Source organism: Sphaeramia orbicularis, chromosome 5 (genome assembly GCF_902148855.1).
Source record: "Sphaeramia orbicularis chromosome 5, fSphaOr1.1, whole genome shotgun sequence".
Taxonomy (NCBI): domain Eukaryota; kingdom Metazoa; phylum Chordata; class Actinopteri; order Kurtiformes; family Apogonidae; genus Sphaeramia; species Sphaeramia orbicularis.
In genome coordinates, this window is record NC_043961.1 from 25787418 (window position 1) to 26075775 (window position 288358).

The 288358-nt window shown below is 37.9% G+C and overlaps 3 protein-coding genes across 11 annotated transcripts; 2 read left to right on the top strand and 1 right to left on the bottom strand.

The window, feature by feature from the left end:
• The first annotated feature begins 2541 nt into the window (after window positions 1-2541).
• On the top strand, window positions 2542-70992 carry kif21b (kinesin family member 21B). 8 transcript variants are annotated; one of them, XM_030135255.1, is made up of 35 exons: window positions 2542-2962; window positions 28252-28474; window positions 29485-29667; window positions 30528-30677; window positions 31764-31898; window positions 34550-34732; window positions 34959-35074; window positions 36475-36670; window positions 37692-37881; window positions 38016-38079; window positions 39103-39333; window positions 40077-40209; window positions 40302-40440; window positions 41559-41747; window positions 41820-42019; window positions 42126-42233; window positions 42928-43244; window positions 43453-43633; window positions 44381-44584; window positions 44686-44787; window positions 45783-45948; window positions 47040-47100; window positions 47281-47329; window positions 47917-48161; window positions 48813-48881; window positions 49047-49157; window positions 52075-52113; window positions 54343-54479; window positions 55588-55768; window positions 56053-56217; window positions 56887-57004; window positions 57117-57287; window positions 62365-62564; window positions 65654-65785; window positions 66607-70992. In XM_030135255.1, exons 1-34 carry the CDS (start codon window positions 2922-2924, stop codon window positions 65751-65753), a joined length of 5097 nt encoding a protein of 1698 aa, XP_029991115.1. In that variant the 5' UTR covers window positions 2542-2921; the 3' UTR covers window positions 65754-65785; window positions 66607-70992. The 8 variants fall into 8 exon arrangements, with proteins under 8 accessions (XP_029991115.1, XP_029991113.1, XP_029991114.1 ...); XM_030135253.1 differs by having other exon boundaries at window positions 2543-2962; window positions 43450-43633; XM_030135254.1 differs by having other exon boundaries at window positions 2543-2962; window positions 34553-34732; window positions 43450-43633.
• Window positions 70993-79582: 8590 nt separating this feature from the next.
• Window positions 79583-237300, top strand: cpne5b (copine Vb). 2 transcript variants are annotated; one of them, XM_030135190.1, is made up of 22 exons: window positions 79583-79664; window positions 85814-86080; window positions 118322-118362; window positions 119186-119232; window positions 131267-131370; window positions 133002-133041; window positions 133883-133897; window positions 135304-135380; window positions 176825-176888; window positions 191269-191372; window positions 192681-192785; window positions 205436-205477; window positions 205688-205763; window positions 209694-209747; window positions 210427-210488; window positions 214868-214914; window positions 218815-218996; window positions 220004-220131; window positions 223891-223993; window positions 231485-231542; window positions 232188-232261; window positions 234941-237300. In XM_030135190.1, the coding sequence occupies exons 2-22, from the start codon at window positions 85962-85964 to the stop codon at window positions 235130-235132; spliced, it is 1734 nt and encodes a 577-aa protein (XP_029991050.1). In that variant the 5' UTR covers window positions 79583-79664; window positions 85814-85961; the 3' UTR covers window positions 235133-237300. The 2 variants fall into 2 exon arrangements, with proteins under 2 accessions (XP_029991050.1, XP_029991048.1); XM_030135188.1 differs by lacking the exons at window positions 79583-79664; window positions 133883-133897 and having other exon boundaries at window positions 85858-86080.
• A 37988-nt stretch (window positions 237301-275288) lies between these two features.
• Window positions 275289-283982, bottom strand: LOC115420184 (adenosine receptor A1-like). The gene is made up of 3 exons (XM_030135438.1): window positions 283283-283982; window positions 280467-280761; window positions 275289-277536 (listed from the first exon to the last, which is right to left on the bottom strand). The coding sequence occupies exons 1-3, from the start codon at window positions 283615-283617 to the stop codon at window positions 277153-277155; spliced, it is 1014 nt and encodes a 337-aa protein (XP_029991298.1). The 5' UTR covers window positions 283618-283982; the 3' UTR covers window positions 275289-277152.
• Window positions 283983-288358: the final 4376 nt, after the last annotated feature.

The following is a 288358-nucleotide window of genomic DNA, read 5'->3' on the forward strand; positions in this document are numbered from 1 at the left end:
TTGCTTTACCGTGACTGACACAGCCTGGGGGTGGCTGAAGTGATTGTATTTGAACGTCTCTTATGTAATTAGGCTGCTGTTATTTTGACTATATGTAGTACTAAATATAGGGATTATGCTGCAGTTTGGCGATTGCAATACTAAATATCTTCAGGGCTTTATAACCCACACAGTTCAGTTATGAAATAAGCTTTTCGCATTGTGAATTTTTGAGGAGGAGGTAAATGGGGGAAAAAAAGCAACAAGATTGGATTTAAAAGCTGTAAACATGCCGCAAGGGAATGAAGTAGGCTTAATGTATGCTTGGGAAAATAGTGCAGTCTAATTATGCAACAGTTTTCTGTGTGTTTGGTCTTAAAAGTTCGACAGATGACATAAGGTGAGTGTGTTTTTGTGTGTGCACCGCCCTTGTTTGTACGCTGCGCTGCCTGGTGGCCCGTTCCCAGCAGATCTAGAGGGATTGTGGCTTTATCCTCATAACTGGATGATAATCTTGTGTGGAATCCAGCACTGCTTCCGGGCAACATAGCCTGCACTGAACTAGCATCACCACCTGGTTCTAAGGGCACTAAACACACAAACGTGGCCAGAGTCATAAGCTCCTCTGGGCATGCACAATGGGTTTATGGTTAATAGAGTCGTTTACAGTGTTTCATAATGTAAAAGTAACTGTCATTTGTGACTTTCAAAGACGCACAGTGTTTTTTTTTATTTTAATGCAAAAGGATGTTACGGTCCTCAAAATGGGGCACAAACCCAAATATATTAAGGCAGCTACTGTTTCTGGATTTGCAACATTATTATTGCATTGGGAAACAGCTCAATGCAGTTCTTGTATGGACAAACTGTTTGTACATAGATGAGTCATGGATGAGTTTTCCCTGCTGCAGCAATTGCACATCTACATCCTGTCAGCGTAACACAAAGGCAGCATCTGTGAAATGCTGCAACTACACTTAAGCAGCACACAGTGGACATAAAAATCACTAGAGTCATCAACCAGTAACTACTTACACTAAAATAGGGGAAAAATCAGACAAAAAAAATTGATAAAAATAAATAGAATATGAAGACCATATAGAAAAATGAAAAAATGAGGAGGTAAAAAATTAAAAGAGCATTAGCCTCTGTTTTTGGTTTAAGCTCAGGGAAAGGATTTCAGTTTCCTCTTTTGAAGAAATCTGACTCAGCAGGAGAGGGAAGTGCGCACAGAGTAACTTCCCACCCAAACCAGTGGGCTATAAACTGAACTCTTCTGCTGGAGCATGATAAACTCTGCATGGTTTCAACCTTTGACCTCTAGGTGTTTAGACCAGAGGCCCCACCTTTCCGTCATGGGAACAGTCCCTCTCTGTTTGTGGTAGGTTTACGGACCTCAGACAGAAGGTCGAGCGGCTCTGGGTTTGTGATCATTGCGGTGTGGGTGTGTTGATGGGAGGGGCCAACCAAGTCACTTTAGCTCGCTGATTGGTCCTCAGAACAGTATAAAGGCGGGACTAAGTAAATAGTTGGCTATAGTAGCTGTCAGTTTAATGCGATTATGTTGCATTCATGGACTCCTCGTTTTAGTCATGTAAAAGTGGAGTAAAGTTAAACTGAAGTCAAAAAGGACGAAAAGGCAAGAGCACACAAACCATTTGTCATTTTGATGGTGCAAACAACTACTACTGTTTTCTTCAGAGTGAGGGACAGAAATATCCTGCAAATAATTTATAATTAACCTAAATTTGTAGGAAGTTCTTATTCAGTAGCTGGTTGATATGACACTCAAGTGACGTCATAGAAAATGCGTTTTGGTTTTGATATGAAGCAAAAAGCTTTTAGTTCCTCACAGTTTCTCCCCTGCAATAACAATAGGCATTTAATAATAATAATAATAATAATAATAATAATAATAATAATAACTTTATTTGTATAGCATCTTTAAAAACAAAGTTTACAAAGTGCTTCGACAGAGGGCACAACAGCAGGATACATGAAGCAAACAAAAACACTAAAACAGAAGCAACACAATTAAAGAGATGTATGAAAGAAATTAATAATTAAACAGGATTAAATTTAAAAATTAAAATTAAAAATAAAAATTAAAAAGTTAAAAAGGGACAGACATCACATAGAAGCAAGTCTATAAAAATGTGTTTTAAGAAGTGATTTAAAAGATGTCACTGATTCTGCAAGCCTTATCTCCTCGGGCAGGTCGTTCCAAAGTCGAGGGGCCCTGATGGAAATTTGCACGTTAATTCACTATATTTAACTGTAATTTCATGTAATAATAATCACTAACGTTGCCCCTGTGGACAACTTTTCCATTTTGTAGTTACATTTAAATATCCAAAAATATGTGTTCAAATAATTACAAGCAGAGAATATTGATGTTTAAACTACTAACTATTCCTATTTCAACCGTTATTTCGATTTCTGGCTGTGTTACAACATGTTAAATTCTGAATGGGCAAATGCTGCTTTGTCAAAGGGCATGAGGTCACCACAACGCTTACATGTATTAGATTTCCGACGGTCCCTGAAGGCAGCATATACCCCCTACAGTTTACGTCTCCAGCTCATTCAGCCTGAACGCGTCTCTCACAGAAGCGCTGTGGTTTCTGAGGAGCGATCATATGCTTCGCTCATACGCTCTTAAAACAGGATGTAGCGGCTGACACAGAGTACGGAAAGAGAAAAGAAGCGGGTTTAAGTCTGCGATGTGACAACCATCACTTGGCCAGAAATGAGCGCCCCAGCGGAGCAGCAGCAGACAGGAGGAGTCCGGATGAGGCAGCTGACCGCCGGCAGATCTTGACGGCTGCTCCCTGAGACCTGAGACGCCGCTTCTTCATGCCGCAACGCACGGTTTACACACACTGAAAAGTCAAACACAGCCCAAATATCCACATCCACGTTGGTGAACCTTGAAGGCGATAATGGCGAGCCAAGGCGACTGCTGTGTGAAGGTTGCGTTGAGGTAAGCCTCCGTCTGTCTGCAGAAATCTGCCGACCTTTGCAGACCATATTGTGTCTGGCGGTCAATTAAATCAATCCTACACACCTTTAATCTAGATTAATACCAGCCCTCCTTAACGCCTCTTCCCATTGTAAGATCCCTGCTGCTGTGTGGGGGTATTCACCTTGTTTTGTAACACATGGGTGGTGCTCTGCACACTATTGATAAGGCAAAACGTGTCAGTGCCACGCTATCTCCATATGACTGTTTTCATGTTTTGGGGGCATAAGTTCCTCACAGCATGAGTCCTGTTTTTGTGTGAAATCTAGGTTCGCACACTAAGTGACAAGGACAGCTGCAGCCAGGTGCAAGGAGGGGAATGGGCGTTTCTGCCTAAATCAATTTTTGTGTTCTCATTCTCACAGCCCAGCTTGTTCAGCCTCCCCTCTTCCTAACTCAGTGTTGTGAACGCCTTACATGTGCATGGCTGGAGTGGCTTTACACAACACAGGCTTGTGTTTTCTCTGCCTTAGTCTGCAAATGAATCGAGCACAAAGAGATGCCCTCCTTCACAGCGGTGTCATTCACTGCCTTTGTTAAAAATGCACCTAAAAGCTCAGGCAGCACAGCAGCTTTTTGATTCCTGTAAGGTTGTAGCCCATCAGTTGGATGTTTGGATGAGGATAAATGCAGATTTAATTGTTGGCTCTTGATGTGTAGTAGTTTGTAAAATTGAAAGGCATGACTTGTGTGTGATTGTGGCTCTGTGTGTGTGTGTGTGTGTGTGTGTGTGTGTGTGTGTGTGTGTGTGTGTGTGTATTCATGCTTATTTTACAGTGTGTGTGGAGCTGAGGCGGTGGTCTGACAGTCCCACTGTCCTTTTACTCAGCAACTCCCAAACTCTGCTTTGTCAGCCCATCCCAGTCGGTCATGTTGTGTCCCATTAATGAGGGGTTTGGGGTATTATTTCAGATGCAGTGCTTAAAATACAGATCATCATGTAATCAATATTGATATACTCGTGCCTGCTCTAATTGTGCTGATCTGTGGTAAGCATACTGTGAAATGTAACTATGCCTCATGAAAGACCCATCTGGGGAGTTTAGACCCAGTTTAGAGGCCATTGATTGGATTTAGTGGGGGTTAATGGTGGGGGTGGGCAGACTGAGCAGCCTTTAAGGCAAACCTTACAACTGATGGCCCTATTCCCCTGGGGATGTTTGAGAATCACTTGTCAATCAGCCTCTGAGTGACTCTCTTTTGTGCTTGCTCACAGCAACAGTAACAGGAAGCGTGGTCGGTTGTGCTGACAAAAATGCAGAAAATGAAGGTATAAAGACAAGCCACAATGACAGCTGGTGGCTCCTGCTGCTGCTCAACTCAAGTTATTGATTCATGTCTAGAGGACAACTCTAAACCTTGTTGTTGGAGTGTAAATAAATGAGCGAAGGTGACTGATGGCACTGTATGCACCACACTTGTGCTGTACTAGTGTGTCAGTTTTGATGATTCAGTAAAGACTGAGCAATTCGATTGACACACAGAGCAGAACGGTCACAGACACACTTAATGCCGAAGTCAGCAGTGACCTATTAGCAGGAAATTCACATTCTCATTAAACTGAGTTAGTGTAATTACACGTCTCCTCTGGTGGGCAAGCAGCACTCCTTTTCATCATGTGTGATGAGTGTGTATTTACATGCCCTTTAACTAGCACTGAGAGTGTCTCCACATTTGACAGGAAATGGGAAACACACAAATAAACACATGGATAAGGATAACTTCCTGCTGTGTAGTGACGGTTTTCCCAACGAATGCTGAGCGCCTGCTTTTCCCTGAGAAAGTCGGCCCCTGATAAGAGAGGATGGTGTTTAATTGCTCCCATGTTTTGCTGCCCTCAGGCTGACTGCATTAAGCATATGTCTGTGTGTATGTGTGTGTGTATCTATGTGGAGGGCAGTGAGGTTGTTTTTAGGGTCACACACCACACACGTATACACACATGCTTGTCTGAGTTGCCGGAGTCCATTTCCTGAATGTCTGCACGGCCTTCCCTAAACAATGTCCAGTGGCATGACCTACAATCCTGCATCCAGACTCGACTGCTTGAGGAGTAGATGACACACAAACCCACACATTTAAGGTCAGCAGCTCTGCATTGCAGACCAGTCAAACATGATGAGATGCATGTAATGTAACCGAGCATTAAGTAGCCTTTGTTAAAATGCATCTTTATACAACTACATTCACATAAAAGATGAACTTAGTATGACTCTTAGGCTGCAAAAATAAGAGTATCCTACATTTCCTCAGCTCATTTATTTTAATCTACTCTATACACACACACACACACACACACACACACTCGCAGGTGTACTTGGAGTTTCACCTCCAGGGTACGTCCTAACTTGGTGATCTTAAGTCGAGAGCTGCATTTGCCCCAGATTGAAAGCTTTATGTTAGGGCGGCCTTTGAGCGTTCATGTGCTGCTATAAATGTCATTGATCCAGCCTGTGTGTGCCTGCATGTACTGTGGGTGTAACTTGACATGAGAGTTATGAGCAGTGTGTACATTTCCATTTGCATATTGATCTCTCCCCCCTCTCTCTGCAGCTCTCCCACTTATACTTAGTCATTTTAGACCAGCAAGCAACTCGTTTCTTCCACCAGGGTGCTAACTCAGCTTCCATAGCTGAGTATAAATAGACACAAAGACAAATCTGTTTAGTGTGTTTAGTGCTGTTGTGGTCTTTGACCTTGTGACTGCTGGTAGACGTTCTCACCTTAACATTCTGTTCCTCGAGGCTCTCCTCTCTGAGCTCGTCTTTGAGCTCGGTTGCTTAAAATTAACCAGAGGAATCACCAGGCAGTCCTGTGTGTGTTTCACAGATGATGACAATGATGAGGTTGACTTAAAACATAAATTTGGCAAAGAAAGAACAAAGCATTAAGTGCTCTTTCGGACTCTTGTTGGATAACTTGAGCATTTCATATGGTTATGATGCAGAGTATTTTAGCTTAAAAGCAAAATCCTTGATGGAAGAAAATGATTAATTTATTCTTTTATGTCTGTGCTGTTTTAATAAGGTGTTTAAATTCAGCAGAATATTTTATACATCCATAAAGGTGCAAAACAAAGTGGCGTCAAAACAAAACACGAGTTGCAGAATACAACTACGGGAGGGGCCTCTCACAGCTGATACACAAAGGCTTTATATGGGAGTAAAAAAAAGTTGGTGTTTTGCTGTTGGACGTATGTCCTGTGTAGGCTACCAGTCTCGCCTGTTTCCTGTGTGTGTTAACAGTTTGCCACACAGGCTGTGTGTGTCTGGGTTACACCTCCCCAGGGGGCTGCCTTTAAAAGGACTGGACTTCGGTGGGAAATTTTAACTTTTTGAGAGTGTGTGTGTTTGTGTGTGTGAGACAGTATGCACCAGTCACAGAGTACTGCTGCATTATAATCTCCTCATGAGTTCATTCTTACACTTGGTCTCAACATTCATCCCCCCTCCAACCTGCTTGTGGTAGATTTACAGTTGCAGTCGTTGGAGGAAAAGTGAAAGCTGTTTTTCTTTTAGTTGATGGGAGTCGTTCGCTCTAATCAGAGGTTCGGCTTCAAACAAAGAAAGAGGCGCAGGAAACATGACAGAGCACACACCCAAGTACCCTGTCCACAGCCGTTCATCACTTCCTCCTCATGCTGGCCCGTGGGTCACATGCTCTTTTTGTTGTTGTTATCCTTCAAACCCATTGGACCTAACAATCCTCTGTGAATGTCTTTTGTGGCTGCTGTGTGAAATAAGCAGCCTGTTTAAAATGACTCAGCATTATTTGCATGTCTGTTATTTAAAAAAAAAATGACAGTTAATATTTAAAGCTTGGATAAAACAGCCCGCCTTATGTGGAGTATGGTAGTAATGGTTTATTTGAGGTCTTTTGTCATCACCTGTTTTTATAATAGTAAACCTGTTGCATAATCAGGCTCTAAAGGCTCAAGAGCTTTGTGATGAGATTGTGGCTGACAGAGGAGGTGGAAAAGGTCCACAGCACAAAGAAGTCAGGTTGCCAAGCTACAACCCTTAATCTGCGTTTTCCAAACAATAACATGACTTCACTTACGGACACATCTGATGACAAGCACACAATCAAGCCTGTTAATTATTTCTGAGATGGTCACACCAGTTGAGATGATGAGCTGATCTGTTTAAAGCAACAGATCAGAAATATTAGGGACATCAGGATGATTTTGACGACGCTCCGTGTCGATCAATTGTGTAAACTGGTGTGTTGATGAACTTCTCCCTCGTAAGTGCTTCAGCTCTCCCAAATGGTTTGCTGCTCTTGCAGAATGACTTCCTGTAAGGCTGCTGCTGGACTATCCACACTTCCTGTTCACTTCCTGCTTCGTGAGACACTTCTTTGCCCATCGACATGATTTAGTTAAAAAAATATAACCTCTGTAAACTTTGAAACTGACACATTCTGGAGCTGAAGTGAAAGCATGGGCTGGTGTGTGCAATGTCCAGGTTTACGCTATAAAATACCGCTTTATTTAATCTAGAAAGAAAATTGTTCCTGGTTCTTTTACCAATAAAATGAACTCATTCTAGCTTTACTATGATGCAATTTCACCTTAAAGTAAGTAAAACTGCCTATGTGTCTATAGTATGAACTAGTTCACTGTATGTTTATTCAATGTTAAGGTATTTTTCCTTTCAATACCATCATATCCCTTTACTAACATTTAAATGGAACAAAATGTAAACAGAAGCTTAATACATTAGTTTCTGTGTAAACATAATCTCTTCCTGAATCATGTCACGGACTTTCCTAGACCGCGATGGTGAACAAACAGCTCCCACAATCCCATGAGATGTTACCACATCATCTACAAGTATGCGTTTTGTTTTATTTTGTTTGACAGAGAGTCACATTATCCAGAATTTGGTGGCACATCACCTCTACCAGTAGCGTTGCTCAATGCTTCTTCTAAATAACAAATAGCAAAAAGATAATTACTGTTAAGATGGAATTAACAATATTACACAGCCTGCCCTTGTGAGTACCATAGCCATAAAAGCGAACATCAGTAAGTTTTTACAGCTACACATATTACAAGTCTTGCTTAGATCAGGGTTTTTTCGTAGTGTTCTATAGTTTGCCTCATCCTTTTATTTTCTCTTGTTTGAGCCTCTCTGTGTTGTGGGCAAACTAAATCATGAAGCTGTGGCCATAGTGCTGGAATTCCACCAGCTTTCTCTCCCCCTGCTTCGTCCACCTCCCATCCACCCACTCTTGCACGTGCAAACACACAGACTCACACAGATCTGTATTTATCTGAATTCAGTTAGGGATGAAAGGCCCTTCAGTCTGAACATTTGCATTTTTGCGTTATCGGGGTCTCATCATATGTCAGCTGGATTTGCCCTTTCTAAATAGTCCTAACCAGAAACATTCACTCCATTTTAATGCAATGAAACCATTTATTTTCAACAAAACAAAAGAATTTCCTATTTTCTTACATTTTAGTGATGGTTAAACATATTTCTTAGCGTTTGCGGTCTGCGTATTTTGATGAAGCGGTCAACCCATTTATGTTGTTGACATGGTTGTGGTCAGAGAGAATTGTGCTGTGTTTGTGTGGGAGGGGATGAGGCAGCGAAGCCCCTTTAAACAGAGCACCTCTTGGGTTAGAGTAGACAGAGGACACAGTGTGAATGAGTCTGATGTCACTGCAGGTCTTTGTGCTCTGTGCTGAGCTTGCAGCCACACACACTCACATTCACAGATAAAGACGACCAAGGGCAGCGGGTTGGAGGGTAAATGGGGATGAAGACCAGCTTATATTTGAAGAGAGTGCGGCAGAGATGAAGAAGAAGAAGGAAGAGAAGATGGGCTTGTAGAGGGCGTTGCTGATGTGTTCTTTTCTTTATATTCTCCTCTCCCTCTTGTGAAAAGAGCATTGCTTCCTGCAATTGAAAACTACAAATACAAAGAAAAACCAAAGAGGAAAAGAGGCAGAGGAGGGGGCCGAAGGGCGGAGTGAGGAAAAAATAAAAGAATATGTGTCTTTTTTTTTGCCATCAAAAGGGCTACTGTAGCATACAAATATAAGCTCACAGTCAAACATGCAATGATTGTGCGTCCATGTGCGCGTCTGTGCATCATGTGCGTATGAATAATTTGGACACAGCTGCACGTGTTTGCCATATTCCCCCAGAGGAAGGAAGAGGCAGAGAGATGGGAGCCCTCAGGTGTTGTGTCTAGACTGTAAAGTCTTTATTTACTTCTCTGTTTTATAAAATGTTCTTTCATATTAAATGACATTCTCTTCTGCTTTTGTAACTGGATAGCTGACCTGTTTCATGCACCGGTGACTGTGTTAAAATCCACCTTCCTCCCTCTTCATCTTTATTTCACTAAATCACATACATCATCATCACACACAGCATTTCCTTATTGAAATCCTTTCATTGTTTTCTTTGTTGATTTATTCTTCTCTCATTTCATTTCATTGTGCCATTCCTGAACAGCAGCGTTGTCGACAAACCATGGATGTGGCTCATTAAAAAAAAAAAAAAATCTGCATAGATGAATTGGTGCCAGATCGTGTGCTGTGTGTTAGCATGCTTCAGTAGGGCTGCAGTCGGTGTCCGCTGAACTACACATATAAAGGGGTGGAGTTGATGTGTTTGTGTGTCTGTGTGTGAGACCAGCTGGCCTTTAATCATCCTCAGTGTTAAGTAGCTTAATCACTGCTGGAGTTTGTATCTCTGAGTATGTTTTGTATTGTTGTGCGTGACAGCAGACAGAAGTTCAAGGCTTTAAAATGGCTGAATTCAGCATTAAATAGTGAATGAACAGATAAAAAAAAAAATCTGCTTTATATTGTAAATGAATGGCCCATTTTTCCCTAGCTTTATTTATGTGATATTTAATTCACTTGTAGACCATTCACACTAGCTTTGATTCATTTTTAGACAGTTGGGAAGGTGTGAATAAGACTGACTTGTTCTACAGTGATGGATAAAAAGTATAGGATAATGACGTAGGACAGCGGTAACACCGTTAGAACAACATTTTTGGCTAATCCTATAAAGTGTCCCGAAGAAGGCAGTAAGCTACAGAATGATACTGACACCATGCAGCTCTTCCAAGAGTACACACACAGTAAGTTTTCCAACTAAATTCTGCATCGTCTGATTCACACAGTAATATTAGCTGCTATTTTGTTGAAAGTGACTCAGCAAGTGTCTTCAATGGCCATAAAACAAACTAAAATATGAGCAGGACTTTTCAGCTAGCTCCTAATTTCCCCAGTGGCTGCTGTAAACAAGGATATCAGTTTTTTTTGCAGCGTTGAGGTAACAGCCAGACAAACAGTTTTAATAAATGTGCAACATCCTTGCGGTTTTCAGGCTGAACAGTTACACATCCACTGGGCTGTGTAATGGAGAAATAAACCTGGAAGCCAGAAAACTTTGCTTATTTTCTCAGCAAGGAGTTATCGTTCAAGTGGCACCGTCTTTGAGTCTGGTATGCACACATATACATCCAACTCATAACAGTACTGTGCTGTAAACTCAAGCAGATTTTGTAGCAGACAGTGTAGACGTACAGAAAAATATGAGTTTTACGAGGAAGAATTTCTGTGCAGACACAACGCCAACACACTCTCCGAAACATCTGAATCCCACACAGGTGCTAATCTTTAGATACGCGCTTCACGAATGGAAACTATAGCCACATATTTCCTGCAGCCTTCTATCTTGTCTGCTTAGTCCTACTCATAAAGTGCTCAAATTTCTGCATTTTGCATCGAAGCCCATTTAGCTTTTTATCATCTAACCCCATCTGTCTCTGATTTGAGGAACAATACCCATGTGAGTGCATGTACCTGTAAGAAAAGCAAGGACTTAAGCCCCTGGCTGAGTTTACATACCTACTGGCATGGTGGCCGGTTACATTAGCACTCATACTAAATGTTGTCTGACAGAGTGGGAGACAGGGCTGGTGGTAATGCTCACCAACCCTGCAGGGAGGCAGACAGACGAGCAGAGTCATGGCAGTAGTCTTCAGCAGCATGGTTCAGTGTAAACTGAATGTGAAAGGAAACGGTGAAAAAAAACTCATATTTTGAGTTTCTTCTGTGTTTTGTGTATTAGATTTTGACACTTTTTGCCACCTCAAACCTATAAATATTCTACAGTTCCTAGTATTTTGTGTGGATCTGTGTGCACTTTTTTAGTTCAGGTGGTGTTTTTTACTCACATTTATTGGATGTGAGTCATTCTTCCCATTTACATAGCCTGTAAAAAATGAGAATTTTTTTTTCCTTTTACCTTGTGTAGAACGTATAAATTATGCGGTCTATTGTTCTGCCTTAAAGCCAACAATGAAAGTAGTCACAGAGCTGGATATACATTTAAAAGGGAGAGCTGGAATCGTGGGAGCAGATTGTGACATTTTGATGATGATCTTGTGTATGATTTGCTGTTGAACACACCGGTAGTAGATGATCTACTGGAACTGAGAAACTTGTGTCATTATTTTCTGTGAACTGGAGAAACGGCAACCTTCTTACCTTTTGGGAAGATGACCAAATGACCCACTGTTATTACTGGTGTGATCACATCGATGACATTTGTGTTAAAGGAGTGATATTTAGCTTTTTTAAAATGGAATTATGCATTTTAAAACATTTCCCTGTGGTCTACATAAACTGTAAATGCTCTGCTTGGGTCTGAATTCTTCATTAATTAAACTCCACAGGTCCATCTTCAACCCTATTTCTGAGTAATGACACCAGAAAGGTCGTTTTGAGCGCTGGCCCTTTAAATGCACATGAGCCACTTCAGGCCCCGCCCCCTCCAGGTTGTTGGCTGTGCTGCTCTGTCCTGTTCGACCAACAACTGAACATTTTAGGTAATCGGCTCAAAGTTTGAACATATTTTCAGTGTGGACTACAACCGCTGCTGCTGACAAACAATTATGTCGTACTCGGAGAAATGTTCGTCAGAAGTCTTGACCTTACATGTGCAAATGTCATAACGTAACTAGTTATAGACCTAACAAATTAAGAAGGAATTAAAATGAGTTGTAGAAATCCACTTGATTTTTGCCAAAATGAATATGAAGATAGTTTTGCAGCATCTGGAGGGTTCAAATTCAAACTTTTTGAACTATTAGGGTCCCCAAATACACTAATAAATGTACCAAAGACTAATAAAAGTGGGTTTAGCAAAATATGACCCCTGTAAGAATAATAATAGATCCCAACACTGTTGTATCACACCTTTTACTTAAGTCACACTTTGGGACACTATTATGCCAGCTTTGTTTGGTTTACTGTAAACAGGCATAGCTGGCATAAAAAGTGTCTTCTTAAAAGCAATATAGTAGGATCTTTGTTTAATATGGGTATTATTTCTTTTTTTAAATTATTCCAGGCATTTTGTGGCTTTATTTCACGGAGGACTGTAGAGATATGACAAGAAACAATGGTGGAAAGATGGGAAATAAAAGGCTATAAAGATCTCTGCTTTGAGTCGAACCAAGGAGTTGCAGTTCCCATGAGAAAATTCCACTTACACGACATTGTATGTAATAAATTCACATAATGTAGGCACATGTAATTTATTATTATTTCTGTTTTGCGATAAAACCATCACATCTTAAGACATTAATGTCAGTACCACATTGTATGTGCATAATATATTCCAGACCTTCTTCTTAAAGGCTGATCAGTGAAAGGAAGACGTGAACATTTTCTGTTTTGTTGAACATGTGTTTCAGTTCATGTTCTTTATTGGCCTTCTGCTTTTAATCTCTGATCTTGCTCCCTTAATGAAGTCAGCAGCCTCTCACTGCCACGGTCATGTACTTAACTACTACCTATGTAATTATTTAGGTGACCCTTTGTGAAATACGCAGTCTCTGTGCCATAAAACATGTTGGATAAAAGCACTGAGTATCCATCAAAAAAATCAAATGGCGTCTTAATGGCCATTGCTTCCTCTGCTGAAAATAATTGGAATCAAGCAGAAAGTGGCTCGCACCTCTCCGACCTTGACAAGGCCGTCTGTCATGAAAATGTAGGAAAGGAAGCTAATTTGATTCTTTCTTGCTCCTCCACCTCCCCCCACTGAGCAGCCGACAAAGCAGACGAGGGGAGGGAGGGAGGGGAAATGGGGTGGGGGGTGTCGGAGGAAGTGGGATGGGGATTGACCCAGAATCAGCTCCAATGATGCGGACTGATGTGCCCTTGTAATGACAAGAAATGCTTGTTTGAGATCGAATGATGGTTACTAGTCTTTGACAGTTGTGAAGTTAGTTTCTGAGTCAGTGGCACAGTTTTCACATTGTTTGATGATCAATGCCAAGCTGAAAAATGTATTGAGCTCAATATTGTTTACTGTTATTGCTATAATTTTAGTCATATATAAAATTTGTTGCATCACTCATAAACCTCAGTGTAAGAGGAGGCTTTTGTCTGTGTGAAAAGCCTGAGGGCAGGTATGCGCAACTGCAAATAGATGTAGTGTATGATGAGCTGTTTTTTTGCAGCAAATAGACAGGCAGCGTCTGCCTCTCAGTTTTGTTTAGTACTTTGTATTTCATGCATAACCTGTTCAGCTTATCTCACAGCCTCGTCCTGCTTTAAGTAGTTTTAATGGTCTCAATATAAAAGTGTGATATTTGAAACCCTCAAGTGTCCTAGAGATCGCAGCCTGAGCTGTTGGCTTCAATATTCAGTTCTTTTTCAACATTGTTTGTTGTCACATCTCATTCGTTCTGTCAGTTTCAAGGACACTAGACAAAGGGAAAGTCCTCGGTGGCATATTTAGACAGGCCTTTTAAACTCAGGATGACAGTCTTTGTGTTTGGAAAATGCATTCCTGGTAGAGATGGTGAGAGATTGTAGCTCCACTCGTTGATCTTTCTTGAACAGTCGACCTAACTCTTTCCAGTCAATGTAGGACAACTTTGTCCTTGCAGTCTGGCTCTGTTAAGAGAATGCCTGTGATGACATCGATTAATACGGTTTGCTCATTTGTACTCCAGTGTGTGATAGTGCATGCTAACATGACCAGTCAAACCAATGAACACGCTGTATGTGAGCCCTGCTCCGCCTTGTCGCCGATTACCAATCAGAACCAGTGCCTTGGGCTACAGCCAGACTGGGAGGGCAGTTCAATAGATAAGGTTAAAGTAAAGCTTTATGAACAGGCTTGCATTTATGTGTGTAATGCTGAATAAAGTGTTATTGTCATCTGATTGTCAAATGACCTTTAGTCTAATGCAGAAAGTTGAGAATCACGTAGACATGAAGTGATTTTTTTTAAATGCAGTTTTCTAATCATTGTTGCAGAGTGAAGTATCAATTTAACTCGATTAGAGAACAGATGTAAATAACAGGACATGAGTTGGACTGCAACTCTGGATTTCACTTATTATATGCAGTGTTACTATAATCAATCAGGAATTTATTAGCAAACTGTCAATCATAACATCCTCTAAATGGGACTGTGCCATGACAAATGTCTGTATCATACCAGTTATTAAGCTGCTGAACACAAGAAGGGCTTTTAGAAGGAATTTAAGGGCTGTATTCTAGAGTATAGGGTAACAGTCATCCATGGTTTTTGGCAGTGGTTCTGTTATTGTGGTCATCCACGTTCAGATTGTGTTGGCTGTTTTTGATACTTTTTTTGCTGATATATATTGGATGGTTGGGAATGGATATTTGTAGTAATGTCATGAGTTCCTTGTGTTGATTTTTGTCTTAACATCTGAGGATCATGTTGGAAATATGTTTACACTTTAATACATTATGATATATATTGGATGGTTGGGAATGGATATTTGTAGTAATGTCATGAGTTCCTTGTGTTGATTTTTGTCTTAACATCTGAGGATCATGTTGGAAATATGTTTACACTTTAATACATTATGATTTGGATTTGTGTTGTTTCATCAATAAATACAATCAATCAGTCAATCGATGCCAACATTGAGTGTGAAGACAAAGAACAATGTGAATCTGAATTGGAGCTGTTTGTATGGGGGAAAAAAAAGGTAATCTGCACGAACATCATTTTTACAGTTTCTGCATGTTGACACCTACCTTTACATAGCCGACTGTTTTCATGACAAAAGTTTATATACAGTGATAATATTTTGGCTCTATCAACCACTGCTATTTCCAATTACAGTCTTTTTTTTTTGCCGCTATGTGTGCCAGTTATATCTTAATGACAGTCCATTACACTGGCCTTGATCAGACAGTGAATTGCACTCTGGGAGAGCCACCACATGTACATAAGCTCGACGAGACAAATGCAGAATGGATGTGACAGACGGTTGCCACTCGGGGTCTGCCTGCCACCGCCTGGGAAAGCCAGCTGTCCACTCCCAGCGTCAGACACTGCTGCACTTCCTCTACTCTCACTTATTATGCACACTGTTATCCTTGCCTTCTTATCTACTTATTCCACACTTAGTGCTGTCCTTCATTTACTTCACACATCACTGCCCAAGTTTCTCTAAGTGGCCCTTACTGGTGCTTTTTATTCTGGCGCTCCCACCTGAGCCAGCCACTTATTTTCTGCTGCTTGTGTCTCTCATCCATCTCTTACACTCCTCGATAACACAACCTTTCCTTACCAAGGACACAAGCAGTGTACTTAATAAAAGTGAAATGCCTGTGTGTGTATATATATGTGTGTGTATGTGTGTGTGTGTGTGTTTGTATTTGGCAAATCAACCTGTTTGCCTGCTGTGATGTTAGGCTCATGTGGAGAGTTGGAGGCCAAAGTGAGAGACAGATTTTATAGTGAATGGCTTACTTCCATGACGCAGTGTGAGAGTGTGTTTGTGTTGTCATTTTGCTCATGTGCATGCCCGGATACTTACCTGATTACTGTAAAAGCACGGCAGAGTCATTATGGGAAAGGTGTCTTGAATGGATTGTGACAGATAGAGCAGCGGATGGATTGAGAGATGTGAGAGATGAGAAGGTCGATTACAGAGATAGAGGCACTTGATGGTTTTATTTGCGGAATCAGCACAGACGGCGGGTCCAGGAAATCAATGGGAGCAGTGATTAAATGGGCCAAATGTAGCTCAATAATCAAAATCTGGGCTTTTCTGCTTGTCTGTTTTTTTTTTTTTGTTTTTTTTTTAAGATGAGAGAGTAGGTTTTAACAAGATGAACAGTATTAAAATAATTGCAACTTTATGATCCGAAAAGGGACCTCATGCATATTTATTAATGCTCCATACATTTATGAGGTGGGAAATTGCATCTTAAACTCTTAATCTCCTGGTAAACAAGACTAGCATTACTAATATGGATGCACTGTTTGGTATAGATATACTTTTTTTTTAATATGATCAAATTTAGTGATTTTTATTAAATGATTTCAATGTGAACAATAGTACTTCTAAAATATTGAATAATGTGTTGCATACAAACCAACTGGTGCATTATATACATTTTCAGTTAACTAAAAGATCCATGCTGTATAATTAAAATGAGAAAACACACTTTATCTACGCTGGTGACTCTCTATTTGAAGAACCTCTGATCAGTTGACCTCCAAATTAAATGTACTGTAATATCCCTTCTGCTGTGTTACTCATAATTTATAATGGTTTTTTTCCCAGTTTTGACCTCAGCAGCCAATGGTCTACCACCCCTCCATCCATTGCTACACCCTGGGGCCTCTCTCATTTCATCCCACAGTCACTGATATGCCCAATGCACCCGACCCAAAATAGGCTGAGCCAGTTTCCTGAGTTCTCAAGGCTGTTCATGTCAAACGTGCAACAATTTTCATGAACTGCCATTTGATCTTCTGTCCTTTCCTTTCTTCTTGCATCTTTGTGCTCTTTTTGTTTTGTTGTCTTAAACAAGAAAGAGGCAGATACACAAAGATTAGTGGTTTCAAAGAGCATTCATCTGCCCCACCTTAGCAGCTTCTCAGAAGTGTCATATCTGTTTTACATTGTGATAAAACTGCTGTCACGTGTTTCCAAGCACTGCTCTTCGAAGATCACCCAAAAGCACATTACATAAAGGTACATGGGATTTTAAGATATTAGACAGGATTGAATGAACAACAAGGAGACCATTGTTGTCTTCAGTTACCTTAGATCGCATGTCCCCATACACAGGCTTCTCCTGTGTGAACATCATGCTGATCAGGAACATTAACATGCTGACTGTGCATTAACAACCACTTGTTTTTTGTGCAAACTAAAACCCCAATGCCCTGAAAAAGCTTAAAACATTTTTCCTCTTGACTTGTTGATGGTTTGCAAGTGAGAAATACCACGGTACATATTTTGTTTATTTTTTTTTTCCTCACTGGTGTAAACATGTTTTCATGTTCTGGTTGCTATGGGAGCGTGACCTGGACATGCTCATATGGAGAATGATAAGAGTGCAGCTGGGTTTGTCATGACAGAACAGAGAGAAAAACACAACAGGAGTTAAAGGAGTGATATTTTGCTTTTTTAAATGGAATTATGCATTTTAAAACATTTTCCTGTGGTCTACATAAACTGTAAATGCTATGCTTGGGTCTGAATTCTTCATTAATAAAACTCCACATGTCCATCTTTAATCCTATTTCTGAGTAATGACACCAGAAAGGTCATTTTGAGCGCCGGGCCTTTAAATGCACTTCATGGCTGGTTGTTGACTGTGCCGCTCTGTCCGTTCAGCCACTTGTGTTTGTTAATACAACCAACAACTGAACATTTTAGGTAATCAGCTTGAAGTTTGGACATATTTTCAATTTTTACTACAACCGCTGCTGCTCACAAACTATTATGTCGTACTCAGAGAAATGTTCATGGCAAGTCTTGACCTTATATGTGCAAATGTCATTACGTAACTAGTTACAAAATGTAACAAATTAAGCAGGAATTGAAACGGGTTGCAGAAATTCACTCGATTTTTGCCGGAATTAATATAAAGATGGCTTTGCAGCACCTGGAGGGTTCAAATTCAGACTTTTTGGACTATTAGGGTCCCCAAATACTCAAATAAATGTACCAAAGACTAATAAAAGTGGATTTAGCAAACTATGACTCCTTTAAATTCAGTTGCTCAGTTAGAGAATTGATTAATTGGGATGCTTTTTCAACCACGTGACTAACATGCTTTTACTGACACTGTGCGTCCTCTTTAAATGAAGGCTTTTCATGCTTATATTTGCTCCATTTCTTTCTAAGCATTCTGTCCAATGCTAACCCATATTTATTTTTAAAACCACTAGATGTATCTATGTCTGTGATGCATGCAGACACCAACTCAAACACACGACTGTGCCAGTTAATCCTAATCTGAACTCGTACAATGACGAAGCACTAATCATAGATATTGTACAAGGAAACAGAGTGCAAACCAGATGGAGACACTGTGCTCCCGTTTATGTAATCTCTATCAGACTAGTTGCACAAAGTTAATCTCCTCCTGAAAGACACATCTATCAGAAACTAAAAAAAAAAAAAAAGTTATTTTAGTGCAAGTGTGCAGATTTTTTTTTTTTTTTTTTACATTTTTTCTTTAGGGCCCATTCAGTCTGACGAGTTTGATAAATGGACGCCACTGCTCTAAGTGTTTGTGCATTATATCATGAGCAAAGTGCTATTAGGTTTTACGAGAAATCGGAGTCTGTGTGGAGACAACACCCCAGCAGCTGATTGTGTGTGTGCGAGGCTGCGGTGCAGAGAAATCCATGGGGATGCATCCTGAAGCGTTTTGAGAAACCACCAGGCTCCCACCAACAGGCGCTGACAGGCATGGAATTACAGGGCAGCACGTTTAAGTGGAGTTAATGTTCTTTAGAAGAATAATTAAAGGAGGCTTTGATATCAGTATGTGTCGCGCATTTTTACAAAGGTTTATGTTTTTGTCTGTTTGTGTCGAGGTGAGCCATCAGTCAACTTAATAGAACAAGTAACGGAGCTGTGCATCCATTTACTCAGAGCCAACATGTGTTATGCTCATCAGACTTTCCGTCTCTTTAGGCGAAGGCATGAGCTGAGACTGTAAATGTTAACTGACACTTTAAGTTGGAGTGTTTAGGAGAGAGTGGCCACAGCGTGAGCTCCTCATCTGAAGCAACAGCAGTGGCGCATTTACCCTACATGTGCCCTCGACACAGCACCTCCCCCGTTTGAAGATGTAAAATGTTAATGGTAGCACAACTGCTCTTGTCAGGATTCGAACCCCAGTTTCCTGCATTGTAGTCCGTAGCGTTACTTGCTAAGCTATCCACCCAAATGTAGCTTTTAATTTGTGCATCCTAAGGCTCTTCTCTCTCTTGTATTGAATGGGGTCTACTACACACGTGCCATTTATGACAGTCTGTAGCTACCTGTTTTGGCTTATGACCCCGCATCACAAATTTCTGGTGACCCCAGACATTCAAAATGGAGACATTTTTCTCTTGGACATGTCTTACTGGGGCCAGGCAGGTGAAGAAATCTTTCCATTCTCTGTTCAGTCCTGTTTTCTAACTGCGACTGTGTCCAGGCAGGTTGAAGCGTAGTAATGCATGTGGTCACATGATCAGGTCAATCAAGATATGCCCTCTCAGATATTAAATCCTGCATTTTATTTGAACTTGATTTTTTATTAGGAAAAGTGTGTGGTGTTTTAATTATAATGAAATGTATATTGAATCATTAAAAAATACTTTTTATTAGTAATTTTTTTTAAAATTAATTACTAGAAATTTCAGGTGACCCCAGGGTTGAAAAAGACTGGTCTATATGGTAGAGGGAGTTAAATCTAAACTGAAGTCTAATCATGAAGAGACAACTGTTTATTAACGGGCAGCCACAGAAGGTATGTCATGTATTATTATACAGTCAGAACTATAAATAATTGCATGAACTGAATATTAAATATCATGGAGTTGTGGTGGAACACAGCCAGTCATTGAGTGAATCGCACAAAATTGTCAAACATAGGGCAATACCTCCACTGTATCCTGTTGTATGTAATTTTAAATTATTTGCAATGCAGTGGAATTCAATGTCATAATTGAAGGCAATCTTATTAAAGCCAAGTCTTTGCTTTGGTTCCAAAAGTGGTCATATTTGTGAGGTTAAATTTTATTAATTTTATTAGTGTATGATACGACTACTACTACCACTACTGCTACTACTACTGCTACTACTACTACTACTACTACTAAAATAATGCAGTTTTATGTGATTTGAAGCATTTATAATGTTAACTTTGCTTTGCTTTGTTGTATTGAATCCCTACCGGGGCTCCAACCCTGGGCCCCACCATTCTCCCACGCCATTTTTTCAGGATCCACCACTGAACAGTGATAAAAAACATACCAGAAAGGAGGTGAGCGAGGGTTTACACTCATCCCCCTGCTGATGGGTTATTAATGAGTGGGATGACAACAGGATATTAGTCTCACTGCCTCAGTCGGACCATGTGTGCAACACAGGGGACAGCAGGGGACGGAGCAGGCTTTGGCTTCAATTAAAACATTTTCCCCCATTTTTATGTTTTCCCCCAGTCAAAGTGCTCCCTCCGGACATCTTCACTGTACTAAAAAACAACTACCTCATTTCAGATGGATACCTCCACATCTGATGTTGAATATGTAACAGGCAAAATTATTAAATGAGGGCAGGCTGAAACGCTCATAGACTGCCTGCGATGCCCTTTTGGTATAAAGTTACAGTATGTACGGGGTTATTTTTAACATAGTCCCATTAGGGATCCATACACTTCCAAGTGCTTTCATCATATAGAAACTTTCATCTTCAAAAGTAAAAAAAACAAACTCCTCGATTCCTCTTCTCATCATCACTTTGATATTTCTTTCCAGCCAAATATTTATAAAGTAGGAGCATCATACCCTAAAGTGGAACCGGATCAGCATGAGTCCCCTTCAGAGCAAAACTTTTCATCCACAGTTTAATAATTAATATTGCCATGATCCTAAATCCAGTCCATTTTATCAACACTAACTTTCAGCAACGTTACCATCATCTAATAGCCACCAACTATAATCTTATACAGAAATAAAGATTAAAATTTCATCATTCTTCATAGTCAACCTGAGAACTTTTCAGTCATTTTTTGTAAATATAGAAATAAACACATAAATTGGATATAATCTGACCATTTTTAAAGCTGATAAAGCACAAAAGCTGTCAAATTCATTGTATTTGACTTCGGAAATGATACAGTGCCGTGTATCACATTAGGCGCTCGGCATAATTGTATTCATCATATTAACACATTCATATTTATGTGACCTTCAGGACAGTGTTTAGGCACAAACCCATCAGTCAACAGCCTCCAGAGCTGTTCCCAGAGCTGTGTGCATTATCGAGGAGATCTCAGGGATCAGCACACTCCCCGCTTTGTAAAACCTGATCCTAAAGCAACACAAAATCAATCCACCGCTTCTTTGTACAGGGGTCTTTTCACTGCAGTCGCCGATCATCGTCTTTACAGTTCAGTTAATCACCTGTGGAGCTTTTTTTTTCTGTATCTGTCAACACAACCTTTCCTGAGCAGCACACACAGCCGTTGAGCTTTATGTCAACACGTATTGGAACCGCTGTGTAACGGGAGATGGTTGGCTCTGTGTTTGCATTTAAAACAGTTGTTAAGGAACAGACACAATGCCCATGTCCAACACTAAATGATGTGTGTGTTTTTCTATTATGAATTAGATATTTGAGTGAAAGGAGGAGGGGACCGGAGGAAGTGAGGCAGCGAGGAAAAGTCCACATTAGCGATTAGTCTGTTGTTATCAGTAGGAGGAAATGGAGCAGGCCCCTCTGCTGTTTCTGCCATTCAGGCTTTTTTGTGCCTCTTGTCTGTTTTTACTGGCAACAACCTGAGCAAGAACTACAAAACATGCAGAGGTGTGAGGATGAGGACGAGAGTGCAGAAACAAAAGAAGAGCCAAATGAAGTTTTTCCTGTACAGTGGGATGATAAAGCAGAAGAGGAAACAAAGAAGAAGGAGAGATGATGGAAAGACTTGCTCAGAAGATTCTTGATGGGAATAGATGTCTCCAGATAAATGAACTGAGTGTTAAGGGAAACACTGCTTCCTCCACTGGCTCGATGCCAGAGGACAGACAACAGAGCTTTGAAACACTAAGCTCAAGTGAATACAATTAACTCTTTTTGTGTACGTGTGTATGTGTGTGTGTATGCACTGGCTTTTACTCAAGTGTTTACATTAGGGAAATGAGCTCTTTGCCCATCACAGGCCTCCTCTTTGAAGGATGAGTGAGCATGAACACACACACACACACACACACACACACACACACAAGGTATTACTGGCCCATACTGTCATTGGCAGCGATCACAGTAGGCTTTTATTGGTACTCTGGGCTCGTCGGTGGCAGACTTGGCAGTCGGGCCAGGCTATTTACAGGGTGGCGATTGGCTGGCCGGTCAGTAGTTGAGTTTCAGGTGAGGATTGCTGTGTAATCAGGCGTTAGCATTAAGTAATTCGCAATTTAGCATGTAACCAGGACATCATTATATTGTTATGGTAATGAGAAGGAACATACGCACACGAACATGCAGTCAGTGCACATTAGAGGCCCTGAACTGTTTGTGCAGTTCCCAAGGAAACTGGACACCCCTGATGTGTGCCAGCAGAAGGAAAAAACAACAACTTGAGTCTCTGTTCTCTTACCGTTTAATATGTCAGTGTATATGTGTGTGTTAATATGGTGTTACTCACAGAATACTTCATATTAATTTTTTTTTTTTGTTAATGCAGACACACCTGCAGTAACATGATCACAGTTGTTTTAATCAGTATCCAAGCATTCATTCATTCATTCATTCATTCATTCATTCATTTATTTAACTGCTTAGTCTTCTATAGCAGGTGTGTCAAACATACAGCTTGCGGGCCAAAATTAGCCCGCCAAAGGGTCAAATCCAGTCCATGGGGTGAATTTGGGAAATGTAAAAATTATACTGAAGATATTAACAGTCAAGGGTGTCAAACTCACCTGATCATCATAGGACTGACATATACAGATGAAGACCCATTTACTTTCATATTGACATCTTTATTTAGAATGTACAAATAACCCATTAAAGTGCATGTCTTTGGACGGTGGGAGGAAGTTGGAGTACCCAGAGAGAACATGCAAACTCCACACAGAAAGACCCCACTGGTTGATGTTGGGATCAAAGTCAGGACCTTCTTGACGTATGGAAACATTTCACCGCCATGGAACCCAGCATACCAGCATCTACCGTTTATAGTGTGACATGAGTGAACTTTCTAAAGGACATTTGCTCGTTTACTCGGTTGTTTTGACAATTTAAAGAACCGTTTCCAATACTAGGAATTGCTGTAAATATCTAAAAGGTGTTGAGGTTTATGTTCAGTGTTTAGAGACCAGCTGGTTCACCAAGTTGAGTCACACAACAATTACTTTTGCAACTATCAGGCTTTGATTTGGCCATTTCACTGTATGTGTGTGTGTTAATGAGGTGGCTCCTAATTAGCGCTGTTGGGTTTGATAATTGTTTTGATAACAGAATCCCTCTAGTGTGTCTGTAATGAGTTGTTGACTTTGTATGTGTATGTTGCTTTTTGAGAGACTTTGTTTAGGCCCCAGGGTATTTAAGCCATTTTCCTATTAGAGCAAGAAGATGAAAAGTGATAGACACCTCAATTTGCTGCATCATGGATCCACAATCTGCTTTTCTCCGGTTGTCTCCACTCTTAAGTCTCACACAGACATTTAATCGTGGTGTTGTGGTCTATTTTAAGCTCCTAAATGTCCTTTAGTGAGTGTATGGACTGAGTCTGGGTCTGTGTGTGTTGTACCAATCAATGTTATGGATCCGTCTTCTGTAGGTGCAGCTGGCTCATACTGTATGTTCATTCATCTGAGTGATTGTGTGTGTGTGTGTGTGTCTCTGTGTGAAACGATTATTTATAGCTGTTCCATTTCTTCTCCCAGTGGATCACTGACAGGCTGTCATTGTTATTTTTGTGTCTTTTTGTGTGTCTGTGTACTTTGCTTGTATGTGCCAGACGTGTTTGTCTCTTCCCATTTGATGCAGAGACTGCTGGGCCTTCTCTAAATTCATCCATCATTTGTTGAGCTTTTGCTCCTGAGAAAAAAACAAGGCAACGAGGTGTGTAGATATTATCATTCATGTACCGTTTCAACATTTGGACACTGAAGGCTGCAGTTCAAATATTTCAATATCACTCAATTTGCCTATTATTTTGTGAATCATTTATTAATTGCTTGATTTTAAAGGGGTTATTTGTAGTAGCCTATTGATATTCCAAATTCTCAACAGCAGGCGGAATTCACATGTCAGAATACACTTACAAGTACCAAAACCACCAATTATTCAACACGATGTATCTGCAGATTGTATCCCTCACTGAATTAAGTATAAAGCTCACTGTTTACACTCATCTGTATTTATGGTATCTTCAAGTTTCCTTCTTTGATTAAAAAACTCATACCTGCTTATATTGAAATATCAATTGTTTTGATAATATGTCAACAAAAGCAGGTAGGATTTTTGTAATTATTGTAACCTTCACATGTTGCATCAGCTGATAGTTTACATTATAGCTCTGTTAGCTTTAGCTCTGTTTTTAGACAGAAAACAGCCACAGTAAAACCACAAATCACTTTAGTTTTCCATGGATTTGTACAGTCAGTAGCTTCACTAAAGACGTGCTTAGTATTGTCCAAACAAGAATTGTAGAACTGTCACAGTTTAGTCTGAACTGTAAATCAACAAATGACAAACTTAGCAAAGATGACATCACACTATAAATTTATACCTTCATGAGCTTCATAATCAAACTTACACCTGTAGAGGAAATACTCTGATCTCAGTATCACACTCCATTCTTTTCATTTAGATCTATGTCCAGTGGTGAAAACAATAGCACTCGTAGCTTTAATCACAGAGTTACTTTCTTCACCTCCACATGTTGTTTCCTTGTGGTTCTCATCCCATCCCATTTCATCACTTTCTGATGCTTTTGTTGAAGGACCCCTGGTGTTAGTTTTCCTCACCATAGCAGACCGGCAGAGTGACTCTTTACTCCCTCTAGTGGTCACATAAATCTGTCAGCGCATCATTTGGCTCATATCTCTACAGTCCAATACACTGGCGTCTTTGGCATAACTTCAGCGCACTTTATTCTGAACACTCTAATGATCATCATCATAGCCATGATTAAAAACCATATCCAGATGGCTACAAAACAGAAAAAAGTGGAACCTTTTTTTTTTTTCATATATCAATACTTGGTTATCAAGACAACACAATTACTGTGTGTCAACCAACCAACAAATTACCAAAAAAACCCACTAAAGCTCTTATTTAGATGTGAGTTGGTGTGGAACTGGTTAATACTGTATATGGCACACTGCAGAGTTCAGTGATGCCACTGCACATTAAATTCATTATACAAATTCTAATTTCATGAGTAAGACTCCAAGAGGTCAGACAAACCAAAAATATCCACAGCATTCTGGTCACAACCCAACTGAAGCCCACAAAATTACCTCCTATTCCACTATTTGGAATGCCTGGAAAACCCAATACTGCTATCGAGGCCTAAATAGAAATTGGCAATAGATGGAGTGTCTGTACTCTGTCTGGGATTGAATGGCAGAGACAAATCCTGACAGGCTCAGCAGAGACGTGGCTGTCTAGTAAGTCAGTCTGTGGTCAATGAGAAGCAGGGAGGTAAGAACAGAAATGTACTGACCGTCCGCAGGGAAGCGAGCCAAAGGGAATTAGGAGAGTAGTTGTTGGATGGTTTCTTATAAATGATGATGAAAAGTTCATTATCTTAATGAGAGAAAGAATGATGTGTTCAGAATGTGGTGTCTTGAGCCACTGCCACACACTGAGAATAGTGTGTGTGGCTATGTCTGTCCCCATGTCTCTTTCTGTGTGTAAACTGTTATAAATGACACTTTTAACCTGTAATCACTATACAGGTAACTAGTATAAGTTAAAGTTAGAAAGCACTGGTGGTAAACAAATACTCAAAACAGTAAAACTCAATTTTTTTTGGAATGTAAGCTTCAATCTTCCAAATGTGAACAATAATTTCAGGTTGCATGTTTTAAAGTAGAAATAAATATTAGCCTGTCTTCATTGTATTTGCTACTGAAATAACAAAATACAGAGTTTCATGTAGGTTTTAGGCATATTTCATTTCATAAAGTTCATCAAACACTATGATGTGCACCTAATGCTCTGTATTTACAGCCTCACTCTCCTCCTCCACCTTTTCCTGTCACTCTCTCAAACCAAATTAGAGCTGCATCAACACCACCAAAAAGTTGTCCTGTTGGCTAAGCCATTTACACCACAAGGCAGCTCATTTCGCAAGTTCACATCAGAATCTTAACACAACAGTGGATCATGCAGCCCCGGTAGTAGATATGTTATAGCTAAAACTCAACCGGTGGACTCGTTTCTGCTGTTACACGTGTGCACCATGATGTAACTCAGCACTAATGTACTCAGAAAAAGTGAAAGAAGAATGCCCCTAAACCTTTTTATGATGCAGCTGCTCTTCTTTCACACACAGGACTACCGCTTTCTCCGTCTGCTGTACCCACTTGAAGTTAATAATTGGCTTTAACAGCGCTCATATGGGATCTGTGCTTTTATATGCATTAACCTCAGTGTCAAGGTCACCTCCAGTAATAAAAAGGCCCATCTGTCTGCAGGCTGCACTGAATACAACTCTCCCAATTTCTTCAGTTCCTTCCTGGAAGTCGGCATCAGTGACGCCTCGAGGCCTGAAAGAGAGCCAAAAAATGCTGTTGTCAGCTCTGTGTGTGATTGTGTAGCACCATAACTACATGTGGTGAAAGGATTATTGCGAGTGTTAGTGGTGGGTGTGGTCGAGATGCGTGCTTGAGACGAGCCATGTGCGAACTGAAGATAGTACAGTAGGTTGTTTCTGAGCTATGTGTGTACAGTATTTGTTTGTAGTCACTGTGTGTGTCTTTGTGATGTGGCCCTTGTCTCTGCTGCAGCTGGGTGCGACTGGGGACTTCTGTTTTGCATGACGTTGTACAGTATGTGTGCGTCTTTGTTGCAGCATCCCTAGGGAGTTTCTATTGCGGTCGCCTGAGTGTGCGGGGGAGTTGATTTGCATCCCATGAAGATTGAACCGAGGGTTTAGCATGTGGAGAGGTGGACCCACTGCTCCGATACTGCTTACTCATGGCTTTTTCCGCAGCTTAAAGTGATTACCTCCCCACTGAGTCCACATTGTACCTCTGAAAGCCCAAGATTAACACTGGGGCAGTGTGACAGATCTTGTGTTTTATGTACACTGCATTATGCAAGAGCAACATAAAACCTGCAGTTTTCGATGCAGTGTTTTTTCAGAATCATTCCATTGGCCTGTTTAAGGCAGCACTGCAGCTTCATCTCTACTTATCAGCTGTTTTGCCTGGAAGTCTTACTGCCATTATGATGCCAAATAGTTAATATGATCCTAAATTTAAATCCTCAGTCCCCATTCTGTCAGAGAGTTCAAAGATGTTCAAGTGCTGTAGATTTTCTTTAGACTCATCTAATCAGGGATGATTTTACGGCAGACACGTCAGGAAAAAGCAATTAACTGCACATGAACTTACCTGTCAGGATTTAGAAGCCAGTAAAAGTGTGAGTCCTGAGCAGCAGGATTAACAGCCGCAGTAATAAAGACTTATGACAACGCCTGATCTGCTTGAATAACTCACTCTCCCTTATCATGATCGGAGACCCTACACGTTTTTTTTCTCAGAACTGCCCATTTTTCGGCCCATTTCTCATTTCCTACAGGTTTTTGAAGATACAGCACAAACAAACTGTTGTTGATTTATGTGCTTTGTTCTCAGGGTTGTTAATCTGTTACAGATTTCTGTTCAGTTCCACACCATAGAGTCATGTTTGCTGTTTGTGTGTACATCTGCCCCTCATTCCTCTAATAATCAATCAGAGTGATGGCTCATTTTCATGCTCCTGTGTGGACTGTAGAAAATGCAATGCAAATCAGTTTTAATTCCTTAAATCATGTGACAATATCATTTACAGCTTGACTTGTTTAATCTACTTATTCATGAAGCGTTCCCATATTCTCTCAGTTTTTTTAATGATCATTACGTCAAGGCTATGAATGTTCAACAAGTGAAGAAGATACTCGTGTATCCTTGGTCAGGCAAAATAATACACTGTGTTCCACTAACTGATTGTTTTCTCTTCTTCTCCCCTTTTAGGATTCGTCCTCAGATGGCCAAGGAGAAGATAGAGGGCTGCCATGTGTGCACACTGGTCACGCCTGGAGAACCACAAGTTCTTCTGGGAAAGGATAAGGCCTTTACCTATGACTTTGTGTTTGACATCGATTCCGAGCAGCAGAACATCTACCAGTCCTGTGTGCACAAACTCATCGAGGGGTGCTTCGAGGGCTACAACGCCACAGTGTTCGCTTACGGCCAGGTATGACACAGTGGGACTGAATTAGAGCAAGATGAATGGAGATGTTCAAATAAAGGAACTTCTATGATAGTACAGGGTGTCCCCAAAAAAACTGACATCATTTGAGATGTCCATATTGGAGTGACTACATGGTCAGGAGAAATGATACTTGATAGGATTTATTTTGGACATAAAATGCTTTATTCTACACATTTCAAACGAAAAATTCTGGGGGATGGTAATTTTGTAATGTTTCTAAAGTTATTACAAATGTTCAGTGTGTGCTTCCCATGTGACGTGGCACACATCAATTCGGTAGTGGAGTTCCTGCCACACTCGCTGCAGCATGTCATGTGTAACATTCTCCAGAGCCTCAGTGATTCAGTTTATGAAATTTTCTAACAAATTCATGTTGCGCATTCACATTTGACTGAGTTTGGGTGTACTTCAGTACACAGAATGCCTTTTCTGTTGCAGTAAACAGCATGTCTATTCCTGAAAAATGATTACACTTTTTAAGCAAAAAGAGCAAACGAATTTTAAACAAATTATTAGGTGATGAAATGATGTCAAATTTTCTGGGACACCCTGTATATAGTGTAACTGATTTTATGATAATGTGGTTTATATCTATCAATGACTGAGATGCATTTCTTTCAAATATACTTTATTCTGAAATGTCTCTATACTTATATATTTGTTGACGGACACAATATAGAAACAATAATAGATCATATTGTATCTTGTCTTAGATGTAATGAATTAGCTCTAAGTACTTTTTTTTTGCTTCATTGCATCTCAACTGTTAATGCTGTGAAAACAACACATTGTTCCTGCTTGTTTTTTTTGTTTTTTCCTCTATCTTCTCTTATATCATGAGCAATACATCATGATAGTATCGTGAGTTACAGATGTAAATACTACGTCATATGAAGAAGACAGATGTGAGAGGAATTGCCAGAGCAAAAACATGTCACTGTGTAGAATATTTGTTGTTTGCATGATAAAGAGGACTTATTTATTTTTTCTAGACTGGCTCGGGAAAGACCTATACCATGGGGACAGGCTTTGATGTGAGTCTGAGCCAGCAGGAACATGGCATCATCCCACGAGCTGTTCACCAGCTGTTTGAGGGAATCCAGACCAGGAGGGAGCGAGCACAGGAGACCGGCATCCAGGCACCGGAGTTTAAAGTCAGCGCCCAGTTCCTAGAGGTAGGTGCTACAGTCTATAAAGCAACAGATGCATGAAAGTGGCACATACACACCTTCAATTTTGTAGTCTGCTCTCATACTGATGTGCGTGTGTGTGCGGTGAGGCAGATATTGGATCATATTAAGTCTAACCAGATGGGACAAAATGGGGAGTAGTGGTGATCACCCCCCTCTTCTACAAACAGGAAGTGACAGCCTGATGACAGATGAGCAGGAATGTCTGCTGTGCTTTGTTGGACCTGATTAATGTCGGCCATTACCTCTGACATTATTCCTCATCACTGTGCGGTCGAAAATGGATAAGAGCGAAGGAGGAAGGGGTGCTTGTGGAGGAATAATCAGATAATAAGACAAGTAATCATTTCCTCAAGAGGTTTCTGGCAGGCAAATGTTTTGGTTATCTATGAGGATAGATATGTCTATATGTGTAATCTAATTACTAAAGTAATAACAATTCTGCATAGGGAAGTATTTGTCCATGTCCTGCTCTGTTATTAGTGTATTTCATAGGTTCTCAGGTCAAAAGGTTATCTTTGTTGATGGCAAACATATGTGTGTGTGTATATGTGTGTGTGTTTGGTATAAGGTGGGAACAGCTGAGCTTTAGGCTGACCTCTGTGACCCTTGACCTCGCTAGTTTCTTAAAGGTCCCTCTATCGACCTCTCACGCTGCAGAGCTGTGTTTAAATGAGAAACACTGCTCCGATGTAACTTGAGAACATGTGAAAATCTTGAGAACGGACAAGGTGTTTTTGATCAAGAAGAGCAGTTTCTCACAGCATTCTCCTTCTCAAGTTTTAAGTTGTGAAATGACTGAGCTTAGGTTTATGCTTGTTTGTTTGTGGTTGTGTGGATTTCAGCTGTACAATGAAGAGATTCTGGATTTGTTTGATGGAGCCAGAGACCCAGAGAGTCGGAGCAGAAAGTCCAATATCAAGATCCACGAGGACGGCAGCGGCAGCATCTACACCACTGGTGTCACATCCAGATTAGTACACTCAGAAGAGGAGGTACGGCCATTTTACTAGATGAGTGTCACCCATTTATTTGTTGTAGCTTTGTACGTTCGATTGTCTAAAGCAATTTAGTTTGTGGTCATTTTTGTTTTGCTCTGAAGACAATAAAATGGTAAATATATAAACGTTCAAAATTTTCACTTAAGAATTTTTGTAGAATACATTAATCATCTATATTTGGGACTTATGTTGAGATAAATCCCACTAAAAATGTTCAGAAAATAGCTTAAAAATCGGGTCTAACATGGTCTTGTATGTTGCCTGTGACTGCATATTGCATTACATTGCAAAGAGTTAACTTTCTGGATGGGAATGAATGCTGACAGTGCAAATAAGAGCATGGGAGCTGCCTGAGATCCCCAGCAGCCCAGAAAGTCTGCCAAGAACCATCTGGTGGTCAGTTAACAAAAGCAACAAATAGGTCGAGGATATTAGGAGAGATTTGGCTCTAGCATAATGCCCTGGTTATTTTACTGCCAGTGAAAAGGATATTTAATGTAAGACTGGAATGCTTTTCTGAGAAGTTGTTTTTTTTGCACAGCCAGACATGATATGTGACTAATGGTTGTCAGAAAGTGGAGCAGATCAGCAAAGAAGGGCTTCTTGAAGGGTTGTTTGATCAGGTCGAGAGAGCAGGTGGGATGTCTGGCGGTGAAGATGTTGTAGGAGAGAAGACAGAGAGATGACGTGATGGGGACAAAGAGGTTAACAGGAAGCAGGTGGTGGATTTGGGGAGGGGCCGTTCAGAAAAAGACAGTTATTGTATTATGAAGAGCAGGAAAAATGTAAGCAAATTGTAAATTAAAAGCAGAGGAGAAGTAAAAGGGGGTGTAATGTTGAAGAAAAGATCGTGCCTCTTCTTTCAAAGCTGAATTAAATCCAGCACGCTGAAAGCAGCTGAAAGACAAGTGGAGACAGATGGGCGCTCCTACACGATAACATGTCAAAACAGGCTGAGGGAGGAGATAGAAGTGTGGAGGTGATGGAGGCAGGTGGAGAGGAATAATCACAAAGAATGTCAGTTAAAAGGGAAATTAATAAGTACAAATGTTCTCTGTATTCTGTGTGTGTGTCATGCAGCTGTTGCAGTGCCTGAAGCTCGGCGCCCTGTCCCGTACCACGGCCAGCACCCAGATGAACGCCCAGAGCTCCCGTTCCCACGCCATCTTCACAATCCACGTCTGTCAGATGAGAGTCTGTCAGCAGCCACAACTGGTAAAAAATTACAAGATGGATAAAAAAAATGCATGTATTTTGAGAAGCGAATAACGGCTGTCACAGGAGTCAAGATTACAAGGGGAATGAAGGGGATGAAATGATTTCTGTTTGAACCCAAAAAGACCCAAACTTCCACCATTTACCTAAACCACCTACTGATCTAAACTCTTTAATAACTGTTGATCCACTAATCCTATCAGTCCATGTGAATAATTGGTGTAAAATGCAGTTTTTCATTTTTTCATGGTCATCAGATTTGACCCATTTGGACGTTCAGAGGCTCCATAGTGAACGTGGTAACACCGTCATCTTCTGCAACATTGATTCACCAGTAAAACTCATGGAGTTGGATCAATGACAGTGGATGGAGACACTTGGTTTATGTTCAGTTAATGATAGATTTTACTGAAATAGTGACTTTTTCTTCAGTTTTCTCTTTTTTTGATATCATGTTACGTAACTTTACCCTGAGCTTTTATGAACATCTACATGATTAGTAAATTAAATGTAGGAAAAGATCTGATTTTCACTGAAGAAACACCAAATACAGAAGATAATGTTACAATAAATGGTGATAAATCACTTAATCAAGGTTAAATAGAGAGAAAAATTCATTTGGTAACTGTCACAAGCCACACTGGGTCTTTATGGGTTAAGGTGCAGGAGACTTTCGTGACCAGTTTTTCATCAAATCTGTCAAACCTCAGTCATAGCCCAAGTATCATGAATCTGTAAGTCTTTCTGTGATTACTGAATCTCTTGCATTACTGTGAACAATTTCGAAGTGCTATCCACCATAAACAAACCATGTGTTTACATTCTGAGCCATCAGGTAACTCAGGCATCTTCGGAATTTCGTCGTGTCGTGCATTGTGGGAAACGGAGGCTTGCGCAGCCACCTGATAGTGGCAGCTGCTACAGACACGACGCGGAAACAGCGGGAGCTCCCTTCCCTCTATGTATATTCCTCCAGCCGTTTCCGTGTTTCAGCCGTTTCCACGTCGTGTTTGTTTCATCCATAGAATATATGGTTGCGCTGCTGCTGCCGCTGCAGGCGGCTGCGCGAACCTCCCTTTCCCACAATGCAGGTCGCAACAAAATTCTGAAGATGTCAGAGTGACCTCCTGGCTCAGAATGTAAACACATGGTTTGTTTATGATGGATAGCACTTCAAAATTGTTCACAGTAATGCAAGAGATTCAGGTGAGTAATCACAGAAAGACTTACAGATTCATGATACTTAGGCTATGACTGAGGTTTTACAGATTTGATGAAAAATTGGTCACAAAAATCTCCTGCACCTTTAAGTAGGGATGGGAAATGACAAGAATTGACCAATTTTGGTTCCATTATCGATATCACTTATGGATTCGATTCTCATTGGATTAGGGAATAAACTACATTGCTGTAAAGTATAATACAATATAAACCAATAGACTATAGTACAAATTGATTTGTTTGCATTAACTCTTTAGTGTCAAATATGCACTAACATTTTGCATTCGATTCAAACAAAACTCCAGGGTTCATACAGGTGCTTGAAATCCTTGAAAATGCTTGAATTTAAATGTTTTGTTTTCAAGGCCTGAAAAGTGCTTGGATTTTAGTTTAAATGCTTGAAAGTACTTGAATTATAACTCTGATGTGATTTATTTATTCATTTTTAATATTAACTCAAGCCAAAGCTACTTACAGAGGTGATACATTTAGAAAAATAAAACTTTATGTCAAAAAAGAAAATTAATGGGTGCTCTCAGGTCGACTTCAGGTACATTTTTATCTTAATCTTTCTCTTGGTGCGAGTGTGCCTGAAGAACGCCAAGTGGCTTCCATTGTTTTCAATAAAACTTTTAATTTCAAAACTTTTTGCCATTCTGAAACAATTTTAGATGTTTATAGCATAATACAATGTACATAATTATGATCAAAACGGAATATAATCCTGCGTATATGTACTACTGTAGATATATTTTTCCCCAGCGATAAGGTGAAAATGACCCTTAAGAGTGCTTGAAAAGGGCTTGAATTTGACCTTAAAAATGTGTACAAACCCTATAAAGTTGTCGCTAAAAGGGTGTTAGATCTACCTGCTGCAGCCTCTGAGCCTCGCCCCTATCTACATGTTATTACTGGACATGGAGATTATTCATAAACAATAGTGAAAACAGGTTGACATGGTGAATGGCTCTAACATAAACAGTACTGATAGAACCTGGAGGAGTTTAATGTTACTGGCTGTGACAGAGGACACCTTACTGTATGCTCAATTTTGAGAGTCACCGCCAGCTTTGCAGCAAATCAAATACTTTACATTCATGCAAGCTGATTGGATGCTGTGTAGGTAAATGTTTCTGCATGTTGAAAGTAGCTCCCTTTGTTGTAATGGAAGTAAATGGCAAATGCTTCTAGTGTCGTCTTTACTGGTGAAATATAACCATACTTTAGAGGATTTCTGAACCAAAATACGGAAATTACACATTTGACATAATGACGGACTCGTTAAGCAAGCAGGCTAATGATTCCAAGGAATGGAGCTGCTGGAACCTAGAGAGAACTGTTTGTTGACTCCCATCCCTACTCTTAAGTAATACTTCCCTTAACCCACATTCTTTCGTATTTGTTAATTGTTATTTGTTTGTGCCTGCTAGCAGAACGGAGGAGGGGAGAATGGAGAGATGAACGGTGTGGACTCCAGCCCCATCGCTCAGCCTGAATACGAGACACTGATGGCCAAGTTCCACTTTGTAGACCTGGCTGGATCTGAAAGGCTCAAGCGTACCGGTGCTACAGGAGACAGAGCCCGCGAGGGAATCTCTATTAACTGTGGACTGGTGAGAAAGACACAAATAGACAATATCTGTGTGTGTTTATATGTGGGTGGTGTGATATAAAACATGCAAAGAAGATAAATGCTGGAGCTTCTTGCATATCTGTTTATACTGTACTCACCTTTTACTCTTGCATTCTTATGAAGGTGAATGCTGCTAGATTTCTAAAATTTAAAAAGATGTATGTTTGTGTATGTATGTGTTTTGTGTGTATGTGTGTGTGTGATAGCTGGCTTTGGGGAATGTGATTAGTGCTTTAGGAGATCAGGCCAAGAAGGGAGGGCACGTTCCCTATAGAGACTCCAAACTCACTCGTCTGCTGCAAGACTCACTGGGAGGCAACAGGTATGTGCACACACATTTCTAACATTTCATAACCTGGATGTCGTGAGAACATGGCCTGTTATAGATGTATAGTTTGTCAAACGTGTAATTATGGCTAAATCTACATAAAGTGCAAGACTGAGTAGTTTGAGCAGCTCTCAATGCCTAAAACAAAGATTTCTGAAGGGGAGCTTACCTTAAAAATGAAGAAGGCATAGCAGACATAGTTGAGGTTGTTAAGTTGTTCCATTATCTGAATCCCTACTCTGGTAATCATGTTAAGAATAGGACAATGGCTGCATTTTCATGATCATATTTTATGTGCATTTTTGACGTTTTGCTTCCAAAAATGTTTATGAAACTGTCAAAACTTCAAGAACATAGTAATTTTGCAAAACAGTTTTTACATTAATTTAATGTGTTTTTTGTTTGAAGAGGAGTTAATGTACATAACACAAGATGGAAACAGCCTCATTTGATTAAAATCTGCCATATCAAACATTAAACTTGTGACTGATCAGCTGACTTTTCCCTGGGTTCTTGCCTCATAAACAATGCTCTGATTCATCTACTTGGTTTATTACAGTCATGTGTGATATAGCCCATATCATTACCTTTTAAATGCAATGTACAGCCTAGTTTACTGACAGCAAATCAGTTTGCAGAAATGCACCTAATTCGCATATTCTATTTTGAGACTTTTGAAACATTTGCTTTAGATTTGTCTGACATTTTGTGGAAGTAGTCTGCAACATCTGCTTTCTTTTGTACCACACTGAAAGTATTTATATGTTCAGCAATCTTATGTACAGCCAGTGTTAATGATTTTGTGTTCAGAATAATGTAAAATATACAGTCGCGGAAAAAATTATTAGACCATCAAAAGTCATCAAAAACAATGGTTATGCAATCAACTACTAACTTCTGTGTGTATCATGTGACTAAAACAGACAGAAAAGAAAACGTGGAATGTCTAAAAGCACTGTTTTTGGCAGTACAATGTCATAGCTGTTGATGTAAGAACTTAAGTGATTTGGGTTATTATTAAGAAAACATGAAAAATGGCTTGATATCGGCTCTTAAATTAAACCCTTATGAGCTATTTTTGTTATCATTATATTTATCCAATCAAATGTTCCTTTAGTTGTACCAGGTATTAAAATGACCAAGAAATTTAGGAAAACAAGGGGTGGTCAAATAATTTTTTCCACGACTGTAGAGAGTTTAAGATTCTTTTCAGAATATATATATATATATATATATATATATATACATACATATATATATATTTTATTTTATTTTATTTTATTTTTTTTACTTATTTGGCTTTAATTCAGTTATTTTACATGTACATCAAGCTAAATTACTATCATAGGCACAGGAACAGTTGCAGTAAACTTCCAAATTTATTTCCTGTACAGTCGTACAGTGATGATCGCCTGCGTCAGTCCATCTGACCGGGACTTCATGGAGACGCTGAACACGCTCAAATACGCTAACCGTGCACGTAACATCAAGAACAAGGTGGTGGTGAACCAAGACAAGACCAGCCAGCAGATCAGCGCCCTGCGTGCAGAGATAGCCCGACTTCAGATGGAGCTGATGGAGTACAAGGCGGTGAGAGATAGAGGGGATGGAAAAAGGGGAAGCAGAATAAGTGGGTGAATGAACAGTGAAAGGCCCACGAAGGGAGATAACGCAGTGGGCAGTGAGAGAGGGATCAACAGGGGGATAAGATGGATGAAATGGAGAATAGTTGCTGAGCAGAAGTAGATGTAGTACATTAATGTGAGTAAGACAATATGCTATTGGAGCAGCAGAAGCCATGCCTGCAGCAGATTACTACGTACATTGAATTAAAGATCATTATTGGAACACACACATCCTTTTATGCCTTTACCATAATGCAAACAGGGCCTGGCTATGAGGAAGATTAATCAGTGCAACCTCAGCATATTGCAGTGGAGTGCAGAGATATATTGATCCCTCAGCTGAATGTACTTGTCCTGTGAAGGTGTGTGTGTGCTTTGTGTAAGATCCTGTTGAGCGCAAGAACAAGAGAGAGATATATGATACGAGAGAACGTGAAAAGAACGAGCAAAAAGTCTTGACCTCAGGGCTTTAGAGAAATCGAGCGATCATTTAGTGGGAGTGTCAGTCTATTTTACAATTAAGAGTTACCAGGTCCAAAGTGAATGTGTGACTATGTGCAAATGTGCAACTTGACCTCTGTGTGTTAATAATGGATGTGATGTGACTGGAGTCTGGAAGTAATGGAGTGTTGGAGTGGTGGAAGTAATGATGTCTGCGAGCTGTGACTGGAGTAAATAGTGACTCTGTTCGAAGCTTACACAACAGGATTTCTGCAGCATTAATCATTCAGAGTCCGACAATAGTAGCTTGATTAGCCTTGACAAACAGGCAGGTTGTAATCCGTTTTGAACAAAAGCATTGTGTTTAGATTAAAATGTGTGGAAAATAGGGCCGCTACATTATGTATAGATACATTCTACGTGCAAACATGCAGAATCAGTTGTTTCTAGATCTGACTTTTGGCCTTGGTGTTTATATTTTCTTAAATTTTGGAGCTCTGCAGGGCCGTGGTCACTGTTATTCACACTGGCATGCGTCTCTGCAGGGAAAACGCGTGGCATGTGAGGATGGTTCAGAGGGCTACAGTGACCTGTATCAGGAGAACGCCATGCTGCAGAGAGAAAGTGACACACTGCGCCTCCGCGTAAAAGCCATGCAAGAGACCATTGACCACCTCAACACCCGTGTAACACATCTACTGGCCAATGAAGTCAGTAATCTGCTCTCCAAGTCAAGTATGTGAAGGAGAAGAAGAAATATTCTTAAACACAGATTGTTTTCCACCATTATTATCCTTCTAATTCTGCGGTTTATATTTATGTATTAAAGCCCTTGAATCACATCGATTTGCTCTGTTTTTAATGTATAGGTGAAGGTAATGAGGAGATCGGAGCTTTAGTTCAGAACTACATCAGAGAAGTTGAAGAACTAAGGTAAATGCTTTAATCCCTCCAGGATGTATTTTTTTTAATTTATTTATTTATTGTTCTTTTTCACATGCCATACCACACCACACCACACCACACCAACTTCATTTATAAAGGGCTTTAAGAACTTACAGCTGGCCAAAGTACTGTACACGAATCATAAAACAGGGAAATAAGTAAGTAAAAGTAGTGATAACACAGGGTGCAAAGCGGGCTAAGAACAACAAAATACAACCATCATAAAAACAAAGACAAATTAAAATCTGATAGAAACAGCATAAGAAATTTAAAAACAAAAGTGTTCATGTTCATGTTGGAGCCAGTACATGTTCATGAACATAAAATACAACAAACAGTACAGCAAAGCCAGTTGAGGATTACAGTTATGAATTATTTTTAAGTCTTAAACCATTAAACCTCATTCTTAAATCAGGATGTCACAATTTTATAATCCTGTTTACACTGGACCCAGGGTTTAGTGACAGTTTTAGTCTTTTAATATCATTCCCAGGTTAGCCATGCATTTAAGTTGGAAATTGTTCATGTTCTGTTGAATTTTAAATACATTCAATATACATAGGGTCATTTTAAGAAACACCACATTATGTAACTAAACAGCAGCCACTATGATATACAATGGAAAAAATAACTCTCAAACTGAAGCACAAATGGACAAAAAATGGAATAAATGGACTGATTACAGAACTCGGAATGCTGGAAGGACTGAATAATATGAATGTAATATCATGTAGTGTACCCAAGCAAGGTTTGTTTGTTCACTTTTTGTTGTTTTTGCTGATTGTGTTTGTAGAATTTCAATAAAAACTTAAGTCAAAAAAAACCCCCAAATAAACAGCAGCCACTATGACAGAGTGAAATGTTTAGCAAATATAAACTACTACTTTGTACGAGTCATAACAGACCAACTAAAGCTGTCGCGGTTAAAACCCATAATGTGTTTCATTTTAAAACCAAGCACATGGAAAGTATGAACAAGTCTCATCCCTCATTCCCTTTTTTTTCCTTCAGATCCAAACTCCTCGAGAGCGAAGCCATGAACGAATCATTGCGAAGGCAAGCAGCCCGGCTCTCCTCTCGTTCCACGTTCCCCTCCTCTTCTCTGAGCCCGGTCCCTGGCCACCCTCCTGGCTCTTCTCCTGCTCCCATGTCCATGGAGGCTGAAATGACAGATGTGTTACGCCGAGCCAAGCTGGACATCGAGAGGCTGAAGAAGAAGGAAAGGAGGCAGAGGAGGATGAGGTGAGAAGTTCTATGATCATAAGTATGTTCCACCTGTCCTAGATGGATGTCCATTTAATTTCTCGTTTTTTCCCTATACGTCTTGACTTAACACATTTGAAAACGATGAGACACCACTAAGAGTTCAGTAATTGTTCCTGCCAGTCTGCTCTTCCCTCCTCATTGCTTCTCTACTCCAGCTCAAGAGGCACATCACAAGTCGATTAGAGTTTTGGGAGAACTTGTCCTGAATAGAATTGGGCTGGAGCCAGTGCTGAGTAGTCATGCTGGCTTGGTCACAAAAAGGGCCAATTCACTCGGCCAGTGGGTCATGAGAGAGGAGTACATGGTCTTACAGTCTAATTGAGGTTTAATGGGACAGGGATGGAATTAGATAGAAGTTTAGAAATGTAATGGGTGATAAGCAGGAGGGTTGTAAAGACGGAGCAAAGGGGAAAATAAAACTGGCAATAAAATGTAACGGGAAAAGAGATGAAGAAGACAGCTTATGACTTCAGAGGTCTGATTTTGTCGCGAGCACATTTGGCAACACTCCCAGTGCCATAATATTGTATGTTTGACGTGTTTGACACCAACACAGAGTCTCTGTGTGATCTTGGCTTTATGTGAGGCAGTGATGTTGTGCTAGATGGTAAATAAGAACACGCTGTATATTACTGTAGGTGAACTGGATAGACTTATCAAACACGGAAAAAGTATTTTATGATTGTGATTAAACCAACATGTTTTTCCACTTCTTGCAGTCCGGAGTTGGAGAAAGGCCTGAAGAAACGAGTGAAACTGCACACTCATGAGAACGGAGAGAATGGGCAGGGTGGAGAAAATGGACAAAACGGTCAAAACGGAGAAATTGATTCAGACGATAACTACACTGAGGTAAGAAGACGCGTGTTGGCATTCAAAAGAGTTTATACCAAGAAACAATAAGGATATCTGATGTATCTGTTTTTTTTTTTTTTTGTTTGTAGGACATCATGTCTCCACTGCAGGAGGAGAGTGGTTGTGAGGATGATGAGGGTGAAGACGAAGAGGAGGGAAGGGAGGAGGAGGATGACTTCGACAGTGACGAGAGCCTGGTGGATTCAGATTCAGATTCTGACGAGAAAGGTGTGTTTTTGTTATACTTCAATAGTATTTATTCCTGTCCTGCTCCTGAAATCCTGCTCTGAGGCCTGTTTTTCCTAGTGGGCTAATGGCAGGGTGCTTCCACAGGTCTTGAAAGTCTGGAATTTTGAAACAGTTTTTCAAACTCTGAAAAGTCTGGAATGTTTTTTTTTGAAAGTCTTAATAAATTATGGAAAAAGGTTAATCTCATAGTTTTAGAGTATGCTCAAAGGCACATAATTGTGCTGGTATTATTTGGGCTGTCATTTGTGATATTCTGTTCATGTTTTCTTTTCTTATATTTCTCATTTAATAGGTCTTATTTTATTTTATTTTATTGTAATTTTTTTTCTCTTCGTCTTTCTGCCCAGTTTACTCAGTTCTTGTTCTAGTTATTGTTACCATTGTAATTATCACCATGGTTCTTATTGTTAGTATTGTTGATATTTTCTTTTGAGGGTATTCGCCTCCTTCTTCTTCCTTTTTCTCCCCCCTTCACTCTTTCCTTCTCTTCTTCCCCTTTCTTCTCCTCCCCCCTGTTCCTTCATGTCAGGTCCGGCATCAAAATCTGGTTCAACAAAACTCCAAATAAAGACAGTAGAATATCAAGGGGAGCCTCATATACTTTCTGAAGTTTCCCTTAGCAAAGCAGACCAACATTCTGCTGTTATGATGCCGGACAAGACAAGTTGGAAAAAAAAAAAAAAAAAAAAAAAAGACACATAATCTTGTAAGATAAGAAATACATGGGGAAAGCACATAAAAAAGTTGATATGATTTGGCTAACCGGTCAGTACTGGAATGATTGTCGTGAAATGTATTTGTGTGATATCCATGCACTTTTGTGATTTTCATATATTTTGAAAACATTTCTCAGTAAAACATAATTTACTGCAAATTATGCATTCATTCATTCATACAATTATTAAAACAAACTTTTCTATTACACACAACAGGTTCAATCTTAACCAAAAACTAGGCACACAAGTATAAGAGTGTATATAGTCAAGGTCTTGGGGAAAAAATATCAGTGTTGAAAAAGTCTGGAATTTTCATTTGGATAAAAAGCAAGCACCCTAAATGGTCTTTGTGACGTTTAACTCTTGCCCTCTGCCTTGTAGCCAACTTCCAGGCAGACCTGGCTGACCTGACCTGTGAAATTGAGATCAAACAGAAGCTGATAGATGAACTGGAGAACAGCCAGCGCAGGTTGCTGATGCTGAAGCTGCAATATGAGGAGAAGCTCATCCTGCTGCAGAATAAGATTAGAGACACACAGCTGGAGAGAGACCGCGTGTTGCAGAACCTCAGTGAGTTCACTTTACACACTTAGTAAAAGTATATACTGTGACTATAGATCATTAACGGTATTTCATTCACAGTGTCGATGGAGAACTACACAGAGGAGAAGGCCAACCGGATCAAACAGGAGTACGAGAAACGCCTGAAAGAGATGAACCGTGACCTTCTGAAGCTCCAAGCAGCACAGAAGGAGCATGCACGCCTCCTCAAAAACCAGGGGAGGTACGAACGGGAGCTGAAGAAACTCCAGGCTGAGGTCAACGAGATGAAAAAAGCCAAGGTAAAGGGAGGACGAGGCTAGCAGGGGTGCGACTGCAGGCGAAGGAAACTTGCATGGAATGACCACGTGCGCAGTTTAGGATACCTGATCCTTCTGTTACTCCTAGGTGGCGTTGATGAGGCAGATGAAGGAGGAACAGCAGAGGAGGAAGATGGTGGAGGCAAAAAGGAACCGTGAAATCGCTCAGCTCAAGAAGGAGCAGCGGCGTCAAGAGGTCAGCCTGCATCTGTGTGTTTGGCAGGAAGATATTTGACTTTCCACATGTACTGTATGCATCAACAGCTTTGTTGAAAGTATTCTTACTTCATACAGTTTATCTGCAAAGTACAACCAACAGTGTCAGGAAAAACTTAACGGCATAACTAACTCGCACATTATTATTTCATATCTCGTGAAAATAAGAAAAAGGGGAAATAAAAAGCAGCTAAGAGTGAACACAATAGCCAACAGTACGAACAATGTCCTGCTTTATCCAACCCTGTCTAAACTGAGTCAGCTGTTACTGTTAATTCAGATTTCAGTGCTGTATACAAAACACAGTTCATGCTGATGCTTGCATATATGTGTCCAAATATCCAGGATCTCCATCTGTGCATCATCCTGTGTGCCATATTGAAAACCTGACTTTTACATTTTGAACATATATTGCACACATTTGGGTGTTGCTACTCTATATTTTTAAGTTCAGCATGTGTTCATTTCCATCTTTTTTTGTTTTTCTAGAGCAGAACGCCTATTACTGTCATACTGTGAACCGTAATTTTTTTAATCTACTTCTAAAAACCCCTTTAAAGCTGGTTATGTGATTAAAAAAATTTAAAATTAATGTATATAGTGAAAATGTTGAGAATGCAAACTATCTGCTATCATATTGAAGAAGTATTTCCCTCCCCCTTGTATCCATCCAGTACCAGATCCGAGCGCTGGAGTCTCAGAAGCGTCAGCAGGAGCTGGTGCTGCGTCGTAAAACTCAGGAGGTGACGGCTCTGCGGCGCCTGGCCAAGCCCATGTCGGACCGTGTGGCGGGACGCGTGGCCCGTTGGAACCAGACTCCTCCAGCCACAGACTCTGGAGCTGAGTTGTCTGCGAGCACCACAGCCAGCAGCTCTGAACCTGAGACTAGCAGGAGTGTGAGTGGCCTGGTTCGGCAGTGGAACAACAAGAACAGTGCGTACGGATACCTGGGAGAGAGTGAAGGCAGCATGGACGGAACACGGGTCATCGGGTAGGATGCGATCATGTACTTACTGTGCATGTGATTATGTTAAGAAGAAATTACATCCTTTAGCTTCAATGACACAACTTGTTAATCTTGTTAAGTAGAAACTCTCAGTTCATTGTTAGTCTCTTTCTTGTCTGTAATTCATTCGTTGCATCTTCTCATCCTAATGCTCCTGTTCCCCCTTCCCTTTTCATCCCGGTCTCTGCAGCAGTAGAAAGAAGTTGCAGCGTAAGCCTATGGGTCTGGGCAGCGTCGGAACAGCTGGCAGAACCAGCAGCTTCTCGAAGTCAGCCCGCCAGAAGTGGCAAACCCTTGAGCGCCGCGTAATGGACATTGTGATGCAGCGAATGACCATTTCTAATGTGGAAGCTGACATGGATCGCCTTATCAAGGTATAATCACACAGCATTGGCGTTTTTACTGTAGAGGAGGGGTGCCCACACTGTTTCGGCTTGTAAACTACTTTTAAAATGACCAAATCAAAAAATTATCTACCTCCGCTATATATTAACACCAACAGCCAACCAATTAGTACCAACAGTTTGAAAGCTCAGTAGGTAACTCCACTGACTTTGATGTGGGAGACCAGAGTTCACATCCTGGCAGGAGTGGTACTAACAACATCATTTTGCCTATAGGCTAACTTCTATTTTTTTAATGCCATGTGATCTGCTTGTACTACCTTTATGATCTACCATTTTTGAATGTGATTGATGTATTGGACCTCTCACTGTAGAGAATAAACTATAAGGAAGAACTGTAACATCGTTCTGTTTTATTTTACAGCCTTACAAATTTAGTTCCTTTGACACTATGCTATGATGCACGTAGTGAGATGAATTGTTGTTCTGATGAAAATTAAAAACTGAGGAACCAAAATAACTGCTTTATGTCCTAGTGGCAGAAGTAGAGGTAGTTCCTACATCATAGCAGCAGCTTTACAAAGTGAAAGAGGCTCTTCCTTCCCTTTTTATTCTTACATGCCATGTTAAAATCATCCATTACAATTAGATGTTGAACAGTTTATGAAGTTACAGAATTTGTTCAAACTTAAATATTAATTCAAATGGAAAAATGGAATATTCAAAACTTCCTGTTTATTTTTTGCTCTTCCTACTTTTGCGTTTCTGTTGAGACAGAAGCGAGAGGAGCTGACGGCTCAACAGGAAGCACTTTCACATAAGAGGGAGGTGCTAATGGCAGATGGTGAGGGGCCAGAGGCAGAGGACCGCCTCCTCCAAGAAATCAACGAAGACATTGAAGTTCTGAACGCCAACATCGATTACATCAACGACAGCCTGTCTGACTGCCAAGCCACCATCGTACAGATAGAAGAGACAAAGGTGTACACACACACACACACACACACACGCACACACACAGTCTTATACACTCTGTGTTTGTTCGTGAGGACTGACAGGTGTCATTCTGTGTTGTCCTGCAGGATGAGCTGGACTCAGTGGACACCTCAGTGGTCATCAGCTCCTGTTCGCTAGCCGAAGCACGCCACCTGCTGGACCACTTCCTGAAGGCTTCTATAGACAAGGTGAGCTGCGTAGAGTTTACAAATGCTAAAAATTTTTTAAAAGCATGCAGTGACCCATTTATTAAAAAAAGAAGAGTTTAACAGTTTAAGACCATATTTAATTCTGACATTTCTAAGTCATTAGTTTGCACAGTTTTTATTTAAGTGTTTAAATACTTGTGCTTACACTGTAATTAGGCAAGGCACTGTCATTATATGTAGGTCATTCTTCTTGCAACATCCTGACTGCAGCATTAGAAATAAGGACAGTGCAGATGGAGTAACTAATGGTTGTAGTGCCATCTAGTGGTGTCTACTTGGCACTGCATGTGCCTGAGTGCACGTTTTTCCTTTTTTTTTTTTGGTCCCAAAACTGGCATCCCACTCGAGGTGTGGGCTCTCTGTATCCCATCTGTATCCCATATTATAACAGTTAAGTTTAATGTGTGTGCTTGTATTTTAACTTTTCTATGGGAATGAAAAATTGATTATACACTCACATTGTGGGGACATAAAGCTTGACCTCACAATGTGAATTATTATATTTGAGGAGTAATACTGGTTTTAATAATAGTAATAATTAGATTTATGTAACTCTTTTCAAACACATAGTTACAGAACGTTTCACAAAAAGGGTACAAAAACATGTTTGAGTACTTTACCTCCATTCAGACGCGCTTTCAAACATAAAGAATACAATACTACTACAACCAAGCACACACAAAACCAAAAGACATACAAAAAACTGAAAAGTGAAAGCAGTTTGAGCCATGACTGCTAAAACACAATCACCTCTGGAGTTAAAGTAGGAACATAAATCACCAATAGTCCTCTATCATATGATCATATAGTATTTTTATGAGTAGTTTTAATGTCAGGGTGAGGTTAAGGTATGTTCCTCTTATGTTATGACTCCAGGAAATTCATGTAAAGCCCACATGAGCCCTTAATATTTGGTTATAAATGTGTGCATGATCATCTTTTTTTTTTTACACTGGTTGGTTATGTGTGTCTAGAGCTTACAGGTGGCTCAGAAGGAGGCTCAGATCAGGCTGCTGGAGGGTCAGCTGAGACAGACCGATGTGATTGGCTCATCTCATAATCACATGATCCTCGATGCCCTGCGGGAAAAGGCCGAGTACATCCCTGAACTGCAGGCTCTCATTCACAACGTGCAGCAGGGTGAGGGATTGTTTGTGTTTAATTCTTTATTTAGTTTGTTTTTCTTCAGTTTTGTTCCTTTCCCATTTCTTCATTCACTTCTATTTTTGTATTTGAATCACTATGTCAAATATATGTATCCATAGGGATTACGCTATAGTAATAATATACTTGATAATAATAATATCCTCCTGAGACCCAGCAATGCATTTTTGTCCTTTGTAGGGGACAAGAATTTGACAGCTTTACCTAAAAAAAAAAAAAGATAAAAATAATGTTCACTGCAAATGACATTCCATAAAAACAATGGATAAATAAAAAATGTATATGAAAGACCAGTTGTGTGTTGCTGTTCCCAATTAAGACAATTATTTAATGTAAAAAAGCCAAAACGTCAGGAGGATATCATCAATTAGTCAATTAGCCAAAATGGAAAGTAAATTCACATCTTTTTTTAAGAGTTAACTACTTTTATTTGGGGTTGAGAAGATATATTTTTTTTACTTCATAGAGACACAGAGCTAATGTTTGAGGCACTGTTTCTTCACAAGCGCCGCATATGTTAAGTCTAAAAAAATCCTACTATAATGGATGTTTCTGTGTCTTGTGCGTGTTTGTCCAACGTGTGTGTCCTATCGATGTCCCAATGTTGCAGCACGGAAGGGCGTACGGGTGCAATGCCGCTGTTGCACCATGGGAGGGTGCTATCGTACAGTGGCACCATGGGTACAATGCTGCTAGTATCTATTATTGACTTAAATGTTCAGCTTTAAAAAAGTAATTAAATGCCCATTACTACTATACCATACACTCATTGTCTAGGTTTCACTGTACTCATATGTGAAAATGTACTGCCATCTAGTAATCAGTACAAAACTAAATATACAGTAATAACAATGACAATTTACACTTAATTATCCACTTGCAGTCTTGTTTTGGAAATTAAGAAATAAAACAGACCAGGCTTAACCAGTAGAGTACTATATGAGAACATAAAACTGCATTAATAGATGTTAAATATTAGAGCGTGGGAGTGGAGCGATAATGACACCGATTTTACCTTACAGTAGATGCTGTTCTGCAGGCTGACAGGTTGTTTTATGTGCTTCCAGAAAATGGTTATGCCAGCACAGACGAGGAGCCCTCTGAGTTCAGCCAAGCCTCTGACAGCAGGTGAGTCTGCAGTCTGCTCGCCCACACACCTTCTACTTCTCACCCTAGACTACTTTCTGAAATCCCTTCTACACTCACGATAGTTAAACTTCAGTTGCAGTGAACTCGGTGTCTCTCATATCTTCTGCTGCCTGAATTCATGCATAATTTTCCAACTCTGCTTTTTCTCTCTTCCTCAAGTGTGTCTCAGATGAAAGAATCCAACAGCCAAGATGATTTCAAAATGAAGGTAATGTAGGTTTGTGTTTCCAAATCAATAATGGTTCCATCAATATTGAGAGATGTTATAGAAATTATACATCACTCCTCCTCATATACATGTTTTGTGTCCAGTTTCCTTATTTCATATTCCATATTGTTTTTATATTTCTTTATTTTTATGGCACTATTAAAACATTAAGAGGTGCTTTGTCTTGCAGCCCTTCAGTCCTTTCTGAAATGATATCACAGTGCATGTAGTCAGAAGATGTTTTGGATCCATGCAGCTGTCATTTCACCACAGGATGGCAGTATAAGCAAGGATTTAAATTAAAATTTTGTGGAAGACCCTTAATGTGATATCAATCCCTCTTATCGTGCTTTATTTGTAACTTTATGCAGCATTTCTTTGACCTCCTGCTTATTTAAGACGTAATTATTGTAGTGTTGTCATATTCTCTTTTCTTTGTTTAAAATTTTTTCAGACAGTGTCCGACATCTAGATTTCCTCTTGTGACTTAATTAAATTCAAGTCTTTATATTTATTTCATGCCTCATTTTTTTTCATATAATTTTCCCCTTGCACTTTTACACAATTGTTGCCTATTTTTCACTCAGATGGAGCCTCGTCTGTCGGCTCAGATGAAGGCTGTGTCTGCCGAGTATCTGGGTCCCATTCTAGACCCCACATCCAGCACCAAGCAGCAGTACATCACCAAGTCTTTGGCCTCGCTGACGGATATCCAGGAGGACGGCTTGAGTCTGGTGCCTGGAACCTTGGGGCTCAGCCTGTCCCTACGGGAACCCTATCACAGAGACCGGGCATCCCGCACCATCAGCCTACCTGTCAGGGGACACACCTTGTGAGTCATAAAGATTTCAATAAATGTGGAAAAACACTAGGGATTAATGAGAAGAGGCATGGATCAGACACCCTTGAGTTTAGTTTACCTGAAGGAGAAAGAGGGAACAATGGTTGGGATGATTTGTTTGTCTGTCCTTCAAAAGAGGACATCTGTTTCTCCGTGCCCCACATGTTAAATGTCCCCTTTCACAGCAGGTTCTGAACAGCAATATTTGTTCTTGTCCAACAATTGTCTAACCAAACAGAATTCCTGAAATAAACAACAGGCTACAAAGACAAGAATAACTCTGTAATTAAACACCCCATGTAGTGTGAATTATCATCACATAAAAGATTAATTTTATAGTCAGATTTGTCAGAAAAGAACACCTCTAAATCAACAACTGCTGGGAACCTGCCAGAGGCATGACATTTTTTAGGTTATAGAACTGCTTTGGGGGGTTTAGATGGAAAAGTCAATGAAATTTGCATCAGTCCTCAGGGTGGAGAACCTGCTTCTGTGCCGATTTAAAGAAATTAGTGTGCTACTTACTTTAGACTGCTTGTGAATTGCATAAAGCCCTTAAAGACATGTATCGTCTTCCTCTTAATAGATGTGCACTCCCTTGAAGATTTGCTTAGTTTGCTTTTGTGTATGTGTGTGTGTCAGTCCTAGGCAGTCTCGGGGTTATGACACCTCCCCTATAACACGGAGGAAATCCTACGACCGTGCATACAGGTACATGCTTCGTAATGCTTCGATCCATGCTACTGTGCAGACAGATCGATCCTTTTGTTTAACTGTGCAATGTAATTTGCTCCCATTGTTTTCATCCATGCTCTTTTTTTAAACTCTTTTGTCCATCTCATCCTTAACCTCCCTCACCCTGCTGCCCTTTATCAGGCCCACCGATGGCTACACACCCCCATCTTCCCCTCCTCTGAGGACCAGGAATGACCGCAATGTCTTCTCAAGGCTCACCAGTAACCAAACGCAAGGTTCTGCCTTGGATAAGTGAGTATTCACTCGTGTATATGCGCTCTGCTGGTTTGACATAAAAATTGCTGTTTTGTCCCCACATCTCATTCAATCAATTCAGTCTCTCTTTGAATCACTTTTTTACAGCCTCCACCGTTTGAGTTCTATATTGGCCCAGTAGATAGGCTGAAGGTCAGGCCTTTGGGGATGAAAAGTGCTTTTGTCTGCACTATAGATTAGCCTCTTAAGAGTGTGTTATTCCAACTGTTTATCTTCAGATGACTCACATTCTCAGACAAAATGTCTTTTCATCTAACAATAATGTGTTTCCCGAAGGGTACAGATGGTGCAAACATCCGCACAATCCAGATGTTAAAAGCACGTGAGGCATTGAGGATCTGATCATCCAAACCGCAACCACAGGCTACTCAGAGATGCATTAAGAACATTACCAACAATGTGTGATTGCAACTTGTTTCCCAATCCTTGTATTGAGGTTAGCAGAAAACAAATGCAAATAAGGAGACAGAACCTTCTTGTATTAATGTCCTCTGTGGCGACATACATTGAGGAGACTTGTGGATAGAAGACAATCAAGATATGTATGATGTGTGAGTTATAAAGGAGCTGAATGTTTTGAGATGATGGGATTTATATGACAGTGATATACGTAATCTACATTTTGGAAGCAAAATTAGCTTATGCAGTTTTATGCAATTCAATAAAAAAGCAGCCCTGTAATAAATCTCATCCAGTTACAGCTGACATGGAGTTGGCTTGTATTATATGAATGATAACCTATGTGCATACATTAAGAACAGTGTTTCCAGTGTTTGAACGTTAATGTCAGTTACAAAGCCAAACACCTGGCCTTTTTTACTTCCTATTCACAATCAATTGTACCTTTCTACCTTGAAAAATGTCAGCAGTTAATTCCAGTCTGCGATTAGTGGTGCTGAAAGTTGTTTGCATTTATTTTGAAATCTTTATTAATCCAGAGCATTTCTCAGCTTTATTGACCTCACTGTAATTGTTGGAAAGGACGCTGTGTGAAGAGAGGTAGGGGTTGCATCTGTGCAAATGTGCTGTGTATGTGAATTCATGTTTGTGTGTTGGAGCCTGTGGGTCCTCATTATCTGGAGCAGGAGTAGGTAAATGAGTTGGCTCGTGTCATCTTTTGATGCAGCTGGTGTCATTGGTTGCCATTTTGAATTGACTCAGGGTGACAGTGTGGGAGGATGTTTATGTTTAGGGGTTTCTATTTAATTCCCGCAGGAGGAGCCTTTCTAATACGTATAATGCAGGAGGATGAAGTGTTGTGAGATTTTTTCTGTATATCTTTGGTTGCAATTGCATGCATTTTGATGGATGTATTAATCATTTCACACTCAGTGCAAAGAAACCATGCCATTTGTACTTTTGTTTTGTAAGGGTGTGTTTAAAGGCTGCTTCAGTGAGATTTTCTGCCTCTAAAATGGCGTGTACCCTAGGCACAAATATTTTCACTCAAACGTAATCATTTCAATATTTATTTATTGTCCTGCTATTACACCGCCCCAAGTCTGACACATAATTTATCATCACAACCGTGAATTCACAGTCATGTGGCTAATTTATTCCGAAATTATTAAAAAGGCAGTATTAATCAAAGTGGCTGACACATGAAACTATTGCGATGCTCTTTTGAAATGCACCAAGACGCTCTATTAAAAACCAATAAGATGTTTTTGTGATTGTGACCATGTACATGCATTCTTCTTCTGTTTTTCACTCATTGATATTTAAGTGGTTTATTTCCCTAAGATCTCAGGATCAAGGATTTAAGTTGGATTTAGAAGATAGAGTGGATTGAGGTGACTTTAAGTTTCCTTGTGTTCAGCTGGATAAGAAGCCTGTGAATCACAGAGTTTTTTTTTTTTTTTTTTTTTAATCTTCGCATTACATTTTAGCATCCACCAAACTAATGCATTTTAAAAGGATTTTGTGTTGAATGTGGAAAAAAGCAGACGTCACTGTGATAACAGCCACTACGAATAGCTGTAAATACCAGAAAATAGAGGAATTTCTGTCACCTTTTTTACTCGGTTGTTCCCTGTGGACATATCTACAACCATTTTGTTTTAATATTTCATGCTCAGGTTTTAAGCGCAGGCTCTCATGGTGACAAATCTGAAGCTATAAAATATTTATTATATAATACCATTTTTATTGCACTGCTACACACATATCAGCCTTTCCTCTTGTATGGATCTGGATCTTTTCCCTTAGCTGCAGTAAACATGTTCACCTGTGAGTTTGACTGAGAAGTTTATCCTGCATTTGACTGGATTTCCCCTTCTATTAACCCTGTCTGTGATAATCCCTCATACCTCTTTCTGTGTTGGTGTAATTCCCTGATTATGGCTGGAAAGAGTAGATGTAGGAGGAGACGCCGATACCACAGTAGTCACACATAGAGGACAGAAAGATTTAGAAATTGTCCTGTGCAGTTCCTACATCTCTGTGTTTGGCTATCTGGGTATCAGCGCCTCTGCCTTGACTTCTTCCCTGTTTTCCTTTTCTTCTTTGTTTAAAACCTTTAATCTTTTTATGTCTGCCCAAACACAGCTGGGGATTTGTCCACTAAACCAGCTTTTGCTTAGCGTTGGTGTGTCCAAACATGCTCTACCAAGGAAAACATCTGCAGACATCAGTCAAATAATCCAGCACGTTCAGTGTTTATCCTTTTGAAAAGCCACATTGTGTTGCAAACCGCCTGATAATCACTGGACAAGCTCTGATGTTGACTGAACTTTCCTGCCAGTTTGCTCACTGCTTTTGACCTAAAACCCTCTTCGAGTCACCCTTCCTTTTAACCCCCTTCGCCAGTAACCCTTCTGTCTTTCCTGAGCGTGGTTAACCCTTTCCTCTCCCCATCCCGACTTCCCCTCTCCTGCTCCTCTTCTGCCTCCAGGTCGGATGACAGCGACTCCTCGCTCTCCGAGGTGCTCAGGTAGAGGAACCGTGTCTGTCACTCTCAGTCATTTCCCATTTTGCCTGTAAACTCACCTGGTGTCATCTTCTCTTCACCGCCATATTCCTTGTCCACCTCCTTTGTGTCCTTCCTCGGGTGGGGTCCCTGTGGTGCATGTTTTAACCACACGCGGCGTCTTTCACCCACCTTTTCACCTGTGAGATGTTGTGTTTTTTTTGATGTTGCTTGCACACAAGATCTGAATGAACCTTAAAACCGTTTTCCTACAAGCTGCAAAACATTAGAATGAATATAAAATGCTGCATAAAATTCTCAATAAAACCCTCTCCTGAGCATGTAACCTCATCATGTTTTTATACATCTACAAATACTGCAGTGTTGATTATTTCCGGAATATGCCACAATACTCAGGTCTAGTGTCTAGGCTCCTTTTTTCATTAAAGAACAGAGGATTGATACACGCAAACAAACAGAAGCGATAAGATAAATGGACTACTAAAAACAGAAATCTCATCATTCACAACACATTAAGGTCTTGGAAAATGAGCTTTATTTCTCTTCGATACACATACCTCTCACAGATTCTCTCCCATCTGTTTTTCTGTGCACTGCAGAAAGCACACACTGATCTCCCTCCATGTTTTTCATTAGTTTGCTGGTCTCTTGGTGCTTGGCCCTCAGCATCCATTAGCAGCTCTTACAAAGTAACATAACACACCATTATATCATCTATAGATGCTGATAGAATGGGAACAATTTCCTGCAGAGTGATAAGGTTCATTCAAATGAAACCGCACCTCAAATTCTTCTTTTGCTATTATACTTCATCTTCCCTCCCCCTTCTTCTCAATGTATTCACAAATCACAATAATGGATCTGTCACATGAATGGTTTTTCCTATGAATGTAAAAGTTTATCATCAGTGTTTTCCCAGTAGAATTTGACCATGAAGAGGGCGGGATAGATTGTATGTGATGCTGTTCTCACTGCACACATCTACCATCACTGTCAGGGCGTTCAGCTTTGTTTGAACAGAAGCTGCTGACTTGACCTTGTTGTCGACTTGTTACATCCCTCCACGCACACACGCACCTTTTCTCTGAGCCTGAGAAGCAATTGGCTCTCAGGGCGCTGAACTCCAATTCAGCGCCCACCTGACTGACAGAGTGGATGCTGCATGTGTTGGTGATGAAGTCACAGGATGTTGTGCTGTGCTGTGGTGTGTTTTTGAGTAGCAGGCTGCTATGGAGTCGGTCATTCAGGCTGTGGCTGTTGTTCACATTTGTTTTGAGCTTATTTTGTGCCAGTCGGTTCACTTTTTGTATATTTATTTGTCCTTATTTTTGTGCGACGCCGCTCATGCATGCAGTCTTTTTAACAGGCTGATGGTTGACAGTTTTTGATTTGGTTGGCATTATTTCTGCATAATAGAACTCAAAGTGTGGTCTAGTGTTTAAGTTTTCATTTCACGCGTGTTTGTGTGTGCTTTCACACTGGGATGTCAGCATACTGTGTGAGCCGGCAAAAAAGGAGCATGATGCCATTTTTGACAAACTTCAAACACAGTCTTTCTCACTCTACAGAAACAAATCTGTCCCAGCTTTTGTGCAGAATCACAGATTCTCTTTCCCCTCTTTTCCTCTGGTTGTCCTTCACTTTATCACTCTCTGCCTCACTTCTTCCTCCCCCATTTCTCTTCCTTTCACACACATACACCCTCACATACAAACCAACCACCTCTTGTGTTATTAAGAAACCCACCGGGGACCAATTTTCCCCCATACTTTCCTCTTCTTTCCCTGTTCAGTCTCACTCTGCTGACTGCTCAGTGGGTTCACCAGGGCTCTGGTCTGTCAGTGGGACGTAGTTTGGGATTGGGGCCAGAGGGCTCAGCCACAGAGATTGGCTGAACATAATACAGGAGAAGCTGTTTGCATTGCCTTATACATGAGTTTAAAAGGGCAGGTTGAATAGGAAAGTAAAGCAGCGCTTCCAGTCGTGGAGCCTTAATTGACTATTCCTCAACAAACAGAAAGGAGAGGGGGGCTTAGGCATCCAACAGGTATCCTTAAAGGTTTATCTTGTTTCTGTAATGGAAAGCATATTTGTGGTGGTTTTTTGTTGGGTTTTTTTTTTATGTGCATGTTTGTAACCAGCCTGTGTGTCATACAGTGTGTCTGTAGACAAGTTACAGGATGTGATTTGTATCGAAGAGAGTGTAACTTGATATGTGTGTGTGATCTTTAGGGGTGTGATCAATCCCATCGGGGGTGTGAAGGGGGGTAGGACGGCGCCCCTGCAGTGTGTGTCTGTAGCTGAGGGCCATTCGAAGCCTGTCTTGTGTGTGGATGCAACAGACGAGCTGCTGTTCACTGGATCTAAAGGTAAGTCTTGCTAAATGTGCACTTCCTCTATGTGGGGGTGGTGGTGGTGGTGGTGGTGGGGGGTGTTCTACCTTGACCTGAAATAACTGTTTAATCAAATAGTTAGAGTCAGCAGTCAAAGTACCATAAAGAATACCAAAGTGTCAGGATTTTTCCCCCTAATGATACCATTGTAGCAGCTGCTTTAACAGGTTTGTTAAAATAAGAACAGTTCATGTCTGATTAAATGCAGGCTTTCTCTGGAAAATTATTCACAAAGTTTATGATGAATATAAAGGAGTTTCTTTGCGGAAAGTAGATTTCGATTTTAAAATTCAATGAGGCTGCTTTATTTTAAGGTTTTATTAAAGGGGGTCATTTTTGACAAGGGGAGAATACAGAGCGTGCACTATGCTAAGAGTTCAGACGGGTTCGATCAATCTTAAAACAAGACTTTTACAGCAAAATATAGATCTCAGCCAGGTTCTTTGGAAATATAACTACATTTTTTAATCCAACCCTCTAAATCCTACACACTTCTCCTTTAACGTGTCGGATTTAGAGAGATTTAGTTGCATAAATAATACCATATTCATAATTAGTTTTTCAATAGTTTTTTTCATCACCAGAAAATAAGAATTGTTGTGTTTTTCATTACTTAAGAATGAGCAGATTGAGCAGTTCTGTAAGCAGTCTGCCATTTTTCTAACATAGACCAGAAAGGACAAACCAAACACTGGCTTTAGTAAGGGTCTTTCACATTTATAGTGTTTTTTAGGGGGAGTGTGAAGGTTACTCGGTGGGCAACAATCTGCAACTTCACTGCTACTTAATTCTACACAGTGCACCATTTTATTAACGATGAAAAAATGTTCTCAATAAATACTTAATGTCCTGATATAAATTTCAGTGAGGAAGAATGAGAAACTGCTCACATCCTAAAATGTATTAGCTCCTATGAATTTATTGCTGCCCTCCCCAGCATTTAACCTACGGGTGAAATGGTCGGGAGCTTATAAATTATGTGGACAGTTTTGGTCCTGTGCCTGTACCTGTAATATTTGATGCTCATTGTGTGTCTTATTTCTGTGTATTTATTTCTTCAAACCGACTTTCTTTCCTCCACCAGACCGTACCTGTAAGATGTGGAACCTGGTAACGGGTCAGGAGATTCTCACCCTTAAAGGTCACCCCAACAACGTGGTATCAGTGAAATATTGCCCATCTTCCTGTTTAGTATTCTCCGTCTCCACCTCATACATCAAAGTCTGGGACATCCGTGACTCTGCCAAGTGTGTCCGTACACTCACGTAAGTTTCCTCCCAGCCACCGACATTATTATCAATATATGTTGTTGATTCTGTTCCTGTGATGTGTCTCAAGTTTAAAGACAAAAAAAAAAAAAATCCAACGGGGGAATATTTGATGTGAAATGCAGGAACAGGAAATGACAGCTGTAAAATTCCACTCATTCCACTTGTCTTCGTCTCTGTGTTTCCCCTATTTGTTTCCCTCTGGCTGCCTGTCATGTTTACTTTGTATTCTTGTCTAATCCGTTCATCTTACAATATTTGGCTCCTTTTTGTCTCGGCAGATCATCGGGTCAGGTGGTTTCAGGTGATGCGTGTGCAGGCACCACCACCCGAACAATAACTTTTGCGCAGGGTGAATGTCAGATCAACCAGATATCTCTGAATCCATCAGGATCTGTGCTCTACGCTGCTGCTGGAAACACTGTTCGTATCTGGGACCTCAACAGGTACATTTGTCGATTCATTTACTTATTCATCTTCTCCGCTCATGCGCTAATTGAATAAAATATGCAGTCATTCGTGTTTATTTAATCATTCACAGACATGATGATTTTCTGCAGAATTTTATGTTTTCACCTTTATGTTAATTTGTCTTTCATGCACTTGGTTTCCTTTCAGCTTGCTCTAAATTCTGTTAATCAAGCAAAAATTTGATTAATATGTAATGGATGAATTTTTAAAGCCTGTCAAATGAAATCCTAGAAACCTCTGTGCTCAGGATATGAAGTATGTACATGTAGGACACTCCTTCTCTGACATCTCACAGTAACATCATTTCCTCAGTTTTTACAGTTCTAGAGGGAGATGAGCAACAGATTGGACCAGACAGTTTATGCTGAGGGGCTCAGACCCATTTAATGATGCATAAGACCCTCCAGAAATGAAAAATTAATGTAATAAATATTTTGTCGGTATTATCTCTGCCCTCGGCGTTGCTGTGTCTCAGCAGTGTTACTTCACTCGTGAAATGGAAGGTGATTTCATTCAGTGAAACAGGCACCTTGCAAATCACATTCTTGTAGGTAATAAATTTCACAGACCTTTGGTTCACTTTGCCGTGTGCCTGTCTCTTCGTGTGTGTGTGTGTGTGTGTGTGTGTGTTTGTTTGTTTGTAGGATGCAAGCAATGGGGAAGTTGACAGGCCACATTGGGTCCGTCATGTGTCTGACAGTTGGACAGTCTCTGCTGGGCAAAGACCAAGTTATCACCGGCTCCAAAGACCATTACGTCAAGGTAGACACACACACACACACACACACACACACACGGCTGAATGAAAGTGTTCAATTACCATTCACTACATAAGTCACAGATTTAGTTATTGCCTCCTCTGTCCGCTCTTCAGGTGTTTGATGTAGCAGAGGGAACTCTGGGTAATGTAGGCCCAGCTCATAACTTTGAGCCTCCCCATTATGACGGCATCGAGTGTTTGGCCGTACAGGGAGATGTGCTGTTCAGCGGATCACGAGACAACGGCATCAAGAAATGGGACCTGGAGCAGCAGGAGCTCACTCAGGTGTGTACAGCGTGTGTGTTCAGGCAACACTCATTGAATATTCTCTCTCAAGATTTGTCTGTCTCAATGTTAAAGGTGTATCTCCCCCAAGAGTTAGTGTTTCTGACATTTTGTGGCCTGAGTCTGAGATAAAAATAACCCTTTACTCTCGAATGCTGTTTATAGATAATATGTGAACCTATTGTCTGAAAATATTTTATTAAATTATGTTAGAGGTGGAAATTTACATCACCTATAGAGCAGGATTTCATCATGCACTTGTACTTTTCTCAAATTTCAGGATTTTCTCCTTTCTGGGGCTTTATTGACTTGCAAATGGAATGTCTTTAGTTTTTGAAGTGTCAAAAGCGATTCAAAGATGTCAGCTCAGGTTTGAGATAAACTCTTCATGGATATTTAATAGATAGTATGGCTTAATAATTGATGTAAAAAGTATTTAGTAAATTAATCCCTAATAATCCATATTAATCGTAGATGAATAATAATCATCATCATTAGCCTTAAGCCTTTTGTAAACACTGAGCCGGTCTTGAAAGTTGATTATATGTTTGTAAGAAGATTATTCAAATACATTTAGCTAACCTTTTTGCTAATTTAGAAATGGCCACAGGTGATGAAACATTTTATCTAGTAAGGTACCTTCTCCCCTTGTATTTACATTCATGACAGGCTTAAACCTACCTGCTGGCAGAGACTTTATTCATATTATTACACACTAGCATGACTGCAACAGTGAAACGCTTTGCTGCCAGTCGGATGTTCAGTTTGTGGACAGATTTCTGCCACCACAGTGCTCCTGTCATGTCTCCCATTGCCCAGAGTGTTCACTCTGAGGACAGAGTCAACAAAGTGCCGTCAAGTGTAATGTGCCAGGAGAGCGCTGTGTCAACATCAGGGCGTTCGAGCCCACACGCATCACAGCCACAGGTACCACAGGGAAACGTCACACCGTGTGTATGCGGGTATTAACTGCTCTGTCTCTTGTGGCTCTTTTCTCCATCAGCCTGCATATGTTATTAATGCATATCAATGCACTTTGTGGGTGTTGGTAACATACTCATTTACATACAGTCATATGCATATTGAGCATCACTTTCCCAAGTTACTTTGCATAAGTTTGATTTCATAGCCTTTGTTTATCCAAACACAGAGTGTAAACCCATAAAACATTAATGTCTTCCTGCGTAGGTTGAATTAAATCAGCAGAATCAGAGCTGTGATCTGTGGTGTATGACCTTACCCTCACTTGTTAAGCAGCTAACCCATTCCATTTTACAACATCTCCAGTTCAGTAGTCTCTGTCCAATTATGTAATAGGATCAGATTGTGGCTCGGGGTATAATAGAGTATATTACAAGACACTAAAAGTCTCTCTTCTCTAAGAATGCTGCTGTTCGCTGTTTTGCTCTGACCTCTCACTTCAAAAATGCATAAGGCATAATAATGTTTATGTGAAGCAGTTTATTATAATTACAGCATACTGTCCCTCAGAGAACCCCGCTCGCATGATAGATATGTTAATATATGTTCTAAAAACAAGTTTGTTGATTTTGTTCTCATGGTAAATTGTATTATTGGACTGCACTGGCTGCCTTGTCTGTTTTTTTCCCCTACTGTGTGTTGGAAAGTTTCTCAGTCTTTTCTGATCTTGTCTTTAGATGTCTACAACCTGCTGAACCCAGCTATTGGAGGGTTCAGATAAACAAGACACCCAGATCTGGAATAAATTATACTGAGCTGATGCCCTGTTTTAAAAGCAGTGAATGTATTTAACATTTATGTATATTTGGCATTTATTATCATTTATATAGTCTCAGAAATCTCCTCTTCTGCATATCAAAGTCTCATCTGTAAGCTTTTTTTATTGGTCTTGTAGAGCATGAGCTGGATGGAGAACATGTAAAGCCCTGTTGTGATAATGAGCTATAGCAGCAGAAGTGCTCATGTATTCCTGTTGAAGACATTCATACAGTCAAAAGTAGGGCAGGGATTTTGGCTGTTTCACGGATGTTTTGGCTTAAATTTCGATCTCTTTTTGACTTGCTGACCACCAGCTACACTTTCAGAAGCAAGCTGCATAAAGATGAGATGTGTGCTTAACTGTTGTGTGTTCACCATCATTTTTTGGTTTTACACAAGAAAAGACTTCAAGATTGAGGGCTGACAAGTTAGTCTGGGAAATGTTCTGGGTAATTTGAGTAGCTTTGTTAAAGTGGAACTTTCATCGACTCACATAAGCTTTAGGAACCTTCTGAGACTCACAGATAATTGATGATATAGCTGTGAACATAGATAATCTGTTAAAGTCCTTTATACAGTCTAGAGAGATGTTTAGATGAAGATGAATTATAAGTATAAATAGCCTGTTTCATACCACGGTAGAAAAGAGAGGACACTTTTCTGAGCCATAGAGTAGAGCAGTGATCAGTTATTGATAATAACAGCTGCCTGAAAACACCCACGATTCACCAAAAGCTCTATTCACACAGGACTGGCATTAGCCTCATGTGAATTGACATCTGTAATTTGGAAAAGTTTTTATTTCTATCCTGCATTTATTTGAGCTCTTTCCTGGTTGAGGACTATGGAGACTGTCTGATGATAAGAAAGTGTTCTGAGTGGGAGTACAGATGCTCATGCCATGATAGATATTCACTCAACAAGCAAATTTACATCGACAGTTACAGCAAGAATATTTTTGTATCTTTCAACAGTTTTTTGTAAGTAGTGAGCCTGCCTTCGACATTAGACTTGGGGAGTATTGTCAGTGAATTTGGGTAAAAAAAAAACCACACTTACCTTGGAAGGTTGATTTCCAAATCACCAGAGGTCCATAGTAGGGGTGTAAGAAAATATCAGTTATACAGTATATCGCGATATTTAATTTCACAATACTGTAAAAAGTATTGTATCGATATTTTTAGGTATTCATTCAAATGCAGATATTATGGAGGTTCATTTTCGTTTTTCTTTTTTTGTTTATATTTTATGTATTATTATTTAGCACTCTTTTATTAAATAATGGTAGTTCCTTTGTTGGGATTTCACAAAAATAATGTTTTGATGTTAGTTATGGACTAATAGAATATGAACATTTGAACAGGATCTTAAACTGTAATGTCTGTAAAACATAATTTAAGTTTTAACACAGGAAAATTTTGTGATATAGAATTAGATCCTGTTCTGATCAAATAATGGGTTTAGTATTTGTGCATATTTCTGGTGTAGTTCAATTCTTCAAGGAAATAATCATTTAAAAAAAGAAATAAACAAAAAATTGCCTTTTTAACAGTATCATGATATATCATGATATATTGTATTGTGATCCTAGTATTGTGATTTGTATTGTATCTCCAGATTCTTACCAATACACACCCCTAGTCCACAGGTTATACTAGTACTGTATCATTAGGGCTGCAGCCTGTGTCACAAACTGAGTACGTATTCTTCAGCCCAAAAACAGAGTCCAGAGAGGGTTCTCAAAAACCCTATCAAGCACAGCAACTTTAATTGGATTTCACAAGATGCATCACCTATGACGCAGCTAACCCAGATTTCCACACAAAAATACGTGACTATTGGTATCTATGTGTAAACAGGACACCTCAGACCTTCAAGATGTTGCAGAAGCCTCTGCCTGGTGTCACAGCTGCCAGTTAACAAGAAGACACAGTCAATTAAATGATGGAAAATGTCCTCCTTGTCCAACAAATTCTTCCAATAGGGTGATATGCTGATGCAGTAGATCAGAATACTATGCAAGCCTCCCTCAACTCACAGTTTCAGCCGACCACGCATTGTTTCTATCCATCTGTGGGGATTTTTACCTATATTTTAGATGGTCCTCAATAGATGGCACCAGCAGGATATGTGTCATATCAAATTCCTCTTCCATTCTGTCGCCCATCTCGCATTATTAGGCACTACTGAGCCATGCCATTACATTTTCCAAGTATTTTCCTTTTTTAATAAACACCCTTGTTTATTCAAACCAATGGGATATCTGAACAGATATCTGCTAATACCAGCCATCTGAATAATGACGCTCAGAAAATTTAATCTACCCTTTGCTTGGGCTATTGTTGAAGAAGAATCACTTCACAGAAAACAAGCTGAAGCTGTGATTCACTCTTTGCTCGTATAGGTGGAACTAATGTCATAGATTATTGCTCAAATTGTGTTACTCCAATGGGCCTCAGACTCACATTAGTGTTAAAGATCACTGTACTGTGGAACAGAAAAAGACAAACAAACTTCCACAAGCATGTAAGAAAAAAAATAGATATGGATTTACTTCGGGTGTAGTTTTGATTATATTCTTACCACAAAATGCACCGTGAAAATAGCAATTATTGTCAGAAGCAAATGAAGCACAACAGGATGAAGCAGATAAGCTTAATAAATGTTATCCTCATGTGCATGGGTTTTACTGTTTGGAGCTCAGTGAATCTGCAGCCCAAGTTGGTTCGAGATAAACAAAATGAAAATAATACAAAAAGAGAGACATTAAAGTTTTTTGTACATAGTTATGACAATAATAGTTTTCAGACTGATTATGTCTAATGTTGCTTCCGTAACAAGAGAAACTGTCACGGACAATTTTCATTCAAGTCTGTTCACTCAGAGCAGTCAGTGCCTTAAAAATCCGAGGAATAAAGAACATGATGTAAGCTATTTGTGAGATGTAGCCGCAAAGAACCGAGCTCAGGCGAGAGCAATTATTTCAATACATAAATAGCATATGGTTGACGTGAAGGTGCCAGGAGACCTTTTAATCCCTAAAGAATGTTACAGTGCAAAGTCAAGATGAGCTTTTACAGAATATTTCTTTTCACCACAACATTTTAAAGAGCATAGAGAGGCTAGATCTACCCATAAAGCTGAAATTACTCAAGAAACGCACTTGCTAGTAGTTGTGGTGCTATTTTAAGAATGTAATAACCCACACAGTGCAATTACTCACATTCCCCACTGCTCACCACCACTGGATATATATGAAATAAAATATTACTGCATTAGGTTTAAGATCGCTCCCTCTCCGTTTCACACTTTGTGTTTTTCTACCTCCTGTTCACAGCAAATCCCTAATGCCCATAAGGACTGGGTGTGTGCTCTGGCGTATGTCCCAGGACGGCCCATGCTGCTGAGCGCCTGTCGGGGTGGCATGTTGAAGGTGTGGAACGTAGACAACTTCACACCTATTGGAGAGGTCAGAGGTCATGACAGTCCAATTAACGCCATATGCACCAACTCCAGGCAGATCTTCACTGCATCCAGGTAAAAAAAAACAAAACAAAAAAAAAGGTTCTGCTCCTCTTTTAATGTATGTAAAGCTCCTTTCCTGCAACACAGAAGCTGCTCATCAAATGGCCTTCAATGCTCTGCGCCCTGTTTATATGGAAACGGGATTAAAGGGCACGAAAAACTAATTTCTTTAGGGAATTATTACCTATGCTGTAAATTAAGGAATGCTATTACTGTATACATATATAAACATAATTTACTTCCCTCTCAACATCCCACTGGTATGAACATAAGCTCCATAAAATAGTATTTTCTTGAAATTGAATTACTCAAACGTTATAGGATCTGTTTGCTACAACTATTAACTGATTCCTCAAGCTGATATTGTCCGCACAATCAAAGCATCATGTAATAATATTAATAATTTGTTGTAAGTCGAAATGTTAAGTAGAGGTAGACTGATATATCAGGCGGCTGATATATTGGACCGATGTATTGATTTTTTTCAATATCGACCATTGGCCTTAATTTTTTTTTAAAAGCCCATATTTGATCAGTAGTAAAAATGTTATAAAATATTTGATCATGCACCTGTGTGGGCAGCGCATGAAGTTCAGTAAATGTTAAGAGTACAATGTGTACATGTATTAATAATTTCATTTATTTTGCTGCATAAAAATCTTAATTATCTGAGTTTCAATTGTATTTTGCGGTCAATGCGCTTTTAAAAAAAAATGGCCTTAAATATCGGCCTCAAAAATTGCCTGTAGATATTGGCCATCAGCAGACAAAATTTTTAAAAATCGGCATTGACCTTAGAAAAACCCATATCAGTCAACCTCTAATGTTAAGACTTGTAGTCTGTGTAAAGATGAAGCAAACTGATGTCATCTACGTGTGCTTGACTTTTTGTGTCAGACTTCCCAGTTTAATTTATGATAGATTTTTTTTTTTTACCATATCCACATATCCATATGATGATTAATGACAACTGATGACACATTTACATCATCCAGTAGTTTGTTTTTTCACTAAATACCTTCCAAAGTCTTTCACATTCCCATTCAGCTAAGATTATAATGCGAAAATCATCACCTGCTAAAGTGGACATTTTGAGACTATATATAAAAGAGAGAGATGTGGCCCTCATGAGATGTAACAGAGGGGCAAGGACCTCAGGTATAGACTGAAGTCGATGCAGAGGTATATTAAAGTTGTAATACCACTAATGGCCACTGGGGTTAGCTCCAAAAAGCTCTGAAACCCATAGACTTGCATTGACCTTCTCTCTGAAACTACTAAGTCAGGGGTCACTCTGGTCTCATTTATTTTATTTGGAACCTCTAATAAGTGATCTGGTGGTCCATCTTTAAATACTGCTCCATTAATTATGTGTCAGGTCAAATGGCAGGACTTGGCGTCTGCAGTGTTGGGCTTTGGTTGACAGGTCTGTTTGACAGCTCACTCAGCTGTTGAGTCAGACTTACAGAGTTTCGTTTTATTTAATAAAACCCTTTTTCTGACAGACAGTTCAATCTCACTTGTGGGTAATGGGTTATAATTACAGGACTTTAAAATGACTGCTTCATAATTCTTGATGAAATGTACCATTTTACTGAGTTATTAAAGTAATTTTCAGCATTAACTCATTCTTGACCTCTCATTGAACTGACACCTTGCGCTCCTGCACCTTTGGCTTTTGCCCAAATATGGTCACTTCCACTTAAAAGCCAACATTGCAACAGGCAAACTGTAAACTACAGGCTTTAAAGCAGCAGCTCTGAAACCAATGAGTGAAATCTCATTTTCCCTCAGTCCATTAATTATATGCAGTTCTTAGATGTAACCATAGTGACAAAATCTTAGGAGGGGTTGGTCAGAATGGTCTCAAAGTGCAGCAGCAGTAAAACAAGCTCAGGAATCTACAAAGCTGCAGCTGAGTAAATGAATTTTTGTAATTACTATCCTGAAAAGTTTAATTAATTTAACCTTTTAAAACTTTTTTTTTAATCAACATGAATTTAAGTTCTGCCAAAACTGTTCAAACTGGTCTAAAAATCATCCTGTTAAAAACAATTGTGAAGCTTGTTTGTGTAGTCGTGTAGGATTCAAAGCTGTTTCATTTTTACAGAGTAATCTCAGGATAATTATTTGATTGTGCCATTGTCAGTCTGTATTTGTGTATCAGCTCGTCAAGAATACACGATTTTTTTCCCGCAAATTTTCCTTTGTCTGAAAAAATATCACAACATAACGGTTTATTGTAATTACATGTGTAATCACTCATCTCTTCCACAGTGCATGGACACTTTTGCCTACATTTCCTCAGCTGTATACATATTTAATGTGTGTAAATACTGAACTCCAATACAAACCCCAGTATTGTAGGCAGTGGTAATGTACTAATTATGCCAATTGGAGCCCACCGTGAGACAAAAGCAGAAAGTGTGACCGTAATGCTTGGATATCTCTGACATACTGCAGCGACATGCATTTTAGGTTTTTCACCTTCTGCATACTAAGTGCTCGCGGTCAAGATCCATATGCCAGTAGAATTTTCAGACCATTTCAAACACAGTATGTATCTGAGTGCTACTGAGTGCGTAAAGTATTTTATATATATATATATATATATTATATCAGTCAGTGAAAGCTGAGAACCAAATAACATATTGTGGTACAGAGACAGGAAAATATTTACTTTCATGTAGACTGAAAACCTGATGATTCATGCTTCTTTCATCTGAAGCATTAATCTGTGTGCAGGTGTATGTCGACCTAATGTAGCGTTAAGAGGGTCATTCTACAGCCTGTTTTTCTGCAAATGTTTTGCTTAGCTCTGCGTCACACAGAAAACTCTTGTTTACTTGTTTGTGTGTGTTTTGTGCTCTGTTTAATTCCCTTTTCATTCAACTGCTGGGCTTTCATGAATTTGACTAACTTTCCCTTTCTTCCCTCTGCTCTTTAACTTTACTCCATCTCTGACTGTGTTGTTATTTATCTTTCAACATCTCTTTGAACAAATATTTCCTCTCTTAAACTTTGCCTCTCCGCCATCCTCCTCCTCCTCCTCCTCCTCCTCCCCCTCCCCCTACACCCCCCCCCCTCCTTGTCGACCGCAGTGACTGCAGGGTGAAGTTGTGGAGTTATGTGCCAGGTTTGACCCCATGTCTGCCTCGACGGGTCCTGGCCATCAAGGGTCGAGCCACCAGCCTCCCATGATTGCCTCCGCTCACCACCCCTCCCCTCCTCTGGTACTCTCTTAACTAAATTCCGCCTTCATTTCCCTTCTGTTTTTCTTTCCCTGTGTATTTCTTTATCTGAGTAGGACAATCACTTTACTGTTGTGCTTCTTTTCTCCTTTTTAATTCATCTGTTTTGTTTTTTTTATATTGTTTACTTGCTCAATTTTTAATACTTTCATAACTCTCACTAAGGTAAAGAGCCTCTCATTGTCAGAACAAATTACTAATAATCCTGATTAGTATAAATTTTCTCTTTGTACAAATAAGATTTGTCTGCTGAGCCTGTTTACTGAATTTACTCAACACCTACTATGTTAATTCTTTTAGACTGAATCAGTTCAGCTCATATTCAACATGTCATAACACCAACTAACTTCCTTTGGTTTCTGGAAGCGTTAATGGAAAATGTGATGTTCTGCATGCTGCTTAACTGACCAGGGTAAGGTGTTAGGAGGAGCACTGTGAGAATGTGCAAAAAAAGTGAAAATTAACTTGTGTGGTCAGTTGGGAGTGGAGTTGTTGTTGTTGTGGTCAATTTAATTAGGTTTTACTCTGCAAACCCATGAATCATACTTAGATCCTCACTTTCATAAGAGGTTGGAAAGGTGTTTTTCTCTCCTACCGTCGCAGAGAAGGGCCTCTAATGAAGTGCGTGTGGGCATGTTTGTGTGAAGTGAGCTTTGAAGCCAATCTCTTTGTGTTTTGTCTGATGTACAGTGGATTGTTTTGAAAAGCAAGTCTTCCTGATTGATGCGCTGTTATTTTCTGCCTTTGTTGCATTCGCCTTGCTTTCATTTCACTCATCTTCCCACCTCTCTTCCTCTCTCTAGCGACAAGACAGTGAAGATCTGGCTGTCAAAGGTGTGGAGGAAAAGGTGACAACCGAAGTGATTCTGGTTCCCTCGTCGGCCATCTTGATGCAACTTGAACCGCTGATCTGTGAACTCCCAACTTCTAGCAGTGAGATGTGACACAGCAACGCCCCCCCCCCCCCCCTTTTTTTTTTTTTTTTTTTTTTTTAAAACAGCAGTCAAGGTGGTTTCCTTTGTCACTGTCCAAAATGACAAAGCTGAGGTGGAATATGTACAGTATTCAGGCAGAAACTATTTGCCTTTCAAATGTTTCCTACTGCCAATTTAAAAGTGCCATTCTGGTGTGATTCTACATGGACAAGATAAACTGTGTCTTCCCAGCTGTGGATGCACCAGGCAGAACAGTTTGTCTCCTGACATGAAAACTACCACGGTCTGGTATTTAAAGGAAAAGAAAAGAAAGTGTCCTTCTGTTCCCTCACCAAGGTTTCTGCGACTGGAATAAAAGAAGAACCCTTGTGGAACAGAAAGAGATGAATTCCCCCCAGAAACAGGTTTATTTATGTATAATCTACAGCCTCTTTAGGTCCAAATGAAAATTAAATACTAATTAACATACTGGACTTTGGTGATGGATGATCACGGAATAACTGATGATCTGAGATTAGTCATCGCTGGAGCATTATATAAAACATTTCACAGGAAACTTTCTAACACACAAACTTGATACTCTGCTTCGTCCTCTGGGAACACCCCGCATCACTTTTAGTTGAAGTCTCTTTGGTGTATCACTGAAACCATTGTTTTCAGTTCTACAGCTTGTTTTATTTTTAATGACTTCTGTTAATTTATTACTTTCCCTACCTCAGTTGATTTGGACTTCGACGTGAGGTGGGAAGGAACATTTTACGGGTCTCTGTCTACAAACACCTGGTGCTTGACAATTTGAAGTCTATATTTAATGCCTGGCCCTTCATCCCTGTGTAGATGTGTCCTCTGTGGCCCTGTCAGACTGTCTCGCTGCTGACCTTGCAAACAGGCAAGCACACGCCAAGTAGCACAACTAAGGTAGCACTCGCCCTGGAGGATGTGACTGGATTATATTATCTGCTCTGTAAAGTGCTAACTCTGGCGAAAATGTGAAACACCCCTGCAGATGCACATGACCATATGCACACACAAACAATACACACCTCATACATTTGGGAGTCAGGACTCCACTAAGGCCAAAGTGCCAGATCATTATCTTCACCATGCTACAGTTTGTGCCCCAGACATGCCATTTATCCTCCACGCAAATGGTAACAGGAGCCCGATTAGATTCCCCCAGCCTGCTTTCAGCTCAACTCTGATCTTTAAGGTTAGCAACAGTGTCAGACTGACCAGCCTTACTGAAGGGCCCACCTCCTTCACAGCTACTGAACTTCTTTGGGAAGCCAATTTAATTAGAAGTCTTACAGCTCTACCGTCTGCTTTTCAGGCAAGATTACTTGGGTGAAAGTAGGTCATAACTGAGAGGGATTTTTAAAAATAAAATCCCAATTTTCTTCCACCCACTCTTTGCTGCTACATTTAAAAACGGGAAGAAATTTCCTGTACTCGTGCACTGATGTACAAATCTGTTTATGTGGCACATTGTGTGGGCAAAGTACACATATGCTCAAACTGTGGACACACAGCAACACATGATTTCAGCGGATGTTTCGGTTATCCATCTTGCCTGATAGGTCTTGGCATTCCTCACTGTTGATTTAAAGTCTCCCTAATGAAACGGATTCAGCAGTTCACACACACACACACACACATAGCCATATACACACAACTGCAAGTGACATTAATAACCCAAGACTTAAAGTCAGTTCAATTATCTTTTTCTTCTTTGACGCTCCTGAATATAGAGAATAGTAAACATGCACATCACTCACTTTGCTTTTTGTGTATCACTCCAAAATGACAAGTAGTACTTTAAAGCTTCTTGTCGTACAGATGTCTTACCATTTGATAAAAGCACAAATCATTTTTGTGAGCATTTCTTTTTTGATACTCTAATGTCACGCTTTTATTTAACTCTGTGATCTCACCACTTCTGTTGGAAATTACTTTTTGCCAAATGCACTTTTCCTTATAGAAGACCCAGAAACATGTAGTTTAATCAAACGATGTTTGGATCACAGTGCAGCAGTCGTAAGCACCGAAGGTAGTACAGTAAATACTAATGACCTACTTTCTACAAATTTTCTTTGAAGAAATGAGAACAGGCTGCTGATGATAGATGTGTCCAACATTAGTTAGAAGCTGCTTATGCTCCCCAAAAGCAATGACATGGGTTTGGTTTTATATTAAGGATTATGAATGCAAACGTGTGGATGGAGGTGATTTGTTGAAGTGTTCTTGGTTTTAATCTTTTGCTACACTTAGTAACTCAGGTACAGGTTGAAGGATAATTCAAGTCATACTTTAGTTATTACTTGACCCTGTGAATTTAGGTAGCGCTTTAAATTGACCAAATGCCTTGTTTGTGAGATTTTTTATTTTGAGAGAAACAGGTACTATCAATGTTTTCTTCCCTTATAGCATCCCTTTTAAATGTTTATTTCCTTGTGCTCTTTTGCATTCGCTTCCCTTTACTTCGTATCTATGTACTGCTTTATCTGTTCATAATGTTAAAAATAACATCTTTACAATCTGGCCAAAGCTGAAACTTTGAAACGTGCACTTTTTTTTTTAAACCATAATTACTTTTTCCACATATGTTAAAAAAAAAAAAAAAAAAAAAGTATTTGTAAAATAGTTTGGCAGTAAAACTGGAGTGTGTGTAGGGAACTGAACCTGCGTAATAATGGGTTGTATACTTTGACCTGAAGGCGTACTCCACTGGGCCCTTCACTGTACAGTATGTATTTATCTGTGCCAATTAGCCAAACTGACCCCATTCACCTGCTCTATGGTGTGTTTCGTGATTAAAAAAAAAAAAAAAAGCGTAGACAGTCTTTATCCGCTCTTTTTCTACTCCTGCTCTTTGCTAGAGAAAATGTTGTACTACTGTAGCACTCTCTGTGCTTGTATATTTGCTGCTGGCTGCATGATTTAAGTGGTGCTAAATGATTGATTGGACATCTGAAAAGATTAGTGGGCTGCTCTTTTCTTTCCCTTTTGCATTGTTGATCGAGGTATTTAACACCCAAACTGAATTCCTCACAAACAACAGGCTGTTTGCTTGGGTTCTGAAGCATTAACAGTGAATGTACATTAAATATGTACAGAAATGTTGAATGCGCTTCAATACAGCCTGGGGAAGTCTTAAAATTATGTGATGTTGAATACGCCCACCAAAAGTTGCCAACACATTCATTTCATGATGACGTGTAAATAAGTGTTTCATACCTTTTTTTAATATTAGGAAGGAAATTTAGTCAGGGTCGACTGACTCAGTATAATCTCTGCAAGTGAAAGATTACATGCACTTTGGTGATGACCACTGTTGTCAATACTCTTTAACCTCTTTTTCACACATATGTTAAGCTGTTGGAAAGTTCCAAACACAGCTTAAATTGTACTGAAAAGATCTCGTCTGGTTAGAGACATTAGGTTTAGAAACCAGTTATATTACTGTTTGTGCTGATCCAGTGTGTAAAAATAAGTCAAAACAAAGAGAATTAGTCCTCAGTATGTCCCTGCCTTTGACCCTTTATATAGTAAATGTTATTTGTGAGTGGGAATTTTCACTTTGAACAGCATGCAAACATTTGTAGATGTTCTCAGGAGACTCCAGCTCCTTCCTTATTTCCCTCGCTGTTCGCTGGCATTCAAGCGTTTTTCTTAATATAAGAAAGATTTAGGAGACACAGGTTGATGTGATCTAACCTTAATCTAATGTTCCTGTAACAATCAATTTAGGATGCATCTCACCTGACAACATGTCCTCTCCAAAAGATATTAACCACGCTACATGTGCCATTTAGTATTTGGTGAGTACTGGTCGATCAATACTCGTCCTGAGCGGATTTATCAGCTGGTGTTGCTGTTCTGCTTTATAGCCAACCATGTGGGAAAAAAGTAGGCCCCTTTTGCCTTTATTACTAAATGGCTATTCGTCTGGTTTAAATAAGAAAACTGTTTGACCAAAGCTAAATATCACTTGAACAGCTGACACCTTAATCAGTCTTAAATGCCGCCAGGAGTGCAGTCTACTTTCCGTCTTTAGTGACACAGATTGAAGCAGCTAAGCGCTTAAACTGCACCAGTTTTGATTTGGATCGACTCCTCTTTCTGCAAAACAAAAACTTGAAATCTTCCAAGCAGCTTTAACCACTCTGTCTGAGAACAGAGCACACTGGAGAGTCAAACTGATTGTGTGATTGCCAGCTTTGGCCCTTCCCACTCAGCCCTGGTCTGAACATCTTAAGAGCGCCACGAACAGAAACAGTCAGCGTCTCAGCTCACAGCCATGTGCCTCAGCCAACAGCCCCAAATGCCTTACACAGATGGAATGTGTATGTAGGACATTTTAAGTCAAATCATCCACTTAATATCCAGAACAAAATTATCTCAACTGCTGATTGTGCTACAGATTGTTACAGAAGTTCTTCTCTAAGTCTGAGGGCTTCATCTCACTTATCACCATGGCTGAAAAGACCATTGCCTGAGGCTGATGATCGCATTTAGACACAATCAAGAGGGCTGCTTATCAAGAGGGCACTTAACTGTTCTGCTGCAAGGCGGTAAATCACTATCAAACACCAACACGCGTCTTCTCCACCACTGCTGACGTTGTTCTTCTCTAGGTGTGTGTGTGTGGTCTAATTGAGCTCACATAATGTAAGACAATATGTGGCCATGTCTGTGAAATATGTGCTCATGGGACATAAATGCAGGGTCAAAGGTCATTTGTGCCTTTTATTGCACAGACTACTCCCTCTTAAATGAGTGTAAATGTGTGTACAGTATTTTATATGACAATGTGCATGCGATCATGTAAAATAATCTTTGTAAATAGTGTAAGTAAATATTTAATGAAGGATTCAATGTTCCTTTAAGAAAATAAATGAGTTAAAAATATCTTTTGGTGTGACAAATGGCTCTTATTGTATCTTGAATGTTTGATTATGGAGTTTGTGTTTGTGTTAAAATTATTAGTTGAGAAATCAATCGGTCCATTCAGTAGAAAATACATTGCAAACAATTTTGACTGTCAATTATTCAAGCGAAAATGCCTACTTACCTGCCTTTCCATAGCATCTCAGTTGTGAAATTGCTTTCTTTTTAAAGCGCTAGAGGGATTTTGGAAAAAACACTATCGGATTAATTGATCATGAAGAAATTAAGGAAGCTTTGTAGACTAGATAACACTCATGCAATTACTTAAATCAAATTAGATTTGAAGTCTGATTAAGGGATCTTTTTAGAGCCTAATATTTACCAAACAAATACTTCAATCTAAGATATTATGACTGAATGAGCTGAGAAAGAAAAAACCTCAGCAGATGAATGTGTTTATCGATCACCGGGTTAAACAGGCAAATAGCTGTAAGGGATGAGATTTGAACATGGAGGGGATGTTTTTCATTCACAAGTATTTCTCTCTACTTTAGGGCCACAGATACAGACTCTAAAGTCATGCATCTTCATTTCCTTGCCAAACTCTGGTCATTAACTTGTGTCAGGCTGCACTTGTCCCAGAAGCAACGGGAGACACAAGCACTGTGATGTACGACGGCCATTAACGCCTCAGAGGAGACAAAAACCATTTGAGGATGCCACTCACAAACGCATAAACATCCATACGCAAACACTGTCACATCCCAGATGCGTGCACTCAATCTGTTCCCCAGCTTTCCGTGACAGACTCCTGAAAATTCATTCATATGTCTGAGTCTGTTTCTCCAGTAAGACTACTCATACTACATCAACCATCAATCTCTCAACTTCTACCTTATCAATCATCCTGTGTAACGATTAAAGAAGCACTTTGAGTTTCATCGGAAATCTCCAGAGAAATGTTCTACATTCATTATGCCTGAGTATGAAAAACATCTGATATTTGTAGAATAAAGTCGCAATATTTGAGAGAAAATTCACAGTGAGAAGTAAATCATAATGTTAAAAGTCATACAAGAATGAAATTGTAATATTAAAAAAAAAGAAAAAAATTAGTTGTCTTTTTTTAATTTCTTTTTCTGTTCCTCTTTTTATGGTGCTGGTATTGTCATCTTCATATAATTTATTGGTCTTTTATTTGTATATTTTTTTAATTTTTCCTCTCGTTTTCTTTTTTTTTTTGCCCTTATTTTGCTTTCTCCACTGTTTGTTGAACCTGGAAAAAAAAAAAAAAAATTTAATGAAAACTTTTTTTTTAGACCTTAATATGGCTTAAAATGATAAGTGGAACCAAACAAAGCAGTTGGAGTTTGTTTTTAATCAAAGGTTTATTGAAAATCCTCCTTTTTTATTTTTTTTATTCAACACTGCATGAATTCTTGATTCATACCAACAAAATTATTTTTGTAAACTGCTTCGCACATGTAATATTCTGACTTTATTTTCAATTTCTCTGATTATTTGTTATTTATCTCAGTTTGGGCATAAATTAAATGTACATGAAATTAACTAGGTCATCAGATTTTTACTGAAATACATTTTGCCATAAATTATTTATTATGTGCTTTGCTGTGGCTTGAGAAACAATTTCCATGAATGTTACTAACACCATCAATAGTATTTATACACAGTAAAAAAAAAAAAAATGTTATAAAAAAACATTGTCAAATCTTTGAATTGAGTTACATTAAGTTTAGTGGATGTCATAAACAATGAAAACATTTGAATCACATGTCATTTTATAGGTTCAGGGTTTGTTTGTTTTTTATACACAGGTGAGCACAAATCTGTTTTGTTTGTTTAACAGCAATTACAGATACAGATAAACTTTATTGATCCCCAGGGGGAAATTCACTTGTCCCTCAGCTCAAGAAAACCAAACAAAACCAAGTCAAACAAGCAATTACTAGTCTGTCAGTCATTAGACCAAGGGGTTGTAGAGTGTGGTGGCAGTGAAGATGAGGGATCTCCTGTATGTTCAGTCATGCATCATAATGAGCTGTTTCACTGCAACTGCTTCTCTGTCAGAATGAGATGAAGAGATGATCTGGATTGTGCAAGATGTTCTCCACTACATTCAGTGTACATCTCTACAGTCCCCAGTGAGTGGAGCTTCTGTCCAAAAATAGAACCAGCTGTCTTCACCAGTTTGTTGGGCCAATTTATGTACTTTTGTTTGATGCTGCCTCCCCAGTAGACAGCAGCATGAAACAGCTGGCCACAGTTTACTGGTAAACCATATGTAGCGTCTTAGGAAAAACTCTGTGTCAGTCCACCCCGTTGTCCAGGTTTACACCAAGATATTTGTATGTCAATACCACCTCAGTGTCTACCGAAATCTATCAACTTCAGGTTGAGGATGAGTTTCTGCCAATAGTGGAGGATTTAAATCGAGGAGTCTTGTTCACGGCTGAGGGCCGGAGATCGACAGGTGGATTGGGTAGGTGATGTGAATGCTGTGTCAATGTGTTGTGGTGGAGAAGGAGTTTATCCAAAAAGTAAAGCTCTCAACAATCTACAGTCACAGAAAAAAATATTAGACCACCAACATTTTCTTCAATTTCTTGTTCATTTTAATGCCTGGTACAACTAATGGTACATTTGTTTGGACAAATATAATGATAACAACAAAAAATAGCTCATAAGGGTTTAAAAAAGAGCTGATATTTGGTCATTTTCCATGCTTTTTTTTATAATAACCAAAATCACTTCAGTTCTTACATAATAGCTATGGTATTGTACTGCCAAAAACAGTGCTTTTAGGCATTCCATGTTTTCTTCTGTCTGTTTTTGTTACATGATACACACAGGAGTTAGTACATTATTGCATAACCTTTGCTTTTGATGACTTTTGATGGTCTAATAATTTTTTCCACGACTGCATGTTTCTACTCTCAACAATGGCCTCGAGCTGTCAATCGTGACTGAAAGAATGATACTGTGATATGAGCAGCAGCCTCCATTGTGTTTCAGGTGTTTCAGACAAATGTCCAACTGGGAGGAGGCCTCGGAGCCGACCCAGGAACTTCCTTTATGTTTTCCCCCCAGAGGGGGTGGAGCAGGTGGACAGGTAGAAGGAAGTCTAGGCTTCACTGTTTAAGCTGCTGCCCCATGACCCAGACCCAGGTAAGCACATGATGATGGATGGATGGAAATAGATCTGCATTTCTTTAGAGGTGGTCAGTTGGAGGCAGTTTTTTTTACTCTAGTCACAGATGGCTTTGGTTAGATCCTTGTACTCCCCTTTCTGGTACATGCTGATTGTTGTGTCATTAGAGTACACTGTTGCCCACAAAGATAGAATTAAATATCTGTACCTCTTCTCACGAAATTGTTGTGACACTGAATCATTCTTGATAGGTAAACTGTAACTAGGACTCACTGCACCTAGTCCAAGGTGACTACTTATGTGTATAAATAGGAATAAAAAGAGGAATGTATCTGAAAATGAAATGATTCCAACTTTAGGGGCAACAGTGTATTTCTGGATGTGATAAAACTCTGAATTGTACTCAAAGTCTGCTGTGTACAATTTGAACAGGAAGGGAGCCAAAACAGTTCCCTGTGGAGCCCCAGTGCAGTTCATTACCGTCCCAGAAACATGGTTCCTCACCCTGACAAATTGTGGTCTTCAATTAGAATAAGCACATGAGAAAGCAAGAAAGTACAGGTGAGATGTTATATTATTATTATTTTTTTTATTCTAATTCTAACAGATAACCTAATGGAGAGAAGAGAATACAAATAATCTCCATCACCTCAGTTTCATAAACATTGCATCCCACCTCAGTGCAATGATCACGAATCATGCACCTTGTTTTCAATTTCCCCTTGTATATATCCTATATTACCTGTACATATTCATTATATGTTGCATGTATTTCTTCCATTTATATTATAGTGTTGGCTTTTTGTATATTTTAGTATTTCTTGTTGTTCTGTATATACATTTTTGGTACAATTTGTGTGGTATTTTACATATGTCTTTTTTTTTGCACTTGGAAGTGTTTACTGCTAAGGAGAAACAGCTGCTAACATTCTATTCTATTCTATTCTATTCTATTGTATTCTATTCTATTCTATTCTATTCTATTCTATTCTATTCTATTTGTTTTAAAATGTATTTTCTCTGCAGTTGGGGTAAATAATAATGCATTATCTGAGATTTTTCCTCTCTCCATAAGATACAAATTACAAATTATTCAAACATAATGAAACATGTTGGAAAAAGACAAAAATCCAGGCACTCACTTGATTAGAAAATTTTAAAAAGCCTTTATTTCATGAGGGCCTGTAGATTAGTTCATGGGAGCTGGAGTTAAAAACACACCAATGCGTGTCAGCATGCGTCTCCTTCAGGATGTAATGAAATATGTATTTCTAAGACAAACATAGTGAAATTCAGCCCATCTCTGTATATAAACAGCTTATTTATCATTTGAGTCAGAACAGATGATATGATGAAACCTGAACTTTGGGAAACAGACTGAGTTGAAGTAATATACATTTAAGTAGTCACTGGGAAATAAAAAGAATTTTGTAGAAAAACTATTAATGGCCAGTGGAGCAGCAGCTTCTGACTGTTTAGTTCTAGTTTTAAATAATGAAAGATGCTGGAGGACAGGAAAACATGCAGGAGCACTGATGTAGTAGCAAGTTATCTCAGGGCTCACAGCTTGCATAGGAGATGCAACTGACATCTCAAAGATTTTCTCATAAATTATATAACCTCGAAGAAATACATCGCAGTTAAAAATAGCGGACGCAATACCCCCATCATTAATGGCTGACACTGTCATACACCACCTCCCCACTCAATGAACAGAAAACACACTGTCAGAAAGCATGAGAGGCAGAAACACATCAGCACCTGGGATAGTTGACTTCACACGACGTGAGCTCAGAGGATGTTAATGCTGACGAAAGTCTCAAATGTCTTCTACAAAATTCCTGCTGTTTCGTGGATACATATGGACATCTGGACGAGCACTGAACAAAGCCGTGGACTATCAACCAAATAACACAGCCTAATCCCATTATGTTCTCTCTCTTTGAGTCCAGGTTTACACACCAGGCTTAACCACATCAGAGGAACACAGTCATTCATGAACATGGGCGGATAATTAAAAAAAAAAAAAAAAAAACAATAGTCATTTTCTTTCTAGTGTAGGCAATTATTTTTTGTGGTGAATATTTGCAGGCTTTGTCCATGAATGTGAATAACATGTTTAATATTTCATTAATTCAAACCTATCATCATCCACGCTGAGTGAAGTTGCCAGTGCCTAATAATTATAGTGTTTAGAAGAAATGACTCACTATCAAGACGCAATTATAACCTCATTCAGTGTGTGTGATGCCAAGGACATACAGCTGCTTGTCAGAGCTTCCTTCTCTGTCACTAAAGTTACTTATTATGACCCAGAGCAATTTACTCTCATAATAGAATTCAGGATGTAAACACTAAAACAATTTATAAGTCTACTGATCACCTATTAATTCTAATAATTAAGTGAAAATAAGAATGAACCGCTCATTTATTTTCTCATCTTGGAATGGGAGTGTTCATGACCTGATTTAGTTTAAAGATTTGCCAAAATGCATTTTTTTTTCTGTGTTTATTGATTTTATTTACCACAGAATCCATAGTAGGAGCAACCTTCAGAGCAATCCACCACTTCTGTTATGAAATAAAACCTTTCTCTGGATCAGGATTCATAACATGAGTCATAGGTAGATGCATAGGTGGATGTAATGTCCTTGGATGAACACAACCACAACCACATTCATGAAATTCGTTTAATAACAGCTTTTTAGATGCTTTAAAGGGCAGCAACACACACATTTCTTGATATATGATTATTTCTTTAAGTGGTTATGGTTTGAAAAAATAATCTTCTCTGTTTCAGTCTGATGTAATCATCTTTATCTCTGTACTGTGTTCATTGTGTCTTCTTCTTTGATTCTTTTCCCATCACAGGTGGTTTTGTTTTCCTCCAGGGCAGGAAGTTGTAGGAGACCAGAGCTGTAAGGAGATATGTCGCCATGCCTGTGTATCCTCCAAGTACCAAACACAACGGCTGCGCCAGCACAAAAAGGCAGAAAACATTCAGAGATGCCCGGTCGTCCAGCTCCACCCGGTCGTCCTTCGAGGCCTGCATCACCCCAAAAAAATAAATCAGTGCCACTGCTGGGTAAAAGGCCAGTTCCACCATGATGCAGAGGACGAGATGCTCCCAATCTCCAGAAAAGCCTTTGGATTTAACATGTACACACAAATGTTGAAAAGTAAATCTACTGAGGTATTGACAGAGTATTTTCAGAAACACACTCACCCTGATGTGATTTTTCACTCGCTCGCAGAGAGAAATAAGAATGTGGATGTGACGGAGAAACAGACTTTAACCTTTGATCGGTCTTTAAAACAACCTTGTCAAACATTATCCACCATCCACCGTCCATTCTTATCAGGATACTTCACAACATGCTTTCCTTGTGGCATATTTACCATTGCTATCAACATCAATACTACACACAGTTTCTGTTCCTTTGAAAGAGGTTAACATTTGTAGAAGTACACTATGCTTACTGACCTAAATAAGAATATTAGAAGAATAAGGCAAGGCAAATTTATTTATATAGCACAATTCACACACAGGGCAATTCACAGTGCTTTACAAAAATGGAAAAGAAACAAGCTAAAAACATACAATTAAAAAATAATCAATAAAACACAAATAATAATCAATGAAAATAAAGTAAAATAGAAGAGTGCAGATAGAACACTTTCAGCATAATAAGACTTTACTGACAGTATTGTATTATTAGGATATTACTTCTGATTATTTCTTGGTAGTCATCTTGTGAGCATGTGTGATTAGTAATTTTAGAGTTGTTGCTCAGGTTGGTTGATTTTTTTTTCTAAACATTGATCATTGTGCTTTCAGTCTTTATGCTAACATTCAAACCTAATACTTATGACAAAGTGATATGATTATACAAATAAAAGTCTTGCAAAAAAAAAAAGTATAATCACTCAAAAAATTCTACAAATCACTAAATAATAGATCATTTCACTTTTGACAAAGCTGTAGTCTGCATGGTCAAAATCCTACGGTCCATGCAATCTAAACTATTGAACCCATAAAGACCCAAAGAGCAACTGGTGACCAAAAGCATCTACTGATCTAAACTGTTTAATATCTGTTGATCCACTAATCCTGTCAATACATGTAAATAATTGGTGTAAATTACAGTTTGTCATTTTTTCATGGTCATCAGATATGACCCATTTGGACATTCAGAGGCTCCGTAGTTACCATGGAACCACCGTCATTTTCTACAACATTGATTCACCAGAAAAACCCATGGACTTGGATCAGTGACAGTGGATGGAGACACTTCTTTTTATGTTTAGTTATTAATATATTTGCTGAACAAGTCACTTTTTCTTCAGTTTTCTCTGTTTCTGATATAATAACCCTCGTCTTTAATCTGAGCTTTAATGAACATCTATATGATCAGTGAATTAAGTATAGGAAAACATATGATTTTCATTGAAAAAACACAAAATACAGAGGATAATATTATAATAAATAGTAATAAATCATTTAAGAAATGTGAAATCTATTTGAAAATTCATTTGGGAACTGCCACAAAAGTAACACTGGGTCTTTATGGGTTAATACCATTTATTATACAATTTATAACTGGACTTTACAGTCATTAGTCTTCGTGGTGATTTGGAGAAACAACAACATTGTGATTATCACAATTATAATGAATGAATATGTGTCATGTATTAGTTTTATTTCTATTAATTATGTTTCTTTTAGCACCGCTGCTGCTCATTCCCAGCTGTTCTCGTCAACCCCTTATCTAACATTCCTTTGGAAACACACCTTGCTGCATAGTGAATATCAAACACCACCTAAAGCTCAAACAACAGGAAAACTGCTCCATTCTTCCTCCACTAAATGGTAAGACCATACCAACACCAGATTCTTCTGGCTCTGCATGTCTTGTTTTCACCCATTGGAGCCTGTGACATGTACTAAGCTCTTCTCCGTTCAATAAAAAAAGCCTAGAACTGAAGTTACTCCAAATGTCTCACCGGCACCTGTGTTGAATGTTAGCCTCCATCTTCTGTCTTCTATCAGCTGTGTGTAGCTTGTACACATGCCCTACTTTTAGCTGTTTGCCTAAAAGGGATACACTCACGATTTTGGATCATATCTTCATAGTTGAAATTCACAAAATCGTCTACTGGATGTCATGTTTATTTAGTTATGGATGCTGCAGTCTCAAGGGAGCTGTCACTGGGTGTAAATAATAAATAATTAAACGAAAAGTGACCAGAGTGGTGATATGTAGCACTGGCTCCCTCTGGATTGTGAAAGAGTCCTGAGTGTAAACTTTGCCTTTGGGGACTTCATTGCTGCTCTGCTATTGTCTGCTACCATTTTCACTTGACTTTCAGAGAGGTTTTTCTCTGGAGGAACAGGAGTGTACTTCCCCCGCAGCAGAAAAACTACCCACCCATTAAAACTTTTGGATAGGTGTCTAATTAGGAACATTTGCAAATGTTTAATCAAGAAGATCATGGATAGTTTAAGTAGACTGAACATGGCACTGCTGAAGTATAGTTATTTTTATTTTTATTTTGCCCAGTTTTTGCTGACAGAAGTTCTTTGCATCCCCGCTGCTGCAGCCAGACGGAGCACTGGGCCTTTAGCCAGTCAATCAGCCACCCATGCCTCCATACATATTGGATGTATTTGTCAGTCTGTAGGGGTCTGTTGTCACTCTCAGAGAAATCGTTCATAAAAGGTTTCTGCGTGATCCTGGTCACCTCATGGGGGTTGAGATTCGGGATTAAACCACTAGGCTCCAAAGCAGGATTACGCACAGGGAGGGAACATGTGGTCCTTTTGAACTGGGTTTATCGAACCCACTACTCTACAGGGTCTCCACTTGCTGCAACAACAACCAGCAAGCAACACAAATCTTGGCAGTCACATGAAATCCAGTGCATTTAGATACCACAGCTCACTGGTGTTCAATACTGCTGCTAAAAGAACACAATATATAGAAAAATTATTTTAGGAATCGAAATATAAGTTCTTTGACAAGGCTTTCACATCATTTTAGGGGGTTTATGCAACATGGCCAGGTGCCTTGTAACCTATAACTTGTATTTTTAAAGTGCTTGTAAACAAAAATGATTTATGCACTGCAAAAATCAAAATCTTACCAAGTGTATTTTTCTCATTTCTAGTCAAAATATCTCATCACATTTAAAATAAGACATAATCACCTAAAGAGTAACTTTTCAGTGAGATATAAGAACTTATTTTTAGACAATAGATCTTGAAAATCTTATTTCAAGAAGTCTTACCAAGATAATTTTCACTTGTTCCATCAACAGATTTTTTTTTTTTTTTGCTTAATTCAAGATTTTATTTATTTATTTATTTTTTTGCTTAATTCAAGCAAAAAATCTGCCAGTGGAACAAGTGAAAATGATCTTGGTAAGATTTCTTGAAATATGTTTTTGAAATAAGGTTTTCAAGATCTATTGCCTAAAAATGAGTTACTGTTTGAGTGATTATATCTTATTTTTAGTGTGATGAGCTATTTTGACTATAAATGAGCAAAATACACTAGGTAAGATTTTGATTTTTTTCCCCAGTGTGATTAATTTATATTTGCTTTGACGATAGAAAATGAGTTCTTTTGAGAAAACTACTTCCTATTGGAGAGCAATATATACGAAAAGCCTTTCAGAATGTTCAGTTTGTAGACTTTACCGCATCGATGTTGGTAAAGGTCTTTTGTAAAATTCATCTGGCAAGTAAATAATACTGTAGATTAACAGTATAAGTGTGGGAACGGAAATCCTTACATGAAGTGATAGTTAAATAACAAAGCAACCACTGCTGATGGCTAAAAAAATCACTTTAGTCTTTCAGGTGTTTTATTTTGCCTCTACTTGCATTGCTGAATCTTCACACTGAGCTGTGTTTTTAGTTTTTGTGTAATCGTAAATGGCTATTATGTTATGACATTAGATATGTTTCAGCAAATATTTTCCCATGGCAATTTTTCACCTCTGGAGCAGAATAACAGATTTTTTTCCTCTAGTACATTGTCTGAAAAATCAAGCTCAATTTAACACAAAGCATACTATGATACTAGCCAAAATTATAGATAAGAGAAAACTGCATTACCAACAATCTCTGATGCTGTTCAATAATATAACACCACAACATGATGCTCTGATGTCAGATTTTTTAGTGTGCATTTTAAAAGTGTGAATTACATGTTAGCTAAAAATAATCCAACAATCATATAGCAATCGGATTTTTTATTTTTATTTTTTTTCATTTATTAGTTTATTGTATTGTGGACAATCCCAATTAATGAACTGTATAAATAACAGTAAAAAGGGTCAGCTTTAGCCAAAATGGCTAGTATCCTGCTGTAGTCCCTGGCCTGATGACAATAGGCTGAGCATTTAATTTATATATTTCACTGAATTTTGGTTGATTCATTAATTTAAATACATCAATAAGATGTGTCTTTGGCTTCTAGGTTGTTAAAAAAAAAAAAAAACAAATATTGTAGTGAGTAGCTTCACTTGGTGTCAGGGCATTTGTCTGTTTTTGCATAATTGCTTCCAGAAAAGCGATATTTTTGGACTGTGTGACGCAAGTAAGAACAAACACAGTAATTAGTGCTTCGAAAACTGCAGGAAGTCAGAAGAATGGGATGAAGAAGGAGGAAAAGGGACATTTGAATCCCCTATGGTGTTATTAATGTCACCAGCAGTGAAAAAGCAATGACCACCTCCTGGTCCAAAGCAATTGGACAGCATTAGAATTTAAAAGAGATATCCTATGTTTGTAAGTCTTTGCTATTGATCACCCAATGGGCATGCACCTTAGGGCATCCACAAATTGGAATGATGCAGTGCTTGTGTATTAAGAATCACCACCAGGCTTGTGTGTTTAACTGTCTTTTAAAGGCTTTTAAAAGTAATTTTTGTCTCTGTACTTTTGTGCTGATTAAGAAATGTGGGGATTTATGTGTGACACTTGCAGAAAGAATGGAAAAATACCCAAGTCTTTGAAGCCTTTGTTGTCAAAACACCTATTATTTATTCATTTTTTAAAAAACTGTTTCTGTGTTGTTTTAATTCTCTGCACTAATTATTTGGAGCTGTCATCTGTTGACAGAAGCGCTGGTTGTTACAGAGCAGGTCTGATTGTCGGTGGAGAGCTCTATCAACTCCAAAACTCTGATATAGCACAACTGGCATTTTATTTTTCACAGTGGAATCATGTTAACAATTTGAACAAATATAACGTGATATAACTCATATGTCCACAGAGTTTCGTACTGTGTGTCACTATGCAGTAGTAAACTTTGGTTTTCCCCTGTAAGTCGCTTTGGAAAAAAGCGTCTGCCAAATGCATAAATGTAAATGTAAACTATTACTAAACAAGTGGTGCCAGGCACAACAAACCCCACCCCTCACATGTATTGTAGCTTATTTTGGCATCGATCCAGCTGATGTCATCATGTCTATGCGTGTGGTGATGTCAACATATCAATTGCCTCTATATATGTGCCAAGTTTGAAGTAACCTGAAACAAAATTGATGTATTTATAAACATTTGAAATTTTGCCCATTATATGTAAATGTGAGAATTAAAAAAATAAATAAATAAATAAATAAATAAAAATCAAAACAAATTTTGAATTTTGACCTACTTTTCCCAAAATGTAACTACATCTGTTCTGGGTCACTGGCAATCTATAAACTCAATTTGGTATGAATTCAACCAGTAGTTTTGTTACTATACACATATGAAATTTCGCTCATTATAAGTAAATGGGGGGAAAAAAAAGATTGAAATAATTCATAAAAATTTTGAACTTTGACCTACTTTTTTCAAAATATAATCAGATCTATTCTAGGTCACTGGCAATCTATAAACCCAATTTGGTATGAACTGAAACAATACCCCTTGCATCTACTTCAGGGGTCAAGATAATTACATCAGATTCTCGATAATACCCTTTTTTTTTTCCAGACAAAGTGCCAAAATAGGTCTTTTTGAGCATCTGTAATCTGATACTTTGTGCAAAGTCGTTTCTTTTGCATGAGTGCATTTCTTATACTGCAGGAGATTACTTAAGGCCATGTGGATGCTGTGAAGGTTCTTCCCTCCTGTTTCTCTGTTTTTGTCCTCTGGCCCTGCTCTTGCCTGTGTACTCTTTGGAACATCTGCAATAATGTGCTCACCCACACTAAACAGCAAGTCCTTAAAATACATGAATCATCCTGAGGAGGAAATGCTGTGCATGTAGATGTGCATGCCTCTTTATCTCTGTTTACGAGCAGTTTGGTGACATATGAGAAAATAATTAGTTTTCATATGTGCACATTTGTGCAAATTTCCCACAGAGTGATTGTTCATGTGTGTGTTCCTGATCCTAAGCTGGAGGGCTGTGTGGGCAGAAGCATCCTGTGCTGGTGTAAATTGATTTCCAGAATCCAGACTCTAGGTGTTCTATGCAAAGTGCCGTGTGCTTCTGCCGCCATTTATGAGGAAAGTAAAATGGTTCAGGGCTGTGTTGTGTTCTGTGTTTTACACAGACAGACAGACAGACAGACATAGATAGATAGATAGATAGATAGATAGATAGATAGATAGATAGATAGATAGATAGATAGATAGATAGATAGATAGATAGATAGATAGATAGATAGATAGATAGATAGATAGATAGATAGATAGATAGACAGAGAAAAAACATAAAAATGTACAATAATAGAAAAAATCTGGTCTCACTGTTTCCATGGTGAACAAAAGTGTCAATTAGTTGACAGGTTTCAACATGACCAAATGATTTCTTTCTTGATGTAACTGGTACTCTGTGGAAAACAGCTGGTTAATTGTTTATTCATGAGTGTCGATGTGAATTTTCTAAGTGTGTGTGTGTAAGTCCTTTGTTTATCTGCAAGAAAATCTAGCAAGATGTGGAGTGTCAAAACAAGTGAGATAAACACTGAGGTGGTGGGGGAAAAAAGACAACACAGAGTGCTAACATTTAGGAAGTGTAGTTATCCAAAAATGACACACCCATCACTTTTTTGGCAGGCAGTTGCACCAGTTTAGCATATTCATTACAGTGTGGTTTACAGGACAGGTCTAAGCTGTATACAGCCCACTAATGATGGATGGTAGCCATTAAATCCCAATGTAATTTTCCTTTTGTAATTAATATTGATTTTAAATCAGCCACCATGGACACATTTTAATTGGCAACTGTATGTTTAAATGCCATGCATATGTTTATTCCAGAGCAAAAAAAACAAAAAAACAAAAAACTGATGAATCCCAAAAAATGTAGGGGGATGATAATTATGTTTATGCAACCATTTATGGTCCAGACCTTTGCCACCTAAGTCCAAACCTATTAACAGTTTGGATGGATGTACAGTGTGTGCTGTAGAAGTGTCTAGTCTGCTGATTTTTCATCATTATTCGGATTCTACTGGGAGCTGTCCATTACTGTGGTTCTGAATTGTCCTTTTTTTCCACCTTCGCACAACAGTGCCTATAGTTCCACAACTATGCGTTACAAGGTAATCTTTTTCATCGTTATAAGGAAGATTACGCGCTGCATCTTTTTTTTTCTCTCATTAAACGTCAGATTAAGTTTTACAGATTAAATGGCATCAGTTCATAAAAATTAAATAGTCATGACACACTCTGAGTGAACAGAGAAGAGGCTGTTGCGGGGTGACAGGCAGCTTTATCAGGGCATGGGCAGGGTTGCCAGCACTTGAGTGTAATGCCGTGTGGGAGGAGGATGGGTGGGTTTGAGTGTATTCTTTTTCTCTTCACATTCTCTGCCGTGCGCACATTCAGGAGGCAAACCACACAGAGCAGTCCACCTCTCCATGTCTCCATGTGATGCGCAACCGGCCGGTCAGGGCGCAACAGTGATCCAGATCTAACCCACGACTGATCATTTTATTGTGCCGCATGGACAGTTAACCAAGTGCGCGTCTGCATAGAATCAACTCAGTATCCCCTCCCTCCTTTCTCTCCAGCCTCAAAATTTGCGAAGCGGCTGCCTCCCCGGGTTGGACCGGATCCCGTCTGATCTGTGATCGGGTCTCTGGACTCACCGGAGACTCGACGCGCTCTGCAAGGCTGTGCGCCTGTCGGATCAGACCCGCGCCAACCCGGTCCTTGACGATGGAGCTGATGGAGGGAGACGTTATGGACAAGCTGGAGGACATGTCATCGGTGTACGACTTCGACCCGATCACTGGCAACATTCCTGCCACCAAAGTAGAGATCACCGTCTCCTGCAGGTGAGTTGCAGCGTTTGCAAAAAGCGAAGAGGAAAGTTGAGTTCAGAGACGTGTGCTAGAAAAGTTGAACAGAGCCCCACCCTGCAATGTTCAGTGAGAGGGAGATGTGGAAAAAGGGATTCGAGCGAACTTTTCCCACTGTGTAGATCAAAAAGCACAAAGAGTATCTGCTTTAACATTACAGGGTGGGGACAACCTGACTGGATTTAAAGACTTTTGCCATTTCCTTTTGTTTTAACACTGGGATGCGTGAATATGTTCTTTCTATTGTCCGATACCAAAGAAAAAAGTATGTGGACAATTAAAGATGTGCCAGGTCATATGTAAAACAGTGTTATAAGCAAATCAAATGTGAATAAATGCAGGCAGAACCACCTTCTGTGGTATAAAGTCCAAACCACCGCACAAAAGTCGCAAATTTGTAAAAATCTAGAGGCTTTGACGTGGGTGTTCACACTCACCTGCTTGTGTTTAACGTGCAGAATTAGATTTATCACCTTGTGTAACATCTTTTCAGTCAGAGGACGAGAAGGTTCCTATCACCATAACCACTGACTGCTTTCAGCACCAGCAGCACTGAAAGCTTTTCGTACCTCCTCTGCATCCTTGACAGAGTACAGGGTGTTAAAGATTCAAAGGTTTACATCAGATTCACACATTGCAGCGTCCCTGACCTCATTCTTAGTCCCATTCTTATCTTACAGCAGAAAGATACTTCCTTTTAAGAAAAAAAAAACTTTACTGAAAACAGACCTGCAAAATCACTCTCTCTACAGCTGTTGTTCAGTGTGAATAAACAGTGGCTCCTCTCCTCTACCCATTAGGAAAGCCCTGGAGTCAAGGCTTTCTTCGCCTTTCACCTCTTAGACGTATATGCCAGTGCTGCCATGTGTGCATCAACAACACTACATGCACACACACACACATCTCTAGTCTTTGATGCTGGGTTTTAGGTTTGTGAGCCATCGAAGCGGAGTGAGTTGGAGCTATAACAAGCTATGTGTGCATTATTGATGAGCTTTCTGGCGTTCAGAGAAGCTCACCACCACATCTCTTAGCTCAGAGTAAAAACCAGACCACGGCATGAATTGAGTGTGTTTCAGATTTCTGGAAGAGCAACTGTTGACTTGTTTGTGTTGAAGGGTGGTAGATGGTGGATAATCAGTTTGGATGTAGAAGGGACAGCTTGCAAAGTATTGCATGATCAGTCCAAGCCAGTTAGCTTTGGGATTCTTCTCCTTTAACGATGAGGTGGTTTGGATCACATTCCTCGGTGATATGCAATTAAGCAGCATTCAGGTAAACGACAAGTCCTATTCTGACAACCCCTGCATTTATGGAAATAGTTTTTTCTACAGCAGCATTTATGCATCTATGACTTGCTGCTGATGAGTGGTAGAGAGAGAAAGCAGTGGGAGTGGTGGTACAAATGCCTCCCATCAGAAAGAAAAGGAGTTTGGGAAGAAGAAATCATTAATCAAAAGGGGAAGGTCGATCTTTTTTTCTCCCCATTGCCTCTTTGCTGCTTCGTGTGTCTCTTGTGTGTGTAGATGTGTGATGCTTGAAGCGACAAAGAGATCAAGACTGCTTGAAAGAATTCCTGGCAGAAAAAAATATATTTTGTGTGCGGAAATTTCACAGTGTGACATTGTATGTGCAGTCAGTTTAAAGTAATATCTATTTGGAAGGCTACTGATTGGAAGGCAGAGTTACTGTGGTTATGTATTGAAAACTGAATGGCTGTTATATTTTGCCGCCTAATGAGCTGTGGAGATGCATCAACTATGCAAAAGGTTGCTCTCATAGCTCTATAATTAGAATTTTCCGATATAAACTGCAGCCTAATCTATCATACAGCTTTAAAGCGGTAGATAAAAGTTAAAGTTACATCTATCTGTCACATTTCTAACAACAGATCAAGGCCTCACAAATCCTCCAAATCCTCAGTACAGATGTTGTGTGAGTCAGATTCTTATTCAACAGAAGCTCCCTGTTGGGTCTTCGTCAGTATTCTGTCTTTGTCATGTACATGCACTCCCTCCAAATCTCCAAACCATGATGATAGCTGTTCCCTCCGGGTTAATACCCCTTATTACAGGTTACACCCCCTGCTTTTGACAACATATTATTATTGGGACCAGTGACAAATGGAGTGGGATGGGTGGGTAGGTGCTGCATCCTTAAAAAGGGGGAAATAATAGGAATTGGTTCGATTTTTTTTTTTTTTTTTTTTACTCCAGGGGTAAGAAAACTTGAGGATTTTATTGGATGCTCAGACATACTGGCTGCTGGGCCTTGTTGACTGACAACAGCTATGTGAAAATACTGTGATATTTCACAGATGGCAGTGGCTGGTATTTGTCTGTTGTCCTGTAATTCATACGCTTCTATGAATGAAGTTTTTATCTTCAAAGATATTTGATAACAGCCTTTAACCCATAAAGACCCAAACATCCATCACCGACCAATAGCATCTATTGATCTAAACTGTTTAATACATGTTGATCCACTAATCCTATCAATCCATGTAAATAATTGGTGTAAAATGCAGTTTATCTTTTCATGGTCATCAGATATGACCCATTTGGACATTCAGAGGCTCTGTAGTTAGCATAGAAACACCGTCATTTTCTACAACATTGATTCACCAGTAAAACCAGTGGATCTGGATCAATGACAGTGGATGGAAATGCTTGGTTTATGTTCAGTTAATGATAGATTTGACTGAAAAAGTCACTTTTTCCGCAGTTTTCTCTTTTTTTGATTTAATAACCCTTAACGTTAATCTACATGAACATCTCTATGATCAGTAAATTAAATATAGGAAAATACCTGATTTATACTAATAAAATACAAAACACAGAGGATAATGTCTGTGGCGGTATCGGAACACCCCCTGGAAAGGGGGGGGGTCTGTATAAGTATCAATATCAAGCAGCATGTTATGTCAATGGTAAACCCCCCCCCCCCCTCCCCGTTATAGCACTCAGTAGGTAACGCCCCCCTTACCTCATCATTATCCTCCTTGTCGAGCGGTGGGGGTGAGGGGTGGGGTGGGGTACCTCAATAATTGCCGTGATGTACCTTACCACCCCTGTTGAGAAACACTGTTATAAATAAATGGTGATAATCACTTAAGAAAGGTTAGATCTAGAGAAACTTTCATTTAGGAACTGACATGAAAGTAGTGCTGGGTCTTTCTGGGTTAAGATTCTTAGGCATCACCAGGCATCAATTGTCATTTTAAGCAATTATTTTGGTGTTAGTCCAGAATTTCATGATCAGTGCATCTGTAGAGATTCCATGGATGTATTACTGTGCAACATCAACTTATATACAGTTATGTAAATGATATGTTGTAATAGTGTAATAATCTTCTCCAACCAAACTGACAGTTTTTGGGACATGGCTGTCACCATGCTGACATTTCTCACAATAATAGTGAATCACTTCCAGCACATTTGTTCTGTGCGAAGCTTTGCCCTACAGGAGATACCATTGTGTCAGAGAATAGAATACCGGTGAAACAGTTTGATACTAAAAAGACTTTGTCCTAAAATCCATCCTGTGATTATTCTTTAACTGGTGTTTACACTCCCACGGGGCTTGTCAGTCAATGGTGTAGTTCCTGGGTGAAATGAAGGGGCTGGGGTACAATTGGCACAAGTACAGGAAAGCGGAGGTTTGAATTCTGTAGCCACAAAGCCCAACCACACTCATCTGTTCAGCTCTTTGTTCATTTTCTCCGTGCCATTCACAAGCAAGTCAAAGTCTGTCCTCCTGTTTCTGCTCTCTACTGTCTGACAGTCCAGTCAATTCAAACAACATAAAGATGTACTTATATCTCATCCGGTCAGCTGAGAAGACACCGTCTGGTTTGTGTATTGAAGAGGAGGTCAGTAAATGGAGGAGCACCAGCTGCTAAAAATGATATTGATAAGCAATGAGCTGATCTGGCATTACTGGTTTCTGTGCTTCTGTGTGCAGCAGCCCACACATTTCTGAGAGGAGCTCGGTCTGTAAAGCCAGTATTTGACTTCTGATTGTACTCAAATGACTGGATCATAGACAAAATTAAATCAGTGGCTTTGTTTCCTATAAATGGTAGTAAAAGCTGTTGAAATGAATAGATCTATAAGAATGTTAATGTTAAAGTCAAGGCTTTCGATTGTTGAATTGTAAGAATAATTGGACTCACTTCAAGATTACATCCTCTGACTGTGTAAGGCATTTTGGATGTACTGTCTTGGCCCTTATATGTATGTGAAAAGGTGCTGATAGTGAAAACAAAGAAGGTCCGGAAGGGTGAGGTGTGACCTCCACTGACACTGGGGTCAAAGTTCATTCTGACTGACCACATAACTGGGAGAAGCAATTAAACCATTAATGGAGGGTCTTTCTTGTAAAGGTGACACCTAATCCCAAAAAAAGAATGAAATCTACCCTTTTTCCTTCTGTTGCTTGGTCTTAATAGAGGTGTGGGGTTTCCCATCTTGTGTTGTGAGTGTAGTCATTGCATGTATTGGAATGATGAAATGCCTCCAGATGGTAAAAATTTGCATACAGATTTGTGCTTGTGAAAACTCTGTTTCTAGCATCTGATAGATTCCTTCACGGATCTGGGACAGATATGAAAACATCTCACACAGTGTGGAAAAGCCCAAGGGGGATCCATCCCCATAGCTTATCATCACTCTGATTTCCCTTGGTTTTTTCCTGTTGCAGTTAGACTGTAGTGTGACTATACAGTACACTGCATCACAAGCATAAAGAGTGAGGTATGGAAAATACAGGCTTTGCAAACTGCAAAATAATTATCTTGTTAATGACATCCTCATTAAAAAATAAATAATGAAAAGAAGAAAAGAAAGAGAAATTACCTTTGACACATGCTGTCAGTAATTTTCTAGCACAACAGCCTGGGAACATTGCCCAGTATCACACAGCCTAGCTGGAGGGGGAGATACAGATGTATTGAGAAAAAAGTGTGGATGGTGTGAGAGCAGATAAACCAAAACACACTCAAACATATTGAGACTGGCATGCTCATCACTGTAATGTAATCGTAGGACAGGGAAGTTAAATCAATGAGAAATACAAGTAAGAAACTAGAATGCTTAGAGAGACTGTAAGAACCTGCAGACACAGTAATAGGTATTGCTGTTGGCTGATGATTTAATTTTATTATCACCAACAGCACCAACGTCACAGGTGTCTTTGTTCATCTGCTGCTATGGCCTGTAGCAGTAGATATAAAACCATATTTAGGCTCTTAACACTGTTCTTTCTCTGTCATATTGATGAAACCCACACACTAGGACTGCACAATATATCATTTCAACATCACCATCTCAGTGTGTGCCTCCTTATTATAGTCATGTCACTGGTTCAAGCAATGTAGGCAAATTAACACAACCACAACTTGATACGAGCAAAGAACAGGAGAAAAATACAGAAAAGGTAAGGATTTGGTTGTAAAAGGAAAACATTTGTTGGCCTAAACACAAAGACAGGATTGTGGTTACCTGAAAACAAACACTTTGTTGACAGTGCCTCAGTGGTGAGCTAATCAGTGTATTAAATTACCTAAATTCCCTAAAATATTACACAGTGCTAACCTGCTATGGTGATACAGCTTTAAATTAAACTTTGAGCTTATGTTCAAAGAGTCTTCAGAGTGTTCCTCCACAATATCACACCAGTCGTTCTAGAAAGACTGACTTGTTCCAAATATAGATATTCAAATCAACCGGTGTAAGGTTCTGGATTTTCCTTATTGAATCATATATTATATGTTATCATATATTGCAGAAATCATGTCTTTTTTTTCTCTTCCAGTATCATGCAGCTCTACCACCCACTCATTATAAAAGATGCTGCTGCTTATAATCCCATGCATTAAAGTTTAAAAGGAGCGGTAGCAGTCTCACTTTCAGAATTGTGTTGTCATTGAGACCACACTGGCATTGTTCCCTTTCCTTTTACCTCTTGAGGTAAACTGTGTGTAAGCTGCAGTGTTATTAAACTGGAGTAGCTCTCAGGATCACTGTATTCCCTGCAACACTGATGAGCCTGCCCCTCAGCCTCTCCAACCATCTCCTACACAGACCTGGCCTCATGGGGGCCATTATACAGAATCAGGGGATAGCAGCACACAACCTCTCCATTCCACCTTTTCTGCTTTGCTGCTTGGGCATCAGTGAATCCTTTTGCTGAGGCTTTGGACTCTGTGTTGTCGACAGCTCTGTGGTCACTGGAGTGTGTGTGGTAAGGCTGCTTTGAAAAGCCACAGCAACAGCACAGCTCATTTGGGAGACAAATTAAAAGACTGAATGAAACCTAAATGGCATACATATTAAATATGCATCAGAGCTGTTGTTTCTGCTTACAGAACATTTTTGTAGACACTGCATTGATGTAGAATGAATATTGCATATCAGCATGTCAGTATAGAAATGTTTGCATACAAAAGACATTTGAATTTATTTACAGCATAAAATCCTCTCTTCAAAATGGGCACAGCCAATCAATTATTTTCTAGCCTTTTTACGTGATAGCCAACTAACACCTTTGGTGGGTGCACTGAGGGCAGAAAACGCATTGCTTCTGAGCACCATTCACTATCTTTCAGCATTCACTGTTGCCTTTTAAATTCTCTCCTCAGAACCTCTTGTGCACTGACAGACAGACTGTGACTAATGCTTTCACTAAATCAATAAAGTGGACTGTGTTCTTGCTGAAAAGATTATGAATGTGCTTGTCAGGAAGACCTTGTAACCTGACTTGAAACTGCAATCTTACAAAGGTGAACTATCATCATCATCTTTTTTTTTGTCATAAAAACACTTGTTTGTGTTTGTTTGGGAAGGTGATATGATTTCCATCTTCCACTCCTTACTCTTCAACTAATAATCCCTTCCAACTCTGACAGGGGCACTGTTGAGTTGTCACTGTCTTCACACAGCAATGACTATAATCAGCCTTGTCAGCTCTGCAGCTAAAAATTAACTGTCTCATCCCTGAACCCATCAAATTCCTCCATACTTGTATCATACTCGTATCTTGAGGCTCTAATGCCTATGTGAGAGAATCCCCTTGAATACAAACGAGGCCTGGTGAGGTTGTGTACAGCGACTGAACATAAGTGATGTTATGTCCAAAGGAAGGAGACTAACACTCTCAGTGAGTGTTAATGATGGTTCACTGTCATGCTGGCTTTAGTGGCTGAGAGGCTGGAACTGGGCTTTGATCTGGGCTCTCTGGCTGTCAGGCCTTTTGGCTGACTGGCAAGAGCAGAGGAGTCCTGGGAAGACAAAGTCAAATTTATTGGTGAAGGACTAGGGAAATACAGGGCTACCAATGCACACTTTATTCCTCTCTCTCTGTCCCAAATAGCTAAAAAGACTGTGACCAGTAAACATGTTGGAGGGTGAAAAGCAATGTTTGGGGATTGAGTCTCTGGGCTCCATGTGGGTCTGAGAGTTATGAAGCATAACCTTTGTTGTTGTGAATCCCAGAAAATGATTGCAAGTCATTCCCGTTTTATAAGAAGAACATAATTTCATAATAATACAACTATAATAACATGCTTTGCAGCAAGTTCTATCAATTTACAGAAGCTTGCTATGCTTCTCCCTTCTCCTCTACTGAGTAAAAAACACACTCTCTGAAATGTTTTTAATATTTTCTGTGTTGTTTGCATAGAATATGACATAATACCTTACCTAAAGTCTGTTTTATATTTTAATATAATTTTTGTCATCTGGCCACAGTCTTTGAAGTTATTCCTCACAGTTGGTTGGATGTTTTCAGTTCAACATTTTATCATTGCTCTTTTTAGTTCCGTGGATGTTACAGTCAGTTTTATACAGTTCTAATGGCTATATTTCAGAGGATAAGAAACAGAAGCAGAACAATATAAAATAAAAGTGCACAAATTTTCATGCAAGAAAAATAAAGACATCATTAAACTTAAAATGTCCAGTGCTGGCTGAAATGGGTGAGAGTTTGCATGTTCTCCCTGTGTCTGTGTGGATTATCTCTGGCCTTCTCCCACCGTCCACAAACATCCACCATAATAGGTTATCTGGTCAATCTAAATCACCCATAGGTGTGAATGTGAGAGTGAATGGTTGTTTATCTTTATATGTCAGCCCTGTAATGAACTGGCCAGACAGCCAGAGTTTACCCCGCCTTTTCCTACTGGGAGCTAGGATAGGCTCCAGCCCCCCCACAACCCTCTCAAGAACTGAGAAAATGAATAAATGAATGAATAAACTTAAAATATCTGGTTATAACAACAAAATAAAGGCAGTGACCATAATGTAATGGTTCTGTTTTCTGACATCTTCAGTGTGACTTATATATTTTGCTTTTGCTTGTTTATCCATTTTCTTAATTAAAGTTGAGGATCTAATGGTAAACCAAAACAAAGGACACAAGTTGCTTTTCCATTGACCCTTAAACTGCGCAAATATAAGTTGTGCATAAAAATTTGCCAAATGGAAAACGATAATTTCGCCAAAACTCTCATTTGGCAAGACGTGGTTTTTCGGGTATAGCACAATTGGTATATCACGCAAAACTGCAATGGAAAGACCTTTTTTCGCAACTAGCATCACATGAATGAAAAAAAAAACGTATGTTAGTGGACATTACAACAAGTGAAGACAAAGAGTTTTAAAATAAACATGGCACGGTATGTGTGGACACACCAGGAAACCGAATATTTTTTTTAATTTAGTATGGGATAGAGGGGTAATATATAATAATAATAATGAATATTTCTGTAAATCAACATGATATTTATGTTCGTCGTCATGTTTATAGAATGACTTCTCTTGTCATTTTGTGATAACAAATAAACAAATCATCGCATTTGTGATTTAATGGAAAAACCGACATTACGTACTTCTGTTTTTTTGACATTTAGTAAATATCGTTAAAGTTTTGTGCATACGTCCAGTGGAGAAGCCACTGCCACTACAGTCTTCATTTAACCTTTGGGCATAATATTTGTTGTATTGGTCTCTTCATGAGAAATCCTTAGTTTTCTGAATCATCCGCCTAATTGGAGAAGCCGTTATCCCATGTTCATCTGACGACTGGAGTCTGCACCTATCTGATCTGTTTGCCTGATGTACATATCTTCAAATTCACTGGACTGCGATTACTATCTGACTCTCAGGGGTTTTGTATGATTGCATTAATGGAGTCATATGGTGACTGAGGTATGGCGCTACAGCCTGTGTCCCAACCCAACAAATGCCTAAGGCAAAAAATGTGTTCTATAGGGAAAGACAGATAACTGGCATGGAAAAAAGGCCCTATCAGTTCACTCTATATATTTAAGTGTGCTTTTATAAGCTCACCTGTTCAATGCGTAGTGAAAAAATAGACTACTGCCTAATGCAACCATTAAATATCTGATGTTGTATGTGGGTGGCACAGTGGTTAGTACTTCCACCTTACAGCTATAAGTTTGCCTGTACTCTCCACACTGAGTAGGTTTCCTTCGCCATCCTAAACAGGTATACTTTGAAAATTCCCCTGTCGATACCTTTAAGTAAAGTTTTACTGAGTAACTGTGCCACCATTCACACATTTCATGTCTAACAATTTAAAAGATAATCTTATGAGCTACAAAAGCCACAGTTTGTAGCAAAGATAAGGAAGCAGCATCTGGTTTTATGCTAAACAACTAAATGGACTTCATTTCTTGTTGCATACCATATCAGCACATCAGATATGGTGATGTTGAACCTGCAGAGACATCCTCAGACTGTGAACAGATCATGGGGAGAGACAGTTACAATGATGTCACCTCTTTGATGTTCTGGTATGTAGTCTTTATATTTAACAGTTTTACCAAAACCTGTGACTTTCTTGACTTGTAAAATTCAGCTCTAAATTGACAAACATTGTATGTGTAAATGATAGCAGAACTAAAATGGGATTTAAATACAAAAATTTGTTTCTCACCATTGACTATAATACAATGGTTCTTTGTTCTCTGGAGGGAAAAGTCTTTAGTTAAAATGAGATGGTGTGAATAACCTTGGGTGTAGAGCACAGGTGGAGGTGTGTTAAACTTGTGATATAGCCTGTAGCAATTAGGAACTGATGAATGATGACTACTTGCCTAGAGGGCAAATACTTATTCACCCACTAAATGAAAGGATATGCACAGGACATAAACTGCAGTTGAACAGTCAAGGCTTCTTATTGTTAATTTACTCCTAAAGTCACCATTAGTGTCATTTATGAGAAAAGGTGCAGGAAGGTTTGTTATGTACTCTGAAGACTAAAAGCAATAGATGCAAACAGACACATTTTCAGTGGTGCAGACAGAAAATAAGGCACAAACTAAAAAAGCAATATGAGCCCATTAGTCATTTCCATACATTTCAGCTTTATTCTGCCTTACGTCCTTAGATAAATCCATGAGCTAGTTTTTTGAATACACGATATGTGTCAATGTGTTGTAGTTTCACTTCTGAAGTTGGCAAAGTTATCTGAAAGACGAACCATTTTTGCCTGAAATCCGAAGAAAAACATAAAAGAATACAGAGTGCTAAAATTCTGAGCATCACAGCCTCCTGATAAACAAGACGGGCACATTTAGCTGTGTGAACACCACCAATTGTGCATCAGCGGAAGCATCTGTGCTCGGCATATGTGACAGAGTAATGGGAGCTTAATAGCTCTCAGTCAGAGCTATCAAAGAAGGTGAGTCACAGCTGTGGACAGCTATCATCACCTACCAATTAGAAACACTGGACTTTTTTCGCCCCCCAGGACTGTATCCACAACAAGTGATGCATCCTAATTGAATACAATAAAGTAATTTGTATTGGGTGGTAAACCAGCAATGAAAACAAGCACCTGTGATACGATATATCCGATGTTGGTCAGGTCACAACTATAACCCATAAAGACCCGGTGCTACTTTTATAGCAGTTCCAAAACATTTTTTTTTTTCTGTCATATTTAACTTTTCTTAAGTTATTTATCACCATTTATTATAATATTATCCTCTTTATTTTGCATTTTTTCAGTAAAAATCTGGTATTTTTGTATATTTAATTTACTGATCATGTAGATGTTCATAAAAGCTTAGATTAAAGTTGAGGGTTATTAGGTTAGAAACAGAAAAAAATGAGCAAAAGTGACTTTTTCAGTAAAAATGTATCATTAACTGAACACAAAACAAGTGTCTCCATCCACTGTCATTGATTCAACTCCAATGGATTTTACTGGTGAATCAATGTTGTAGAACAGGGGTGTCAAACTCATTTTGGTTCAGGGGCCATACTTAGCCCAATTTGATCTCAAGCGGGCCAGTAAAATAATGACTTAATAACCTATAAATAATGACAAATCTAAGTTTTTCTTTTTGTTTTAGTGCAAAAAAAAAAACAATTAAATTATGACAATATTTACATTTTACAAAAAAGATGTGAATAACCTGAAAAAACAGAAATTTCATTTGAAAAATTAGTGCAATTTTAACAATATTATGCCTTGACTTATTATTTATACATGTACATTACACAAAATGTTACATAAACATTTGGTAACAGGCAGAATGTGGTTAAAATTTTGGATTTTGGAACTAAAATTTGAACAATTTCTACAATATTACATCTCTTATTATTAACACAACTACAGATCACAGTGGATCCATAAATGCACCAAACATTTAGTAACAGGCAGAATATTGTTAAAATTGCACATTTCAGCTTATTCATCTTTGTTTTTATTTATGTATTTATTTGCATTTAATTGTGAAAGAATATTTTTGTCAATGTAAATATTTTCACAGTGCAATGTTATTTTTTTCACTTAAATTTTTTCCACAGAATTTTACACAAAGTAAATTTGTAGTTGTCATTATTTATGGGTTATTATGTTATTTTTTTAGTTGAGATCACATTGGTCTGTATGTGGAACCTGAACCAAAATGATTTTGACAACCTTGACTACTCAGGTTAATTTTTGCACTTTCATCCCGTGAGCCGGAATAGAACCTTTGGTGGGCCAGATTTGGCCCCCGGGCCGCATGTTTGACACCTGTATTGTAGAAGATGATGGTGTTTCCACATTCACTATGGACCCTCTGAATATCCAAATGGGTCATATCTGATGACCATAAAAAGACAACAAACTACATTCTTACACCAATCATTTCAGCGTATTTATAGGATGATGATGAGGAGATGATTTTGGTCACCAGTGGCTGTTTGGATCTTTATGGGTTAAAGATAACATCCATTCTAGTGTATGTGATGGTCACTTTGTGGCTTCACTGGGCCCAAAAATGTCATAGTTGTTCTAATAATTATATAATCTGAGCACATATTCCAGACAAGATGTTGTTAATTTCAATCTGTGGTTCTTAAAATTAGAAAACGATATCTGGTTCACTTCATAATGAGCTCCAGCTGTGGCCTCACTACTTCCTCAAAGTCTGTGAGCTCCACCATGATAGAGTCTAGCATCATTGCATTTCGTTACATTAATATTTAAAGGATTTTATATATAATTGCTTCAGAAAATCCCAGTGAGCTGCTGTCAGTTAATGGTGCTATTAAATATGTGTATAGGCGCAATTAATTTGAGATGAAACTGATTTGCAGCTCACGTAAAGATTAACTGTCTCCTTCTACACAAAACTAAAATCAATTCATAAAAAAGTAAAACTAAAAAACAGTCAGAGGTTTCTCTTGTGTGCATATTCAATTTTTCTCAATATTGTTTCACCTGTTACCATTTTCTAGTGGGTCATACATGACTGAACTCGGTCTGTAGCGTAAATGTGAGATTCTTTGCCTATTCTGAGCCCAAGGTGGTATTTCAGATTTGGCACTGTGTTCCACATTCCTGGACAGAATTACTGGGCAAGATGCTCCTCTGTGGTACAGGAACACTGGAGATGTGTGAAAAATGTGTGGGTGAGATGACTAGATTTGATTATGGAGCTACCAGCGCCCTGAGGGGAAGCAGATAATGGATGAGTGAAAAAAAAAAGTGTGTGTAACTCGGTCTCCTGGACACATTCATAAAGATGTGATTGCATTTTGATGATTTAAGACAGTTATTGTAGAGTATTATATTTGAATTCAAACAAATAACAATAGATGAAGATGTACATATATATTTTCTTTCACCTCGCATAACAATTGTAGGTATTACTGTATTTTGACCAAGCTCTAATCATGTTAGCATTGGTTGAAACATTTGCGTTTTTCTTTTCACACAGTAACAAACTCATCACATTTTGAAATGTTTGTTCATGGTCAGATCTTTTGCACCTTGCTCCAGCCTATCTGCTGTTATAGTGGTGAGACTCTACTGATATGTGGAAATATCACTGTTAAGAGTGCATACACATCTGTTATAATTATGACATCAGACAGGTTTTCCATCAAACTAATTGCAAATATTAACATAATTTTCAAATAATCAGCAAAAGAAAATGCAAATGTATGCACCTTTCCATCCATAACTGTTATTTGAATAACAAAAGTAGATCATCATCATCATCATCATCATGGTTTAAAAGTTTAGCTTATGCTGTAGGTGTAGAGCTAAAGATAAAAATAAATAAATAAATAAGTAAATAATAAAAAAACAAAAATAAATAAATAAATATATCTGATCTTTTAGCTTGTGCTTGTGAACTGAGCCAAAGGTTTTGTCTAACACTATGTCAGTGACACTGGGATTAAAGTTTGATAAAAAAAGGGGTTCATTTCATAAAATATATGCAAAAACATACAAAGCATTGAAGACTGAAATGATAGAGTGGAAGGGGTCTTAAAAAGAAGTCAATAAAACATAACTCTCATCAAAGATAACCTAACCAAGCAGTTATCAACTTTAAAAAAAACAGACCACATCAAATGAAACAAAAGAGGAACATGCGTACCTGATCAAACCAGTAAAGATAAATGGTGACATATAACATAGGCAGTAAATCATACAAAGAATCCACAAATTCCACCTTTCAAACTAGATCTGGTCTAGTCCTTGGTGTGGGCGTCAGTATAAAGCCAGACTCCACTCTCTGCACCACCTTTAATATAATATAATCATCCATCCATCCATCCATCCATCCATCCATCCATCCATCCATCCATCCATCCATCCATCCATCCATCCATCCCATTTTTGTACCCACAAATGATGGGTCAGCGGTGAGAATGAAATGAAACCCACTAAATTGCAGTCCAACTGCCTCTCTGAAAAAAAAAAAAAAAAAAGTCAGAATTCTTGGCAGGTGAGTGAGCTGTCAATCATAACTCAGCATGGCAGATGTAAAAACCTGCTATTTACCCTGAAATCTAATTAATGGAGAAAAAATGTAAAGGTGGACAACCAGATCACTTATTAGAGGCTCCAATTAAAACAGATGAGACCAGAATGAGTCCTGGAAAATAATTATTGATTTAGTATTCATGAAGATAAGTCCATTGCATGTCAATGGGAGCCCCCCTCAGTGGCCATATGTGGTATTACAACTATATGATACTGGGGCTGAGGTCCTTACCCCTTGAAAAAAAATGCAGTTATCAAATGTAACCAACAATTTCAACTAAATGTATTCAGTATAAACAGAAGCAGAGTTTATTCCAAATCCTAATCCTAACAAATTAAAGTGTTATGCATTTTATGTGAGGTTTATGCGACTATAACACAAATGAACTGAACATGTGTAGATGTAGATGATTGGGACCTTTTGACCTTTAATGTGTGGGTTCGATCACCACATGCTTATTTTTGCAGCTTTTCACATGTTTGGTTCCTGACATGTATATTTGTTTCTTTTAATGATTCAGTGAATGAGCCCCTGTCTCCTTTTTGGTTCACACAAATGCGAACACATTCTAATTATTTGCTAAATCTGTTTCCACTGCTCTTATTTACATTTAACTTTTAGCTGTATCAATCCAACTTCTGCAACTTTCTCAAATGTGAAAACTTTTTTGCAATATTTTTGTGCTTTTTAAAACTTTTCCACAGTTGTTTTTTTATGTATAAATATAAAATGTGAATAAAAGCAGTTGGATGGAAACACACCTACGCACATATTGCGTTACATCGGCATGAAACTTAGATGTACAGATGTAGCCTGAAGATCTGAAGATGTCCCTTTATGGCGTTGGTAGATTTTTTTTTTGTTGTTGTTTGACTGCTAGAGTAACTAATTAGTTAAAGGAGTGTTTGGGGCAGAGGAGGGATTCTCACTCTGAGGTGACCCATTTAAGTGATACAATTCCACATTTAAGACTGACCTACTCTGAAGCACTTTCAGAACTTCTTTCTCTCAGGATATTATTTTTACAGAATGTGCTCACTTTCATTTCCATTTGCTTTTCATCTCAAGAATCACGCTGCATTCACTTCAGCATGAAGATGAAAGGGAAAGAGCCATACACATTTCTTGGTTCCTTTTTAAATCAAAGTGAGACACCTGAGCCCACAAATTTAGAACCAAACCTGACTTCATTTTTTTTCTGTGACTTGTCTCTGAATCTGTCAATGGAAACGCAAAGTTCAGTAGAAATAAAAAGTTGCGTGTCATTTTCTAAACGGATACCTGGTGTAGGATCAATGTTGAGGGGCCTTCAGGTCACCAGTGTTGTAACGGATAGTTTTGTGTCCCTGTCCCTGGTCTGACCTTTGTCTTCTTGGGCATCCGTGCAGTCCTTTTGCTTTTGGAAATTTTTTGTGATGATCCCGAGCTTCTGTGTTAGGCTGCGAGCTCACTGTGTCTGTCTGGCAGGATGAGCAGGAATCTCCCCAGAGGAAGTCCTGGCCTGAATAATTCAACAGCTGGTGGGAAAAACGATCCTGCTTGGTTCTGCCATCGATCCAACACTAAAGCAATGCCAGTGCTACAGTTCGGAATCAGGGGATTGAGGCTATGAGTGAGCTTTATTTATAAATTACTGCTACTCGTGGTTTTGTTATAGGCATAATATTGATGACAGAACATTGTTTATCGAGGACCTCTTCACATATATGACGATAAGTGAATGTTTGTATCACAGGCGCATAGTATATACGTCATAGTAAATATTGCTCTACGTGCATCTCACAACAATAACAGTACATTTGTTTCCTCCTCTTTGCATCTATTCATTCTTATCTATTACCTTCCACTTAGATTTTCCCTCCTGCTCTTCTTCCGTTTCCGTATCTTTATCCTTGTGTTCCTCCTCATTCCTCACTGTATTCAATTTCTTCTCTACCTCCATCATCCACCGCTACCATTTACTCATCCCTCTCATTTTGTTTCGCCAGCAACAGTGTTTTTCACTGAAGAGGTGTAAGAATAGTGTTCTTATTGTAATCCATTCTACCTTAAATGTCCTTGAGGAAAACACTCCTGAGCTGTTTGTGCGCATCTTTAGTGATGAACTGCCATTTCTGGATAAAAACCTCTTAGTTTTGTTCCGAATATCTGTCTCATATTTGGATGCACCTTAATGCATTTCTGACCAAAAGGAGTTAGAATGAGGATTTAGAAGCTCGGTTATGGTAAAATGTACATAAATATACCTTATACTGGAAATCCAAAGTCCATAACTATATATTGTGGTCATGCGTAGGTGGCATTTTTAGAATTTGGAACCAAATCTTTGTTTTTGATACTTACTTACATACATACAGTACATAGGAACAGTGATGATGTTAACTTAGGATATAATATATGCACATTTATTCATTTTGATTGTCTAATGTTAGGGACTAAGTAATTTAATACGAAAGCCCAATGAAGTCTTCTGTTTTGATCAATGAAAAGTCAAAATTAGAATCCTATATAGCTTTTGATAACATAAAATAAACATGCGTACTTTTAATTCCCCTCAGTCAAATATAGTGTAAAATTCTGTTGAAAGTTACTGCCCTTTAATTTAGATTAGATTGTCTTTGTGAAAAACTTATTACATACAGATAGAAAAAAGCTCTCAGCTAAATCCAGCATATTTACACAAAGTAATGTTTTTATTTGTGCTGAATGTTCATTAATATGCACTGTCCTCATCAAATAAACAAGTAAATAAACAATAAATGCATATTTATATTTGACAGTGCTCAGGTATAACTGCACAAAGCACAAGGCCATTTGACCTTGAAAAAGTAGGTCAAGGTCATTGATTTTCAGTAGGCTTCCATGCCAAGATGCATCCACAGTATAAATTTGGTGCAGATATGTCAATGCGTTCTTCAGATAATGCGATTATGTCATTGAATGGACAAAACAATTACAATACCCCTCAGCCAAGGGGTAAAAACCGGACATTTAACAAGTGGTGGCTGTCAAATGTTGGTTGATTTTTTTTAATTATTTATTTATTTTTTTTAAAACAATTTTTATTTCTCAATTTTTAACAGTACAAAACAGTCTCCTCAGGTTGAGGAGCAGGAAAAGAGCAAAAAAAAAAAAAAAACGAAAAAAAAAAAACAGATGAAAAGAACAGCCTGTGATGGTGTCAGAATATTAAGGTCCTTTAACAGATACATTTGTCTCTGAATGTCAGCCATTTTCCCCAGTTTTTCATAGAGATTTTCTTTTAACTTCAGTTTATATGTCAGATGTTCCATGACAAGTATATCATCTATGATTGAAATCCATTGTTTATAAGATGGAGCATCAGTCTGAAGTCAGTTCTTTGTTATGGCCTTCTTCCCGGCCACCAGAAGGATCTTGACAAGATAAATGTTGGTTGATTTTACTTAAAAAATAATTTAAGCAATTGCACTTTTGTCAAATAATATCCTAGTCATATTCTAATTGTTGCAGCCTTAAATAGATAATCGTTCCATAATTACTCTTCTGAGTGCATATTTGGACTTATGCCATTCAGATTAATTTGACTGATTCCTCTTCAGCTCAAAAGAAAATAAAAAAAACGCAATTAAAACACTCATGCATTATTTTCAGAATAGTTGTAACTATAAGTATACATACTGTAATTTTATTTGATTCTCAGTGACTCAGTTTGTGATAAATATCCAGTGTTTTCCTTATTTCTTACATGCCTTCCCTCGTCTTCACTTGTGCAGCGTTGCGTTCAGGCAAGAGGTCAAGCACCGAGCTGTACGGGGACGTATGAATACAGTATGGATTCATTCTACACCCACAGACTGTCCTCTTTGCACCACAAAAATACACCCTCAGTGTGAACTTTCCACCTGCAGTATACACATGTGTTTATTGTCTTCTTCTGGCTATAATTCCATGTGAATTCAGTTTTTCATCATCTTACTGTTTTTCCAGGGAAACACAGAAAGCGAAACCACAGGAAGAAACTGTATCCAAATCCCCTTTTGCAACCAACTGGTAATAATCACCGCAGTATTGTTATATATAAGTGTAACTAACAATGTGTAATACGGTGAAAAATGCGTGAAAATCAATACAGCATCTGGAGGAGCGGTTCAGTCAAATTGTAAGCTCCTAAAGTTTTACTTATTACCCTGTGGCTGCATTTTTATGCTGACTTGTGCTATTCCAAGTCAAAAAAAATCTCATCAGCTCAATTTGCATGTCTTGAAACGCCTCTTCAAAAAGAACTACTCATCCCTAGATATTTATCATCCTTTTCTCAGCCTGCACTCAGAGCAGTTAGAGTTGGAGAGCTGAGGAATCTCCCGCAGGTTAGACGGAAGGAGCTGTCTAATTATTGTGCTTTGTGTCAGATCTCTGTAAATAAAGTCAGCCACGTCTGTGTGTCTGTCTAACAGAAGGCTTGTTTCTGCTCCCTGTGCAAGAGGAACTCTGTTATACTCGGTCTATTTCTGATCTAATCTCTCAGGACTTCATTTCTCTTCCCTTTCCCTCCCTCACACACATTCTCACTGACACACATTTTTTCTTCATTTTCTTGTTCTTACATTTGATTTTCTCTTACATGCCTACCCTCTTGATTTCACAAATTCCCTTGTGCACAGAGACATACATACCCAAATCCTGCCCCCACTGCCTCCGCACAGCTCAGATCTTTTCATAACCTCATTTACATGGGGGAAGTTGTGTTTCAGGAAGTTAGTTTGGAACCCCTTCAGTATTGCCAACTCCTTTGAAATGGATTACATAACACCCAATGCAAATCTGGTGACATGTTTTTAAATATTTCATGTCATTGCGGTAATTATGGTATTATGATGCCCCAGTGAAAGGTACGCTCATGTTCTGAAAGCACTGAAAGCCCAGATGAAGGGCAGCTCAGACCAAACAACATTTAATGGAAAAGCTCTTTTTTTGGATCATCAGTGTAACAACCCGGACATCATGCTCAGAGCTTCAGAGCTTTGATTTGTAAAATGCAATGACCTTAACATTAAACTTGAGTAGGATGGCTGTTTTGTGTCAAAACATGAGAAAAAGTCACTGTTAGTATTAGAGGACTGTGTTTTACATGAATCACCAGCTTTGCAGTTTTGCAGACACATCCACTTTGATACCAGTTCTAAAGTCACTGCTGATTCAAGACTTTCTGTGTTGGTTGCAGTGTCTGTATATTGTAGATGAACACCTCATTGGGGAGACAGCTTTTATAGCTTCTCAAATTTAGGGCAGGACGTTAGTTGACTTGGGGCTGATGTGTGGGAAGGCATATGCTATGGGGGTTACATCTGACAGGGTAATGAAGGAACTGCTTTCATCAGGTTTTGTTTTAATATAATCAGGTTGAGCCCCTGATAGTGTCTAAACCTCTATTCTTAAAGGGGTCATATTTTGCTAAACCCACTTTTATTAGTCTTTGGTACATTTATTTGTGTATTTGGACCCTAATAGTTCAAAAAGTTTGAATTTGAACCCTCCAGGTGCTGCAAAGCTATCTTTATATTCATTCAAAAATCAAGTGGATTTCTACAACCTGTTTCAATTCCTTCTTAATTTGTTACATTTTATAACTAGTTACGTCACGACATTTGCACATATAAGGTCAAGACTTTCGACAAACATTTCTCAGAGGATGACATAATTGTTTATCATTAGCAGCGGTTAAAGTAAAAACTGATGATAACGTCCAAACTTTGAGCCGATTACCTAAAATGTTCAGTTGTTGGTTGTATTAATGAACACAAGTGGCTGAACGGGACAGAGCAGCATGGTAAACAACCTGGAGGGGGTGGGGTCATGTGCATTTAAAGGGCCAGCGCTTTAAACGACCTTTCTGGTGTCATTACTCAGAAATAGGGTTGAAGATGGATGTGTGGAGTTGAATTAATGAAGAGTTCAGACCCAAACATAGCATTTACAATTTATGTAGACCACAGGGGAATGTTTTAAAATGCATAATTCCATTTAAAAAAGCAAAATATTACTCCTTTAAGGTCTTGTAACACCTTTCATTCATTTTGTCTGCATGTAATTAATATTTTTAAAACAACACAATCATTATCCTGTCACTTTAACGTCAGCAACTGAGGCTGACTTAATTCATTAATTTCATGCCAGAATTAGTTGTATTTTGCACCAACTGCACCAATGCTAGACTGTATTAAACTAATTAAACTAACTCATCAGGTTATTTGTTCACTTTACACATGGTTTTGCCTGCATACCGCTCACACTGATGGACAAAACAGAGGGAACAGCGTACGTTTATAATCCATTCCACATTAAAAAGAATATGTTCCAGGGCTTTTAAGTGGACGTGAGAGCTTGTTTATTCTCTCTGTATTTTTAGCATTTTAACCCAGACATGGACATTTTCCATCAAATAAACATGCAGGCTTTGTTTTTTACAAAAACATTTTCAGTGCTGAATAAGTGTGAGTTGATGGTGTTAAGGTTATTTAGCTCAGGCGTTGTCACACATTATCTTGTTTTGCTTGGAGCTATGTTTGTTCTTCTACCCTTTTGCCTTTTTTGAATATTACTCCATTTGAGTAAGAGTGATAATAGTTTCTTTTGGACCTTTTTCTGTCAGAGCCAGTTTTAGAAGTGCATAAGGCAGATTTGAACTCTTCAACCGACTGTTCTTATGTGATCTGAACAGTGCAAATAACTGGGGTTGTTTATCAAATCACAGTCAGATGTACAACCTTAGGAACGTAAAAAAAAAAGAAACAACGGAAAAGATTGACCAGCATTGAACTCATCTTGAGCTTGACGTCTTATATGATCACTTATTCAGCTACGATGTAAGAGTAAAAGACCGTTATCATTCACTGTATATGTGTTTGTATTTCCAGGCTGCAGTTACCATGCACTTTAGCTGACAATGAGGTCTAGAACAGAAGTTACACAATCAGACAGCTGTTTCTGTTAATAGTTTAAATAATTTAAAAGGACACATTTTTTTAAAAAATTGTTTAGTGACAGCAGAAAATGACCTCTTTCATAGGCAATTAAAAAAAGCTCACCTCTTTACTTTTTGGTCATTATTACTGTAATCATAGATAATTAAGCTGGGGATATGGAATAATTGCAATGATTACTGAAGGACAATGGTTTTCTTGGTTTACAGTTTATTTTAAACAAGTTTAATTTATTTCATTATTTAATTCAGGGGTGTCAAACTCATTTTAGTACAGGGCCCACATACAGCCAAATCTGACCTCAAGTGAGCCACAGCAGTTTAATAATAGCATAATAACTTATAAATAATGACAACTCTAAATTTTTGTCTTTTCTCAAAATTTTGAAGTTGTTTACATTTCTAAACTATCTTTTGACAAAAAATGCAAATATCCTGAACAACGTGAAATTTCTTCTGAAAAATAAGTGCAATTTTAACAATATTATGCCTCCACTTATCATTTATACATGTCCATTACAGATCTCAGTGGATCTACAAAGGCACAAAGCATTTAGTAACAGACATAATATTGTTAAAGTTTTGGAGCTGTCATTATTGATAGATTGTATTGATCTGTATGTGGCCCCTGACCTAAAATGACTTTGACACCCTTGACCGTTGACATCTTCAATGTAATTTTTTGCACTTTGCAAACTCATTCCGTGGACCAGATTGGAACCTTTGGTGGGCTGGTTTTCACCTGTGGGCTGTATGTTAGACACCCCTTTATGGAGTGGATATGCTCTTCTGCCCTGCTCTTAACCCATAAAGACCCAGTGCTACTTTTGTGGCAGTCCCCAAATTATTTCTTTCTCTATGTTAAGTGATTTATCACTATTTATTATAATATTATCCTCTTTTTAAGTAAAAATCTGGCATTTTCCTATATTTAATTCACTGATCATGTAGATGTTCATAAAAGCTCAGAGTAAATCCAAAGGTTATTATATCAGAAATAGAGGAAACTGAAGACAAATTAACTTTTCCAGTAAAATCTATCATTAACTGAACATAAACCAGGTGTATCCATCCACTGTCATTTATCAACTCCATGGGTTTTTCTGGTGAATCAGTGTTGTAGAAGATGACTGTGTTTCCACGTTCACTACGGAGCCTCTGAACGTCCAAATGGGTCATATCTGATGACCATGAAAAGATGACAAACTGCATTTTTCACCAATTATTTCAGCGATAGGATAGGATCAGTAGATGCTTTTGGTTGCCAGTAGATGTTTGTGTCTTTATGGGTTAAAAACAGAAAATCTGCAACATGAGAAGTTTACTGATGTGTGTCAAAAATATTTGTTTCACATCTTATTGTGCCACCACCATAACCCTGTTATTTTTAATAACATAGACTGCTCATCTATCATGCTGTACAGAAAATTATGTTTGGGTTATTGGATCTCAAAGTATTAAAAAAAGTCTCCTTCCCTGCCAAGTATGTATCAAGAAAAATGACAGAACCCCCAAAAGGAGCGTGGCGCCCAAACTAAACTGCTGTATGTCACTCTTTCTGCTTCAAGCAGAAGACAGAGGATGCAATCCCTCAAGAAATAAAAAGGATATACTGTGTTTAATTTACTGACTATAAAAATGTTACACACTGAGCAACATTGTTTACAGCTTACCCTCCATTGTGTATTATATTAGAGCTATACTGTGTCGGCAGTGGGCATTTGCAAGGCATCTTTATGCTGCTACTGACTTTAAAAAATGGCTCCTAATAAAAGAGGTAGCTGTTCTTAGATGACTGAGATACTGTATAGGCTCTGAAAGAGTTTTCCTCTTCATAAGACAAGATTACATCAGTGTTGCAACATAGGAGTGAGTTAGTGTCCAGAAAATCTTTAACTACATCAATGTAAAAACACTGTACTATAAAAGTGAAGTGTAAATGTTTACTTTCATAACTGATGATGGCACGGAGATAAATCTACTTTAATCATATATTATGAAATAATGAGGTGATTTAACCCCTTAAAACCTAGAAAGTATTTTTGTGGCAACTTCCAGATAAATTTTGCCTCTACATTAAACATTTCCTGCGTGATTTATCACCATTTATTACAATACTATCCTTTGCATTTTGTATTTTCCAGTAAAAATCAGATGTTTTCCTATATTTAATTTACTGGCCATGTAGATATTCTTAAAAATTTGGAGTAGAGTTAAAGGTTTTTGGATCAAAACAGAGAAAACTGATTTAATAAGTGACATTTTCAGACAAGTCTGTCATTAACTGATTATAAAAACAAGCATACAATCATCTTCATTTGTCAAACTATATGGATTTTATTTGTGAATCAATGTTGTAGAAGATGGCAGCATTTCTATTTTCACTACAGAGGCTCTGAACACCAAAACAGGTCATATTGGATGCTACTGAAAAGCTAAAAAAAAAAGCATTTTACCTGAGTTCATCAAACACATTAATAGAATTAGTAGATGCTTTTGGTGTGAGGGTTAAACCAGTCGCTGGTCACATATGAAGTGACTACATGGGACTAAACCTGCACGATGTGAGGAAAATCTATGCAATATGTAAAAATATTTATCAATAAGACAATGACAATATATCTATATACGTAAGTGTGCTATACTGCTGTGAATTTCTGGAACTTTACTCAATAGAAGTCACTGTACGTAGTTGAACGTTGGAAATTGAATCAGACAAGGAGACATTATTAAGTACTTTTTTCGTATTTACATTACTGTTTTGTTTAAGTGAGCCATTGCAATATTTAGTTAAATGAAGGAGCACTTAAAGAGTGTTATTAGTATTCTAACTTTTTAGTATTTCCTATTCGGTTAAACTAGACATATTTTCATTTCAGTATATTTTTTTTCTGTATTTTTCTTTTTTAATTTGATAATGGGCTTTAGAGAGATTACAGGAATAAAGAATATAGTGTGTGACTACTATTATCTGATGAGGAATTTAATGAGGTTCTCCGTTTTTTTCTGCATTAAAGTATGCCATCTTCTCAGGAGGAAATCCAAGGCATATGTTTAATTAGCTTCTCAAATCAGACACACGCAGGTGGGCAGCAATTTTTGGGACTGGCTCATGTTTACTTAATTATTCTACAGATATTGTAAAGGCACCTGCTGTCAACATATTCTGCTTGCAATTGCTTTAGTTGAATTATTTGTCACAAACACTCCCACACCTCCTTTATATGCATATACATTTTTAAAATGAGAAAAATAGCAACCACCTCCTCATCCTCCTCCTCCTGTTTTGCACATTTATATAAAAGAGGAGTACAAATCTTTCTTTTGTTTGCTCCTGATTTTTTTAGATACAAAACAAATGGACTATAGGGATTATTCACTTGAGATTTGCTCAAACTATTTCAGAAAATGGTATTTTAGTGAGTTTTAATGGCTAAAGGTTGACTTGTTGTCTTCGTAGTAATCAAGATAGTGATATAATACTTCACAAAATATCTAGTAGATTGTGTATATTTGCCAGATTCATTATGTTGAGGACACCCAAATGAAAAATAACAATGGAGCAGAAATAAAAAGGTGTTGCTGAATGACATTGTGTGCTATACTTTGGGGGCCACGAGGTGATGAATGGAAATGGTCCAAATGTAACTGAATGTGTTTTCTGAAAAGGTGCTGAATAAATTAAACTCCCCCCAAAAAATTATTATTAGAAACAATACATCTCTGGGACATATTAGCATGCAGCTACAGAGTATTGAACACAACTAGGTTTTGCCAAATACCCTCAGTAGCAGTATAAAATGTGTGATTAGATTGAAATGGCTATAAACACAGAACAGTATGAGCTCTGATTAACTATGTTGCTTTTGTAGCAGCAAATGAATTTTTCATTTCAATTAAGATCAAACCGGGATGACAGACACGTGTGCTTTGAAGGACACTTGCAGCTGGTATTTTCATGCTGCAATGCTTTACTCACTGACAGTTTGATCAGAGAACGTTAGGATTGTCTTTGTGACTTTGAACATAAGATCAACATTGCGTAGTTTTTCCATCAGTAATGGTATTTTACACTTTTGAACACAAAGAATGTAAGGATGAGAAGAAAAGAAAAGGAAAACTGACAACTGAGATTGAAAAAAAAAAAAAAAAAATTGTATCAAGAAAAAAATAGAGGCAGACAAAAACAACAAGCCAGCAGGCTTTTATAAGAGCTCTCATGTCACTGTTGTGACCGAGTGAGCAAAAGAAAACAAGCAGGGTAATAGTGGCGGGTACGCACTAGCCTCAGGCAGACATTATGAAAAGGTCAAGTAAGTATGATAGAGGTGTAACACAGAGGCTCGAAATGTGGGTGGAGGTTGAGATTATGTTGGAGGGAATAAAACACAGTCCAAGAAAAATCCACGTAAATAGAGAAACTGGAAAAGAGCAATGACTGTAAGTACAGAAATAATGTAAAAGCTGAAGTTTACTGTCTCTGAGAATGACATCTGCAAGCATTACAAACACAGAGCTACAGAACTATGTAGAGATAGACCATTTAATAGGCCAATTTTAACCAGTAGGATGGCGCGTTTGAGAAATGCAGCGACGGTGGCCAATACAGTAGGTAGTAATACTGACTTTGACAGAAAATTGCTAAAAAGGTAAGAATCACTCCAACCTAGATTTCATAAAGTACATCTGATGTTAAGTTCATCATTCATTTAGTTTATGACATGAAACATTTAATTTAATTTCACATTTTCGGTGTCAAAATTATTTAGGGAATGGTGAGGAAGATTTTGACTTATTAATCATCTTTCAGCTTTTCTCTGCTCAAAACTATCACCTTTTTAAAAATCCACTATTGATCAACACCTACTTAAAAGGGATATTGTATTAACTGAACAAGTAGGTATGTACTAATCCAATATGGATATAGGATATCAATCTGATACTCACCAGTAAGAGTGGCTCCGATCAATACATTGATGTTGGTTATGTTTTATTCTATTCTAGGAAAATCTCAATGTGCATTTATATATTTATTTATCTTTTAGGGACAGTGCATGAGTCAATATGTAATTGAGGGACTTTTGAACTCCATGGGATATATCTTGCATACATCTTTATTAGAAGTTAAAAAAAAACTAATTTTTTTATGTTCATTATGATCATGTCTTTAAAAATTCCATAATTATTTAATTACGGAAACAGTCACTTATTAATAAATGACTAGATATACTAAAATGTCAACTAAATAACTGTCTGAATTTAATAACAACCACCTTCTAATTAGCTAAGCAAAAATAAAATGAGCTTATTCAAAAAATTTTTTGGTTGTGTTCTTTTTATTGAGTTCAGATAATCATGACAGATTTTTTTTGGCAATATATGAAATTTTATATGGAAAATAACAAATTGTATCTGTGTCTGAGAAATCACTTTCAACTAAGTTACCCATTACAAAAACACCTCTCAAGGAAGTGTGATAATTCCAAATCACATGACCTGCTCCACATGATGTCATTTCCTCCTGAAGAAAACACTACCAAAACTCCAAGATATGCTCTTTCTCCTCTTTCTTAGTTATTTAATATAAAGTTGTGTGTGAGTCAAGTGTGTATTTATCACACTCTTATGTCAACACTGTTACTACAATATCTTTATAAATAACTTTCAATTTAAATTTTACTCAATTGTATATATAATATTTAGAAGAATCTTTCTGTAAAAATGCCATGTGGCGTTATGGTTATGTTGATTTTAGGCCTGAAAACAGCAAAAATGTCAACTATACCTGTCAACTATGTTACCCTGTAAAGGTAACTCAAAAAGACCCTCAGTTATATATTGACCCGCATATTAATGAACATCTACAGCAACTGCAGCTGTAAATATGCCAGATTGTAGCAACAGTGCTAATTTCTATCTGTAGTCCCTAGGTAGATGACAAGAAAGACAGCTGACAAAAGACAAAACATCATAAAAACACACAACACAACACTGTGAGGACAATCTACTGGTGGTCATAGGCTTGGTTTTCCTTCATACTGCACACTCGTCCCTTGTCAAAAAATTGCTGGATCAATAATAGTTTTCATCAGGCTGCTCAATGTTAAGAAGCAAAATATTTGCATATGATAATCCCACACGATCCCAGTGTCTCCAAACAGTGAAGCATATTACTCATTAATTAAAGACTAGCATTGGACCAGTACTTGGTATTGACTGACACTCAGAAAGTCAGAATCTATATGAGAGTTGAAAAGGTTGGATGGAATGAGTGAAAGGTTGCTGGAACAAGCTTTAGGGAAAACTCTGAAATTTCATCATTTAAAATGTCCCTTATAATGAATGCCAAATTTGATGTCTGCTGGCACTCAGATGTGTCCTGTGGGCTCAGAATCAGAAAATAATTTTTGTTTTATGGTAAATCATTTATTTAATGAACTGGTGCTGTCTTGGAATGATGTATTTTCATTCATGAGATGGACCAGTTCATTCTGTGTTTTTGGGTTTTTTGTTTATCCCAGTCTCCATGATCTCCTGATTCCGAGTCTGAATTTCTTCATGTTCGGTTCAAATATCCACATGAGCTTGGCTATAATGCACAAATTCATACACTAACAAGGCCACAACATCTCACGCATATGTAGGATAAAAATAATCTGTTAACATTTTGTATTCAATAAGATCAAATTCACTGTCACATCATAATGTTTGTATAACACATTTTTTCAACACTATACTCCATGGTAAAAATAGTCTTTAGTTGAAAATGCTGTGTTTCTTACTGGAAATTATTCATTGAAATCACACTTGTTAATAAAGTGAGGACTTCCATTTCTTAAAAAAATCAATATATTTTTATTGAATTTCTACAAAGTCTTTACTTTTCCCATTTTTTTTTCTCTTTTTGAGCTGCCCATGAATCTTTGAACGTAAGTCGATAAACAATTCATGCCAGTAAAGTTGGAGTCAACCTTAAACTCTGAAAGATTCTTACACATCTCTAGAATGTCTCTGGTATGTCTAGGTCTTATAAAGAAATAAGTCATATATAACACAATGAAGGGTGACTAATCTAGATTAAAATTAAGATCATAAATATACATTGAACTCTAAAATTTGAAAGAAAGCACTAAGTCTTCTGTTTTCTTTCACAATATACCATGAAAATGTATTATCTAAAAACAGAATAATACATCTGTAGCTATACACAATACAGTCGCAAGCATATTCATTTTTGACTGTAATATGTTTAGTTTGAGATATTTCTTCTGCACGGTTCTACTTCATGCATGAGGCACACAGTAACATTTAGAGACAGTCATTTCACAAGGCTCCACTTGACAGATTAAATGACATAGACTGGAGGGTGCAATGGGGCAGATAGGCGGACAAGCACAGTGTGAAAGAGACCCTCAGCAGTGACCTTTTTGGTCGTCTTTCTCCTCGCATTACACAGACCTGTAATTTTCTGTCTCCAACCTTTGCTGTGAATCAGTGTTGCCTGGATTAAACTTGACTCTCTGAAAATCCTCTAAAAAGGGTGATGTGCGATAGGTCATCTGCTGAAATTTGACGTTAGCTCACATAATTACAACTTACTAATTGATAACTTGGGTTTACAGAAGAAAGGTTCTGATTGCAGTTTATAAATAGTGACATAAAGATCAAATTTTACCCAAAGATGAAAATTATTTTGTGCTTTAATCATTAAACAAACACACATACTGTTAATCAGTCTGGCATTGTGAAAGTTACCAGACCCTGCAATTTTCTGTGCACCAGCTACCCTAATTAATTTTCAGATTCGCAAAACAGAGCCTGACCCAAAAAAAGCCAAACACACACATTTGTTATGGTATTGTTTATGCCACAGAATATTTATGCAATGTCACAATAAATGTCACAACATTTATTTCTGTCTGTACTTGTGTAAATGTTTCACCGAGGTCTTGTATTGATGATGGGAAAGTTGGACCACTGCAGAAAGTCTTCTTCATCACAAACCTAAATATTCTCAATTAGGGGTGTGTATTGGCAAGAATCTAGGACCATGATACGATATATCGCAATATATCGCGATATATCACGAAATATCCCGATACTATTAACAAGGCAATATTTTTGGTTTGTTTTGTTTCTTCTTCTAAGAGATTATTTCCTGGAAAATTTTAATTATAGTAGAAGTATGCACAAGTACTAAACACATTTTTATTTGATCAGAACACGATTTAATACTATATCACAAAACCACTTTTTTTTTTTTTTTTTTACAGATTAATAAAAATAAAATTACAAGTAAAAAACACACAGACCAATAAATAAATAAAATCATGTTTTACAGACATTACAGTTCAACATCCTGCTCAAATGTTCATATTCTATTAGTTGTGAAAAGAATGCATAGTGGGCAGTCCCTGAATCATCCAACATCATAACATTATTTTTGTGCAGTCCTAACAAAGGAACTAACATCTGCCTCTTTCAGACAGTAAAAAGTGCTTTTAGGATGATTGAAATAGCCATTATTTAACAAAACAATGTTATCAGTTTTAAAAAACTACATGCATGACCCAAAATGACAGTGCTACTTTTTTAGAATACAAACAACAGAGCAAAATACCCATATGAATACAGAAATAAAAGAGCTTGCAGGATTCTTCAAAAAATATTAAAAAAAACAAAAACATGAACCTCTGCCATATCTCCATTTGAATAAATACCTAAAAATATCAATACAGAACTTTTTAATATCGATGCATTATCATGAAATGAAATATCACCATATATTACAGAGATATTTTCTAACACCCCTACTCCTAATTGGGTTCAGGTTTGGACTCTGTGGTGTCCAGTCCATGTGTGAAAATGATGCCTCATGCTCCTTGAACTACTCTTTAACAAGCCCAATGAGTCTGTTGAATCTTGGCATAATTTAATCTCATGTTCTTTGATAAATTGAGGGTTATTTTAGAAATGAGAAGCTACTCACTGCTTCAAGTTTGGGTTAAAAAAAACTTGTTGCAGCTGAAAAAATATTAATGACTGCAGTAATTATTTAGGGTGAAGGTCTTATTTATTTGCTGAGTTAAATCGGGGTTTGTTTGTACTTCACACAGATACACCATTAGAAGGAGAATGAATGAGTGAGGTTAATCCTTTATAGGACACTCATTGAAATACTGTGAAATTCAAAATTTCAACCTTAGTGTGTTATTGGATATCGTCATCCACCTCCTCCTCGGTTGCTGTGACAACAGTCTCCCTCCTATTGTCATAACCATTGCTAAAAAGTAAACACATACACGCAATAAAACAGCTCTTATATGTTCATAAACTGACAAAAATCACTCATATTCACTATTTACAGATTCAAAATGTCTATAAAATCTCTGTGAATCACTGTATAGGGTTATAAAAACCAACATGCTTCTTGACCTGACTGAGGTATGGGATTGGCCCCATATTTAATGTTTGCGGAAATTACCAAAAATAGTAAGTTGCCCGATAAAGGGTTAAAGTAGATTCATGCAACTGAAAAACCAAGTGAGGATCTGGCTTATACAACACTATCAGTTCTACATTCATTAACCTTCAAAGACTTATAAGCATCAACAATGTTTAATTAATTTTTGAATCCTAATCCTATCAATACGGTCAAATAATTCCGAAAAAAGGGAGTTTCTTAGCTTTTCAGCGGTATCAGATATGATCCATTTGTACATACAGAGAATCTACCATCTGCTGCAACATGGATTCACCAATAAAACCCATATAGTTTAATGAATGACAGTGTAGACACTTGTTTTTAAATACCTTTAAATATATATTTTGCTGAAAAATCCACTGTTTCTTCAGTTTTATCTGTTTTGATAATAATATTTTAATATACTCTGTGCATTGATGAACTACATCACAGGTGTCAAACATGCGGCCCGGGGGCCAAATCTGGCCTGCTAAAGGTTCCATTGCGGCTCGCGGGATGAAAGTGCAAAAATTAACCTGAACAGACAAGGTTGTCAAAATCATTTTGGTTCAGGTTCCACATACAGACCAATGTGAGCTCAAGTAAAAATAACAACACAATAACCCATAAATAATGACAACTCCAAATTTTCTTTATGAAAAATTATGTGGAAAAAATTTACGTGAAAAAAATAAGATTACACTGTGAAAATATTTACATTTACAAAACTGTTTTTTCACAATAAAATGCAAATAAATACATAAATATAAACAAAGATGAACAACCCAAAATGTGCAATTTTAACAATATTCTGCCTGTTACTAAATGTTTGGTGCATTTATGGATCTACTGTGATCTGTAGTTGTGTTAATAATAAGAGATGTAATATTATAGAAATTGTTCAAATTTTAGTTCCAAACTCCAAAATTTTAACAATATTATGCCTGTTACCAAATGTTTATGTAATATTTTGTATAATGTACATGTATTAATAATTAGTCGAGGCATAATATTATTAAAATTGCACTAGTTCTTCAAATGAAATTTCAGTTTTTTCAGGTTATTCACATCTTTTTTGTAAAATGTAAATATTTTCATAATTTAATTAGGTTTTTTTTTTTTTGTACTGAAACAAAATGAAAAACTTGGATTTGTCATTATTTATAGGCTATTAAGTCATTATTTTACTGGTCTGGCCCGCTTGAGATCAAATTGGGCTAAATATGGCCCCTGAACCAAAATGAGTTCGACACCCCTGAACTACATGATCGATAAATTAAATATAAAAAATAAACCCTGATTTTCACTACAAAATACTAAATACAGAAGATAATATAACAAATGGTTATAAATCACTTAGAAAAGGTTAAATGTCTATTAAATTCATTTGGAATTCAGCACAAAAATAGTTATATGACTTGAAGGATATAATGTTCTAAATTCACCACTGAAGCTCATCCTTCTAATAATAAATTTGTCATTTATTTCCTTTTCCAGGAATCTGCTGGATAAAGACACATTCTCCAAATCGGATCCATGTGAGTATGTTTCTCTTATTTTGTCTGTGCTTTGCTCTCATCCTTGTGTTGATAGTTCAGTCTTTTCTGTCCAACAATTTATTTTTTTTTATTAGTGATAGTTATCAAGACATTGTGGAGAGAAAAACAACACATAAACAAAGGGAAAATCAAACAAATAAACAAACCAAAAACAACAACAATGACAGAGTAATGACAAACAACAATGACAACATCATATTACAATGAAAACAATCATAAATACAGCAACTAAACAATATAGCTTGGTTAGGGGTGATAGGGAAAAGGGGAAGAGGGGAGTGTGAATGAAAGTGAGAAAGAGAGAGGAGAGTGAGGGGGAAAATAATAATTGTTGTAATAATACAAAAATATATACTAATAATACCAGTAGCCTAATTTGCTAGTATTATTGTGGCAGCGGTAGCGGCGGGGCAAGCCACAATACAACAATAAGTTAGATAATTTAATATTTGTAATAATGTACTTGTATCAGTTTCTATCCGTTTTGAGTTTATATGAATTAATTTCAATTAATATGGCTATGGGGGGGCTTTTGGCTTTTGTTTTTAATCCTTCTCCTCTTCTCTTCTTATCAGTGTGGTTTTCATCAGTTACGTTACTTTATGATTTCTGTAAATCTTTGTTGCCATAACTGTTCACTTCACTGGATCTAAAACCATCACACTGATTTCTCACTTGGAATTTTTTTTTGTGTGTGTGTGTTTGTATTTCTCTGAATGCCTGAATGTTTTTCTGTTTTCTTGGCTGTCTTCCTCTTCTAAAAATTCAACCCCTTCTGTCCCTGTTTTGTCCTTTTTCACAGTGTGCGTGCTTTATACACAAGGTGTTGAAACCAAACAGTGGAGAGAGGTAGGTGTACCCAAACACACATCTACAAACACACAAAACAGAACCAAAGGACACATCCAATTAAGCTGTTGCTGCCTACACTGTGTCTGTGGCTACTTTCTGTGTCAGTGTAGGATGGAAAAGGGTTAGACTCTAGTTAAGACACTTCCGTTATTTTTCCATTTATTTATTCTCACTTGGAGTGCACAGTCGTCAGTTCTAATGCTTCATTAAAGCTGTTCAGCCATCACTTGTCTGGAAATGCCATGGAATATGGTCTAATTGGTAACTTCATACAACAAAGAAAACCCCTCACAATGTAATGATTCAATATGTTGACATTTCTGGCACTAAACAACACACCGGGGAGGTTTTAAGCTTGCATTTAGAGTTAGTTTATGTAATTGAAGCAGCATTACTATCTGCTCTCTTCATTTGTTATCCAACCCATCTACTCGTCATTCAAGAGCTGTTAATGTCAACGTCAAGTAAAGCAAAAACTTAACCCATAAAGACCCAAATATACACCGTCGACCAAAAGCATCTACTGATTTAAAATGTTTAATACCTGTTGATCCACTAATCCTATCAATATATTTAAATAACTGCTGTAAATGCAGTTTGTTATCTTTTCATGGTCATCAGATATGACCCATTTGGATCTTCAGAGGTTCCGTAGTTAAAGTGGAAACACCATCATCTTTTACAACATTGATTCAACAGTAAAACCCATGGAGTTCGATTAATAAAAGTGGATGGAAACACTTGATTTATGCTCACTTAATGATAGATTTTGCTGAAAAAGTCAGCTTTTCTTCAGTTTTCTCTGTTTCTGTTATAATAACTGTTAATTTACTCTGAGCTTTTTTGAAATATCTACATCAGTAAATTAAATGTAGGAAAATACATAATTTTCACAAAAAACCCCGCAAAATACAAAGGTTAATATTACAATAAATGGTGATGAATCACTTAAGAAAGGTTAAATTTAGAGAAAAATTCACTTGGGAATTGCCACAAAAGTAGCACTGGCTCTTTATGGGTTAATCATCAAACTAAGGATACAGAATCATTACATCGAAGTGTTAATAAAACTCCTGTTAAAGTTGCTATATTTCACACTTCACTAGCATCTCCAGCACAGCAAAGAACAAAAATGTTCATATCTCAGGTCATTCAGACCTTAGTGAAAAGAGCAAAATGAGCCACTTCACTTATTTGGTTCCTGACTAACACTGTAACTAGGTGTAAAAGGGGTCTGCACCATGCTGGCTCCATTTTGGGCTCATTTGGTAGACTTTACTGTGGAGGCTCATTACCAGTACTTTAAGGCTCCAGATGGTCCCCAATGAATTCAACAAGAAGATGTCTGTTGACTCAGTCAATACTAATTACAAATGTATCTGCACTAGAAAAAGATAGAAGGTGGCAGAGGGCAGCCTGATGCTGTGCCTGGGTTCACTGCATTCTGTGATGATCTCGCTTCAAGTGATGAATTTTAGCAGTCAATTTAACTGCAGTGGAATCTCTGTACCATAAAGTATGACTTACTGACTTCAATGTCGTTTCAGAACAGTGGTATGATCAGAACGCAAAGTCTGTTTTCATCACATGGAATGGTGTGTGGTAAAAGCCAAAAAAATGTGTGTCTGAAGTGACAAATGTGACTTATATAAAGATTTTAGTGCAACATTTTCTAATGCAAATATATTGTGAATAGTAGCAGAAAACCTTTTAGATTTGTTGTTGCAACACATTATTAACAGAGAAGTAAAGCCCACCCTTTTTGGTATGTGAAGAAGGCGGCAGTTTTTTGTAAAGATAGTAAAGCAACATCCAGTTTTATGTGACATGGCTCAGTAGACTGCATTTCTTGTCTCATGTAAAACCATGGAGTCTAGGGAACCATGACATTCAGAAACTCATATTTGGTCACCAAATATGGTTTTAATGTATATCTGTGGGACTCATGGCATGTGGAGCCAACCCCAGTGGCCATCAGTACAACAACTTTAACCCTTAGGAGTCCACGATCACAGCCCTGTGACTGAATCACATGACATTTTCAACATGTTGTAGCGTCGGAAGTCAGTCACATAGACCACTGGAGTGTGGACTTGAAACACTCTCCCACTTTTTATTTGATGTTGATAGAGCAAATACAACCAGAGATATGATGTTTCGAAACCAGAGCAAACGTGCGATATAGCGTTATCATAGTGATATAAAGCAAGCGTTATAGTTCTTACCATGTCTGTGTCATTTTTTGTCCTTTTTAAAAACGGAAAACACTGGCCGAATCTGACCGGAAACCGGGAGAACTGGGATGGGGGGGATAGGGTGAGAAAACCGGAGCAAATACCAATGTAAAGATATGCTTTTATTTCAAATATTTGAGTATAGTTTTGATTTATTACAGTTTTGATTTTGTATACCTAATATTCGGAACCAATATTCACTTTTAAAGTCTTTGAAAAGGTTTGTTAAGCATCTTTGTGTTATTTATGCAATAAATTATAAAAACTTTTCAAATCAGATTTTATGTTTTTTGTGTGTTTTTTGTCCTTTTGTGTTCACATAGTAGGTTAAAGTGAAAAGATAATAGGCACGAGATGAAGTTGTGCTGAAAAAAAAAGAGATACCAAACATAGGTATAAATAAGTAAGTAAGTAAGTAAAATTTATTTATAAAGCACTTTTCACAGAGTCACAAAGTGCTTTATCAAATCAAATCAAATCAAATTTACAGAAACCCAACAGAATCCTCCAGGAGCAAACACTTGTGACTGGTGACAGTGGCGAGGAAAAATTTCCCTTTAACAGCAGAAACCTGGAGCAGACCCAGACTCCTGAAGGATGGCCGTCTACCTTGACCAGTTGGGGTTAAAGAGTGAGAGTAGAGGAGGAGAAAAGAGAGAGTGATAGAGATATAGAGAGACTGGGGGAGAGGGGGGAGGTAGGGGGAGACACATGGAGTACATGTAACACTGTAAAGTAGCAACTTTACATTGCGAAAAATGAATAAAACAGTACAAACTAGAAGCACTCGGAGAGCGCAGACCTCCGCCAAGGCTGATCAGTGGCCCCCCCTGTGGGCCCCCCCACCCCCGATCACCACCAAAATTTAATCATTTCTTCCTTATCCCATTTCCAACAAACCCTAAAAATTTCATCCAAATCTGTCCATAACTTTTTGAGTTATATTGCACACTAACGGACAGAGAAACAAACAAACAAACAGACAGACAGACAAACAAACCCTGGCAAAAACATAACCTCCTTGGCGGAGGTAATAAAATACAATTAGAATACCTGTAAAACACAATAAAATGCCAGTAAAAACAGTTTAAAATATGATGAATACATAAAGTGCTATCAGTTTGTGGTGGCCCTGAGTCAGGTAGGAAATTAAAAAGCCTGTTTGAACAGAAGTGTTTTGAGGTGATTTTTAAACCTCTCTACAGAGTCCATGGACTGTAAGTGTAGAGGCAGGTCATTCCACAGACATGGTGCTACAGCTTTAAAGGACCTGTCACTGCGTGTGCTAAAACAGGTGTGTGGAACCATCAGCAGGTGCTGATCTGAAGACCTCAGGCTACAAGCTGAGCTGTAGGGCTGAATCAGGGAAGCAATGTATGCAGGGGCCTGGCCATGTGGAGCCCGGAAAGTTAGCACCAGAATTTTGAAATGAAAACGATATAAAACAGGGAGCCAGTGGAGTGATTTAAGAATGGGAGTGATGTGGGCTCTCCTGTTTGTGCGGGTCAGAAGCCTTGCAGCAGAGTTCTGGACAAACTGTAGACATATGTATAATTAACATGTCTTTATATAGTGTATAAAGACAAAATCAAAAGTACTGAAAAACGGCTAAGATAGGCTCAGACCCCTAAGGGTAAAGATCCTATTTCAGGGATAGGCAACTCCGGTCCTCGAGGGCCGGTATCCTGCATGTTTTTGATATTTCCCTTTTCCAGCACACCTGGTTCAATTAGTGATCAGCTCATCGTCAAGCTCTGCAGAAGCCTGGTAACGATGTGATGAATTCCAGGTGTGCTGGAAGAGGGAAATATCTAAAACATGCAGGATATCGGCCCTCGAGGACCGAAGTTGCCTACCCCTGCCCTATTCGGTCACTTCTTGGTAGAACTACAGGAGCCTGGAGTCACAGGTGAGCTAATGCTAAGCGCTAGCTGATTCGGTGAAAGGGTAAACTTTATTAAGCGTGGTGAATAAAAGTCATTTTACAGTCTTGTTACAGGATTCTATTCACCACTACTTCTGCTGAGTTGTCTGTCAGGGCTTTTTGGAGCCAACCCCAGTGGGCATCAACTTTAAGTGACTTCCACATTGGTTTTATTAGTTGTACCCACACCCCTTATCTCTTGAAGAACAAGATGAATGGCTACAAATCTTGCTACTCTGACTGATATAGACTTTTTCAGTGGCTCTGAACAGCTTGTGGAGAGACATAATTGTTGTTAATAATTGTTTTCATATATTTATGGTCTAATACTTTCACCAGTTTTACAACAACCTGTAACTTTCTTGACTTATGAAATCAACAAACATTGTGTAAAAGATGGCATAATGCAAATGGGGTCAAATACATATAGTACATTCTTTTCTACAGAATAAGGCCTCATATTGCACATCCGGAAGGGGCAGGACCTCAACACTCTATATTTACTACTGTATATAGCTGTTTGTTTGTTTTTTTTCTTTTCTGTTTTTTTTTTTAATAATATACAGTACATCTCTGCCTACTTCACACAACAGTCTAAAACAGGATACTGTAGATGTATTTGATGCCAGCCCACATGGCTGACATTGTTTTTCATCCCACACTCCAAACTGTCCATGAAGCCACAGATGCTATTATAAAGACCTGATGCTATATGGATGTATTTAGAATCACACATTACATTAATTCATATGTATTTGCTCAGTTTGAGGACCCTTGACTGCTGTACATGTGTTAATCCACTCAAAACAGATGGTTGTGTGGGCTTTCACTTTAAATGTACCTAAAGGAATATGATGGAACTATTGTATGTGAATATGCCTAATGTATAAATGTGGACAAAATGCACTGATTGATTTGTCTTTTGACAGCATCACTCTGGTACTGTTCATCCAAAGAAACACATTAAATATAATAAATATAATGAACGTTTGTCTTTGAAGCCTTTCAAAATGTCTCAATCTATTACATGCACTAAAGTTGCTTTAAAGATATTAATATTAAAAGCAGTAACTTCCTTGGGGACATAAACCATCACATTTGTAATTGTATTGTTGAGAAGTGTTGGCTGTTGATGTGGCTTTAGGTAACACTGTGCCAGTGAGAGTGAACGCTTTGAAATTTCAGTCAGGAGAGGAGCTGAGCCAAACAGGTGACTCACAGGGGACTTCCAAATAATGTTTCCTGACAGGACCCTCTAGCACACTCAGCAAAGTCTTGATCAAACTTTATGATCTCCTCCTCCCTCCATGCTTAGTGATGCAGCCACAGCTCCGTTTAAAGCTCTTGATTGGATGAAGACACCATTATTCTTGCTTTAACTAAATAACAGAACCACATCTACATCATCTGTTTTACTTTCTTTGTCACACACATTGTTCAGTGTCATCTGCTCTAGATTTAGACAGAAAGTTGTTTTAGGGCAATTTTTACGCTTGAGCTGATGGTAGGGGTTTTTCCAGGTCCTGAGGCTGTTCTCTAGTGAGTTTGTTGGAGTGTAAAACCTGCTGTGTACCTCAGGCTAAGGTCCACCACAAAACAGTAACCTTTGCTTCCCTCAGCTTTGATGCCGTCCCATAAAATTCCCCTCAAATAAGCTGTTTGATATGATTAATGTATTTGATATGAGCATCATTATGTAAATAATTTCATCTTTCAGTCTACTTATACAGCACATTTCCCTAGAAATAACCTGCAGTTAGCACTCCCAAAACAGAAATAGAAGTGAATATGGGTTCGTACTGAAGTAATCAGACCAAGTACAAAAATGCCCGTGGGTTACAGGAGATATTTTCAAAGCACCAGGTAGAGCTCCTCAAACATATTTTTGCAAATATTAAATATGACTAATAGGACCTCAGTTGAGCACTGACAGAATTGCTCTTTCATGCTGACATAAACAGAAGCCTTTCCTAAAGCATGTACAGATCATAATGGTGTGAACTGTAGCATAACGTGAGCCTATGAACATGTGTGCACACAAAGAAAATGGACAAATGTAGCTTCAGGAAGACACCTGCATGAAACATTATATCTGTTTGTTAAACACACAAAGTGGAAATGCCTTATATTATTAAATTAATCAGAATAAAGCATCCAAAAAGCCGCTCAGTCAGTATCAACCCCAATTAGCTGCTTAGGAACAAAACAGTACAGTGCATTAGAAAGAGTGCAAGAGAAAGAGTGATGCAATATCTCGTTTTATTGCCAAACACATCATAGAAAAGAAAACCTACAATATTAACATCCAGCACAGGGCAAGATATGATCAGATTTACAGTATCACAGCAGCAAACAGCAAGAACAATATTAAATATAAAAATACAGGGGATAAGAGCTGTAGAAATAATAAAAAATGAAAATAAGAGCAATATAGTATTAAGGAGTAAACTGTAAACATTGCAAAAACTATTTCACATGATTATTATTGCACAGTAAAACATAGTGAAATAGTAGAGCTGGAAGACATTAACAGTAAAGAACAAACAGAAAAACATGAATTGAAATGTCAAATTTCTATTGAGACACGTACAGAACAAAAGCCATTTTCAATGATCAATTGAGAGCCTTCCTAGAAACTGGAGGAAAAAGATGGTCAGTGGTGCTTTACAGGGGTTTAACAAAGATGTGACATGGCCGACCTTTTCCCTCTATTTTCACAGTATCTAATTTGCTTGACGTCACGCTGACAGTGTTTCGTGTGGGTGCGACTGTGCCAGAGTGTTGCGTGTGTCAGTCTCTGTAACAGTAACAGCTTTTAATTTGTTTTCTGCGTACATGCATTCACACAACCACAACTGTGGTTGAAAATCTCCCAAAGTTTGGCATTTATGTTCCTGCGAAATCTGGTGTGGATGTGTATAAAATGGAAATGGATTTCCATTTGTGGTGCAACTCTTTCTTCTCCGTTAACAACTAAAGTGCCCTTAACTCTCCAGTGTTCCCAGGGGGCTGTTCAATTCTCTCAGTGAGCTTGAATGTGCTTCTTTATTTGTCTTACAGAATTTTAAGGGCACCCTGTTGGTTTTCACTGAATCTCACAGGCACATTCACACTCATTCACACGACTGTCTTTCTGTGCGAAGACAAGGCTCCACTAAGCTAATTATACCAGCACAATATTACAGTCTGCAGAACACAGCGCAAGCAGAAATAAAACCCATGTTGGATAAAGAACCACAGGAAACTCCACAAATGTTCACTTGTGGTTTGGGTTTGCTCCAGGGAAGAAGATAATGAAATTTTTGTCAGGTTAGTTAAAAAAAAAAAAAAATGTGAGAAGAGACTCAAGCCCTTTCGCTGTGCTCCTGTTCTGTGCTCACTGTACTGGGACTTTACTAGGAAAATGATATTGTACTGTGCTCTTATTCACACCAGGTAGGTATCTAAGTGGGTTTTTTGTCTGTGTTTCAGGTACATGGTCATATTATCAAATTAGACACTGTAGGTCTTTACAGAAGTTGTTTCAATTTAGAGGTAGATAAAGTTGATAGATCGGCATGTGCATGTGTGTGTGATGGGTTGTGTGTCTGTATGTGTGTATGTGTTGGGGCTGCAGGTCACGGACTTCATGCCAGATTCTCATTAGCCGGCTCCTGCTGCCCAGCAGTATCTAATGAACTCTGCAGCACAGTATTGTCTCCTCCACTCAGCAGGGAAATTACATTATGGAGCTCATCTCTGCCACCACCCACCTCTTTACTAACATGTGCTCTCTGTCTCATCAACACCTCAGGGTCTCTGAGAAGGTCTGAGTGACGTACAGATTCTGCGTTAGTGTTCTTTCATTCACTTTTCACCCTTAGTGGTATGGCATTTACAGTGAGTAGGCTCACACTGACAAAAAAGCACAGAGTTCACCAAAGTTAAGACTGTACAGAAGAGTGTTTTATTATTGTTTTTCAACCTTTTCACCTGTAGTGCACTGCATTTGTACTTACTGTCATGACCAAAGAGCCAACAGAGCTCTACTTCAATTTTATTTTACTTATTGTTGATTTTCCATTTTCTACAACCTTAATTAAAAGAAAAAAAAAAAAAAAAACAAAACAATAAAAACTGGGATGTTTTGTAAAATGTGAATAAAACAGAAAGGAATGTTTTGCAAATCTCATAAACACATAATTTATTCAACATTGAACATAGAAAACACATAAAATACTTCAACTGAGAAAATGCACAGTATGAAGAAATAAATTCAATCATTTTTAATTTTACGGCACCATCACATCTCCAGAAAGTTGGGGCAGGAGCAACTAAAGGCTGGAAAAGTTAGCGGTACTAAAAATAAACAGCTGAAGGAACATTTTGTAACTAATTAGGCTCATTGGTAACGGGTCAGTAACATGTTTCATTTTAAAAAGAGAATCCTGGAGAGGTATTTTCTTTCAGAAGTAAAGATGGGGGGAGGTTCACCAATCTACTACAACTATATCTACAGATTCTGGAACAATTTCACAACAATGTTTTTCAGTGTAAAATTATGAAGAGTTTGAACATCTCATCATCCACAACCATCTTCTCTGTCTAAATATAAGACACCACCCTGCTTGTTATCAGCGCTCAGTTGAGAACTCTGCACCTGTGATGGTCTGGGGTTGCATTAGTGTCTATGAAATGGGCAGCTTGCACATCTGTGTTGCAGGAAAGGCACCATCTATGCATCTATGCTGAAAGGTTTTAGAGCAAAAAATGCTTCCAACCACATGATGTTTTTTTTTTTTTTTTTCCAGGGAAGGCCTTGCATATTTCAACGAGACAATGATAAACCTCAAACTGCATCTGTTACAACAGCATGGCTATGTGGTAGAAGAGTCAGGGTCTGAACTGGCCTGTATCCAGTTCAGACCTTTCACCAATTAAAACAGTAGCACTATTGAGCAGCAAGAATCAAACAAGAATGGGAGAACATTCCTCTCCCCAAACTCCACCAGCTTGTTTTCTTAGTTCCCACATTTTTATGATCTTTGTCAAAAGAAAAGATGTTACACAGTAGTAAACATGGTTCTGTCTTCACTGTTTGGAGATGTATTACTGCAATCACATTTAAAAATTCAGTTCTGAAATATATTCTCATTTTGAATATTTGATATGTTTTCTATGTTTTATTGTGAGTAAAATATGAGATTTGCAAATCATTCTGTTTTTATATACATTTAAGTTTTTTATTTTTTTGAATTGGGGTTGTAGTTCTACAGCAATTTTTCTGTGTCATAAGTTTTTATAATCTATTTAAAGGGTCAAATTTTCCTAAACCCACTTTTATTAGTTTTTGGTACATTTATTTGTGTATTTAATACCCTAATAGTTCATAAAGTTTGAATTTGAACCCTCCAGGTGCTGCAAAGCTACTTTATATTCATTTTGGTAAAAATGGAGTGGATTTCTACAACCTGTTTTAATTCCTTCTTAATTTGTTGCGTCTATAATTAGTTACGTCACAACATTTGCACATGTAAGGTCAAGGCTTCTGACGAACATTTCTCCAAGTACGACATAATTGTTTGTCAGCAGCCGCGGTTGTAGTAAAAACTGAAAATATGTCCAAACTTTGAGCCGATTACCTAAAATGTTCAGTTGTTGGTTGAACGGGACAGAGCAGCAAAGTCAACAACCTGGAAGGGGTGTGGTGTAAAGTGGTTCATGTGCATTTAAAGGGCCAGCGCTCAAAATGACCTTTCTGGTGTCATTACTCAGAAATAGGGTTGAAGATGGACCTGTGGAGTTGAATTAATGAGGAATTCAGACCCAAGCAGAGCATTTACAGTTCATATAGACCACAGGGAAATGTTTTAAAATGTATAATTCCATTTAAAAAAAGCTAAATATCACTCCTATAATATACAGTAGAATGTAAAGTCTTCAAGTGTATGTTTTTGAATATTCTTTAGACATGCTTCTCCTTGTTACCTGTAACTGTCTTTCCTTCCAACTTGTCTGTCATGCCAGGTCTTTTATTTTTATGGGTGTTTGTAAGTGGTTTTATGGATGCAGTATGAGTGGAAGCCTGACCCAAACCTCCTTCAGTGTCAAACAACGAAGTCAATCTTGAATCTTGAATCTACTTGCTTTCACAATTATATTATAATAACACATTCCAAGAAGTCAAAAACCAAGAAATCAAAAGCGTTATCAGCTTTCCAGTAGAATTACACATTTTTGGCTCAAAAACAAAAGACTTATTTGAGGGCATTAGAGTGGCATAATTACAAAACCAAGTTAAAACATGTAGAGAGCTGCATGTCTGTATCTCAATCTGTGTGCAAAACCTGATTTGTAAATGCATAAAACTATCTGTAAATGTATACTGAGATTTACAAGGTAAATGTGTAAACAGATCTGTACACGTGGGCATAGAAGTGTAAATATGTGGATACATCTGTAAATCCCAATTCCCACATCTCCTGAATGCACCAGTTGTAGACGAAGCTTCCATGCGCACATGTCCACATGTATTTGCAGGTATATATGTTGTGGTGGTGTAAAAAAGCTGAAAGACTTTGTTGTAACTGATGTCTTGACTGTATTTTAAGCTTTTAGCACAAAGTATATATAGGTCTGTCTGCACATTTACAGTAATGGAAAAAAGTTTTCGGACACCCCTGAAATTTTACACAATCTCAAATATTACAATGAAACATTTAATAATGCTCCAGTAATACTTTACTAAATCTGTATGAATCATTGGACTAAAACACAAGTAGGCAGGCAAAAAAAACCCAAAAAAACCAAAAACCCAAAACATAACACAGTAATATTTCACAACCACTAATAACATTACTCAGAAACTGAAAGCCATAAAGGACTGAGGAAATGATGAATTCACATTTGCTACTGGACAAAAGGGGATTAATTCAGTCTCAAATAAAAATGAAATTGCAAAAAGAAACTCCCTCTTCAGATGCATTTCTGTAGAAAATCACATCAAAACTTCTACGACCGATGGGAAGATGAGGTGCTTTTGTGTCACCGACACGACAATCACTTGTATCTCTTCAGTACAGAGCTCATGTTGTGGCTGGTGATTGTAATTTCCCACAACAATATAGTTTAAACATCCACATAATGTCTGCTGGAATTAAGTCCGTACACTTCATTATGATGTAAAGTTAGGGATTTCTACAGTATTTGATTAAATAGGGTAATTCCAGAAGGCTTTAAGTGATTTATACATATACTGTGAAACTCTTAATCAGCTTTTTATATGGAATATACACATGGTGTTGCTGGGCCTTTGCCAGCGTTTTCTCTTGTACATTTCCCTTCTTTTGGCACCCTGGGAGTGAGAATCCCACTAATTAGGAAGCCTTAATCACTGCCTTTCTACTCCTCTGCCTTCCCACTCTTTTCCCACTCACTCCCCCCTTGTTTTCTGTCCTAACCCTCCACTCCAGTTTTGCCCCCTTTTTTTTTTTCCTTGCCTGCTCTTCCTACCTCTTTAACCATTATTACTTCGCCATTTTCTACCCAAGTCTGCCAGTGTTGTTTCTCCTCATCTCCCTCTGTACTTTCCTCCTCTTCCCCTTTATCTCTGTGGGGCTTATGAGTGAGTACTGGTATAATTAATGTGGGAGAGAAGTGAGGATCAAGGAACCAGGAAACACACCCTCTGCTCAGCAGCAGCACCGTGTGAAAGCACCTCCATTAATCAGACATCTGTAAATGTATGTGTTTGCATCTGTACAGTCTTAGATGGATAAGAAACAGGAGTTAAAATATGAAGTGCAAGGAGTTAATACTTTGGGCTGTATTTGTTTTTTTACACATTGATGTCACTCTCCCTCCCTGACGTCCATCTGTCTTTCTTCTTTCACAGTTTGGCAGAACGGAGGTGATAGATAACACCCTAAACCCCGACTTTGTACGAAAGTACATACTGGACTACTTTTTTGAGGAGAAGCAGAACTTACGTTTCGACTTGTGAGTGATGTTATATTTCCCACTATCATTCTTTTGCTTACTTTCTTGCAGTCTATCCTCTTCACTCTAATTACTCTGGTGCTACTCAGTGTTTTCAGAACATTAACCCTATAATGCCAAATGTATCATATTTGATACATGTGTTTTGAAGCCCTCTACATGATCAGTGTGACATTTTTTTCTTGAAAAACCTGATGTATACAATTAGAAACATGCAATAGACGGATAATCCACCAGGGGGAAGAATTCGTTCACCAGAGGCCTTTCTGGTGACACAACAAGATTGTCATTAATGAGGAAGGAAGCAACACTTTACCAATTTTGAAAAGAAATTACCAGTTTGTTAGACATGCTTGTGTTGTGTTATATTATATTTTTGTTTGTTTAAAAATAATAAGAATTGAGCATTGAGACCCGATATATCAAATATGATACAAAATTGAAAGTCATACATGGAAATTGATATTTGAAAAAACTATTTCTTGGCTGTTCAGAAGGACCAATAAAGGCTCCAGTTTCAAAGAACTGGAATTTTCTGTCAGTGATTTAATGGTTCAGGCTTTACAGGGTTAATATGTCAAAAATCAGTTTTTCTCTTCTGTGTTTTGGTGTCCATCAATTACTGAAAAACTGTCTTACACCTGAGTGGTATTTTCTCAGTATATCGATATAATGAAAGCTTCTATATAGACTCTGATGTGAGGCAGCTTGTAGAATTGAAATGCCAACTTCTGATGGCTTGAACATTTACTAAATGCTTTCTCAGCAGTGTATTGCAATCAGCTGTTTCGAGGATGCAAGTAATTTTTATTTGAATCCATGTAAACAACCATTTCCACAAACTTCTTTCGGCAAAATGACCCTGGACATGACCTCCCTTCATCATCATCTAAAGCTCCCCACAGTATAAAAATCATATAAAAATAACTCTTAATTTGCAACTCTCTGATCTTCCATTTCAGCGTATAGAGATAAACATTCAAATGTGTTAAACTGAACAGAATATGTCCTAATTTTCTCCTAGGTTTGCAGTTACTTTTAACCTTATTACATTTCAGTCCAGCAGTGACTGATTATGCTCTTGGGGAACAGGATCAATCGTTTCATCAGATGTTTCATCTTAGTACATCACATATGGTCCATTTCCTTCACTTTTATTGCTTTATATTCACATGCAAATCAGGTCAGGACCACCACTCATTATTATGTGTGATAAGAAAAGGTCTTGTTCACCAATTACCCTGCAACACAATCAGCAACATCTGAAAAAAAGATACAAAAAGATCCTCATCCCCTTTTTACTCCCTCTATTATGGCGTCTACCCACATCCTTGTGTATGGTAGCTTCAAATCTAGACTATTTTCTTATTTTCCTGTGTTCATTTTAAGTTTTCTTTTGATATAGAACACTATCATGCAAAGTTTTCTTGGTATTTTTTGATGTTGTTTGTGTTTTTGGATAAAGATTATTTAAAAGCCATAGCATACAAATAATGTAAGCAGACATATGGGGTAAAAGCATGGTTTAGGGTTGGTGAGTGTGTTGTCTCAGATCTCTCCTCTCAGGTAAGGCTCTCCTCTTTATATAGTTAAAAAACTTTTCTGCTTTTATTTTCTTTCTTTCTTTTCAGGTATGACGTCGACTCTAAAAGCCCAGACCTGTCCAAGCATGTGAGTGCCTGCACTTTTTTTTTTTTACCCTTGAACCAAAGATAAATGGCGTCCAGTCTTGAGAAATAACCAAATTATAAGCCTGAATGGTTTTGAAAATAAAAAAAACAAAAATATTGCAGCATTTGAGGTTGGTCAAACTCCATTTATCAGTGGTCCAACGCTGACTTTTATGTGTAATCTTTTGTTTGGGTGTTGCTTGCTGCATGTTTCCCATTTGATGAAGTAAAGTAAACCCTTTGTACTGTCTGTTTTCCAGTTTAATCCAAATACAAAAAGTTGCATTTCTCATTATACAATGCCTTGGTTTAAGACTTTTGCAGGAATTTTATTATTTTCTCATATATCTTTTTTTTTTTAATGTCTTAGTATAGCAACTGCCTTTAGCAGTATTTTATGAAACAGTCATTTAAATAGGTTTTATCAGGCAATGCTTCTACCCATTAGTTTCCATTTCAAGCCATATACCCAGTTCAAGACACGGTTACTTTCATGTCAGTGATAAAAAGATGAGATATGCATTCATTAGGCTGGAAACTATGGTGACAGAAAGCATTAGCTAAATGGTAGTGGTGTATAAATAATCAGCTTTCATGATTATTTGATGTATTTGGATGACTAGAGTTTGCCTTTTTTCATCATTAGCTTTCATTTTTAAACTATTTTTCATACTTTTAGCTTTGCATGTTTCATGTTGTACCCTCATGTGTTTGTCTGAAACAGTACTAGGAGGACTAGGTATTTGGTACAGTGTTGTATACTCTATATGATGTGCTCTGTTATTGTTATTGTTGTTGTTGTTGTTGTTGTTGTTGCTGCTGCGGCTCAACCTTTCTGGAAGCCTGCAGAAACCAATGTAGGTCCCCGCACCTCTCTCCCTTCTGACTCTGCATGGCTGCTGCCTCACATTAATGATCCTTCTCTCGAGTGGAAGGATGGCGTCTCTGATCAGAATGAAGCAGCTCAGAGTACTCGGTGCTCCAGAGATCAAGCTGAGCTCTCTGTATAGCACTTAACCATTGTTGCTGTCACAGAGGAATCCAACTACAACATCAAAATCAAAGTTTGTCATTAGGCCAAAGGACTTTTGGGTTGGATTGTCCTACATCCTTGTTGTCAGCGTTAAAACTGAACACACAGCACGATACAAACAATATTTGTGCTGTCACTTCTGTTTTACAATGGGCTTAATGTACCCGACCATCGCTGAGTAGAACTGAGGGGCTGTGTTTTGTGGAGGACATGATTATCACTCCAGCTGTATCTCCCTGCCTCACTGTTACAAATCATGTTCCTTGTCATTTTTCATGCTACAAATCCCCTCATCTTCTTGCATGTGTCTGCTTTTTTCCTACAAGTCATTAAAGCAGGATTATCATTCATACATACCTAACCTTGAAGATACAGTGACATTTCCATTCATTTCAACCACTTTAGTTTACATCTTACACAAATAATTAAACACAGTGTCATGTGGTTTAGTGGAGCTCAGTAATGGAGAGCTCCCAATCCCTTAAGCGTGTGTTTCACATGGGGTCATTTGACACCATTAAAATCAATGAGCCTCATGTGAGAACATTTTCATATTCTTGTTTTAACACTCTTTAAAGTTTAAGTGTTGCAAATTGGATTCACCGGTAATAAATCATCACCACCTGTTCTTAATTAGCTGCTGAAAAAAAAAAAACATAATGAATACAGGAACAAGGACGATATCACAGTACCTCAACAAAAATATGACGATGAAGTCAGTGACTCTAAAATAATACCAGCAGGATTCGAAAATAATTTATTCATTTTATTGCACATGTGTTTCATTAAGTTTGTTTTAATGGATTTTAGTATCTTTTTGCTCTAAATTAATTCAGAACACACCATTGTTCTTCATTATAATTCTTAAGACTTATTGTCAAGTTTTTTTCTAATGTGGAAAAAAGCAGATTATGTTCATTTGTCTTGACAATTGTTAGCCACTTGATTTTTGTTTGAACTACACTTAAAGGAAAATTGATGAATGACACAGTTTCTCTTAAACCTGTGTGTTTCACTTGAAGCCAAAGTCTCTTTTTTATAAAAGAAAAAATATTGGATCAAAAACCAGCAAAGCTTTGCACAGCCATAAATTTAATACTGACTTAAATATGAAGCTGAAGCCTTACTGGATCAGTAATTTACTGTGTCTATTCGTTTGTTTTCTTTCTACTCCACATCCACAAATGGATCCCCTTTTCCTTCATTATTTGTTTCTCTCCTTGCTTCCAGGACTTTTTGGGTCAGATGTTCTGTACTCTGGGGGAGATTGTTGGATCACCGGCCAGTCGACTGGAGAAACCACTAGGGTGAGTTCCATTCAGCCTCCAAACTGGGCAGAAAACCTTTTATTACAACTCGACACATATAGTCCATTGCCCATAAAGTTGGAATCATTTTGTTTTCACACTCCTCACACGTTTGTCTTTTTATTCCTATTCATACACATCAGTAATCTCCTTTGACCAGATACAATGATTCCATAAGCCCCAGTTATGCTTTATCTATCAAGAATAAATCACATTATCACAATCATTTCATGAGAACAGGTAAAAATATTTAATTTCAACTTCGTGGGCAACAGTGTATGCATAGAAGATGCTGTAACATAGTCTGGAATCTCAATATCCTCCATAATGCTCTATTATTCCTATACTATTCTTCTTTGCAAAGTTAAAATGCAAGTATATGGAGGTTAATTCTTCTGTCAGTGTCCTTGATCATAGATGAAGATCTGAAGTTCATCCCTTCAATGGCACCTTGCATCTCCAAATTTGCTAATTGTTAATGCTAATGCTACTTACTGTGCATGTATTAGATGAGTAAAATGCAGAGGGGATAATTAAGTGAGTTAACCTTTAAAATTCTGGAAACATCCAGTCATTTTTAAGAGATACAAGCATGTAGTTTATATCCAACATATCGGGTATTGTAATGATATAAAGTTATATTCTGACCAAACAAATAAATGAATGTCATGGATACAAAAACAGATTAACTTTTTTGTCATGTTACAAATCCTTCCTTAAAGCTTTTCCATATCAGGTGCCTGATGAAAAAACAAGAAGAAAGTGTGAAATGTTTCTGGGCAAATATTATTTGTGACAGTTGTGACACTTGTTCAATAACAACATCACCTGTAGTCTGTTTGTCTCCATCTGTCTGATGCAGCGTCCTCTGTTCCTCTGAGTCCAATATCCAGTTAAAAAGATGCTGATGGTGCAAACTGTGGTGGAGATATGACGTCCACATTACAGAAACTCCTCACTATCACTGCAGTGAAATTGTTTACCGATGCTGTTCCTCGTCTTATCTTTCACGTCTCTTTGATTTTTGTTTTTCACATCAAATTTAGTGTGGTTACAAATCAACTGATCCAGATATGTTATTGTTATTGTCACATGATGTTCACACAAAGGACTGGTTGTTTTCTTTAATGACATTGCAAAGGAAACTGATAAATAACATGTGTAAATGGTGGCTCAAATAATTGTTTACATCTTGGGATTGATCACTGTTCATTTATTTTCCAAAGTTACATCCCAGGGAACACAATGAAAGGGTTTCTATTTATATATTTAAAGAAATATCTGTTTTACCACATGCAATGAATAGGGACTTATAGTCCGTGAAAGTCCATTTAGCCATCTGATTCAGGTTTCACACACCTTCAGCAGAATTTTCAGTGTGTGACGGAGCAGAGCCTTGTGTCTTAACTGTGACGTCCACTAACCTGAAATCCATGAGATTTCTCAGTTCACCCTTTGTAATTTCACTAACTCATGTTCTCGAAAGATTATAGTTTCTTCTTAACCATTAACGACTATTTAATGATTACAAGACATACAGTTAACAATTACAAATGAACTTTGACTACACAAATGTTAAATGTTAATCATTAAACATTGCATCTCATATGAGTTATTTTTACAGCGTGATAAATTGCATCAGTGCATCCAATCAATGGTCTATAGGGTATTTACTATTAAAATCTACCGCCTTAGGTGACAGTTTGATGGATGGTACCCCTACTCTACCAGTATCTGTACATTTATTTATTTATTTATTGATCAAAATAAGTCTTCATAGTGTCCCTAGTTTGATTCAGGTAAACAAGGGAACATGTATGTGTCTCACAAAATGGTAAAAGACAAGATGTTTCCAACCTTCAAATCCAGAAACATTGCAGTCAGATTGGGAAGCAGATGTAATTTTGATCCTATTTTAAGATCATGAAAATCTGAGTTTTGACCAAATTTATGGCGTTTTTTGAGCCACTCCTTTTTCATAGACTTCCATCAATCTGTGAGGATGAAGTGAATTATCTCCAGTAAATTATCTCCAGTTATCAAATGATGCTTGACTACATTTGTAATGAGAAATGGAATGAAATGAGAGTAGATGCTAATTTCTTGTAGCTGTTAAGATGGTTTAGTAAGTTATGAAGGAACAAACAGAGAGAAAATGAGCTGAAAGCACATTAAGAGGGTAAGTACTAAATGTAAATTTCATCTGAAAAAGAAGACTCGTGTGTGATTTAGAGGGAGATGAGAGGAAAAGACACTGATCAGACAAAGAAAAGAAGAGGAAGGAGGGGAACACAACACATGCTACAGATGTTTTCTACAGATAATTATTGTCATCAAAGGAAAGGGTGAAGCGCGGTACAAAATTACCTAAATTACTGCTTGTCTCCTCAGCTTGCTTTTACACTGGATGAGAAAAATGCAGTGTTAATGGGGTATCCTGTAATCTGTCTTTATAGATCTATCATCCTTCATCATCGGTCCGCTGCGCTCTTCAGGTGGAACAATTTAAATGTCACTTTCACTCAGATACAATGGTTTTTAGGTGCTTCTGCATTTAACATTCATGTTCTGGAGCTGACAGACCTTTAAGGATCTTTGAGGCATGACACCTGATGATGTTGGACACTGAGATTTCTTAGATGTATGCAGGAAAAATAAAACTGAATGTTTATCTTGACTCAGTGAACACAAGGGATTAAGAGTTCAGACTCTGAAATGATGATAGGTTACACAGCATTTCTTCACATTTTGCCCTCTGTGTTGTGGAAGACGGAGAATAGGAAGACATGAACACAGTGGTTATGAATTTCTGAGTCAGAGTCAAATCTGAGTCAGTGATGCTTTTTATGAGCCTTTGTTACAGTTGGATGGGGTCTTTCAGCATTTAACTGTTTTTTTCCCTTTTTTGCAAAGGAATAACTACAACCCATGTGCATAAAACACAGAGAATGAAGACAAAAACAGGGCTGAACAGGTCAAAACATAACATTTAGAGAGCGTTGAGCCTCTGTTTTGTGTTCATTCAAGTCAAGGCCACTTTCCCAATCACATAAGAACAGATAATAATAACAATAATAATTTGACTGACTACTGGGCATGAAAATGAGTGCCCCTCTGTGATTGTTTAAACCTGATGAATGAGAGCCCATTCTCATGTCTGACTGCTCAGTGAGAGTTTTAGGAGGCACATACACACTCATTTTATTGAAACACCACAACCGGGAACATATTAAGGCAAAAATGCAGTCACAAACCACTTAAATACTGACATAAATTACAAGGCACAGGACAAGTATCATATCATAATATTTTTAACCTTTTATAGGGCACTCATAGAAATTCAAAATTTCAACCTTAGCGTGTTATTGGAGATAACAACACTTTATTACTTTTGTGAAATTTCTCAAAATGTTTTTTTTTGTAGAACATCAGGGTCAATGAAGTTGCCATATTTGGTTCCTTCCCTATACATGACAAAATAAATAATAAAAAAAAAATACATTGAAAATATCCAAGAAGTATATACAGTATAAAACATCCTAGCAGCACATGCTAAAAAGTAAACACATGCAATAAAAAAACTGTTATAAGGTCACAAACTGACAAAAATCACTCATATTCACTATTTACAACTGCAAAATGTCCATAAAATCTCCGTATACTGTTATAAAAACCAACCTCAGTGAGACATGGGATTCACCCCATATTTAATGTTTGTGGAAATTACCAAAAATTGTCACCTGCCCGATAAAGGGTTAAATATATTTTTGCTTAAATTAATCTGTTTAAATAATTCTTCTTCTCCATGTAATTTTTAAATTGAGTGGGGCACCAGCCACCATTGGTTAAATATCAAACCCTTTTCCTGAGTTTATTCAAGTAGTAAAGTTAAGAAAAAAGAAATGCAAATCTTTGACAAATATACATATTTAATTTGAGATACGCCGCAGCTGTCAGATAAAACAAGCGCTTGCCAGATTTTATTCCTTTAATCTCTTATTCAAGCCTCCAAATAAAGCTCTGCTAGTGCTGGAAACCTCTGGTGAATGTATAAGGAAGGTGAACAAGGTCTGGATGCAGCACATTTCATGATGCTGTTTGTATTTGTTTTTGTGAACTTTTGATGAACAGCATCATGAATCATGGAAATGGCAGATGTGTCAGGATCAGCTATTTTTCTCCCACATAGCAGTTTGATTAATCTGTGGGTCTGTGTAGTTGTGTGCAGTGTAAGTCAGTACCATGTTTTGTACAGCCCATGTCTATTTTTGTTGCATATGTAAATCATTTTCTTCAAAAATCAAAGGTAGATATTACCCCCAACTGTATATGTTTAGGACATGGGGTTTCTGAGAAGGCTGTTGATTACCATTTGTGTAGCAGCTTTATTTCATCCTGTTTGGGGGAGATGAGCACACAAAGGCTTACTGAGCACACACACAATGATGCATTGCTCTGGTAGTTACGTTACCCAGTGGAGTTTGTTTTCATGTTTCTGTGGTAATGAAGAGTGATTCATATTTCATTGCTCTGAAATGTCAAGACATTTGTTTAAGCTTCGAGCCAATGAGAAAGACTTTCACATTTGTTTGTTTTTCATGTCAGTCTGGATCAGTTTTCAGTTTCTGTTTGCCTGTTCCTCTGTTCATGGACACATTTATGAACATCAGTACATCCCATAGTCATGGAAGACCTTTTTGACTGTCCTATCTGTCACATTTACCACATAGGCTGCAAATTTTACATGAATAATTCAGGGTACCTTGGTTAAATGGCACATGCGTGTATGAGAATGGTCTTTATCTCTGTTCTCTTTTTCCTGGGCTAATTTGTAAAGGCTTTAATCTTCCTAAAATGTGCTTATTTAATTGACCGAACAGCCAGTGTGATATCCATTATGGAAAAAAGGCTTCTGAAGGAAAGAGTGAGTGAGAGAACGTGACATCATTTACCATTCAGACTTCCAGAGAGTGTCATTTAGTATGAATGGGCACGCAATAAGATAAAGAGACTCTACATGAGCTGTAAACTGACATTGAACATAAAATCATTGAATATATTTAAAATGTAAGAACACAGAGCATGTTTGTTGCTGGAGAGTCTGAAAGATTATAAACCCTGAGGGATAGTCACATGTACTTTTTCTATAGCAATAAAAATAATATGTATTAACATGATATTCTACTTTCACTGAGCTATTTTTTCACCTACATCTGACCTAATTAAAGACATCAAATACTGATTGATTTTTAAATATTTAAACCATTTGAATGCCAGGTTTTTGTCATGTCACCATGTTTTTAGATGGGAAAAAAGATTATTTACTTTCAATACACTACATGCAAAGTCATTTTTGTGTTGAATTATGCACCCTGAGATATGTAAATGATCAGCAGCAATTTAGATTTTTATATATTATTATTTTTTGTACTGTGCCAAATACATTTACACCGATGATCACAAGTACTTATAAAAAATATTATCCGGTGATTTAAATGGGTTTTGATGTGGATTTTCTGGCCGAACTTCAAGGCCCAGTCTGGGGCCAGCTGGAGACTAAGCCTGGTCCTGCCTAAGCCTCAACACTTTACTTTTTATTCTAAGTTTAATCTTCTGAAACTTTCTAAGTATTCAAATCTTCTTCTGAGGAAAACGCAGAGTCAAATGAACACTTGGAGTCCAGTAAAGTTGAGTTCAGAGAGCTTTATTCTTCAGTCATGGAGTACAAAGCCCAAGTAGTTCTGCAGAACAACTGAGTTTACTAACAGAACATCACCTTTTATAATGCGAGGTATGGGCATATATGGGCAGGAAACATGTTCAGCCATGCTCCTTCTTTTTTTCACCCTACTTTCAGTATTATTTCTAATGGTGTCAAGGCCATGGTGTCAGTTATCTTCCCGTGGTGTTTGTTTAGATAAGACAGCTTTCAGTGGTGTGCTGATCACCCTATTTGCCTATATATGGTATAGCTCGTACATGCTGTATCTAAGGAGTCAAATATTCTGCTGATTCTTCTTCTTCTTCTTCTTCTTCTTCTTCTTATTATTATTATTATTATTATTATTATTATTATTATTATTATTATTATTATTATTATTGTTATTTAAATAGAACAGGTAGCTCTTCCTATTGTTATTGTGGCATTCCTGTGTAAACTTCATCACATCACAGTTGCTATGGCATTTTTTCTTCGAGCAATACTGCTGCTCTGGTACTTTCTTTCAAAAGATTAACATAATTGATTTATAATAATATAATGTGGCTTGGCGTATAACAGCCTTACAGAAATAGCAGTCACATGCAATTTTAAGAGGATGAGACAAAATAAGACACCACAGTTTCAGTGGAACATTTTTTGTGCTTAACAGTAAGAGTGCAACACTAGTTTGTATACAGTGTGTTTTAGACTTGGTGAAGGAGCTGAGCTGGAAATTACAAGATCAAATGAAAATGCACACTTGCCAAAATTCCTGCCATATGCAGGAATACAGGCAAAACAAGTGGTGCCAGTCACAACAAACCCCGCCCCTTGTGTATATTTTTCCCATTATAAGTAAATGGGAAGATTTTAAAAATTCATTAAAAAAATTGTAACTTTGACCAGCTTTTCTATAAACCAAATTTGGTGTGAATTTAGCCAATAGTTTTGCTGCTAGAGTGTTAACAAACAAACAAACAAACAAACCAAACCAAAAACAATACCCCTTGCCTTCCCTTCGGGGGGCGGGGTAATTATCAGTAAATGGAGAATGAAAGCATGCAAAATGTGTAAAACAGTCCCTAAGGGTGAAAAAAAAACAAAGCAAAAAAACACTTTTTGTGGAAGGATTTTTGAGCTATTAATTGGTTTGTTCATTTGATTTCATTGCGTTGAATTGTGTTGTAGGGAACTGAGTAATTTACTTTGACAAGCAATGAATGTATCAAACGATATGCCCTCAAATCCTCACGTCACCCTTTGTTTTGCTGCAATTTATCTTTTACAAATTCCCTTTGAGGCCACTGAAACACACAGGAAACACGCAGAAAACCATTTCAATCATCACCCATAAATGTCTGGGACTAGAATATGTTAACTATGTATAACACTCTCTGAAATCTAAATAAGGATTCAAGTTAGTCTGTTGGGGCGTCTAAATAACATCTGTGTGCCATTAGTTTGTTTCCTTGGCAACATGAAGTACTTCATCAAGTACTCTAAACTCGGATATTATGTAATCATTATTAACCATCAGTAATTTCACACAGTTTGACAGAGTAGAAGAAATGTCCTTAACTCTGATTTTTCAGACCCTGATTAGCTATAAAGCGTCAAAGTTATTATTATTCATATGCACAAACAGTTAAAATCATATGAACATTATTGAAAGTATAATAATAGATAATATGTTCTTTCCTTTATACTCTGACGCACATATGTTGCCACGTGTCATTATAGGTGACTTCCCATTGGCTGAAATTTAATACTGACATTAATTCAGTGAGTGAATAATTGAATGTGAGTGTGAGTGTGTGTGTGACATGTGTGAGTTTGATAGTGGAACAGAAACAGAGGAAAACAGAGCACTTCCGCCGAACAAGACGTTTGTTTCATCTGAACATCAAAGTCTCTGTGCTCTTTTATGATGGCTTCAGATTGTACAGTGCGTTCTCTGCCACAGGCCTTAAATGTGTTTTTTTTATTAAACAGATTCTAATTCTCTTGTCGTTTATATTTACATAGAGAAGCAATTTAATCTGGCGGAGTGGTGACTGGGCAAGGACATGTGGGTATTCTGTTTAGAGTATGCATGTTCACTTCTGTTCCATCTCAGTGTGATGTAGTGTTTTGTTTTGAAGAGGGGGAGCATCTCATGGGTATGAAATGGTTCAGATCTGTCATTGGCAGTGATTGATATGTTTCAACTGCAAAAAGTTCTTCAACCATGACTGATGCAGTCAGCAGCTTCACATTTTTTAACAACTACCAGCTTGATATAGAGCATAAAGATTGGACTGTGTTTCAATCGAAAAAGGTGATCTGGTCCGGTGAGTCCAGATTGACCCTGCTTGAGAGTGATGGGTGCATCAGGGAGAGAAAAGACGTGGATGAAGTGATTACCCATCATGCCTAATGCCAACAGTACAAGCTTGTGGGGGCAGTGTTATGCTCTGGGGTTGATTCAGTCGGTCAGGTCTAAGTTCAGCAATGTTTTATGTCCAAACAATTAATTCAAACCTGGTCACCTGAATAGACCGAAGGTTGAACACCAGTGGATTAGAGACAGACATATTCTAAGATGATAAATGCATGGATTCATCAGGCTCAAACTGTGAAGGAGTGGTTCTGGGAGCATGAGACATCATTTTCACACATGGATCGGACACCACAGAGTCCAGACCTGAACCCCATTGAGAATATGTGGGATGTGCCGGAGAAGACTTTACACAGTGTTCTGAATCTTGGCAAAATATTAACACAACTGTAGATGGGAATAAATGTGACATTTATTGTGAAACTGCATAAGTATTGCGTGGCATAAAGGGTGCATCAGTAAATGCGTCCTGTAATCAGAGCTTATATCACTTACTTCTATGTTAGAGACTTGACTAACTGGTGAAAGACTTGATTTAACTTAACCTGTAAAGACTCAAACAGCCATCGGTGATCAAAAGCATCTGCTGATGTAAAATGTTTAATACCTGTTGATCCATTAATCCTATCAATACATGTAAATAATTGAGGTAAAATGCAGCTTCTCAGCTTTAAATCATAATCAGATATGACCCATTAGGGTGTTCAGATGCTCCGTAGTGAACGTGGAAACACTGTCATCTTCTACAGCATTGATTCACCAGTAAAAACCATGGAGTTGGATCAGTGACAGTGGATGGACACACTTGGTTTATGTTCAGTTAATGAGATATTTGCTGAAAAAGTTTTTTCTTCAGGTTTTTTTCTGTTCTGATATAATAACCTTTGCATTAACTCTGAGTTTTCATGAACATCTACATAATCAGTGAATTAAATATAGGAAATACATGATTTACACAGAAAAATGCAAAATAGAGGATAATATTATCATAAATGTTGATAAATCACTTAAAAATGGTTAAATATAGAGAAAAAAATTATTTGGGAACTGCCACAAAAGTCGCACTGGGTCTTTATGAGTTAAACTTAGTATATACGTGACTTATGGCAGATGACTTGAGAATTTATCCTGCGCTGAAATACACTGAAAAAAGTCATGTTTGATTTTTGAAACATGATTAGTTTATTTTTAACCACTGATTATCAGTCATTGTAAAGCTGCCTACAACAACAAAAAGGAGTCAGAAACAGAATAAACATGCAGTAGACTACTACAGGACCTCTCACCGCTATTGTTCATTAATGAAGGTTATAATTAATGGTTCAACTGATCATGTAGAATACATCACCAGACATTTGTATGACTTGACTCATGACTTGCTAAACCTGGACAATAATAACACTGGTCAACAACAAATTTATTGTTTAAGTTTTTTGAGCTGATTTAGAATAATTTTGGTGTGCTGAATCCAAAAATCGCATTAATTTTGCTCAATCAGGCCAACTTTCTGAACTATGCTACATATTGGCTTTTTAACATTTTTGCTTACATTTATGGGCATTTTCACATCATATGATACAAAATTCTTTCATATTTCTTGCAATAAACGAGTTCTGAAGATTTTACTTTTGCCAATTTATGATTAATGTTTTTTTTAATATTACAGGTGAATGAAATGGCTTCGACTAGAAGATCTTACAAAAATAAGCCTGACGTATTCTGCTACATCTGCGGTGAATACACCATTGTACCTAACAGGAATCAAGTAACAAGTTTCATAAAGTGTGCTTACCAGTCTTATTTTGGTATTAATTATTATATTTTGTGAGAAGATCAAATTTTTCAAAATCAAATTAGCAAAAAAACCTGACCTGATTGAGAAAAACAGATGTCATTTTTGGATTTAGCGGTGCAAAATGGTCCTAATTCAGTTGAAAAAACCTAGACAACTTGCAAAAAACATTTTTTTGTAACCCAGTGTAATGACTTTTAAATGTCCTGGTTGCCTTTTAGTAGAGATTCATTTGCAGAGATACATGGGGCTTGGTTGACACTTAAAGGTACAGACTCAAAACTTACCTGTTGCTTGTATATGTGTGACTCCTGCTTCCGTTCATTCCTATCTATATTATAAATGCCAAGTGGCCTCTGTGTGCGTGTGTGTGTGTGTCTTGAGAATCACACAAAATCCGGAAAGAGCTGACTGCTGCAGTTTGGCATACTTATGGATTTTTGGTCAAGGAAGACAGTAGCAAAAACAGCAAGTTGATAGGACCAATATTTTTGGAGATATTAGTAATTTTGGAAAACAATAGCCTTATAATTACGTTGCTATGCCCAGAACGCTGGCCCAGACTGCTGGACAAATGCAGTACAGCATGCACAAATACACAACAGCATACAAACTACCACATCTAGAACCCGTGGATCCCCATGGGTCAATGTGCTAGTAGACTTTATTCCTGCCAAGTCCCAATCATGTGATAAATAACAATGCTCTCTCCCATCCCAAGGGAATCCCACTGGAATCCCCTGACCCTGAGGATTCACAAAAAATGTTCAGCCCTTCATATGGACATACGCATGTTAAAGTATACCTGTGTAGTGTCTGGATGAATAAAGAACCAAAGTACTGACTCATTGTAGAGCAGAGAGCAGATGTATAAATCCTGCTTAAGCCTTTTCCCACCAGGACACTAGTGCCTTTTAGATAAGATTAAAAAAAGAACTGGCAATGACATTATCCAGACATCATGCATACTTCATAAATTTTGAGTAGCAAATTTAATAGATTTGTTATGTTTGTTTAACTGTTAATATTGCACTTTTCTCACTCTTCAGTCTCACCTAGAATGTATTGCACAAAAACCCCAAAAAAGGAAAATAGTTCACTGTTTCACTTTTATGATTAAATCTCAAACAAGCCCATTCCCCTTCTTGACAACTCAAACCATTTCCCAGCATTTTATTCCAATTTTCTTTCAGTTTATTGCAAAACACTTGATGATGAGTAAGAAATCAATTCACCGCAGGTCCGGATGCTGTGAACGTAGACACCCACTTAGAGAAGATTTGACATATTACTGTGAGTAGAGCTCAGTGCAACTTGGAATGAGCCAAACATCCAAACTTATTTTGCATGCTGCTGCTGTTTCTGAAAACAAAATGTTTACACAAATGAGAAATGAATTGTGCAAATGATCCTTAATTTTTGCTGTGCTTGTGATGAAAACAAGTGTGTCAGTGGCAGGTCTGCTGATATAGATGAATAAAATTAATACAAGCAGTTTGATTATCTACTAATTTCTCTGCTCAAATCATATTCTATGTCTGCATTAGACTATTTTGTATGCATCTAAATAATTGTGCCACTTTCTTCATTTTTAATCTTCAGTCCTTATCTCAGTGGTATCGCTTGAGCTGTCCTCTAAACTAGTAGTACCATCAGCAATTCACTAAGTAGATTATATCTGCAGCTCAGAGCAGAGCACCTGTGCAGTTTAATGAGATACAGCATCTTTGCAAAGTGCAAATAGATATGTCATTTATAAAGCTTATCATATTATATTTATGATAATACTATGACAATTATATGGCTTTGGTTGGCAGATTTGTTTGTTTCTGTATTTGGTAAAAGTATATTGGTGCAGTAAATCTAAAAGCAAGCCAACACGTACATTATTTTAAGACTGCAGTCTTGTGTTTTATTTTGTCCCTTGTAACCAAAGCTGATAATACTGATGAAACTGATGAAGCTGAGGCATAAGAAGAACAATGATAAACACATTTAATGGATTACAATGAAATATTTTAATGTTAAATGTATTTTTTATTTTCAAATATTAGAAGGAAAATGACCTGATAGTTCAGAATAAAGAATGAATAAGTGGTGCCAGGCACAACAAACCCCACCCCTCACCTGTATAGTCGCTTATTTTGGCATCGATCCAGCTGATGTCATCATGTCTATGTGTGTGCTAATGTCAGCATATCAATTCCCTCTATAGTTTGAAGTTTGAAGCAAATTTATTGTTTGAATTTTGAAGTAAATTTAAGCAAAATGGATGTTTTTGTAGACGTTCGAAATTTTGCCCAGTATAAGTAAATAGGAGAAAAAAAGACAGAAAAAAATTCATAAAAAATCTGAACTTTGACCTACTTTTCCCAAATGTAACCACATCTATTCTCGGTCACTGACTATCTATAAACCCAATTTGGTATGAATTCAGCCAATAGTTTTGCTGCTACAGACATTTGAAATTTTGCCCATTATAAGTAAATGGAAAAAAAAAAGATTCTAAAAATTCATAAAAAATTTGAATTTTAACCTACTGTTCCAAAAATGTAACCACATCTATTCTCGGTCACTGGCAATCTATAAACCCAATTTGGTATGAATTCAACCAATAGTATTGCTGCTTGAGTGTTAACAATCAAACAATCAAACAAACCGAACCGAAAACAATACCCCTTGCTTTCCTTTCGGGGGGCGGGATAATAATTTCAAAGATGCAAATGTATTGGATTATGGAGACATGAACTGAATGTATTTAACCTGATGGGGGGATTTAATGTGACCACTAGAAGGAGTAGTGAGTCACACTGCAGCTCTCCTATGGTGAGGAAAACTAACGTCATGGGGTCTTTGACCAAAGCGTCAGAAAGTGACACGATGGGATGAAAATTTGCAAAGACAGAATTTTGAGATTCAAAGAAAGTGACAAAGTGGTAAAAGCTCAAAGTACTGTTGTTGTTTTCACCACTGGACACAGATCTAAATGAGAAGAATGGAGTTTGATGCTGAAATTACAGTGTTTCATCTTCATGGGAGAGTTTGATCATGAGGCTTATGAAGGTATGAAGTTATTGTGTGGTGTTATTATTTTTGCTAAATTTGCTGTTTGTTGATCCAAAATTCAGACTGAAATGTGACAGTTCTGACCTTGTTTGGATGATTCCAAGCATATCTTTTGTTCAGCTATTGACAACACAAACTGTATGTTTGTGTACTGCAGTGTAAAGACAATTGTGTAGGATGTGGACCCTTGGAAGAATAGCGATGGCCTAAGCCAAAGCTAATGGAGATCCAAATAAATGAAATGAAATGGGAAAACTCAGATAATTACAGTTTTTATTGTGGCTGTTTTAAGTCTAAAAACAGAGCTAAGCTCACCAAACTGATGCAGCACTTGAAGATTATAATATACAGTGTTATTTTAACTGACTGTCAAAATAACCAGCTACAGCTTTTTGCTTGATGAGGAAACTTGATGATACCATAATACAAACGTGTGTAAACAACAAACTTAATACTTTATTCAGTGAGTTTGTGTTAAGTTGTTGGTGGATTTATTCCCGGTACACGACTTCCTGTTGAGAGATTTTCAAATATCTGTACTACATAAGCCCCTTTAAAGCATGTAGCAACAACTGGGACTCTACATGTATTTTTATGATGTTATTCATCACAAATCATGCCTGAAAGGGCTTTTCATTTATGAAGCAATGCACAAATAAAGAAAAGGAAACAAGACAATTAGAGACTGCAAACCCTCACCCCCTTAGGTCATAAACTACACTAATCTGCTGGTCTATGATAGTACTGTTTATAGCTAAATCTTCAATTTATATAAGAATGTACATGTGAATACCACTTTGTCAGGAATGCCTATCAAATGTGGTGGATTTAAAGATGAAAAATGCTCTCATAATATCCTGCAGCATCTATGGGATTTTCTTCCAAAACAACTGCTTGAATCATTTTCAAAGAAAAAAATGACAAAAATGTCAAACAGTATCTCACAATGGTGAAGAATATTGTTGGAGGAGGGCAGATGTAAGGATATGATGCAATAACTTCATGGTTGCAAGAGTTAGAATTAAGATAACAATATAAAAACTAAAAGAAATATTAATAATTTAACCTAACTGCTATGGTCAGTTTGAGAAAAACTATTCAAAATGCCAGCATAATGTGCTGATTTAAGATGGTTCATACATATGCTTTTCTGCAGGACATTCCCACCTACACATTTCTAAGCTTCCTGTAGTTGAACATGAACACCACAGGTTTCAGTGAGTATCCACAGAGCAGCTCCGGTGTAGCGGAGGGAGGTTAAATGCTCACCCACGGGTGTACCGATGATAGACAAGGAGCCAGGGAAGAAGTATTGACCATTCACGCTTCAGTTTTTCCTCAGTGGATCGTTCAAACATTCCTGTAGATAATTGTAAGACTGCTGTTTATACAGCAGTGATAATGTAAAACTGCCACTGGAGCTCATTATAGTTCTGAGTTTTGTTATCTTTACTGACATGCGTTGCATATGATCAAACACCTTTTGGTTGATATCAAAAAATGAGGTTCAGCACCCACTCCAATATGCTCTGATATATTTCATGTTATCAGTAGCTGTGAATGTCAGGGGTACGAAGTTAAGTTGGTTACAAAGAAAAAAGGAGAGTCAAGTACAGGAGAGAAGAGGGGAAGTGAAATAATCATGAAAAACACAGACATCATCAGGATGTTGGAAGAGGAGGTGCAGAGGTGTGTTTGATTGTACTTGGCCTTTTATTCGCTCAATATTCCCTGAATGTCACTTTAGATTAAGAGAACCAAGTAGAAAAAATAGGAGGAAATTATTTCAGAATGTGAATAGAGGCAATTTTACAGAGGCGGAATACAACTGAGTATGACCACAAACCCAGCCAACACCAGAGCCATCCTGGATAAAGCAACTGCTACTGCACTGAATTTAAAACCATAGAAATGTTGTTATCAACTTAATTAATTCACAGAGTGTATGGAGGACATATGGCAGAGTATCACAGTTGTTAATTTGTATATGGTTAAATGTTGCAGTTGTTCAGAGTCAATTATCAAGGTTTTTATATCCAGCTCACAGTAAGATTAGTAATAAACACAGGCCATCATCTAAAAGTAAATTGTTTGTAGCATGTAGGAAATTGCAATAATAATAATTATAAAAATAGTTATAGTACAAGCAAGTATCACATGTTGTTGGTGATAAATTCTTGGCTGCTTAAAACATTGTGAAATGTACAAGATCTCAAGCTGCTGAAAAGGCAAGCTGGGAAAGGAGGCTGCAAACATGGCCATCAGCCTTGTTTTATTCCCTTGATGTAGTACTGCAGTATATAGAGTGTGAATATGTGTTGGAGAAAGTGTGTAGCTCAGTGTTGGCAGAGAAATATATATAGAGAGCGGACACAACTAAAGGTTTTTAATGATTATTATAATGTTTCAGATACAGATACATACAGTCAGATCCATCAGTTTTTGGACAATGGCACAAATATTGTAGTTTTACATCTGTACACCACCACAGTGGATTAGAAATGAAGTGATCAATATGTGTTATAAGGTCTTTTAGCTTTAGTTGAAGGGGTTAATGCTTTAAAACCTGACGCACCCTGTACATAGGCTATGCAGTTTGGACGGCTGTAACTCTGTCACTGTTTGTGCAATTGGAAAAATTCCATTGGTTTCTGAAACCTGTGACATTGCATTTTATTGTTTTTTTGGGGGGGTTATTAGGGTAATTTCACTGATGCCTGTACTAGCAGCTGGAGAAAAACTGTTTTAGCTGTTTTAACATGCAGTAAATTGTAAATTATTACTAGATTTTGAAAGATCTGAAAAAAAAAGTATTCTGGAAAAATGGGCAAACAGACTCACTCACAGCATATTTTCTAACCTTTTAGTTGGTTATAATGATAAAAAAAAGTCCAGGCGGACCATTTTATGCGTGGGGTTTAAAGGTTTAAACAAAAATATAATCCTTCCATTTTCAGAGCCTTATAAATAATTGGACAAACTAAGATTGTTATAAAGTATAAAGACAGAATTCTGAGATCATCCACTTTAGTTGTCTTAGATATTCTTCATGGCCTTTTGGTGTTGCTGAGCTCACCAGTAGATTGTTTATTTTTTAAGAATATACCAAATGGTTGATTTTGCCACAAAGTTTTCACCATCTCTCTGATAGTTGAATGATGACCACCTTCATTTACATTGACCTCACAGTGAGAATTCCAGTGAACAGCTACAGTACAGCTGCAAATTCTCCATTTGGAATTTGACAATAGAACAGAATAACCAGAGAACAGGCCACACCTGGACCGGCTGATGGTCAGTCATTTGTCCAGTAACTTATGAGACTCTGAAAACGGAGGGACTTTATATATAATGGCTGTAATTCCTAAACGGTTAATGCAGTATTTTTGTTAAACCTCTTCAGTTAAAGCTGAAAATCCATGCTTCAGTCACATCATGATTGTGTCATTTCAGATACACTGTGGTGGTGTACATAGGCAAAATTACAGACTTTTTGTCACTGTCGAAATACTTGACTGTACCTTTATAAATTTATTTAGTTATGCTACTGTTTATTCTCAGTCATTACTTCATGATTCAAGGTTCAATAAGATTTTATTGTCTTTGTACTGGAGTGCAAAACAACAATAAGAAGTTGGTATTCCCTGAGTTATTTGGGCAACAAGCAACATCAAAGAGCAGTGTGAAAATGTACAAAAGCATATTAAAACAAAGCACAGATATATAAATATAATACTAAAAAGGCGCTTTGCTGTAGACTTGGATTCATTTTTAGCTCCTTATATCAATTCCATCATTTCAACCATGTTTTTGTCATCGGCTTCCTGCCATCTTGGCTCCTTTCAGATCTAAGTAAAACTTGGAGTTTGAGTTCAGGATGTACTTAAAGAAGTCAAACTCATGGATTTTCTGGCTGGTTCAACACTAGTGATGTAGGCTTTCATGGAGAGCACTCTGCTGAGCGGCCAGTCAGAGGAGTCCACAGTAGAAGCTGGTCTGCTCAGTGGAAAAGATGCCTGTGTCAGCAAAACAGATGAATGGACACTGAAATGTGCGTAACTGACACCTGTTTCACACCACTTAACTACTAACTACTGACTTGTCCAGGTAGGTATAGGACGAGGACTCAGTCACCTTATCTGTGCAGGCATTTTCAGCAGGTTTAATTTAATCCTCTCTGCAGCCCAGGTGCGTCTGTCGGACTGTCTCCATTTCATTATACTCATCTCTTTCCATTTTATGTTTCTCATCTGAGCTTCTTCTCCTCCCTTCACCTTTCATAAAACCACATGTCTCTTTCTGTTGGTATGGCTACCAGCCCCTTCCCTCCCAGGCTTTGAGTGCACCATGCTCCACTGTAGCTCATCATTACCTATCTCTGGAATGCAGTTGCACATGAATACAGACCCTGAAAAAAGTCTCCTGTACCCACTCCAGTTGGCTCTTTGCTGGGTGACATTTTTGTGTGATAAGGCTCTTGTGTACTCTTGGCTTCTGTGAAAAAGTGACATTTTGTTCTGCTAATGAGAAGTGAGTTTTCAGCTTTGTGAACTTGGATTTTTGCAATGCCGGCTCCTTTTTGTTAAATTATTTTGTTTGTAGCAGGTGCAGGTGTGGTTTCCAAGTGCAGATAGTGTAGCTTCATGCTAGCCATATGCTTACATTAGTGTTACCAACTTGCATGAAGTGACCACGGAGTATAATTTGTTTTCCTGTGTGCATGTTTTCATATGTGCTCATGTATGTGAACAAACTTTATGAGTTTATTGGCTTTTCAGTTGATCAAAACAGAGTGAAGATAAAATTCTTGTGAAAGGCAGATTAAAAATGTAGTGGGACTTAACACAGCATCATTAAAAATGCAGTATCTTCTCAGCAAGTCTTTTTATTTTTTTATTATTTAAACAATCTGTTCCATGGTAAGTGTTCCTACTTTGGAGGCAGTTGAATCAGCATTTCAGTGTTTAAACTTGGCCCAGTTATAACTTAGGTTTTAACTTATTATTATGATTTTTTTTTTTTTTTTAAATTAAAATCACACTGCCACAAACAAGGGCTTATGTATGGAAATAAGCACAAAACACAGGTTAACTAAAAGAAAATAAACTTAAATTACTACATAGGGCAAAATAGGATGAAGCATATCTTACAGTAACATAAATATATAAAAGAAAAACCCAATCATATCTTTGAAGTATTAGCAGTCAGTTATTTTGAGAAGCTAATTCCCTCAGATCTTCAGGTGCTGGATAAACAGACTATAATGATCTAAATCATTTCAAAGAGTGACTATAGAACATATGGCACAGGATTAAATGTTACAGTTCTGAGGAAATTTATCCAAACTTTTATTTCTAGTTCTCAGAAAGCTTTTGCCACTTACACACAAATTGCCATATAAATATCTTCCCTCAACTTCTTGAAGCTAAAATAGCCTGCAGCACCTATGAAATTTTAAAATAATAATAACACCATCAACTTTCTCATGTTCTGAGTGTTAAATTCTTGGCTCCTTAGAAAATTGTGGAAAGTACAAAATCACAAGCTGCTAAATAAATCAAGCTGGAAATAAAAGTTGCAAATACAGCCATCAGACATATTTTCCGGTCAGATTTTTACACCTTTAGATCATCAGATTCATTTTGAGACGTTAATTTCCTAAAATTAACATCCCCCTGTACACAAATCACTAACTGTCCTTTTTGTTCCCACAACAGAAAGAAATCCAAGCAAAAACACAAGATGTGCAACTATATACACAGAACACAATATTATCAAATTGGTTTGGATTTATGCATCAAGTTTCCCTCAAGATGCACTGACACATACACCCATCTGTGTTTTCATTCTCTGGCACACTGTGATAATGGAGGTCTGGAACAGTGGACTGATAAAACTGTCATATACCACCACACACGTTCTCACACAGTGTTGATAAATCAAGTTTCTTCGATGGCATCCCTTCCACAAAGACACTTCTGTCCGCTAAGACATGTGTATAGACACCAATTTGGACAGATATAATAATAGTGTGTGTGTCTTAGTTCAGGCAATCCAAAGTTCCTAAAAACAATCTCCATCTCCTCACCTATCTGTCTCCGTCTGTCCGTCTGTATCTTTAATTGTCTGTCCCTCATACTTGCTCTATCTCACTTACACACACTTGTCTATGTGATTAGACAACATTCCTCTAGATCCAGCGGCAGGGCATTACTCGATCTCTGGGGAAGCCTTCATTGGTGGCCTGGGTCACAGTCACAAGAATAATGTCTATTCTGGGAATAATTGCGCCGCAGAAGTCGGCTTCCTTCTAGACAAAGATCATACAGTAAATATGAGGTATATGGTTTATTTCCTTTGGGGGTTTTCAGTGGTCAGAGAAGAATAATGACCAAGACCATAATTACTACTAGAGGGCTGCTTTTCCACATGAGTACCTAACCTCTTCCTCTTCTTGTGCTCTATCTTTCTCTCTTTAAGGCCTGAGCTGATGGCAACTTGGTGTGTTTTTTTCTCAGGCTGCAGCTGCCTCTCTGTCTTTTGGGAGGGATATAGTAAGATAGAATATGGCTACTCCAACTTTTTGATGGAGAGAAAGGAGCTGCAGTTAGCCCCCCTACAATCAGGTCACAAAGTTATATTCAAGACAACTTCCAGAGCTACTCATTTGACCTCTTTGGCTTGAGTGATGACAGTGTTTAATCATCACTCAAACTGCTTTTTCATTTGGAAACTGCTGTCTGTTTGAAACAAGGTCAGAAGATGCTTCAGCTCTTTGTGAAGCAGTGCTGTGACTTTATTATTTGTGTCAGTCAAAGCCATTGGAGAATCTCAGGGTCCGGAAGTAGGTTGACAGTTGTGCAAGAAACAACCCATTCCATTGTTGTTGTCCCTTATATTTGTTGCTGATAGCTTTGTAAATGGGCTTGTTTTAATCTTTGAAGTGCAAATAAACTAGGAAAGAATAAAGAAAGGAAGGAAAAAGGGAAGGAGTACTTTCATAAAACCTCTTCCTGTTCTGAGGGAGTGAAAATATTCAAGAGCAACTGACAGGGAAGTCTTTGATGCTGTGATGAAAAGTGATGCCTGTAGTGCCCCAGTTAGCTTGTGTTTGAGTGGCTAGGTGAAGTGAAACGGATGGTTCAAGGGCGCCAGGATCCATGGAAATATCCAGAGAGAAGCTTGCCCTCCAGGAACACCTGCTTGGTCCAGGAAGTTCTATGGTAGCAAAGGCAGCAATCAAAGGTGAAATACAACCGTGAGCATTGTGTGGGGAGATTTTGTTCTGTAAGTCATGAGCCTCTAACTTTTTTTACTGAATTATAAATCAGCTTGGATGGATAATAAATTCACTGTGTATAAATACGTAGGGAAAATTAAGTGATGCAGGTGGAAAGCATGTTTGCAGTGTGTTAAAAAGGCCACAGATGTCCACAGATGGAGTGTCTATGTTTTTTTCATTGCCTTGCTGTTGTGTGAGTCCACATGGAGAGTGTAGAAGAGGTAGAATGCTGAGTGTTCTGCAGCTTCTATTTGGCCCAGAAACACAGAGGAGCTGCATACTAAGCATAGTAGAGGATACAAAAGAGATGACATAATGTTAGGTGACAACAATTATTCACTTTTCACATTACAAGAGATATAATTACCTCATCAATCTATAGTTTTTCATGTCAGACTGTAAACGAGACAACTACTGTATTTGTTAAAATATTCATCTCTAAAAAAAAAAAAAAAGAGAGAGAGAGAGAGAGACCTATACATTAATTGCCTTCAACTCTTAAAACATCCCTACAATTTTCTATTGAAGCCACAGCAAAATCTCCATTTGAAGTGTTTCTAAAGTAATTTGACAAATTTGGCAGTTAGGTACGTGTAAGAACTGGGTCAATGTAAGCAACCCTTTTTGTAAACTTTCAGAACAATTCAGAGCAAATTATATCGACCAAGCACAATTTGAAGATATGAAAACCTTCTACAGTTGTCACATACTTGTTCTTGTTAAAATGGCAAAATTCTGTTTCACATTTCATTGAAATATTGGCATAATTAAAGCAAATCTTCATATGGACTCAATTTGTCTAGGAAACTATTCACAATTCATTAAACAGAGATACTATAACTGTATAGCTATAAAACACCTCTCAAAATGTTAAGAAAAGGTAACTTAGTACCTGCTATCCCAATTTAGGTGTTTTGTGGGAGATCTTCAAGGAATAGTTTGTGTTTCATGAAAATATAGAAATGAGAAAATAATTTAAGGTAATGTGATGAGAACCATTTCCAGCAGGGTGTAAAAACAACAAACATTTGATTTGGAAAAATAACAAGGATACTGAGACTTTTCTGTCTGGCTGCTCAGTTTAATTTGTTTTCTTGCTCCAGAGTTTGATTCATTTACAGCAATTCCAAATCCACTCTAACCTCATTTAAAGAAAGTAACCCCAATAAGGAGAGTCCAATATGTGGTTTCTTCCCACTGAATAAAAAAGGTCTTTAGTTTAAGTCTAGGATATTTTGATCATATTTAGTGGATAATTAAATACATACGCTACTTGTCACAACAGCTCAATATCATATCAGTATCTCTAACTGCAAACATTGCAACATTGACAGAAACAGTTTTAAAAAGAAGAATCACTCTTCAACATTCTAAGGTCTGTGTGTGATGCACATTTTTGATTGTTATGTGATGTCACAGTAGAGGTTGACAGGTTCAAGGTCCTTCCCCTGCTGGGAAAGTATAGTTGTCTCATTGAAGTGAAGAGGAGGCTTCAGTTTTTTTTATACAACACCATTGTCAGTCTGAACACGGCCCGGACTCTATTGTTCATCCTGGTTGTGAGCAGGATGGTGAAGCAGGTCGAATAACCCCTGCAGACCTATTCACATCAGATGGCAAACAGGTTTTTCCTGCACTGTTGCTTCGGTGCAAAAAGAGTGTTTGTTGTTTGGATGAGAGCTCATCCAGTATTGATACCCTTGTGTCTAATATCTCTGAGCAAAACTCCATTTCCCCTTCCTTCAGGCTGCAATTGATCACAGCTCTCTCTCCTGGCTGAGCCATCTGTTAGGAAAACAATTTTTCTGTCATCGTGGACTCAACTGAAGCTATCAATCATTTAGATAGATGAGCTTTTCTGCGTTAAATAAGCAGATGTAAAAATGCTGTTATGGACTGAATATTTTTTGTACTCTGAAGTAAAACCTTGTAGATACCGAGTACAGAATCTGAACACTCTGGTTGTCCACAACACACCACTAGTGCACAGAGCTAAGCCTGTTTAAACATTTGGAGACAGCTATTTTGGCAAATAGCATTGATTTTCCTCCCAAACAAATTAGTGGACTCAGCAGCATTGATGGCAAACAAAGCAGTACTGAGAATCGCTGCCATTGTTAAGATGCTAATTGCTTGAGGTGTCATTTGGTCCCGAATGGAAAGACCAACATGAATTTTTTTCCATTTTACCTTCTGTGTTTGTGGGTGTGAACAAAGGAGGAAGAGTCAGAAAAAACACATGTAATGAACATTGTCAGATCTGTTTAATGTGCTTTTTGAGTAAAAAAAAAAAAAAAAGGCAGGTATTGAAGTAGCTTTTGCATCTTTGACAGCTCTGATTTGAAATAAATAAATGTTTGAAGGAACATTCAGTAGAGAATGAAAAAAATAACATCAGCCAGGTACCTCTTTCTCCCATTACTCTGTATCTTTTTCTAAATGTCTTTATTTCCTGGTACATTCTTGGTATTTCCTGGTATGTGGCTAACTCAAACAGCTCGCCTACTTTGAAAGACATGGCTGCATTGCTTTTTCATGCAGCATCATTTAATGCATGATGGATGCTGGGTCACCCTGTCTTACAGGCAGAAGCTGAACAGAGAAGCTAAAGTAGCAATTTCTGTTCATTTCTTTGCGTTCCTGGGCGGCTGCTCACTCTTTTTCTCTTCTATTTGATTAATGGCGCTATCTCTCTGGTGGCTGGTGTAATAAAGTCAAACGAGGTCTCGAATGGTTGAGGCTTTGTAGAATCAGCAGTGGGTAATTGAGGAAGTGGATGTCTCAGGTGGAGCAGTGTGTCTGTTTGTCCACATAGCAACAAAATAGTGTTTCACATTTGCCTTCAGCAGAGTTAGTGAAGTCAGTAATTGTGTTAGAGAGGCCTTGCTCCACTGCACATTGTTGTATGTTTCTGTTGTTGCAGAGTTGCTGGTGTGAAAGAAACATGCCTCCTTACTGAAAACATCACACTGTTCTCAGTTTGTTCCCTGAATAACACATAACATTGTAACCAAATCTTTGCTATTCACTATTCCTTCATTACAAACAGAGTCAGAGAGAGATATTTGTTCTTACAGTTAAACCTGACACACATATTTCTCAAGAGATTGTGACATAAAACCTGTTCATTCTCAGTATCTTCTTTCAGGACACAAGAAAACATGCCAATGTTGTGTTGTCTGGTCATATATGAATATGAGAGAACTGAACTGAATCCCCAAATTGGCTATTTGAAAAGTGAATGATAGCTGTAGCAGTGTGTTCACTTCCTACTAGGAATATGGCTATCTGTTATATATTCAATACATTCTGAAAAAAAAAAAATAAAAAATTATACACACACACACACACACATATACACACACACACACACACACACACACACACACACACACACACACACACACACACACACAACACTATATATTTAATAGAGCTTGCCATTTTATCAGAAACCCTATGGGTTATGGGGTTTCTGGATTCCTTCGGGATTGGAGTCAATGTCATTATTCACCAAGTGACTGGTAAGAGACTGGAAAAAGGTCAGTGGGAGTAAGCAGGACAGGATAACAATGGATCCCTTTTTATTTACAGTATCAATAAGCAGTACTGTAGGAAAAATGCTATTCTCTTCCTCTTCCCCCTCTTGTCAGCTTTAATGGCTGGTTGCTGGTTGGTTGCAGGCACCTGATAAGCAGTGGTATAGTGGTCCCTGGAGAAGTGGGTATACACTTAATATTTGCCTTTAAAAAAAAAAGGTCCAGAAAAAACTTTATGGTTTAGAAACAGTGACATGTAAGACTACTCTATTTAGTTTACCCAAAAATCCATCAGTAGTATTTGCTCACTATTATAAAATTATCATGACTTGACCAGGAGCAAGTTGTAGGTTTTACTGGTCACACAAGCAGCTGCATGAATGGAAATGTATTCAACATGAGGCAAACATAGGATAATATTAGCCTTTCATAAAGTTAACCTTTCATAACGTTAGCCTTTCACAACGTTAGCCTTTCATAACATTAGCCTACTTGCATAGTTTAACAAATGGTGACAAAATCTCTTCTCCTCTAGATGTGCAGTCATATGGGCAGTAGTTTAAAACTGTGACTCATTTTGAGACCACCTTAAACTTACCTCAGAATTATGGATTCCATGAAAGTAGGTTCTCTCAATATGTCACTCACTTGAAAGACGTTTATTCTGCCTTTCTTGTTCGCATTTCCAATAATCGTGCATCTTTCAATAAGATGTACTGTAGGGCTGCTCGATTATAGAAAAAAACAATAATCACGATTATTTTAGCAATAATTGAAATCACTTTTATTAAAAACGATTATTTGTTAACCTTAAAGTTGTTTATTTTTTCTTGCAAAATAATGTAAAATATACTCTTTAAATATAAATAAAGCTTCTAAACACTAAAACAAAGTATGTTCACATTTGTACGAAACAAAAAAAAAAATCTTTGAATGCAAATAAGTATACTGTAAATTCAAGTATGTTTCCTTTTGTAAACAAATAGTGCACTGTAATTAAACTGCTATAGACTTGCCGTAGAACTGTAGCAATAAAAAAAAAAATAACTCACGTAAAGTGCAAATTATGAATTCAAGTATGTTCAACATAGTAGCAGCTCCTGTAAAATGATGTCTTGAAGGCAAAACATAGCGTTTGTCCAGTGTATTCATCATTTGTCTGAAGCCCCAGTTGTCAGTGGTGTTAATGGAGCACATACCTTTGACCAGGTAATGGCCAATGGATTCTGTTATCTTTTGGTGTCTCTCCGATGGTGATGAGTAGGGAGTTGCAGCATAAAGAGATTCGGAGATTGCAGATTGCATTGTGGATGAAGTTGTAGATGGAGTTTTTTTTTTTTTCGTGTGTGTGTTTTGGTTTTTCATAAGATTATCACAAAGGTCCCGGTGGTTAAACTTTAGATGGTTAAAAAAGTTTGTTATGTTACCGGTTGGTGCGGACACAGCTACGAAACACTTTTTGCACGTGATGTGTTTTTGCTCTTCGTCTTCTTGATCAAACCCAAAGTGATTCCATACAATTGAATTGGACTTGCCTTTTTGTTTACCAAGTGCTTCTGCTTTGATTCTCCTGCCGTTTTTCCAGACCGCTAGGTACAACGTTCCTGGTGGGGTGGACCTGCCAGCAAGCTGTTAGCTGTAGTTTAGATGGGGGCGGGGCAGAGCAGCTCATGGTATAGCTTGCGTGCGCGTGAATTAAAACAACTCAAAATTAATAATTGTTTTTTCTCGATTACATAATTTTTGTAATCGTTGAGTGTAATAATCGAAGTCGGAATTGAATTTTGATTAATTGCACAGCCCTAATATGCAGTGACCTGGCAATCAACTGGGGTGGAACTGGCACCTGAGGTGTCCAATCAGGTTCCAGACATGGCCAGCGCTAGGTAGCAATATTTTCTTCAGCATGACCCGCCCTACTCTGCCTCTGATACCTCTGATTGGCTCATCAGTCGTCATGCCTAAAGTTAACCTATCTAATCAGTGACGGCAGTGAGTACTAGCTAGTTACAGGCAAAGTAGGGCGGGTCATGACTTCATCCGAGGGGAAAAAATGGGCAATTTGGCTCACAGATGCTACTGAATGGTGTGCATCAGGGGGGATTTAGAAGTAGATATATGCAATGCTGACTGAAAAATAAGTAGGTATACCCCCATATACCGCCGTATACCCTGGACTACACCACTGCAGTTAGTGCATGAAGTAAATGGTTTTATAACTTGGATCATGACGAATAGGAACATTACAACATGTACAGTATGACCACTGAGATAATCAAATTTGCTCATCAAACATAACACTGTGGAGAATTCAGAGAAAACGAATGTTACATCATCAGGGAGTGTCCGCAGAGACAGAGCCACAAGGCAAGATTTGTAATCTGGTGACACCAGGGGACACTGACTAAATAAAATCTTACAATTACACAAACATAAACACTTGGCTTGCCACACATAGTAAATACTACAGCAAATGCTAAAATAGACAGTGGTATTGGTACCATGTTAGAGGGAGACAATATTGTAACACTGAGAAAAGGATTTGGTAGAACACTGACAAAACTTCCAGGCAAGTCCATAGTTTTAGAGAAGTTCCTAAAAGTTGACAGAGTGATGAGTAAAACTCTTTACACTGTTTCTAAGATGTGTAAGACACTTCGCAAATAGATCAAAAATCCCCTCTTTTGCAACACATACCACAAAATCACTGAATTGCCTAGAGAGAGCCCTCGTTCAAAGAACTATGGGAACAGAATGGAACTGAAGTAATTCCACTAGGACCAGGATGGGATTATTATTACCCCGCCACCCGAAGGGGAGGCAAGGGGTATTGTTTTTGGTTTGGTTTCTATCTTTGTATGTTTGTTAATACTTTAGTAGCAAAACTGTTGGTTCAATCCATACCAAATTGGGTTTCAAGATTGCCTGTGACCCAAAATAAATGTCATTACATTTTGGGTATAAAGTGACAAGAAAGTGAGATGGAACCGCTAAGAAATAAAAGAGAGAAAAGCTAGAAGCACTGTTGTTATTTTAAGCACTGGACACAGAATCTAAATGAAAAGAATGGAGTTGAATGAAATCACAGTGGAAGTGAGTGGATTTTTCATGTTATTTTCTTTGCCATTTGTTGATCAGACTAAATAGTGACAGATCTGATGTTGTTTGGACGATTCCAAACAGATCTTTAGTGCAGTTAATGAGTACACAAATCGCACAGAAAATGGAGGTGATTTGTGGTTTTACTGTGACTGTTTTGTGTCTAACAAGTAAGCTAAGCTAACACCTTTGATGTAAACTATCAGATGATACTTCATGTGAAGATTATAAGACAGTTTTTTTTTCTTTTTTTTTTTACTTATTGTAAGAATAATTGGCAATGAGTTTTTGTTTGAAGGAGAAAACTTGATGATACCGTAATAAGTATGTGTATAAACAATGAGCTTTATACGTTATTCAGTGAGTGATACAGTCAATGGACACATAGTGTTGATTCATTGGTGGTTCTGGTAGACATATGTGCGTTCTGGTACATGACTGTCTGCAGCTGAGAGTTTGGAATAACAGTATTACAGATGACCATTTTAAGGCATCTATAAACTAAATAACTGTTTCATCCATTGAATCATACTTTCCTCTTTTCCCACACTAATAAAGCACATGCACAAATAAATAAATAAAAATATACCAATAAAGGGAATAGAAATTGGTTTTAAAACCAAGTGTTTCCCCAGGGCGCTCGGACAGACCCTCAAGACAGGATGCATTCAGGCTTCAGCATCTCACAGACAGAATGATGGGAGAACGGTGATGGCAGATGTTTCTTTAAAGCCTCAGCTCAGACTTACACAAGAGGCAGAAAGCCTCTTCTGTAAACATTCACCTTTTCTCTTTCTGTTTTTATCACTGACACCCCTAAAAGAGCTGCAAACAATACCTTCTCTCCCAAAAAAGTTCTGTATTGCAGTGATAAAATCCTGCTCTGTTTTTGCATTTTTTCCAGTGTCTTCCCTTCATCCTTAATCACACACCCTTTCAAAATAGAGGAATCATCTGTCAATCACATCACAGTATTCTTGTAGAAGTAGGATGGGACAGGACTGAAACCCCCTCCTGTGTCACTCTCTAAATAGTATAAGACCTAAATATGGAGAAAAAAAAAACATGTTGCGAATGTGTCATGTCTCACACTGCAACATCACTTTATTTTTCCGCTGCATTCTGTCAACTTGACAGTCCCAATCTAAATCTCCGTCATTATTCACCCAGAGGACATTGATAAAATGTTTGGTGTCATATGATGAGTGGACCATGTCTGGTCCTGGTAAGTTTTTAATGGTCTCACTGCCAATCATTTTCACTGAGGTAAGTGTTTAAAAAAAAGCACAACACATTTTCTCTGATATTGATGGTACTTATTAATTTTTTGACAATGCTTTTGCTGAGCAGAGAGATAAAAAGTATTATGTAACAGAGCAGGTATGCTGCAGAATATTGATTTGGTGGGGTTTTTATGTAGAATTGATAATATAAACTCTCAACAATGGGGCGAAGTTGTGTACCAGGGCACTCTTTCATTTACCAAAACAACCAACAATCAACACTATGTATCCACAGACTGAATAAATAGTGAAGCTAATCATTTCTATACAACTTTAGGATGGTTTTGTCAAGTTTTCTTCCCCAAACTAAAACTCATATCCAGTCATTTTGATATTTGATCAATATAATACTGTGTCATTTAATGCTAATTTGCTGCATGAGCTGATAGTTTACATTATGGCTGTTAGCTTAACTGTTTTTAGACAAAAAAAACAGCCACAGTAAAACAACAGATCACCTCCATTTTCTGTACAGTTGGTGTTGTCGATAGCTAAACTAAAAAGCTGTTTAGAATCATCCAAACAAAGGCAGAACTCACAGTTTAGTTTGAACTGTGGATCAATAAACTGTAAACTTAGCAAAGATAATAGCAAAAAACATCACATAATAACTTCTTTCTTAGGCTTCGTAAGCAAACTCACCCATGTAGAAGCAACAATGACATTTCATCATTAAACTCCATTCTTTTCATTTAGAGCTGTGACCAGTGGTGAAAACACCAGCAGTGCTTCTGGCTTTTACCATTTTGTCACTTTCTTTTACTCTAAAAGTTGTTTCTTAGTGGTTTTCATCCCATTTTGTTACTTCCCAGCCTGTCAGTGTAAATATATTAATTTCATATCTCTACAATCCAATACATTAGCATTTTTGGTGTAACATCACAGCTCTTTATTCCAAACACTCTAATGATAATTTTAGGTCTTTTTTTTAATATTTGAAAGTAGAAATATTACATATAGCCCCTTAAGTAATGCAGATCTGTTTAAAAATCAAAACAACAATTTCTTTTACAAATATATAATAACACAATTTTAAAATTAGGCAGCTTCAGCTAGCCTTTATGCTTTATTCAGCTTTATGCTAACATAAGTTCTCATTTTGGTTGGCAGCCCTGTCTTTGTCTACCCCTGTCTTTAATGAATTAGTCATTAAATAAGTCTTACAGACACATCATTACGTCACTTAGAAAGAAGTCTCTTTTTGGTCCCATTCAGTGACAGCTGCTTGTCTTTCAGAGAGGGAAAGCTCATTGTCGGCTTACATAAAAAAAGTCAAGTTATTTAAACATAAAGTTGGCCTTCCGTTCGTTTTTAAGAAAATGGTCACTGACCTTATCGTACCAACTAAACAAGAAAACGCTGAAATTATGTTAAATCAAAACAAGGAAGTACAATGAGTGTGTTTTATTTACAGTGCAAGAAATGAACACGTAATTTCGTAGCGGTTTCTCTCTCGATTTCACAGCAGAATGCACGACAGTATTAAACTGAACTCTGTCAAGTGAAGGAGTAGTTCTCAAAATAGCTGTCAGTCAAATGGGATTCAGCCTTTCGACTGATCCTCCAGTCAGCACGTGGAAGCCCAGTGTCCAGCCCAACTGTGCTCCGCCCACAGCTCCATTCACCCCCAGAGACGCCGAGCGTCTGGGGGCGGGACAACATCGTGGCATTTATCCAATTACCGTCCAGTTTTGAGGCAATGAAAAAAACTGTTCCATGAAGTCCCATTGAAGTGCATGGACGCTGAGCTTCTACAGGCAAATGCACTGACTATAGATCATATGAGAAAACAGCGCAATGGGAATGTATGAGAAGTTAACAACATTGCGTTCGATGATTTGTGATAAAGCTGATTCTGAATGAAATCGTCTGTGAGATGAACGTGTTCTAACACATTTGTAGTCAATGAAATGTCAACACAACCGTACATATTTGACCATTTAATTTTCGTAATTTTAGGGGAAGCATAGCTTCCCTCACAGTCTATACGAAATCACCTCTGGTCCCATTTTGGTCAAACTCACTTGCTATTTTCTCAGATAAAGTCTCAGATGCACGTATTTTTCTGGCTGCACAGGTTCAGTCATAATGCCCAAATGGCTACATCTCAGCTTCCCAAAAAATGTGGTCTGTCATTATATTACACAAACAAAATCTGATCTGACAGCGCTCAGACCTATATGTGATCCTGAAATGATCAAATGATCAAAGCTGTGTTGAGTCAACCGTTGTGTGACCTCATTTAGAAGCTGTTGTAAAAGCCAGCAGTAGACAAGTGTAATAAACAATACATGTCAGAACAAATGACTGAAACAACCTGCCCCTTCCCATTATCGATTTTATGCTTGTATAAACTCACAATACAGCACTTTTTGTTGTTCTTTATCATTTCATTTACTCCAGTTTATGGTATTTTGTACTTCTGTGCTCTGTACTTCACTGATTTCTTTTATTTAACTGTGAACATGTGGACATTTAAAGTGTTTACAAAAATGGTTTCAAAATGACCAGCTGATGTTTTCTCTTTTTACAGCAGACATTACCATTAACGCCATCTGTGTTCAGTGTGTTCTTTTCTGCACAATCTATTGATATTTGCAAAATTTAAGTATCCGTACAATTGGTTACAAGTAGTTATTCCAACAACAGACGGCAGTATTCATCATCAGTAAGTGTTATTTAGAGACTTCCATTCACCTTTATGCTTTCAAACATACTGATGAGCATTTGGTCCTTTTTAATGGCAGCTGATAATTGCCATCTCCAGTAGGCTTCCTAAAGGACACCCCCGTGGTGCTTTTTCTTCTCTGCCTTCCACTCAACTCAGTCACAGTGTGTGGTTTGCAGCTTGAGGATCCGTAAAAGCCAGCAGGAGGCTAAATGCTCTCCTTTCTTTTGTTCTAGATTACCATTTTAGACAAGAGCTGCAGAGTGGAATGGATTAGGTGACCACTGGGTGGAAAACTGTGAGACAGACTCGAACAGTAATGCAGCCAGAAGGCAAATCACTGGCAAGCGTGCTGCACACAGAACTGACTACATGCATAATATCATGTATAAATCAGTGCTCTTGTCAATGTCTTATTATAGGCTGCATTTTCAGACATATAATTCTATAAAGCTGAGACTCAAGTTGCTTTTCCACCAACAGTATCAGCTCAACTTGCTTTGAGTCACTACAGCCTAATTTTGCATTTCAATCCCATGAGAGCAGGGACCAACAGGTTCTCTCAGATACTGTTTTTAGTATCCCCAGAATCATCGCTGCATCAGTAGAAATGTGTGGCATCATGTTGTAACATATGACCCCAAGCCAGGCTTTAACGGGATATTTCTGAAAATGCTGGGGCAAATTTTCAAGAAGGCTCAGTCGCGACAAATGAAGCAATGATTTTGAGTCTAAACAACTATAATCCATGCAGCCATTGTTGCTTTGCTCATAACTGCGGTCATGTTATCGATGATACCATAATATATTTATGCTGTGTTGCTATGACGACTAGCCATACTGAGGCAGTAGGATACATGCAAGGAGGAGTCCAATGTGCTGGTGCTAAAACTGAGCCAATTTTGGGAGTAGTCGATGCGAACTGAGCCAAAAAGGGGCATAAGGGTGTTGTTCAAACAAAGACGTTGTACATTGTTTACATTTTGTCCAATTAGTTAGAACACTGCAACTTTTGGAGGAGGCTACAAAACTTGATAGCTGATAAGTGATGTACCAGTACATTATGCCATTAATTCCTACATGTGCTACATTGCCCTATTCTTGACATTCACTGGTTTATATATATGACTCACAAACTGTACAGACATCAGTTAAGCTAATTCTTAATTTCTGTCTTGTTTTCTGAAGATATCCATGTAATTGGTCCAATAGTGTGACCCAATCATTGTAAAAGACCCAGACCACAGTTCACTTCTTTTGGTTGGATTAAAGACCAGCTGTTTAGTCCATGCCATAGTATCTGGAAATTCCACCACTGTGGTTATGTTCATGATCATTTCAAACATGGCCCATCTATGGAGCCTTGGGGATTGACTGGGGATTGACTTCTCTTGGAACGACTGGTGCAAAATGTGAGAGAAAATATGTCTATAGCTAAAATTATCAAGGGAATTTGAAATGTTGCTTAAAAGGAAAAAAAAAAATGGATTAGAAAAATTTTCATTTACTGTTTTGGAATTAACTAGACTCTGCGGTGTCATCAGAAGTGACTACATAGGTTACAATACTCATATACACATGGCTTTTCTGGAACTTTTTCAAATGCAACATTTACAAAATGCACATAAAAAATACAAGATGGAAACATCTTCTGAGAGATTAATTTTTAGGATTACTTTGTATGACTCAGCAATACAGAAGAGGTTTTAACTTCAGCTTTATTAAATTAGCTGTCATACTGAGGAGGGGTGAGGGTTCTGTTGCTGATATTGGAGCGCTTATGGAAGGGAGTAGGATGAGGAAGGACACGAGGGGCAGTTATAGATTCTGTGTCTGGCATGAATTCTGGAGGGAAGGCTGCAGGTAGGAGGGAGTAGAGGTACAGATAGGCTGCAGGGAATGAAGCAGAGCAAGAGATATGGCAAAGAGTGTGAACAGGAGGGTCCGGTGAGAGAGAAGCAGTGGCTGCACTGATGATTTCATAATACAACTGTTCATGTTGACATAAACGACATCCTGCACTAAGTTAAATGTAGCACAGGGGAAAAGGGCAGTTTGGTGTCTGCTAACAAGTGAGCTAACAGCTGTTCGCAGATAGTTTGGTGGGATGCTGCAGAGAAATTCAGCCTTTTGGGGCCTGTTTAAAATGTTGCCAACTTTTGCAGTGAAGCTACTTTAGTGTTGAAATATCTCAATTTAGTACATGTCCCCAAAGGAGGCATTTGGCAACAGATGGTTGTCTCTCTGGGTTCCATTTTGAATGCCTTTTTTCCCTTCTGGTCAGGAATCATGCAGGTCCTTAATAGGCAACTTACAGTAAACAGCCTTAGGAGGCACCTCCATCAAATTTCATGACATCTCTAACAACAGAACCCTGATTAATACATTAATTGGGAAGTGCAATTTTAACATCTCTGTTGTATTTTCTCTCTTCAATACCTTTAATAAATGATGATTTCTGTCTAAAATATTGATAGGGAGATCCTGTGATCACAGCTACTGCCATATATTACGTATCTTATTTTGCTTACGAACGATGTGTTTGTTTGCTTAAGTAACAGTATTCCCATACTTTATTTTTACAAGATAATTTTTTTCTTAATTAATGATTATAACTCTCAAAATGTATTGCTTTTCATGGTATTTTCTTGAGGCTGTAGCTCAGTTGGTAGAGCAGGTCGTCCAATGACTGAAGGGTTGGCAGTTTAAATCCTAGCTCTGACTGTCCACGTTTCAAAATGTCCTTGGGCAAGTTCCCAGTAGGGCAGCGGCAGCGCCCAGTGGTGTGTGAGTGTGTGCATGAATGGACGCCTTGTAAAGCGCTGTGGGCACCATGAAGGTGTAGAAAATACACTATAAAAGTGCAGTCCATTTACCATTACACACTATCTGGATGTCTAAGGTGGGAAAGTTAATTCCTTCTTATTAGTATTTTATTATTTATAATATAGATACTATCCTGATTTATAGTATTGTTTGGTCATTGGAATTTTTGGAATTATAATCTGAATAAATTTTATGGCCTAGTATATTTTCAAATACAATGAATTTGCCTTAGTGTATTGGAGACAAATAACAACAAAAACATAAATTTAGAAAATAATTAAAAAAAAAAAATACAATAAAATAAAATAAAAAAATACACAGAATGTACAAAAGTTGCATTGTTTGTCTTCATTTTTTCCATTGCCAATGTTCTCTAGAATTTAACAGACACATGACTTACTACAGAAGATAATTACACATCATCCTTCATATGAACTAAGCAAAAGGTGTTGATGGCTAGTGTGAAGCTACCGCAAACATTAACAACTGAGCTGATGAGTGACAGGATGAAAAATCATTCATGTGGAAGGACATATTCTGCTGGTAGATATAATTGAAGAACTTGGAGGATTTCACACACTCTCATTGAAGGTTTAATAAGATGCTAATATAACAAATGAGGTTATTTATGGACACTGCGGTGGCACCATTCTGTAATGTGAATCCGAAGTTCATAAAATGAGAATGAAACAAGGAGTATTTGGTTGTGTCAATATGAAATCTAGGTCAACACTGACTTTTTTTTTTTTTTTTAGATTCACAGCACAGGCATTGGAGCTGAGACATACTCAGAAGGAGCTGTGAAATAACACATTTCAAACACAAACCATGTAACATTTCTGACTTTGTTTTTCTGTTAAGGTAACTGATTTTTGTCAGACATGTGTTATGTAATGCCTTACCTTTCTTAGAGGAGAAAAATCTGAAAAAAAGGTAACATTTGATAGTACTGCCAGTATTGACAGATAACTATCTTGGCCACAGAACAGGGAGGAATTTGCTGGAGGGATTATATCTCCCAGCTGGTCTGGAAGTGAATGGGTATCCCCCACAAAGAGTCGAAATAGACTGAGGTTTTTGGAAAATGGATGGATGCACAGGCAAACATAACATTTCTTCAGTGTCTAATGATGTCTCCAAACCCATAATTGATCACTGGTGAATTTCCTTTCTCCCTTTTGGACAAAGGCTGAATCAATGAAGGCTATTCTTTACAGTAGATACCTCTGGTGTAGTGCTTTTCTGGAGATGCTCCAGTGCAATCTCACGCTCACAAAGTCTGATTACTTATGTACTGTACAATGGTCCTTCCACTGGTCATAGATTTTGTGCTTCTATTTTTGGTTTTTTTTTCTTTTACTCAAAGCCATATTTCTTTAGGAATAGTTATTTGTATGTTCCTTCTTTATTTATTTATTTATTTTTGTTACTATTGGAGACAGACTTTCTTCAACTAGAACACAGGTGTCAAACATGCAGCCCGGGGGCCAAAGGGTCCAGTCCGGCCCTTGGGATTAATTAGTCAAATGCAAAAATCACTCTAAAATATTAACAGTCCTTTTAGTTCAGGTTCCACATTCAGAACAATTCAATCTCAAGTGGGCAGGACCAGTAAAATACCATCATAATAACATATAAATAATGATAACTGAAAATTTTTCTCTTTGTAAATGTAAATATTTTCATGTATTTACACTAAAACAAGTAACAAAGTATAATTTTGCAAAAAATGTGAATAACCTGAACAAATATGAAGAACCTGAAATGTCTTAAGAGAAGTAAGTACAATTTTAACAAGAAAAGCACTCGAAGACCGCAGACCTCCGCCAAGACAGATCTGTCCATCACCACCACAATTTAATCATTTCTTCCTTGTGCCAGTATCAGCATTTCCTGAAAATTTCATGAATATCTGTCCACATGTCATTTTTTCTATAGTTTTCTCTGTTTTTGATATAACCCTCAACTCTAATCTGAGCTTTTATGAACATCTACATCATCAATAAATTAAATGTAGGAAAACACCAGATTTTCGCTGAAAAAATGAAAAATAAAGAAGATAATTTTAAGAAAGGATAAATATAGAGAAAAAAATCATTTGGGAACTGCCATAAAAGTAGCATTGGGTCTTTACGGGTTAGTGTTATAACCTTTTTCTTATCAATGTAACAACATGAATTACACACAGTTTATAGTCACAGTAGTTACACTTTTACACTGCTCTGTCCTTTCTTCTATCATCTTTTCACAAAATTTATTTAATCTACCCTTAATCAGAATTGGATTATTAATCTGCTTTACTTTTTGATCCATGGAGTGATTAATCATCGTCACCACTACCTGGAAACGCCTTGTCCATCTGGGGTGTGCTTGGGGTTTTATGCTTTTTGTTGTGACCGATTCTAATTTCTAGGCTCACGTGTTGATTGATTGTGTGTGTGTGTGTGTGTGTGTGTGTGTGTGTGTGTATGTGTATGCAGTGTTAATATACAGCCCTACTTTGTGTAATATCGGAGGTTCAAAAGCACTGTGTATACCTCCACATCCTTTGAAGTATTGTGTTAATGGACAGTTTGCATTATGCATGCACCATTGCTTTAACTCCTCAGTAATTCAATAAGAAGACAAAAAAAGATGTGTTTTTCTTTTTAGATCTTTTTCCAGGGGCTCTTCAAAGGTTCAAAGGAGAGCAATGAAGAAGAACGCTCACACCTGACATATTTATTAGATTACCGTTCCCGTTTTTCATTACTTTTAAGGATGGTGGGACACCCATGGGAGGTAGCCAGGGCTTAACTGATTATAAATTAGGTCTAAGTCAATTTTTTCCCCTGTTACAAATCAATAACATGGTGTGAGTAAAATCTTATTTGTGAATTCTGTGCTCCTTCAAGCATTATTTTCTTAGGTAATAAAATAGGTGGTAATTGCAACATGCACAGGCACAGAGGGCAAATGCAACAGAAGACTGAGGTTTAGTTGAGTTATCTAGCCTTATTAGTAAAGTGTAGTTTTCTAACCTTAGACACCTAGAGCAACATTTAGCAGAGATATATGGATGGACTCCTACACTATCAGGATGAAAACATGACAAAATAAAAGAATATCCTTCTGAGACCCAGGGAAGCAGTGGCTTTTTTACATTAAATAATTACCTTGGTTGGAAATGGCATGATGCCACAGATTTTCAAATACTTTTTATTTTTTAAATTTATTTATTTATTTATTTATTTATTTATTTATTTATTTATTTTGGGGGGGGGGTAATTCTTTGCAGTGGACATCTTTTTTATTAGTTTTTTTTTTTTTTTTTTTTTTTTTTTTTAAGTAAAACTGTGAAACTCCTGTCCCCTACAGAGGACAAAAATGCATTTCTGGGTCTCAGGAGGATATTCTTATTTACATGTACTTCATTTCTACAGTCTTATCATGTTTCATCTATGAAAGAACAAGAAACAAGAACTGTCCAGTGGCTGTATATTAGATTAGATGAAATTTTATTGATCCCACAAAAGGGGAAATTCAACATTCAAGGCAGCAACGGGAGAAAGTGCAAGAAAATGTGGATGCATGGGGTAGTGCAAAAAAAAACAAAACAGAAAAAACAATACGAAAAATAAAAATAATAATAGTAAGTAATTTAAATAAGTAATAAGTAATACTAAATTGGGTGGCCAAAGCTCAGGAGGTAGAACGGGTCGTCTAATATCCAAAGGGTTGGCAGTTCGAATCCAGCTCTGGCCTAGTCATGTGCTGTTGTGTCCTTGGGGAAGACACTTCACCCTCCTTGCCTCCACTGCTGCTACTCACACTGGTGTATGAATGTGTATGAATGTTTGCTGGTGGTCGGAGGGGCCATAGGTGCAAATTGGCAGCCACGCTTCTGTCAACCTGCCTCAGGGCAGCTGTGGCTACATGTGTAGTTTACCACCACCAGACTGTAAATGAATAATGGATCCACTTTACGCACTTTAAGTATGCGTTCATAGAAAAGTGCTATATAAATCTAATCCATTATTATTATTAATAAAATTGTATTTTACATAAGAAGTAGAATTACAATATGTCAGACTATTATGCATATTTCGGGTACATGCTCTGCAGTCATTTTATAGCCATAGTTTGACCCATGTAATCCAAACTCGAGTGTACTCATTTGCGCTGTTCAGTTACTTCTGGGAAAATCCAAGAAGTAATTGATTAAGTTACAGGAGGTCAAGAGAGGAGGGAATAGAGGCAAATGTAAACCTTTTGAAAGCTGTGTTTTTGAGCCGGTGGCTCGCAGACGGGGTGCCATGTGTCTGTAAGTGTGTGGGTACGTAAAATCTTCAGTTATAAACACTTACTGTTTCCTGCATCAACCATCCATTCAGGATGGTTTCCCCACCTGAAGATCAATGGGAGTCTTTTACTCTGTGGATCAAAGGTCTCCATCTACCTCTTAAAACACATACCTCTCCGCACATCGAGCAAAAAGCACTTTAAGACACAGCTGGAGAGCACTTTCTGTCAAGTCTTTCAGCTGTAGAAAACTTGGTGAAAAAACAAACCCTTCAAACACATGATCATGATGGGGTTTGTCCTCAGAAAGATGCTGATGGGGGCACCCTCAGTGTCAAAGAAAAATTTTGTGATATCAGTTTATGAGGAGGTGGTTGTAATAAGCATATTAATGTTTGGGTTGCGAGGTTGTGAACAGCCCTCAAAAACAAGGACAACATATCAAGTTCAAAAAAGAACAACGGTGCATAAATGTAGACATTAGATGTTTAGTTTCAGAAAAACAACAAAATCTGGTGAATACTGAAATAACACTGTCAGAGGAATGGAATTTCAGAAGAAACAGACAGGTCTTTGGTCTGAGATTTTTAGGTCTCTGGAGAGCATGTTATGAGGACAAACTGTAAGCAGGGATAAATACAGTCAGTCTTGTGGAGACCGAAAAAAACAAGCTTTTAACTCCTGTTGGTAACAGGAAGCAACAAGGAGAAGATGTAGAAATAGAAAAATATGTTCCCTTTTTTGATATCGTTAAAAGCCAAGGCGCAGGTTCGTGAACTAGTTGGAGACAGAATGAAAAGGTGTGAGTGACATAAAAATATACTAATCAAAGCAGAGATGTTTTTTTTTTGGTCAGACATACAAAATGTTCCCTTTGGATGTATTTTCCAGAACTTCCTGTGCCCTTTGAATCCAGTTTCTTGGGCATTAGTGTTAATTTCCATCTGTCACCTTGAGCACATTAAAGGATTTAATGATGCCTGATAAGCTTTTGCTTCAAATGCCTAAATATATGCACACACTTACATAGACAGAGACATTAGCCGTAAAGACCAATGTAATTTATTTTGTACTACCTATGAGCAGCAGTAAGTCAAATGGAAAAAGGACAAAAATAATGCAGAGAAAATAATAAAAGCAGTAGAGTTGACATTTTGATGTTTTTTATGATTCCCCAAAAATTGCAACTCAGATTAACATTTATAAAATGAGACAGGTGTGGCCTCACAAGCTTCCAGAACACAAAAAGGCTGAAGAAATGTGATAATGCAGCTTAAAGGTATAAATATTTGTATATTTAGTCACACAGCACTGAGTTTTGTTTTCAAAAAATATAAAATTTTGATATCAAGATTTACTTACTTTCTAAAGCAGCTTGGGACCACACCTTTGAAAATTGATTTTCTTCTTCACTTTGAATAGAAACATGCCCTCAAGTGGTGTTAGGATTGAAAAGGCACATATCCGCCATTTATTGGTGGGAGGTGGTAACAGGATTTAACTCTGTCTGGAGCTATGGTCTGTTTCATTCAGTTATGTTGCTATATTGCAACATTGGAACTTAAAGGGTTAATACACTACCAGGCAAAAGTTTGGACTCACCTGGTTTTTCTTTATTTTTATGACTATTTTCATTGTAGATTCTCACTGAAGGCATCAAAACTATGAATGAACACATATGGAATTATGTAGTTTAAAAAGGTGTGACAAAACTCAAAGCATGTTTTATATTTTAGATTCTTCAAAATAGCCACATTTTACTTTTATTACTGCTTTGTGCATTCTTGGCATTCTCTTGATGAGCTTCATGAGGTAGTCACCTGAAATGTTTTCCAAAAGTCTGGAAGGAGTTCCAAATGATGCTGAGCTCTTGTTGGCCATCTGTGGTCCATCTCATGTCATTTAAATAAGAAGGTGAGTCCAAACTTTTGCCTGGTAGTGTATGTTTCAATGAAAAGTGTCTACACTATGTATCAACAAAATCATTAGATCACTGTATTTATCACTAATTAAAATCATAATTTAATAGACTATAAGTAAAAGTGTCCATAATGTTACACTGATGTTATAGTCATTCATGCTTTTATACTTTCCTAAACATTCATATGGTAAATGAGTCAATGAAACCTATAAATCGAAAGCACATTTTAGAAGAAAGTTTTGGAATTTTTCATAGCTAAACATCAGCTGTGCAGCACATTACTTATTTCGCAGAGACTGACAAAGAATTTAGGAGGTTCGTTACTGACCACGGACATGTATAAGCAAAATAAAAAATGATCAGTCATGAATATTTCAGTTTAAGGATGTGTAAGGACTTATGTAGGAATCATTTTATGACATTATAGTGATTAAATAATCAGCCACATTGATATATGTACATCAGCTGTTCCCAAGCTAACATCAAATAATAATAGTTCTGAAATACAGGAGAGTCTTAGACTTTATATTGTGTACTTACTGTTACTATTTATTCAACTTGAAAGGATGTACAACCACTGAACATAAAATTAACATAAATAAAAAGTGTTCAACCATTTTTATTTACTAACCACCGTATGATAAAGGAGCTTCCACTGTCCAAACAAATAGTCTGAATCCTTTTTTTTTTTTTTGTTATTCTTCTCTTATTTTACATAGTTTTCCTCATTTTTTCTTCATTTTGTTGTATATTTTGCATCATTTTTATCTTGGTAAGTTTTCTATGTGTCTTCCTTAATATCACTTTTATCTAGTTACATCTTTTACATGGTTGTTATCTTGATGATTTTTTTCATGTCATGTAGGTATTGTTGAGTCTTCTGTGGCATTTCTGTGTTGTTACATCTCTTACCTCTCCTCTTCATTTTATATGGCTTTACCAGCATTAACATAAAATTCGTCTAGAGAACACTCTTGCACTATTTTAATTAGGAAGATGAATTCTCATAGGGTATTACTTGTGACTAAGGCAGCACCATGATGTATTTTGAGTTCCAACTCTAAGTTTGGGAAATGTCATATTAATCCAATGAAATTTCACATTTATTTCTTTTGGAACACAGTAATACATTTGGTCTGAGCTGTAGCATTAGACGACAGAACAGCAACGGGAGGCTGTCTGGATGGTAAAGGAGCAGCTCTTCCATTAGTTCCACTCTAACAAAGTAAAACCTTTATGTAAGTAAAGTAAAACTTAACAAGAGCTAAGAGCTAACATATTAAAAAAAGGCGGGGGGGGGGGGGGGTATTATTGTGTGAGATGGTTAGTGCCTGTGTTTGCATGGTTTGTTGGGTTTACCTGTTTCCTTAAGGCTCATTAGCTGTATTCATTATAGAGGAAAGACTCTCTCATCTAACTGGAACATTGTCTTACTATTGACCTCACATTATAATCAATCTAAATAATTTCGGGAATGACCATTTTGCAGATTGAAAATGGACGTTTACAGTGTTGCTACTGATAAATCAAGAGCCAAAGGTTGATAAGAGGTGTTTTCTTTTCACATCTGTTAACATTTTATTGTTTCCTTTCTTGGCTTCCTCCGCAGAGGGATCCCAGGGAAGAAATGTGGCACTATCGTCCTGTCTGCAGAGGAGCTGAGCAACTGTCGAGTGAGTAGAATATACACAAACACACATCAGCAGACAAACATCTGTCAGCGAAGCCTGGTTAAACAGACTTCTAACATAAAGTGGATTGTGTAAATGTAGTAAGTAAATGAAGTAACTAAAAATTTATGGAGCTATTTTTCAATGGCCTTTAACACAATGAATAATGATTTAATGAACATCATTCATTCAATGCTAGCTGACACTCTTACTCTTAGAGGCAGCAGCAGCCTAGAATGTTGGAGAATCAGCTTGTGACTGAAGGGTTGCAGGTTGGATTCCCAAGACTGGCATAGAAACTGATGTCTGATGTGTCCTCAACCCCCTTTTGTTCCCCATGCTCCTGACATGGCAGCCCACTGCTCTTAGTCTGCAGTGTGTGGTGTGTTCCTGCATGTTCAGCTAATGATGGGTTAAAAGTAGACGGTCAGTTTCATTGTGTGTGTTACATGTACAAGATTCTTAATTAACTGTTGTCAGTTTAGTGGCAACACCCTGGTTAGTTTAGTTATTACAAGGCATACCATTTGCTGTGTTTATTTAGATCCCAATTACCATTAGCATAGCAGTGAGTATTCTTCCTGGGGTCATACACTTTACATGTACAAAATAGAAAATAAACATTACCGGTCATCACAGTATGCTACCATAACACACTATAATACACATCAGTACATTTTAACTGTTAAAGAGCTAGAACTGTTTTTGGGCTGACTTCCTATTTTTTCTGTACATCTAATTTTTTCTTAGTGATTTATCACCGTTTAGTGAACATCAGGTATTTTCTTATGTTTTATTTAGTGTTCAGGTTGTTCCTCAAAACTTTCTAACTTTTCTTGATTGAAACAGAAAACTGATGAAAAAGTGACTTTTTCTGCAAAATATATCATTAATAGAACATAAAAACTAGCATCTATAACCAGTGTCATTTGCCAAACTCCTTTTTTTTTAAAAGAATGCTGATTGTCATTATGTGCACATAACTAAATTTTTCTTAGAAGTAGCTCTCGGCTGGATACAAATAACAACAGAAAATAATATAAAAACACTCAAGAAAATATACATCAATATAAGAGACACTAAAGACTTAGTTTATCAAGACTATGTACAATGTATATAGGAGAAAAGTGGTGAATAAATGTTAAAGAGGATGACTGTTTCCGTGTTCACTACAAAGCCTCTGAATGTCCAAATGGGTCATATTTGATGACAGTGAAAAACTGAGAAATGGCATTATCCAAATATATTGATTGCACTAATGGTTCAGAAGTTATTACTCATTTTAGATCAGTAGACGGTTTTGGTCAACAGTGACTGTTTAGGTCTTAAAATGTTAAACTCCCCAAGAAAAAAAAACAACAGACTACACATGAATCCTTAAGGATCAAACTGATAAACTTGTGAATGCCTAAATAAACAATACAGCCATGTATGTTATTTTATTGCATAATATGGTTTTGCAGTGAATTCCATTTGTTTTCTTCAACAATGTGATCACACATTGCAGATTTTCTTCATATTTAGTAGGTCTGCATGGCATGGTTAGCTGTTTTATTCAATCTCCTCACACTCACCACTGTCAGAATATAACAGTATAGACACTGGGCATTGTCGCCTCCCTCCCTCTCTCTCTCTCGCTCTCTCTCTAATAAAATGGCTCAAGAACTAGTAACATGATGGGGTGAGCATTGACGGCCCCTTCAAATAGCGCTGTGTTGAAACTTTGGATGCTTCAGTGGTTTCCCAGCACGCAGATTAGAAGAGGATATTGAGAAGTAAGAGAGTGCAACAGAGCAAATGGCACAAAGAGGCAGAGAGGGAGTACAGGATAAGGGGAAAAATGACACAATGAAAATGAAAGCACAAACAAGCAGTGATAAGAAGAGGAATAGAAATGTGTGTATGTGTGTGTTTGTGAGGGAAGGAGGAAAAGAGAGACAGATAGAAACTGATACGATGCTGGAGTGAATAGAGGATTGTTTCATGCCCAGCGTGTACCAGCCCTTGGCTATTAAAAACAGCTTGGATGATGATAGTGTGAGACCAAGCGTTGTTTAATTAAAATGCAGACCTGCCTAACCTTGTCCCCTGTAGCTCATGGGAGACATACACACATTCACAGTGAATATAAACACACGGATACACACACAAGCATGAAGACACCGCTGAAACAAGTTCAAGCTTAATATAATTTTAATTTGATGACACAAGGCATTTTGTTGGCATGGTGTAACAGTGGAGTATCTCAGTCCTGCTCTAGCTGTATTTTCATGATTCTAATGAATTCACTGGAGGCTAAAGACTGTGTAGCCTCATGCTAATGTCCAGTTAAAAGTCAGCAAACATGGTGCATTTCAGTTAACCCAGCTACACACCACCACATCCCCACACCTACATGACAACATAGGTCAGCTGGCAGTAACTCCCACATATGCAGGAAGTTTGAAGTAGCAGAATACTGATGATACTGTGTGATATTAGACCACTGTTGCATTTGTTGTGTCAATATGATGGGGTGTTTTATTAGGCTGAAGCTCAAAAACAATTTGGTTAAGGCCACAATAAGAGACGGGACCCAAAGAAGAATGTTACATGGTGATTATTAAAAACAAAACAAAACAAAACAAAAAGCAAACACAGCATAGCTAGGTATCCTGTAATGTATTTCGGCAACTGCTTCTTTTTAAGGACTGTTTACCATTAACATCCATCCTGGCAAATCTGTTCACATGCAGACAATGTTTAAGCCAGACGTTGCTACTGTTTTTTCTTCGCAAGGAAATAAGATATCCATAGTTCACACAATCCAATATACATGTTTTGTTAAGGGCCTGAAGATTTAATCATAGCTAAAACCTAAATTTGTCATATTGTTATTATATTTAAGGTGCAATGAGTAATGGGCAGAAAACAGTCCACCTTAAAGATCTACCACCAGTCACCTTCCAGCAGCACAGTTGTAGCACATGTATGGGTGGATTAACTGTAACTGTAGATCTGTGCTTACTGTCATCTGTACTGTAACACATGAAAACATATCAGGATAAGACACACACTTTCTAATCAGTCACTCTGTGGCCACTTCATCGACAACAACATTTCTATAAAGACCTCAAAGGACCCCAAGCTGCCCCTACTGCCTGAGTGTAGCATCCACCGAACTCCATTCAAATACATGACGATTAACTCATAAACACCCAGTGCTACTTTTGTGGCAGTTCCCAAATCATTTTAACCTTTATTAAGTGATTTATCACCATTTATCATATATTATTCTTTCCGTTTTTTTTTTGTTTTTTTTCCCTGTGAAAATTGGGTATTTTTCTATATTTAGTTTACTGATCATGTACTTTAATCATCATGCTGAGATTACATTTGAGGGTTATCATACCAAAAACAGAGAAAACCTGAGAAAAAGTGCCGTTTTTAGTAAAAATCTATCATTAATTGAACATAAATCAAGTGTGTCCATCCACTGTCATTGATCCAACTCCATGGGTTTTACTGGTGAATCAATGTTGTAGGAGATGATGGCATTTCCACGTTTACTACGGAGCCTCTGAACATCCAAATGGGTCATATCTGATGACCATGAAAAGATGATAAACTGCATTTTACACCAGTTATTTACATGTATTGATAGGATCTAAAGTTATTAAACATTTTAGATCAGTAGATGCTTTTGGTCACTGGTGTATATTTGGGTCTTTATGGGTTAAACCCTTCTCTGCACAAATTCCCTTGTGTCTGCAAATACATAACTTTAGATTTAGGCAGGGATATTTAATCTATTTGCTCTATTTAGCATACTTTTGCCCCCATTGCACACACTAAATTAAATTTGCAATGAAATATTACAGTTGAAATGAACTTGAAATTAATGTGCACACTCTTTTTTTAGGCTGCGTTTGCATATTGACCAGGCATGAACAAATGAATTTACAGTTGAACACACATGTTCAGATATCTCAAAGGTTTTTAATTCAAGGTCTGAACAGGCCCTTTGTCTTTACTCCTACACTTAATCATACAACCTCGAAACATTTAAACATGGGTCATTTTGTTTCTTTTCACTTATCAATGCATATTATTATTTATGTGATGAGGTTGGCTGCAGATTCTCTTATTTTCTTCACTGTATCTAAGTGGTGAGTGTCTTAGTTTCCATAACAGATTATGATTCTTTTGGGGCGCTGAGGACATTTTTAGTTAAAAGCCTATTGCAAAATTAAGGGATTTCATAAATATGTAATACACAAGCTCTTAAAAGACTAATTTTCCCAGTAATTCCAGCAGCTTTAGTTGAAGACCACTACCTGACAAAAATGTATCCTTTACTTATTGTTATTCCAGTGCTTTTGAGAAGTTCTGTGGGGCTTACACTTACATTTTCAAAATTCTCTGTGTAATTTTACACATCCTCTTCTAACACAGTCAGGCATAATCTTTTGGAAAATAGAAAAATTCTGACCAGAATTTTAGATAAGTGTTTTATAATTTTGCAGAATACTTATCTTCACAGCTTAATAATGATGAAGCATCTGGAAGGGTTGAAGAGGTTAACACACATTTAGCATTCATGAACTGACATTATTCATTTGTAGTGTAGTCACACAAGAGAAGCTGTGAATCTGGTGGGTGAGTGGTTGATTATTACTCTTATTTAAACATTCAACAGTAGAAATTATTTTGTCAAACATCTACCTCATTCATAATATCGTACATCTGTGCCAATGTGTTTAATGCAGGCTATGCAGCTTTCTGTACTTTTCTGAAAGGTAGTGTTCCGACAGTGAAAGGAGACAAAAAACTGTAAATAGGAACGGTTACACAAATGGAAATGTTTGCTTCTCAACAGCTAATGTTAACCCAGTACTTTCTGTTAATAAAATTTATATTTGTGCAAGCCATTTTTTTGTCTTTTGCATCTTGTTTCCTACTTCGATCAATCTAGGACACACACCTTTCTGAACAGTGTGAAGTCAATGATTTCCAGAGCAGATTGGCTTCATTAAATTTCAGCCATATGGAAGAAAATACTCTGGAGAGCTTCATGAACAGAACTGACAATTAGGAAAATACTGTCTGATCAAAGTTTTGAGATGTGTGCTAAAGTAATCAGTTTAAGCATATTAAAACACTGCACCAACTCCATGTCCTGGTTATTAAATATTTTGCAGCAGCTATCTTCACATAGCCTTTATCAAAATATTGAGTGACACAAATCTGATTAAGTCCTACACTATCAGTATCACACTCCATGCTATCAATACATACAGCCCTGAATCTATTTGTTTATTGTTCACTATACTGACACAAAATAGTGACCTCAGTCCTGCAGCATATCGGATGAATGAAAACCCTCTAACCACCCACTATGCAGCTGAAATAAGACACACATACATTAATAAAAGTACAGTTGTGGTCATAGATCAACTTTTAAAATATGATCTACAAATACACGTACTGGTACTCGTCGTCTTCCGCTTATCTGCGTCCAGGTCTTGGGGGCAGTGGCCTCAGCAGAGAAGCCCAGAAAGCCCTCTCCCTGCAACTTCCACCAGCTCTTCCGGGGGAATCCCAAGGTGTTCCCAGGTCAGCCACGAGATATAATCGCTCCAGCGTGTCCTGGGTTGGCCCCGAGGTCTCCTCTTGGCTGGACACGCCCAAACACTTCCCCAGGGAGGCGGCCGGGAGGCATCCTTACAAGATGCCCAAACCACCTCAACTGGTAGCCTGGCCAGCCATCCGTCTTTCTCAATGAGAAATCCATCTGGAATCGCAGGGTTTGAATATAAATATAAAGGCAGGACTAACAGGTGGTGAGTAAACCAATCACAGATAAGATGAATGTGATGTAATTATGCAAAGAGAAGATCCCTAATGTCAACAAACCTCAGCATGTTTCCATCATAGTGTGCAGTGGTGGTAGTCAAGTAGAAACTTTGGTGAATGATTTTTGTTGCTTTTGTCAGAGAAACTTGAGAATACAGGTTGCAATCTATAATTCAATCCTTATTTTTGAATCAAGTAAACAACCGACAACAGTTGTGAAGAGATTTGCAGACTTGGAACTGACTTAGAACTGACCAACAAAAAAAAGTCACTGCGAATGACACATTGCGAAACACCCGCCCCCCAGACTGGTGATTGGTCGGTATAGAATAGATAGTGCATATTTCACAGAGACTGGCCCAATTCCAAACTCTTTTCTCAGTACTGAATACACTGAGATGGCAGCAGATGGCTGACCAGGCTACTCAACTAGCTCCTCTTGACGTGGAGGAGCAGCGGCTCTACTCTGAGTCCCTCCTGGATGTCTGAGCTCCTCACCCTCCTCACCCCATCTCCAAGGCTGAGCCCGGCCACCCTGCGAAAGAAACTCATTTCGGCCGGTTGTACTTGAGACCTCGTTTTTTCGGTCATTACCCAGAGCTCATGACCATAGGTGAGGGTCAGAACATAGATTGACTGGTAAATCCAAAGCTTTGCCTTTCGCCTTAGCTCCTTCTTCACCACAACGGACTGGTTTAGCGTCCACATCACTGCAGACACCGCCCTGTTCTCACCTGTTGATCTCTTGCTCCATCCTACCCTCACTCGTGAACAAGATCCCAAGATACTTAAACTCCTCCACCTGAAGTAGTCCTCTCTGACCCGGAGTGGGCACTCTACCCTTTTCCGGCTAAGGATCATGGCCTTAGACTTGGAGTTGCTGATCTTCATCCCAGCCGCTTCACACTTGGCTGCGATCTACAAATACATTTCATGAAAATATAGGAGCAACAAGATTCCAGTCCAGTGAGGCAATCTAATGCCAGTCCATGGAGGATTTTTTTTCTCTTCTTTTCTCATTTTTTTCAATAGTGTATGTGAGCAGCGCAGAGTTGGAGCAGAGCAGTAGTGTGATTTCGCCCGAAGCGTTTCATTGTGTTCTGTCTCGCTTCAAAATATCCATCAAAAGATCAAGCTGTGTTCTGATACAACCCCAAGAGGATTGCATTTTTCCTTATTTGCACAAATTTAACAGCTGGGCAGTTTTTGTAGCCTGTCTTTTGGCCAGAAATAGTCAACTGAGCCATTTCCGGGCTGGTATTTCGTAGATGTCAGTGTAAGCATTTGTTGTGATGCTGTAGAGTGCAATACAATTTGACCATCGGAATAGATTGATTTCACAGCTGACTAATAAGGCCTATACTGTATTACATTAGAAACACTCTCATTTTAAACATGTCTTTACTTCCTTTTACATCACACATTACCATCTGTTCACCTCCCCTCCAGTTTTTCCTTCAACTGTTGTTGTTGAAGCTACATTTCTCTTCAAATGCACAATAAATCTACAGAAATGTCCACATTTGTGAAGTAGCAAAGTGAAACGGGGTTTGTCTCAGCATAGAAAAATAACAAGATAGGAAAAAACTAAAAAAAAAAAACCTAGCGTTTCAGAATGATTAGAAGATGCAAACAAAGAAACAACAAACACTTTCTCTAAATACAAAAGTGGCAGCTGAGCTGAATCTAGGGCCCATTTTACTGACATCAAGTGTGAAGAGATCAAGTGTTTTACTTTCACAAACTGGTGTGTTTCAGTTGGTGATGGCATTTTGTCATTTTAATGTACTAAAATGAGGCTATAACAACAGCAATCTCTCAGAAACAACATTGTTAAACTCTTAAGGGTTGGGATTAGGCACTGGCAGCACTTGGTTCACATAAGATAAAGAGAAAAGGTCTGCAAAAATGTGGTTAAAAAAAAAAAAAAAAAAAAAAAAAACTTAATATTTACACACACCCATGCTCTTATCTAACCCCAACCAAACCTAAAAACCGTGGGAGTTGGGATGTGAACTTGGCTCCCTGGGGATAAAGTCCTGGATTTTGTAATCCACCATCCACCTCAAGAACCTCCTGACTATTGAGAAAAATACAAAAAAAAGTAGTGAATTCCGTAAGTGACAAATTACATTGATGTTGTATGTGTCTGTGCTTTGCAGAAACAGATTGATTGAGTGTGTGTGTGTGTGTATATGTGTGTGTGTGTGTGTGTGTGTATGTATATATATATATATATATATATATATATATATATATTTATTTATTTATTTATTTATTTATTTATTTATTTACATTTACATTTACACATTTGGCGGATGCTTTTTTCCAAAGCGACTTACAGGGGAAAACCAATCAAATCAATCAATCAAATTTTATTTTATTTATATAACGCCAAATCCTAACAAAACTTAACTCATGATACTTTACATATAGAGTTGGTCAAAACCAGACTCTAAGCCAATTTACAGAAACCCAACAGAATCCTCCAGGAGCAAACACTTGTGACTGGTGACAGTGGCGAGGAAAAACTTCCCTTTAACAGGCAGAAACCTCGAACAGACCCAGACTCCTGAAGGATGGTCGTCTGCCTAAACTCATTTTAGTGCATTAGAGAAGTGAAATGCTTCACCATCCCTCAGTGTTTGATTATTATGTCTGCATCGCAATGAGTTAAGAAGTTTCCACATCTCTATCTCATATTATCCTCTTTTCCTCCTTCCACTCTCATTCAGCTGTACAGAACCACCGCCTTTTCCATCCTTTATCGCCCTCCTTATACCTGGTCATTCATCTTTTCTCGATGTTTAATCCCTAGAGATACAAACACCTTCACTTGCACCAAATCTATACTTAAGCATGTGCCTTTAATACAAATGCATAGGTGTCTTTCCTTTTAACATCTCTCCCCATATATCCAATCTTAATTAGTGGCATTTTAACTCTTACTGCAGGGACACCCACAGTTCTCCTCTCCTGTCACAAACATTTCCTGGTAACTCCCCCGAGGGTGTGAATGTGTCTCTACCTTGCCTGCCCCCTCTTTAAATATTGATATGCTGATTCTCTCCATATTAGCGAATGGCGGTTGATCACAGGCCTGAGCAAGAGTATGTGTTCGTGCTACGGAATCTAAATGAGGCAAGAGCAGATGCATATTTAATATCCCCAACACATTCTATCACCATAATGCTTTTATGTGCCTATTAGCCTCACAGAAATCTGGTGTGTCCTTCGACTCGCTGACTCAGAGCAGCTTTCCAGTTAACTCTGTTTGCAAACTAGGAGACCTGTAATGCAACAGATTCATGTTTAATGTCTTTTAGAGTTCCTAGGAAGCTTTGACACCTATAAACATTCATACCTTGGAGTTATTGTTCTAGGACATGTACAGGGACAAACTATGTGTCTTGGGAGTTTTTAAACAGTACGTGTGCTGCGATTCTGCACAGTTTGAGTTAGGGTTGTTATCAAAATAAACATGATCATACCAGTAATATAGATAATTATTACAATAAATCTCAAAATTTAGAACACATATATTTTTGGCTTTAAAATATCATTTATTGCTTGAACATTAAAAGAGTGATATTTTGCTTTTTTTAAATGGAATTATGCATTTTAAAACATTTCCCTGTGGTTTACACAAACTATACAGGGTGGGGAAGCAAAATTTACAATGAACATTTAGTTGTTTTTTTCTCAGCAGGCACTACGTCAATTGTTTTGAAACCAAACATATATTGATGTCATAATCATACCTAACACTATTATCCATACCTTTTCAGAAACTTTTGCCCATATGAGTAATCAGGAAAGCAAACGTCAAAGAGTGTGTGATTTGCTGAATGCACTCGTCACACCAAAGGAGATTTCAAAAATAGTTGGAGTGTCCATAAAGACTGTTTATAATGTAAAGAAGAGAATGACTATGAGCAAAACTGTTACGAGAAAGTCTGGAAGATACTATTAAAGAAGAATGGGAGAAGTTGTCACCCGAATATTTGAGGAACACTTGTGCAAGTTTCAGGAAGCGTGTTAAGGCAGTTATTGAGAAAGAAGGAGGACACATAGAATAAAAACATTTTCTATTATGTCAATTTTCTTGTGGCAAATAAATTCTCATGACTTTCAATAAACTAATTGGTCATACACTGTCTTTCAATCCCTGCCTCAAAATATTGTAAATTTTGCTTCCCCACCCTGTAAATGCTATGCTTGGGTCTGAATTCTTCATTAATTCAACTCCACAGGTCCATCTTCAACCCTATTTCTGAGTAATGACACCAGAAAGGTCATTTTGAGCGCTGGCCCTTTAAATGCACATGGTCATTTTACACCCCACCCCATCCAGGTAGTTGGCTGTGCTGCTCTGTTCTGTTCAACCAACAACTGAAAATTGTCGGTAATCGGCTCGAAGTTTGGACATATTGTCAGTATGGACTACAACCACTGCTGCTGATAAACAATTATGGCGAGAACTGAAGTCTTGACCTTATATGTGCAAATGTCGTGACGTAACTAGTTATAGACATAACAAATTAAGCAGGAATTAAAATGGGTTGTAGAAATCCACTCAATTTTTGCCAAAGTGAATCTAAAGATAGCGTTGCAGCACCTGGAGGGTTCAAATTTAAACTTTTTGAACTATTAGGGTCCAAATACACAAATAAATGTACCAAGGACTAATAAAAGTGGGTTTAGCAAAATATGACCCTGTTAACATTTAAGAAATCTACAGTTACATTCAAAATAATTCTAATACTAAAACATTTTTTCACTATAAATTAAGTCGCAACAAGAAAAATACAGGAACATTTGTGTTTTAGCTGAAAACATGATTAAACTGAGACTTCTGATTTTCCTGACAGATCTTTAGTGCAGCTACTGACAACACAAACTGTACAGTTTTTTGTCTAAAAACAGAGCTTTAATGTAAACTATCAGCTGATGCAGGACATGAAGAAGACACAGTGTTATTTTGATCAATTGTCAGAATAATCAATGTGGTTTTGTTTCAAGGAAAGAAAACTTCTTGATACCATAACACAGATGTGTGTAAGCAATAAGCTTTATACTTTCTTCAGTGAGTGACACAGTGTGTGGTACATGGCACTGATTCGTCTGTGGTTTTGTGGGTGGTAAGTTTATACAGGTACATGACTTTTCCCTACTATTGAGAGTTTGGAATATCAATAATGCATATGACCCTTTTTAATTTTGTACAATGCCCCTGGCTTTACTTGTTGAAGTCAGGTGCTTGTTGAAGCAGAAGCCACAAAAGACACACACATCTGGTATTCTGGATAGGAAATAAAGGAGAAACAGAAAGGAGGAGGAATCTGTTGTTTTTACACAAATTCCCAGTTTCACATAAGCATTCAATTCAATTGCTTGTGTGTCAGTGTTAAAGGAGCAGGGGCAATAACATGCCCCATGAGAATTTTTTTTTTTTTTTTTTTTAAATGTGTTTTTAAGGGAATGAAATGGCGTAAGATGTTTAGGTCTGATCTTCTCTGTAATAGGGTTGTGTAGTAACATGACGTGTGTGTCCTCAGGGTGAGGGCAGGAGTACAGATCCTCTCACTGCGGGAGTGGAGGGATGTGTTTCTAAGTGTGTCAGAGGGATGAGTGTGCAGCAAGGCGCCTGACTGTGGCTCATAAACACAGAGAGGACAATGTACTAAGATGCAGACAGGAAATAAAACAGCCATCAACATACATGGACAGAAACACTCCTTATCTGTCACACTTACAGAACTAGCACACATTCTTTTGCTGATTTGCTCCTCGGCACTATGCCAGTCAGGAGGTGCTAGCTACAACATTAAAAAGCTATTAAGTTATCATTAGTGGCGCCACGGCTGCCCAGTGTAAGGCCTCAGGCTGTGACAACAACAGCATCTACTGTTATTGCATCTTAACATACTGTAATGAACCCACTGTGTTTCAGAGATTAGCTACAGCCCATATGTCAGAGATAAGTCAGGCCCTTTGTGAACACTTCAGGGAGAGCCAAGCAGAGGGAGGGGTAATAGTAAACAAGTAGTACAAGGCTCTGCACCAGGCCAGTGATTTATACTTGGGCTTCAGTAAAACTGCCACATTTCATGATAAACTACTGGTGGAGAAACTGCACAATAAGCCTTATTTGAGAGAGAGTGTGTTTACTATAGAGGAAGAGTAAGAGTTAGTTTGGGAGAATTCCTTTTTACTGCATCTGCTGCTGGTCTTTGATTTATCTATATGTAATGTTTGCACGATCTTTGTTAGTTTGTCTTTTGAATTCATAATAGACTCAGGATTTATTCAGAGAAAGTGCATACGTCATACTGATATACTGCATAAAGAATTTGTTTAGTGATTAATTGTTGGCAAGTATTTAGTCTATAGATTTCAAGAGTATACAGTACATTATTTGTAACTACAATGTAAATACAGAAATCTAGATAGCTCTTAAAAACAGGAATGCTGCATTTACTAACTTAAGTCCCTAGATATTGGTTTAAATATGACCCGTGGTTCCCCCATGGGTCAACGTCCTAGAAATGACATATTGCTCTTTTAAGACTAAACCAGTCACATGAGAAACAGAACCAAAGGGCCACTTACAAGAGAAACCAGAATGAGAGGAGTAACATTTGGCATATTTTACCCAACATTAATCCTTAATAGATTTGAAGAATAAAAGATCTATTCTGAAAATATAACACAATATAGCATTTATAGATTGTTTCAAAGGTTTAAATAAAAGAGAAAATGTGTGTAAGTTTATGCAGTGTAATGTTTCATATTACATGCAAACCCAAAAAAAGAAAGTTGTCTATAGTTTCTCTGAGGATTAAATGCATTTTGTTCTTCCAGATGCTGTGACGGGTATCAGATGTATTCAGTTCGATGACTCACTTTGGAATTATACTTTGTAAACAGCTGGGCACTGATGTTAGCAGGGCTTCTGGTGGGTGGATACAGAGCAAAGGTTTAGGACTACACATGCCTTATTGAAAACACACATGCAAACATACAGTTCACCAGCCATTAAGTTATGTTCAGAGATAAAGCTAGAGTGCACTGTGGGCTGAATGCCAGTATGGTAGTTTGTTGAGTGGCAGCACAAGCAGGTGACTTTCAGAGGAGATAGAACAGAACAACAGATTGTATGTCTGCACCCACAATCCCTTTAATTCAGTGAAAAGCTACTCATTTTCTATAATGTGATTCATGACATACTGCTCTAAATTTTGTTCTATTGAATTTATGGGTGTGTGAGCATATACACTATCTCTGTGTGTGAGGATGTACTGGACTTCAGTGATAGTGAATAGCCAGTGTCTCAGTATTTTTGCCTTGGAAATGGAAGTCCATTTCAGTGCACTTCAGATTCAATCCAGTTCAAGTCTCTATTCTACGATGTACTTGCTGCTTTCCTTGAACCTGCTGACTCCCTGAACACTGAAGTACTTGTTAGTACTGTATATCCCCCCTATAATGAACACATTACTCTTCAGCTCTGTGCAGCTTTCAGATATTCTCCTTCACTGTTTTGGTTAGCTAAGCACGAGGGAAAAAAAATATTTAGAGCTTTAAGAGCCTGAATCTGGAGGAAAAAAATAAATGTGAAATTACATGATGTTCTTCAGCTCTCCTCTCAGTCCATATCAAAAGACTAAATATATGTATAGATGGCCTGATGTTGTCTTTTGCCATTATGGAACAGTGAAGCTATGTTTTTAAGCTTCTATGTCAGTATGTATTGTCCTTTACAGGTCCCATCTGACATGTTCAGTGATTAGTAATTACAGCTGTCAGTCACATATTTAACCCTCCTACCTGACTGAAAACAACTGATTAGCCAAATTTGGGGCACGGCTGGGTAGATTTTCTACACCTTAAAAAGCAGTCATAGCAAGAAATATATGCAGAAATTTCATGTTCACCCAGACCACTAGAACTGCAATATGTTGAAAGGTAATTATGGAATTTTTGCCCAGTGATGCTAAAAAACTATCAAGCACTGCAGCTTCCACTGAGCACATTTTGTCACGCCAGGGATTAAAGATATAAGAATAGCAAAGTTGCCTCAATTTTATTAATTACTGGTATTTTGTATATTACAACCTTGCAGGGATGTTCGTGGAAAAATGTTGCAAAACCTGTGATGATATGGAAGAATATGCACACAGGCTTCTTTTGGTCTGACTGATTTGCTTTAATATACTTATTGCTCTGAGGCAGATTTAATGAAAAATATAACATATAAAGCTTGTACTGTATATTCCCATGTGTAACATTAGATATAGAAGACATATACACAAACACACACACACTTCTGATTCTTGTTTAAATGAAATGAAGCATTTCTACATGGAGTATTCATTATGCACTGTCCTACTGTGATTTAAAAAAAGGGAGTATGAGAAGACAAGTGAAATAGGAAAAAATAAATAATAGCACCCATTTCTTCATCACAAAGTACTTATGATTTCCCATCCTCCACCTTCTCTCTGTCTACCTCTTCTTTTCATAATATCTTCATGCCTCCCTGCAGGACAGTGCCACTATGCAGTTCTGTGCCAACAAGTTGGACAAGAAGGACTTCTTTGGCAAGTCAGATCCTTTCATGGTCTTCTACAGAAGCAATGAGGATGGAACGTGAGTGCTTGATGTGATTTTGCTTTCATGCATCAAATATTTGATACATGATATCTGATATAAAAGCTGCATGTGTAGGTGCTACCTTATGCCTGCAGGCAAAGGAAACCCCCAATGAGATGCACATCACATAATCCACTGAGATAGTATCTGTGTGGTAGAGTTACTCCCATCCCATATTTACAATTCAGCTATTCAGTTGCAGTATTTTGTGTAACCAAAAATGTCCACAATAAAAAGTAAGATAATACTGATGGACAACTAAGACATAGGAAAAAATAGTTCAAAAGAGCAGTAGCATAAGGCTTTAAAAACAACTTAAATAGAAATCTGCTGGAAAAATGGAAAAGAAAATTAATCAGTAGAAGAGAAAAGTGTGTAGAAAGGATGGATGAGGCATGCACAAACTCACAAGACAATAGCAACACAACCACAACTCCCATGCCTGTGCCTTACATAAATGTCTCCAGGAGAACAAATAGGAAAGAGAGGCAATTAATATAAAAAAAAACAAGATGGAAAAAAATTATTTTCTATCAACAACAACAACATAGTTTCTGAGAGAGTGCATATGTAGGGATGCTTAACATTCTCCCGTCGCCTCACACTTATCCCAGGGGGCTCCAGTTGTGGCAGCGTCAGCCCCATCTAGCCACAGATGCTTTAGCAAGTGCTTTGTTAGCTATCTTCCAGCTTTTCTCAGTATTTTTTCTCATACATTACAGGGTGGGAAATGGATCCCCACAGACTGCGAGAAGTATCTGTTGTTGGTGCCAGAGGGGGGTACAAATTAGAGGACTGTGTGGCTAAAAGACTCACAGGGTTTTAAAAGGCTTTGGGCACTTAGAGCAGCAAAAGCAATCCAGTGCTTTGGATAAAAAAAAAAAAAAAAAAAACTGTCACACTATGTTGCTTTTCGGGAGGGGGCTGAAGATAGGAATTTATTTGCCTCTGCTCTGTGAAATATTCTAGATATCACAGAAATCCATTTGCATATCATTTGCCACACTTGTGGTCAATGGAGAGGATTTAAAAGCCAGACTGAAATATTAAATTATTCTCTGTGGTCTAAAACAGAATATAGCTGGGAGACAGGCCAAGTGGTAAACAAAGCTGAGTACTGTCCTATTTAAAGCAGCCGTCATCGTGGGCTTTGACATTGTCTCATCTGTAGCCTCTGTCTCTTCCTGTGCAAGCTCCTCCCTCTATTGGACATTCACTGCCAACCAGCTTGTATAATTAACAATTAATCATTTGTGTTTTATGCTTCTTTTTCTTTTTCATCCTCCTCTCATCTCCCCCCTCTAGGTTTACTATCTGCCATAAAACAGAGGTGGTAAAGAACACATTAAATCCGGTATGGCAGCCCTTCACTATCCCAGTGCGAGCGCTCTGCAACGGAGACTATGACAGGTAAAGTTCAACTTGCCTTTTGTATCCTTCTGTGATCTCCACACCTGCTGTTGATCCTTTCACAGCTGCATTTGACTCTGTTTATCCCCTCTACTTATACCTCATCACTCACAGCGATGAGCTTTTGTACGCATACCCAGACTGGTCTATAATATCGGCTTTAGCTATCACTGATTTCTATTGGTTCGATCTATGGACTGCCTTCATGGCCCCAGTCAAAGTCTCTGTGACTGGCAAACAGCATACTGATGACAGCCATTACTACCTCCTGGTCCTTGAAGGGTTTAACCAGTAGAAATCAATATCAGTCCAACATGCTGCAGAGTTAAGCCACCTATTCTTCTTTCTGTCACATTATTAAAACTCAACCATGTGTTTAGGCCATCCTTTGGCATTGATCCTGAAGAGAAAGGTTTGACACAAAAGGCCACTGTAATCTTCACTGACCTCCTTGTGGTGTTTCATTTATACACATATCATCATCTTTGAGTTGTGTACCATTACACCACTCAAGTTTAGATGCTATAGATGTTATCAGAGCAGTGCAGAATAAAAGGAGTGGTGCTAGCCACAACAAACGCCGCCCCTCGCACGTATTGTAGCTTATTTTGGCATCAATCCAGCTGATTTCATCATGTCTATGTGTGTTGATGTCATCACATCAATTGCCTCTATGTATGTGCCAAGTCTTAAGTAAACTGAAACAAAATTTATGTTTTTATAGACGTGAAATATCGCTCATTATAAATAAATGGGAAAAAAAAAGATTTAAAGAATTCATTAAAAAATTGAACTTTGACCTACTTTTCCCAAAATGTAATCACATCTATTCTGGGTCACTGGCAATCTATAAACCCAATCTGGTATGAATTTAAGCAATAATTTTACTGCAATAGACATTTGAAATTTTGCCCATTATAAGTAAATGGGAAAAAAAAAAAAAGATTTGAAAAATTCAGAAAAAATTTGAACTTCCACCTACTGTTCTCAAAATGTAATGAGATCTATTCTGGGTCACTGGCAATATATAAACCAAATTTGGTATGAATTCAACCAATAGTTTTGGTGCTAGAGTGTTAACAAACAAACAAACTGAACCAAAAACAATACCCCTTGCCTCCCTTTCGGGGGGCGGGGTAAAAGAGCAGTACTGTTTTATCAATGGCACAGTGTATATCAATGTGACAAACATGTACATACATAAACTGCTTCTTTGTTCTCTGTTTGCAAATGGATCCTTACATACCTGAACAATGCACCTACATATAGTGATTTTTCTTCACACCCATGATAATGATGTATAAACTGATTTCTGTGTGGATTTTGGGTTTTTCCAGAGAAATAAAAACATGTGTAATTTCTTCTCTTCTTCTCAAGCAACAGTGATTACATTTACAAGTACAAAATATTCCAGTTTTTGCTCTAAAATTTCTTTTTTTGCTCTAATATTCTGTTTTACATGAAACAAGCAAAGTAGGATTTTCACTTGTGGCAGAAGTTTGAACACTCTCATTCCCTCAAACGCCCTCTTGAAAAGGTCATTTTTTAAAAACTTTGTTCATATCCAAAATCCTGATAGTATCCTCTCTCATAATGTTTAAAAGTAGGTTTACTTCATCCTCCACACTTCAGATGTTGCCTTTTCATTGGAGCATCCATCCCTACTAGACAAAATCATAGTCTCTGCACCAGCTCACCATAAATTGGTTGAAACCTGTAATAATACCTTTAAATAAATGAGCTTTTCACCTGCCCAAAGTATCCTCCTAGAATCTGAATGATATTAGCATATCACAGCCCTGTTCACACAGACTAGAGTAACTTGTGGACCTCGGTGATTTGGAAATTAACCCACCATATCAGTTTCATGCAGGACATTCACACAGGCTAAGAAAAAGTCTTTTTTTTTTATCAAATTTACCGACATTATTCCTCAGTTCTGATGCCAAGGACAGGTTCACCACTTACAGAACAATGCTGAAAGACAGAGAAATGTTCCTGACTGTAGCTGTCACGTATATGATCCATCTCATCTGCGGAGATGTCACCCTTCTGAAAGATTTAAGTTTATTCTTTCAGTGAACATCCTTGCTATATTGCAATATGAGCCTCCTGGATTTCTACCTTTTCACATTTTTAAAACTTTGATTTATCATCACCAACACAGCCTCCATCATCCTCGACCAGGAAATGGGTTGAATAAATGCTTGAAGGAAACAAAAAATGTTGTAAATCCCACAAAATTACAGAGATATTGATTTTGCACAAGACTGATACTATCACAGAGCATCTGCATTTGCTGAAACAGGATTGGAAATTTGTGGCTGATTTGCACAGGTTTAATATCACAGATGACGTCTACAATTATTACAATTTACCAGAGTGTCACAGGTAATACTAGTACAAAATGGGGCTTAAAGCTATACCTACCGATGTGGCATTGCTCACAGCACTTCGTAAAAGTTTGAACATGAACAACCCACCTCCCACCAAAGCCCCACCCACTTCCCTCTGCCTGAGCTCTGAGGCTCCTCCTCTCACCTGATGTGCACAGAGGAAGCAGGGGTGGAGGTCCGGTCCGCTTCGGTGTGTCCGCGGACCTCTTCCTCAGTAATCAGATACATCATCCACCTGCCGTGACCCCTGTTCCATCAGTAGACCCTGTATTTAAGGGTGTGGTCTGGTCAGCGCTGGGTCAGTGTCTTCACTGCACCACAGGGATGAGATGTCCAGGCGACAGGCGCACGCACTGTGAACACATGGCCTCCGCGAATTTTTCCGTGGACATTTGAGGTTTCATAGTCCATACATTTATCATCCTACATAATCCTACACTGTGTGACACCATGTACATGCACCTGTATGAGTCCCACGGTCATAAAATCTGAGCTTTGTGCAGACCTGTTCAGTCCAGTACAGCTGACTTCCGGACTTTTATCTCCATCCTTCATTCATCAGATTCCTGTTTGTTCCCCTTGGTTGTTGTTTCTGTTAATAAATCCGTTTTTTCCCTTTCACATGCGCATTTGAGTTTTATCCATACACATCCTAGACAGTAGACTGTGGTCAGTGACAGGAGAAGCAGCGCAAGTGAAGCGTCAGGTTCAGAGGGACACATATCGGATGTGGGGACGGCGATAATGGATGATTGACGGGGGCTCAGCCAGGTTCGGCCAATTATTTTATTCGGACCAAATAAAATGATTGGTCAGACTTTTATCAGAAATATATGAGAATTAAACATTTTTGAGTTTCAATACCTGGGGATTTCTTTTACATTTTAGTTTGACACACACTTATTAGGAGCATTTTAAGATGACAAAAGAAAAGTGTAAAAATGCCACATCATACAGTATAGCTTTAAGGCAGAAAACGGCCCAATAAGAATATTTATCAACAACTCCCGAGCAGCACATTAACTCAAGATTGAACTCTGCAAACCTCAAAACACATGTCCACATGTATGCTGACAAGTATGCTGACCACAAGTATGCTGACCACGTTGGCCCCCCTTCAGGGCCAATGTTAATGTTCTCAATGTTAATGACAGGGATTACATGTTGGGGGCTTTAATTATATTTAGCAGTGTTTTCTTATTATAATTTTGCTTCCACACGATGGCTACATTCAGACTGCAAGCAAATGTGGCCCAAATCCGATTTTTTTGCCCATATGTGACCTGTATCCGATCTGTTAGGGCGCTTTCACACTGCATACCTGAGTCTGTACCGTACTTGGATACATTCACAGATGTTGCATTCACAAGCACGTACTGTGGCCCGTGCTCGAGTACGAGTGGGTGTTACAGGGCCGAAACGGTACGTGGTGGTGTGGAAAGAATTCTGTCACTATCCAACCAATGCGGAAGTCAGAAGAAGACAAACCCTTTCATCATCAACCAAGTGACTGTTCTGTTCATTTCTCTACAATGGTGGTAATACTTTTCTCTCTGTTAGCCTGTTTGAGGCAAAGTGAGAAAGAGCGACCTTTGTTGTCCCTGATATATCACTGAGTGGTTCGGTCGATAAGGCGAGCCTATACCACATGGATCCAAGGCTTTTTCAGGAGACAACAGGAGCGCTGTCTATGGTCTCATGGTGATTAGGTCACGTCCGTTCTCGGGCATGGATCGCTTTCACACTGCAACGTACCACACAGGAGTCCACGCAGTCCGTGCCCAGGACTACCTTCTCAGCTGGACTCAGATACGGTACTTGAGCACGGAACGTTTGCATTCACATTGATAAAATTAAGCGGACTTTGGAGTCAAAAATACTCAGATATGGACTCAGATATGCAGTGTGAAAGCACCCTTAAAGACAGTCTGAACAGCACAAGTCCGATTTTTTCAAATGCGACCCAGGCCGCTTTCATATGTGGTCCTAAATCATACATACAAATCATACATATTTGATATTTTGCAATGAGACTTCAGTCTGAATGGCCAGGTCACATTTATCCAACCTTTACACCACTGAAATGCAACAAATGTCACAATTCTGCATCCCAAGAGGAGGAGCAGTGGGAAAAACATTTTTACTTCTGTAAACACAGTGTGTGCCTGCGTGGTCATGTATTACATCAGGACCTCTTTTGCGCATGCGGGTCACTTCAGGGTCGCATTCAGTTCATACTCAAAACTGATAGAAGTCACATTTAATGTGTAATATGAACAAGCCCACAAAAAATCGGATTCCACCAAAAAATCCAAATTGTGCATTAAGACCTGCCGTCTGAACGTAGCCTTTGTCTCTGGAAGCAGTGGCTTACAATAGTTGTTAAATATGTAAAATTATGATAGGTTACTCTTCCCTGTTGGCACATAATTAACGTAGACAGTCTGTGTCAGAGGGGATATGAATTCATTTTCATCCCAGCTTATCTGCCCAGTTTTAATTTAAAAAGAATGTGCCGGGAAGAAAACAAGCTAAATCATGATGGAGCTGAGGGAAGATGAAAAAAGAGTGAGAGACAGGTTGCTTTGGTGGGGGAAATATTTCATGACATACTGTGTCTTTTTTGCGCTTTTCCTTCTTTATTAGTCTCTCACAAAGGCATCTGTCCTGTCTTATGTGCATGCAGTCAAACTCTAATTACTGACAATTCTGAGAAGCTGGTGAGTGCTGGGAAACTGGAATAAATCCCAAACAGACACATAGAAGCAGAGCTACTGATGGAGTTGGCTCATGGATGTATGAGGGTTTGTTTGGGGAATTATTAGGTGAAACTATGTGAGCCCGCCAATTGCACGTAAACTAAAGAAGAGGTCACTACCCTGTCAGAGCTAATCATACACAAGGGACTGAGCTGTGCATCAAAAGCACTTCCGAAAATGCTTGTGTACCATGCAAACATGCGCATATGCCCACACACATGCCGAGGGAGAATAATGAAAAGTGACAAGCCACAAGCTGAAACAGCCTGAAATGCTGCAAGTCCCGAGCTATCACCAAGACAGCACTATAAACAGGTTATATCCTTGTACGTGGGTGAAGAATAAACTTAGCATTTCAGTGTCTGCTTGTTTTCGTGAGGAGTTGGGAAGGTCTGTGTGAGTAATTATAGACTTCTACAGAAACGCTAACAGATTAAGCTGAATTCAACAAACAGCACTTCAGGCTGTCAATGCTTCTGATCTATAAAATTACTGTTTATATCCATCAACTTCCCCTTGAAAAGAGAGCTCCAAATGATTCAAAGAGCATTAATGTGCTAACAGAACATAAATTAAAGCAGGTTAGAGTAATTCCTCCCACATGTATCACTGTCAGACTGCTGGAGAAGTCTATGTTTGAAAGAAATGGAGATCACAAATGTTGGTTAAAAGTTGCGCACAATCACAATTATATTAACACTCCTATAATCAGTGATAGAAATAAATACAATATTCAGTTCCTGGACTTGATTCCCTCCAAACACAGACACTCATTTAATAATCATATAATAACTCAAAGGAGATAGGGATGCACCGATACCGATACCAGTATCAGGTATCGGTTCGATACTGAGTGTGTGTGTAGTAATACTCGTACTCGTAAAAGTGCTCCAATACAAACACACCGATACCACTTGACGGCAATGTCACTTTCACCTCATGGTGCAGCAGGTACGCGGTGGAGGAGTAATGTCAGCAGTGTGGAGATCTTTTAAAATAAACGACGGTGACAAAAGTAATGGTCACTGCAAGTTACGTTAAAGACACAGACAGATACAGATGGAGTGCACTGTAGGTCCTCTGCGTACATTCCACACGTAATTCTGTCCGTTTTTCGGGAGCTAGCAGATGCGTACCCAGAGCCATATAAAGATCATCATATTATCTTATATAAAAGGCTCTGTGCGTACCCAGATGGAGAAGCAGTACCACCGGGAACCGTGGAAGTTGCGGATATTTTCAGAGAGCGACTGTGCAAGTTAGTGAAAAACTACTGACATATTTATGACAACTACCCTCATCAGTATCTACATTAGTATCCACATTAGTGTTACCTCCTCTGTTGTCACCATGTTTGTTATTTCTGACTTTCTTCTTCTTCTCGTTACTCGTTACGTTACTCTTCTTCGTGGTATTTGGCAAGTATGGTTAATAAGAGCCGCGTCCTCTGGTGGATTGATTGAGAAACGCTCATTCCAATGCATTAAATGTCAGTAGCAGCACTTCGTTACAGTCAAACTAATGACAATAACAGTAAAGCACATTTTCAAAAGTACCATACTTTGCGGACTATTGGCTGTACTTGACTATAATCCACACCCACCCCATCTCCAACATCTCACCATCGATTCATTGATGCCAAGCTTACGCGCAGCAGCTCTATTTCCTTTTTCGACAGTCGGATCAATCGTTAGCCCGGAAACCGTAAATTAGCTGCATCATTTTTGAACTGCCGGTTAACAGCACATGGAGAAAAGTAGCGGCTTATGGACCGGAAATTATGGTAACTAAGAACTGTAATGGTATTATTAAGTACTCATATTGGTACTCAGTATAAACATGGCATCAGTGCATCCCTAGTAGGAGAAATAGATTTTTGTTCCACATAAGCTCCTGGACCTCAAAAGCAGTTCAGTGAAAGCAGAATGCGACATGATGTGGCCAAAAATGACACCATGCAGATTTCACATATAGAAAAACCATATGTTGATGTATTAGGGTGTAGTAACAGAACTTGTGGATCCAAATGCTTGTTATCTGTGTTGGCACCCCTCTACTCTCATTCCTACCAAGTCCAAAAAATGTTGGAGAAGAGACTGAAGCACCTCGATCAGCACAAGTATGTCAGTGGAAGATCTATTGCAGATTTATTTGACTTTAATTAGATCAGTGCTGGATGTGTTTCTCTCATTAAATGCACCAAAGGATAATAGTGGAAGTTGGAGCAAGTTTAACAAAGGATTCTTGAGATTTTCAAAGCAGTATTCTACTCCTCTCCCAACTCCCATATCTGAAGAATAGAAAACAGAGCAAGCTGCCACATCTCTGCTAAAGAACATGATGCAGCCTTTTCATCAAATGCAAGGCTTATTCTAGACAAGAAAATAATAAGTACAGAATAAGCACCTGAGAAATAATGCTTGGCTTTCTGTGCCTCGTCTGAGCAAAATAACGCATACTGATTTTTAAAAGCATCTTATGTAGGATTCCACTAAAAAAAATATTATATGGGCTTGTTTAGTTGTAATCCCTGTCAATCACCATTTATGTCTCATAGAGGGTGTGATAGTAAATGTTAAACAGTAGGTTTTATCTTATGTATTCTTGTTTGATTTTGTAAACACATTTCTCACTTTTTTTAGATTCATTTCCTTTAGGCAAGTCTTAAGCTCTTGTATCACATGAGCCGAGATACATTTTCTCTCATACTGATACTGTATTATAGAGTTAATCCTAAATGCTTATTTTAGTTTAGTCTACTTTGGTTTAATTTTGTTTATTGGGGTCCCTAATTTTTACAGTATTTCAACCTAAACAATGCAATAAAAATTTATTCTACTGCCAATATAACTAACATCTATACAATCAATGTACTTCATTTGTGGACAGTATCAATGACTACAATCATTACATACTTATATTAACCCATAAAGACACAAACATCCATCACTGACTAAAACCATCTACTGATCTAAACTGTTTAGTACCTGTTGATCCATTAATCCTATCAATACATGTAAAAAGATGGTGTAAAGTGCAGTTTTTCATCTTTTCATGGTCATCAGATATGACCCATTTGGACATTCAGAGGCTCTGTAGTTACCATGGAAACACTGTCATCTTCTACAACATTGATTCACCAGTAAAACCCATGGAGTTGGATCAATGATAGTGGATGGAAATGCTTGGTTTCTGTTCAGTTAACGATATATCTTACTGAAAAAGTCACTTTCTCTGCAGCTTTCTCTGTTTTTTATATAATAACCCTCAACTTTAAAGTGAGCTTTTATGAACATCTACATGATCAGTAAAATAAACACAGGACAATACCTGATTTATACTGATAAAATGCAAAATACAGAGAATAATATTATAATAAATTGTGATAAATCACTTAAGAAAGGTTAGATATGGAGAAAATTTTATTTGGGAACTGACACAACAATAGCATTGGGTCTTTATGGGTTAATGATTACTACTTTATGCTACATATAATTTTACACATTTTGCTTGTTTCCTTCCATATGTCATATACCCATGATTAACCTGTACATCTCTTCATAAATAACCTCTTGAAGACTGAAAACATCTCAGCACTATCTAATGATAAATTTAAAATATTGTCAGTTTCATTCCAGTTTCACTATGCATGTCTTAATTAGATGCATATTTTTTGGCCAGTGTTTCCCTCTTCCTTCATTTGTTATATCTATGTTCATTCATTCATTCATCTTCTGAACCACTTTATCCTCGAGAGGGTCGTGGTGGGTGCAGGAGCCTGTCCCAGCTACCTGTGGGTGAAGGTGGGGTACACTCTGGATGTGTCACTAGTTCATCACAGGGCTGACATATAGAGACAAGCAACCAATCACGCTCACGTTCACACCTATGGGCAATTTAGATTATATATACGTTGAAATGTCCAAATGTCTCCAACATACTCACCTCCTTGAGTTTGGAAATCTGTCAACAAACATTGATTTGTGTTAGTGATAAATGCAGTTTAGTAATAATGATTGCATTAAAACTTCATGTTTGGAATGGGGTCTAATGCAGTGTAATGTCTAGTAAACAAAAACACACGTTTTGTGTATCAGCCACACGGTGAAAAGGCTCATCTTGACTATGCACCATTCAGCTTTTGCTTGTTACTGATGCAACAAATTCCACCTCTGAATCTTTGCCACAGGCTATCTGTCCACCATTTTTCACTCAGATCTACTGGTAGCTTTTTAAAAAATCTTGCACATGTGCATACACACATGCACATAAAAGCATGCACACATGCAAGGTTAAAGCACATCTACCTTACATCAGTGATTAGGCCGACTGTCCTTCAAGTAGCAGAATCCACTTTAGTCCCTGGTGACAGCGAACATCTGCCATGATCAAATCCATTCCTCTACATGCACTGTGCTTGGGAAGCAACAGACTTATTTTAGCAAAGAGGAGGAGAGCAAGGAAGGAAATGTGACAGGACAAAAGAGAGGAAAAATGAAGGAAAGAGGAATGAAAACAGGCAGGTGTAGTTGAAATACAACTGAAAGAAAACAGAGCTTGAATATTCAAAGCTTCCACTCCACATGAGTACATCACAAAGAGGATGATGAGGATGTGAAGAGGGGTGGATAATGGAAAGCACTTACCACAAGTTGCAAATTCAGCTAAACATTAAATGCAAAAAAAAAAAGGAAAACAAAAAAAAGCAAATTATTTCCTTCACTCTCCATATATTTCACACTGACTTTGTAAACTATGCCTGCTTTTTGTGTGGTACCTAAATCATAATACGTATAATATATTAAAAACATCAAAAGAATGAATTATTTCTCATTCAGAATCTCATTCAGAAACATAACTCAAAGTCTATTTTGATGTCTGATAAATGATCACAGACAGATCTGAGTAATTGGAGCTGTAGAGCCATCCTGTGTCAAATAGATGAATCTGAAGATGAGTCATGTTCATTAAATATTCCTTAGAATAGTAGCTGTGGTTGATTAGTTTTGGAGTGGATATTGTTCTGACACTTGGAGGGCTACTGAAAGGATGAGTCTCTGAGTGCTTTTGATACATCTGCAAGTTAAGATTCAAGATATTTGAAATAAAATGACAGCAAATAGAGCTAGTGTGGAGGCCGTTTCTAGGCTCTTTATTTGTCTAACGTGACTTGCACTACAGCAGAACCACTTCCACTGAACATTGGATAAACTCCTGCATAACCATACTTTCTATTTCTCATTGTTTTACATATATTTTTCCATCTATTTCACTTCTACCTATTCTCTTCTCTTTTAACATGCTGGAAGAGAAGCATTCTGTTTGTACCACCTATATGGGAAGCACATTCTCCCTACCTCACAGCCTTGAAGATAACCTCAAAAGAACAAACTGTCACCACACAACGACATGGGGCCAGGTGGTAGAGAGAAGTTGGGCTTATTTCAGGCATCTTTCAATTCCTCAGTGACAGAAAAGAGTCTCTGATGTACTGCTTGCTTCTATTTTCTTTGGATCTGGGCTGGTGTCAGTACTTGTGTAAGATGAAGTAAGGGAGAGAGGGGAAGCATGGAGGTGAGATCAATGTGACTCTGCAATGAAAGAGACAAAAGAAAGTTTTATTTTCCTCCTCACTCTGCAGGGGCATTGTTTCTGCAGCATTTGTCTTAAGTGTCATGAACGTGGCTTTTTTTCATGATGCTCCTTTGAATGAAGTCAACATGCGTGGCAGATTTTTTTTTTTTTTTTTTTTTTTCAGAAACACAAGCTGGCATTTTCATTTGCACGCAGCAGCTTCTTTTGAGGCTGGTGAGGATCTTAGTTTTCATGCGATAGCCACTTTAATTGATTAACTCAAAGCAAAAAATCCATTTACAAGCAGATTTGTATCCAGGATAATATTTAAGGATATCTGCAAGGTTTTGACGTAGCTTATTTAACTACTGAGATTTTGATTTGCATAAGATCCATTAAATCCCCGGAAGACTCCAGTCATTACAATAGAATTAATCATACAAATAAATTATTATCGTCCTCATCATGATGTTTTACAATATTTGTCACTGAATACTCTGAGGATACATGCCTGTTGCTTCTGCCTACAGTCCTTTTTAATTATAAAAGCTATAATGATGATAATGAAACTGTCACTGAGGCTTGTAGTTATTTTTCCTTAGTGCAATGACTGTCACACTTACTCATACATGCACTATATTTCCAAAAAACACTGATGCTTTTACATGTTTGCCCAATAGTCATTTTTTCTAGGGGTATCTTTGAATTTTAGAAATTATTTGGACATTTTTGAGAGCAGCCTTTGAGCTATTGTCAAATGAATTAACATTTTGTGATTTCTGAGAGCTACTCTTCTTCAGAAAATGGCTGCAAATTGGTCTAATGCCAAAATTATAAAATTAGAGTTATTTTGTCATCACACTGAGGACAACCAACAAGACAGCTTGGAACCACGTTGCAGTAAACAGTCTTTCACTTAGCACATCATAAGATTGTATCTGAAAGCTATGTGGTAAATAAGCACTTTGTTTTTGACATGGGTATTTCAGATTCTATTAACAGTGTTCCTACGGGTCTTAAAAAGTCTTAAAAGTCTTGAATTTCTAAATATGCATTTAATACCTTAAAAAAAAGTCTTTAAAAGGTATTAAATTTGATATGGTAGGTCTTTAGTTATGTTACCATAAACTTGTTCACTGTATTGTGTTTAATTGTGTCTGTTAAAGGTCCAAGCTGCAAAGAAAGAAACGTTAGTCAACTCAATTCCATCCACTCCAACCTGACAATTTATTCTGAAATTAGGAACCAATTATCGCTAACTTTGCAGCCCCTCGTGAGGAATGGAACAGAACGATGGGAATCAAAGTGCTGGAGTAAATAAATACATTTTATTTCTCTTTCCTGTAAAGCCTGAACCATTAAATCATTGACAGAAAATATGGTCCTTCTGAACAACCCAAAAAAAGTTTTTCAAATATCAATTTCCATGTATGATTTTCAGTTTTGTATCATATTTGATACCTCGCGTCTCAATGCTCAAATATTAGTGTTTTTGAACAAACAAAAACATAATATAACACAAGCATGTCTAACAAATTGGTAATTCCTTCTCAAAATTGGGAAAGTTCTGCCTCCTGACAATCTTGTAGTGTCACTGGAAAGGCGAACGAATGGAAAGGTGGAAAGGTGAACAAATTCCTCCCCCCGGTGGATTATCCATCTACTGAATATATCTAATTGTATACATCAGGTTTTTCAAGGGGAAAAAAATCACACGGATCAAAATTCATGTATCAAATATGATACGTTCAGCGTTATAGGGTTAAATTCTAGGAGTCATGAATTTTTGCCAGTATGGCCATGAAATTGCTATTAAATTCTGTTCTAAGTCATCTTTAAAAGATGTTAACAAGTCTTAAATTCAAGGTGCCGAATCCCACATTTCATCACCATCTAAATGTATGTTTCTTTTTTTATCCAGAACAATCAAGGTGGAGGTGTATGATTGGGACCGGGATGGAAGGTAACTACTATGATGTGAACACAGCGTTACAGCATTCACTTAAAATTCATCAAATAATACGAGCAGAAACATGACTGAATTTGAGCTTTGAGTGGTGTTTTTTATCCTGTCACAAAGATGCGTGTTGTTCCAACTGTCTGTTACGTTATTTGTACCTAATATTTTCATACCCACTGGTGTTTCTCTTCCTGTATTCCTTCCTTCTCCCAGCCATGATTTCATCGGGGATTTCACGACCAGCTACCGAGAGTTAGCTCGAGGGCAAAGCCAGTTCAATGTGTATGAGGTAAGTAATTCCAGTATTTTTTTTTTATTTTTTTTTTATGTCTGCTCTTGAGATCCCAAGTCCCTGAATATGATGAATGTCTTGGATCTGGTTTCAGAAGCGAGTGACATTTCTACTGTATCTTTGACATCACTGTTATGATTGTCATTACTTTCACACAGTCCTCTCCATGGATATCCCATTTTTCTGCAGTCAACACATGCATTTATTCATGTTCCAAAAAAAACAGAAAGTTATTCCACAGATTTTTAATGAAGGGCATTTGTAAGGCATGGTATGCATCTCCCCAAGCGGTCATATATCCAATTAAAATGATTCTGCCCACGTATTTCTTTTCAAAATTCAAGATTTATTTTACCACTATAATCACATGGATGCTGATGCACATAGAAATGGAGCTATTAGCAGGGGTGTAGAGGCAGGATTAATAGGAGAACAAAGGATATGGAATCACATCACAGCTATTTCTCAGTGCCTCTCATGGGACGGCTTAAGTTGTCCCTTTACGGCACAAAATAGATAAAACAGATCTGTGTGCAAATAACGAACACGATGTCTCAACACAGATTTTAGCATTGATGGGCAAGGCAAGAGATGACACAGCTGCGGTGAATGGCGTGGAACAAAACAGAACCAAATTATGATTTCATACAAAAAATTAACTCTGTAAAGCCTGAACCATTAAATCATTGACAGAAAATTCCAGTTCTTTGAAACTGGAGCCATATTGGTCCTTCTGAACAACCCAATGTTTTTTTTTTTTCAAATATCAATTTCCATGTATGAGATTCAATTTTGTATTATATTTGATACATTGGGTCTCAATGCTCAAATATTATTACTTTTGAACAAACAATAACATACAAGAAAAGCACTTGGAGAGCGCAGACCTCCGCCAAGGCAGATCAGTCCCCCCCCGATCACCACCAAAATTTAATAACTTGTTCCCTGTGCCAGTGTCAACATTTCCTGAAAATTTCATCTAAATCTGTCCAGAACTTTTTGAGTTATCTTGCTAACAGACAAACAAACAAACAAACAAACAATACAAAAAAATAAATAAATAAATAATAATAATAATAATAATAATAATAATAATAATGATAATAAACTGCATTTATAAAGCAGCAGAAAAGTGCTGAACAGACAAACAAACAGAAAACATAACCTCCACCATTCCTTGGCGGAGGTAACTATAACACAAACATGTCTAACAAATTAGTAATTCCTTTTCAAAACTGGCAAAGTTCTGCCTCCTTCCTCAATTGTAGTGTCACTTGAAAAGCCTCTGATGAGTGAATTCCTTCCCCCTGGTGGATTATCTGTGTATTGCATGTATCTAATTTTATACATCAGCTTTTTCAAGAAAAAGAAAATCACATCGATCATGTAGAGGGCTTCAAAACTCATGTATCAAATATGATACGTTTGGCATTATAGGGTTAAACATGCATTTTTCAAATTTCCGCAACTAGCTGAAATTTGAAATCAAAAGCGCGGACACGTCAATACCTTTATGCTTCCTTGGTTTTTGTGGTATTTAGCCGATGGACAAATACCTGCCTTTTGGATGTCAGCCCCATTACACGCCACCGTTGATTCCTCTCTACCTCCTAGTGAGACTGAAAGGCCCTTTAGTTTTTGCATCAGCAGATTGTTCAGTGTGTCAGACAAATTGCTATCCCTCTATGTTAAATTAGGGGCTGTCACTTTCATGCCTAGCAGCCATAGAAAATCTGGGTAATGAGCTGAGACGTCTTTGGTCTCAGGACTGACATTTCCCTCTTGTCGTACAACCGGTAGGATAGTGGTTAAAGTAAAGGCAAGTGTTGAACCTTAAGCCTGTCTCACCAGTCGATTCATGCCTGAATTCTCAACATTCCCCCTGTCCTGGTATGTATAAGATGAACTGTTTACACATTCAGTTTTTACAGTGCGATCAATCTCACCCAGCTTTCCCATCTGTTTCTGCTCTGTCAGTCACACAGACTTATCATTCATCCTGTCTCCCACCCACATACACATTTTCCCTATATATATTCCTGCCAATTTAAAAGGTGTAAACATGGGGAGGTTATGGTTGCGAAAAGGATGTGGTGAACATTTTGATATTAATGAGTAAAAAAAACCATAGATGTGAGATGAATGCAGAAAAGAAGAAATTATAGGGAGTGTCACAGTAATTATAGGCTTATAATCTTGCAGTTTAGTGGGATGGATAAAATGTTGACTAATTGTGTCACAAAATGTAAATGAAGAACGTTGGCTGAAAAACAAATCATTAAAGGAGAAGTGTGTAAAATTTATGGGGATCAGCAGAAAATTAGTATAACTGCACTAACAACTGCAGTTTCATCACTTTCATTTGCATAAAATGAGCATTTTGCTTTAAAATTTGCATTTTGCATTGGATTTTGGGAGTTAGGCTGAACAGTGTGACCAGACATGCATATATGTTTATACTGATATGGATATGTTTTATATTTGTGCTTACCTGGCCAAGGACTGCAAATGGAAATTTGCTTGTAGCTAAACCTAGTGTAATATTCTTTCCCTCAGCTTAATGTTGTGTACATATTGTACCTGTAAACTGAAATGAACTGAACATAAGGAGCAGATCTACTTCCAAAGAACCTCTAATTTTGCTTCCATGTTTCTACAGAAGCCCAGAATGGACAAACACTTTGTGAATTTCTATCTAGCTGTTTTTATTTGCATTTTCAGTTTTAACATAAAAATTACAAGCAGAAGAAACAGATGGAAACCACTGACAAAATGCCACCACATTAGTAGGGCTACTCAGAGAAGTGTTTGACCACAGCTTTGAAAAACTGGGGAAAAGTTGAAAACGCATTATACAGTATGATCCAGATTTAGTGGTTTCAGTGGAGCAAAAGCTAAATCCAGCTTCAGGTTTTTGTCAAAGACCTCTTTTTGTATCTATTGCCAAGTGTGGTATGCTATTATATGTGATTCTATATCAACTGGAAAAGCCTGTAAACTATTATTTTTTAACTATTATTATTATATTGCCTGTTTGTTTAACCCATAAAGACCCAGTACTACTTTGGTGTCAGTTCCCAAATGAAATTTTCTCTATATTTAACCTTTCTTATGTGATTTATCACCGTTTATTATGGTATTATCTTCCATATTTCAGATTTTACCAGTATAAATCAGGTATTTTCCTGTATTTAATTTATTGGTCATGTAGATGTTCATAAAATCTCACTTTAAAGTTGAGGGCTATTATATCAAAAACAGAGAAAACTGCAAAAAAGTTACTATTTCAGTAAAATCTATCATTAACTGAACATAAACCAAGCATTTCCATCCACTGTCAATGATCCAACTCCATGGGTTTTACTGGTGAATCAATGTTGTGGAAGATGACAGTGTTTCCACGTTCACTACGGAGCCTCTGAACGTCCAAATGGGTCATATCTGATGACCATGAAAAGATGACAAACTATTTTACACCAATTATTTACACGTATTGATAGGATTAGTGGATCAACAGGTATTAAACAGTTTAGATCAGTAGATGCTTTTGGTCGGTGATGGATGTTTGGGTCTTTATGGGTTAAGATCAAGCATTCAGCATTTTGACATTTAAGAGAAAGCCACAGTAGACATTAATACACATGTAGAAACGACAGGGTTTTTAGTTGGTTTCATTCTTCACCTCCACTTCTACATGCCACTAAATCCCACACACTGGCTCTGAAACAGATTTTATAGCAGGCGTATTTAATATTTCAATTGTGTGTGTTATGTTGCACATGATTACACTGGGTTGTACATTAATATTCATGAAATAGCATTGTTTGCAGCTTTAAGCCTCAATGCTGCAGTTCACTTGTAAAATGACAGCATACCCATGCTATTTTCCCTTGGAGATGACCTGTACTTCGTCTTATTTAATTCTAGGTGATAAACACCAAGAAGAAAATGAAGAAAAAGAAATATGTCAACTCTGGAACAGTGAGTATTTGCTCAGCCGGCTAATGAGTGCTGGCACCGTGCCTCTTTTCTGCTCTGCACCGACTTCTCCTCTGTTAAATGATTCCCTCTTATCATGCAAGAAGATGCCAGTCTGTGCTTTCTAGGTTGTGAAAGCAGGTTTTCTTATATCACACACCAGATAATTAGGACGCTGAGGCTTTGTTGATTTGGTCAACTTCAAAAAATTCACTAAAACAACAGTGCAAACATTAACAGTATAGCTGTATGATTATGTTGTGTTACATAGACAAACTGTATATTACATTCTGGACCACATGCAGCTGAATAGGATGTGCTTTGTGTTATGCAACCGAACAGAAGATGAACGTACCACAGAATTTAATGGGAAAGATCCTAAAGTTCAAAGCGGCCATCACAAGCTGCTGCCTGACAGACCCATTTTCACACAACTCCATTCCTTACTGTGTTCACGTAATGCATACAAATGCATCCCATCCTCTCTGCAAACCTGTCCTCTGGCAAAGTAAATGAGTCAGTTATCAGGACACAGCCGGCTCACATTTTAGACCAGAGTGATCCTCAAGACCTAAACTGAAGCCGTTTTTTTTTTTTTTTTTTTTTTTTTTTTACGTTTTCAGGGCGAAAATGTTCACACCACTGTGTTTAATCAAACGTCTCTAATTCCCTTTCATTTCAGGTGACCCTTCTGTCTTTCTCAGTGGAGTCTGAGTTCACATTCTTAGATTATATTAAAGGAGGGTGAGTACTGGATTACATCTGTATATTTAAAATAGGCTAAAACAGTAATAATTTATCGTGACACAATTTTATATCATATCTAAATCTAACTTTTATTCCACTGTCATGGATGAAAGTTTTGGCTGAGACACTTTGCATAAATATTATTTATGTAAAATCTTTTAAATTTATAAAATGTTTAGAACTGTTCGTCTGTGTAGCTCATAGACACGAAGAAGATAAACCTGTAGTCCCTGAAGCAGCAACATTTGTGAAAACACAATCTATGTCAATGCCAAAGCTTTTCGCTGTATACCATGATGTTTCTTAGAAATCAGCGATTTGGATTATTGTAATATAGTTTTATATTGTGTTAGTTAACCGTATTGGTGTGTTGTTGGGTTTTTAGTTTATTATTGTACACTAGTGAGACACAGACTAAAAATAATAATCATATTTCATACTGCTCCATTGTATTATTTTATACTTTTATGAAAGGAACAAATGAACTACTGAACTAAACTAAACTAAACACAAAACTAAACTAAACTAAACTGAACTAAACTGTCAAATAAAACAGAATATTTTATTCTTCTTATTTTACTTCATTTTACTTTTTGATTTTTAGAAAAGTTTTAAATTACCATCTTTTGGCCAAAGATCAACGCTTAAACTTGAAATAACAGAGAAAGAAACAGTAGTCTACAAGTAAAATGCCTCCACAATAAAAGATGTGGAACTTTACCAAGTTTGAGTCACTAATTAAGAAGTAAAAAAATCATGTAGTTTCTAAGACACAGTCTTAGGTCAAAATGAGAAATTCTGAAAATTAATGAGAGAATGGGATTTACTCAAAAGGAGTGTTTGTCTCAGAGCTACTAGATCTACTACAAAACAGTCTGCACATTAAAATACATTAACTTTTCAGACTGTTTCTAGTGTAAGATTTATAGCTCTATTGTATAGATGTACATATAAGTGTAATAACAGTTATACATTGAAAACATGAGCGTACCAGCACTTTGCTCATTTGTTTTCCAATTCATCTTATTACAGTTTGGAAGATTTTGCACATTTAATCAATGTGGGAGATAAACCATAACAAATTGTAGTGTTGTAGTCAGGACCGCACCATCCAAGACCAAGACATTTCAGAGACCAGAGGGTTTTGAGACCAAGACAAGACCAAGACTTAAGGGTCGAGACCAAGTGGGGACCAAGACCAAGGCAGGTGGAGACTGAGACAAGACCAAGACTGTACGTACAATGAAAAATTATTAGAAGAGTGAGCAAAGTAAGAATTCTCTATTTTAAGACTGATTTACAGTAACAGTAACAGTGACAAACATGCTCTGCACTTTTTTTCAGAGCATCACAATGCAGGAAATCCCAATTGTTAGTTTATTTTTTGTCACTCGTGTTGTCACTCATGCTTTGTGTCTGTATGCAGTCATTGCTGGGGAACCATGGGAAACAAATCAAGCAACCAGTAACTGGTTGTTTTGATATAGATCCCTTTCCACTCTAATCAGTGGCGTGAGCAGATAACTTAACAGCGGTAGTCTCGACTGGTTGCGTCTTAACCCGTAAAGGCCCAGTGCTACTTTTGTGGCAGTTCCCATATGATTTTTTCCTCTAAATTTCCCCTTTCTGAAATGATTTATCGCCATTTATTGCAATACCAACCAACCAATATTGCCCTTTGTGTTTTGCATTATTTCAGTGAAAATCATGTATTTTCCTATATTTAATTTACTGATCATGTAGATGTTCATTAAAGCTCAGACTGAAATTGAGGGTTGTTCTATCAGAAACAAAGAAAGCTGAAGAAAAAAGTGACATTTTCAACAAAATATATCATTAACTGAGCAGAACACAAGTGCCTCCATCCACTGTCATTGATCCAACCCCATGGGTTTTACCAGTGAATCAGTGTTGTAGAAGATGACGGTGTTTCCATGGTAACTACGGAGCCTCTGAATGTCCAAATGGGTCATATCTGATGACAATGAAAAGATGAAAAACTGTATTTACACCAATTATTTATTTGTATTGATAATATTAGTGGATCAGAGGTTATTAAACAGTTTAGATCAGTAGATAGCTTTGGACGCTGGTGGATGTTTGGGTCTTTATGGGTAAAATCCGACCGAGACAAGACTGAGAAAAAATGCATCTGAGACCGAAACGACACCAAGACCTTAAAAAAAGTGGTCTGAAGACCAAGACCAGTCTCGAGCACTACAACACTAACAAATCATAAACCAGCTTAATGGTTTGACCTTTATTGTGATAATGATCACTATAGACTGACCTGAAAATTTGTATCATGATAACATTTTTGACCATACTGAATCAATAATTTAAAAGATGAAATTGTATTTTTACCTTCGCTAATGTGATGTGCAAAATTAAGGAGGCAACACATGCAACAAAGTGCTTGCTGACATGTAGTTAAAGTGGTTTAACTATGTTTATTTGCCTAAAGAAAGGGCTATTTTCATTATTCTGATAGTAGCACCGTAGTACAGTGGCTAAAGTGAGATGTTGATATCTAGAAGTTCATAGAAGGCACAGTATGCAGTGTTAAAATATCAAAGTGTCTTCACATCCGTAGTCCCAGAGTTGGAGGTTGGGGTGTGAATATTAAGTATTTCCCAGGTGAAGTGTGCCTCTCAGGCTGGTTGGGCTCTGCTTTGATCCCCACTGTCCCATCACAGCGGGTCGGCTGTCGGGGGTTTTATGGGCTGTGCCAGGGCTGACAAGTGTGACAGACTTGGCTGACAGCTCATGGCTTTGGCTGATCTACGATACAATAACCTTAAGGTTTATTGGCCTCACTTCAAAACATATCATCCTCATCAGTCTGCCCCCGAACATTTCTCTGGCATTTACTGAATGACATGTTAGCACTGGTTCTTGCAAAAGTGGAGTCTTTGCTTTTCAGTGATGTAACATTGATGAAGTTAAGAAGATATGTCACTTCACCTTCTCTTTGGGGGAGAAACATCACATGTATTTTGGGAATTTAGAGTTGTTAAAGCCATTTTTTGTATTATGGTGCTTTAGAGTTTTCAGCATAATGAAAACCAAACCAGTAGAAATGATATCTTACCAGACAACCACTGCTACCCTAAAAAGAGAGGAATATTCTGGCTGTTCAAGGCATTCAACGTATTTCAGCTCAGTGAGACGCTCTGTAAAAGTGTGACTACGCACAGTTCAGAAGTGGGACAGTGAGGACGTGATATGCTTGGAATATAAATATCAGGTCCATCTCACTATGGTAATGATGCTTCAGGACACATCATATGGATTAATGATTTAGACAACTTTAGCTTTTACCTCCCTAGAATTTAAATTAGGCTGAAATAGTGGTAGAAAATGGATGAGCTTCAGACAGGAAAACTGAGTGGGCTGGTGTCTAGGTCAGACAAATAGGAATATTTAGGGTTTTGTTGTTGTAGTCATGTTAAAAAGAATGAAAAAGAGGAAAAGAGATAAATACTGCATAGAGTAAGTTTTTTCTAACACTGACCTTTAAGTCTTAAGATCGAACGTGTACAAACATAGATTGCATATGTGAATGTCAGAGTTTAGGAAGTTCCTTAATAAGAAAGGGGGGAAAAAAAGAACTTGTTCACAGTTTGCAAACCTATTCCCATGCAGAGATAGTCATATATTCAAGAATCCTCATAAATTAATAAAATCACACAATTAATGCGAAGGATAGCAAGGTCAGGCTGTGGCATATTCTCCATTCCCATCACAAACTGAAAGGTTAATGTGAATCTTTAACTCATTCATTTTATTATCATTCTTTTCACTTTCTCTCTCGTGGCCCTCACAGATAATGAGAGACCGTCATTCAGGCCCCCGAAGGCCTCGTCTCATTGTCGTAAATTAGGAAGAAGAGGGGAGTGCTTCATCAACAGGGAAAATTGGATTATGATTTGCTCTTAAGTGCTCCATCAGTCTAATTGCTTGTTACCCAGCTCAGTGTCTCAGAGGCTCCTCAGCACCTCTTTGTCTCCTCCTCATCCTCAAAAGTCAGATAAATAGATTAATCGCTTAAATCTTGTTTGATAGCTAAGTTAGTGCACTTTGTGTCCGAATCAAAATGAGAAAAAAAGGAAAGAAATGGTGATGAGAATATGAAATATTGATCCATTTCCAACTTTGTCATCTTCAAAAATAAATGCCATACGATTGTATATAATGTGTGTGTGTGTGTGTGTGTGTGTGTGTGTGTGTGTGTGTGTGTGTGTGTGTGTGAGACTCAGGGTGAGGGCGCTGATGTTTAATGAAGTCTGGCATGTTGTTATTACTTGCTGGTCTTAGTCGTTGATTTTTTTTTCTTTTTTTCCTCTACCATGTCCTCCTCTCCATCTACCTTATAGGACACAGATCAATTTCACTGTGGCCATTGATTTCACAGCATCTAATGGTGAGTGATACTAACAACAAAGTGTGTGAGTGTGTGTGTCTGATGGGGGCAACAACAGATAGTAGTGCTCTTTGACTGTGGCGTGTCCAATTTCAGAATCAATCACACAAACACACAAGTAGACACACATACTCTATAGACGTTGTAACCTGAGTGATAGCCTTTTAATGGACAACTCTTATCCCTAAATGTACTAAATAATGGTTTTAGCAGGTGTTAGAACACTTAAACCCTCTATTCATTAGTTTTGACCAGCCTACCTGAAAAGACTGATTGATTTCTCATTACACATATGTCTAAAAGAGTAATATCTTCAAAAAAAAAAAAAAAAAAAAAACATATGAGTGTCTATATAAATCACACTAGTTCATTTAAAGGGGTGATATAAAGTATAGATATTTCAAACTATCAACAGGGTTAAGTCATGTACCAGAACACACATAAGACCACCAGAACCATTAATGAATCACCGCTGTATATCCATAGATTGACTGACTCACTAAATGAATATAAAGCTCACACATCCAAATTATGGTATCATCAAGTTTTTGTCTTCAAATAAATGGTTATTTTTCAGTAAAAATAACACTGTTTTATTATCTTCAAATCCAGCATCAGCTGATAGTTTACATTATAGCTCTGTTAGCTTAGCTTGGTTTTTAGACACAAAATAGCCACAGTAAAACCACAAATCTCCTCTGCATCCTATGTGGTTCATATTGTCAATAACTGCATGAAAGATCTGTGTGGAATCATCTGAACAGGGTTAAACTTTCACAGTTTAGTCTGAACTGTGGATCAACAAATGGCAACTTAGCAAAGATAATGACATTGGGTAATAACTTTATACCTTCATTAGCCTCAACCCCCATTGGATTTAATATATTCTGTTCATATCTCTATAATCCATCTTTGGTTAAACTTCAGAGCTCTTTATTCTTAACAATTAAAAAAAATGTCTAATGAAATACTCCACAGAGCCCAATTTTATAATAATTTAAAAAAATATGCAAAAAATAAAAAATAAAATTTAGTTATGACCTCTTAAAACAAACACTTCTAAGTATATTTTAGCTGCAGTTAAAGTTATGAAATTCAAAATAAAATAAATTTTCAATTCACAATGACTTAAAAGAATGTTGAATTTAGTTAAATGAATATGGAATGTCCTTAATAAAGTAATAGTAGTGCATAAAATGTCATTATTGTATTGAAGATAAATGACTACATATACCCTTCAATAACATACATGTGTTTCTTTGCAAAATACACAATTCTCAAGATATTTCCAAAATGTTCTACCATACAGGCAACCATATAACAAGTAAAATTTAACTTTTTGTGCAGTCTTACACAAAGTACATTTATTATTAACTTCTAGAAGTCTTTATACATGATTGTTGGCAATTTTATGTGATATTTTTAAAATTAGTCTAAAATTAGCATTAGAGTAGTTCAGTAATATCATAATTCACTCATTGCTTGTGTTTATCTCTGCCAAAAGCATCCTTAAACAACTTCAAATCCTGCACACCCACACATCTAATACTCGGTACTTAACACATATAGAAACAGAAAATGTGTAAGTGTGGTTTAACAAGGAGGCAGCTTGTTTTTCAAGGGATTTTCTTAGAATCATTAGTTTGCTATTATCCCCAGAGACTTAAGTACTTGTAGTACTTGAGACATTATCTCGACAGTGGGAGCTTACTCCAGAATAAATGTGTCTTAGTGGTGGCTAACTTTAGCCACCAGAAAAAGACAACATTAAAATTAGTCTTCTACATACGAGAGCTTCACTTTAATGTAATTACACTATATCGCATCCGTAATTAATTAAGCCTGAATACATTAGCCTGCTCTCTATGGATTTTTTGATTCATTAATGTGGATTATAATTACATTGCAGTTAGATTCATCTGTCCGTGTGTCTGTCTGCACCTGGAAATCAAAATCTACAGCACGTTTTACTTTTTCAGCTCTGGATGTGGATCCGGATTATAGAATTTTCTGAAGAATCTTTGACCATTGGGAGAAAGTGCAGCTTATGACGTTGTGTTTTTTTTCTGAAATGAAAGCTGCTGTTCTCTGATAAAGTCACGCACAATACATGACAATATGTTGCAACACAATCAGTTTCTTACTGATTTGCAAGATGATCCAAAACTAAGAGCATAGTTTTAAATCTATCATCTTTGAATGCTGATTTCAGATTTGGCATTTGCAGTTGAGTGCTTCTATGAAACTGGGTTCATTTTGGTACCTGGCATTTTGCCAGATTTTTAGACCCAATAATAAAAGAGAAATTTAGATGTATTTCCCCCCAGGATGTACCTAATGATGACCTCAGATAAATACAAAAAAATTATACTCTTGTTTTGAGCCATCCCAAAATTAATGAATTTTTAATCAAATATTGGGGCCAAAAACAGGACCAAAATTGGGACATGAAAAACTACCTAGGTGTCATTGCATTTTATCTGGACCACATGGTTTGAAATGGTCTCATATACCGCTATAAATAAAGGCAGTGTGTTAAATTTGATGATCCTAGTGGTTTTTCTAATCCAGACATGCGGGTTTTTCATGAATCTGCAGTCTCATTCCAGGTTTTGTATGTAACCCATCGTGTCCACTGACGTTACATGAGGAACCTGCCCAGTTCAACACATATAAATCACGAATGATTTTGCAACAGCGGTAATTTTTGTGAAACACTCTGCCTCACATACTTAGTTCAAATCACAAGATGTACCTGTGAGAGAATAAAGAGATATTAAAAAAAATAGTAGCACGTAATTTTCGTGTCCTTTTTACCGTGGTACATACAGATTTTTGTATTAATATAATGTAAAATAATATAAAAATGTGTTTTGTCTGAAAAATAGTTTCTGTTTTATCTCAGTAAGTATTTAATTTTAAAATAGACCCAAAGTGCTTCCAAACTTGCTTCATAACATTAGTTTACATCTAGTTTGAATTTTTAGCCCCCATGTCCTGTTTTTAGGGACCAGTTTAATAGAAGCACCCAGTTACTGATCATTCATGTTTCCTTTTCGATTCATTAATACTCCGTCTGATAACAGATAATGACACTGAACTGAAATCGCATTACGCTACTTTATTTGCAGTTGTAGGTATGTTTTGCAAAAAGCTCATAACTGCCACTTTAACAGGCAAAAAATAAAGCAAAGTAACATGCAACATAATGGAAACTGTCGATACCTGATAAAATATGACTAAAATGACTCCAGGCTCCACCAATCAGACATAAAAGAGAAACAAATAATAAATCCATGCCAACTTCAAAACAACTGTTGAGAAAAACCTGAATCTGTATCATGAATCCTTGGGAGTATGTTTAAAGGTTTTAAGGAGCTGATTTGTAAGATCCACCATGCTGGAGGGTCTCTGATTTTCTAATTACTAAAGGAAAATTATATTAGCATGTCTTTTCCAATCCTGACTTGAGTACACAGCTTGATGAGCCAAGCAGCAGAATTCCTGATATATGATGTCAATAAATATTGGTACTCCGAGTGCAATCGCAATGTTTTCAGAGACATTTCCAAAACCCCTCCAACTGTGCTGCTAACACTCATCTGTCTCTACACTAGGGACATTGGAAAAAGTCACAGTAAATGACCTTTATTAGGCTCTAAATGTTCTTTTCATTTGTCATCTGGAGGTTGACATCCATTCTCTGCCAGTTTAAGTTCTAAAATAGTTTATAATTTATCACATTTGGATTGAACACAATAACACTACCTCGTTGACCTGATAAATTCCAAGGGAAAAAAATATTAATGTTGTGTGTGTATGCTGCATCAGTAATATTTAGCATCCAAGAGGTGATACCTTCCCATGGTGGTGATAATGTGACACCATTGATCTCAACAGGGAACCCTTCCCAGTCCACCTCGCTGCACTACATGAACCCGTACCAGCTGAATGCCTATGCCATGGCCCTGAAGGCTGTCGGGGAGATCATTCAGGACTATGACAGTGACAAGATGTTCCCTGCTCTCGGCTTTGGAGCTAAACTGCCCCCCGACGGACGGGTGTCACATGAATTTCCACTGGTGAAGTGAACCTCACGCTACCTGACCTTTAATAAACTGCAACACTTTGTTCATCTAGCTCAGCTTTAGGCTATTTATGTTTTTTTTATGTATGACTACAAACATAATAGACATTTTAGGAAATTGTTTACTAAGAGTAAGATGAGAACAGGAATATTTGTTGGCTTAATGCAAAACATAGATTTATTTGACCCTTTCATGCATGAATTATGAGACCCTTAATCAAGAGTGTTTTTATTCCTCTTTAGACGTTAAAAAAACAATGCGATTGAAAAATTTTTATGAGCCTATTTTTCATGGAGTTGAAGCTGGACACCATGCATTTCATTTTTGAAGCAAAGAAACATGTATTTACTGATATACTGTGAGAAATCTATGAAATAAAGACATTTTTAATGCTGCTAATCTGATGTTTTCTCACATTTTGACATACTCTAATGCTTGTCACTACTCACTTCATGGAGATAATATGCAAAAATAAAACAACTTTTGTGTTAAAAAAAAAAAAAAAAAAAAAAAAAAAAAAAAACTGTTAATTGCAGTCTAATAACAATAACAAGTATTTAATTTACACTCAAACATGTTAGTGCAGATCAGGTTTATCAAGAATAGCAAAGTTACAGTAATGGTCTGAATTGCAGTGTATGGTATGATGCATGTTGGCTGATATGGAACTAAAACAACAAAATCCATGAACATACAAGAGAACATCAATAGAATAGCTGTCCACTGTAGTGACCACTATGCATGAAAGGGTTGAAATATTACATCTACCTTTTGGCACATAAAAGCGTATTTGTGGTTTAGGGTTAAGATAATTTAGGCTAAATTAACCATCTAGTGGCTATAGCTTCACATATAATTGACAAATAACCAAGGATCAACCCTCAAACTACTGGCAAGAAACCACCTAAGTGTGGGATGTATCTGAAAATATCCAACTATCATATATTTATAGTGGACTTGAACTGATTTGCTGCCTGTCCGGGTGTTTTTCCTCTCTTCAGAATGGAAACATGGAAAATCCTTACTGCAACGGTATCGAGGGCATCTTAGAGGCGTACCACCAGAGTCTGAAGACTGTGCAGTTGTACGGACCAACCAACTTTGCCCCTGTGGTCAACCATGTTGCAAGGTGAAAGAATAATTCAATGTGTTTCATGCATCAGTTTATACTTGTTTTCCAATTGCAGAAAAAGAACTGTTGTTTTATTCAACTGAGGATCTGCACACGTGGCTGTTTAACCTACAGGGGTTGGACAAAATAATGGAAACACCTTCACCTCAAGATGATAATGCCCCAATCCATTCAGCTAGAATTCTTAAAGAATGGCATGAGGAACATTCTAATGAAGTTGAGCATCTCGTATGGCCGGCACAGTCCCCAGACCTCAACATTATTGAGCATTTATGGTCAGTTTTAGAGATTCAAGTAAGACGTCGATTTCCACCACCATCGTCTCTAAAAGAGTTGGAGGGTATTCTAACTGAAGAATGGCTAAAAATTCCTTTGGAAACAATTCACAAGTTGTATGAATCAATACTTCAGAGAATTGAGGCTGTAATTGCCACAAAAGGCGGACCTACACAATATTAAATTATATTTTGTTGATTTTTTAAGGTGTTTCCATTATTTTGTCCAACCCCTGTACTTTATCAACTTGAAACTCCAAAAATCCTCTCTTTGTCAAGTTTATTAACAGTGTAACAGTATTTGGATCAACACACCTATTAAAATCCTAATGACTAAAAACAGTAATACCCATTGTGTATTGGGGGACACATTAAGTCAGATATGGGGATACTCTATTTCCTTTTATTTTTGCCACTTTTTATGCAGATTTATGATTATCATTTATGTAAAGCAAAACACAAAATTCATGCACAAAGGCACAGTTGCAAAGACAATAGTGTGTAATAGGCTTTCAGACAGGCTTTCTGCATTGTTTTCAAATATTTATTGTGATGTAGATCAACATTGTCTCATTCATCCCTCATGACTAGTCCACACCTCTATTCATGATTTACTCTTCTGTTCCACTGTGTATTTGTTAGGGAAAGTAACCTCTTGCATAGAAATTACTTGCAACTTTCAGCACATTCAAAACATATCCCACATTTATGTTTTAGGATGATTTCAGTATGTTTATTTTTGTTGATTTATTTTACTTTTATTTTACCAGGTAGGTCCATTTGAAACCAGTTCTCATTTACAATGACGACATTACCAAGAGGCAGCAGTCAGACGTCTCATACCAAATGTAATTTTAAAAATCACAATATACAGTGCTAAACCCAGGTAACAATTAGAGACAAGTGCAGTGATCATGGACTATTGACTGAAATGAGATTTTGAAAGAGGAAAATGGGATGAGTAATTGATTCCAGTCACTGGAAGCAGCAAAGTGGAAGGAGATGCCGAAGGAGGTGCAGGTGGATAAAATTGCTTTAGCGCAAGTTATAGGAGTTAAGCATTGAGCGGAGATATGAGGCAGTTTTATAAGTGAAAGGAACTTTGTAAAGGCACAGATTCTAGTGTAGCATTTGGCATGAATGAAATGATGACCAGTTGACTATAAGTGATAGTTGTGTGCAGGGTGCGATTTGTCAAAAACCAGAGGGGGGGGGGGGGGGTTGTAGTTGGAGTGGGGGGCAGTAGTTATCTACGTGGGAGTGCGGTCCAGAACTAACCTAACTAACGCTGGCGTGAAAGGACAAGTCCCAGCCTGGGTTTCACTCCTCTATTACACGGTGGACCTTACACAAAATTTTCACAATTTCTAACCTGGATCCACTGGACCCCCTCCACTGCTATATGGGCCCTCCACGAATGCTTGGGCCCATGAAATTGTCACGTTTAACACCCCCCACCCCCACCCCCCCCACCCCGTTTACAGTGCCCCAATGTATGGGGATGTTTGTGAATTCTGAGACTGCTGACAGTTCGGTTCAGGTGAACATTAGTGCCAGTAATGTAGGATATAGGTGTAAGAAAACTGTCACAACCTGCCTGTTATTTCAGTTAGTTGGTTGCCCCCCCCCCCCCAAGGATAAAATTTATTGAGCAGAAGTAGGGATGTAAAAACAAGAGGTGGGGGGGGGGGTGATCCCCCCAATAAGTCGCACCCTGGTTGTGTGTAGCACTAGTGATAAAGCAACAATAGTGAAGCCGACTGAATGCCTACAGCACATTTTGGCCATAACCAACAAAAGTATTGATCAGTACGAGCAGACAAGACCTTGTAAAACAAAGCATATCTTAGAGGTTGTCATAGCTACAGTGGCTATGGTTTTGTGCATTTCTAAAAAAAAATAAATAAATTAGGGATGCACCAATACCAATACGAGTATCGGCTCCGATACTCAGTGTGTGTACTCGTACTCGTAAAAGTAATTCGATACAAATGCACCGATACCACTTACGGCGGTGTGACGTTCACATTTCAGTGCCGCAGGTACGCGGCGGTGGAGTAATGTGTGGGGAGTGTGAAGAGTGTGGAGATTTTTTTAAATAAATGACGGTGATAAACGTAACGCTGACTGCAAGTAACGTTAAAAACACAGACAGACACGGACGCAGCGTTCTGTCCGTCCTCTGCGTACATTCCATCCGTTTACAAGGTGCTCGCGGATGCGTAAACAGAATGAGAATACCAGCGGATGTACGGAGCGGTGCAAACCGCCGCCAACAGAAGTGAAAACGAAACTTCTCGCTCATTTCTCTACCTGCTGAAGCTAAGCTTTTAAACCTTACCTGTGAAAACGCTGCAATATTAGTATCACATTAGTGTTGCCTCTGTCGTCTCCATGCTTGTTATTATTGACTTTCTTCTTCTTCTCAAAAAACTTTACTCTTCTTCATGGTCTTTATGCAGTATGGTTAATTCAGAGCGACGCCCCCTGGTGGATTAATTGAGAAACGCTCATTCCAACACGTTAAATGTCAGTAGCAGCACTTTTTTCCAGTCAGACTGATGACAACGACAATAAAGCACATTTACAAAAGGAACTAACAACTGGAATGGGATTATTAAGTACTCGTATCGGTACTCAGTATCGGCAAGTAATCAAATGTAAGTACTCGTACTCGTACTCGGTCTGGAAAAAAGTGGTATCGGTGTATCCCTAAAATAAATTATAAAATAAATAAAAAATATGTAATTGATCTGTTTATTGTCAACAGCTCAGCAGAAGCATAATGTCTGTATGTCTTCCACAACTCTGCTTTTTATCAAAAGTAAAATCACACTTGCATCAACATTTTGACAGCTGGCTGTGGTGATTTCCTGTGCTGCTGGTTTACTGAGAATATCAGTCCTGCCAGACACAGTAAACAGGATGTGACATACTTGAATATGAGTTTAGCTGATCACTATCATGTAGCCATTACTGTAGCATAGACTGATATATTTGTCACTTTTTTTTGGAACGTATTCAACTTTGGCATCACCTGAGTGTTCCCAGCATGCACCTCCACCCATCACTGTGTGCTTTCCCTCACTTGCTGAGCCATAAAAAAACAATTCTCCATCTGATTACACCGATGCTCTGTTGTAATTAAAAATGCCATTCTGATAAAATGGAGTCAGATTTAACTCCTGCAGGATTCTGCAGCTGTAATAACACACAACCAGTTATTATTTAGCATTTGAACAAGTGAATCCAAGGAAAAATATTTACAAAACGAATCTGAGAATCAAACATTTCAACAGGCTTTGTGTTAAACTTCATTGTTTGGAGTGATTAATCTGTGTCTACGCTTGAAATATTTCAATGAGTATTACAACAGCAGTGACAAAGATAATTTAATCAGTTTGCGCATGCCAAGCGTTAATGATTCGATGAATTTCAGTGCAATAATATTCTTCTGTTTTCTGTCTGTATTGGTTTGCAGGTATGCAGCAGCAGTGCAGGATGGATCTCAGTACTTTGTGCTCCTCATCATCACAGATGGCGTCATTTCTGACATGGCCCAGACAAAAGAGGCCATTGTTAATGTAAGGATGGGAAAGGGCTGTGCTTTTCAAGTGAATACATGATGAAACATACAGTAAACCCAGTCCCATTTGGCATTAGAGCAAAATTCCTCTAAAATGAATCGTTATGTGATGTGATGTGAAGTGAAGATGGTAGTCAGAGAATGAATCCTCAAAGATATAAATAGCTGTTGGCAACCAAAATCATCTACAGTCTTAAATGTTTAATATGTTTTGAAACACTAATTCTATTAATGCGTTCAAATTACTCAGGTAAAATGCAGTTTCTTAGCTTTTCATCATCAGCAGATCAGACCCATTTGGACATGTAGAGCCTCCATAGTGAATGTGGAAACACTGTTCAGAAGCCCAATAAAAGGTAGTGGTGTTTTTAGATTCATTTAATGATATATTTGGGTGAAAAATCACTTTTGCTTGACTATTATTTGTTCTGCTATAATAACTCTTGAATTTAGTTGTCCCAAACCCAGTGATTTTTTTTTTGTTTTAAATGGAGAAATACGTACATTCCTTTCAATAGAAGCAACAGAGATTTGGTTTTCTTTCTTTATAAATTATTTGAACAGTTAAACTTTAACAAATCTGCTGTTGGTCGATTTACAGTGAATTAACTTATGGAAGTTGCTTTTGGAACAGTAGTTTGTATTTTGTGAAAAATGTGGGTACTGAGCCTCTTCTAGCTCAGATGTTTACTGCCTTTGCTTCTCTAATTTATAAATAATTGGAGCCATGTGACGTTAGCACTTATTATGCAATCGGTGAAGCCAGACTTGCATATAACGGCTGACAGCACAGACGACATACTGAGTTGAGTCGAGATCAAATTAGAGACTTCTGATTAAGCTGATAGTTACACAGTAGTACCTCACCATCAGGTTTTCCATCTAAGGACACTGATATTGTGAATGAATCTATCACTGTCCTTAAGATACAAATGTGTTTCCTCCCTACTCTTATAACTGTAAGGAGCATATTTATGAAACGCAGCTTTTGAAAAGATGCAGGTTCTTCAGTAAATAAAACACAATACTGTGCTTTATTCCTCTGAGCTTTCCACAACACATGCTTTTTCTTGCTCTCACCTTTAAATAGTAGGTTTGGGCTCGCTTCCCTTCCTCGTCTCTTCTTCGGCCTCTGTTCTCCTCCTCCTCTTCAGCTCGCCGCAGGCACAGAACACCCAGCAGACTGGATTTAAAGGGAATTTGCGACTGTTAGTCAAAACATTAGAACAGCCACACCTTCCTTTTAAGATCTTGCCTGCTGCTCTATCTCACTGCCTCCACTTTGACTGTCAACTGGCGCTCCTGACGCTTTCCTTTTCACTCTCCACGGATCTGGGGCGAGGGAGGACACACCGCTGAGGTTACATTGTAGTAGAAGTCATACTTATTCATGCTGGAAGGCATCTCGAAAAATGAGCAGGGAGAGTGACAGGAAGTGAGACCCTGAATGTGCTTTAAGAACATCTGGGGTGAGCTTGTAGTGGTGGATGGTTACACAGGTGATTTTACATCTTTAGAATAGAATAGAATAGAATAGAATAGAATAGAATAGAATAGAATAGAATAGAATAGAATAGAATAGAATAGAATAGAATAGAATAGATGTTAATCCGTTCCCTTCTTCTACTGTTTATTTGACTGTTGCTTGTTTTCATACCCAACTAATTTTTTTGTGTGTGTCTTTTTGTGTTTTTATGTTATATACCTGTTGTGAAGCACATTGAGTCTGCCTTGTGCATGAAATGTGCTCTATAAATAAAGGAACAATTTAGGCCTAATAGAATAGAATAGAATAGAATAGAATAGAATAGAATAGAATAGAATAGAATAGCCTTTTTTAGTCACTGTTACAGGAACAATGAAAATCAGTTTAGCAGCTCTGATCTATTTAGTAGCAAAAACACTTTACTGTATAGAAATATCACACAAAATACTAAATAAAAATGTAGGCATTAGCAAAAGATCCAGAATAAAATATTAAATACACATATGCTACTAAAGTACTACTAGAACTACTGAAATATACAAAAGCTAAATATGATGAGAGATAAGTACAACAAATAAGGATATATAGAGGTAATATACGATTTGTACAAGGTAGATTAAGAAAAACAAAGTGCATGTGTTGTGTCTATTACACTGAGGTAGGGTGAGTATTGCACTGTCTATTACACTGGGGGTGGTGGTTGTTCAATCAATGGGTGGGGGGGGCACATTTAACTGCTTGTGGATAAAAACGATGCTTGAGTGTGTTTGTTTTAGTTCTGAGTGTCCTGAATCTCCTTCTGGAGCGGAGGTGGGGGAAGAGGGTATGTCCAGTGTGTGAGGGGTCTTTGATTATTACCCCGCCCCCAAAGGGGAGGCAAGGGGTATTGTTTTTGGTTTGGTTTGTTTCTTTGTTTGTTAACACTCTAGCAGCGAAACTATCGGTTGAATTCATACCAAATTTGGTTTATAGATTGCCTGTGACCCAGAATAGAGGTAGCTACCCTTTGGGAAAAGTAGGTCAAAGTTCAAATTTTTTATGAATTTTTAAAATCTTTTTTTTTCCCCCATTGACTTATAATGGGTGAAATTTCACATGTTTGTAGCAGCAAAACTATTGGCTGAATTCATACCAAACTGGGTTTATAGATTGCCAGTGACCCAGAATAGATGTGGTTACATTTTGGGAAAAGTAGGTTAAAGTTCAAATTTTTTTTTAATTTTTACAATCTTTTTTTCTCCCATTTACTTATAATGGGTGGAATTTCTCATGTCTATAAAAACATCAATTTTGTTTGAATTTACTTCAAACTTGGAGGCAATTGATATGCTGACATCAGCACACACATAGACATGATGACATCAGCTGGATTGATGCCAAAAACTACAATATGTGTGAGGGGCAGGGTTTGTTGTGACTGACACCACTTGTTTTTCTGCTTTTCTGCTGGAGTTTGCCAGCGTTGATGTCACATCTTTAGGGTCAATGTGCAGAGATGTTGCAGGAAATTTCCAGGTTTGGCTCTCCAGTTCTAGCTCATCCTCAGCACTGTACCTCCATGGTGTCCCAGTTTGGGAATAAATGGTTTATCAGTTTGCAAAAAAAAACCCAAAACAACTCCCTGTCAGTCAGTCTGCATTCCCCTCCTCTGTTCACAGTCCAGGTCCCTTTGCTGCCTGTTGCACCATGATGCTACTTCACTCACACAGACTTCTCACCTCACCTCACTGTCCCTCACAGATTCACGTCTTTGTTGTCTTTATCTGCTCCCTCCATATTTGTGTCATCACATTCTGTCAGTAAAAACGATCCTATCCTACTTTTGATTTCTCTCCTTGCTCATCTCTGTCATTTTATTTTTCAATCTCATGTGCTTCATCTTTTTTATCAATGCCAGCAACCAAAACCAATTCACAATCATGTCATCACTTTTTATTGTGTATTGGATGCAGCAATGTATCATGTCATCACTTTTTATTGTGTATTGGATGCAGCAATTTATTGCATAAGCAAAAGAAATCATGTTAGCATTTCAACTATGTGATTTAGTTAAGTGTTGTGTTGAAGTGTCACCACAACAACAGACAGTACAGCAACAAGTACCATGGAAGTGGAACACATGTATTTTTAGTGACGATTATCCAAGCTCCCAAAAAACAACCAAAATAATACCAAATAATTTTCAATGCCAACACCATTTCAAATCATTTTAATTCTCAGACATATTTTATTCAGCATATATTATTTAAAAGAGGCAATTTTGGGTTCAGTTTCTCCAGTGTGAAACACTCACATTGATGGTTGGTTTTACATTTAACAGATTTCCTCACATCTCATTTAAAGGGGTCATATTTTGCTAAACCCACTTTTATTAGGCTTTGGTACATTTATTTGTGTATTTGGACCCTAATAGTTCAAAAAGTTTGAACCCCCCAGGTTCTGCAAAGCTATCTTTATATTCATTTTGGCAGAAATCAAGTGGATTTGTACAACCCATTTTAATTCCTTCTTAATTTGTTACATCTATAACTAGTTACATCACGACATTTGCACATATAAGGTCAAGACTTCTGACAAACATTTCTCCAAGTATACCATAACTGTTTGTTAGCAGCAGCAGTTGTAGTCCATACTAAAAATATGTCCAAACTTCAAGCCGTTTACCTAAAATGGTCAGTTGTTGGTTGAACGGGACAGTGCAGCACAGCCAACAACTACACAGGGTTGAAGATGGACCTGTGGAGTTGAATTAATGAAGAATTCAGACCCAAGCATAGCATTTACAGTTTATGTAGACTACAGGGAGATGTTTTAAAATGCATAATTCCATTTAAAAAAAAAAAAAAGCAAAATATCACTCCTTCAATTCTTATTTAACATTCACTGGGTGACCAACGACCCCTTCTAGAGTTAGGGTCACATTTGAGCTATGTTTAAACACATGTTGTATAGACTGTGTTTCAGTCACATGTTATATGTTAAATGCAAAATAGCTTGTATATTTCTGCATAAGCCTAACACTAACCTTAAACTAGGGTCAGGGTTCCCACAACAGAGTAGATATTAGAGATTTAGATTTTGATGATGAGACACTGCTCTGCAAAACTTTAGCAGGATTTTTTATTATTGTAACCATGATGCCAAAGGTGCTCCAACCTTAATAAATTACTTTTAGTCCAATATTTTAACCTAAATCCTGTTTTTGTGCCAGCATTTTAATTTTAATGTTTAGCATTCTTCTGCTACTACTAGGAATATTAACTCATCCAATGGTGTTTTGTCAGACAACAGGGATAATAAACCTGTATTGTGATTACACTTGGAGTAAAAGGCCTGAATATGAGAGGTTCTCATCATTTCAGCACAGTTTTTGTTAAACATCAGTTTGATGCAACAGTCAGTACAGACAGTGATGCTCCACAGAGGTGTCTCTGCTGTGAGGAGTGGCTGGTTTTACAAGTGTCCTGAATCTGCTGTCTTAAGCTCATTTCTGTGCTGAGCTCTGTGACAGTCAGTGAGTGATGGTCTTTCACTCAGTCTGTGTGTCAACAGGGCATTCACCTCTCTAAACACATATCACTAAACCAGTTAATGTGTGCATGTGCACAGAATGATATGCAAGAACACACCCCACTCATGGCATTTGGATTTAAGTGGCACAGTGAGTGAGTCATTGGAGTAATGGATACTGATTGATGCTTTGTTTTGTTGTCTCATTAGAATGGATCTCGGCTGCCACTGAGGGTGACAGCAGGATGGTAAAAGTGGGGCATGGTGGATTGCCAGGTTATTTTTGGTTGCATTTGATGTTTAAACGTGTGTGTATGTCTCACACTACACACCCACAAGTGTACATTGGAGTACACAAGAGTGTGTTTGCGTGTGTGTGCGTGTGTGTGTGTGTGTGTGCGCGTGCGTGCATGTGTGTGGGAGGACAGCCACTGACAAGTTGTGTAGAACACTGATAATCGCCTTGATGTGCTCTGACTGAGGTGATGTCGACACAAACCACTTTCATCCCCGTGGCAAAAGAGGCTGCCTGGTTTGTCACAGTACATTGTCTTGTGCCAGATATATATATATATATATATATATATATATATATATATATATATATATATATATATATATATATATATATATTTTTTTTTTTTTTTTTTTTTTTTTTTTTTTTTTAATTGTTATAAGGGCTTTGTGAAAATATGTGACTACAGAAAACATTGAGCATTGACTGGGCATTGAACATGAACAATGTAAAAAACACAATATACACACAATATACGCATATGTATTTGCATGTGTCAGTATCTGTTCAATATTGTATCTTAATGTAACTGTAATATTAATAATACTCTGTTGCCCTTAACGTTGCAATAATTTTATTTTCAGACACATTCTTCATTTTATTCCTATTTATACACATCAATAATCCCCTTTGACCAGGTACAATGATTACATACTGAGTCCCAGTTAAACTTTATGTGTCAAGAATAAATCACATGGTCCCACTTATTTCATTAGAAAGGGTAAAAATATTTATTTTCCAAGTTTATGGGCAATAGTGTGTTTTTCTTTTTTTATTGCAATAGGCTAAATTAGAGAAAAATGTATTTTTTTATGATTTGAAGTGATTTAACTGAACAATTATTAATTATATGGTTAGAGATTATTTTCACTATCAATTTATTTCCAGCCCAGAACTAATCATAAAGATGCTTATTTGAGTAATAATCTGTGATCAAATAAAATGCCTTAAAATAGAAAACAGTGAAGGTTATTATTTCCTTGAGATGAAGTAGATTTGTAACAATTAAGTTATTTTTTACTTCACAAACACATTAGCAGTGAAAAACGTCAAATCCTAACACCAGTGAAGCTACAGACTTGGAATATTTTAGTATATTTGTGGAAAAATTGACTTTTTGGTATTGATTATCAAAACAGTTTAGAGATATTACATTAGTTTTACTAGTCCATAAATAAATGGCATATCTTTTCCAACCATAACATTATGCGTTTTTTCAGAATTCTAAATTCTGTTTGTTTTTTACTGTGATTTTAAAGCTGATTTTATGTATTTGGCTGACATCCTATCCAGTGTTTCCATCTGTTTAGGGACAGTAAACACTGCAGTAGCTCTGTCTCTGGAGGTGTGGTTTGGGAGTGGCTGGGTGGGCGACTGAGGACGGTCGCCTGTACTGAATAAGGTTGGCACCTCCTCCCTCTCTCCTCTCCCAGCTCACAAGTTCCACCATCCATCCCCTGCCATGTAAGACCTTCTCAAGGTCTCTGCCAACAAATTTATCACTTTCTTTCCCTCCCTGTGGATGTATGTTTCCTTTTAGATTCACCGGATTTGTAAAGTCAACACAAGGTTCTTTTTACAGGTCAGCATTTTGTCAATCCTTGACGGGAATTCTGGCGATGAATATGATGTTATCTTAGGTTGCACCGTTCATGTGAGGAATCAGCTTCTGCTCAGATTAGAGTTTTAGAAACTGGAGCTCTGACAGCTGACCTGCTGGCCCTGTATCTCAGGAGGCTGTCATCAGAGAGTTTAATCTCCACTCTCCGGCTCATAACCAGCATTCAGAGGGACACCGCATGATCATCACCAGATATGAGCAGGGGGAGCTTTTGAAAGACAGAAAATTGGATTCAGGGACATAAAACATCTGGGATAAGGAAAGGGCTTTTTATAGCCATATTGACACTCAACATTAGCATCTTGTTCCTCTACAGTCTTTCTCTGATTCCTTTTTCCTGTTCAATTTGTTCCTCTGTGGGCCCCTTTTCTAACTTAAAGGTCATTCAGCTAGTTACAAAGGTGACACGGAACATTAATGTGGTTGTAACTTACATGGGCAAGCGTGTAAGTGCCACGTTGTCTGATGAATGGTAATGACCATCACAGGTCAGCGGTAATCTAGAAGACCTGTGAATGCAAGGAGGGCATTTCTGTGCATTTCATTTCATCACTTGCTCCCCTTTCTTTGTCTGCAGGGAGCCAAGCTTCCCATGTCCATCATCATAGTTGGAGTGGGCCAGGCTGAGTTTGACGGTACATTAACTTTAATTTTATTATTTAATTTTTTTTAATTGCTGCATGGATGCAAGTAATAAATATTGTTGTAATTGTATACAGCCAGTACTTACAAAATGTAGTGTTTTAAAACATCAGCATTGCTATATTTGATCATTTTGCCTTCTGTATTAGTCGTCTGGTAAAACGTCTAAAACATGAGCCGATCATTGACATGTTAATTTATACAATCCACAGTCTATTACAGTTAAAACCAGCTCTAACCTCACTGGCACTAATTCAGAGAAATACCCAAGAGACAATTACTGTACAAGCCCATTTGAGTCAGTGGAGAAAGGATACGCGTAGGTGGATACAGGCATAATTGTAGAAGAAATGACTGAGGTTAATTGCAGGGTTTGCAGTGTTTAGTACAGATGATTTTAAATTGCACAGTGACGACAATAAAGGAGTTATTAGTTGATTAGACATGCAATAAAAGCAGATCTGGGCTGTACTGCACAGCATATTCTACCCGTAGCGAGTGCAAACAGCTCTAATGTTGAAGCGTGTATACCTTTGAATTGGTCTGGTCTCTGTCCTTAAAGCTGTCTGTCTTTGCTTTCTCTCACACTGTGTATGTGCATGCATGCATGAATGTGTGTGTGAATTTGTGTCTTCCAGCGATGGTGGAGCTAGATGGTGATGACATCAGGATCTCATCCCGGGGGAAACTGGCGGAGAGAGACATCGTTCAGGTGACTGGCCTTTAAAATGTGATAGAAACTCTGCAAGGATTCACTGCAGACCTCGAGACCAGTATCAGGAAATCAAGTTTGGTGTCTGAGTTCACTGAGTAATACAGACAGCTCGGTGGTAGCTACATGTTCAGCTGATAGTGAGTGGCTGATAATAGACAATAAAATTAGTAAGACTTGATTTGTGCAGCCACCTGATATAGATCACAATTTTCTTGCCTGCCATGTGCTATTGATATACAGTATATAGCTCACCATATTCTTACATTTATGTTATCAGGGGCATTCACCTGTTTGTCAACATTTGCAAGACTAGAGCATGACTTGTAATGTGATATCAAAACAGGATGTCTCTTATATAGAAAAATCTGACTATTTATATCACTGGTACATTTATGGTTTCATGCTCAAAAACATCATTCTTTGGGTAAAGTGAATTTTTTTTTGGTTTAGACATTTGACTGGACAAAACAAGATATCTTCACTTGCACCTTGAGGATATTTTGACAAGTATTTTTCATGGTTTGCTCAACTGGATGGGCGAAGTGATGGATAAAAAATCAAGTCGAACAAATGACAATAAAGGAAGTCCAGAGGAGACATACTACTTTTATCGGAGGGAGTGCAATGGGGATGTCTCTTTTTTGGTTAAACTCACCCCTGAGAAAAACCAGAGAGCAGGATTAGCAGCAGATCCATGTTCTAAAGCTGTATCCCCAAATGATGATCAAAAGGAAGGCTTAAAGCTAGGCTGTGATTACCACTCTACTCCCAAAATCTAACTGTGTACATCATGTTAGACAACGCTGAACATTATCAAGTCAGCTTTAAAGTTCTATAAATGTATTAGAATAGATATTAACTTGTTTTTTTAACAATATATTTATTGACATTTTTTGTTATATATACACACATACACTTGTAAATATACACACAGTTATAGCAAGTATGTAGACCTGTGCCTCACTAACAAAGGCATCTGCAGTATTACAAGTGTTGTAAACAAAAACAAATTACAAACTAGAAAAGCACCCAGAGAGCGCAGACCTCTGCCAAGGCAGATCAGTGCCCCCCCCCCACCAATCACCACCAAAATTTAATCATTTGTTCCTTGTGCCAGTATCAACATTTCCTGAAATTTTCATCCAAATCTGTCCATAACTTTTTGAGTTATCTTGCACACAGACAGACAGACAGACAGATGAACCAACGCTGGCAAAAACATAACCTCCTTGGCAGAGGTAATAAACAATACACATACACATCACAAACTTCTCAGCTGTAAACATTTGTACACATTTTAATGCCTTGTTACAATTACTGGTATTTGAACTCATTAACCCTGTTAAAAGGTTTACACAACTGAATGTTTATTCATCCTCATTATCATTTGCTAAATCGATACTTTTAACAAACACCTTAAAAGGTTTCCATATCTTTTCAAACATATCCTGGCTTCCTTTTCATATGTATGTCAGTCTCTCCAAAGGAAAATGATATTAACTTTAAAAAAAATTTTTTTTAAAAAATTATATATATATATATATATATATATATATATATATATATATATATATATATATTATATATATATATATATTTAATTTAACCTTTATTTAACCAGGAAAAACCTCATTGAAATAAAAAAAAATCTCTTATTCAAGAGTGGCCTGGCCAAGCAGAAGTTACACAAAATAGAACTCACAACCATACATTTACAGTAAAATTATACATAAAACACAATGGAAATCAGCTCTCAAACCATACATAAATCACTAAACTAAGAACATACATATAAAACACCATCAATAATTTAAAAAGCACTGAAAGTATAACAACAATGTTCCTTAAAAGCATCTCAAAGCAGTCATTCAAACAGTAATTCAGTCAGTTATAGAAACATCTACATACTGATTTATCCTTTTCCCATTAATTTAGAATGTCTTTGAATGTATTCAAAGGGACCAGTTTCTTCAGTTTCGTTTTTTTTTTTTTTTTTTACCTTTATTTAACCAAGAAGTCCCATTGAGATTAGGAATCTCTTTTGAAAGGGAGACCTGGCCAAGTTAGCAACCATACAAAGTCCAAACAACATAAAAAAACATACATAATACACAATGAACAATAAAACATAATAACAACAATTCAACCATAATGGCATCAAGAAAAAGTGATATTCCTCCTTAACTGCATTCTCCATGATACTTTTAAAGTCATTAACAGAAATGAGTGTATGTAGTTTTACAGTTTTTTGAAGATTATTCCATGACCGTGGTGCATGGAAGGAAAATGCTGTTTTTCCAAAGTCTGTCAGAACTCGGCGAACAATCAAGAGCGACCACTTGGAGGAACGTAGATGGAAACTGCTAGAGCTAACAGAAAGATTACTGAGATATTTTGGGAGTTTACCCAGCAGAACTTTATAGATGAACATAAATCAGTGTTTTTGTCTGTGGAGGATTAATGATGTCTAATGATGGTTAATGTCCTTCTGTAAGTTGTTCCAGGCAGTGGGAGCAGAACATTTAAAGGCTTTCTTTCCCAGTTCTGGTCAGACTTTTGCAACTCCTAGAAATAACTGAAACTGTTGAGAAATTATAGCATATTTTGCATCATTTGTGAAATTCCTTTGACTGTATATGAGCAGAGATGTTTAACCATTATTTTCTTTTCCCTCAGTTTGTTCCTTTCAGGGATTACATGGACCGAACGGGTAACCACGTGCTAAGTATGGCACGGCTTGCAAAAGACGTGCTCGCAGAGATCCCTGATCAGTTTATCTCTTACATGAAGAGTCGGGGGATCAAACCCAACCCAGCGCCACCCCCTTACACACCACCAGGACACACACACCACCACACACAGATCTGACGCCATTCCCTCATTCGCTGAGGACTGACCGCATGCAGCAGCCATTCAGAGTCCAGTAGGAACTTCCCATCTCCTGTGTTTTCGGTGCAAACAGGAGGTGACTTACCAGGAGATGGGTGTTGAATTTTGTGCCGTACTCTCCCAATGACTACTGGAACAACAGTCTCTTTCTTTCTTTTTTTTTTTCTGTAATATAATTTGTTTAGCTGCTTTCTCTTGAGGAGAAGCTGCAGACTTTTGGACACGCTGGTAAAAGCCTTTTCACTGACACCGAGGCAGTGACTGTTTATTGTCTAATTCGACAGCAGGTTGGTTCACAAAGGTCATGTTGTGGTCAAAACTTGTGCCTGTCTGTGGTTGTTTCATAAGTGTATCAGGACATGTGAACTTTGACCTAAACCTTGCTCGTCAGTTATCGTTGTGGCCTAATACAGTGATATTTTTTAGGCACCTTTTCCCTTCTGGAATTAGTTTTTATATTGGGGATTATCTTCTAATGCATCAGTTATGATGAAGGAAAAACTACAGGTGTGCGGTTTACAGTTTGTTTTATCACTTATTCAGGCTTTTCATACCATAACGTGTCACCTCTTCTCTACTTTATTACTTAAATGTTTATAAGAGCATGTTGTATTTATTCCCCATATCTCAGTATTTATTCTCGAATGTTATTCAGAGTGGCATGGCAAATGATAAATCTGTTTCGAAAATCATAGACTTCATTTTGAAGTGGTCACCAACTGATTTTAAGTGATTGCATATACAAAGCACAAAATTACCTGTTGCTACACTGGATACAAGAACTATAATTATGCTATCAGGTTAATCATATTTAAGTCTTTTTGAATGCTGCAAATCAATACTTCTGAACAAAATACTCATGTTGTTCATGTAAATCAACTTTTTTTGTACTGCAAGAGCAAGTAGTGTTCTCATGCAGTAAAAAAAAGTCTCATTATGGTGGATGTTACAAATGACAAACACTGTCATAGCCTCTGTTTTGTTTTGTCTTTATAATCCATAAGCATTTTTTGGATTTATAGCAAACAACGCATTACCATATGAATAAAAACAGACCAGGAAAATATATAGCAAAGCATAAAATAATAACCAAACCCGAGCATATCTCTGACTGCATGATCAATCTGTCATTACCGGATTAATGCACGGCCTTTCCTTTTATGCTAATCTTATTTTTGTTTTCCCTAGCCTGCGTCCACCATCAGTTTAGTGGCACAATGAGAAAGAAACAACAAAAATACTGCCTTCCACACTGTGACCCCAGTTTCACAGCATCAGTACTTATGCTTGGAATATGAAATGCTGCCATACACAGTGATGCAACAGCAGGTATCCACCACTGTTCTATAATGAGATGTCCTTCAAACATGAGGAGCTCAATTAAGCATAAAAATGTAAGGAATAAAGTCCATGTGAAAGTGGGGATGTTGAACAGGATGGTATTTTAACAGTCAACAGGAGAAGAGAAACAGTGCACAGCAAGTTGGGGTTCCTTTTCCAGGTAGCATTATTTTGTCATTGTGGTATCGCTTCACACTTTCTACTGTTTGTTTTTAAAGGGATATGAGGCCTTACACTGAAAGGCAGTCATAAATACAGTACATGATGAAAAATAAGACTTCCACAAGATGTGTTTTTAGGGACTGGAGCATAGGTGAGACCTCTGCCTTGATGCAAACTTATTGTAAATATCCAAATATACAATGGATAAAGTGTGTTGAAATTCCGTTTCCTAGAGCTGCTTTTCCTAAACTTAGGGTCGGGACTCAAATGGGTGACAGATCCATGTCAACTGGATCACTAATTGGTAGATTAAAATACATAATGATATGATGTACTGTATATGAATTAGTTTTCCAAGAATGTTCTTTTTTTTCTACATATCATTAGCCTCATAGCATAATATCATTGGTCAAATGATGATATCTTTGTAACTTTACTCTCCTAACACTGCTGCTTCATTTTGCATCATTGGCTACAACTTAGGCTATTATGCTATAATGCTAACAGTATGTTAAGCTCAGATTCCTTGTCCAGGGCTATCACTCTCTCATCTATCAACTTGTGTAAGGGAATACGGTTTTGATGATGGAATGACCAGTAAAAAAAAAAAAAAAAAAGATGAAATGGATGTCACAGCAATTCATGACGACTTTTTGTAACGTTGAGTGCTAAGGAGACACTAACTTTCTCTTTTGGATCTCAAGCTGAAAAACTCCAGCTCATCCTAGAGATACACAATACGGACAAAATATTGTGACACATCACATCTAGAGTTTTTAGGACCTCCCATTTCTATTGAAAAATGTTCATGTTAGTTGTCAGTAATTATCATGATAAATATCTCTTTTTAACCCATAAAGACCCAGAGCTACTTTTGTGGCACTTCCCAAATATTTTTTTTTCTTTTTAACCCTTTAACTACCCCACTAAGAAGAACCTGATGAGTAACTCAACCATATGGTTGAACAGGCAGTTAAAGGGATATTTAACCTTTCTAAATTGATTTATCACCATTTATTATAATATTATCCTGTGTATTTTGCATTTGTTTCTGTGAAAATCAAGTATTTTCCGATATTTAATTTATTGATCGTGGAGATGGTCATAAAAGCTCAGTTTAAGGTTGAGGGATATTATCTCAAAAACAAAGAAAACTGAAGAAACGTTACTTTTTCAGCAAAGATATCAACAACAGAATGTAAAAATAAGTGTCTCCATTCACTGCCATTTATTAAAGTCCATGGGTTTTACTGATGAATCAGTGTTGTAGAAGATGATGGTGTTTCCACGTTCACCACGGAGCCTCTGAATGTCCAAATGGGTCATATCTGATGACCATGAAAAGATGACAAACTGCATTTTACAACAATTATTTACATGTATTGATAGGTTTAGTGATTCTGAAGTTACTAAATATTTTAGATCAGTAGATCCTTTTGGTCAACAGTGGATGTCTGGGTCTTCATGGCTTAAGTTTGAAGGTGGATTGTTTAAACCTGATGGTTAATTGGTTTAAAATAATTATTTAACATCATAACATGATAAATATTTCAGAGACCTAGAGGCAGGGCATTTTGAGCAAATACAACAATGATAAAAACAACAATGTTGAGTAAAATGAAGTAATAACAAACACTGAAACATATGATGTAAAGAAATTGTCATTAGCTGTTTTATAGCCCAGTCCCGTTAGTAATTAACCATCGGAATTCATTGTGTCCCATTATTTTTGTACATGTTATGTTCTTCCGACTGACATGAGAAATTACCTGTAATCATTGTGCAATAAGTTTTAGGACAAATTGATAAATATGTTAAAATAAGCTAAACATCATCATTGTTTTTATCATGAGGGTGATTGCATACTGGGCTTAAAGTACAAGTGATTCCAGGCACAGCCTCACAGAGTAGTGCTGTACATTTGTTATGGGTCAGTATGCTTCAAACAAAGTTCTTATCGGATCAGTGAACACTGTCTGAAACCCGCTCCTCTGAGTATATTTTCATTGTCAGGATTACGAGGCCTTTATCCAACAGGCATGGTAGTCTGAGAACGATCAAGAAATGAATCTGCAGGCAGCCTTGTACACACAACTTCATTTCAAGACTATTAATCCCTTAGGTTGGTAGCTGTTGCGTTACATATTCATTATTTTGATGCTTTTTCGCTGCTTTCATTGTCTGTTACCACATTTAATCATCCACTTTCACTTCGCACGCTATACACTGATACGGAAGTAAAGAAGCAAAAATAATTCTGCAATGTAGAGTTTAATAGACTGTAAAATGTGTCCTTTCTCTTCAAAGTGACAAAACAAAGCAGAGGTAGAATTAATGTGAGCAAAACAGGGTTTAGTCAAATATCTAATGTAGCAAGATAACGGCCTTAATGATGTGAAAGGCAGTCTCTCCATCTCATTTAGTCCAGTAGTGAAAAACTGTTCAGGTGGGTAAGTGTGGCAATTAGGAAGAGAAGAGAAAAATAGTTAAGGGTGGTCAAAATGGCAAACAGCAATTTATAAATCTTCATATAATAAAACCAAGGAAACGGTCACAAAAAGTGAAAAGACAAATGGGTGTGGATTTGTGTTAGAATGTAAATGCATTTGATCCCTATGGCACTTTATCCTCAAGAAGAGTGCTCACTGTACATGTCGGATATATTTTTTTGGGAAATGCATTGAAGATATGATTTATTTTTAGAGTTTATATGAGAAGCCATTACTGTTGCCGTCTCTGTCTAATAGTGACATCATCTCCCCTCGAAGCCCTGATTTATAGTGTGATGGATGGACTGCATGTTTTCTTGGGTACAGTGTTTCACACACATTTGTATAATAGAAACCAGCCCAACCAGATTACATGCATGTTGGAGCCAAACATGGCGGTAACCTCTGTGGACTGTTTGCTATTTCTTCTCTCTTGTGCCTGGTTCTCCAAACAGTTTTTGTCTCACCAGTGGTGAAAACTGTAGCGACTTAGCATGTTACAGTTTACACATTTTATTTTGTCTAATAACACAATTTATCTTGTTTATATCTCAAGTTTTCTGATTTGCATGACTATTTTTTTCTTTAAACAGGTTTTTAATTGTACATGATTATTGTTATATGGTGGGTTGTGAAATGCTTTGTAATGGATTGCCTTAAATGAAAATTAATTAAAAAATGTCTACTTTTATAAAAGTTCTTGGTGCATTATACTTTGTTTTCATTATTGAGTTTAAAGCAGCAAAGACTAAAAAGTTCCATTTTAAACTGTCGTCATGTTGCTAGTTTCTGATTAACAATGACAGGATGCATCCTCATAAACATTTATATTATTTATGACTGTTTGTGTGAGTGTTGTGTGAATAGTTTACACCATGCTGCCCCTCCTACATATGATTAATGATGCAAGAATCTGCATAGTTTATGTGTGTAACGATATGACAGAAGTGTTGATATTTTCATCATAAAAGAAGTTAAATTCAGCAAAACAATATGGAATGAAGCAGAGACACAAACAGATGAATGAGAGGTTTATGCAGTCTGGTCTATGTAACATAGGAGCGGATTCCATTTTATTCTTGTTGTAATTTGCTCAGAGAGATCCAAGTACTAACCACAAACCACAAACCCCCACAAACCGCACGGTCTGAATCTGGCAGAGGAGTTTTATTGTAACAATGTAATTTTCTGTTATCTACTGTCTACTATTTTCCCTGTAAAACAAAAGCATGATATCCATAAAGCAATTAATACACTGCCTGGCCAAAAAAAAAGCCCCACATGCAATATGTTGCATGTGCGCCTTTTTTTTTGGCCAGGCAGTGTAGTTTCCCATCTATTTTCTTTTCATAACTTTAAAAAAGTCATAAACAATTTTTAATCTTAAAAGGAGGTGACATTGAGGCAAGGAAAACTGCATTAAAGATGTAACTATTAGCTCATGCATCAACACAAATTGCAGCAAACTGTTTTGAAGAAGCATACCATGTGATTGAAACTCATAATAACATGAACATCAGCCTCATAATTCACATTATTTTCCCCTCTTTTTCAGTCCAGTAGCAATCATAAGTGAGATTACTGAGTTAATCTAGCCTCTTATTCAATTTTAAAAATTTGAGAGAATTTACAGTAATTGACAACATCATCCTTTGAAAAGCATTTCATGCTAAGTTTCCTCCAAGTTCCTTGACACCAAGTGTGGAAACTTAGACATTTTAGACAGTTTCTTTTCCAGGTTACAAAAGTTTGCTGTACTTAAATTATTCAGTTTGCATTATGTGCTATGTACATGTCTTGTCTCAGCAGTTTGTGGCGAGGTTGGCAGAGATGACGGCTGTCAAAAAAAATGAATCAAAGCCAAAACTGCATGTGAAAAAAATTAGATTAACTTTAGTGACAGTATCCTCTTTTCAAAAGCAGAGCCCTGTTAATATCAACATGGCACCAGGGTATATAGACTATAAACAGGCATTCATCTCACCAGCTTTATAAAGATGTTCTACTCAACAAATATCCAGTCCTGTAATGTCTGAAAAGACTTTTCTGGACAGATGTCAAGTTTAATTCACTGTCTGTTAGGGACACAGTTGAATACACTCCATTGAGCTCTGCAGTTTATTTAGTTTATGGGTCAAGAAGAAATAACAAGGTGTTTTGGGAAAAGAGTGAAGTTTTCACTTGCACATGAAAATGTTGCTATTTGATATACTGTATATACAGAAAGATAGTCACATAAAACATAGTCCAACTAATGAGTATCAAAGACTATCGAAATAATGATTGCATAAAAAAGCAGTGTTTCCTGATCCTGATTTTGTTTTTATAGGTAATGTATGACAGTGCTCTAGCTTGTCAAAAGTTTATGCTCAATTTGTGCAATACATTCACCAAGTATAGTCCTGTCAAACATTCAGGAAGAAAAGAAAAAATGATGTGTAACTTTAAAAACCAGCAGACCATGGTATAAATAGTGGACAGACCAATGGGACATCACCCATTGGACTGTCCACTGCCATTTTGAAGTAGTAGTAGTAGTAATAGTAGTAATAGTAATAGCCGTAATAGTAGTAGTAGTAGTAGTAGTAGTAGTAGTAGTAATAACAGTAGTAGTAATAGCAGTAGTAGTATTAGTGGTAATAGTAGTAGTAGTAGTAATAGCAGTAGTGGTAGTAGTAGTAGTAGTAATAGTAATGGTAGTAGTACTAGTAGTAGAAGTAGTAGTAATAGTAGTAGTAGTAGTAGTAGTAGTAGTAAGAGCAGTAGTAGTAGTAGTAATAGTAGCAGTAATAGTAATAGTAGTAGTAATACTAACAGTTGTAGTAATAGTAGTGGTAGTAATAGTAGTAATAATAGCAGTAGTAGTAGAAGTAGTAATAATAGTAGTAGTAGTAGTAGTAGTAGTAGTAATACTAACAGTTGTAGTAATAGTAGTAGTAACAGTAGTAGTAGTAGTAGTAGTAGTAATAGTAGTAATAGTAATAATAGCAGTGGTAGTAGTAATAGTAGTAGTAGTAATAACAGTAGTAATAATAGTAGTAGTAGTAGTAGTAGTAGTAATAGTAGTAGCAGTAGTAGTAGTAACAGTAGTAGTAGTAGTAGTAGTAGTAGTAGTAGTAGTAGTAATAGTAGTAGCAGTAGTAGTAGTAACAGTAGTAGTAGTAGTAGTAGTAGTAGTAGTAGTAGTAGTAGTAGTAGTAGGTAATGCTTTTGTGAAATAGTTGTGAAATCTACAAACACACTAATGTAAGATGTAAGTTAATTATGTTAAAGTTAGAAAGTAAAAACACATAAGAAACATTTCTTTGATTCAATTCAGTCTAATTTATATAGCACCAATCATAATATATGAGTATCTCAGGGTGCTTCACAAATACAGCTCAAAGTCCTAAAAAGACTACAGAGAAAAAATCCAACATTTCGTTTCTTTTACAGAAAGAAAAACCTTCAACAGGGAAGGCGGCCTTGACCAGCTGGGCTTAGTGGGTAATAGCAAGAGAAAAGAACCAAGTGGAGAAAGAACAAGAAACAACACAGACAATGGATGACAAAGGCAAACAGTGGGTAGGGTGGAGTCCAGAACCACACATCAGGAATGAACAGAACCAGAACCAGAGATACCTGGAGAAAGGAAGAGGAAAAGGGATGACAAAGAGCACAAACTACAACAGACTGAAACTACGGCTCAGATTCACCAGAACCAGTTCTAACTGTAACCTTTGTCAAAATGGAAGGTTTTAGGCCTAATAGAATAGAATAGAATAGAATAGAATAGAATAGAATAGAATAATGAGTCTAATCTTCGAGATAGGGTTACTTATTGGTCTATTAGAAAATAAATCCAAAGGTAAAAGTGTGACACGTCACTTTAGCTGATTAACACACATATATTGGGTTTATAGATTTACACTCGTTTACTGAAGACCTTCCATAAGCACAGCCTGCATAAACCCAACCCCAAATGTCATGATTTTCTTCATGGGTACCTGTGGTTTGTCTTGATTAAGGAGCCAAGTGAACACAAATAAATGTAACTTGTGGACGATTCAGAAGCAGAAACACACAGTTTTTGCTGCTCTTCAATATAATTAGGAAATTATATAATGGTTTTTTGTTTTGTTTTTTTACCAGAATGTGCTCTGTAAGACATCAGGGGTTTGTAAAGTGCACAGAGGAGGCATAGTTTAAGATGATGACCAATCTCTCTTTTCTTTTGCTTTCCATGTCTCCATCCACACTAATAAAATAACTGAAATACTGTGCAACATGTATTATTTTTTTCACCAAGACTCACTGATGAATTGTGGGTATCAAATACCATCACTGCTTGGGCACTAGGTAGCAGGTGACCTCTCTGCAGCAGTTTGATAACATGAGATGACAGTAGAACCATCTGGGATGTTAACAATTGTCCGGCTACTGCCAAAAAAAGCCATTACATGACTTGGCAATCACTGGAGTCATCAAATGTGTGTTTAATATCACAGATGTTCAACTGAATTAAATACTGAGCACCTAAATCCCAGATACACACGACCAGCAGCCAAACGCCCACATCACTGTAGATGGAAAATCACCCAAAAATGGCTTCTACAAACATTAACCACTGAGTAAAAAGACATATTTTTTTTCCTAGTGCAAGTGAGGCAGTTTAACATGACATCCAACTCACATCACAAAGTACGCAAATGCATAACAAGCCAGTAAAACTATTGATTAAATGCCCAATATCTACAGTTAGTGTTTGTGGTTTGAATGTATCATAGTTTTACGTTCAGTAGAGTGACAACTGTCAAATGTTTGATATGTTTTACCAAAACATTAAAAAGAGACAAGGTTGTGAAGTTTCTTAGTCAATTTCCATCCAACTGCGGTTATCAAATCAAAAGCCCAGTCTCTGTTTGTATTTTGCATGTTTCTTCTTTTTCCAATCCGTTACTATCTTGCCCACCACAACTATAAACAACCATCTGATTTTTATTATATCTGCCCATGCACCATACATACTGTGTCTCCTACAGTTGCAGCCAAAGCTTTTGGCAGTGACTAAACTGACTCTTTGTGTAAAAGGGATTTTTTGCCAATGAAAATCTTTGAAACTTGAAAGTGCTTATAAAGTGTTCTTCAATGTACCTCAGAAACGCATGTAAAAAAAAAAAAAAAAAAAAACCCTAAAAGGCTACAAAAACACAGTCTGTGTCACTGCCAAAACTTTTGGCCAAGGCTAGTATTTGCATTTGTCATTAAAACTGTTGTTTGTCTCATTAAATGACAAAAGATTGATAAAACAAAGTATGAGGATCAATTGAAACCATCAGTCATGCAAGTTGAGTAAGACAATACAACTGATTCACAGAGTCTGTGCAATATGTGTGGGTTATGTGATCGCATCTTTGTTCTAGTCTAATACTTCTGTGTTATTAATTGGCAGCTTCACCTGTGCTGCTTTTGGAGTCCAAGACCAATTTCCCTGAGAGGACGATAAAGTGTATCATATCGTATGTTCAATATCATATTGTAGCAATAAGTTCGTTTTTATGTTCAAGAAAGTAGCTGATTTTGAGATTAACTGGTGATTTTTGGAAGTGTGTTAGTCTACTCCTGATGATAAAAGTCATGTGAGAAGGGAAATAAGAATGAAATCTAGTTCATGATGAGAAGGATTTGCAAACCTTTCTGCTAATTTTTTAAAGAGTTTTTTGACTCATTATTTATGGCATTTGATCTTCAGTCACATGACACAGGCACAAGTCATGTTTAACAAAACAGTTTTGATTTGCCATTTCAAAAGGGCACCCGTACCTAAACAAAAAGGGCAGCAACACTGGTCCCCCATCTCCACAACCCCTCTAATGCAGTCCACTCCACATGGGACTGAATATCACAAACAACATAATACATGTGAGGTGACACAGGAAGGTCACAGTGTCTGTGAGCATCCAGGTGGACCATGGAAGTTGAAAAGGTAAAACTTACTCCAAAGACATGAACTAGTTGAAATAATCCAAATGCTCATAAACAACAGTAGACTACTGCTGCCAACAATGTCATTTTAGAGAAATTAACAATGATATGCATAATTAACAACTGGGTGATTTACCAGAAAAAGTCACAAACAAAAGGATGAATTTTTCAAGGAACAGCCTTTATTTTATCCAAATTGGATAGTGAGATAATTCACAATTTTGACCCAATTATCTGGGAAGTCTAAACTGTATAAACCTGAAAAGAAGTTAAAACTATAATGAGACATGGATAATTAGTAAGCGCAGCGGTAAACAAGTGGTGGAGTCTGATGCCTGAGAATTAATTAATAGACTTAGAAGTCCAGGTTCTTTTTCTCCAGGGAAACAAAAAACTAAAACACACAATTAAGAGAAGCCCAAACCCTCCTTCAAGAGTAAACTATTATGTACATTAAGTACGGAAAGTATTCAGACCCCTTTAAATTTTTCACTTTTCATTATATTGTACCCATTTGCTAAAATAATTTAAGTTAATTTTTTTCCTCATTAATGTACACACAGCACCCCATTTTGACATTTTTGCAGATTTATTAAAAAAGAAAAACTGAAATATCATGGTCATAAGTTTTCAGACCCTTTGCTCAGTATTGGGTAAAAGCCCCCTTTAGAGCTAATATACAGCCATGAGTCTTCTTGGCAATGATGCAACAAGTTTTTCCCACCTGGATTTGGGGATCCTATGCTCCTCTCCTCCTTGTAGATCCTCTCCAGTTCTGTCAGGTTGGATGGTAAATGTTGGTGGACAGCCATTTTCAGTTTTCTCCAGAGATGTTCGATCGGGTTTAAGTCTGGGCTCTGGCTGAGCCATTCAAGAACAGTCACAGAGTTGTTCTGAAGCCATCCATCCATTGTCTGCCACTTATCCGGGGCCGGGTCGCTGCGGTAACAGTCTAAGCAGGGATGCTCAGACTTCCCTCTCCCCAGACACCTCCTCCAGCTCTTCTGGGGGGACCCTGAGGCGTTCCCAGGCCAGCCGAGAGACATAGTCTCTCCAACATGTCCTAGGTCTTCCCCGACGCCTCCTCCCGGTGGGACATGCCAGGAACACCTCCCCAGGGAGGCGTCCAGGAGGCATCCGGAACAGATGTTCTGAAGCCACTCCTTCGTTATTTTAGCTGTGTGCTTAAGGTCATTGTCTTGTTGGAAGGTGAACCTTTGGCCCAGTCTGAGGTCCAGAGCGCTCTGAAAAAGGTTTTGGTCCAAGATATCTCTGTACTTGGCTGCATTCATCTTTCCTTCAATGTCAACCAGTCATTCTGTCCCTGCAGCTGAAAACACCCCCACAGCATGATACTGCCCCCACCATGCTTCACTGTTGGGACTGGATTGGGCAGGTGATGAGCAGTGCCTGGTTTTCTCCACACATACCACTTAGAATTAAGGCCAAAAAGTTCAATCTTGGTCTCATCAGACCAGAGAATCTTATTTCTCATAGTCTGGGAGTCCTTCATGTGTTTTTTGGTAAACTCTATGTGGGCTTTCATGTGTCTTGCACTGAGGAGAGGCTTCCATCAGGCCACTCTGCCATAGAACCCCGACTGGTGGAGGGAGGGCTGCAGTGATGGTTGGCTTTCTACAACTGCCTCCCATCTCTCCACTGCATCTCTGGAGCTCAGCCACAGTGATCTTTGGGTTCTTCTTTACTCTCTCGCCAAGGCTCTTCTTCCCCGATTGTTCAGTTTGGCCAGACAGACAGCTCTAGAAAGAGTTCTGGTCATCCTAAACATATTCCATTTTTAGGATTATGGCGGCCACTGTGCTCTTCGGAACCTTAAGTGCAGCAGAAATTCTTTTGTAACCTTGGCCAGATCTGTGATTGCCACAATTCTGTCTCTGAGCTCTTGGGGCAGTTCCTTCGACCTCATGATTCTCATTTGCTCTGACATGCACTGTGAGCTGTAAGGTCTTCTATAGACAGGTGTGTGCCTTTCCTAATCAAGTCCAATCAATTTAATTACACACAGCTGGACTCCAATGAAGGCAGAGAACCATCTCAAGGATAATCAGAAGAAATGAACAGCACCTGAATTAAATATACGAGTGTAACAGCACAGGGTCTGAATACTTATGGCCATGTGATATTTCAGTTTTCCTTTTTTAATAAATCTGCAAAAATGTCTACAATTCTGGGGGTTTTTTTCTGTCAAAATGGGGTGCTGTGTGTACATTAAAGAGGATAAAAAATTAACTTAAATGATTTTAGTAAATGGCTGCAATGTAACAAAGAGTGAACAATTTAAGGCGGTCTGAATACTTTCCGTACCCACTGTAGATGAAACCACACTGCCAATCATAACATAATTTACAGTCTATAATTGAGAGGCTTTAGTTTAATTGAAATAAACCCTTGTCTCATTAGGAAGGTGTGTAAACATCCATAGGTGTTGCACTGAATAAAAACAACAGTAAAACTGTGCACAAATAGAAAGAGCAGAACATGCTGGAAATATTTAAGTGAGACACACTATACAGTATCTGCAAAGAAAATATGTAAGTGTGTCGAACAAATTATAGCACCCACTCTGGCAGAGTCAAAAATACCCGTTAGAGGAAAAGATCTGTTTAAACAGAAAGCACAGCTCAGCAGACATGGGAAATTACAATGTACAAAGATCAATCTACTGACTGCTTTGTGGCCTTTGGACAGACATTAATCCAACACTGACACAGATGGGCAGAAGGGTACTAAACAAAACCCCTAACATGCCATGTAGACCTTCTATGCTCGTCGTAAAAGTATGGTCTGTTGACAAGTCTAACACATAGGGCCTGATTTACTAAGATCGCAAGTAACAGGTGCAAATGTGCTCGCACTAAAATATGTGCGTGCAATTGATTTGCGTGTCAGGGGTGATCAACTAAGATTCCCTGTGCAAATGACAACAGGCGCAAAGTCTTGGAGACCGCCCTATTTAAATGAGGATTTTGCGTGCGCTACTGGTTGTCGTCATGGAGACAGTGCGCTGTAAAAACTGCTCTGGGATATCCCAGCACTCATAAATATGAAGTTGCTCTTTTTCCACACAGAGGGGTGAATAGGTATTTCTCTGTTGTTGTTTATCAGCGGTGAAGTGTGTTATTAGTGAAATAAATACCTTCTCTCTTTATGTCGCTCTGCTTGGTGAACGAAAACTTTTAAGTCCGTGGGCACAAGAGAAAACCCTCTACATCAGTGCTTATATAGGCGGTTCAGGAGCCCAGTCACAACACCATGGACATTGCTGTTTGTGTGTGTGCGTGTGTGTGTTGTGCAGCGCTAAAACCCATCCCGTTCGGTCTCACTTGCATGCACGCGCACACGGCGCAAGAGAGAGAGAGAGAGAGAGAGAGAGAGAGAGAGAGACGTCGCTCAGGAGACGGGTCCTAATGTGATGTGCCACTGGTGGAACCGGGCGTGGGGGGCAGGCCCATTTAGTGGGAAGCCACATGTCTCAAATTTTTTTTTTTTCTTCCGTCATTCCAAAAATGTTGATGTGATCAGATCAGATTGGTTCGCTGCGTTGTGCCAATGCCTCCTCCTCGCCACAGCTACTGCAGCCAGTTTTGCGCGAAGTTAAAACCTGCCTTTCAGACGCGCTAAATATAGACGCAAAATCACCCACTACAATCAGTTTCAGGTTTGGTAAATCATATTGCACGTGCTAAATAAATATTTGCATTTACTCCTCCCAATAATTTTGCGCATTCTGGCAGAAACGCCCATATTGCATATTCATCAGGGCAAACATGCTAAATGGGTTGCATGAGCTATTTTGCCCATTTGAGAGGCGCAAACCTTGGTGCGCCCTGTTAATAGATAAGCTTCAAGGTGTTTTTGCGTGCGCAGTCAAGTTTGTGCACGTTTTTACATGCGCAGACCTTTAGTAAATCAGGCCTTCTTGTTAAGTGTTATGTGCCACAACAAGCACATGACCTGCAGATGATGGCCATGTGCTGAAAGTTGGTATCTGGATAAGTAATGGCACATACCACTGACAGGTAAGGCAGTAATAATTTTGTTGATTTCATTACAATGTCACCTTTCAGTAAGTTGAATATACAGTATTGAGCAGCAAGTGAACATTTAGTCTTTAAGTTGAAAGGTCAGAGGCAGCAAAATAAATCGGTATCTGACTGAGAACCACTTTGTATTTGCTAGAAAACTTACCGGGTACTCTGAGCATCTCCAAAACTGCAGGTCTTTTTTGGGAATTCCCAGTCTGCAGTGGTTAGCACAAGTGAACTATCAAAGGGCAACCCAGTTTCAATCTGATCAGGCTTCCACAGGATGGGCTGAACAAACAAACCCAATCCATGGAGACCCCACCTCAGAATTTACATGAATTAAAGAATGTGCTCCTCATGTTTTGGCACCAGATACAACAATACAACTTCAGAAGGTGCCTCAGGTTAGTGTTGTTTGGCAGCAAAAAGGGAGCATCAATTAACTCAAGCAGGATGTAAGAATGTTTTGTTACAACAGATACTTCATTGGGTTGAGATCCAGTGGTCCCTCTTTTGACCAATTTGGTACCAACCACTGCAGAACATGAACACTCGACAAGACCTTCAGTTGTGGAGATGCTCTGACCCAATCATTTCACCACCACAATTTGGATATTGTCAAGGTCACTCAGATCTTAATGCTTGCTCATTTTACTGCTTCCAGCACATTAACTTTGACGATTAAATGTTCACTTGGTGCCGAATATATCTCACTGAAAGGCACTACTGTAATAAGATAATCAGTACAGTTACCACTTTACCTGTCAGCGGTCATAATGCAATGGTTGACTGGTGTTCACTGAAGAACAGCAGCCCAGTGGTTTACAACGTGATTTATTATGACATTTGTTGAGAGTTGAGTTAAGTTGAGTGAAAAAAGAGTTTCCTGTATTATTTAAAAAATATGTCCTTGAATGAATTATGTGCAACACAACACTTTACTTCCTTCTGCCATCCTCTTATTAACCACTGCAAAGAACCTGAACATAGTAAGTCAAGAGAAAATTCCCCAAGAGACATACAATAACCCAGGGAGAAATCACTTCAGCCTGTTAACAAGTGCACATGAATATTTATATTTCAGCACTGGGTTAACAACCAGTAGAAAATTATCTTAATGAGGCACTGTGACAAATGCACCAAACATCTACCAAAACAAAGTTCACTACGCACTTACAATACCAATGAACAGTATTGCATATGAGTGGAAAAGAGTGAGAAAAAAAAACACCAGTTTATACCAATCAGAGTTTCAGGCAATGGCACAAAAAACACACAAAGACAAAAACACCACCTCCACTCACTAGATGCACATTGAGACTAACAGCGACTACCTACCTTGCTGATGTGAAGCAGTGATCCAAGAGCCACTGGTAAATCCTTTGGGGAAAGCTGTCAGGTTTACAAAGAGTCCACTGTGCAGAAGAGGAAACGGGAGTCCAGCTTCTGGCTTAAAGTGAGAAGTCAGAAGCACTTACTAAAACTTTGATGAAGACAAATGATTGATGGTTCTCAAGCACTTCACACTTTAATGTCAGAGACTGCAGCAACAAGTGTAAAGGACATTTTCTAAAAATGAACTCCAGCATGACTAAACAGAAGAGTACTGGCTGTCTGAAAAGGCTGTTTCATTGAAAAAGGTATGTTTGATATACAGTACTATATCTCAGTACAAGCATAGTGTGAAACGTAGCGGCTCTGAAATGGATTCACACTGCAAAAAAGGAATATCTGACTTAGGTAAACTGATATGAATTGGGAATATTTATCTTGAAAGATCCTTTTTTATATTTATTTATGTATTGAGACTTAACCTTGTTAAGATTGTTTGACTTGTTCCAAGAAATTTCATCTTGAGCTACCCCACTTAGATATTACAACTAATTTTAAGCACATATATATATATATATATATATATATATATATATATATATATATATATATATATATATTAGGGGTGGGCAAGTTAACGCGTTATTACCGCGTTAACGCATTCATTAAATAACGCCGACAATTTTTTTTTTTTTTTTTTATCTCACGTTAACGCCGTTTTATTATTGTTCTGCCTTTCAAGCAAGTCTTAGTTGATTTATACATACGGACTCTTATTTTGAAACTCATGCTGTTTTTTTTGCCGGTCCACACACCGGTGCTGTGTGTATGTGCAGCTGAGAGGAGAAAACCGGCGAACTTTACAAGTAATGCTGATGTTTAAGCTAATTTGTTTATGCAAGCAGTCGGAGATGGGTTGCTAATTCTTTATGCAGGCTCATGCTAAGTTTATGTAAATTCATTGATTGTGTTTAGGTCTAATATGTCAGCCTTTGAACTAACCTTTACTCATTTACGATGTGAATGTTGTATTAGCAGTCATTTTATCTCGATGCTAACTTGAATGGGAAAATCCATAGACACGCTAACGATTAGCATTTACAGGTTAATTAAAGATTTACAACTTCTTTTTATTCAGCAACAAAGGCTCACATCAGAGATATTTGATACTATTTATTCTTACAACAACTGAACATAAAATACTCACAGGCAAACGTTTTTGGGGCCATACAAACAAGAGTGAAAGAAACATGTCTGTTAGTTCTATGTCCGAATTACCTACGGTAACACGGAAAGGACAAAACATACGTTAGTGCAACTTATTCTGACCACTTCAGGGCCCCTTTTGCTTGCTTTGAACAACTGAACATCACATATTAATGGGCTTATTAGCATTAGTACTGATTAGTGGGCTTAAGACTCCTGTCAATCACTCACAACTGTAAATACACTGGTGGGGACATAAACATGTGTAAAAGTAGTGGTTTTTTACATGGACATTTTCATTTTAAATGTCTTCAGATGGTGGGGGGGGGGAGGACACAGTTGTTTGGAAGCACTGACGTGCAATTATTTTTATCACCGGAGTACTTCCAGTCTGGAATATCACTGAAAGGCAATACATGCTGTTGATGCGTCCCCCCCCAACAACTAAGAAAGCCATGCGATGCCCACCACTAATATATATATATATATATATATATATATATATATATATATATATATACATATATATATATATATATATATATATAGATAGATAGATAGATAGATAGATAGATAGACAGATAGATAGATATAGATATATAGATAGATATAGATAATGCAAGTGTTTTCTGCTTAAAATAAGAATTTTAGCATTCTATAATCCTTAGATAATATTTTCTTATTTTAGGAAAACTTGCTTAGTGCAATTTCCTTCCTGCACTGGCAGATAATTTCACTTGAAATAGAACATTTTAACCCAACGATAAGTTTATTTTTCTTAATTTTGTACAGGCCTTTTTTGCAGTGCACACACTTTACAACATCGTTTTTGTACCTGCAGGAACATAACATCATGTAAAAATGTCATTTCATATTTAATTATCCATAAAATTAAATCAACAGGATAAACCCAGCATCAAGAAGACATTTTAAAACCATGTAGAACATTAAGATAACACATTGAGTGATGTGCAAGAGATATATCTGGTACCAGATCTGGAGAAAAAAATCCATCACAAAAAGAGCTCATGAAAAGGCAGCAACAGTGAACAGGTTTCCTATTTCAATGCTGCGCCTAAGAATAGGCTTCAAGCTAAATCAAAAGGGACTGAAAGTGTTTCTGCTACTTTTCTTTCCTTTGTTTCTTTTAAAACAATAGACTGACTAATGCTTTAAAATGTGGTACACTGTCAAATATAAGCTAACAGAAAAATAGTAATGTGAATATATGTGAATATGCATCATCCCTGCAGAATCCATTAAAGCATGTGTGGGTGTGGGTTATGTGTGGAAATCCTGGTATGGCTGTGGGTTATTTAGCTGCGGTGGCGTTCATTTTATTTTGTGAGAATCGATGTTGTGTGTATTGCCGTCACACAGATTTTAGTGTTTCTGACAGCACAGAAGTGGCTGTGACATCTCTGCTGATTATCCCTGTGCGTGATTCCCAATCAAGGCTTTATTTTTTGTGAAGAAAAGTAACTGCATGACTGGGCTCTGTAATTTTCATCTCATCTGCCGAGTTCCCAAGTATAATGTGTGCTTATTTATTGTGCTCATTTTTGGTGTCAATTTTCACAAAGAAGGCAGCTACGAAAAATATGATATTTCACTGAGTAAAATACACAAAATACTGACCACTGCATTTGGGCTCATAATGCAAGAAAATCTATACATGTGACATGATCTTTAACGGTTATATTTGTAATATTTTAGATGTAAAAATCACTTCAGACTCAGCAATAGGAGTAGCATTTAATCATAAAGATGTGATGTTAGTATATATTGTCAAACTCCTGTAACCACTTGCTATGTAGGCTACTCGACATCCAACAGACCTTTCTCACAACAAACTGAAGACCTCTCCTCCTGAAACTCTTTATTTTTGTAGTCTTTCATCAGCATGTGGTGCATAAAAGATCCTAATCATGATAAGCGTAGTCTATTTCTATGCTAATGGTATTAGCTAGACTGTATATAAGAAGTGCATCACCACCAATCGGTTTTTGAATTGCTATTGTTAAGCCTTCAGTTTGCATAAAGATCATCTATAGATGGTGTGATGTGAATAAATGAAAGCAGATTAATAAGGTTTAAGTAAACTACTATAATATCATGTCTTAATGGTAACTGACTATTTAATCATAACAACATTTTTTTCCCCTGCTCACTTTATTCTCTTTAGACAAGCTTTCTGTTGGAAGGTCAAGCAAGAGTTTGATGTCATTTTTTAATATAAAAATTTCAATGTCAAAATGTTCTGAAGATATGTGACATCTGAAAGGGGGTTTTATATTATCTCTGTTCGCTTTAGGAAGAAAAAATCTGTACATTGCATTGATGTCTCCCAAACAACACTGAAACAGAAAATTACTTTCCTGTGAACTGTCTTGTTCGTGACCCTCTTTAGTTTGTGATTTAATAATCTCCATGTTGACTTTTAAAGCTGCAGGAGTGAGAAGACATATGGTGGGTAAATGCTAAAAATGCTAGCTTACTGACATAATACATCGGTTAAGTTTAGCAAACATTTGTGCAATAATATAATTTATTGATGGTCTTGTTAGTCTAACCACAGCTAGAGTAAAGCTGTTTGTCAGGATAAAAATATTTTATTTTATTCATTAAACAGAAGCTCTTAAAGTCTAACGTGACAGGTAAGAAGATATTAAGGCACCTGTCAGTCAAAGACAGATCAAGCAAGGTACTTCAATCTGACCTAAAATCTTTTTACTGAAAGAGTCATTTACTAATGGATCCTCACAATAATTATTTTATGGTCCCAATTAAATAATAGAGAAAATATTTATTTCTATGGAAGCATCTAGTAGTCATTGGTGGTATTGCAATTTGAAATTCTAGCCCCTTTTACCCAGCACTTCTGTTATGGGAATATTTCACCTTTATTCCGGAACGACATCGGTGTAAATGAAATGGTGGGATCATTTGGTCCCACCTTTATTGTGGCTTTGTAACACCTCTGGAGGAGCCATGATAAAGGTGGAATCATGATTCCAGAACGCTGTGTAACAGGAACACCTAGTTTCGCAACCAAGGTGTCGTTTTGATGACGTATTGTGTGTACAAACACCACGCCAGGGGGATTTTACAATGAGTGCGGGCTGTGTACAGTCAACAAACATATCAACATGACCAGATAGATGTCGAACTCGGGAGATGCCGAGATCCAAGAACTGCTGGCACTTCGGGCAGAGGACTCTATCCATGCTAACATTTGTGGAACGGTGAAACACGGGGCGACTCTGGAGAGATTAGCAACACCACTACGCTTGGGGTATTTCCAATGTGCAAGTTATAGCTACGTCACACTGCGGTGCGTCACCGCCCCTTTGATTCCACAACACAGCTTTGCTTTGTTAAACTCCAGCCTGTCTCACCTTTGTTAATCCTTTGGCTTGGCTGTGGAAATTGGTCAGTGGTGGAAAAAAGGTGGGATCACCACTTCGCCTTTTTTCTGGGACCCCCATGTAAAAGTGGCTACTGTCTGTTTTGTCTTCCCTACCAAGGTGCAGCTGTTAACAACTGGTATTATAACCTATTACAATGTAGTTGATAAACAAATAGCAGGCTTGTGGTGAGAGTGTCACTCCAATTTCAGTCAGCACCAAATATGGATGTGAATGAACAGCTGCGCGACCACAATGCTAGTTCTTCTTTATAGGACAGACAATGGAGTGGACACTACAGTGACTTACTACTCTCACTAGTTATGGCATTAAGAGACAGGCCAGGACATGGCTAGCTGGTTAGTGTGCTAACTGCTGATATTTATGCTATACAACACATGACACCCAATCCATAACTGTAGGTCATTCTTAATATTTTAAAAGGGTTGTGTGTAGTATCGAAATTTTAAAAGGGTTGTGTGTAGTATCGAAATTTTAAAAGGGTTGTGTGTAGTATCGAAATTTTAAAAGGGTTGTGTGTAGTATTGAAATTCCAAACTCTCAACAGCAGGGGGGTGTCACATACCAGAACACGCATACAGTAGGACTACCAAAACCACCAGCATTATGTATCCACAGACTGTATCGCTCAGTGATTAAGGCACAAAGCTCATTGTTTACACACATCTATAGATGAGTTTCAATGTTTACTAACAACAGTGATGCGCGCGCAACTCGGAGGCAAAAACACGAGTACCAACTACCAGCCGGCTCACATCAGCCGTGTACACCTCCAGGTTCTTCTCCGGAACTCGTGAACGAGCCGATATGTTAACTCTAAAACGGTCCATTAACTGTCTCTGTCCAAAAGCTGATCCCATCTTCTCTTTCACGGCCGCATAATTTGACTGGACCGCATCGGGAAGGCTGTCCCATAGTAGAAAAGCCGTAGCTCCCACTGCCACTCCCAGCTGCCTCACCCAGCTGAGGAAACTCTGACTGCCATCGCTGGCAAAGGGAGCAGGTAGATCCACAATCACTCTCTCTCTACAGGGTGATAGGCCAGGGGAAGCCCTCCTGGTAGGTTTAAAGGGGTCTTCATCACCATACCACATGATGACAATTCTTTTTTTCCACGCCGCCAAGCACAACAGGCACGCAGGCTAACTATACTGAGAAGCTACGCTAACCGCAGTCATAACCATGAACAGCGGCTGGCAGAACAGAACCACCGCTGCCACAAATGGAACCAAGCGGTCTTTCTGCCTAACTTATACTTGGTGAAAGCTAAGTAATAAACGGCACACAGGAGTTTAGCAGGTTCATCGTTTAACACGCTACAAACTTGGCGTGACTTCTGCCTCCAAGACTTAATGTATGCATACGTCACATGAAACTCATCTATATAATGGTATAATCAGGTTTTCTTCTTCAAGTACTAACTCATACCCAGGTACTCCCTCTAGTGGTCACATAATTCCACTGGTCCATCGGTGTGAATTATTAATACGATCGAATATATTGGCATCTTTGGTATGACTTCATAGCTCTTTATTCTACACAACACTCTAAGGATAATTTTAGGTCAGATTTAGTATTAATATTGAAAATACAAATATGACATATAGAATATTTAAAGCAGAAACATTGCAACATTTTTTAAACATCTAAAACTAATCTTTGAAAAACATGTGTTGGTGTTGGTAACATCAGGGCGAGGCTGTCAAGAGATGGAGGCAGTGCTTTACAGGAGAACATCTTATAGTCATATAATTGGCTCCTGCAAACTAGTCAGAGATGAACTATGATGAGGAGAATTGTCTTTTAAAATGGTGGGATTCACGTAGAGCTGATACCACATGATACTGGTGAGCTGAAGTATGGCCAGTTTCCTCTAAACCACTAGGTTGTGGTTTTGTGAGGCTCCCATCCTGATATGAGTTAATTGGTTATATACATACACACACACACAGATCAGTACATTTACATGAATTGTACGCATGAACACACACTGGGTGAATGTAAATAATGCACACAGCTACAGTGAAAATTCTTCCCATTATTATAAATTTTCTGTTTGTGTGTGTGTGCTCCAGTGTGCCACCAAGGGCATCACTGTGTGGTGGATGTCGCCATCTTCTGGTAATAATATATATACTATAGTAAAACACCTTGTATGTTTGTGTCTGCTTATGCCTGAGAAACATGGATCATTATCTAAATATTAATATTTTATGTGTTGGTTTTTTTTTCAGCTTTTAACAAGGTACAGCTTCATATTTTAACTTAGACGCAATTCATCTGATCAGTCTTTGACATTGCTATTTTGAAACAGCTATATTTTTATCATTATATTGTCATTGTACATATGTATGACAATAAAGGTATTCTATCAGCAAGTTGTAGTGAATGAACATAATGACCAGAACAGTACAATAACACTGGGATAACCTATAAATAGATTACATTGGTCCATGTTGGTCATGTTGGGCTGAATTTGGCCCCTGAATGAGTTTGACACCCCTGACCTACTTCCTTCCGGCTTGTACTAATATCTGTCATTGCCCTATTGCAGTGGTTCTCAAACTTTTTACAGTGGAGTACCCCCTGAAATATAATTTTTTTGCCAAGTACTCCTAACTCTCACTTCAGCATTTTTGAGTGAAAAAAATTTGGCAAAATTTGTTCCTGTGCCAAAGGTATCTGTTTATATTTTCAAAACTTTGTAAACAAACAACATGTATTTAACTGCAATATATTAAAAAAATAGAGGAAAAAAAGTAAATTTTGTATGCAAAATATAAACTGAAAAGTGCCGTCTTTCATTGATAAGAAAAATAAATAAATTGGTCATTAATTAATAAATGAACATTTCATCAAACAAAAAATATTACCTAGCTACTCAAATAAACTCATTTTGAATAATATAAAATAGAAATGTTCTTAAAATGTTACTAAAGCTTAACCCTTTATAAGGCACTCATAGAAATACTCTGAAATTCATAATTTCAACCTTAATGTGTTATTGGAGGACATAACATGACTTTAATACTTTTGTAAAATTTTGCTAACTTTTTAATTAGTAGAAAATCAACGTCATTGACGTTACTGTATTTGGTTTCTTACTCATATGCAGCAAAAAAAAAAAACAAAACAAGTAAATATAGAAAATACAAGGAAAACACATGTAATGTGAAGTAACATGTATTTTAGAACATTAGAACATCACTTTTAGAACATTAGACCAACATAAGTGCTGATCCAGACACCTGTCCACATCCACATTATCCCTTTGAACACCATTCCTTACATTAGTACCATTACTTCATGGTACCTAACAAAGCAGGTACACTCACCGTTCATGCAGAGGTGGACCTTACAGACCCTGTAGACCACATAGGACCTGAGATTGTTGACTCACTGTCCTCACTGAAACTGTTACTGTCACTGTCTTGTAATGTATGCAGAAATTACCAAAAGTAGTCACTTGCCCAATAAAGGGTTAAACAAGATGATTGACAATAAAACTATTATATGAATGTATTTATTGTGTTTTATATTTTAGCATCAATTCCTTTATGTAATGTATTTCCCCCCCCAAAAAAATTTCAAGTATCCCCTGGGCTTCTTCCAAGTACCCCTGTTGGTTCACGTACCCCACTTTGGGAACCCCTGCCCTACTGTAAGCAATAGTTCAGTCCCTCCAGGAATTCGCGATGTTGCGATCGCAACTATTAACGCAAATTCAACCAATCACAGCAAATTCTGTGCGGCACTGCAATTTCGTCCGATCACTGCGAATTTTCCACAAATTTGACTAATCACCTTAGCCCCCTTTTGCCCACCCCTGTCTATGTGACATGTACGTCAACACGTTCACTTCCTTGTTGACGGTTGAGAAGATGAAGACATGTGCGATTCAAAACACCCATTTACTGATAAATATCACTGCCAAAGTTCGTGCAAGTCAGTTTCCAGATGTGTTCCACAAAAGTGGAAGTATACTGTCCTGCACTGCCTGCAGTATTTTGGTGGAACACAAACAAAAGTGGACGCTCCACAGACACTTTTCAACTGCAAAACATGCAGGAGAACGGCTGAAACTGGAAGAGGAAAGACGAGACAAGTCCCAACGACAGAGGCTGTTGGATCCAGAACAATAGCAGGAGCTGAAAGGGTCAAGGTCAGCGCAGATATACTCTATAAGGCAGGGGTGTCAAACTCAGATCCTCAAGGGCCGGTATCCTGCATGTTTTAGATGTTTCCCTCTTCCAACACACCTGATTCAAATGATAAGCCTATCATCCAACTCTGCAGAAGCCTGATAACGACCGTCAGGTGTGCTGGAAGAGGGAAACATCTAAAACATGCAGGATACAGGCCCTCGAGGACTGGAGTTTGACACCTGTGCTATAAGGCAGAAGAGAAGAAGAAAGAACCTGTGGAGGCATGCTTTCCTTTCTGTGGATTGTGCATGTGTGTGTGTGCACGCATGCGTGTGTGCGTTAGGGAGTGCGAGCGCAAGTCTGTGTGTGGAGTTAAAAAACAAGCTCACAAATGAAAATAGTCATTAAACTTGGTGTTAATATTAATGTTTACTCTTATGTGTTAGATAGAAAGCAACCCAAGTTTGGCTGACCTGTGTGTGTGTGTGTGTGTGTGTGTGTGTGTGTGTGTGTGTGTGTGTGTGTGTGTGCATGTAACCCATCTAACCCTAACCCTAAATATACTACTATGTCATTAAGGAAACAAACGTCATGTGTTGTGTTGTATGAATGTGAGATGGGGGTGGGATTTAATAAGTTTTCTTCTTCGCACTCCTTTCTGAGCAGTACATATTGAATTTGTTTTGTTATTACTAGTGTACATGGCAATTGTGATTTTGTCTTGATCATCTTTATTAATGTATTTGCTCTGATATTAGTTCCTTGTACACAAAAAAATATAAAAATTTTTCTTTGCTCAAAACAAATAAATGAATGAATGAAAAAAAAGCCTGTTTTGTTTAAAATCATGGCTTCCTGGTGCTTTTTAAGGCTAAAAACTCAAAAAAGACTGTTCTAAGTAATTTGCAAATGCCCATGTTCCTGTGACTTTAATAAAAGAAGCCTCAAATCATTGCAACTTTCACCACAATTTTTTGGAAAAGCTGCCACAAAATCAGGCATTTTAGGCCGCAATAATCAAAAAAAATCCTGTGAAATCCTGGAGAGACTGATTAATAACGTACTGCATGTATTTGGATGAAAGTGATGTTGTTCTACATTGCATTTGTATATATGAGTTATTTATTACAAAAAAATGTTTACTATAAATGTGTAACAGCACAACAGGAAAGAGAAAAACTAAGGATCAGGCTCTCAGGTAGTGTGACCCTATGCTCTCATTGGCTGGCGTTCTGTGATTCTGCACTCATTGGCTGACGTTCTGTGACGCTGCGCTCTGATTGTTTGACGTTCTGTGATGCTTCGTTCTGATTGGCTGATGTTTTATGACACTGCGCTCTCATTGGCTGACGTTCTGTGACGCTACGTTCTCATTGGCTGACATTCTGTGACACTGTGCTTTCATTGGCTGGCGTTCTGTGACACTGCACACTGATTGGCTGGCATTCCGTGACACTGTGTTCTCATTGGCTGACGTTCTATGATGTTGCGCACTTATTGGCTGACGTTCTGTGACGCTCCACTCTGATTGGCTGGTGTTCTGTGATGCTGCACTCTCATTGGCTGGTGTTCTGTGACGCTGCGCTCTCATTGGCTGACGTTCTGAGATGCTCCGCTCTGATTGGTTGACGTTATGTGACACTGTCCTCTCATTGGCTGGCATTCCGTGACAAAGCGTTCTCTGATGTTCTGGGACGCTGCGCTCTGACTGGTTGATGTTCTGTGACGCTCCACTCTCATTGGCTGACGTTCTGTGATGCTGCGCTCTTATTGGCTGATGTTCTGTGACGCTCCACTCTGATTGGATGGCGTTCTGTGACGCTGCGCTGTCATTGGCTGGCATTCCATGACACTGCGTTCTCATTGGCTGACGTTCTGTGACACTGCACTCTTATTGGCTGACGTTCTGTGACGCTCCGCTCTGATTGGCTGGCGTTCTGTGACGCTACGCTCTCATTGGCTGATGTTCTGTGACGTTGCGCTCTCATTGGCTGACGTTCTGTCACGCTGCACTTTTATTGGCTGACCGTCTGTGACGCTGCGCTCTCATTGGCTGACGTTCTGTGACGCTTTGCTCTGATTGGCTGATGTTCTGTGACGCTGCGCTCTGATTGGCTGACATTCTGTGACGCTCCGCTCTGATTGGTTGATGTTCTGTGATGCTGCGCTCTTATTGGCTGATGTTCTGTGACACTGCGCTCTCATTGGCTGATGTTCTGTGACGCTCTGCTCTGATTGGTTGATGTTCTGTGACGCTGCGCTCTCATTGGCTGGCGTTCCGTCACGCTGCGCTCTCATTGGCTGACGTTCTGTGACGCTGCGCTCTCATTGGCTGATGTTCTGTGATGCTGTGCTCTCATTGGCTGACATTCTGTGGCGCTGCGCTCTGATTGGTTGATGTTCTGTGATGCTGCGCTCTTATTGGCTGATGTTCTGTGACGCTCTGCTCTGATTGGTTGATGTTCTGTGATGCTGCGCTCTCATTGGCTGGCGTTCCGTCACGCTGCGCTCTCATTGGCTGATGTTCTGTGACGCTGCGCTCTCATTGGCTGACGTTCTGTGATGCTACGCTCTGACTGTTTGATGTTCTGTGACACTGCGCTCTCATTGGCTGGCGTTCTGTGACACTGCGTTCTCATTGGCTGATGTTCTATGACGCTGTGCTCTTATTGGCTGACATTCTGTGACGCTCCACTCTGATTGGCTGCCGTTCTGTGACGCTCCACTCTGATCGGCTGGTGTTCCATGATGCTGCGTTCTCATTGGCTGACGTTCTGTGATGCTACACTCTGACTGGTTAATGTTCTGTGACGCTGCGCTCTCATTGGCTGGCGTTCTGTGACGCTCCACTCTCATTGGCTGGCATTCCATTTGCTGATGTTCTGTGACGCTGCGCTCTCATTGGCTGGCGTTCTGTGACGCTCCACTCTCATTGGCTGGCATTCCGTGACACTGCGTTCTCATTGGCTGATGTTCTATGACGCTGCGCTCTTTTTGGCTGACGTTCTGCGACGCTCCGCTCTGATTGGCTGCTGTTCTGTGACGCTCCGCTGTGATTGGCTGGCGTTCTGTGATGCTCCGCTCTCATTGGCTGACGTTCTGTGACGCTGCGCTTTTATTGGCTGACCGTCTGTGATGCTGTGCTCTCATTGGCTGACGTTCTGTGACGTTGCGCTCTCATTGGCTAACGTTCTCTGACGCTCCACTCTGATTGGCAGACGTTCTGTGGCGCTCCGCTCTCATTGGCTGACGTTCCGTGATGCTTCGCTCTGATGGGTTGATGTTCTGTGATGCTGTGCTCTCATTGGCTGACATTCTGTGACGCTGCGCTCTGATTGGTTGATGTTCTGTGATGCTGTGCTCTTATTGGCTGATGTTCTGTGACGCTGCGCTCTTATTGGTTGATGTTGTGTGACGCTGTGATCTGATTGGCTGGCGTTCCGTGATGCTGCGCTCTCATTGGCTGACGTTCTGTGATGCTGCGCTCCCATTGGCTGACGTTCTGTGACGCTGCGCTCTGACTGGTTGATGTTCTGTGACGCTGCGCTCTCATTGGCTGGCGTTCTGTGACGCACCACTCTCATTGGCTGGCATTCCATGACACTGTGTTCTCATTGGCTGATGTTCCATGACGCTGCGCTCTTATTGGCTGACGTTCTGTGACGCTCCACTCTGATTGGCTGGTGTTCCCTGACGCTGCGTTCTCATTGGCTGACATTCTGTGACGCTACACTCTGACTGGTTGATGTTCTGTGACGCTGCGCTCTCATTGGCTGGCGTTCTGTGATGCTCCACTCTCATTGGCTGACGTTCTGTGAAGCTGTGCTCTGATTGGTTGATGTTCTGTGACGCTGCACTCTCATTGACTGACGTTCTGTGACGCTCCGCTCTCATTGGCTGACATTCACTGACGCTCTGCTCTGATTGGCTGACGTTCTTTGACGCTCCGCTCTCATTGGCTGATGTTCTGTGACACTGCACTCTCATTGGCTGATGTTCTGTGACGCTTCGCTGTGATTGGCTGGCGTTCAGTGACACTGCACTCTCATTAGCTGATGTTCCGTGACGCTGCACTCTCATTGGCTGGTGTTCTGTGACGCTGCGCTCTCATTGGCTGACGTTCTGTGACACTGTGCTCTGATTGGTTGATGTTCTGTGACACTGCGCTCTGATTGGTTGATGTTCTGTGACGCTGTGCTCTCATTGGCCGGCGTTCTGTAACACTGCGCTCTCATTGGCTGACGTTCTGTGACGCTCCACTCTCATTGGCTGGCGTTCTTTGATGCTGCATTCTCATAGGCTGACGTTCTGTGACGCTCCGTTCTGATTGGCTGGCATTCTGTGATGCTACGCTCTCATTGGCTGGTGTTCTGTGACGCTCCACTATCATTGGCTGGTGTTCTGTGACGCTCTGCTCTCATTGGCTGCTCAAAACAAATAAATGAATGAATGAAAAAAAGCCTGTTTTGTTTAAAATCATGTCTTCCTGGTGCTTTTTAAGGCTAAAAACTCAAAAAAGACTGTTCTAGGTAATTTGCAAATGCCCATGTTCCTGTGACTTTAATAAAAGAAGCCTCAAATCATCGCAACTTTCACCGCAATTTTTTGGAAAAGCTGCCGCAAAATCAGGCATTATAGGCCGCAACAATAACAAAAAATATCCCGTGAAATCCTGGAGGGCCTGGTAGTTTCTACTCCTTTAAGAAACCATCTATCGGAGTGGTTTAGCCCACGCCCAGACTGCAGGTGCCATGCGTCTGCAGGGCACGCACCACCGGAAATACACAACCATTGAAACCGCCCCTCAGACAACAATGGCTCCTACAGCAGTTCAGGTCGAGAGTCAGACCCAACAGATCATCCTCTGTCTGTTCGAGGACGACAACTTGTCTGCATTTCGACAGGCTTCGTCTTCGGACTGGGGCAGAATAGAAGCGGATAGTCGTAAGTTCCGCCTGTTCTGTGTTATTGGTCCATAAGCGGCTGTATGTTCTGTACTGGAGGACGCCACTGTGTAACACTTTCATTTTCCGGAAACTAGGCTACTTGATAGTAAGGATGACTAAGGTAGATTTTTTAAGCAGTATTAAAGTGTTTATTATGTTTGACAGTACAATGTAGCTTATTGATATATAATGCGTGTAAAATGTGCGCACCAGACAAACCTTATACTGGCTTTTCGTGGTGTTTTCTACCTGTCATCTCTTTTGACCTTCCTATGTGTCTGTGTGTTTGTGCAGCTGGTGACAGTGACGACTTTGACCCAGTTGTGATAGCTGATAAACTCAGACAAGTGGCTGATGCGTTGAATGAAGATGCGAAGTTTAAAGAAGCTCTTGGTGAACTGAAGAAAGCTGCAGCACAGGAGGTACATCACAGGCCTGAATGTCCTATTTACACTTGGTATCTGATCACACAATTTAAAAAAATATATATATATGTATATAAAAATAAAAAGTATTTTGGAGGGGAAATTCCAGTGTTGCTTTAAAGGAGACTTACTGACCATATGTCCCCTCCATTCAGAAACATGTTCTCATAATAATCTCTGACTAACTATGCAGAAGGGTGTTTCATGCTGAATAGAGGATGTTTCTTAATTTAAGGAGTGGCTCTACTATGAGAACTTGTAATAGCATGTATATTTTTCAACTGTCATCTGTTCTGCATCTCATAGTGTTATGTTGAAAACCTGGTTTTGCAACAAAAAAAAAATGTAAAAATTCAGTTGTCATTTCGGGAAGTAGGAAACAGAGGAATGAGTGACATTTATATAATTCCATTATAAGAGGAAAGAAGATGTCCATTTTAAACATTTTTATAAAGGTTTGAATGGGAGGTCTCACTGGGGTGGCAAAGTTTGAAGTAGATAGTAACTAGTAGTAGATAGTAACTTTCATAAACATGTCCAAGTATTTACAAAAAGAAGAGTAACACCATGAAATTAAGTGAGAAAGAAAGAAATGTAAAAAGCAAACTCAGCTCATTATAAACTAACTTAAAATAAGGTTATAATCATCTAGACCAATTTCAGATACCTCTGTACGTACAGTAAAGGGCAGATTGAGAATAACATTGTAAAACAGATTCATGATAAGGATGTCGAACATTTTTTGCTAAAAAACAGTTATTAATGCTTGTTATACTATTATGTATTAAAATTGAATGAAGTGGGCCTGTAGGAAATCATATATCTTCCTCCCATGCAAATAGTTGTGGTTTTATTTATCACATTTTGAGCAAAAACTAATCAACCTCCTGAAACCCAGGAAAGTACTAGGTTCTGCTTTTTTTCTTTCTTTTTTTTTATGCATGAAAATTTTTTTTATGATAACAGCCTCATGCTATATTTTTTTCAGCTGCGTTTTTTTTTTTTTTTTTTTTGCTGAGGTAAAGCATAGGCCTAATTTCAGTCTGCTTTGCTTATGTGCTCCTGCAGGTTGAACTAACCCAGGATGAAGTGCATAACTTTAATAACTTCACAAAAAATTTTATTTTATTTGATTATTATAATTATTTGTTCATGTAGTCTGTATTGATAGTTGTAGAATATCACCTAATTAAAGCTCCAGGAGCCAAAATAAGGGTAAAATGCCAGAATTTATCCACTTTCCCTCAGCATCTGTCTTCTCTTAGATGAAATCAAAAGGCCAAATATAAAGATGATTGACCTGGTGGTGCTTCATGCTGCTGTGGAAAAGTAAAGCCACTTTTCCAAATATCTGAATTAACCCACAGATTAGGGAAATAGAGTAACGTTTGCTCATTAATGCTAAAAACTATCAGCAGCTTTACATACCAGTATGTTCCTATACCAGTATGTTTGTGACAAATATGCTATCATGGAGCAGAAGACTATCACTAGGTTTAGAGGTGTGTTTGGGGCCTTTTTGTCTATAATCCTGTTAGTTTTCTTGATGCCTGTTACATCTTTCTTCAGGTAGTGGACGAGGCATTTGGGAATTGTGTGGAGGTCGTGTGTCAGACTCAGGTCTCTCAGAGGGCTGAGGTGGCTCCAGAGATGCAGCTGATCAGAGCTACAGTGGCCTTTGGTCTTTATGTGAAAAAATCATCTCCAGATCTGAAAAACAAAGTCCAGAGTGCCATGACCTCATTCCTCAACAGGCGTGTGGGCAGCTGGGTGACTCAGCAGGGTGGATGGGTGAGTACTATTAGGATAATATCTGATTACTTTTGTTTTATGGACAGAAGTAAAATAATAGTTGTTTTGCAATTTGTATCTATTGGCAAAAACCAAATTTGTTTGTGAAATAGAATTTCCCCTGATATAAAAATAACCAGAATGTGGTCTCATATTTTGCCTTGTGCTTATCCTACAATCATTCTGAAACTTCTGTCAGTTATGCCAGCTGTATTCTCATAAAATGACACCTGATTTAACTTGTTTAACTTGCTGCACTCAGATCATTTGATGTGATCACACCACTTCCTTTTGCAAATGCGTAATATCAGAAAACCAGTAACACTTAATTAGAAGTGTCAGTTTCTTAAAATGTGTAAATTTAAGCTAAGACTGTGTTCACTGGTGGTTATCTGGTACACTGCACATATGGGCAACATATCAAATTTATTTGATTAATCAAGTCTTTGCTTTATGAAAATCTTCAGAAATTCATGAATTATCAGGGTTCCCACATGTTCTGGAAAACCTGGAAAATGACTGACCATTTTCCAGTTATGGAAAACATGGAGAATGAGAATAAAGGTCAAATGTCCTGGAAACGGTTTAGTTACCTGGAAAATTATTTATCCTCCCCCTGCTTTGTGACTTCGTGTGCCTAAACTGAGATATAACAAAGAGGATTTTTTTTCCAGTAATTTATCGAAAACTTACAGATATTTTTAGAGGAAGTGCAGGAGAGGAAGTAGAATAGAAAAGAAAATAGAGTTGGGTATTGTCCAGTTGAACATTGTAACTCCAGTTTATCAGGCTAATGAAGTGCTACGCTGTAAACTGTGGGTGTGTTTGCATTATTCTATGATACATTTGTCATAATTATTTTTCATAGACAAATTATAGTCATTGACTGCACATCGAATATGTGAGCAATAAACATAGAAGCAATCTGAGTAATTGCAAGTTACAACTGTAGAAAAGAACACCTCCAAAGAATGAGGGGGACAGGGGAATGTATTAGTGTATGATGTGATAACTTGTCTGTAGCGACTGAAAATGTCCTGGTAAAGTCCTGGACAATTATTTCAGGGAAAGAGTGGGAACCCTGATTATACAACTGATAAGTGATTCCTCTGGGGATCTTTCTTGTTCAATATAAATTCAAAATACAAGCTATATTTTGTTGTAATAAACACATTGTGAATATGTTTCTTCAGTCTATATTTATCAGTGGTGTTTTATGTTATTTCCAACTATTTTTATTTTCGATAAATAATGCTCATTAACATACTCATGTGACACTGAAATTGCACATACAGTACTGTGCACAAGTCTTAGGCCACTTAACTTTGTTTTTGCTTGTTTTTGCGGGGTTGACATGACCGTACATATTTAGTTTTCATTGTCTTTTTTCAGATACATCAAGAAAACAGGAAATATTTCACAGCCTTAAAGGACACACAAAAACTGAACTAAATGTGTTCTAAAAGTTAAAGTTACTATTTAGTGTGACCCCTGACCCCATGACAAGAAACAGCACAAACAATTGGAAACGTGTTGAAAAAGACCTGGTATAATGGTATACATGGTATACATCAGAAAATAAGTGCAGTAAATCACATATTGTCTGAAAAAAAGGTGTTAAAGACATGTTAAGTTCAAAGGGAGGTCACACTAAATACTACCACTCTGGTTTTTAGAAACTGTTTTTTTGTTTTTTCACAGACACTTTTGGTTTTACTGCTGTACATACTCCCCATATATCAAGATCGTATCTTAATTCAGAGACTGAGAAATGCAAATGTGTTGTCATTATAACTTTATTAAACCAGCAAACCTAATGTTGGCCTAAGACGTTTGCATAGTACTGTATGTGTTGTATAATTTTAGTAAAGATAACTATTTTTTTAATGACATTTTACCCTGAATTAATGAAATATGATTGATCGATGTGGGCAAAATCATCCATAAAACTGGAAAAAATGAGATTTAATTTTTTTGTCCATCCCTAATCCACTGTATACACATGAAAGTGCACATTTAATGCAGTGTAAATAATGTAATGTTGTAGGAGCACTGTCAGAATAGTGTTATTTTGTCCCACAAATACAATCAGTTTTAATGTTTTTATGTCTGTATTTTCTCAATAGTATAACTGAGTTTATCCAGACTCTGGACAGAGAAACATATTGATTACAATAGTTTGAAGTCTGCAGTCACATGTGCAATGCCTCCTCTCCACTGTGTTCATGACATTTTTTTTTTTTTTTTGTGGTTTCTTTCAGAGTAAAGTGGCTTGCTGATCTTGCTGAACCAGAATCTTGACAAAGAACAAAGATAATGCAGACCAATTTTTGCAGGCAACCTTGGGTTTGTTATCTGCGTTCTGTGTACTGTCTTTCTTCATTAGACTGTCACTTTGAGTTTCTGTTAGAGACAATCTGGCACAAAGCCTGTGCAACCAGTATGTCACATGGTAATGAAATAACGTTAACCAACCATTCTAACAGTTTATGGAAGTTAATAAAAAAAGAAAATGGTTTCACTTCCTCCTGACTTGAAGTGTTTGTCAGTAAATTACTTAAATTAATTATTATTTTCATTGTGTTATTATTGGGGAAATATCAGTGTAGGTTTAAAAAGACACTTCCATTCTAATAAAAAAAGCAATACACACTATCCTACCATCACTACATTCTTGGTAGCACTAGTATGAAACATTGATCGTCTAAATATGAGACACATAAGTTATGAGTGTACCAATTATCTAGCTTTATTTTCATCCATATGATTTACTCGGTTGGATATTTATTCATTAAACTTTAAAGTTGAAGTGAATTTAAACTATTTAATTTTGCAGCTGTAGCTTGCATTCACTTAGCATCTTAATATTTGATTCACTGTCAGAAAAGGTCTTGCTAAGTGCTAGTAACTTTGTAAGTGACATGATAAAAGAAATGATAAACACACAAACTATTGGTGATAGATGTGATCTGTGTATTAATAATGGTGAAATGTTTGGGGTATGATTTATGAATTACCTACGATGGTATTCTGTCCATTTGTGCTGTTTTTTTTGTTTTGTTTTTTTGTTTTGTTTTTTTAATACGGGTATAATGAGAAGTGTCTTATGCTTTCAAAACTTGCTTTTGGGTTTCGTTTACAATGTCAGTGTCTTAATGAATGTCATCACTTTTGCATGTCCGTGCACAACTGAGAAATGTGTATTTAAAATAGGTAGAAAATTTGATATCTACAATTTCAGGTCTTGTAAGTTTTATCACTGAGTACAAATCTTCAAGACATAAAATCATTCGAATAAAAAACAACTTTGTTTTTATTTGTAGTTCTTTTTGTACAAGACTTCTGATATTTGTAATTTTATACAGTTTCAATAAAAATGTGAAATTTTGTGAATTGCTTGTCATTAAAATATGGATTCACATATTTGAAGTCTTTGTAAATATGCAACAAAATACTAATGTGTCAGATTTTACATGTAGGCAAAAGAATGTCTTGATGTGATCTCATTTGGAAAGCACTGTATATTCTGTTGTCAGTCATGAGAGGCAAAGATTATTCATCAAAACTAGAGGCTACAGGCCACAAGATTTTGTAATATTCACAGTTACATGTGACAGAGGCTTGTGCAAACTGAATCTTGAGACTGTCTTTCAAACCAGGATCATTTACAGGAAAATGTCTGACAGCACAACCTCTACCTTTTCAAGTAAATCACAAGCATTTACAGAAAATGGCCTTGCACAACATTTTATTATTTCCTCATTTTACTGATTAGGATCAAATGTCAACAACATATAAATTCAAGGGTCCTCTGAAAAAAAAAAAAGAATACCCCAATAACTTTTACAACTAGGATGAATGCATGTGAGGCATGTAAAAGTGAACATTAGTATTTATTAGAGTTCCTCAGCAGTGACCAGAGAAAAACATGAAACCCAATCAGAAACGATGACTCGTATATAAAGAATGTTGTTAAGCTTAGCAGGTGATTGATGGTTAACTGAGCTGTATGTGGTATTTGCACTTTCACATAGTTAAAAATAACAAAATTACACAGATAAGAGCTGAATTTATTTACACTGACCGGCCAGTGGATTCAAGTGACCACTAGAGGGAGTAGTGAGTCACTGGTCACTGCTGGTCTTTGACCAAAGCATCAGAAAGTGATAAGATGGGATGACAACCACTAAGAAATGCCTTTTAAAGCCAGAGAAAGAGACCAAAAAAAAGTGATAAAAGCTAGAAGCACTGTTGTTTTCACCACTGGACACAGTTCTAAATGAAAACTTTGGAGTTTGATGCTGAAATGGCAGCGTTTCTTCTACACAAGTGAGTTTGATTATGGGGTTTGTGAAGGTATAAAGTTATTATGTGATGTTATTATCTTTATTAAGTATGCCATTTGTTGGTCCACAGTTCAGACTAAACTGTTACAGTTCAGATGTTTTTTGGATGAAATTGATCTTCACTGCAGCCACTGACAACACAACTGTACAGAAGTAATTTGTGGTTTTGCTGTGGCTGTTTTCTGTCTAAAATAGAGCTGTAATGTAAACTATCAGCTAATGCAGCATGTGAATATTTATAATAATGGATTGGATTTCTATAGCACTTTTCTAGGCACCTAAAGCACTTTACATTATTGATCCATTATTCATTCACTCTCACTCTGGTGATGGTAGGGTACATTTGCAGCACATACACCAGTGTGAGTGACACTGGAGGCAAGGTAGGTGAAGTGTTTTGCCCAAGGACACAGCAGCACATGACGAGGATGGAGAAGCATTTCAACCACCAACCCTTTGGTTATTGGACAACCTGCACTACCTCCTGAGCCACAGCCGCCCCAGTTTAAGACCCAATGTTAATTTGACTATCAAAATAACTCACTGTGAGTTTATGTTTGTTGAAGAAAACCTGGTGATACCATAACACAGATGTGTGTAAACAATAAGTTTCACACTTTATTCAGTGAGTGATACAGTCTGTAGATATATAGTGTTGATTTGTTGGTGGTTCTGGTAGTCTAACAGGTCTGATACATGACTTGCCCCTGCTGTTGAAAGTTTGGAACATCAGTACTACATAGAACCCCCTTAAGGTGATTTGATGTAACTTGACCTCCAGGAATGACTGTATGATGTCATCAGTGAGTTATTGGTTAACTTTTTAGAGATGGTTGTTCTCACACACCAGGATACTGATATCACTAAAGGGTTTTAATCTGCCTTGTAACTGTCTCATCATGACAGAACACCAGAGATTATAAATACGATTTAAAACAGTAAAGAAAGTAGGACAGGTCTGCTTTGACCTGGTCTGGTCTCAGCTTCCATTCCTCGTTGCTGGAGGGTGACTGTATCCAGAGTGTTAGAACCTGTATGTTTACTCTGAGCAGGACGCCACAGAACTGCCAGGGGAGAGGTGGGTGGGTTGGGAAAAGTTATGCAAAATCATCTCTGCTACCGAATCACAGATTATAGCCTACAGTTACTGATTTTATAACACAGTTCCTCAGACATAGTGTAAAACACCATGCTGTAGGTTAAAAATGCAACATGGTTGTTATCATTTATTGTGCTTCCACATTGCCTGTAGCTGTTATTTCACAGAGACAGATAATCACAAGCTGTGAACACCTGTAATAAATGCTACCCACACTGTTACATTTTAATGAAATGGGCAGCAGTTTATGCGTGAAAAACATACGATTGTTGGCTTTTTATAATACAGAAATAGCATGTGTAATTATATGTCCACATATAATGAAAACCCAGGACTCAGAATGTTCTATGGTTTTAAAACTTTTATTAAAAGCAGATATATGTATTTTTTACTCCAACTGACTCTTCTGTTGGTCTCTTTCACTGCACTAAATAGCATAATGTGCCGGGCTTGATATTCAGTTTGAAATATTTCAGGTTCAATAGCTGTAGTTTTAAAATAGAATATATACACAGCTTGGCCAAAAAAGTCCCTGCGCTAATATTTCATTGCACTGCCTTTATCTATTATGTCACACATTCTCTGTGGAATCGTTTCAAAAAGCTTTTGCTCATATCCATAATTTTTTGGACAAATAATGGAGCTGAACCTAGACCTGATCACCTGAATTAACTCCAGATCAAAACGCCCTCTCCACAGGCTTGAACTGAAGACACTAGGCATGATGGGTAAATCACTTCATCCACCTTTCACCCTGATGTACCCATCCTTCTGTAGCAGGGTCAGTCTGGACTCATCAGACCACATGACCTTGTCCATTGAAACACAGTCCAATTCTTATGCTCTGTATCAAACTCATGGTTGTTTTAGAAATTAAATAGCGCTCACTGCATCAGTTAAATTCAAGTTGTTGTAGCTGATATATACTGAACACTCCAGTTAATCTCCAGTGGAAATCTTACCAATTTGGTGTGTTCAATCTGGGTGGAGAGGTTTTTTTTTTGGCTGGGCAGTGTATTTTTATAGTTATGTGCTAAAGTAAAACATTTTAAATGCAAAAGTGTTTACATGTTTCTCTATTAAACCTGGTAAATTATCTAGTCCTCGATGAAAGGAAAACATAATCAGTAGCAGATGCAGAACATTCAGTTCAGAAAGTTTTAAACTATTTGAGTGCTGTATGAGTTCATCTATTTACAGTTTTGCTCTCACATTGTTTCATTTCCAAGCACTAACCAGCAGAGTGCAGCAGTAAACACTTTTAGCACTACATGCCACTATTCAATATGCCAGTCACAACTAATGCCAACCATCGCACATTTAAAAAAAAACAATAATAATAATAACAATACAAATATTTAAAAGAAAAGAGGTACAAAATAAACTTTTTACAAATGCAGCTTCAAAGTTTCTCTTCCCTCTGCAGAATATTTGCTCAGAGGAATGATTTCCTCCTCAATGAATAGAGTCTTTTCATTGCTGGCAGCTCCTTTGGCTGCAGTTAACACTGAGATGTAAAGGCATCTGACTGTAGATTTTCACCTCAGAAGAGAGCGAAATGTCAAGGGTGCACATAAATAACTGAGAAATTCCTGCTGACAATATTGATATAACAGACACATCCATGATAGCATCTTCACAGTCCAATGAATCTGAAGTTAAAAGAATGTACACATATTTATCAAACATACAGCCACTATATTCTTGGACTAGCAGAAATTCACCACTCCCAAAGTGTAGCTGTTTACTGCTCTGGGCGTCTCCACATTTCAACTCCGGAGTTTTGAAGCTGCCTGGCATGAAACCAGCCTGGAGGTGGGTCTGCAGCCACATGCATGAGGGTAACGGGCAAAATTATCTTTGACCTCAGAAAGAGTTGGAATCTTTTCTCTCTATTTATAGGTTGAATAATTCCAACATGGTGTGTGCATGCTTTTAACCTGTGTTCCCATCAAAAAGCTCCATAATGCATTCATTTATTGAGAATTATATTTATACAGGGTACAAATGTGCATGACAAATCTCTAGAAATATAAATCAAAGCATCATATGACTATAAATTGACACTATTTAAATGGTGTTGTTATATTATTAAACGTATATGTGTGCAATAGTGCTCCTCTACCACTAACATACTGTATCTGTGACTATACTGAGAGAAGCCTTCACTTCAAGTAATACTGATCAAATTATTTAACAGGTGGTTTTATGCATGTCACATGTAAGTTGACAGCTTTCAAACCCCATATCCGACATTTCAATCCTGCTTGGATCTTCATCAGGTCACAGGGGTCCTTCTGATCTGATGAAACATTGTCATCAATAAAAAATAGCAGTGTGGTTTGGAGTGAGTGTGCAGGTATTACCTTTATGCAATATTAATAAACCTGCCAAGATATGACCTTGAATAACAGATTTCAAAGAGTTTCAAGTGTACTTCAACAAGTCCTTTGAGGGCGTCATTAAAAGTAACTTTGTTTTCTGTCTTTCAAGTTTATTTTCCAGAAGTACCCAGTCCACGTACACATCCAACTGAAATAGAGGAATTGTTGACTTGATTATTTTATTCATTTTTCCCTTCGTAATTAGACAAAACAGCTCACTTCAGTAGCATGTACTGTACGGATCAACGTCTGCCAGTGCTGATATTGTTACTGTATATCTGAGAATATTGCACAGATCATATTTAATTGATCACACTGGTTCAGTAAAAGTCCACAGGTTAGAACTTAAAGCCACTGTATGGACAGTAAAAAAAAATCTGACCTTGTCGCCTCTTAGTGTTGAGTCCCAAACTTCACACTGTGGTAGCAAGTGTGAGTCCCCTGACCAACTTAATAATAGTCCAACCTTCTCTTGATGTATGAATAGGTTGAAAGCACCACACATGGATATTTTCCACAAAGCAAAACCTATTTTAACCCATAAAGACCCAAACAGCCACTTATGACCAAAACCATCTCCTGCTCTAAAATGTTAAATACCTGTTGATCCACTAATCTCATCAATCCATGTCAATAATTTGTGTAAAATGCAGTTTCTCATCTTTTCATGGTCATCACATATGACCCATTTGGACATTCAGAAGCTCTGTAGTTACCATGGAAACACCGTCATCTTCTACAGCATTGATTCACCAGTAAAACCCATGGAGTTAGATCAGTGACAGTGGATGGAGACACTTGGTTTATGCTCAGTTATTGATATATTGGTTGAAAATGTCACTTTTTCTTCAGTTTTTGATTTAATAATTTTTGAATTTACTCTGAGCTTTAATGAGCATCAACATGATCAACAGAATAAATATAAGAAAATACCTAATTTACACTGGAAAAAAAATGCTAAATACACAGGATAATATTATAATAAATGGTGATAAATCATTTAGGAAAGGTTAAAAAGGAGAAAAAAAAATCATTTGGAAACTGACATTAAAGTAGCACTGGGTCTTTATAGGCAAAAATATTTCCCTTTCAAAAAACAGATTACACAAATGCAGGTTTTAAACAAGTGAGAAAACACAACTATACACAAGCAGCTTTGGAAATGCAGTGAATATACTAATAAAAGCAGATGTGTGTGTATTGTCTATACTGTTATACACACTATATGCTACAGTAGGCTAAGACAAAGATCAACAGGGTCACATTTACAGGCATCAAAGTCATCTCTGTAGAGCTGCACTCTCACTTCATGCTTGCCTTGTTAACGGATTAATCCTCCCACTTTGTCCAACTTTACCCCCAGACTCTGACACCCTTGTAACCTCCTCCCTTAATCCCCACACGGACCTGCTCTTGGCGGTGGGTTCAGATAAATAATTGCCCTCTATCAGTGACAGCCTTGATTCTTGCAGGAAAACATCCTACTGCCACTGAGGTCTGATGTATAGAGTAAATACAGTGAATTTAGACGTTTTCACCTGCAAATGTACATAAAGCACTAACAGTTGCTGCAGTATTTTACTAATAAACGTGTTTTAATTTGTAGTAGTCACAATAAAATCTAATGATATGCTTGAGAGGTGGATTTCCTGATGTATCACAAATGTCTGTACAGTATCTCCCATTAAGATTTTTACATACAGTACATTAGTAACAAATAATACATACTGTCAGTCTAAGGAGACCCTTTTCATGTTAATATTTAAGTCATTTAATTGTACATAAAAAAAAAAAAAAAAAAAAAAAGGACGTTTCATTGATGTAACTATTTTGAGCGCATATTTTGAAAAAGTAAGCATGAGCAGTGTCAGATTTTCTTCAATATCAAATAAAACATAAGTGGAGTAGCTCTGACATTTTCAGATTCACAGTCTTGTTCAGTTACTAAGTAGGAACATACAGTAGTTTCAACAGATTGCTCCGATGTAAACATTAGCGGGAAATGTACATGTTTATGGATTTAATTATAGCATTGAAGCATTTTAAGCTGCAAGCGTCACCTCGTATCAGTCATCCTGTCAATGATCTGGTCTCCAAAATGCCTAAAAGCATTACCTTAACACGCACTAATGCACAATATGTCTATTAAGGCCATGAGTCTTTTGTGTTACTGGGTAACTGTGGCGCTGTCGGACCAGGGGGGTTCATCATAACAGAGATCCGCACACAAACACAATGTAAGTTTGTTTCATCTATTCCCTAACAAAAATCCTGTGTCCCATTCCTTCCCAAAGATGGTTACACACACTCTGGCTTGTCCTCCACAGGTTTACAGTTCACACACAAAGAATCAACACAATCCTATTTTTTTCCCTCACTTTCTCTTCCTAATTTCTGTCCTTTAAGGCCACAGAACTCAGTATGTGAATGTAGCAGAAAATAAAATGCTTTAACTATTTGAGATCATTCACATGATAAAAGGCCATGAGTTGTAGTTCAGGTCAAAAATACAGTACAAATATTACTAGAATACCTCATGTGCTACACATTTACACTCACTGATTCAAGTTCAACAGGTTCATGTTGAAACTGATGAAAAGCCCATTACCCCTTTTGACATCACTGAAGAGAAATAAACATACTCTCCTCTAAATCACAGTCTGACTTAGTAAGGGTGGGTCTATTCTCCATGCTGATTTGTCTTCCTGTCGTCTTAAAACGCACAGGTTTTTCAGTCTTGAGTTCCTTCATTTGTTTCATGCCTCTGACGTCCTGTTGCCATTAAGGCAGTTTGACCAGTAATCCCTCAAGCATGAATATAAACCTTTCCAGTCCTGTCCATTCTGTGAACCACTGGAGTAAAACTTACACAGCAATCCAATTAGCCGCTGAAGGTCACACATCATCGTCATCGTCATCATTCTGCCTCAGCCTCCTCTCATGACTTAGCCCTCTCTGGCTCCCTCTTTGAGGAAGCCGACCAACTGGATCCTGACAAAGCATGTACTGTTTCCAGATTTTGTGGAAAGCCGTGCGGAATTTCTTGATGCGGAAAGCATAAACAATGGGGTTGACGGCCGAGTTGCCGTGGGTGAGGATGATGGCGATGTAAATGAGAAACATCGGCTTGTCACAGCTGGGGCAAAAGAGGGTGATGCAGTTGAGGATGTGGAGGGGGAGCCAGCTGACGGCGAAGAGGAAAAGGACAAGGGCGAGGGACTTGGCCAGCTTGAGCTCCTTGCCAAAGTAACGTCTCGGGTCACTGTGATTGGCCGTCACCTACACACAGAAAAACATCATCAATAAATGCAATTCTGTGAAGACTCAGATGTTCAATTAAAATTTACAATCTGTGGCTCTGGCTTTAGTCTCGTTAAATACAAATCCAGTTCTAATTGATTTATATTAGTGTCATTCATAAAGTGCCCAATACTCATGTAACAAAAACCCTGCTCACAACATTCATTTTAGGTGAACTGATCATAACTCTAAGTGCATCTATCCAAATGTTCCATGAAATTGTGCCACCATATCTGAACCATGAATGATCACTTATACTTGGATCTCACCTCAGGACCATGTTGGAAATAAATGTTTGCTCTTTATGATGTTATCCCTTGAATTTGTTTTGTCTGATGATCCATAAAATCAATCAATGAATTCCCAGCTCTACAGTTGTGCTCATAAGTTTACATACCCTAGCAGAATTTGTGATTGTTTGGCCATTTTTCAGAGAATATGAATGATAATACAAAAACTTTTCTTTCACTTGTGGCTAGCAGTTGGATGAAGCCATTTATTATCAAACAAATGTGTCTGCTCTTTTTAAATCTTACTGACAACAGAAACTGTCCAAATGACTCTGATCAACAGTTTACATACCCTATTCTTAATACTCTGTATTAGCCCCTTTAACATCAATGACAGCTTGAGGTATTTTGTGGTAGTTGTGGATGAGGCACTTTATTTTGTCAGATGGTAAATCTGCCCATTCTTCTTGGCAAAACACCTTTAGTTCCTTTAAGATTTTGGGTTTTCTTGCATGAACTGCATGTTTGAGACCTCCCCAAAGTGGCTCAATGATATTCCGGCCAGGAGACTGAGATGGCCACTCCTTCACCTTCACTTTTTTCTGCTGTAGGCAATGAAAGGTTGACTTGGCGTTGTGTTTTGGGTCATTGCCATGTTGGAACATCCATTCTGCCAGGGTATGAGAACTTATGAGCACAACTGTAATTGCAAATAAAGAAGCTCATCTTTAACCTAGCATCATGTCACATTTAGCAGACTAGCTTTGACAGATTTCTTTGTGAGTTTAATTCACCTTGTAGCTCAAACTTTGTCTTGCACTAACTTGTTCTTAAAACCTGTAAAAACTAACCACTATCAAGTCCATAAGCATTCAAGCAAAGAATAACTTGACCCAAAGTGCTTTTTTCTTCTGCTCTGTAGAAGCCAACAATGTAATAACAACCAATAATGTAATAATGGCCAATAATGTAATAAATTTGCTATTTTTAAAATGTAATAGGCCAATAACGTAATATCTGGCCAATAACATAATAAAAGTCCTGAACCAATAACACAATAGCTTTTGGCCAATAACGTTATAACTTATTACGTTATTGGCTCAGTTATTACATTTGCAAAGAATTATTTTTACCAGGCCGATAACGTAATAACCAGTCAATAAGTTATAATGTTAGTATCCATTTTGTACTATCAAATTAAATTTCTGTGTGAGACCAAATTTTTAGTTACTGAGCTCAAATGCGTGCTTTTCTTTCACTTTCTGTAAGCCAGATATGGATGTGTTCAGAGACCGGTGGCAGTTCAATAAAATGCTGAGTGACTATAAAATTGTGCACACACTGCAAGTAGTTTTAACGGCTTATGCTACAAAGAAAAGGAAATTCCAGATGATCGGATGACATCATCTTGTATACAGTATATGCTGTCTATAGCCCAGGGGTGGTTTCCTGGAACTGGATCAATGAACTAAACCTTTATCAAATCACACATAGATATAGTTGGGGGTTATACTGCTTTCAAATATAAGAGTTTAATAGTCTTCAATTACATGAAAACTAAATGTGCTAAGAGGTAATTGTAAAAAAAAAAAAAAAACTTCAAATCAAATCAAATAGTTGGTGTCAATCGCTGATGATGGCCGATTCTGGTCAAATATTCAGAATATTCATCCCTGAGGTGGACCCATTTAACATAATTTTTTGACTAGATATTGTACAGAGTGCCATATTTTAGACATTGGCATGATTTTAGAATGGGGACAGATTGTTTTTTCAACTTTTGAGAAAATTATGCACCCTAGTGTATACCTGCTCATTGTTTTGTCAGCATTGCATATACCCACTCTAAATCCCCCTAATGCGCACCATTCAGTAATATCTGCGAGCCAAAGTGCTAATTTTTTCCCCTCAGGTGGTGAAGCCATGACCCGCCCTATTCTGTCTCTAATTGGCAAGTACTCTCTGCCTTCACTGATTAGATTGGTTAACTTTAAACATGAGGACTGATGAGCCAATCAGAGGCAGAGTAGGGCGGGTCATTCCAAGGAAAATACTGCTAACTAGCGCTGGCCACCTCTGGAACCTGATTGACAGATCACAAGTTTAAGGTGGTTTCCAAATGAGTCACTGTTTTAAACTACTGTCCATATGACTGCACATTTAGTGAAGAGGTTTTGTCACCATTAGTTAAACTGCGTAAGTAGGCTGACAATATGAAAGGCTAAAGTACTGAAAGGCTAATATTAAGAAAGACTAACATTTTCCTTAGTTTGCCTTCATGCAGCTGCTTATGTGACCAATAATACCTACAAACTGCTCCAGATGAGGTCATAATAATTTTATAATAGTGAGCAAATACTACTGACAGATTTTTAGGTAAACTAAATAGAGTTTTGGGAGTTTCTGGACTACTTCAAAAAACAAAAAAAAAACAAAAAAAAAAAGGCAAAAATTGAGAGTATAACCACCTCTCCAGGAACCACTCCACCACATCCTCCCACCTCACACCTCTTTGCCACCCTATGTGAAACTGGTTCAATCATTTTTGCAGTAAACATTTTACTCATAGTCTCCTGAATATCACAGAATTAACTGATCTTTCAAACAAAACACAATAAAACTACAAAGTCTTTTTTAGTCTATGGTCAGACATCTTCACCAGGAGGAGGAAGACCTCACCTTCTTGTTGAGCTGCTTATGGATCATGTAGAAGATCTCCACATAGATGGCCAGCATGAGGAGCAGGGGTGGCAGCACCCAGCCGAAGAAGTTGAAGTAGACCATGTAATCCATGCTGATGACTGTCTCAAACTCACAGGTCACCAGGAGATCATCAGTCACCAGAGAGCCATTGTCGCGGAGATATTGGAGATTATTCCAGCCCAGCATGGGTGTGAGGCCCACCACGATAGACACCAGCCAACAGAGCAGCACAGCCGTGCCAGCTCGCCGAGGGGTCACCACCCGCTTGTAGCTATAGCAACAAGGGAGAAGATAACGTGGTGAGAAAAACTACTGTGGACAGACACATGAGAACTGTTTGTGTGCTGTGGTTTTAATCAAGACTGTTTGATCAGAAGGAAAGATCAGCAAATGCAGTTACTGTTAATTAACACCATGATGTGATGTGACACAGGCTAATTCAATTAATGTAATCAACACCACACCACAGTCTGGTTTATAATAAATGCTCTCTTTGAGGGTGTAGTTTATACATATTATAATCTCTACTTCATTCTCACTCCTCTTGATGTAGTTTCTTTCAAACCCCTTTTCCATAGAAACCACTGCTGTCATGCATTCAAATGTCAAACAGAAACAATCTCAGACAAGTCTTACTTCTCTTCTACATGGACTTGGACATTGCTGCTTCATTACATTGACAGGTTTTTCGTATCTTTTGGGATCTTTATAGGAATCCATTTGTGCTTTCTCTCCCAGACAATGGTTGACTTTTGGACCAGTGAGTGCCTTAGTCATTGTTTGAGATTAGTCTCTGATGTTTTTAGGTCAAGTTTTGATTGTTAGTCAGCACCAACTTAATCAGACAAAGGGAGTGAATGAATAACACTGCATTTTTCATCCAACAGCCTCTTTGTCAGAATCACAGACCAAAATATTTCACGTGACTGTTCCAAATTAACAATATTTTCTCACTTTTCTCACTTTGCATTCTTTTAGGTGACCTCACATTGTCTGTCGCATTAAATAAACACACATTTAAAGTTCATCCATGTGAATCAGACACAACAGGATGGATGAATAAAAGAGGTCCTTATGACAAAAGATGTTGAAAGAGACTGTTTCTTCCTAATTTTTGTGCACATACAACTCCCACCACCAAACAGCTGTGTTAAAATCTAAAGCAGACCAGTTCTCAGAACACACACCTTATTATAATAATAATAATGGATTAGATTTATATAGTGCTTTTTTATAAACGCATACTCAAAGTGTGTACGAAATCTTCCCGAAAAATAAACATCTGTATACAGCTGTCGTTCATCTGTTTTCTACAGGGTTGTATTCTTCATCTATCATCTAACTATGCATACTGGCAACACATTTCCTCAGATAGACCAGGGTTATCATGACATGCTTCCAAATCACCTCTGCTATAAAAAGCAATCAGTGCTTGTTAAATTGTACCCCGTGGTTTTTAAGGCGGGGAAAATGAATTCTACAACACATTATTATTATAAAACACATGTAAATGGTACTCTCTGTCTTAAATGTCCCAACAATGAAGTGAAAGTCAGTTTTATCCCAGTTGTTTCTCTGTAGAATGTGTTTTTCATTTGCTTCTTATTGTTTTTTATGTAGTTTTTGGTTGTAACACCAAAATCACAGATGTTGGACTATGACTTACACAAGGAATTTTAAGGAAAAAGTGCTAATTATATCCATTACAAAAAAAAAAACAAAAACAAAAAACAGAAGGCTGTTGTTGAAGCCTTATGGAGGGCAAACTGACATATTTACGTATATACAGATACAGATAGGGATCAAATATATTTACCTACTGGGTGAAATTACTTAATTATACATAAATAATGTGTCATTTACAGAGCATTGTCATTTATTAACTCTATCCAGTTCATGTGTGTATTCATGTGTTTCTTGTGTCAGGTCATTGCAGCCTATATTAATGTCTTTGCATTGTCAAAGTGTGGTGTGTGTCCATGTTTCTGTGTGTGTCTGTGAGTGTGTTGAATGCCAGCTTGAAAAATTATGTAATCTATCAACCAGCCACCATGAGCCTATTGACCAATCATGCATTCTCTCCAGGCTTCATGTCAAATGAGCCAGCTCAAAGTGGAAACTTGAGTTGTTAACTAAAAATATGAGGATAATGAAGCACAGGGCAAAATGTTGATAATAATTGAACCTCTCCTGCTAATGAGATCTCTTATCATGCCACAGAAATGCCAGCTTATCACAGAGCTGTGATTCAGAAGCCAGATCACAAATAAGATGGAAAAGCTGTACAAAACCTACAATTTCCACAACAATTTGCACAAGTTTAGCTCAGGTAGGAAAGACTTGCTTCTCCACAGATGTGAAATTCAACAGCTTTTAACTGCCAAAGAAAAGATGCCGACATCAGATCTTCTCTGCACTTTTTCCAGTCATTACATGTTTAGTGTTTGAGTTTACATGTTGATGTCTTTGATATATTACAACAAACGTATTTTAACTGAATAAACTAAATATGTGATCTGGAAACATGCTGTAAAGCTAAGTAGCAACTGGTCATAGATTCCCAAAAGATTAACAAGGTCAATTAACTGAATAAAATAATTAGTCTAATTAAAATCATTAAACCAGCCTTCCAGTCAATATTACAATAATTTCAGTCTGGAGAAGAAATGAAAACCCTGTATTGTCGGTTTTGGAGAGTACCCTTGGTCCATGATGAAAGCAGTCCAGACACAAAGGCTTCTGCAAACTGGACGAGATAGTGAAAACTAAAAGGAATTCACCTTAAGGCCTACCTCATGGGTATTTTCACTCTCAGATAGCGGTCGATTGCGATGGCCAGCAGTGCCAGGATTGAACTTTGCGTAAGGACGAGCACAGTGCAGGCGACCAGTAAACAACTGTAGAAGTGCGTCTGGAGTCCGATGCTGATGGTTATGGCGAGAGGGATGACTAGAGCCCCGACTGCAATGTCAGCCAAGGCCAAAGAGACGATGAAACAAAACGTGGTGTCTCTCAAAGACCGGTTAATACGCACAGCCCAGACCACCATAACGTTCCCGATGACCGACGACACAGCGATCACCACCTCCATCACGATATAAAGGGATGGAGGCAGACCCGACGACATGGTCACGGATGCTGGAAGAGTGTGCGCAAAGGAGAGAAACAGCCTGAACACGTCGTGGGAGTTCCCTGTTTGAGTTTGTGGGCACCGACTGAGACCCCCGGACTTAGGTTTCGCATGTTTTATGATCCACAGAAGAAGAGGTCGTGTCGATGTTCCGTTGTTTTAGGATCTGGTCCAGACCATCGAGGAGCGCGCCAGACGCGTAATTTGGTGTACGTCTGTTCAGAGCCGGTGTTTCCGAGAATGAAGTGGCCCCCGCAGTCCTGTTAACGGAGGGACGGGACAGGGCACTGAATGAGTCACATGCAGGTTTCCGAACCGAGCATTAACCAAGAACTGTTTATTTACACACTATAACTCATGAAGTCTGAGAAGTAAACACTAACAACTGTGCGCGTTTTTGCGCAAATCGGAAACATTTTAATAATTGCGCCATTGGTACATCATTGGATGCGCTTTATTTGGCTTTCAGTGGTTAAATATATGTTTACTTTGCCTAAAACCCACCCAGTAAATTCAGATTAGTAATGAATCCCCTTATCTTCTTCCTGCAAATTCACTGTGACTGAATCCTCACCTGAATGAATAATGAGGTAATGCAGTGTACATCACTGTTCCATTTAAAAACCTGGTGTTTACATCATGTATCTTACCTGAGTTATTACTTCATACTCCATATATTATGCAATTGTGAAGACAATGTTTACTCACTACAATATCGCTAATGTCATTGATTGTTTAAGTGGGTAAATGCTGAAAATGATAAGGGCGGACAGTGTAACTCTATTAAGAGGCTTTATCAGCCCTGAGAAATGAAGTGAAATACTGCCTCTGAAGACAAATGGTCAAATGGTTTATGTTGAAACAAATCAATAATTAAAAAAAATCCTGTTCAATATGAATTTATCAGTGAAAAGGGGCAAAGGCATGGATGAGACTCACAAACAGGGTGCAAGAGATACACAACTATACAAATGCTGCCTTTACTCACATTGTTTTGAATTGGAAAATGACAGAATGTTCTCTGAATAATGACCCTTTGTATCATTTTTAAGCAATCACTGTCTAAAAATAGACTGAATCATCGTTATCACATGGACATTTACAGGTTGGGGCTATGGTGTCTCACCTTGACTACAGGGAATGTCCTTCTCCTAAAAGTGATTTATGTCCTTGTCTTTCATTTGTCATTTATCTTCTATGACTTTTTTTAAGGTAAGGGCATCATTGCAACCACACTACAACCAGATGAGTTCTATCAAAGCTGAATGACCTTGAAAAGGCTCATACACTCATTGTTTATTCTCAGGAAAATATACAAAAGTGGTGAATTACACATGCATTGTGATTGCTTCATTTCTATAAATATAGATAATAGTTAAAAGACCGTTGCTAATTTTTGCACTTATCTGACGTTTTGATGTAACTGAATCATTGTCTTGATTTAGTCTAGTGTTTCCTAGTAAATGGGGGCTTTTGGGTGGTTTATATCAGTGGTCTCCCTTCCTATAACTGGTGCATTTGGCTGTGGGTTTTAAAATGAGTGCACTGTCAGATAATATCCCAAAATGGTTATACTAAGCCTAAATGCTGCCTTGCTGGTGTTGTGTCTGTTTGAAAATAATAAACACAGTCCTTCTGCCTCCTGGCTACACTGCGCCTGCACTTCTGAAGAAGTTTATAATGGAATGAGGTACTTGTTGCCAAGTTGTTATCTCTCCAACCCTGAAAGGATCTCTGCTGGAGCAGCCTAATAGTCTGTCAGTGATTTGTTTTTATCTTTACAACCTGCGTATGACATTTATGCAATAAGATTTTTTAGGGAACAATTCCACACTTTACGCTTCAAGTCCTGAAACTATTTTAGTAGCAACCTCCAAATGATTTTTTCTCATTTGCTTAGTGATTTATCACCTTTTATTATTATGTTATCCAGCATTTTTTTCCCTGTGAAAATCAGGTGTTTTCCTATACTTATTGCACTGATCTTGTAGATGTTCATAAAAGCTCCAAGTAAATTCAATCGTTATTATATTAGAACAGAGAAAAATGAAGGATGAGTGACTTTTCAAGCAAAAAATATATCATTAACTGAACATAAAACAAGCGTACAGTCACTGTCATTTGAAAAACTACAAAGGTTTTATGGGTGACTCAGTATGTATGTAGTATATATTGTGATGTGATCATCCAAAAAGAAACATCTGATGCTTCTGAAAAACTGACAGATGGCATTTCACCTGAATTATTCAACTGTATTGATATTATTAATGGTTCAAAAGTGATTAAACATTTTAGATGAGTGGATGCTTCTGGTTTTTGAATATTAATGACACAAGCATAAAATTCCTGCAATCAGACAAATATAGAGTAACAAACCCTCGTTTTCAACATCAGCAAACAGCAACTGTTTACATGTAGCCCCTTCACAGTAGTGCAGATGATATCACACCAGTGGCGATTTCTCATAAACTTCAAGGGAAGCCCGGCTTCCCCTAAAATTACGAAATTAAATGGTTAAATATGTTCAGTTGTGTTGACATTTTATTGACTACAAATGTGTTAGAACACGTTCATCTCAAAGATTAGTTTGTTCAGAATCAGCTTTATCACAAATCAACAGACTCGATGTTGTTCACTTCTCCTCTATTCCAGTGTCTCTGTTTTCTCCTCCATCTCTGCTCAGTGCATTTGCCCATGGACTGCGGGCGTCTCTGGGCTTCAATGGGACTGAGTGGAACAGTTTTTTTCATTGCCTCAAAACTGGATGGTAATTGGATAAATGCCACGATGTTGTCCTGCCCCTGGACGCCGGGTGTCTCTGGGGGTGAATGGAGCTGTGGGCGGAGCTCTGCCGGGCTGGACGCCAGAATCCCATGTGCTGATTGGAGGATCAGTCGAAAGGCTGAATCCCGTTTGATTGACAGCTGTTTTCAGATCTACTCCTTCGCTGACACAGTTCAGTTTAATATCGTCGCATATTCTGCTGTGAAATCAAGAGAGAAACCACTATGAAATTACTTGTTCATTTCTTGCACTGTAAATAAAACACACTCATTGGACTTCCTTGTTTCAATTTAACATAATTTCAGCGTTTTCTTTTTTCAGTTACATAATTTAATCATTTCTTGTTCGAGTTTAATATCGTTTTGTAGATAGTTAAATCAATCATACTGTCGGCTAGGTCGGAGTGAAAGGAGCATCTGTAGTTTAAAAAGGCTGAAGTCTTACACCCACAACACAATGGGCCAAGGCAACCTAAGCAGCCCAGCTCTGCTGGACATAGAGAGGACACTGGTCCAGTCCCTGGAAAAGACGCCTAATTGGTACGATAAGGTCACTGACCATTTTCTTAAAAGGAACAGAGGGCCGAATGTATGTTTAAATAACTTGACTTTTTTTTTTTTTAATGTAAGCCGACAATGAGCTTCCCCTGTCTGAAAGACAAGCAGCCGCCACTGTATCACACAAATGTAAATCTGGAGAAACATAAAACATGTCAGACAGTATAAAGATTTCCTTTTCTTTTTTGGTCAGACAGATAAAAACAATTAGATTTTTACCGTCATGTGTTTTGGCTACAACTTGCACAAGACACATCACAGTAACATCAAGTGACCCTTCTGAGGAAGGCTACAGGTTGTAGCCAAAACATGTAAAGGTAAAAATCTACGTGTTTTTATCTGTTTGACAAAAAAGAAAATGAAATCTTTATATTTTCAGTGGACAGTATGAACCCGATCGGACTGTATCAGTCAGTAAGTTTTTTTAATTAACCCTTTACTGGGCAAGTGACTATTTTTGGTCATTTTTACATACAGTATAAGACAGTGGCAGCAAATGTTCCAGTCAGGACAGTGAGTCAACAATCCCAGGTCCAATGTGGTCTACAGGGTCTGTAAGGTCCACCTGTGTATGAACAGTGAGTGTACCTGCTTTGTTAGGTATCATGAAGTAATGGTACTAATGTAAGGAATGAGGTTGAAAGGGAGAATGTGGATGTGGACAAGTGTCTGGATCAGCACTTATGCTGTTCTAATGTTATTAAGTACATGTTTCTTTCACATTACATGTATTTTCTTGTATTTTTATGTATACTTCTTGGATTTATTTATTTATAAAGGAACCAAATATGGTAACTTCGTTGACCTTGAATTTTTTTTAACAACTTTATTTACCATTTTTCCATAACAACACTGACATCATTAAGGCATTTCTTACAAAATTGTAATCCTGTAATCCTACCCGTAAATGAACAGATGGTTTAACAGGCAGGACTCATCAGACCATGAGCTCAATGAAAGTATATAAATTCAGACAGGTACAGGATTCATTTCTGTCTAGCGATAACCAATGGCTATGAAATAATGTGTCCATAACACTGCTGGTGTCTGTAACATCTTCTCTTCCTGTCTTTCATTTGAATGCAAGTCCATCCAGCAGCATTCAGTGCTGCATTTTCTATTTCAGTGCAGGCTCAGGGCTCAGTCCGAGAGATTCAGCCCAGTAAAAACAATGATGTAGCGTACTTGGAAAGAGAGAATGACTATGATCACAAACCCAGTGCTCAGGGCATGAAGGCAGGTTTAGTGTGAAGACTTGATTTATGAAGGACAGACATTTAGACTGCCAGATTATTACATCACTGGGTTGTAGTCTCATAATAATGAATGCATATAAAACTGACTCATTGTACATATTACAAATGACATTCATATGTTCCTCAGATAATGTACTTATC

Excerpts from the sequence above, each read along its gene's own strand:
- LOC115420184 (XM_030135438.1), bottom strand. The coding sequence starts at position 283,617 with ATGTCGTCGGGTCTGCCTCCATCCCTTTATATCGTGATGGAGGTGGTG. Across the intron at positions 280,762-283,282 it reads AGAGTGAAAATACCCATGAG|CTACAAGCGGGTGGTGACCC; the intron begins GTAGGCCTTAAG and ends TTGTTGCTATAG. Across the intron at positions 277,537-280,466 it reads ATAAGCAGCTCAACAAGAAG|GTGACGGCCAATCACAGTGA; the intron begins GTGAGGTCTTCC and ends TTCTGTGTGTAG.
- cpne5b (XM_030135190.1), top strand. The coding sequence starts at position 85,962 with ATGGAGCTGATGGAGGGAGACGTTATGGACAAGCTGGAGGACATGTCA. Across the intron at positions 192,786-205,435 it reads TGCAACGGAGACTATGACAG|AACAATCAAGGTGGAGGTGT; the intron begins GTAAAGTTCAAC and ends TTTTTTATCCAG. Across the intron at positions 209,748-210,426 it reads AATATGTCAACTCTGGAACA|GTGACCCTTCTGTCTTTCTC; the intron begins GTGAGTATTTGC and ends CTTTCATTTCAG.
- kif21b (XM_030135253.1), top strand. The coding sequence starts at position 2,922 with ATGGCGAGCCAAGGCGACTGCTGTGTGAAGGTTGCGTTGAG. Across the intron at positions 43,634-44,380 it reads ACATGGATCGCCTTATCAAG|AAGCGAGAGGAGCTGACGGC; the intron begins GTATAATCACAC and ends CTGTTGAGACAG. Across the intron at positions 54,480-55,587 it reads GCTGTTCACTGGATCTAAAG|ACCGTACCTGTAAGATGTGG; the intron begins GTAAGTCTTGCT and ends TTCCTCCACCAG.